Below are 242,181 nucleotides of genomic sequence, written 5' to 3' on the forward strand. Positions count from 1 at the left end.
AATGGCACAAGTCAAAAAATGGGCACAACGCTCAGCGGCGTTGTGGAGTCTCTGTCCTTGGAGATACTCAGAACCACGCTAGACATATCCCTGCTTGACCAGACATGGACTAGATAACCTCCAGAGGTGTCTTTCAACCTCAGCCATTCTGTGATCCTCTGAAAAGGAACTTCTCCTATAATTAGTTCAACTAATTCAGCTCCAGTGTGAGATTCACAGAACAGTGTGAAGAATTTGATTTTATTGTAGTTTTTTATTCTAAATAAGATTCCTTAATGACTAAACTGTATCTGGTGAAGCTTACTAATCACAAACTGATAAGGTGAGGAAAAATATGGGGGTGTCAGGGGGGTATCTGTTGTCCTTGTGGTTCATCAGCTTCAAATACTGCATTTGATCACAAGTGAATCTTCTGAGCAGTATTTTTGCTCAGTGTCTTGCTGATTTGATAAAGAAACAGAGGAGTGTTTTACAGTATTTCCTCTGGTGCTGGCACGTGTTTTGAAGTTTGCTGCAAAATGAAAACAAAACTACCAGATACTGTTACATGACTTAATCTTATACTACCGCCTAGTGGCTAAGGTCTAAATGAGTCACAGTGAAACTCCACTATGTTTTACATATGGATGGTACATAATAGTTGTGTATGTTATAATACTATTTTCATCCATTTTTAAAAACCATATTATGTATATGATGTGTCCACACAATAACAGTATTTCAAAATACAATGAAGAGCAGGGAAATTCCCATGTTCGAGGGCACTAATACTCATGTTGAGCATGACCAGGGATTGAGCACAGTCTTACTGTGATCAGGATCTCCACTCTAATGTAGTTATATTTTGAGATAGAATTATTTTTAAAATGGACTGTAGGGAAGGACTTCAGCTGTGACATATGAGATATCTATCAGTTGTCATCACTAGAAAAAAAACATTCTTTGGGTAGATTGTATTAAAAATGTCCCATGAAGAGTTTCTTGCATCTTCCTGGAAAGCTCTTGTGGCCCAAACATTCATGGGCTTGGCAGTGAATAGTTTATTTTGCTCAGTTGAACAGATTCACATACATTGAGCCTTCAGGCATCTATTTCCCATTCATTGCTGTAATTCCTGTACCTGGCTAAGTTCACACAGTAAAACCCATTAGTCTATTGAGCTTGAACAAGTAAATCCTTCAGGAGTCCCAGGTTTTCCCATTTCCTCCAAACTCCATTCCATGGATCCTAGCAGGAATATATGATTTAGCAAAAAATCAGGCTCTTGCAGAAGCTCACAGGAAAACAATAGTAGTAAAAATTACTTCTGCAGCTGACAGTGACAACAGCTAGCTGGAGGAAAGGATTCCTTCTCAGGAAAATGAGTCTCCAGCTGCTTGCACTACATGGCTTTCAATTCTTGGCATTCTGTGTGCACGCCACAGAAGCTGCTCCTGCTACAACTGTCAGCCCTCTTAGTGAGGGGGCAGGAGTAAACAGGGGCAAGAAGCAATAGATGTGCGCAATGACTATGTCTGGTTTGGGGTTTTTTTAAGCCAACATATCTATATGTACAGCTAGATATATAGAGATAAGTTTAAAATTAATTGCTTGATTTAGGTCTCTTCTCTAGAGGCTTCTATAACTCAGGTCTTGATGGAAGAGAAATTTTAGTATACAAGGTTAGATGAGGACAGAAAAAAGTTATTTTGTCCACCAGGTGGCACTTGGGCATCGGGCTTCTGTGTTTAAAAATGACGTGTAGGCAAAAATAAACTTCAGGTAATGATTATATGAGCTGTAAGGTATTATTGAGAAAGGATCTCTCTGTTTGAGAAAATGTAATCTACCTAGATCTGTTCTGGGGAGGTCATTTTGCTGTTAACTAAGGGAATGGAATTTCTGTCATTGACTTGGAGGGAAAGTGACCTGGCCTCAAATAAGTGGAAGTATTAGGGAAACAGAATCTCTTTGCAGGGTTGCAAGACAGACTATTTTTCTTCTCGCTGTTTGTCAGATGAGCTACATGAGTGATGGTGAGTGATTTATATCTAATTCAACAGAGAAGGGAAATGGAAAAGGTGACAGCCACTGAGTGGCACAAACTCAGAGTTCTGGACAATGAATAAACCAAACAAGCAGGACAATTCATCCTGCAAGAGCTTCCTGCACTGATGTAAAACACCCAAGCATAGAATTCGTAAACCTTTATTTTCACGCTGCTTTAATCCAACACACACAGTGCTTGATGCACCTTTTCCACCATACCAGCTGAGAGTTAGGCTGCAGAATTGGTATAATTTAAAGACATTCGTATGGTGTAAATGAGGAAAAAAAATATTTGTGTTGGGGGCAACACAGTTGGAGTTGGAAACTGTTCTTTTGCCAGTCATCTGTGCAACAACTGTAGTTGAATGCTTTTTTAAAATGTTTTATTCTATTCTGTGCATGACTAATATGAGTATTTTGTCCCAGTTTGAGACAAGACATATATCTAGGTAAATGTCAGGTGTAAGTGACATGCAATATACTGATGGAAGCTGAAACTCTTTCTCCAGTGAAATAAATCCACCTCATGTGTCAGTAGCCAGTGCACAGCAGTGCCCCCAACCAACACAATCCTGGACAGACATCTTCAGATCTTTCCTTGAGACCCTCTCAGTTCTTTCCCTGCTTTCCATAGCAGCTCTCTGACAGTAATGACTTTCCCAGAAGCAACACAGTGAGATCATAGGGAAGAGCTGCCAAGGCCTTTGTGCCAGGACAGGTCTCTGACACCAACTGTTAAGTTGGTAATTAAGGAATATTGTATTGATGACATGGAACTAGAGAAGAGCTTTCATTTCCTGACCAGCCAGTCTACATTTTGGCCTTATATTTCTGTTCATTTTCCATCAAGGGTTATTTAGAACCATTTGCATTTTTCCAGTCCATTTACTTTCCTGAAGAAAGCACTTCAGTATACATTACTTCTTGTTAAAATAAGAGAACTTTCTGTCTCCTTAGTGCAATACATGTACAATTATTGAACATTTGCTGAACCCTGCCTAGTTCTGTTCTGCTGAAAAGCTTGTGAGTGAACTGGAAAAAAAGGACAAGTAATGATTGTAAGAGCACTTACAAGAAAACAGTAAATTAGATATTTAGCTCTCTTTCTTAGAAACAACAAAAGACTTCATCCTGTCAATGCACAAAACTCGCTTAAAAGTCCCATTTCTTTCTGATAAGGAAAACTCTTTTCAGGGAATTTGCTTGAATTGGCTGTTCTAGGAAGTGCAATTGTGTGCTAATCTACACCATGCAGCAGGACTCTGCCTGACCCTGTACTATCACTGGAAGCAGACACTGAACTGGAAACAATAGGTTCAATTAGTTTGCAGTCATAGAAACAAGCAGGTCCAGTAATAAGCAATTCCCAGAAACATAACAGCATCCTGGAATCATGCTGTTGCTATTTCTGATCTGAAACATTTTGCTAGTGTTCTCATGATGTGTTTTAGCTAAGCTGTTAAATACAAATACTATAATGAAAACTGGCACTCTTCTCTTGCCCACAGAGATAGACTACTTCACTTAAAATTTGCTCTATCTGCTCTGCCTTAGAACCTCACAATGTAGTCGGATTATTCTAAATATCCAGGAACAATGAAAGTGTTTGAGGGCCTCTGCACAGATCTTCATCACACATCTCAGAGGAACTTCTTCTGAGGTCAAATCTTTCCACAAAGGAACAATTTCTAACCTTCTCTTTGTTGTCATCTCTGCCTCCCTTCATACCTTTCTTCCTGCTAGTTCCACCATACTTCTACTTCTCCCTCAATTCAGAATTAGTATTAGAAAGCTTTACAAAAGGAATTAGAGGGGAAAATTTCTTACCTTTACCAAATAAATTCCAAAAAGTACTACAGGAACAGTACTCTAAAATTGAGAATAGGACTGTACTTTATAATTGTTGCCATGGTAACCAAAACTAGGCCAGTCACTTTTTTTTTTTCTCCTTTTTTTTTTTCCCATTTTGCAGCCTATATTTCTGATATGGTAAAGAACTTGGTTCCTGAACAGGGATCTGATTAACTGCAAAACACCAATCTCTGAATCATTAAAAAGAAATTAAATAGTTGAAAGATTTATGATTGTTTCTCCGAAGAGGAAAGAGAAAAAAACAACTCCAGGGATGAGAATGTGCTCCTACTGAGAAAGGAGGGAGAGGTGACAACAGAATGAGGATAAGGCTAAGACACGGACATACAGAAACATTTTAAGATGATGAGGAGCAGGCAGTCCTCTTCATGTTTTGAGACTCCTCCTAATGCCACTCAGTGCCAAACATTTGACCCAGGATCAAAGAGGAACCACAACACTAAGGAATCATAGACCAATTTTTTTGGTATATATTTCCAGGCACATATATTCCTCTTTCAGACCTCCCTTCAAAGAAAAGAGATCACTTGGTTCCAACTCCAGTCCTGAAGCTGCAAATGACAATGTATATTTCCATGACAAAGCAAGGATTAAAAGCAAAATTTAAGCTTACATACATTTTTTACAAGATTAGAGGTGTATCAATATTGTGCATTTGTAAGTGCAATACACCGGTAAGTTTCATAATGTCTATATTTTTGTCTGCCTTAATCAGTAAGGGGTTTCTTACAGTGATAAGCATTATTTGATTGATATTTTAAAGAATTCAGTGGTTTCATAGGCTCACACATATGCCATAGCCATTACTAAACAATTGCATAAAATAATGATGATCATAGTCAAAATTCAGTGCAGCTTCTTAGCACACAACCTCATAATTTTATACTGTGGTTTGCAGAAGTGCCTCTCTGTAAAGTTCATTAAGTTACAAAATCTCTCATATGGCATAAAAAGAAAAAGAAAAGACAATCAGACAGGAAGGATAGGGAATTCTAATTGAAAAACTATCATATAACTTGATAAGAAACTCAAAATGAAGAAAATAAGCAGGAAAGGCATTGAATTGCACAAATATTTGAATTTTAGTGGGATTTAGTTTAATTCCACAGAACTTGCATTTCCAAATGTTAAAGATCAGAAACTTTAATAGACAATATACTTAAGAACATGGCATAAGTGTTTCTTAAAATTTCTGACATTTTCTCTCTACAAAATAAAGGAACTTCTGCTTTACACAATCAAGCTTTGCTGCTGCTTTGGAGCAACACAAGTTCTCATTATTCTTCTGCTTGACCATACCCTCGCTTATAAGGAGGTGATGAAACTGACTGGGAATTTCTACAGTCAGTGAGTTCAGGCTGAGGTTCCAGGTGCAGCATTGCAGGTAAAGCAACACTTTCCAAATGATCATTTGCAGTGTCAAAGGCAATGTCACGTCAGCCCTGCGTGACATACGTAGCTTTTAGTGCCCGTTCTCTCTAGCAAGCACACACCAAACATTTCCTTGAAGCCTCAAAATGCTGTTTCCTACCACCCCCCTGACTGCTACTGCTGCAGCCACACGGAGCACCAGCAGCACATTTCATCCTGGCAGCCGGCTCTTGGGTCGTGCTGGAACTGTGCTTAAGAGGAAAGGCTACAGGATGCTAAATTTGTCCAGGAAGGTCACCAAATACTTTAAACAAAACTCTGGATTCAAAACAGGCATGGGTTCAACAGCTTGCCTCTTTTTTGACTGTCTTAATTTAATGACCATCTCTCTTAAAATCACTGCCCTGAGTCTGTCTAAATTGAATGGCTATTTTAGCATCTGTTAGATGAGCAGAGCTGGTCTGACAGGCTGGTCTCCATGAGACTGGACTGGATTAAGCTGTGCTACTATGAATATTCCAGGACAACTGTCCAGAGTGAAAACCCCGTTAAAAATAAACAAAATAGCTTTACTCCAATACTATTATGTTCTGATACTTTTAAAAGTTATAGACTTGCAGTTTTAGTAATGAAAAAGGGAGGAATGAGGACACAAACAAGAACAAACAAGAACATGAAACAGATTTTAGAAAAACTTTTCAGTAACTTTCCTTTTCTATTGTTTTTCCCTTTGGAATTAGCCATTTTCTTTCCTTTTCTTAACAGTCATGCAGCACCAGAACAGACTTGCACTTCTTTGAGAACAATAAATTTATTGTGTTCTGTTTGGATGTCTCCCTGAACATGAAGTACAAAAATAATCTGATAAGGGAAAAAAATCCTAGGGAATTTTAAAAGCTAAATACTTCAGTTAGGTTTTTTATTAAGTACACCAGCTCTCCATAATTGGCAATAAGTCAACTAGGCATTGAGTCTAAGTACAACCTTCACTGAAGCTGAATCATGATCCCTGAGCAGCTTCAAAGACTTAACAGCTGTTGCTTTAATGTAGGTTCATAATAATATTTTACACTCAGTCCCCAACACTGAAGTGAAAGGAAAAACAAAGTCTAAAAAATAGTAGTAATTTCAAAGCAGAACTCATTCAGTATTCTCAGTATCTTAGTATATAATATTTAGGCAAATTTGCTCAGGAGAGGAGGAACAGAAGGCTTGACAGCCATGAAAAACTCAGTTATTCAGGATTTGTTTGGGGAGCGTTCCTTCATATTCCAGAGCTTCTCCTTTCCTACTTACTATGTTTGTCTTTTGTTGCCCCAAGGAGCAATTTTAATAGCAATAGTAGCTTCTTTGCATTTCTTTAATTAAGTTCTGAGAGGTGCCAGATGCTTCCATTTGCAATCTCCCTTTCTCCTACTAAAGCACAGAGGAGTTAATCATATGGTAGTCTTTAGTTTACTCTGAACTCAGGCTGGGGCAGTGTAATTAAGTCTTGCCATTTAGCTGAAGTACAGCCTGTCATCACAGCAGGTCTCTGTTGCATTGCTTTGTGTTGTTTTTTCAATTCAATAGAGAAATATCAGATTTTATTACTCTCTGTTGTTTAAATCATTAAAGACTTGATCTGTAATCATTTCTCCTTGTCCAAGAACTAAGTGTTATAATTTGGCCCTTAGGAAGGCCCCGGTTCAGTCATAGCGAAATGTAGGTAGTCAGGTCTTGAAAAAAAAAGCAGAGAAATTTTAAAGGATGATGGATCATATTAATTTTAATCATATTCAAAGGTTATTTAAGTGCCCAAAAGTACAAGTAGGTGTTCCCTGCACATTCACAAACATCTCAGGACACTTTTTAAAAGCCTGATGCTGCGTTATCTGCAACCTTCGGTGTCTAAACATTCTTTGACTAAATTCATAATTCTTGCATCCTCTCTTCAAGGATATGGTGATGTTAAGCAAGGCAAATATTTTGGTAAATACCCCACAAACAGCCAATGGGTTCAGTCTTTACCTTTCCTAATGGACAGTTTATCCACACACTCAACGGTGCAGCTGGGATGCAGTTCACTTCCCAGCTACATCTTCAGGTTGACCAGATGTGATATTTATCACTTTACCTTTTTCTTCACCTCATCTGGTGGTTGCACAAGTCAGAAGAGACCCCCAGAGCATTTCAAGTGGGTCCCCAGCTGAGGCACTGAGTCTTCAGTAAACAAGGGACCTCAGCCACGAAAATGTATCCAGCTCTACCTTCCTGTCTCACAGGATGACTGTCAGGTATTCACAAAGATCTAGTCATGAATTAACTGCAGACCCAGAACTTTATTGAAAGGAAAGACTTTGCAAATAAATTTTAATAACAAACACGTTTGAGGAAAACTTGCTCTGCTTGGGGACAATTAGCAAAGAAGAGAGGTAAAATTAATCAAATAAATTATCAATTGTGAATTATTCACATAATTTTATGGAAAGCCTTAAATTACTCCAAGATAAAAATCCTCATTTATTACTCCCTTCCCTGAAACACAAGAATATGTGAGACCTTCAAATAACTAGGCCTTGTTAAAAAAAAAAAATCAAGTTTGAACCATATCACTTAGGCCTTTCTGAATCTTTAATAACTCCCTTGAATGAACCTTCTCAGATTTGTAGCTACATTAAATTAATTACAGAAAATGAAACTGGGGCCACGTAAACTCAAGTCACCACCAAGCATAGCCCTGACTCCTCAGACCCAGCTCGAGTCTTGCACACATGCACACACACGGAGCTTTCTCACAGGCTGCTGTTGTCAGAAAATAAAATACTGTCTCTGTTGCTTGGCTAAAAACAAAACATTAATTGTATGGGGACTCCGTCAGTCTTTCTTCTGATGTTCATCTGCCCACCCTGGGGGGCCAGAAAGCCTTCTCAGAGAAGCATTTTGAGTAAGGCCATCCCTCTTCCTTATCATGCACATATATACGCATTGATATTTCTTTGAGAAAATCATGCTACCACAATCACTTTTGTTTGCCTGGGTGCTCAGGATTTTAATCGGGAATTAAGGTGATATTTCCCAGTTTTAACCAAAAGGGTTCTTCTGCTGGCATCTATCCCCTTGGCTCTTTCCGTAGTTTAGTTTTATAATGCTCAGAATTGTTTAAAACCATAATTCATTTGTCCCCATGAGATTTAACCCACATGCACACACAAACCCCCCAGACAGCAGCCTACTATTCTGGCTTGTCCTTACTTGCACTTGGACAAATGACAGCACATTAAGGAAAGCTTACGGTTTATTTTAGCTGAACAAATTTTGCATTATAAGCCCATACTTATTAAAGTACTCATTGGCAAAATATCCTTGTCCTCAAAACAAAAACAAAACAAAGACTTTTTTTTCATGTAAACACAAAGATTCTCAGTGGAGGAGAGCAAGCATAATTAAATGTTGGGGATGAGGTCATAGATTCAGTGTGGAGTGTTCAGCACCAGTGCCTTATTAAGGAGTTGTCCTCTCCCTTCTCTTTCTCATGCCTTGAGCCATTTGTTTCTGTTCCTATGACTCAAAGCTCCATCCTGGCTTAGTGGCAACAAAACTGTTTGCAGGACTGGGCTAGGACTGATCACAAGCTCTTTGTCATACTTGGCCAATATGTTTCTCTCCAGGCCCACAGCAGGGTTCTCCATGTACCTGCAGCTGTGGGAGGGCAATGGGCCACCAGGATGGATGAGGAAAGGAGAGGCAGGGAGGGAGCTGTGAAACTGGTGTGGTGGCGCTGTAAAGATAAAGCATCGTATTAGTACCCCATCAGATTTATTTCAACTTACAGCTGAACTGAGGGAACAGTCTTATTGCTATGCAACACAGCAAAAAGCACCGCAAAAACAAAAGCAGCGCTCTACTCCTGTGGAAAACCGCTGGAAGCACAAGAGCTTTGTAAGTGGCAGCAAGCAGCAAACTGGACCCATATTCCCATGTCCTGAAGTAATACATAAATACACGGCTGTGAATTTGGACCATCTATACACTTTCCAAATATTTTTTGCCTGCTCTGAGCTTATACTGCAGTGGAGTAAATACTTATAAAAGGCTCATGGCAAGATAAAAAAGTCAAAACTCACTTCTGAGGTGGTAGCCAAGAAGAAAGGTAATAAATTACAAAAGACCAGAGCAATTGAAGTAAGCAAAGTTAAGGTTCTGTTTTGAAAGCCTACTAATTCTAATAGGGTGGAGGTACATATTGATCATTCAAGCAGGTTATGCAGAAAATCAGCCTCTCATCAAGGATGACATATTAATGTAACCTAAAAATAGAATGAAATAAAAAGGGAATTTTTAGACTTGATAGCCAGGAAAGAGCCTTTTGTCAGATTTTTTATACTGTGAAATAATATCCAAGGGAAATGGCAGAATTTACTTGAAACGTTTAAAAAGAAAAAATTACACTGGCAAATGCATTAGAAAAGGTACTACAGAAAACCACCCTGCAATGTCTAGGAGTGCTCCAGGTGACCTCTTGTAATAGAACTTCTCCATTAGTTTTGCTTCTCCCTTTCTGAGCCTGTATATATGAGCCCATGTATATTTTGCTTTGACCCTTAAATGAGATTGCATGACACATATCAACTGTTGGAGAATAGATATTGCTAATGTGAGGTGATCTTCAGTGTCCTTTTGTCATTATACATGGAAGAAAAAGGAACCAAATTAATTGTTTCATTTCATTTTTATTCAGTATCCTTTAATATATTTTCATGTTTTGAATTCCAATTTCTTCCAGTTCACTTTGTATCTGGTGCTGGAAAAGCCCTTTCTTGTATTTCTTAATATGCTTGAAGGATCTAAGGAAATTACAGAATTTAACAGCTTTACTTCAAAAATCCATGTAAGAGCTGCAATGACCACCATAAGCTGCACGGTCATACTGGACAAATTGTCTGAGAGTTTAGAGAATTTACTTATATTAACATCTGGAATATAAAGCAGATAAAACCCATCAGAGAGTTCAAAATGTTCCATTCATCAGTAAATCCATTATACTGTATAAAACCACATTGACCTTTTACCAGTTATGACAAAAGTTTCCATTAACAGAGGTTTAAAGAACCTCTGTTTTTTCCAAGCCTTTTAATATTTAGATGAACTCTGGAGATTGAAAAGATTTGGATTAAACTTTGCAGTCAGCAACCTGAGTGAATCTCATACTGAAGTCAGTTTTATCTGTTGGATGCATATAAAGAGGGGAAAAAAGTTTTGGGTGGTTTTTTTTTCTGAAGTTCTTAACCACATACTTACCAAAGGAAGTTAGCTGAGTTGCCACTGATAGAAAGCGGTAGGTGGCAAGCAGGTGAGAACTCTGGACATACACTGTATCTAATTCCTGTCCCTTCTGAGTCTCCACAAGGATGAGTTTTGTGTTAGGAGTAAATCCAAAGGCTTGGTCTGGGGCAGATGCCAGCACACAAATGTGTATCTCTTGAATTGGCTAGTTTATGGTGATTTTAGGCTGATGGTGAGTGTTCATGCCAGCTTTCTGCCAGGTGGGAGAGAGGACACACAGTGCCTGCTCTGGTATAAGACCTTTATACACGATACTAATCCATCAAAAATGTTTGACCTGTTTGAACTAGGAAGCTGTGTCTGTGTGCTACATGGCGATGTCCTTTCTGATATGGAATTAAGTGGCCAAAACCTGGTTTTGTCGTATCATCAAACTGCACTCTGGCAGGCTTCAGCTTTGCCTCCATGCCCTTAGGCAGGTTGCTGGGATGGGCAACTCCTGAAGGCAGGAGCAGCTGATGTCCTAGAGAGGGGGCTCACTGCCCTAGCCATGACAGCAGCCTAAGCAGACATTAGTGAATGCTAGGAGCATGAAAATAAAAGTGCAGGATGAATGGGATACATTTCCCTGGGCAACAAGACCAGTCTAAGCTCCATGTGTGACTCAGCTGCATGTGATCCCAGTGGTAGCATGCCTTCCTCTGCTGCCTTTAAAATACTGTTCTCATTATCCAACTCTGCACCCGGGATCAGGAAGTCTTTGAACCTCTGACTACTGGAAGCCACAAGAATACTCTCAAGAAGTATCACTGCAGCATCTGTTACTCTCTCCCCACCACCTACTATTGGCTTTGGCTAGAGGCAAATAGAGGGAGTTTAATCCCACTCGTTCCAGCTATGTCTGTGTTTTGCAGCCTAGAGCTGTGTTTCTGCAAGGCCAGTGGGCTCAGCTCTGAAAGCTGCAGTATTCCGTCTTCCTCCAGCTGCAAGCACCTGTTTTTCACAAAACCCCTTTACTTATACATTTTTAGCATGAGGTTCTGACTTTCCTTAGGGACCCCAAAAAACAGAGTTGTGCAAGGTGAGCTCTCTTTATTCCTTGGGAGATATTTTGACTGTACACGTATTTACAAATCAACTACAAGTTGCCCCATGCGAAACAATTATTTTTGCAGAATCTGCCCTTTAGCTTGCATCTGGTTTTTTTTTGTTGTTGTTGTTGTTGTTGTTGTTGTTGTTGTTGTTTTTTTGGGTTTTTTTTTTTTGGCACATTGCTTTTTTGCCTATCACTTAAGTTACACTGGGATTTATCCTTGTATTTTCTGAAAGTATTGCTGTTGGGAGGAGGCACCATCAGAAGGTCAGCCATGTCCAGAGGGCATTGGGGAGGTGGGAAAGTTCCCTCAGACAGTGATCTTGAAAGTTGCTAAGTTGTGGGGATCTCCTTTGTTGACAGATCCTTCAGCTTGTTCTTGTGATTAGATCCTTATGAAGCTACCACACACTAGTAAATGTCAGGAAAAAATCCAAATTTCAGTAAGCCAAAAGAGAAACAGTCAGAGCAGTTTGCAGCAGCTCAGCTAAATTCACAGACCCAGGCACCAGTGCATAGAGCACATGAAGCCTCAGAAAGTTCACTGTAAGAAGAGCCAAAGGTTGCTCTGTGAGCATTTGCTATGGAGGGGAACGGGTTTCTTTGAGGTTAGTGAAGTTGCACAGATTGCAATGGTGAATGCATCCTAAGAGACCTCACCGAGGGCTTCTGAGTCCCTGTCCTTTTCCTGAGCACTGGATCTGTTACCCCAGAGGTGCTTTCACAAATGGAGAATGCCAGGGAGCCAGGGGCAGTTCCAGTGCACTGAGTTGCTCAATGTGAAGAAGCAGTCAAAGGCTGCCAGCTGCAGTAGGAAGGAGTGTGGCTTTTTAAGAAATATGATAAACTTTCCTTTACTGCAGAATTAATGGAAGAATCTCTGTCTACAAAGAGATAACATCAAACCAGGGGGACTGCAGATAAGTAAGGAAGAAAAAGTAGCACCAAGCCAGCCAACATACATTTTACTACTTCTTGCAGAATGGTTACTGGTCCCCAAGAGGCAGTGGGGTCAGAGGCTGTGCTGCAAAGGACATGGGTGGCCTCAGCATAAACTTTTTCTAAAAAATTTCTAATGCATGTTTTTGTGATCCACAAACCAGCAAAGGTTTATGGATTTAAATGTACCAAAAAGCTCACTGAAAGAGACACCTAATCTATGCTTTAACTAAGACTTTTTCCAGAGGGCTTTTACAGAATGTCAGTACTATGTGTGACACTTCATTTCTTCACAAATCGCCCACGGAGCAGAGAACCTCGAGGATGTTTTACTACACTGCTGCTGAGCAGTCATATTCTGCACAGAGATATATCACCGCAGCACTTGGTGGTGAAGTCCATAGGATTTTTTTCTTGTGTCCAGTAATTTTGCATGCCAGCAGGACTGCAGTAGTTTATGGTCGCTGTCTAAACAGTGTGATAAAGCCTCTTCCTGTTCATCAGAAAAAATACTAACAAACAAATAGATCATGGATGAGAACTCTGGGCAAGCAGTTAGTCAGGTCTTCAAGGCAAACTGCTTTTGGCCACCCTGAACCTTGGGGAGCAGATTGGGCCAGTTGTTCCATCAGGATGAGAAGCCACAGCCAAGCAAAGCAAGGCAGGCAGAGCAGTGGCCCCTTCCCCCAGTGCCCAGTCCCAGCTGTCCCTGTGTTGGCCCTCAGCCCCTGGAGCCAAACCGAGGGGCCTGGCTAGTGGAGTGTCTTGTGTATTGCTCCCCACTCAGGAAGAACACTTGCTTGTAGTCTGAAGGTGTGACTATACCGCAGTGCACTGAGTGGTTCTTTGTGATGGTTTTAGGTGTGCTATGTCTACTGCTGTTTGTTGCCCAACGATAATGACAGGAAAAGCAAACGCCAGGTAGAATTTTCTCCAAATGACAGTGGAATCCACACCCAGCCACCAGAAAGCCATGTAATATTAATCCGAATGTCTGATTTCCACTGAATCCTACTGTTACACAACCTGTTAGCACTTGCACTAATTGCTTATGGAAAGAAAACTGAATCAAGCACACTTGCCACCAGTAATACTTGAACTGGATGAGGAGAAAAGATGCATGAAGATGACAACAGTGGTCACACCACAGCTTGGGAATGCTACACATTGAAATCCAGCTTCACTTTCAGACTCCCTCCTTCCTTTGCTGTGGTGGATAGAATGCATAAGGCATGCAGGGTTGGCAGGAGTGAGGCTTCTCTACAGAGGGACAGTGGTGCTTAAAGCAGGAGCCAGGCATACTGCCCTGTGCAGTGGCAGTTCATTAACACAGAATCAGAGAATCCCTTGGAAAAGACCTTTATGACTGAGTCTGTTAACAGAGTCTGTTACCTGGCACTGCCAAGTTAGTGCCACGTCTACACATCTTTTAATACCTCCAGGGACAGTGATTTCACCTGGGCAGCCTGTTCCAATGCTTGACCACCCTCTCAGTGAAGAATTTTTTCCTAAAATCCAATCTAAACCTCCGCCGGCATGGTCCATACACTAAGTCTTATCTTCGGGGTCTGCTGTTGCGTTTCCTTCTTCCTGGTGTGTATTAGTTCCTTTTAAAGAACAGAAAACCCGATCCAAACAGCTTCGGAAGAGCGAGGCCAGCGTTTCCTCTTTCCCGAGGGAGGAACAGCAAATGCCACATCTCGCACTGCCAAGAGGCAGCCGTTCCGTTCCTCCCTGGGGACACACCAACGAGAAGTGGTGCTAAAATTAACGCTTTATTAACACCTGGCACGTCCGGCTTTTAACAAAAGCTTTAGAAATCGGGTGCTTGGGGTGGTTTATGTTTCGCTTTAAGGAGCAGGGAGCAGCTGCCCGGTCAGAAGCGGGAGCCGGCACCAGGAGGTTCCCCGCCCCGGACCCCCCATCCCCGCCCCGGGCCCCCACTGCCAGGGGCCGCCCCCCGCTCCCGCGGCGCCGCCCTCCCTCCGTTCTTCCCTCCGTTCCTCCCTCCCTGCCTCCCTCCCTGCCGCCGCTCCCCCGGACCCCGTGACGGCCCCGTCCCGCCCCGGCAGGCGGGAGCGCGGGTGCGCTCGGTCCCGCTCGGCGCGGAGGAGCCATGGGCTCGGCGGCGCAGCTCCCGCCGCCACCGCCGCCGCCGCCGCTCGGGGAATGCGAGCGGGAAGCGGCGGCCGCCCGGCACCGGCGGCGCCCGGAGGAGCAGGTGGGTGCCCGCCGGTGAGGGGTCTGGGAGGGCGGGCCGCGGCTCCGGGGCTGCCCGCGCCGTCGGGCAACAACAGAAAAGCGGAGACGCCTTTTGATTCCTCTCCCGTGGCATTCCCGGTACAGCCCACTCGTGTGAGCCGCTCCCGGGTAACGCTCCATTGCGGCGGGGCTTATGCAACCTGCGTGGGGCTGCCCACGCGTGGTGCTGGAGTATCCCGCCAGTGGGCCCGCCTGACCCTCGTTCTTCCCGCCGGGACGCTTAGTCCGGCTGGAAGAAAATGGGAGCAGATGTACAAGGGTAGTCCCGGCACGGCATCCACATGTATCTCGTTGGAAATAACCAGAGTGTTCTTGCCATCCGCGGAATTCCCCACTAGTGCAGCTCTTGTGGTCGTTCACTTAAGTATTTTAAGCTTTTCGTCTCTGTATTACTTAGGAAACGTAATATATTTTAATTGGAGGAAAAAACCCTCTTTTTTTTTTTTTTTTTTTTTTTTTTTTGGTCTGCTTCAGGATTTGTATTTTTATGGCATGGAAGTGGGCTTTTTGCTTGGGGAATCAAAGGAGCCGTTTCCCTATTGTTAGCTGTAAACTGCTTTTCCAGGCACTCTTTTGTTTTGCAGACAGCATCGTCCCGGTGTTTAGACAAAGGCAGTGCTCTTAATGCACCTTTATTGATGTTTCATTTAAAGGAAAAAAGATCACAACCTTTTTCATACACAGTAGTAGAATGCAATGATCTGCTCTGAAATGCACTGGCACTGATGATTACACAGGGGCAAACAGCTGCGGGAGCATATCCTGAAGTAATTTCCGGATGGTTTTGATTTCGTTAATCATTTGTTGAAAATTCTTATAAGATGCTCTTTACTTAAGCATAAGTGAGCCATGTCACAACTGAAATAGTTCAATATTGGGAAGTGTCTGGTAGTACTTGCCTGACATTACACCTAGAAGCGGGCCGCTCTGAAAGATTCTGGTACTTGAGAATTCACTTAGTCACATTGACGTAAGTCGGTGCATCTTCCTGCCCCTTTGTCTAGAAAAATGGGGCAGAGCAGAGCACATGCCCGAGTGTAGGGTAAGGACAGATTCACCAAGAGAGGCTCAGAGTTCTCTCTGTGTCTGTAAGCCCTCCTGCAGGATATCACAGGAGGCAAGTAAGGAGTACTTGCTGGTTCTGGTTGCTGTCCTCCCTGGAAAGAGAGGTTAAAAAGTTGTATTAGATCATCTCATGTATTACTGTGCTCAAACTAGTTATAATTCCTCACCAAGGAGCTTTTCCCTGCAGTTTACAACTGCTTCTTAGCGACGGGTGTGTTGTGGTTTCAGGGGATGGTGCAGGCTCAAGAACTGCCTTCCAGTGTTGCCTAAACACATTTTCACATGAAACTGGTAAAGGTACTTTCTGGGTTGCCACAGCCACACTTGACTGACAAACTCTCTTTCCACTTTTCCCAGGCACAGTTAGTGATCTCGGCCTTTTCTGATGAGTTGGGTTGTAGCAATAGGATAGCAAAGCAGAAATTTTAAATAGGCCACAAGGAAGAGGAAAATCCTTCCTATTTATTGGATATGTTTCACTGTCATAGCATGGAGTAGTTTTTCTGCATAATGAGGGCAAATAATAAACTAGATTTGGAAATAAGGAATATCACTTGCCTTTAATTAATATACATAGGGAATATAAATATTGGATAAAATAACAGTAAAAATAATAATAATTGGATAAATAAGTAGTATTGCTTTATTTTTATGTGTAGGGAAGACGCAAGGAGTTGGTGGTACCTATACTTGCTGCAGACTTTGACGGAGAGTCCCAGATTCTCTTGTTCAAGAGAAGAATAAACATGTAGCTTGATTTGGAGGGGCTCCTGTGTCACCAAGCCTTGTCATAAGCTCTGTACCTTTTTTTGCTCTCGTGAGTGTGTTCAGTTTTCTTTCAAAATAATTGGTTTCCCCTGCCCTTTTTGCTCTCATGGAGGAATTGTTGCTGACCTCTGCCGTTCCAACGGGCAGGGATCCTGTTTCCAGGCTAGGTCCTTATTGGAGTCCTTCGTGGAGGCCCAGAGCTGTCGCTGTGTTTGCTGAGGGTATTTGCACTGCTAACACAGACTCTGGTCCTCAGCCCATGTTTTCCTGTTCTCTGTTCCCTCCTGAGCTATAAATGTGCGCGCCACTTTAATGATTTGAGTGATGCTAAAGAAAGGAGTCAAAATCTGCTTTGGTGTTGGTATAAATTCCTATTTCTCTCATCTGCTGCAAAGTAAAGCCTGCATGAGAGCAAATCCTTTGGCCTTTTTTTGAGAGGGACATTAAAGGTGAGAATCTGGGGCTACAAACCTGGGTGTGATTTGGTTTTTCCCATTTCCTGCAAAATACATACAGTATGTGTAAGGTCATACCATGTAACATAACACTAAAAGAATACCTTCCTGACAAGCAGTACCTAAATAATGATGTGTATGCCCTTTAATATTTTTTTTTTTTAAAGAGAGAGTATTCTGTAGGAAATAAATCTGTTTAATAATGCCAAACCCTCTGGTTTTAATTTTTTATTGAAACTTGTTATTGTGTCAGCACAGGCATGCTTAATGAAATTACTGGCAGGTACATTTTTGAAAGAATAGAAGGATATGTAATTAAATGTTATACATAGCTTTTGGAATTCATTATTGCAATAGACTGTAGAATTACCTACTTCTGTGATTAGATTTGAAAGCTGAACTGGATGATAATTTGATTCATATCCTTTGTAGGTTTGCATGCAAAGGTGATTACACCTACTTTAGTCTTCAAAGCACTGCAGGACCTGGGTGGTTTCTTCCACCTCTCCTGTATTGCAGTGCTGGGGTTCAGAAGTAGTAAACGAAGGCTCACTAAGATTCAGCTGTTCCTGAAGCCATGGGAGTAGGTTGCTGCTTTGCCCTGCAAGTTCACAATTTTTCCTAACTGTTGATAGTTATTAGTCAGACACATAAATTGTCCTGTGTTTTCAGCATCACTAGAGATAAGGAGCTCAAACCTCCTTCACTAACCCACTTCCTAAAATAGGTTAGCCACTGTCACATTACTGCATTCTAAATCTCATCAACCCCTATAAATTAAACTATTAAATAAGAATAGAAAAGCTTGAGCGTGTATTAATAAAAGTTGATGTAGAAGTCCTGCATTTGCATTGCTTGCATCCTGCACATGTTCTACAGCAGGCCATGAGGTGATATTAGTGGGATGCACAGCACCCTGTCTGTTCATAGGGACTTTGAGGCCAAGCTGTGTGTCACAGTGGAGTTCCTGACAGCTGTGGCACGGTTATTGCCTTCTGTACTGAGAACTGTGGGCTGTTCCCTGTCTGGGCAGGAATGGGGTTTAGTTCCTTGTAATTGAAGTTGAATGCAGTGACAATTCCTAGTTGCTTCAGTGAGGCCAGGATCTCCACGCTGGTTTAGGATACACAGAATCCACAGTGCTGTTCAAGTGTAAAACCAAGGCTTCTAGAGAATGTTTAAGTGGAGAGTTAATATGTGATGCATGTATTTGCAAGTAGATAAATTAGCATAGACTGTCACCTTTTCATTAACCCGAGTTTGTAAGCCTTTGGGATGTTTTATTATTATTTTGAACAGTGTTTTATGGCTGTGAGTGGAGTATTTTATCTTCTAATAGATGGCTTCAGATTTAGAGGTGCTGTTAAAAAAGGGCTTTAAGAATTGAGAATTTTGTTGAGGAGATGTGGGTGTCTTAACTAAGTTCAAGTCCTGAACTTTTTTAACAACTTCACAGTATCACTAGTATTTCTCCAGAATGGGGAGGATGAGCAGAAACAGAGCTAGAGAATGATATCAACAGACCTGTGGTATCCCTTGTGTAAAATCTTCATTAGACTGTTGGGTGGATGTGTGCTGTGTTGCTCAGAATGCTATAATTTCAGTCATAAGTCAGTAATGACCAAGAATGTTTTAAAGTACACTTGTATATGTGGAACTTGTAGTGCCTAAGGCTGGAAAGCTATTTCTAATTTATTCCACACTGAGATAATCTGAAAATTGTAGGTTTCTCCTGCTCACAGTTGTTGGAAATTGTTTCCAAAAGTAGTCATACCTGACAAGGAGGACTTAATCCCGAATTTGTTCTGGCTCTACATATAATTTAACTCTGTTGCAGAGGTTCATAACTATAAAATAATAGGTGATAATAACTTCCTAAAAAGCATTACTAAGTTTTCTGGGGCTTAACATCATTTGAAGAAAATAAGCCCAACCCTTCAAACATACCTGTAGTACCTACAGTAGATAGGATAATATGCTCTGTTTGAATGATGGGAAGATCCTACTTTCTTAAAGAAAAAAGTATTCTGGAGATAGAAGTGAATAGAAATATCCTCTCTTTAAAAGAGGCAAAATTAACAGCTGTTGCTTTTCAGCAAGCCAGTGTATTTGATACCACGCTGAATGTACAGGGATTGCAAACCTTTTTGCTGAGTCAAGCTGACCAGTTTTAGTGGGGCACCTTGATAAATGAAATCCAGTTGAAATTAAGTGTTGCAGGTGTAATGAAAAGATGGATTAGATATTGCATTTGATTTAGTCTCTATGTAAAATTGCAGCATGGGTGGGATCAAGTTACAGGGACAGTAGCAGGAGCATAAGAGTGTAAACAGCATCCTGAAGTGGAGGAGAGGGGCAGTAGATCTTGACACAGGGGCAGGCAGGTTTCCTCTCCCATGGACTCTCCTGTGCCAGGTTCCTGGCTTTCACGCTTTCTCATCTGGTGCTGTATTAGTGGGGAATTTCCTCCTGAAATGATGGGTCATTTTTTGTGCTTATCAAGGGAAGCCTCTATTCTTGTAGCTCTGTTCCACCCATACACAAGTTAAAGTATCTGGAAAAGCCTTTTTATCTCTTTAACACAAAACCTCTCCTGGTATTTTGGAGCTTGTTCCAGCAACTGTTGGTTCTGAACTTGAGTTGCTGTAAAAGCTGACTAAAGGGAATCCAGTGCTGTTGCTTTTCTTGTGTTGTTGCTTGTTTCTATAGAAACATCTTGTCTCAATTTTGTAAATGATTTCTAGATTCTTGCTGTAAAATGAATGTTAACCCAATCTTTAGTTTGTAGTCTTTTATTTAAACTTCCTCTAAGTATGTCGCTTTTATTGGTAGCTGCTGTAAAGTACTTTTGGTATTAAGAATTTTTCTAGTTTTCTTGTATTTGCTTTTTTTTCCCCAGAGGAACAAGTTAAACTTCATTTTTTCTGTCTTCTTTTTCATCTGGAATTGAGGTTTGTTTGGTTTTTTTTTTCTCATTTCCAAATCTATTGATCTTTTTGTACTTACATATCAGATTAAAATTAGCCTAGAGAAATGAACCTGGTTGGTTGTTGGGTTGTTTGGTTGTTTTTTTTTTTCTCCAGACAGTTGAAATTAATTTTGTTATCTTAATCAGTCTGTTGGCTGAATATCAAGATCTTTTTATTGCTTATATTTACAAGGTTAAATACTAATTGTTAGGTTTATGCTAGTAAAGGATGCAAAGGGGTACCGTTCTCTTCCTGCAGTAAAAAGAAAGAGAATCATAAACATTTCCAATAAAATCATTTGCCCTTCTTGGGCAAATTTCACTTTCTTTTAATTAAACGTAAGATACCTTTTAAGTACAAGAAGGCAGGGTGAGATCCTGATCAGATGCCAAGTGTTACTAGTAACGAAACTGTTTTGCATATGTGGAGGAGTGGGAGGCTGAAAGGTGGCACCCGCCCGGCCAGTGCATCAGCAGGGTTTGTGCTGGTGCCCTGCAATGGGGTGGGGCTGGGGTTTGCAGAGAGAGGAGGCCACGACCTGGGAACCTGCTGTTGGCTGCAGATCGCCAGAGCCTCTCCGTGGCAGTACACTGGGTGGTCATGTGGCTGGGTACTGGCGAGATTGGGACATTCGTTCCTCCTTCCAGGACTTCCATGTCTGGCTACCCAACTATCAAATATTTGTAGCTCTGCATTGGCTGGTGTGTCCCTATCTGCACCCAGCAGAAGTTGGGCCCTTATTCTGGAGGGGAGGGAGCTTGTGGTTTCTTCCATCCTGGTCTCTGTCATCTGCTCACTTTCTTCTCTTTTTTTTTTTTGTCATAAGAGTGGTCCTAGAGTATTTTCAGTTTCAGTTTCCATCCTCTAAAAAAGATAACTCTGAGGCACTCTCTTCTGAATGTTAATGTCCCAACTTACTGAAAAATACTCCTATGTTTTTGAAAGTAAGCACGTTCTTAAAGTCATAGCTCACTGGCTTTTTTGACATCTAGGTGTCTGTGGGCTTCAGCTAGCAGACACACCACCTGTTCCCTGGAGTAAAAATAACCAGGACTGGAGTAAAATAGATAGTGAGCAGTTAAATATTGCCGAGAAAACCTCTCACTTGGAAAAAAATGAAATGTGCAGATGGGTATGTAAATGTGATATCCCTGCATTTCTTTATTACAGGGTTTTTTAACATCTCATTTAGATGTCATTAAACACGTGCTTGCTATTGAACTCAAAAGGGATTTCTTTTTTATCGAATGTGGAAATAATTCTCTTAAATATGCCATCCTTTTTCTTTCTTTTATAATTGTACATATGATGAATTGTGATTTGAGGCATGTCAAACAATTTGGAGACACTGCTGCTTTTCTGTGTTGGAGGTGAACATTGTGTATACCTTTGTGTCCTCTCTCATTGCCTTCTTTGCCCAGCAGCACTTTTTTGACTGTAAAATCATAAGCTTTTACATGGAGAGTAGTTATTCTCCCTAGTCATTGGCCTTTTCTCCACCATTGTTGGTGTTCAACATTTGTCTAATGCCCTTTCAGGCAATTGATGCAAAAAAAGAGGCAATTACAGACTTGTACCCAGTCTGGTGCTGTTGTTGAGTGTGGGGTGGAAATTTTTCAGGTTGTTCGAGCAAGAGAAGACTGTTGAGCTTTCTTCTATTCATTAGTCATGACAAAATAGAAGAATGCTACTTGGTTTGCTTTGATAGATCTTGTACCTTCAGAGCAGTTGAATGGATTTTTCTTTTTTTTATGAAAACGCCCTGAATCTTCATGTGGAGCAGGTTCCTTATGTTCATCTATTCCCTCCTCACACAGAACAAAGACTGTTGAACTTTATCCAATTATTTCACTCAAGTCAGTTACTTGGGGGATTTTTTCCACACCACAAAAAAATCCCAAGTGGAAGATGCCATCTCAAGATTCTTAGTCTTAGTGTGGAAAACTCTGGACCAAGCTGCTGCTACAGCAGATCAGATGCCTGGAAAACCATAACTATACCTGTTCTCCACATGCCCACCTCGGGTGAGGTTACAGAACTGAAACTTGTAGTTACTTTAGAGCTGTTCCGTCCTCCCAGCAGAAAAAATAAATGTTAAATCTGTGATCCAATGCTATTTTTTATTAGCCACAGGAAAATAACTTCCCAAGTGTGTAGGGTAGTTTTGTGTCCCTCTTGGATCCATTTGTGTTCTGCATCCTCCAAAGGTTTGGCAAACTTACTTGGTGTGATCTGCAAATGGTCAGGTGCAGGAGCTGTGTGCTCCCAGCAATTTGAGGGGAAAAGACCTGAAACTGGCTACATTACACATAGGAGATGCAGACAGGGATCAGTCTTATGCCATTATGAAAGTTCAGTGCTGACTTTATCCATCTCTCCTAGGGAATAGCATATGACTCATTGCAAAGATGGCTTCTTTCTGGGGGGAGGATGTTCTGATGGGATCTTATGTTTCACTGCCTGGTCAAAACACCCTTTGATAGGAAGGGGGTAAGCAAGAAAAAGATTGTCCTGTCAGACTGGCGTGAAGCAGCCTCTGCTCATGACATACCATGTGTTTTCCTGAGTTCAGGAAGCAGTGAGTTTCAGTGGATGTGTGGAAGTTTGCCGTAAGCAGGGGTAGTTAGTGGTCAGAACACAGGGAATTTTGTGTGTTGTGTTGTGATGACAAATATAACTGGAAAAGCCACAACTGGATGTTAGTTGGGTTCAGTAGGATGAGTAGGACTTTACCTTCTTTGTTGTTTTACAGCTAGTCAAGGAAAAGATTCAATCACATGGGGGATTTTCTTTCAGAAGCACTTCAGGGATGTAGGAGCATCAGCTGTTCTGGAAGCAGATGGAACTTGTCACTTCCTCGTAGAGTTTCGGTCTGAAAAAAGGTGGTTTTATGGCATCCTGCATCGGATCTGAGAGGGCCCATCATGGTTCTCCTTGAAGCGTCAAAGCCCCTAGGCCATTTGGCCACAGCAGAGGGGAAAATTGAATTACAAAGTTCAGTATAAAAGTTTCTCAGAGTTTGGATCTTCAGGTTCTGAGTTTCTGCCAGTAAACAGTGGGAGACGGCAGACAATGGCTTTGCTGATGAAAATGTGCCATTTTGAATAGGGAGGGAAATTTTATAATACCAGACATCTGAAAAGACCAGAGGAAATGCGGTGTTTGATGGGAACCTTTGGGTAGCAATGGGTTTGTGAAGGACATTGTTTGTGCATGCCGAGCGGTGGAGCAGATCAGATGCTTCCCTTTCTGTTCTGTTTGATAACTCTGTTTTTAACTTCAGATAATTTAAAATAAAAAAGTAGAAACTGTATACGAAATTGAGTATGGAGTGCTGCATCCAGCTCTGCAGCCCCCAGCACAGGAAAGATATGGACCTGCTGGAATGAGTCCAGAGGAGGGCCATGAAGATGCACCTCTCCTGTTGAGGCAGGCTGAGAGAGTTGGGGCTGTTCAGCCTGGAGAAGAGAAGGCTCTGGAGAGGCATTATAGCTCTTTCCAGTGCCTAAAAGAGAATTGGAGAACTTTTTACAGGGGCATGTAGGGATAGGGCAAGGGAGAATGGTTTCAAACTGACAGAGAGTAGATTCAGACTAGGTAATCACAGTAAGTCTAAAATAAAATTATATTGATGTAAAATTAATTTAAATTACAGTAAGAAGTAATTCATTAGAGTAATTTGATAAGAAACATTACGCTAGGAAACAAATGCAATCAGCATTTCTAATACATTCTGGTTTAGACTTATTCACTTAGGAAAGCCTCATTCTTCTTTCTCCTTTAGGAATAATAGCATATTTATGTATTTGGTAAGTGTCTTTCAGCCAGTTGGAAGAAGGGGGATAGAGAATTATCATCTGGGAGACAGTACTGCTGTTCCTCTCTTTCCAGGAGATATTTCGGGCATGTATTAATCTATATCCATCTAGATCTCTGGCTGCACTCCTGTTCCCTAGTCCCTCTGAATTTCTTCATCTCTCCTGTGTTTCAAAGAGGGAGGAAAGGCAAACAAATGAGTGCAAATGAAGTGGCCCTCTCTTACATTCCCTCCTGAATTGTAGAAGATGAAGTCTGGGAGTGCCCACTGCACAGCACATGTTAATTATGTGGAGAAGAGCGGCTGGGAAGGCCTGGAAAGAATGTTTTCTCTGGGGCTAGGGCAGGTCGTGAAATTCCCTCTGCTCCCTCTTGATACACAATTGATTCTTAAAAGTTATGAAGCTTAGGCTGGGTTGTTGATTTTTAAAACTAGCAACTTTGAAACGGAAACTTCTGCTTTTACAAGTGGAAGTTTTTGTGGAGGCAGGGGGGTGCAGCTGCTCGGAATGGGTACATTTCTCTCTCTGCTTTTGTCTGTTATGGTAGTGTCTGTCTAGCTTCAGGCTGATTCAACAAGATTTAGTATGAAAATAGCCCTATGAAAATAGTTCTGTAAAAATTGAAGAGTCAGCTGGGAACTCTGTGTTCTCTGAAGACGGCCAATTTCTAAAATTGTTTGGAAAAGTATTTTTTGGGGGAAAAAAAAAGAATTTTATTCTGAGGTTATGATTTGAGAGCTATGGCACATATATAGGACTGCATGCCATTTTACTGTTGCTCTGAAAGCTAGAGAGAGAAATTCTAGCTGCAATGTTAAAGCATATTTATTATTCCTTAGCAATCTGGAGTATTGTAACATTACTGGCATTTGCCCTAAAGGTTCTGTTTTAGCTACACCGCTGAAGAAATGTATTTGTCCAGCATGTGAAATATTGTGCAATAGTAAAGAAAAATATGCCATCAGTGTTTCATGACTGATCGGCTGTTCTGAGCTTCACTTGCTTTTTGCTGAGTTGCCTGAAGCAAGATATACTTAGCCTGAATTAACAGAACCAGACTTTGAAGTCTTGAGAATTTCCATGATCATTTTGAAAGGTTTTGTAAGCTACTGAAAAATATTTGGAAAAATAACTTGAGATTTGTTCCGTAATTAAACATACACTTGTCAGTCTCTGTGCCTGGCAGCTCCCTGTGTGTAATCGCTTTAGAATCCATGAATCAGCCCTTGTTTGAGAAGGTGAGGGAGGGGTAATAAAAAAAATCAGAAAGACCTGGACAGCCTAAGTGAGGTGGAATTTACTCTGTACCTTGCTTAAGAGACAGTGTGCAAATTCTTGCTGTTAGCTTATCAAAGCAAATGGGGCTGCGAGCAAAATTGTGCATCCTACAGCTGGCACACACCAGGAAAGACGTCATTGGCATGGACATGTGTGGTTAATCCTGCTTAGCCCAGTGGGAGCTGCAGAGGAGCTTGCAGAGCTGTGCTTGCTGGTGGCCTCCTGGCCAGTGCTGCACTTGCTCTGTGCAAAGGCTTCCAGGACCTTGCTGAGTACCACTAACTAGCCAGGGGCAAAGAAATGATGTGTTTTCCGCCTCCTGGCTGCCCTGGCCATGGCTAGAAAATGCAGTGATTTCTGAACTGTTCTCTCAGAAGTGGTCTCTGCACCGCTTGACATGAGCTGCACTCTGATCCCCTCCACCATCATCCATCACATGCTCCCTCTGGTCTCTGCATGCAGGAAGCAAATAAATGTGTTTTCCCTTCCCAGCACATCCTTTCTCTCTTCCCCTAGTAGTTGTGATCAGTATACCACTTAGGCTAAGGGTCTGTTTGTCTCCCTGTGCTCTTTGGGAATGGATGGATGAGAGTTCCATTGTGTTCCCAGCCCTGCCAAGTTTACAGGGGCTCACAAGAGGCTCTGCCTTTCCAGAAGAGACTGATCATGAAACATTGGAATTATTGATGAGTCAATGTTTCTTTGAATTAAATAAAGCACACTTAAAGCCAAAAGAAAGAAAGGAATCCAGTAAGGGAGAGAAAATGACCTGGGCCTGCAAAGTGGGCTGAAAAGAGACGAGGTGGTGTCTGTCTGTACTTAACATCCAGGACTGCAGTTCTCTACTCTCAGACTCTTCTGTAGAACCACAGAAAGAGTGAATAGATTATTAATAATGAATTAGTTATGAACATGTTGCTATTTAGGCTTCCTGCACCTGTCCCTTTCTGGGATTCAGTACTGAAGCTTAAACCAGACTCTTTATGACTAAGTAAATTTAAAAAAAAATTCCAGGTACTTTCAGCTGAGGGACTGTTGGGGTTTTGTTGGGGCTTCTTATTCAGCAGCAGCTGTAGAGCTTTACCCAGAGGATTCAGCTAGCAGGTTCTGCATGGTGGCCTAAAGTGTGGCCTAGAAAAACAATATTGGCTTCCTTTGGTCTTTGCTGCATGTTTTTTCTGTAAGAATGGGAATTCACTTTATTGTTTGCTCTCTAATGGAGAGCCTGGCACTGGTATGAAAGGGAATTTCTGTTTTTCTACCAAGACCATGCCATGTAACAAGGGATGCAGAATAGCTTTCATCCTTGAAGATGGAACATGTTTGCTTTGAATCTGGGCGTAGACTAATTGCACACAGAGCTTGTGGGCAATTTTGTAGGACCTATTGATCAGTTGACGGAATTATTTATGAGTACCTGCTGCATGTGTTTTCACTGCTGCCTAATGGAAGCATTAGAAGACTCATGTTAATCATCCTGAAAGCATGTTCGCCCTGTCTTACCCAAGCACAAGGCAATAAGGTTTTGTGCAAAGAATTTCTGCACACTGGGGAAGAGAGATGGGATCTCAAGCTCTAATCTAGTTACAATTTACATGTTGAAACATTCGTGGTTTCTGCAGTGATATTTACCTGTGGCATCTTCATTTAAAGACAGACCTCTGCCTTCCTGTGCATTTGCTCTGCCATTTTTTATTTCACAAAAAGTCCAGAACTTGTTTCTCTTTCCCTTTACTCTTTATGCCACCACTTTGCATCTGTGCAGTCCTTGGGTCTGTCTTCCTTTGGTTGACTTGCATGGCTTCCTACGCCACCATCAGGATAGATGTTTGTCTGTTTCCTGGTCGGATCCAGTGCCCTTCTTTCAGCAGTGATTAGTAGCCCTTCAGTTCCTTGGGCTTTGGTGCAAAATACTTCATAGTTCGCATTTAACGGTTTGGTATCATTCTTGTGGTTCTGAAGATATTCTGGAAATAATTCAGCCAAATCCCCTCCCTGAAATTAGAGGTATCTCATTCCATTGTGGTTGCCCTGACAACCACAGGCAGATTGCGCAGACAGGTAAGATGTATGACCTGCAGGAGAGCTTTACACCCCCTCTAGAGTGGTATCTGGAGGGGAGGCAGGCTGTCATATATTTGTAGCACCACTTCAGATGTCCCAAGTTGGACAAATGACATCCTTAACATTGTACCAAGGTCACAAGCTATGTAGCATTTTCAATCTCTTGATTTAAGGAGTGGATTTATTGCATGTGTGTCTTAGTTTTATGCATTCAAATAGAAACAGATGAGAGACTTGTTCAGAATCACAGTAATAAAATTGTACAACATATTTCCTCTTTTTGTCTTCCATCTGCAGGTCCAGCAAGAGCAAAGGAGCCACACCACAGAGCCTGTGATAGATGACTATAAAAAGATGGGGACTCTCTTTGGCGAACTAAACAAAAGCCTTATCAGAATAGGCTTCACAAGGATGTACTTTGGAGAACGGATAGTAGAACCCGTAATAATTATATTCTTCTGGGTTATGCTCTGGTTTCTTGGCCTACAAGCTCTTGGACTGGTGGCTGTTCTGTGCCTTGTCATTATTTATGTACAACAGTAAAATTTTATAGATGCTATTTGCATTATGTATTTCAACACTGTCACTATGTCAGTGGATTTATGTGTTTAAGTAAATGGGTGATACATCAAAAGCTGCAGTGCTTCAAATGGCTGAACTTCCGATGACGGGGACTAAAGTTATGCATTTTACACCAAATCAGCAGTGCCCTACTACATCTTTTAAGGGGAAAAAAAGGACATGTGTGTAATATAATGGTGTGAAATGTACTGTTTTCTGCGTTCTTGGGGTCTTAGCTGAAGGATTGGCTTTTCATTTTCCCCTCCCCTCTCCCCATGTTCTTGTTTTGTACAGTGAAAATTTCATGTCTGGTTTTAAGAGGACACTTGATGTGTTCTGTTTCACTGCCAGGGGGCTCATACACTGTTTGTTCCCTGAATCTGCATAATTTGTTAGTGTTTTGCCGAAAAGCTAAATCTGCACAAGGGAGGTTTGTTAACAAACCTGCAATGACAAACATTCACAAGATGAATACAATTTCCAGACACAAAAGCAACTTTGATTAGTGTAGTTTATAGTAAGCTCTCCCCCAGGAAACAAGCTGTACCAGCAAAATGCTCTTATACTAATGTTAGTGACTTCACACAAGACTTCAGCTGTTGTTTAGGAGAAGTTGCAGTCCTACATTGGCCAAGTGGTCTAATGTAGCTCTGCCTTGTTTTTTGGAAATGTACTCAGCTCCTGCTGCTATTTTTCTTTCTTTATTTTTTGTGCTTGCTCTTTCCCCCAGCCCTCCTTCTTAAGATAAATATTTGGATAATTCATGGAGTTTGTAGGTAGTTCCAGCTGCAGTGTTGGAGAGCTGCCATTCCAGACAGCAGTGCTAGAATGTTGTCTGCTTCCTCTGGGTGGTATGAGAAGTGGCTGAACAACCACTTATCAGACCAGATCTCTCAATGGTTCCCGCATTTGCTGCAGTGTGGGCCCACATGAGCTAAAGCTTTGTGCACCTCAGCAAACTGGACCTGTTTCCTCATGAAAGGCAAGAATGGAGTTGAAACCAGATTGTGATTTTATTTCATAGTCTTAACTGGTTCCTTTCCATACTAGGCAACAAAAATGCCTGCCTGTAGGTATATGTCATGGGCCACACAACCTAGAGAGTAGGTTATATGCATTCAAGAGTGGGTGCAAAATTCACTCAGCTCCCCAGTAGCCACGCCAGGGGTGTGCTGGGTATTTCCAAGTTTTCTTCTTCTCACGAAGGGAAACAGAAAAATGGGACAGAATCTTTACTTCTACTTTACTACTACTACTGCTAAATAGGCTACCAATTTAATATTTGCTGTACATTACTTGTAGTAAGGAACTTAAATGCAAAATTGGCTTCATCTATGGTAGAGTGAAATTACCTATTTGCTTAAAGAAATGTAACAGATGTGAAATTTTCTGTAAATTACTTAACTTTTTGCAGTGACTTTTTTCCTAAATGTTTTTACAACAATAAATTAGTTGAAAATGCTGTCTTATTCAAAGACTTTTGAAGTTAAGGGATGTTTCTCTATAGTCCCAGTCCTGCAACTGGATTCTAAAGGCCAGCTTTATGCATGGATCATGTTGTCTGCTAGGCTCAATTTCCAGGACTCCTGGCCCCAGTCCTTATGGACTTTCCTGTTAAGGAAATAATGGTTGTTTAGGGCAGTGAACATGAAAGCCCAGCTGCTCTAAAGTCTTTCTGTACTGAAATGCCATCTGTAGACATGTCTCTGTGCTTTTCTAATGAACAAGTAGTTTCCTTCTGAGGGGGCAGGTCACCCATCTGGATCTTCGGATGGCCCTGACTGTGGATTCAAGAGACTCTGCTGAACCAGCAGGACTGCAGGGCACCAGGACTGAGGCCCAGCTGTGTAGTTAGATGGCAACCTGTGTTGATCAGCACCTGGTTAAATAGTTACAATGGTGGCAGGGAAACATTGGACAGCAAAAGATGTTTCTGGATATGGGGGGGGTGGTGTTGTTCACGGCTTGAAATCCCGAAGCAAACAGCAAGTACAGGCTGAACTCAGAGGCAGGAGCTCTATACTCAAAAGTGCCTAGGGGTAACCTTTGGGTTTGTTTCAAGTCCCCTAGAAGGAGAACATCTGTTTACATCTCTGCATATTTCTGTAGATAGAATGATGGGATTATGTGTATTCTTCTCCTATGTAAGAGCTCTATTACAAAAGCATCCTGTTGTTAAAAGTTAAAAAAAAAAATTTCTTCTCACAATCCAGTTATTGTACAAAGGATCACATCTAATTCCTTTCATCCCATAGGAAGAAGTGTGTCTGTGATATCCTTGTTGCAGTCGTTCTCTTGTGTAAAGACACTGTGCTGTGAGATGGCATGTGGTATTTCCTTGAAGTGGTGATTTTGCTCTGTACATAAGGAAGGGGAACAGTGGATCACGGGTGTGACCAACAACTTCAGTGAGGACATTGTTTATATGCATGTGACCTTTCAGTATGAGCAGAACTGTGACTGTTGCACTCATGAATTCAGTTCAGTTGTTTGTTCAATGTTCACGTTTGTGTACATGTACTATGGGGAAAGGTAGCTTTGGGGCTGAGATTGTGTCTAGTGAATGTCTTAGGTGGTTTCTCTTAGGGGTAACTTTCCATGTCTTGTCCTTTATCGAAGTTTTTAATTTTTAAAAACCTGAAAAAATAATGCTGTGGTGTTAGGTTGGCTGAAAATGGAAAAAGAAAAATAATGTATTGCATGGATGATCTCCCTCTCCCGTTTGGTTTCACACGTTCCCTTGTATATAAGAATTTGTGCTGAAGTGTCTGTCCTAATTTTGTGCTATTACTGTACTATTTCCCTCTCATTGGCAGGGAAGACAGCAGGAGCTAAGGAAAAAGGAGAATTGGGATAGAATCAGACATAAAGAGTGGAAAGTGGAATGCAGTGAAAGGATGCGTATATGTGTCCAAAGAAATGTGATCATAAATGTGTGCCAAAAGTGAGGGGGAAGTGGGTGAACAGTCCTTGCTTGTGTTCTTCATTCCATCCAGACAAAGTTGCAAGGAAGAGGAAGCACCAAGTGTTCCAAGGATGTCCCTAGCTAAAACAGCAGAAGGGTAATTTAAAAAAAGACAATTTCACTGTTGTCTATATAGTAAAAATTGATAGTGTTATTTATGTCTGTTACATATTACTATTATTATTGATAGAACTGAAAGCACCTTTATGCATCTGTGTGTAGGATTGTATGAAAGAATTAAGTCCCTTAAATCTGTGTTAAACAACAAATGATATAATTCCTGTTGGTCAGTGTGATATTCCAAGCATTTTACATAACCTCCATTTTTTAAGGGATGGACTCTTCAGTACTGTTTCACACCTGCCAAATGCATAAATGTTTGAAATAGTGTGTACAGAGAACCTCTGCAGGAGAATCTTGGAGGACCCTGTTGGCACTGAAACATCATCACATCAAAATTGTCCATATAAAAAGGAAAAATCATATTTCTTGAAAACTCTGTATTGAATGAATCCTACAGAAAGCTCTTTGTTACTCTTTCTAATAAAAAGTATTGCCATCAATGAGATCTGTGAATTCTTTGTGGTGCTTTGTTCAAAGTCACTTGGATCTGGATCCTTTCAAAATATCGTGGTAGGCCCAGATGAAATGGGGCAGCATTCAGATGTCCACTGAAATCCGTTAACTTGCAGCTGGTGGAGAAAAACTGCAGTACAAGACCTGAATAAACTGCATCAACTCTCTATGGTTGTATGCAGCAAGTTACGCTAAACTAAAAGAAAATAAATAGTAGAGCTAGATGTTCACAAATTATGGCAATGTTATGGTGTAAAGTAGCTTTTATTTCACAGCGTATCCATTTTGCATCCAGAGCAGCCTCTGAAGGGAACCAGATGTAGTCATGGGTGTGAAAAATCCTTTGAAGTGACAATTTCTGTGCCACAGAAAGGTTTGGGTGTTTTCAGTTGGTTTTTTTTAGATACACGTAGAACATTATGTGGTTGAAAACAAATCTAGTTCAAACTGTTGTTTTGGCTTGCTTCTGCAGGTCAGAAAGGTGTTTGTTCTGCCACATCAAGCAGACACATATATCTATGTTGCTCAGGATGTCCAGTGAGTTAAGCAGTTTGGTTTTTTTTAAGTAGCAAAGTTGAATTTTGGTCCTTTAAACTCTTGCTCGTGAATGTGCACAAGAGAAATAAGGCTCATTCCTGAATAAATTCATACCTTCAGGTTTTATTTCAGTTAAAGTGTTTTTGTCAGGCCTTTTGTAGGGTACATGCAAATTCAAAACAAGCTGGCTTTGATTCTTTCCATCTTGGGCTTTTGGGAACTTCTTAGCCTCTCCCCTCTGCCAGAACTGGCAGCTTACCTGCTTTACCCATTCTTCCTTTCACTTTGGCATTGCCTCTCTAGAGGTGTTCACTCTGAACAGTTTTTCTCTGTGCTAAGGGTTCAAGCTTTTTCGTCATTCAGTCTTCTTTGAAGCTTCCTAGACAGAAAATCTATTTTCAGATTGGTGTTTTGTTTGTTCTCCTATGTGCCTGTGTAACACCAGAGGAGAGGAAATCAGAGAGAGGATTTTTAAAAAGATGTATATGCTGGTCAGTCACTTCCTTTTTACAGTGCCTATCTGCTGGTTTAGGTGGTGGTTACCAAACTGTGATTTGCAATCACCAAGGTGAATGTTACAAATGTGTAGGGTAAGGAGCTGTTGGGAGGTTGGCACCAGGATTTTGAGAATGGATGGGTCAAGCAGCATGTAGCGGAGGGTTGTTTCAAGCTTAAACAGACAGGTGGACTTGTAACTTCCCTTAACTTCTGCCAATGCGTTGGTTGCTTCTGAGAATGTCTCCAAATGCTTATGAAACCGTCAGTATTCCTTCTACACTCACTCTGAAGAAAACTGAGCTTTCATCAGCTCTGTTTTACACACAGGAGCCAAAGGGGATGAGAATAGGAGAGGGGAATTGGACTAATAATAGTGAGTTTTAACTTGAATGAAAGCTTCTGGTCTTCAAATTTTAGCCTTGTACTATGCAGATAATATTTGTGTCTTGTGTGCAGTTGTCACAAGTCTTTATCTCCCCGCCCCCCCCCCCCCCCCCCCCAGCCTATATATGTATTTTCTAATTAGTAGAGAAGTGAAGCTGCTCTGATAAGATATGCTTTTTCCCAATTTATTGAGAACGACACATCCCCTTTTCCCCCTCAAGTGGCAGGAGGGGTGTGACTGGATAAAGCCCTTCTGGTGACAGGAGCTGCTCTTGCTGCAGCCTCAGGGGAACTGTCTCCTTCCCAGGGTACAGCAGGCTCCCAGTACTGCTGAAATACCTGGAGTCCAAGCGGCATGGAAGGGGAAGAACTGTAATACCACAGTCCGAGGGATTTGATCAGACAGTGTTTGAGACAGAGCTGTTACAGAGTGCAGGGTCTAGATTTTATGTTCATTTAATGACATTTAATTAAGCACCATTCTTTCTTGGCTTGTCCTGGTGCATCCCCTTGTGTTCAGAATGAATGTTGCTTGCAGCAGATTGTTCTGCTTCTGGAACCCATCTGTGTGTGTCTAGGCATCTTTCAGTTGTACCATTTACTCTTAATGCATTTTAAAACATTACAGAGGAAAAGGGCTCATCTTCCAGTCCTCATTTGGATGAAGGTTTAATTAATATATATGAGAAGGGAGCCAAATTAGTCTCTGGCACACTGCTGGGGGCTTCCTTTCAGAGGAAAAAAAAAGTGTGAACCCATGTGTGGGTGATGAATGTACAAGATACATGTATTTGCATACTGTCCACAATGGGTGGTGGAAAGTGACCATTCTTCTGCCCTAGTTCATAAATTAATTGTCTGGTTTTTAATGTAGCAATCTTCCTCAAGCTAGCTGGAACATACTTCCTAGGTGCAAGAAGTCCATGGCAAGGAAATGAATTATTAATGAAGAAAAGTTCTTTGTCAGCCAAAATCCTGGTTTGTAACAGGAATTCTCAACTTGGATAGAATTTGAGTCAGTGCTTTGGCTTACTAAATCTTTATCTTGAATATTTTGCCTGTTTATTGTTTTAAATCATTCTTTCATTCCTGTCCTTTCTAAAAGCTGGTAATATCAGTCCAAAATTCTTGAAAGCCACTCCTCTGTCAATACCTGTTACCAGTGGGACTGAAGGTAGCCTGTGAGTGTGGAATGGCAGGTCACAGGGAGAGACTGATGTGTCTTTAATGCTACCTGGCTGATGTTACAAAGCCTTCAAGTATGTTTTTGGCATTTCCTTTGCTGTCACTTTCTGTATTTATGCATCTTTTTAGGTGCTAAATGAGAGCTCACATAGCCAAGTACCTGATTTCCTCAGGCATTTCTCTTAGCTCATTCTGTGCTGCTGCACAGACTCAGCTGGACACCCACAAAACTGTCCTTTGCTTCCTGCTTAGAGTGCAAATACTGTCTGGCATCCCACAGTCATGTCCTCAGCCTAATAAGAGTAGGAAAAGCGTGATGATGCAGTTCTACTGAGGGAACAAAACTTTCTATGCCTCTCTGAATCTTCCTGTTGCAGAAAGTGAAAAAAAATTAACAGTCTTGAGTCTACTTTTGATGCTTTGTAGATAAGAGAACTAAAGGCATGCAAGTGCTTGAATAATTGTTTTGTTTTTCATTTTGCTTCCTAGTTTCTTCATTCCATCTGTGATTACAGAGATAAGACCATATTTGGCTGAGCTCTGTTAGCAATAGAGTTTAACTTGGCTCGTAGTTAACAAATTCTTATCCCAGGCTATTATTTAACACGTACATACAAATTGCTGGTTTACCTTTCCTTCAGAATATTTATTTTTTTCTTGTCCTAATGAATTAGTTTAGCTTTTTTACTTTTTTTGAAAAAAAGAAAGAAAACCAAACATGCTTGGGGGGGCCTCTATTACTTGCATTGGGATATACCTCAGTGATGGTGGGACTGTTGGACAATTTAGTGTTTTGACCCTCGTTGTTAAGACCTGACTGTCTTGTCAGCTGGGCTTTACCAGCAGCAGGGGAGGGAGTTTAAAGTATAGTTAAGGCTTGAGGTTAATTGAATCTACTTGTGCGCTGGTGGCTTTGCTCCAGTTTCCCAGGAGACTAAGCCATGAGTTATAACGACTTTTATTTTGCAAAAAACTTTAGAAACTGAGCTAAAGATACTGTAAAAAGAATTGAGGTCTTAATGAGTAACTGTTCTGCCGTTAATGCTCTGTTCTTTGTTAGTTAAAAAAAAAAAACAAAAACATTCAGTGCATTCTAATGTCCCTCCACTTAAGTGGTGAGACTGGTAGCACAGATCCTTTTTGATGTTACCCTTCTCCCACCTTTTCTGAAAGCTTCTTTCTTGATTGCCACTTTTCTTTTCCCCCTCCAAACTCCTGTGTTATACAGACACTAGAGGAGAAAAAATAAAAGTTTAGCTATTCCCACATAGAAGGCACTTGCTTCCTGTGTAGAAGTAGTGCAGGCTGATTTTCCCTCCCTAAGTGCTTCAAAATTCTTCTGGGGAAACTCAGAATCTGTTTAATTCAGAATCAGCTACTGTATCATATGTGTTGTTTCTTTTTAAGTGTTTTGATGAGTAGCATTTAAAAGCAGGTTTGTGACTGAGCTTACCGGGGCCTGCTGCTCAAAACTCCCTTTGAATCTTCCCATTGATTTTGCAGAGACAAGGTTCTGGATGAATTCTTAAAGAATAAGAGGACAAGAGCAGTTAGAACAGGACTAAGAGTTGTACCGGTGTGTGGGAGATGCGCCTTCCATTCCAACTTGAATTTGGCCCTGGGGACTTTTTCAGAAAGCTGAAAGCTGCAAAATCACTGGGAAGATTCAAAGGGAGTTTTCAACCTTCAGTAACCTTCCCTGTAACACAAAGTCATGAAGAAGTGTGCTAGAAATAAGATGTTTCACTGTCATGGGATCTGGTAAGATCTAAAGGATTTTTCTGAGTTTCCCATAAAACACTGAAGCAGTCGAATCTTTCATTCCCTTAACTTCCAGCACTGTTAATGATTTATTTCCAACATGTGTGGTGTTCGGGTTTTTTTCCATGTTTGTAGTCAATGAATATTAGAGTTAATTTTTATCTTCAGAGCTCTAATATTCTCCATCTTGACACTTTTGCGCTATGTTTTTATTCAATCCATTGTCATTCATAACGAACTGAAAGCTTGTTAAATGATGCTGTTGGCAAGGGATTTCTAGCCCTGCCCAGAAAAATGTCTTGTGTCAGCCAGGCGCCCCATGTGTGTTTCCAGCAAGGCATGCCATGGTGAGTTTGAAGCAAACCTGCATCCTGGCTTTTTGGCACCCCAGGAAGAAATCCATCAGGACTCTTTAATGACAGCACTGAAGGATAATGTGTTTTGTGACAGAATTCACCTGCATCTCCAGGGACCTTCAACAGAGCAGGCACATGCTGCCCCTCCTTGCATGGGCAAGGATAATTCTGGCTGTCTCTGGGATTGTAAAGCATTTGCCTAGATTTCTGACTGATGGTTTAGGTGGAATCCTTTGCCAAGTGCATAGTTGCATGAACTAAAATAGAACAGGCTCTGAACTTTAAAAACAAGCTTCGGGGTAGGTTTCTGATTTTCTCCTTTGGGGGCTTTTAATAAGGAATGCGTAGAATAGTTTATTTCTCAAAGAAGTGCTATTTGAACTATTATTTTGTAAAACAAAAACACAGAGAGTCTTTAAATAACACTTCCCATTTCACCTCCTAGGACATCCTGGGGTTTCCATATGTCCTAGCAGTTGCCTGAAAAGCTGTGCCTCAGCCTGTTTCCTTGTGGTGGCTGTGTTTCAGGAGCTACCATGTGATGTCAGCTGAATGTGTGCGGGTGTCCTCTCTGTGTTGCTGAATCAACATTGTTTACTTGCTGGACTCAAAAGCATTTTATCTTGAGGAGAAGAAATTGAGTTTACTGCTTGAAAAATGTATACAGGCACAAGGGTCCATGCCATCACTATTGTAAAAAAGCATTGAAGCAGTCCATGGAAAAATTTCACAGTTAATAGTGCCTTACATTGGGATGATTATCTTTGTTCTTCTCTTCCTGCTTCAACGACTTTATTAACAGCAGAAATTTGCAAAACCATTCTAGCATTGCAGTTCACAGATATGTAATATCTGTTACCTTCCTGGCTGGACAATGAGCTGTCACAGTAAAAAAATTACTAAAAAATGGATTTGTTTCCTTCAGGAGTGTCCTCTTCATAGTCTGCTGCTAATACTATACACATAAATGGAAACTGCTGTATTATTTAGAATGTTGATGCTACAAAACCCAGTTTGAAGCATCTTCACATACTGCACACAGCATCTTAATTTATGTAGACTCTCATGTCTTGAAATGTAGGCCTTTCTTCTTAAGCATCTGTGCAGGGACCTTCTCCTTCCTTGAGCTGTGCCTGGCACTTCCCTGGCTCCCATTCTGGTCCCCAACCCCATGGAGAGTATGGGGTTCTGCACTTTTCTCTTCATCAAGTCACATTATAGGCTGGTCTTGAAAAGTTTCTCTCAGACACAAAACTAAAACTCACATGAAGATGGGAAGGAATTATCAAATTCCTTTAAAGGTCACAAAGAGGGATGTTCAGCACTGAAAGACATCAACATCAGAAAGCCAATAGGCACTTAGGTGCTGGTTTACAACAGAATCAGCTGTAAACAACTGCCTAGGACTGGACTGATTACTGAGTTTCAGACAGCCTGCAGAGCTGTTAGTTGTTTAATTAAATTGAGCTTTTATTTGGTTTGTATTTGGTCACTCGAGATCTCCGGCACTTCCCAGCAACATACAGCTTGGGCATGCGTGAGCCAAACTGCAAATGTGTCCAGGTGCTGAGAAACTCTTTTGTAGCAGTCTTTTATAGTGCCCTCTCTGCATCAGTTCAATCACTGTTTTATCCAAAAATTAACTACTGCAAAGTATTTTTGAATACTTTTAGAATTTTAACATGCTAAAGCATGTTTCTGCTTTCACGTGTTATTTCTGTTCTTCAGTGGGGCTTCCTGCTTGTATGTGGTTAAGGGCAAAGCAGGAACCAAGCTCTGCAATAGCATTAACTTGTGCAAGAGGGAAAAAAGAACATAAATTATTTATGTGCCTCATGGCTTACTTTTGAGCTGATCTTCAGCAAGCTCAGCTTTTTTTAAGCCTCTGATACTTTCATAGGTGAGCTTTCTCCTTTAAAAAATTAAATAAAAATAGCTTTAAGCCTTTTCCTGTATTTGGCTTTTCCAGGAAGTTTAGCACATTTGCAGCTTTTGCTTGCAATTCCTATTTTGCCTTTTGAAGAGTGAAATTTTTGAAAGGAGCACCTGAAGCCCAGACTCCTTAGAGTCAGCACTAAACTGCTGTGCTTCTCTAAAATTGCTTACTCAAGGCTGCCTACTTCCATACCAGAAAACTTACCCTTCTTCTGCACAAAATTACATAAAATAAAATGTGAATTTATTTCTTAGAGCCATATACTTCTGATAACTGATTTCGGAGCCAGGACAACTGCAGCAGGCCTAGCCAACCTGTAAATCAGTAAGGTATTTACACAGTACAGGAAGAAAAGTGTAATAAAACTTCAACTGAGACAAGGGAAATGAAGAAAAGCTGTCAGACTGGAAGAAGTTTTACAGAACTCTTCACAGTGGGGTCTGTACACCTACATTGTTTATATTTGTAGTGGTGATGGCAGCACAAGAATTAGGGATGCAATACAATACAGAAGCAATAGGAAGGATTACGCAAAATGCCTCAACAGTAAGGCCTGGAGTTATAAAAAAGGGAGAAGTAAATTTCATAGTATGATGTGTGAAAACATGTAGTTCTGAATTCATGAAGAAGCACTCCAAGAGCTCATCTCTTGAAAGTGACAGAGAATAGCTGGAGCTTTAGCTGCACGCTGGATGAACAGGAGCCAAGAATAAGATGCAGCTGTCAGAAAAAAAATAATCCTAGGGTGTTTTGGACATTGTATTTTTACTAAACATGTAATGAGTCATAGCATTGCACCAATTTGTTTTTTAATCTTTTTTTAATATTATGTGATGCAGAAATTTTCAAACATTTTCGTGAAAATCTTAATGGAAGCTGGCTTGTTTGTAAATGTAAAATGAAGTAATGGGGCAAAGCATAAGTGAAAGGGTGATGCTGGCTGCAGGGTAACTAGGTAAAAACTGTTAGTAACTTTAGTCCAGGTATTAGGCAAAACCATCATTTGAGTAAGACTCTGAAGGATTTAAATCAGTGACAACAAGAACTGGAAACAGCTTTCAGGAGAAAGCTTGGTTGTTTCCTAAAGAGATGCCAGGGGATGGTTGTCTGCAAGGCCTGGAAGGCCAGACTCTGGCTCTGAAGCAAATTTCTTCCAGTTCTCTGGTACAGCTACAAATAAAAGCTGAGCTATTTCACTTGCCCTCTTCCAGAAACATCAGTGCGAGGGACCACTTTTGTCCTCTGCAGAGATTGCCGTTTTGCTCGTTTCCTGTTTTGATTGTGAGCACGTTGCAGTACGGTGTAGGTCTCACAGAGATGATCTAACCTTGTCTTTGCTCCCACTGAGTCTGGTTTAACTGAAAGATTCACGTCTAAGATAACACAGTTTATATTTGCTTCATGCTGTTCTCTGTTTTCAAGTATCTGATTTCTCCAGGTTGGAGGCAGAAGTGATATTTTTTCCTATTAACAACCCAGCTGATATGGTCTGTTTGACCACTGCAGTGGAAGAAAGAAAGGAGTTAACTGATTAAATTCTTCAGTTATTGCCAAATTCTGCTTGCTTGCATTTGGTTTGCTCAATAAACTGTACATTGTAGCAATGTGCCCCCAGCACCCTGGGTTGGACATTCAATTACTTGTGACCACAAAAACTGATAATCTCATGGCCAGTGATGTGAGCAACACTTCCCTTTCCAGTTTAACAGAAATTGCTCAACAGTTACAGCGCTTCCTGCCCTTCCACGTGCAGTTCAGCAGCACACGGATGCCTGGGCAGGCACGGCCTCCCACAGGAGCCATGGCACGAAGGAAGCCTTTTCAGCTCTGGCTCACGACTGAGCTAACCAAGCCAGCAGGAAAACCACAACTGCCATCACCTCAGGGATTACTGCAGGGCTTCTGCAGTTGGACAAGATGACTCAAACGCAGCCAGTGAAGACCTAATCCGCAGAGCAACTGTCGCAGGTGGCATTGCTTCATGTACTCCTTCATCCAGTGAGCCAAAAAATACAGGTTTATGGAAACACAGAACCTGAATTCAGCTTTAAAGAAGGGGTAGCCCAGAGATGACAACTTTGGTTAAATTATTCATAGAACTTGGATTAATTTCTCCTTTCCTCTGTTGAAGGTGACTATCTCTGCTTTTGTAAAGGTAAAAGGAAGAAGGGCATAAATAAATCATTTAAGGGAACATCAAAGCTAAGTGGGATGACACTGCGAGACCAGCAAGTTTATGCTGCTTCAACCTTCACATAATAGTTTTCCCTTACTATGATGTGCTCTTGAGAGTGCAAAGTTCCCTGGAAAACATATCACAGTAATGCAGACCTGTACGCCAAGCCTCTTGGTAGGTGTGGTTAAAACATGCATGCTTTCTTTAAAAACATGTACATACCCTCTTTGTGGCTGAAGAAAACACACTGAAAAGATGTGATTTTAAAAATTTACATCCCAGTAACTTACCTGATACATTATCAGATGTCAACGTAGGATCAGTGATCTCCCCTGGGGCAGTTTACTACCACAAAGGCAGCATATTAATTATTTGTTTTCCATTGTTTGCTTAGTACCTGAAAACTTCTATGCATCTGATGCCACAAAATCTTGTTGTAAGAAATTTTAAAAGGCAGAGGGTTGAAAACAGTAATTATTGGAGGGAGATAACAGAGTGGTTGTATTTGGGAGCTGAGACCTGTCTGAGATCAGGGGCATCTGTGGGAGAGCTCAGAATTGAGCATGGCCTTGCAGAGGTCCAGTCTCACACTTTCCCCTATTGGTTTCCCACTCCCACTTTTACCAGAAGTCCACACTTCAGGCAGTCATTTCAGAATCTGGGAAAATATTGGTGACCAGTCTGAACTCAGCTCAGTAACAAGTTATTGGTCTTGGTTCCAGTAAGAAAACACACATTTTTCAAGTGGTGTGAATTTTCCCCAACAATCCCTCTAGAAAATTCCCACTTGGCTGCTGAACCTACTGGGCACACACAGCCTGAACTCTGCCCACCTGGGCAGCTGTCAGCAGGATGTCAGGAGCTCTGCAGGAAGGTGGTCTCAAGCATACAACAGCACTTACATCCCATGATGTTGGCTGTTTCAGGTTGTCCAGTGGCAACACCTAGACATTATATTTAAGTGTTTTAGTGCACTAATGGATAAGTCATTATCTTTCATGTGGTGCCTCATTCAAAGACACAGTTCTTGCTCAAAAAAACAACCTTGAATTCCAAGATGCACTATTAGGTAAAGCTATACACCCTCAAATATCAGCCAGTGGTATGTGACTGAGATCAGTGAAGAAATGGTGCTGGCAGGTGTGACATGAAGTAAAACAAAGTCTGCCACAACCAACTGAAGAAACAGGTGATGTTTACTACCTGTTGAAATACAGCAGGGAGTCATTTGTCACACCTCAGTGCATTGTTAAAAAGTCATCGCAACTGTGGCTGCAGCACTGGCACTGTTCTGTTTTACCTTCTCAGGGCAGTCCAGATGCTGCGATGGAAATAGCACAGAAAGCTTTCCAGGAGCTTGAGGGCTTAGCCTAATTGGAGCATTTGTTTATATAAAGGTGAAACTAATTGACACCATCTTCGTGAATCACATCTGCCATCACTGCTGCCCCCCAGCGAATGCTACAAAAGACAACTGAGTGTGGCTGGCAGAATTTCTTTTTGTCTTCAAAGTGAATCAGGCAGGACAAAAATCAAACACATCCTCAAATTTGCATTTCTATGGCTCTTTTGAAATGAAACGTGTTGCCAAGCCATTTCTAAGAGAAGTTTTATTTCTTACTGTTTGCTATTTACTAACTGGAAAAGATGTTAAGATGAGTAATTCTTGTTCCACTGAAAAATCGTTACCTCATTTAAAATTGTTCATAGAAGTCCTAGGCATAAAGAACAAGATATTTGTCTCAGCCCAAATTCCATATGGGCAGTTTTTTTTAATGAAATAGACTTTCTGTCAGGGCTCTGTAGCCCAGTGACCTGTCTGTGTGGTACAGACACACACACAAGGATTCACCACTACCACCACCACCACCTCATGAACGCCAGCAAGGAACTGGAGCAGTGTATGGGAAGCCCCTGAAGCACCACATTCCAGAAAATTGTCCAGCTGATGTCCTCACCCAACTGCTGTTGTTAACAGTTTAATAACCTCCTGGGATATTTTGGGGCCATCAGGATATTTTTGGCCAGTTACCCCTCGTACCACCAGCCTCCTTCTTCCCACAGTTTCTTTTCCCTGGAGCAGCACCACATGGTCCAGGGTGGGGGGACAATGACGATGACAAAAATCATGGGGAAGACAGCTGCCAGGATTCAGATGTGCTCAGGCCCATGCTGAGCCCCCCACTCCTCTGGCCATCGGAACAGCGCTGGCACTGGGCTGTGTGGAGACTTGGGAACTGCCTTTTGCCCCCAGACCCTCCCCAGGATCAGCCAGGGAGCCTCAGGGCCGAGCCCAAACATGCAGGGCTGGGACTCTGCTGCCAGCTTGGGAACAGCATCATAGTCCCAGATGTCCCAGCATCACAGTTCCAGATGCCAAAGCAGAATCACAGAATATTCTGAGTTGGAAGGGACATTCCAAGGACCATGGAGTCCAACTCTTAAGTGAATGGCCCATACAGGGATGAAACCCACAACCTTGGCATTACCAGCACCAGGCTCTAACCTAGCTATATCCTAGCACTAGGCTCTGCATATGTTTCTGAGCAAAGCAACACAGGACATGGTCTCCTGCGTTCCATGCCCCAGATTTGACCAAATGAGCCTTGTTTCAAGCCCCAAAACTGCACCACTTAATCCCCATTTCTACATGCTCAAACCACAGGATTTAGCCTCAGTTTCTTAGCCTCTAATTTGGCCAAATGAGCCTTGTTCCAAGTCCCCAGAAAACACATGACTTGGTGTCTGTTTCCAAGTTCAACAATGCAGGACTTGATCTCCAATTTGCAAACCCTAAAATTGTCCAAATGAGTGTTTTCAAGCCCCAACAATGCAGTACTTCAGGACTGTTTTTCAAAAAGTAAAACATAGGACTTGATATCAGTTTTCAAAACCTTAAACTGACCCAGATGAACCTGGTTTCAAATTTGCAAAACACAGGACTTCATTTTGTTTTTCAAGCCCCCTCAAAACGCAGGACTTACTGTTTCTGAGCACTAAACCTAGACAGTTTGGAAAAGCCTTACTTGTTGTCTGAAGGGCAGATGAAAGGAAAAGGTAAATTCAATTAAAACCTCATCTAAGCCAACTTCATCATTTTTAAAAGGCAGTGAAGAGAGGCAGGCAGTGTCCATCCTGCTGCTGCTGCTCTGCCACTGGGATTTCTGTTTTCTGCTTCCAGCACTGCCTTCAGCTTTGATGACCCTTATTTGACACAACTCCATTAGCAGCAAACTCCAGACCAACTTGCACAGTCTGGCTGTACCCTTTTATATCCCTGACCCCAATCTGACATTTCTGAGCCAACTTCACCTGCTCCGGCATGGCTGGAAGCAATGCAAGGGAGAGGATGCAGGATCTCCTGGTGTCCCCACAGAGATGTACAGGTTTCCACCAACCAAGCACTACCAGCAGGTCCCAGTGACTGCTGCAGTTTCCCTTATGGGCTGAATTGAGCTGCATTGAAATCAGTGTCATCTCCTCGAACTTGTTGCTCCTCAGAAAGATCATTTGGGAGCTGCTTGGCTCTGTCACGTGGGACACACACCTCTCTCTCTCTCTCTCTCTGTGGTAATTAGACCCTTTGGCAGACTCTAAAAAGGCTAAATTTTATATAAGCCTAAGAGCCTCAAAACCTGCTGAATTCAGAGATGTTTGTCCCTGTAGCTACAGCCCCGGTAAGCCCAGCCATAGAGCTCTTTCCCACTTGGTGTTGTGGTGGCATATCAATAGTTGTCACTTGTTATTGATGGATAAAAGGTGGCATTTTAGGGGACACTTGGTCTCCTCTATTTAATAGGTGTAAGCTGGAGGATCAGTTCTTTGTCAAGTTCTTTCTTTCTGTACCACCTGATGGCACACTTGCATTAGCACACTGCAGGCAAGGCAGCACAAATCACATCCTGCCCAAAGTTGTTCCACTTTGTTTCTCCTGCATCGCGAACATACCTGTTTAATTGATGAAAGGATCCAACACTGTAGTATTGAGTAAAAATAAGCAGGGCATACAAAATAATTATACCAAGATAGCCCTGTATTTTTCAATTTTTATCCCAGATAGTACTTGGATAATTCATTACTTTTTGATTTTTTTCAAGAAGTTTGGTAAGAAACTTGCCATTGCCTTACTGAGACTTGCTTCCATGCATGACTATTTTCCTTGCCCTCTGTTTTCTCTATCAGAAGGTTTGTAGCAGATTTGTCAATGTCATGCGTTACTAAACTATAAACGGAAATAATTTCTGTCCTCCAAGTAATATAATTATGACCCAACTACATATCAAAGGAACAATCTCCTGGGGGCTATATAAGAGTGTGAAGTCTTATCACAGAATAGTTTGGGTTGGAAGGGCCCTTAAAGGTCATCTAAGTTATCGCATTTGCCACGTACCACTGGATGGTTATCAATATACCAGAAAATGCAGCAGATGGTTACAGACCACAGGTAGAAACAACTTTCTGGTCTGTTGGATTTTATGACTTCGTGAAGAATGTATTAAAATATTTATTAGCTCTTTATATGCAGAATCTTAATGGAAGATGTAAACAAGCCATATCTGAACTTCAACTTCTCAGAGTAGGAGCCTCTCAAGTAAGTGTTGTGGGTAGCACCAGAGAGGTTTTGAAGCATTTCCTGTCCTGGCTTCTTCCATTTCCCACTGAATGACATTGGCAGTGATAATTGCAGCTTCGGGAAAAATAGCTGCTAAACAATGACAGCAGAAAAGCCCTACAGCCATTTTCTCAATTAAATCAAGTGGAAATGTAGTCCTTGAATACTGCTTCTGAAACTGGCTGAGCAGAATAAGAGCAAGCACCCTGGCGGCTGGGAGGATAATGAGAGCAGGAGAAAGACTGCTCACTTTGCACTGTGACCACCGTCTCCATGTCCCCACTTGAAAAGTCAGTGGCTACCTCTGCCCTAGAGCTAATGTTGGCATGAGAATAAAACCAACAGATTGCCAGCTGAATCTACTCTAACGGAGCCCCTTTAAGCTGGTGAATTTTGAGGAAGGCCATTAGTATCTCAGTAGCAACGTTTCTCTTCTGGTTTTTTATCAGCAGCTTATGTTTCTGCCATTATTTGTTTGTCTCAGCCACAACCTCTTGATCTCTGAAGGCTATTTTGGTATTGTTAGCATGTCCTTCTCACGTCATTTATTTCTATCCTCTCTGTTTATCCTGGTACTTGTGCTTTTTATCAACACCATCTGCAAACTTCTCATATTTGTTAGTGGTTCTTACAAATTAGAAGTTTTTGTCTCTGTACATTCCTGTGCAAAGGGGATCTGGAGTCATTTTCAGTAACAAAGGAAATATCTTTACACTCACTTGATGTAAACTATCCAAAATGAAAGGATGAAGCTAACAAGTAAGAACTCTTTGCCATAATACAAATGACAAATAATGTAAATCCAAGAGATTTTTTTCAAATTATATCTAAGAGCATTTACTCCAGCCTTCATAAAGGAAGGGAAATTTCCTTAATGAACATTATTTGGGATAGGAATAGGAAGGACAGCATTTTATGGAAGAGAAGAGCCCACAAGTTGATAAAGCCTTTTGACCTCTTTCTGCAGTGCTTAGGAAAAATAAACCAAATATGTAAAAAGGTTTTTAGCCAACCTTTACATAAGAGCTACAGCTCTTGGACTGTTGTTTCAAAGATTCTGGGCACAGGTTTCTGAATCCAAATTGTTCTAAATGCTTAGGAAAAAAAAAATGTAAAACTTTGGAAAGCAGCAAAAGCAGCACATGGCTGTGACTTAAAAAAAAAATCCATGTGAATTCATCTTTGTCTACATCCAAAGCTTGTCCCCAGAATTGAATTTGTGACATTTTCCCAATATAGTGACCAAGCTCTTCATGGTCCTTGGGTCTAGCCTCAAGTTCCCTTTCTCCCTTCCATAATTTCTTGTGCCAGTTCTGCTATGCTTTTGGTGTATTTTGAGCAGCACTTGACCCCAGCACTGACAGGCACTTTATCAGTGTAACAAAGCATCTCTGTTCTCGTGGGAAACAGAAGCAGTCATCTGTCAGAAAGCAGCCAAGACTTACTACAGGTTATCATGCAAAGTCAGAGACGGAGAAAAGAGAAATTGTCAGCTTCACCTTGATAAGCCCATGAGTGTGAAAGACATGTCACATACAATTTCCATTACAGAGACCAGAAGGATTCCATGACAAGCAAGAATGAGTGGAAATATCAGGCATACATAAAATTATTCAGACCAGAAACCCTGGGCAGTTCCAGGTGTGCCTGTTTTCCCGAGAAATTAAGAGGATTCTCAACACTGTCTTGCAAGATCAAGAGAAGATCATCCATTACAAAGTATATCAAGATAGCAAGGTAACATTTTCAATTAACCTTCCTATATTTTTTCCCCTCCAGCAAAAAAGATGATAAATCCTCTCACAGTAGGAAAGCAGTTTTAGTATCATCCAAAAATGCTTTAGTGCTTTACCACTTAGAACCATCTTCCTGTTTCACATGAGAGCAGTGTACTACATCCTCCTTGCCTTTCCCCTGACACTGGCAACTTGATCTGCAGGTACAAGCATCTTCTCCCTTTGTGCCAGGGGAGGGATATGGACTGGTGGAGTATCCCTAATTAGTGAAGTCAGCTTTCAGAGGCAGAGAACCCCAGATGTCCTTACAATGAGAGACCAGAAACAAATCCTTCAGCAGAAACTTAAATTCTGTAAGCTGCATGAGCTGCTCACAGCAAAGGAACTGGCATGCACTGTGCCATCATGTGGGAAGATCCATCCAGGGGGCTGACTGCAACTGGGCAATGAAGAGGACTGGCCATCAGCTGGACACCTGCCACTCATTTTTCTCTTTCTGAAGCACAGCAATGAATAATGATCTACAGTGAATACTTGCACTGCAGTAGCACATATCACATCCTTGAATTTAGGGTTTATCAGATGAGAAGTCATCTTCCTGAAGTTGGACGTTTAGTGTCAGCTGGGACAGATGCAAGGAGCCACGAAACTCAGACATTGTTTGTGCTTGGTTTCCAGGCACCAACTCTATTTTAAAGCTGATTGCAGTTAAGGAAGGAAACAAGCTTTAGTTATTTGCATTTACCTTCTCACACAAAAAAACTGCATCTAAAAGCTGGTAACAGCACAGCATATTTGTACAAGTTTAAAATACTGTTTCACTTAGGAAAAATAATGCCCTTTTGAAAACTGCATTTAGTTGAACAAGTGGTGTAATATGCTTTAAAAATCTTTCAAACCATTGCTACCCCTGGACAAAGGGTTTGCTCATCAACACAGTGCTAAAATAGCATCACTGCAGGAGTTCAGCAGCCTAGTTTTAAGAACTCAAGTGACATACTGGTTACTTTTGCAAGACAAGTAGAAGAAAAGTCTTCTTGTATCAATCAGTATGAAAATGTAATTTAAGGCAGTGCAACAGTAATGCCTTTTTCTCCTAGAACCTAAGATATTAGAAATTAAGATAAGTGTGCAATATTTAGTTATTTGTACAATTTCACCTGGAAAGAGCACAGTTCACATTTTTGTTACATATAATTCCTTTCTGTTCTGCTTTACTGCTTAGAAAAAGGAAGCTCACAAAGCTTCACATTGGCAATAAAATCCTTACTCCAGTTCAGACTTCTTTTTGGCAACCAGTAGGTGGAATCAATGCTCCACCAAACCATATCATTAGTGTCACTAAAGCAATCTCCACAAAAGGAGGAACATAAAACCAAAGGTCCTTAAATGTCACAAAAAAACCCTACAAACCACAAAATAAACCACTTCCTATCGTCTGCCTTCTCTAGAGAAGTAACAGCACAAGACACTCATTCAAACAGTCTTCTGCCCTCCAAAATATGGATCTGTCCATCAGCATCACCTTGCAGTCTAGGAGCACCTAGATCCCCAAGTCTGGGATAGGATCTCTCACAAAGCAAGCCAGGTCTTTCTACCACAAACAAACTAAGGGCCTTTGCATTGTCCTGCCCCATGCACTTCCCCATTGCATTTCCTGGCCTTTCTCACCATGCATGTCTCCAAAAGGAGCATTTAGTGACCAACTCCAGAGCAAGTAAGTGCCCATGGCACAGGCGGAGCTCCTGCTCCAAGGGGTGTTCAGCCAGTCAGAGCAGTCATGAGCACACAGGGCACTTACCTTGGAGGTGGGACACCAGCAGCAGCAAGCTGGCAGAACAGGGCTGCTCTGCTGGGAAGGACAGACCAGGATGCACAGGTTACCATGCCACACCAACTTCACCACCACAGGGCACTCTGCCAAGCAGCACAAGCAGAGCTGGTGGCAATAACATGTCCCAGCATCATCTCAGCGACCCTCAGACATGCAAAGGCAAAGCAACTCCCAGGGCAATCCATGAAATCTGGCAGTAGGGTGAAAGCTGGAGGCAGGAGGAGAGGTTTACTAGGGTAATTAGTCCATTAGTACCTTCACACACTGCCAGCTGGCTCTCCTCAGGCTGGTTTGAGTCAAAGGTTTACCAGTGGTCCATGAGGCACACAGTAGGCACTTTGGTTTCTGAAATTCAGGCTGCATGTCCTCAGCTAAAACAGTTTTTACTTGTAATAAATATTTGCATCAGGCTTCTGTCTCTCTTGCCTCCTGACATGTTTCTGGTGTTCACTTTTCCTGCAGCCCCAGCAGCCTGTGCACACTTCTCCCCACCACGCAGCAAGGTCTGCCTGGTGACAACCATGCCGTCCTATGTCCTGCCTGGGAGGGCTGCAGCCCTGATGGCTGGGAGCCACAGTGGGAAGAGCTCTGCCAGGGGACAGGGCAGCCCTGGAGGGCGCAAAGACCCCATGTCTCTGTCGAGGTCTACCAGCATCTGCTTGTTCAATAGGCCCCGGCTAAACAAGCTCAGCTCTCTGGCTCCACTGAGCTTCAATGCTACTGAAAAAATGCAAAACCCCCACCATTTCTTGAGCTGAAAATAGACCTATTTTGATTGCTGCCTGAGCAAAGGGAATTTTAACTGTGCCCATATTTGCACCATGTTTCAACAGCTGTGCTTCTGCAGATTCTCCTTCTCTGGGGTGGCAAAGGACACTTCTGCAGTGTGAAGAAAGACACTTTGGATTTTCCATCTCCCTTCACACTGAAGGTTATTGTAGCTAGGGCAGGAATATTTTGGAGATGCTTCCTTGCCAGCCATTTCCTTCACAGCAGTTTTATTTATATATGTGTGTGTTGACAGACACCCAGCTGTGTGTGCTGGGGGATTATCACATACCCCCAGAGCTGGCACAGCCCTCCACATGCTGACTGTGTCTGGCAGGGCTGCAGCTGTGTCCCTGCTGCTGGAGTGAGAGAAGTCTGGTTTGTCTCTGCAGATGAAACAAGGTGGGAAGCTGCTGGGCCACTGGGCAGGCATTTGTTAATGCAAGTGCTAAGATAAGGTGAGTTCTTCCACCTACTTCCACAGGTCCCACTCAATGCATTTACTGGCTGCTCTGGTCACTCAGCTGCTGCCCACCAGTCCCACCCATTTGCCAGCACTATTTATACCACAGCTCTAGGGTTTCAGAGGGCTTGGAAACTGAGCATCACGGTGCCACAGCAATAGGGATGCTTCCAGAGCCCCAAAGGAGGGCCAGAGTGAGTGAGGCAGTTGGAGGCAGCGAGTGCCCAGGGAATGCATCCGAAGCAGCCCACGAGCTCCCAAAGCTCGACGGAGAGACGCCTGTGAGCCAAGCCCGGGTAGAGCGAGGGCTGGGCACTGGGCTGCCAGGACAGCAGGAAGAAAAGGGAGGTTTTGTCAGTGCCACACAGAGCGTGGTTTGATCCCGTTGACCAGAGCAGACAAAGGACAAAAGGCGGCAGATGCCAGGGAGTAGGCTTTAACTGCCTGGGGAGCCTTCCCATTACAGCTGAGTAACACTCCAAAAACGCAAGAGGCAGTTATAGGGGCTCTTTATCTTTTTATTATAAATTTGGTATGAATGACCAATGGAAGAATCACAATGGAGTACCAAGAACATTTTATCAAAATTTTAGCAGCATTTAAACAGTAATAGATTCCCAACCTCCTTTGGGCACCCCTTGCCCTTTGCCTCCCACCCACAAAACAGTAACCTTCACTCAAATGTGCTTTCCAAAAGCGTGCAGGGGATGTAGCTAGCCATTTTCCCCTGAGCTGCCATGAAAAAAATCTCATCCCAAATGCTGGTTACCATACAACCTCCATCCATCCACACAGGGCCAGGCTCCTGTCCCCTCCTCGCTGTAGGCAGCACAGCAGGAGGCTGGCTGGCCATGGCGTGGGATGGGACTTGCCAGGGGGAGGCAGCACCTGCTCACATCCTCCCCTGCATGGATCAGCACTCCCATGGGCACCCATTACATCCAAGCAGAAATGCAGGGCTGAGCCCTCTCCCGCCCGCTGCTGCCCTTCACTTCTGTACGCGGGGGTGCCGTGCGCTCCACGGCCCCGCTCCTGTACCTGAGAGTGTGTGCTTGTGTCTGGATGGAGAGAAGGAGGGGAGGCTGACGGTCCGTCCTCCCGCAGGAATCGAGAGCAGGGCAACCAGGAGCTGAGACTTGAAGGGGAAAGGTAGAAGGTGAGCAGTGAGATACTCAAGTATCAACCCACAAAATGAAGTCAGTTTACTATCAGCTAATGTGGAGAGCCATGGGCTGCCTACTAAGTCACAAGAACTAATTTTTTGTGTGCGCTTTTTTTTTTAAAGTTACATTAAGACATGAACAGTACTATCCCAGCCTCACAGGCCAGAGCTTGGTGAAAACAACGTTGAATTAGAGGTGGGGGAACACAACACACATGGAGACAACAACATAATATCGGCAAGCTATTCCCCTGCTTCTTTGGTACTTCCTAAACTTTCTTATCCAAAATATATAAGGGAAATGCACCATTTAAAAGTTACTGTTCATAAGTATTTACACAGCCATAACCATCACGCTATGATACACAAAAATCAATATGATATGAACAAAGTTTTTTATGAAAAGCACTTCTGCACATTTTATTTTGTTCCAGTATCTTAATAGCTTTAAAAAATTCATGTGTTACGCAGTCCTGTACCTCGCTTCTTCTTATATCAAATGGACAAGAAACATTTCCTAATCCATACTCTTCCTCAAAAGATTAAAAAATAGCCACCAAAATGATACACTATGTACAAATTTTACTAAATATTAAGTTCTAGGCAATTATTTTCACCCCACTGATAATATAACTTAGGTATTGTTACCTACTATATGCATATATATTTCTTTAATATATAAGAAATGGCACCACATCACCATGTCACCAATATGACACATTGTTATGTACAGTAGATAAGAAGTTAGGTATGGAAGATGGATCCTCTCTGACTGCTTCTTTCACGGGAACGCTTCTCCCATCGGTAGTAGCTTGGCCATTTCCCCTTTTCCCAGCAGAGGAGGCTCCTCAAATGTAAGGCAGGATCCCGTACATCAGCAGTGCCATCACCCCGGCGCTGAACAAGCCGGCCACCGGCACAGTCACAAACCATGCCAGGAAGATGTTGCGGAAGAGGCGCCAGTCGACGGCTTTCTTGGAGCGGATCCAGCCGACGGCCACCACGGAGCCAACCTTGGGAGCGTGGGGAAGAGAGAGGAAGACAAGGTGTGAGGGGTAAGTCTGAGCACCTGTAACATGCCCACGGCCACACCAATGCCAGTCAGCTGATACCAAGCGATGCTCTGAGATAAAGAAGTCCCTGAGGATGACAATGGCTCTGTTCTGGTGCGGTGGCAGGAGGGTGACACTTCCAAGGTACTTAAACCTTTGTTTGTCAATGATCTCCTGTTTTTCATGGGTCTTAGGGTCAGCCAAAGGCAAATAAGTATGTTGGTGGGTTTTTCCCTGCCCTGCTAACTTGTACATGAGCCTTCAGTGCAGCTGAGGCAGCCCTCCACCTGACTCAGTCCATAGAGAAGAGAGCAAGTGTCCACTGACTCTGGCCAGATTGCAGTCTAAATCAGGAAAACACCAGGAAAGTTGTTTTTAAGGCTCTGCTGAAGAGCACTGCATAGAGCAGGTCAGGATATGCACTATGGTTCCTGTCCCACCTGCCTATCTCCTTGCTGGTTTGGGATGCCCTGCCTGTTCACCGAGCAGCTGCTGATGCTCTCTGTGCAGCTCACAGCCTGGCATATGGTGCTGACTCAAAACACCATATCCATATTCCAGTACTGCGGGCTACAGACGAGATGGCAGGGGCAAGGTAAAAGCAGCTGAGCCCACCCTGTGGCAGCCATGGTGGCTTGGCAGGGGGCAGACAGACAGTGCAGGCTTAGACCCAGTACATCAAATGCATCAGTCTGAGCCCTGTGGGGGAAACTAGCCCTTCTGGACCAGCTAGCCAAGCAAAGCATCCAGAGCTAAAATCCTCTCTTGCAGACAAATACATCATCCTAATACTATGGGGCACACAAACTGCACAGACACCAAGAGGATGGTGGGGAATGGATAAAACACCAAGATATCCTTCAAAGACAGTGCTACCAGGGCAGCTGGGTAGGTCAGTGGTTTTGTAGACGAAACACACTGTGTCATGGGCAAAGCTGCAATCTTTTCTTCTTTCAAAGGTATTTTTAGTTCATAAGATATAAACCCAGCACATCAGTTTTTAAGAAAAAAAACTGGACTGAGAGAAACATTTTCAATGAAAAATGATACAAAAACTTCAGAAACACTGCATTTTCTTTCTGCCCTGGAAGTGCTTTCCATGCTGTTAGCAAAAACAGTGTAAGTCTATTCAAAGTGCACGGTAAAGCAGCAAGAAATGTGGAAGGAATATCCTGTTTTGAAGGTAAGGAAACTCCAAGACACAGCTGGGCATGTGCTCCCTGAAGTGCCATCCCTGCCTCCCTGCTTATTTTCTTAATGGGAGTATCAGTCCCTGCCTATAGATCAAAAGATGGGCTGCTCCCCTTGTACAGAGCCAGGAAAATGATAAATGTCAGGAGCACAGGGAATGAGGGAAAGATAACATGGGGATATCAAATCTGCATCTTTTGCTAGCACCTATTTAGCTTCTAACTACTGCTTAATGGTTTTTTTTGGAGAAGAGTTACTTGTGGAAGACCCTGTAACTCTCGGGTGCCTGTGACAGAACAAGGGAAAACTAAACTTGATATTCTATGACCAATAAGGCCTCTGTCGAAAGCTTGATCCAATAAGGAAATCTGTTAGATAATATTTCATCTGAAAACTTCTGGAGTGCACAATATGCTGTTCTGCATTTAGGAGGTGTAAGTGTATTTAGGAGGTGGAGGTGTATTTCAGTGAAGAGGAACCTCACACTTGTGACTACATCAAAGCCTTGACATGAGGAAACAGCATTTGGGCTTTCAGCAGCTCAGCTGTTAGGCTCAGCTTTTTATTTTGTGTGTCCTTAGCATCCGTCTGTCATGCTTGCAACAAGAAGCATTACTTATTGAGCAAGCCTGCATTCTACGTACGCTAATCTCCAAGTCCTTCCTGAAGTTTAAATGGTATCAGCAATGATGGCATTGGCAATCTGTTTTAAAGATAATTAAAGTTTAGTTTATTAATAGTGATTTTTGATGGACTAGAGGTTAGGAGAGTAGCTAATCCTTGGGTGTAGGCACACTACACCTTCTGTAGAATTTCAGATGATATCTACTTTGAGATTCGTTTGAAACCAGTGCAGTTTGCCTTCAGTATGCTTTACTTAAAGCATTACAGAAATGCTTTTGGGTCTCTTGTTCCTGTGCAATGGTGTATAATAAGAACACACAGAACATGATAATTCAATCATAGCAACAGAGAATATTTTTCAAAACCGCAAAATCATAATGGCAAAACAGAGCTGACAGAATGACCTCAGCAAAGTCACTTTTGCAGAGGCAAAGCATTTAACTGCTGCACTCTAATTTTATCTGTACGTGAAGACACTCCATTACAACTGAGAAATGTTCATTTCTAAATCTCCAACCTGAGAACAAATAACAGGTACTCTAAGACTCAATATGATCATTCGCCCACCTGGGCAGCAGAAAGGGAAGGTATGCATTCACACCACACTGGCTTTTCAGTGCTAAATCCCAAGGGAGGTCGAACTGGTGTAGCCAGAGCAATGTGGCTACTGCATTCAGACCCACAAATTCCTTTGGAGGCTCAAAAGATTAGGTCTTTCTTCCAAGCCCACTTGGCTTGGAGGCTTTCAAGGGACTTTCCTCTCCCCTTGGACCTGTGGCAAAGATGAAAGTGCAGTTCAGGCTCTCAGCAGGCACTGAGCATGAAAAAGCTGCTTGGCCATAGATGTGGGACAGGCACATCGGGCAGTGACTACCTCATGTAGACTAAAGGCTCTGATTTAGGACCAAAGGCAGGTCCTGATCTGAGAGGGCTTGACGAACCTTCCCCAGAAGCTAATGCTTTTCTTCCTGCTACCGACCTCCAGTTCGCCACCACATCTGCTACAAGATCTGAAAACTGCTGCTCGGAGCTTTCCTTCACACCTGGTCTCCATTTTCCATTACAGTCTACTGTTTCACCTCAAAAAGGTTTCCCTGCACCTCAGCTGTTTGATGCTGCTCTTTATTTGCCATCAGTTTATCCAGCTGCTGCACATTCAGTTGACTGACACCCCTTCAGAAGGGCTCCCACTCAAGCAAATGCTATTTCACAGTGGAGCAAATATTGAGGAAAAGAATAATTCCCAATACCTGATGCTGGTGGCTCACTTCAAACCTTTTTTCTTTTGGGTTTCTAAGGCAAAATAATTTTTCTGCTGATTTTTAAGAAGGCATTTTGACTCAGTGGCTGACAGCACTTTCAGCGAGGCATTTTCACATGGAGCAAATGATACTTAACAATTCTTTTATTCCTTCCCTGGGCCCTCAAAGAAAACAAGGAATACAGGAATACATCCATTAGAAGTGTTTGCTTTATCCTGTGTTGCTCACTTAGAATCTTTCAACTCAGGATCTCATTTTGCTGAAACACCGAGTCAGTTATAATAACATGACATCCCTGGAACAGTCTAATCCTATTGCAAAGTGGATCTTCCCATTAAGAATGATCCACCTAATGAGATACAGCAAGCTACATACAGGGAGCAGACACAGACTAACCACATTAGCTGCTTTTATGGAAGTATTTTTCAAAAAGAACTATTTTGCTCTGCAGTTAGAAAAGACCAAGCTTTTAGCTGCATTGAGTGAATGAATACCCCTCTCATTAACTTATGGCTTCCAAGACATTTTCTTTCTAAATTCAGTCTATTTGTTTGGACCAAAGTGTGTTTTTTCTTTTACAACAGTTGGCTAGAAGTGTTTCAGGCATGCAACTGGGATAATCAAAGCTGTATTATTCTCCCTGGCAAATTCTTCATCATGCATTTGATACTAGTCAGCTTAAAGAGAGGTGATTTCAGGCTAGCATTTTTAGAAGTGGATAACATTGTTATTATTTTTCCCCTCCCTGCTTGATTCAGAGGAACCAGAGTTCTGTCAATGCCAGGAAATCTGAACAGCCTTTCAGAGCTGCTCAGTCTTGGCTGCTTCTCAAAGAGCACCAGGGTAGAAGAAATAAATGATTTTGCAGTAGAGGAAGGCTTTCTGAAGAAATGGTTTTCACTAGAAAAAGGCCAATTGAACCAACTTTGGGCATTTTGCAGGATGTGTGGCTTTCATTGACTCTTTTACTGGAAAGCAGGTCAATGTCACAGGCAAGGCTGCCAGGCTTCTTGCCAGCCCGCCTGCCATGCCATGGAGCAGTTATCCCCAGAAATCTTCCTGCCCCAGCCCCAGCCTGAGGCTCCAAGGTCTCCAGGGTGCAGTAGTGAATCCTACAAGGTCTTTTCTTAGGGCTTGGTCTTGGTGGCATGCAATGAGGCAGAGGGAGTGCCATTCTGGGGTCTCTGGTTTTGGAGGGGCTTCTCCACATCCTGCTAGAGGGTGAAAAAAACAAACAGCTCTGCACGTCCAGGAGCTTGGGAGTCCATGGAGAAACAAAAGGAAAGAAAGGGGATATTTGACTTGAGAATTTCCCAGGGAACAAAACTCCAAATTCCCATTATGTTCTTCCAGCAGTGTGTCCACATGCTCCCTGATGTCTACAAGCTATATAAATGTCTTCATGACACAATTAAATTCTGCTCATTACCCAGCCTGTACCTATACTCCAAAGTGGTCTTTTTTTAAAAAAAACCAAGAAAGCAAACTACCTAGTTGAAAGGACTAATTACAAGGGCCAGATTCTGTATTATAATGCACAAAAGTGAGGACAAGTTGGTTTAAAAGAAGAGAGACATTAAAATATTAGCTTAATGATGTAGCAGTGTTTTTCATACGGGTGGCTTTGAAAGACACGTAACCAGGTTCACACAGACTACGAATCTACGTTATTTTAATATGTCTATATTAGTTCAGTACAACCATGTAGGGGTGAAAGACAGTCCAGACTTTTGTGCAATTAGTTATATAATGCTGACTTTGCTTGGCTGTACTGCCTTTAAAAGTGGGCCCCGTTATTTTGCGGTCACAGTCTGCAGGGCATGGCACAGTGAAGGCAATCTGCAACAGTCGGTATCTCCTGGATTTTGTTATGGTTTGTCCTAGTGGATGTGATTTACTGATAGGATCACTGCAAACTCCAATACCTTGCAATGGGTGGAGCTTATTGGAATACCCACATTTGAGGCTACAAGTACCGTTAGCGCACACATTACTTCAATGCAAAATCCACTGTGAAGAAATAAAAAAAAAAAAGACAGATGGAAAACCTGTAGTAAAAGAGTTATATGCAGGAAATCCCATGCCATGCACTTATCAAGAAAGTCAAGTATAAATGATGAATGGTGCGCAGCCTCTGAACAAGGGAGAAATGTTACCCGACCAGGTTCAAATGGCACCGTCAGAGGAAACCAGGCTGTTCCTTGCAATCATTTGCTTTAAAATTGAGGTCATGTTTTTGTGAGTGCTGTTTTTCTTCACCAACAGCTATGGAGTTTATGCTGTGGCCAGTTCCAGTGACTTGACTGTGACAATTCCAATGCATTTTTTGGAAGCCTGATTACTTTCCCGTGTTGCTGGCATGACCGAGACGCGCTAACACACCCCTACCTAACCATCCTCTGTCAGCGGCTGTTTTCCCCTCACCGTGCCATTATCCCTGACTCGAGCAGCACAATTTTAAGATGAATAGTCCAGACTGCCTTGACTGCAGTCGCTGGGCAAAGGCATACCTTGCAGTGTGTAGTACTGACAGGAAGTCCAACATTGGAAGCTACCACAACTGTGAACGCCGAAGCCAACTCAATAGTGAATCCACTGCGGGAAGCATAAGAAAACACTTCACAATCACTCTTTGCATCAGCTCGGACTGATACCGTGCAGCGTGCCAAAGTCTTACCCGTTTCTTCTTTCGACTGTTTTATCTCCAACTGATTTTTGTCATGTGAGTAAGTTAAGAGAACAAGAAAGGGTTGAATAATGGGAACGGCACAGGCTAGTCATCTGCTGTACCCCGTCTGCATGGCTCATTGCGTCAGAGACCTTCTCTACTCTACGCTGCGGTGAATCGTGCCTAATTAGTAATTCGGTTAAGCACCAGCAGAGGTCGAGTATGCATTAAAGATGAAAATTACTGTAATAAATACATATGGGTTTAACAGTCTGAAGCACACTGGGAAAGCCACTGTAATCTTGCCATTTCCAAATGCACCTTCTACCATGCTAATTAGGTCAGCAGCAGAAGACTCTGCTGTCTGTTCACGCAGACCTCTATGCCTTAAACACATTCAGTATTACAGGGTTATCTTTTTTCCTTTCTCTCTTTCTTTTTCTTTCTTTTTCTCATGCTTTCTTTTTCTCCTTTTTCTCTTATTTCTTTCATTTTTTTAGAAAGACAGAGAAGTTGAAGCCAGGTTATCATTAAAATCAAAGCACAGCAAATCCAGCAAACTGCATTACAAAAAAAATACTGGAGCAGCAATTTCTCAGATTGCCTCACACACGGAGTTCACACAACCACAATGACACCTGTGGACCTACCTTGATGGTGTGATCGGAGTGAGGTCTTTACCCATAGTCTGGATAACTCTTCTTCCCCAGACCCAGAGACCCACACAGATCCCAACACCTCCATAAAAGAGCAGCCAGATGGGAGTCGATGCTTCTTGCATTACGCCACCTTGCTCGTAGATTAGCCAGAGTGCGACGAGGGGACCAATGGCATTGCTGGAGAAACAGAAACGGGTCACCTGAGTTAAAAAAATGCAGATAGCATCCTTGAAAGGAGTCTGTTATTTTCTGTGTGATTTTTCTTCATCATGGGCACAGCACTACTCTGACTTGACCCTACAGGCAACACCCTTTCTCACTTGGAAAGAGCGCAGCACGCGACTCTTATCATACTGCTTTTTCGGTTGTCACTTCACCACTGATAACTAGAGCAAGTCCTGAAAGGAATTTCGCTTTTACAAATCGTTTACTGAAATGTCAGAGTTGGTAGTACCTCATTATGTCTGTTCTGTGACAAAAATCAGTATTTTCAGTACTGCACTGAAACTGTCTCAGAATTTACCTATTCAAGACCTGTGCGTCTTTAAAATTCAAGTATCAAATTAGCTCTTTTTGTCAAAGAGGGAAAAATAATGAACAAACTTACCATTGCAGACAAGGAAATAGAAATATAATCTAGTTTGACAGCCTATAATGTTTGGGATAGGATCTGAGTGCAGCTGGGAAGGTGACTTAGTCATCTTCAAACTGTTGTAGAGTGAGTTGGACTGGGTCAGAGAGGACCCCTTGGTGACACAGAGCTGGCGTAAGCCCTTTTTGCTACCCTACTGCTGCTATCTGAAAAAACATTGGAAGTCAGCAACACTGAAGTCCCCACTCTTAATGCAGGTCATCTGATATTAGTGACTGGAGTCAGACTTCTGACTCTGTTTATTCTAAAAAAGCATCAAGTTTCTAGACAGAAACTTCTAGCTAGAAGAAAAACTTGAAAGCTGGTATCCAGTTGCTTTAGAGGCTTAAATACTAAAAAGCAGATAAGAATGTCAACATCCCTTTTGTTTTCAGCTCTTTTACTAAACCAAGTAAGTGCTTGCCTTGCTGAGCAGCATTTATTCATCACCCAAAAAGCATACCCAGTGAAGCAGTGCCATATTTATGTCTAAATAATCATGAGAAGAGTAGAACAAACCTGACCAATGTCATTCAAAAAATCTGAAAACCATCAGGGAAGCCCCCCTCTTTGTAAACTGATAGGAAAGCAGGTCACAGCGAGCACCACAGGCAGGACTGACAGTCATGCTAGCCCTGGAGCCAAGACCTGCTAAATTTAGTTCCTGGTTCCACTCCAAAGCACACAGATGGAGTAAGGGCCAGTTTTAATGTCAAATGTTGTGCAAACCAGGCCACTGTATCTGCCAGCTATTCATTGAATCCCATCTTTACCAGATTTGAGGTGCCAGGGGCTGAGGGGTGATTGCCAAGAGACAAGGGTCGCCAGCAGTGCAAAGCTTGGCACATCTCAGCACCACAAGACCCTCCTGCTTTCATCTGGCCCTTGAGAAATCGAGCTCTGAACCCTGAGAAGCGATCCTGAAGCAAAGTAATAAAGAAAAACTTTTTTCTTGTAAACACACAGAGCAACATTCAAGCTGCGAGGGAAATGAAAATTTTTTAAAATGCTCTTTGATATAAAAATGAATTAATAATTCTTATGGATTTTGAGAAAGATACAGAACACAAATTAGTGAGCTAACATGAATAATAAAATCCAGTGGGTTTGAAGATGCTGGGTAGTCTTCAATGAAGAACTAAAGACTCTTTAAATAAAGAGTGATTGCCACTAGCTAAAACACTTTAAAATTCTGGTCTGATACTGTGCCCAAGTAAGAACTTGATTTGTTGAATTTTGGAAGGACAGTATGTGAAAAGTCCTTAGGGCCGAAATGCAAGAATCATTTTACTTCCATGGACAAAGAGATTCTTGATGGGAGCATTTCTAATATTCTGAAATTGATCTGAAACTTCTTTTCTGGTGTTTTCAGGTGTGGATTAAATTACTTGCACATTTAAATGTCTTCTTGGGCACAGAAAAAGAAAGGTAATTCAATGTATGAAGGTACACAAATTAACTGATGGATGCTGAAGGATGGATAAAGGCAAATAATACATTGATCACATGAATAAAGGGAAAACTGATCACCTCTTTTTACAGTGTTGTATGACATGGAAAAAACCTCCCTGTTGAAAATAACAGGCACATTTGGAGTGAGCTCAGGCACTGATTCCTGACTGTTCCAAAGAGATTATAGATACATATTTGTCAGTCCCAGCATAAATAAAAAGGCAGAAAAGGCTTCAAAAACTGCAGCAGCAAACTCTGGTCTTCCATATCAAAATCCAGTTTTAATTATTTGCAAATGCTACACCTCTGTGAATCAGCTTAATCCTTGAATAAAAGGTTCTTATTTGTGGCAACGGAAGACAAGGCAAAACTCTGCTGACTGATGCTCAGCCTCAGAGAATCTGAGTGCCTGATTCTGTCCAACAGACCAGAAGAGAGAACGCTGATGCCCACAGAGGCAGCACTTCTGATACCTCCTCTGTAAGAACAGAAAGCAGAAGAGCACTGGATCCATACAGGCTTCGAAAGGCAAAAAGGTAACTACCCTTATTTTCCTTTGTGAATATCTACATACAGGTTATCTATACCAGAGGGACATTTCTCCTCTCCCCGCAAATCATGTTCAATGTGACTTAAATATTCAGCTCTTAGGGACAGTGGCAGCTCCCAGCCTGAGTATCTCCAAGTGGCTACATACAGCAACAACGTCTTGAATCTAGCACCATCACAGCTCTCCAAGGGGCTCCTTCAGCTTCTAGATTTGTTCAGGAGGTGCAGTCCAAGGGGCTTGTGGTGTCAATGCTTCCTATGCCAATGGAAAACAGCTCTAGAAGAAGCCACTAGGCCTGTCCCACCACAAAACTGCCAAAAGCTCACAGCAAATGGGTCTGACACAGGCACTGCAAAGACTACAACCTTGATTCTGCACAGAGGTAGAGGACAACTGCTCCCAACAGGACAGTAAGAGAGGGTAAGAGAGAAACAACACACAAAAAAACCCCCACCAACAAAAAAGGCATCGTTACATAACAGAGTTTGCTTAACAGATGTCTCCTACAGCTGAGTGACTAACCAGATGAACCACAAGGATGCTGGCTAGACTGGGTTGTGGCTTTCACAGTATTTCCCACTGGTTCTAGCTCATTTGATTCAAGACATGACTATCAGGAAAGCAGGCCTCCAATCTTCCATGCATTTGGCTAAGACTCATTTCACAAGTCTATTTTCAAGAAGTTATTTTCTCTTACTCTCCCACACAGGTTTCTACTTACCTTAACTAACTCTGCTTTGTGCTGGAGCTCCAAGTCTTATTCGTGGTAGTTCAGAGAAGAAAAAAGCCTGATATGGTCACACAGGCTCTGAACCCCCATCCACATCTATGTATATGTAAAACTGCCCTCAGGTTCCTATGAAACTGAAGTGCTTTAGAGGATTTGTTGCATTATTTAGCTATTGGGTTTAAAAGACAACATAAGATGCTCCTGTCATGGTATTACTTTAATTTTGCACACTTAATACACACTTTTCCACTGAGCATGAGGAGGTGGCCAATACAAGTCAATTTTAGGATGAATTTATGAAATGTTATGGCATAAGAAGCCCATCTCCTGAGTCTGCCTGCTGCAAAGTGTATTCTCCACATCCAGTACTTTCCCCCACCTCTGCCAGCCCAATTACTCACAGGGCAGAGGACTTTGCAGCCGGGGCACTGCGCAGGGGCTGTTTGCCTTCCCTGGAGGTGCAGTGCAGGATTTAATGCCACCCACAGCAATATTTGCACTGCCAGATGTGCTTCATGGTGGCTCAGTGAAGGACTGCTCTGTGTTTCTGAAGCGCTGCCTGACCCTCATGATGATGTCGCTCTCGACTAATGTGAATTGGCACGGCTTCTCTTTTTCTGCTCGCTTGTGCCAGTTTAGAATCTGTCACACGCCATTTATAAAACTGTTGTGAAAGATAGCATTTGACAGTGAATCTGAACTATAAATAGAGCTGGCTTCTCCTCTCCCCTGTGAGACAGATAGTATTACCAACAAAAATAACCACCCCACATTCAGCTATCATGAGACAGGCTTAGAAATGACAGTTTCCCATGCAGACACACACACACACAAGCAGAAATTTGTAGGTACCTTTGGGTCACAAGTCCCAGACCTTCTCTGGAGGAATGAGGACTAACACTTTTTTTTAGTAAAAAATAAGGGGCTTTTTCCAGTAATTCAGCCATCAGCTGAATGCTCTATCGCCAAACCCTGTCAAACTTGTCGTAACATTTTATGAAGTAGCAACATTGCTATTTCCTCGCTGTTGTTTGAGGGGAGTAGTGACTTGCTCAAAAAGAAAATCTAACTGTATTTGAAAGCTACACATTTGTGAATAACGTATAGACTCCTTGGTGACCATGCTTAGATTCTCTGCTGCCTGAAAAAGGAGATTGCTTTTTAGCCACTTTTTCTAATTGAGCGAAAGAACCTAGAGATGTACTTTATCACCAATTAAAGCTGAATGACGAGCAAAAGAGCCATCTGAGAAATCTGTATTAGGCGTCCAATATTACAATTATAAAATGTCCAGCCATTTGACTATCTCCCAAACCAGGATTTCACAAAAAAACCTTCCACTGGGAAAATCAGTGGAATGATATTTCTGAATAGGCTGCAGTTACGCCCTGAGACATCACCCAGCTGAGTAAGAGTGAAAGAAAGATACTCCTGTATGAATCAACAGGAAAAAAACATGTCCTGATCTCCAGGGATGTCAGATTATCAGGAGAGTTTTATCCTAGTTCAAATAACTGGACAGCCTTGAAATAGTGCATCTACCATAGCACAATAAAAGTGTGTCAGAGCTGTGCCCTGTGAAGTGCAAGCTTTGGGTGCATTAGTGAGTCAGGGTGGACATGCTTTTATTCCTGCAGCTCATCTTTGTGTCTTGTGAATACTGGCCCTGAAACCCCACCTCCCTGGATCCTGGAGGGTTGGGTCCATCCTCCCCCGCACCCACCAGCATCAGCTATTCCCCTGGCAAGCCCAGACATGGGCCCTGATCACAGAGGGATTGGGAGGGATTCCCATGCCCACTGGAGACCCCGTTTCTTGCCGCTCTTCTCTGACTTGTCTGCATGGCACAACAAAAATGCCATGCACCTGCATAATTAAGGACACAAGTGAAGATTCATAGCTACTTGGGACACAGGCTGGACTTACAGGATGGACTATTATTAAAAAGGGAAGAAATCACAAATCAGGCTTCCCTCACTAATCGTAACACACAGATTAGTCTCCTAAATATTCTAAGTGATCTTGAGTGCAGCTCTCAGGGAGGAAATAGGAAATACCTGTTCTGTAATCCAGCCTTACTACAGCTCCTTTAGACTCCTTATTTAGCCAAGAGGCTGAATCCCACTAAGCTCTCCATGTGCAGTAAGATACTGGCAATGTTCTGGCCCTTCCCTCCTTTAATCCCATTGCATTTACTTTATTAAGAGGGGAAAAAGGTGAATCTTACTGCTGTTTCTGTGCTCTGATCTAAAACTCCAGTGAAATCTGTATGAAGGTGAGAGGAGAAGGCTCTTCTCCATGTATTTTGGGCAAGCACACATTTCCTAGTTTCTCTAACTGCTTTGCTTAAAAATGAATTCCCTATCTGGTAGCAGTCAGCTTCCCTAAAACCACTGAAAGAATGTGTAGGAATAGATAAAAAATATTAAATATTTTTACTATAGTTCTGAAATTGTTTTAAATCCTGTTGTCAGTAATGTAGCCTATATAGTTTAGATAATGAAAGGCATTCTTTCTCAAACTATAAATCTATATGGCATTACCTGCAGACTCTAACTCCAATGACCCCTTTTTCCTAATATCTAAGCATGAATACGCAAGGGGAGTCCTGAAGTCCTCCACAGGAAATTTAATTAGAGCAGACACATTCAAATAATTTATGCAGCAGGAACTCAGGAAAACTGAGATCCCTGTGAAATGTCTGCAGGCAGGTTTCTCCTCCCTACAGCCTGTACCAGCCAAACCCCAGCACTGCTTGCCCCTTGGCATGCACAGACTGGGGTGGTGGCACGGTCTGTGGTCACCCTGCCCAGCTGGAGCATCACGCCTCCTGCCACTGTCACGGTACTAAATCAACCTTCCTCCATGGCCTGAATCCATGGGCCCAGGTAGCTGCCTGCTCACACAAGCCAGGGCACGCAGCTCATTCTGACACCCCCAGGGTTTCTCCTGTGACAGCAGGAGTGATGGCCTGATGCAGAGGAGGAGGGTAGTAAGGGACATTTATAGGAGAAGGAATCTGTATGAGAAATGACTAAACACATGCACAGACAGGTGTGTAGGAGTACAAGGCTCAGGCTTTCCTCACAGCAAAAGCAGCGTATCTTAATCAGCAAAACTCACACTGACCTACAGCATCACTCTGTGGGTCATCCTGCTTTGCTTGCAAGAATTCAAGGAATAACAAGCTCCAGAGATTGCTTGAGTAAATAAAAGCATCTTCCCATTTGCTAGGATAGGACTTTGGGGCCAACACACTGTTTGCTCATAGCTTTCTCATTCCCAGCCCAGTAGCAAAGCAGCTGTGGACACTGCTGTGCTGGGCACCAGAGAAAACACGACTCCCTGCTTCTTTTAACACACAGCTCCCCCAGCTAGGATCCTTGCTGATGTCAGCCTGAACATGAGCCCTGATGGCTATAAACATCAGCTCCTACAGCAAAGATGGCTGATTTCATTAGGATGCCAAAAAGCATCATCTCAGAAGAAACTGGGGTCTAACTACCCCATGAGTTAGTTATGAACTAGTTCTGCAGTCAAGGGCAAAATACTGGTTTAACTCTTCCAGGTCCATGGGTAAATCCTGGACAGTCAAACAAGAGAGATCTCCATATGATCTTTTGTCCGTTAAAGTGCCGTCCAAACCATACGGGGCACTTCTGATCCATGAAGTTTTTCTGAGCTGCATCATAGTTCAGTCTGTACTGTATGTCCCATGCTTAAGTATGCTCTCAAACAGACCAATCATTTTCCTTGCAATCACCTGCAGTTTTTAAGTTTCATATTAGCTTTTTGGGGTTAGCAGTCTTTTCTAGCCATGTCCAAAACAGCCTGCCCAACTGCCTTTGTTTTCGAGAACTAGTTAATTCAGACTTTAAAACACAGCATAAACCCTACAGCTTCAGCAACTCTTCTGCTATTTGTTGTTATACAGGTAGGCTGCTGTGGCTGCAGCACTGAGCTCCAGATCACAAGTCCTGCTGAACCAGCCTGTATCTACAGAAAAATAAGCTCAGTCCAACTCAACCATAGGTGCATATAATCCCTGCTGGACAACAAAGCCCAGCCTCCCGGGCTCTCTGGAAAGCTGGCTCTGAACAAGCATTTAGAAGCTGGCAGTTCTCCTTGTGTCACGCTCCTGGCCCAGGTCTTTTTTCCATCCTGCCCTTTTTATTCTCCCGTTGCCCTTGCAATGACCTGACGCACTCCCTTTGTGCTCGGCTGCTGAGCCAGTGGGACCTGCTCACTTGGCGCCGCTAATTAAGTTCAACAACAACATTTTTTTCAGCAGTTCTGTCCCAACACATTCAGTTGGGATTTTAAATACTTTAGATTTCATTCAGTCCATGTGCATGGTGGTGTCACAAGGCTCTCGGCCTGGCTCAGCTGGTCCCAGCCCTGGAAGGGCTCCAGCACCCTTGACTCAGTGCACATAAGCTTGGCAGCAGGGGCAGGAGGGGATGGTCCGAACAAAACAGTCACCCAAATAAGGAGCTACCATCACTCCCTGTTTCTTTCAAAACACAGCTAGGATCCTTGCTGATGTCAGCCTGAACATGAGCCCTGATGGCTGCAAACATCAGCTCCTACAGCAAAGATGGCTGATTTCATTAAGATGCTAAAAAGTTTAATCTCAGAAGAAACTGGGGTCTAACTACCCCCTGAGTTAGTTATGAACTAGTTCTGCAGTCAAGGGCAAAATACTGATTTAACTCTTCCGGGTCCATGGGTAAATCCTGGACAGTGAAACAAGAGAGATCTCCATATGATCTTTTGTCCGTTAAAGTGCCGTCCAAACCATATGGGGCACTTCTGATCCATGAAGTTTTTCTGAGCTGCATCACAGTTAAGTCTGTACTGCATGCCCCGTGCTTAAATATGCTCTAAAACAGATCAGTCATTACTTTGCAATCACCTGCAGCTTTTAAGTTTCATACTGGCTTTTTATTTTTGTCTCTTTGCTCCTCTTATCTGCCCCCTTCCCTTCAAGAAATACCAACAAACAGCCTGATGGAAAATAAATAGAAAGCATGGCACAAAAGTAAGTTCCAGGATAGGGAAAGAAAATGTTGGCGTAAAGTCCAAAGCAAAAGATGTGGACAATGCAGGTGCTATCCTAAATATATGAGTGAGGAGCTTAAAACCAAATGCAGGGGAAAGCAGGATTTTAACGACAGGATTCAAGGCTGAGGAAAAAAATTAGAGAAACAGCTTGACAGCAGCACCTAAAATGAGCAGAAGGAAAGTGTATGAAGGAGGGAGATGAAAAGATAGCAGGCATCAGTGGAAGATGGACTGCCAGGGCTTACTTTCTTACAGAAATGTGAACAAAAAGCTGTGCTACTCACTAGGTTCTACTGCATAATTTTTTGAACAACGCCCTGCCTTTAGAGCTCTGCAGATCTTCATGCAACATGTGGCGGAGCCAAAACATCTTTTGCTCCACTAGATGAAGACTGGCTAAACACCTCTGCTATATGATCCTCAGGATAAATATCTGCATTCCCAGAGAATTTTATCTACCAAATCTTTTAGGCATACGAAGGCGTCTTTAATTTTATTGTTTAGCTGGAACTCAGTACAATTGCAAGGATGGGTTCCTATCCAATCCCTCACACATGACCATCTTCCTGCTTTTCTACCAGCCTTGACAAAATGAAGCTGACGTGTTCTCTAGTTTTGCAATTATATAAATTCAGCTTAAGAAGAGATTTTGGAATAAACAGCATTTAATAAAAACACACTTCCTGGCAAATTTGATAGGATCACCAATGGAAGTAGGGATCTGAAAAACACTGAAAACACATGAATTTTCAGGAAAGGAAATTGTCACTGTAACAAGCCAGTCCAAATGTAAAATTCTAAGGGAATTAGGCTGTAAGATGCAACAGCACATACAGCACAGAGTCTAAACTTCGTATTTCATCCTGGCCAGCTTCTGTTGACACCAAATCTGATTTCTGAACTAAATGCATCCATACAGACAACTTCTAACAAAAGTGACTACCCCTTCCTCCTACATAACATGCAAGTGATGCTTGTATAAACACATGAGTCCTTGAGGACTATGTATAAGCATCACCTGCAGGGAATAAAGGACCTGGGGCACCTACTGAGGTAGGCTGTGAACTTTCTGCAATGGTATTTCCCAGGGTACATTACAAGAAATATCAGCAGTCTTTGTTCTGATCTCTATGTTCCCTTCAGCACTCGCTGCTGGCCAGTTGCAGAGCTTGGACATTGGACCCCCATGGGTCTTTGCTCTTGGCCAGTGTGCTCAGAGCAGAGGTCTTTAACAACAGAGACCATCTGAGAGGAAAGAAAGCTGCACCGTTGCCCTCTGATCCAGAGGATGAGGGGACTCTGGACTCCTTCCCAGAGCCAGATCCCTGCGGATACTAAGGAAGTACAAAAGGCTCTTCAGAAAGCCCTGTTCTGAATTCCCAGGATGCTGGATGGATGGGGAATGAAGAACCATGTTTTTAAGTGTTTTCATGATAAGTTATGAGTTAAATTGCGTGGCTGACAAGAGCGAGGAGCAATAAGTGTTCTCCTTGAAGAGTGGGCCAGAGTTTGCCCAGAAGCCTAAGGAGGGCAATGAAAATTATGCATGCTGTAAAGTCCTGCTGAAAACACTGAAACCGATGCCCTCGGGGCATGGCTAACACAGCAAGGGTCCGGCAGGAAGGGGACTCAGTACAGCCCCAGCCACAACCCAAATAAGGACAGCTGCTTCAACAAGCCACTTGAGAGAATTTCTCAGGGGACCTTACCACAATACTGGAAAAAGTGTCCATTAAATACCAAATGGATCACTCCAGGTCTAGGGAAGAGGCAGTCCAGTCAAATCCTAAAGAAAAAATACACAGTGTTCCCAGAGACACAGCAAACCCACCCACATTGCTCTTCAGCCACATGCCACCGAGACGGTGAGGTGCTGTGTGACAAGAGATGAAATTCATCTAATGACAAAAAATAGTCTAAAACCTCTCATCTTTTGAAGGCTTCTGATTTTGCAGTTAAAATAGGCTGCAAATTCTGCAGGGCTGGGACAGTCCTGTTTGCTTTTACAGTGTTTTGAATGTTGGGGGGAGTCTCAATGCCTCCAAGATTGCCTAAATTAAAAATTAAACCTACATTAAACTAATTACTTAACAATTATTTAGCAGTGAATAAAGAAGATTTTACCCCTGAGAAGAAAAGAAACCATAGACTGAGCTGTGCAACTCCTGGAAAGCACCAGGGATATTGATGCCACATGCTTTGTAAAACACTGATGATCATTTACCTGCAGAAATGAACGTGCTTTCCAAACAGCCAAGCTGGCAAACCTGGCTCCATGTACTTAAACTGTAAAACTGCTGGTTTGTGAGATCTCATCTTCTTACCTGACATCATTGCCTCCATGGGCAAAGGATCCAAAGCAGGCTGTTAAGATCTGGAGGAAGTGGAAAAGTAGATGGACCTGAGAGGTGTCTTTCTCTTCCTTATCCTCTTCCACAGGCTCAACGGGGGGCCGGTTGGGATCTGCGAGTTCAGAGGCCAACTTCATTTCCACCCCACCTTCCTCCGCCTCAATCTCTGCCTCAGCCACTGCGTTGCAATAGCTGGAGTAGCTGTCGTAGCGGACTCGCTTCTTGGAGTAGGAAACGGTGTCTCCCACTAACTTCTCACTGTCTTCTGGAGTAGAAGTATCCGCTGCCTTAAAGGAGGAATGCACGGGCATGCCACAAATAGCAGCAGTGTAGCAAGTGTAGCTGTTGTTGCGCCGTAGCAGTTTGTAGTTGTTTTCTGCGGTGGGCCTCTCATCGTTGGCCCTGTCCAGGTGGATTTTGTGGAGCAAGTCTTTGTATAAACCTGAGTCCTTGTGCACAGTGTGATACACGTGGCCATCGCTCCTCACGTGGCCATCGAAGTTGAAGGTGCCATTGGAAACAGGTGATTTCACTGAGGTGTGTGTCACTGAAAATGCCCTTCCTAGAAAGCAGAGATTTAGAGATTTTATTTACATGAAATGCAATACAAAAGGCCCCTTCCTCCAACACAAGACAATAATGTGGCCACCATCTGAGAATACAGGACAAAGAAGATCAATTTGCACTACATGCAGTGAATAAGCGGAGATTCAATTCACTGCAAAATAAAGTCTCTCATCTTCTGTGCAAAAAGAGCTTTGTTCCAGTGTTGAGTCTCCCCAGACATGCTCTATGACCTGCAGCAAGTCACTTGGGATCAGCTATTCAAATGTGATACTTTATGGTTAAATCCTCAGGTTTTTTGAAAAAATAAATTTCCATAAAATTCCTTTCTTGTAAAGCAAGCTCTACTTTTTCTGAGGTTTTTACTACATTGAATAGGAATAATTAGGATTTCTGAAATGTGGTTTACTGCAATTTCATACTGGGACTTATATGTTTAAGAGACATTTCATTCATACTCATTTGTTTAGGAGACATTTACACAGCCTTTAAAAATCATTAAAAAAAAACAAAGCAAAAAAGTTCATGTTCTGCAGAAGTATTTCCTTAGCTATTGCAACATTTTCTATACACTAGTTGTATGAACATGATGATGATTATTCCCACTGTATACATTTAATGTCAGCATACACTGTAGGACACATATCAAAATGTACCACAAGTAATATTTCTGAACTTTTTCATTTCCTGACTTCCCGGACTTTCACTGTTCAACATTCGGAATTGGGTTTAGCTATTTTTAAACTGGAAGCACACACTCTAAGGGCTCCACGTCATGACTTATTTGATTTTGTAAGAATCAGTTGAATATATTAGGCATTTATTAACCAAATTACAGGACTTTGTAGATGTTAGCAAAGTGATATCAAAGTCAGCAGGCCGCTAAGTGGAGGGGGTGATCCTACCACGTGGCAGAACAGGAAGAGTTTTATGCACACAAGTCTACTTCTTACAAATATATGTTCAGAAAACAATGTGTGAGATTTTTCTAGTGGACACGCTCCAAATGGTCGTACATTTGTCAACTAAAGTTCAAATCTTTTCATCTCCTGCTGTAGTATGCTAATCGTCTTTATGTTGAATTTAACCTTCATACATCAGCAATCTGTGTGCTCTGTATTTTTCCACTGCTTGAAAGGATGGAAACACCATTAAGAAAAAATACAAAGTAAAGCAACACAAAAAGGCAAGCAATTTTTTTTCAGCTGTTTCTAAAACTGAAATACAGCCAAACAAAATGTAATTGATTTTACGTCCTCTCCAGAAAATGTCACTTGTAAATGAGCATCTTTTCAAACAAGCACTGAAAAAGGATTAGAGATGGAAATTCCAAACCCTAATTTACTATTTACAGCAGAGACCTACTTGCAGTTAAGAAACCTCATTGAAACAGGCAGAAAAACCGTCTAAGTTGTCTTAGTTCCTTACCATATGGTACACGTGGATGGTTTCCATTTGCAATAGTATCTGATGCCCCAGCAGCTTCTGTTACTGAGCCAGTAAGGGGAATCGTGCTTTCATCAGATGCTTTGGCACCAGGAAGCTCTTTAAAGACTGGTGTTTCTTCGTCTTGAATTTTATCAAGACTTTCATCTGATATCCTTGACAGTGCAGCATCTTTCTTTAACCGGCCTAAGGAAATAACAGTACTGTAATGTTAAACCCAACCTATAGCACTTGCTACTTAAGTTTCCACTGTTTGCATCAACAGCATAGTTTAACATGGCTACAATAACCAAGATTCATTTCATACACACACTATTTACTTCTAACACTTATCTTTACTAAGCTAATGTATGAAAATTCCACATCTTTGGTTCTCCCTATAAAATTCACCCAAGTAGGTAACTGAAGTAAAACACTGAGCTGTTCATCTATTAATGAAACCTGAAACGCTTCTCTGCATTTTAAACAATGCATTTGTTGAGAGTAGCAAAGCAAACAAGCAACAGACTGTAAAGCTAAAAGCTGTGATCAGCCCAACTTTCTGTAAAGTTAAAACGGTCACTTAAAGATGATCATTCTGACAGGCATTTTCTCTTTAACTTTTTCTTAATAAAATATAAACCAGATTATATTCCAGGTTTTATTTTCCTGTTTCTGCTAGACTCCAAAAGTGAGCACTGCAGTGGCTTGCCTAACAAGGTCTTGAATTTCTACCACTGCAGATTTTTAGAGAAAATTACACAACTACATGAGGAATAGTTTAGGCACATCCTGCCTAGGGGTGGGGACTGGACTAGGTGACCTTTCAAGGCACTTCCACCTCTGAAATGTAATTTTCCATGATTTTTTATCACTCACATATCATCAAATAACTACTTACTTTCTATTTTTCTCTTCATCCAGGGACACACAAAAATCCAGACTAAGACAGCAAATACTAAGGACACGCCAACCGATATTAGAGCAATGGCCCACATTGGCAGTATCAGTCCCAGTACTGTAAAGACAAAGAAATAAAACCCAAGCTAGCCATAAATTAACATGACTTAATTATTCCAAGCAGTGGAAGAGCAGTCTGTTGCAGAAAAGCCAGTGTTCACAATATATTCAAAACCAACATGAAGGAGCTGATGACTTTTAACATATTACCAGTTACTGCAGCTTTTAAAGGTATAGTTGACATGGAAACATTTGCAGGTTTAGTCTTCCAGTTTCCTGTTACCTCACTGTGACCTTATTTCCAAAAGAGCCAAGGGTAAAACGCCCACATCAGGACTGCTAAAACAAGCTTGCAGTGCTTTCATACATGAATGCATGTTGAACCACGCTGCCCATTAGGGTAAGTGTTTACCTGACCTTTGCTCTGGTCCATAAAGTCTGATGCTTAGCTTACTCTAAGCCCTTACATGCTTACGATATTAGCTTAATGCAGCACTCCGAAGCTGAGGCTTCGTCCTGCAACGCACAGCAACGTCAACAACTCGTGTTTCTGTAATGACTCCCCCAGCAGACATCCTTGCACTTGTTCAATGAAACAGTCCGACTCTTGATGAAGAAAAAGCGTGGACTCCGATCTTTCAAACCCATATATACACTGCCTATCTTGAAACCCACATGATTAATTCATCCTTGTGAGTAAAATGTCGCCAGAACAGAGGCCTTGGAAAGTAAATATGTATTTTCCCAGTACCAAAAATGGAGTCCCACCTTTTTATTCACACACTTTAGAGACTGCTAAGCTGAAACAGAAGGGACATTAAGATTCTTATTTCATTTATTTTGCTTAATGACTCACTGTGTGTGCCTGACCTACTTCTGCAGTACAACTAATGAGGAAATGTGAGTTATACAGATGATTTACTGTGAAATATCTTGGATACACAGCCAATTAGACTTAAGAGGAATAGTTATGTTACCTTCAAATTGGGAATGCCTCAAGTTTTTTATTCATTCCAGTAATGCTATGCTATGGAGTAGGGTCTACCAACTGCATTTATCTAGTACAGCTAGTGTGTTGTATTTTAGAGGAATATTTCCATGCAAAAAAAAAGGTCGCTTTCTAAGCCTGCTTTCTTAATTCATGTTCAGGAGCCTATCTTTGATTGCCTGTTCATTCATCACTCTTGGACAATAGTCTAACCTAAAGACAACATTGAATGACCAGAGTCTTCAACAAAGTAGTTGAGATCACTGAACATCTTTGTTCTGAACCCTTTTGCTACAAGTGTGTGTTTAAATGCACACCACTTCAGTAAACTACAAAAATATAAATGCAAATACATAAACATAAAATGTGAGAATATAAATATACAAATATAAATACAAGAATATATAAATTCAAATAATATAAAAATTAAAATATAAATACACATATGAATAAACACAAACATGTGTAAAAGCACATAAAATATACAAATATACAAAAATATAAATAAAGTCTTTCAACTTCATTTCCTTCTACTGAGTTGCAATCAAAACACTAAGGAAAGAAGATGCATTCAATGAAGAAACAGGCTTGGGGTTTCTTATCACTAAAGTGAAATAAAGAAACAAATTTAAATAACAGTCTTGGAGCCAGCCCTGCCAGAACAGTGACTCTGCTGATGTCAGTGGAGTGACAGCATTACACTGAGTGCAAACAGCACCTGCTCCCCAACCCTGCTCTGAACCTTCACTCCTTGATGCACAAACCTAGAATACCTTCGAGAGCTCAACATGTGCTCAGATTTATGAAGCCAAAGCCTCATCTCAGTAATTTCCATTCCTCTAAAGAGGGATTTCTTTTGTAGCTATGCTCTTCCCCACTAACCAGAGTGATCAGGAGCATGTCACAAAAACACACATACAAATAGAAGCATGTGGGGAGGTGAACGATTTACTCTTGCCCTCGTTAACTCCTAAGGCAGGAGATAACCCTGTGGTGTCTGGATGATGCTGGCAGAGCATCCTTATACATTTTGGGACCCCTCCCTCCTGTGCCTCCCCCAGCTCACTCACCTGGTGCCCCAGTGTACATGATGGAAAACACGTTAATAGCTATGGTAGCAGCATAAAACACTGGGAGTGCGCGGAGACCATTGGGCACAGGGTCTTCCTGCACAGAAACCATGAAAAAAAGGAAATGTTAGCTGCATTTTGCACCAGATTAATGCCAGCATGAACCTCCATGTGGAAAACACATGCACCCAAGTCAGTGCCAGGCAGGTGAAGCTTTTGGATGTCAAGGAAAGGATGGCAACCTGCCTGGTTACACCCAAATCCACAATGCTGGTCCTGGCAAGTACCAGCATTCTGGAGAACCTTGACACTGTTAATGGGAACCAGGGACACATTTTACTTTCCGGTCAGCTGCAGCCATGCTGAGTGACCTGGGAGCAGGTTTCTTTCTGCAAGTGTGTTCTTATTTATTTTGTGTCCAAGATGAGGAGTCCCTTTCACTTAGCACAACTGAAGGATGCCAAGCAGGAGTGGGCATTGATGTTTTGGACCAGTGCTACAAGCAGCAGTGCAATGCATCCATCTCAAAACCATATTCCTAAGCTCTCCATTTCGACCGAGACAGACTGGCACTTCCTACCAGCTAACAGAAATCCCTGAAATCCCAAGTGTCTGGCTGTATTAAACAGGTAACAGACATAAAGTGAGCAGACAATGTTTAGCATGGCACCGTGTCTGCTGCCCACTGTGCTCCCATGCTCTCGGCACTCACAAGGAAAGACTCAGCTGACGGCGCAGCGGAAACGCACCGTGTGAGCCATGGACAAAGCCTTTGTGAGGCACTGCTTTGGCCTTTTGAGGGGCTCCACGAGTTTGCAAAGAGCCTGGCAAAGCTGAGGGCTGGCTAATTTGGTTTTATTTCTTGCTGCCATGAGCTATAAAAGGGAACTGAGAAAAGGCTGTGGCTGCCCTGTGCTATGCCCCGGTCCCAAAGTGTGATGCAGATGGGCTGTATTTGCAGGGCCAGCTGCTATTCACAGCCACCCTCAACAAGGGCATGGAGCCCTATAACAGGCCACAGACTCACAAGCTAGAAAGCTGCTCTTTTTTATGCATGCACACAAGTCACTACCTGCTTATGCCAGAAGCTCTGCAGATCTTACTACTTAGTGAATGGCACAGACAGCAGTTGAGAGGCAATTTCCTTAACTTGAACTTTTTCTGCCTCTTGAATGCTTAAATATGTGGCTTTAATACCAGAGTTCACATGATTTTGATGACTTATTTCTTGAGTTGCTAGGCTTTGAATACAATAGTGGAACCTTTCCTCATCTTTTATGCAACTTGAATTATTTTTTATGCAAAGCTGAATCTCATCAAATCTATCGTCTGTTTTTATCACTGACATTTATTTAGAGCAGAAATAAAGAACGATGAAGCTGAGGTTACAGGTGGTGCTATTTATAGCAGAAGAATTAATCCCTCATCTATTTAGGTTCCCTGTATAACTGCTAATATAGTGTCCCTTATTTTAGGTCACTGTCATGCACTGCACTTCCCCATTTTAGCAAGCTGAATCGTGTGAGAGAGATGGAAAAGGCAGATAAAAGCGTTGAAGTTTCCAGTTCATGCTGGGTGGCAGGCAAGTCATCTTTTGCACTGGAGATATGTGGACTGATGTTACCTCAGGTCACTAAAACCCACTGATTCAGGTTTCTTGAGAATCTACAAAATAGGCAGATGCCCATCTTCTAATGCCTGATGTGCTAGAAAACCAAGGCTTAAAACTTCACAACTTTAAAATACCGATTAGAGTATCTTCAAGGGAGGACTGTTCTGTTTAAATTACAATCAGAACAGCTATTGTGAGGCTAAGTCAATGCCAGCAAACTTGTACTAACATAGAAGCAGCCTCAATGTACCATCCTCTGACCAAACAGAATATACAATAATAATTATCACATAGCACCTTCTAAGCCTCAAATACTAGATTACTGTGAGCTTTCAAAACTGCTAAGAGCAAGTAGAACTCAAAAGGCTATTAAAAAAATGACAGGTCTCCTGTCCAAAAAGAAGTCACAAACTTTCAGCTCTGGAAATGCCAGCACTCAAATGGGAGGCTAAAACACAACCCTCATACTAAGCACTCATTTTAATAGTGAGATTTCTTTACCTTGTTTAAAATGAAGAATCTGATCAGCACAAAGAGGATTCCAGACATCAAGCCAGATAACAGTGGGGAAATGAACCAAGAGGCAACTGTGTTGAAGAAAGAATGAAACTTGAAATAAACAGTATTCTTGCATAATAGTTAAGTACATTGTTAATGAGCAACAAATTTAAAACAGTTCTTGTACAACTGGAATAAGTGTTCTGCATGTTTACTTCCAACTGGTGCAACTCAGTGTCCACCGACACTCATTAAAGTCAAAGTAGTGCTAGACACCATTAGAAACATCAGCCAAAGCATTTCCTGCTAATTTTGCAAGTTTAGCAATCAAATTCATCAGAAAAATTTCTCGTAGTTTGAATCAGAATAGACCAAGAAAGCACTGTAATTTCCTAATCACCATGACCACAAATGTTGCAAGCAAGTGGAAAGCAACTGCATCTAGCAGGATGTTACTGCTCCCAGGGTAACAGTCTCAAGTTCCAAAGTGCCAGAGAAGCATCAACTGTAATGTATAATGTGTGTACATTTTTTGCAGGCCAGCACTGCAAGTGTCCAGGACTGATTTAACTGAAGTAGGTGGCAAAGCTCCCACTGATTTCAATAAAACCGGATTAGGGCAGCACTCTGGAAATCTCATCCAGAGTGATTTATTGTTTGCAGCATGGTTAACATTGATTCGGCTGTCACTGAAAACTCTCTTTTACTATTGACAGAATTAAAAAAAACACATGTATTGCTAAAATTCAAATATATTACCATTGCTTCAGCATAAAATCCTTTTAATAGAGACTTTAGGCTGCCCCTCAAGTTCCAAAGGCTTCCAAAACAATAACAAAACACTCCATCACATCCCTGCTTGGATGTACTGATCTTGGCAACGGGAGGCTGTGAGTTAAATGTGCTGTATGCCCTGAAGGTGGTGGGTGGAGAAACATGACTGTGGGCATTCACATGACAGCATTCACATTGTTGAGAGCAAGAAAAGGGTAGTATGAGCCGCCACAAAAAGAATTAGAAGAGGAGGAATGTCACCTTGAGGCATGTCTCTTGAGGGACAACGTGCCCCCAGCTTACCACTGGGGAAGTAAAACTTTTGCCTTACCCCTTTCTCCACTGGAGACACCCTGCAGCCCTTAATGAACATGGCACCAGTGCATTTTCTGAATGACACGACTGGGGTGGAAAATAAATTAATGAGGGAGTGCTATCAGCACAAAGCAGATTTCTGGGAATGTTTTTTGCAGGCAGCACACGCTACTTCACATACCCTCACACATAAAAGGAGACAGCACTTACCAATCTTGACAAGCTGCATCCACTGGACACCCTGCGTGCCAATTGCCACCAGAGAAAATCCAATCGTAGCACCTACAATGCAATGGGTCCCTGATATTGGGAGTTTCAAGAACGATGCAATTAGCTGCCAAACAGCAGAACCTAGAAACAAATGAACCATATGCTATAAACAACAACAACAATAATGTAATACAGAAAATTCTTTGCCACGTGCCCACATTCTTTTACAAGTGCTGCCTACACTCCACATGCATAAGAGAGATCTTCTAAAGAGAGTTTTGTTCCTGTTCTGTCTCTAAAAGCAGATACTAAGACAGTTTAATAGCAGCCTTGAATGCTACGTCTTACTTATGACTGTTTATGACTAACATCTCCCTACAATTCACAACAGTTCTGCTTTCAGTATTTACAGCCTGTCTGATTAAGTACACAAACTGCTCCCAGTGTACATCAAGCTTAGAAAACCTCATTCTTGATAGCTGACCCTGGAAGCCTCCAAGTGATCAGTATGAGGAGGTATTCACCATTTCACTAGCGAACTACCCATGCTCCTAAACTTGGATACTACCAGAGGAAGGTTCAAATTGTGGGGCAGAGAGATTTTATGCCTCATCTCAGTCATTCACAGCCATTCAGTCCGCTATAGAAAAAATGGACTGAGGAGGGAATAAGGCCTCTCTCACTGCTGTCATTTGCAGCTCATTGTACTGGAGAAATTTAAGACTGCAGAAAAGGGTGATCTTAGTCATGGAGAAGCTAAAGACACCCCTGGCAGAAGGAAATATGTTAGGAAGTTCTCCTAACAAACTAAGAGATGGTGGTTAATGTATGTATGTAATGTAATAAAGTAAATGCAAAAAAATCTGGTGTCCCAACAAGACATCCAGGAAGGATACTGGCTAAGAGTGCAGGGAAAAAAAAGTACCCCAAGCACCACTTTCAGAAGTTAGATCAGACACAGTTGGCCACCAAGCTCTCAAGCACATGCCTCCATGCGCCAACTCATTTTCACTTTGCAAAGGCACGCGTTCCCTGCTCCTCTTGCAGTGGCACTAACCTCAGGACACCAAAATACTTTTGAGTGTAACATAAGCTTCCTGTGGACCCCACCTAATATTAGAGAATTCTTGCAAAGATCTCTTCTTCATCATAATCCTTCATGGCCTTAAGACTAAATTTTCATGTATTAAGAGTCACCAATGGCAGCAATCAGACTGCCATGAGAGATCCTGAATCTTCTGGCCTGTGCTAACTCTCTTAACAGATCTGCAGCAGATATGGGTGATAAAGCAAGGTCACTGAACATACGCTGGCAGATTACTCAAAGTTTTAACCTCCATCCTCAATTCCAACATGAGAAGATGGTTTGAAGGTCTTGAAACAGAGCCATCTGCAAACGGTGATGTGCTGGTATCATATGTGGCTATATCTGGCAGTCAACCAGTTTGTAAAACTGATCTCTCCTCGTGTACTATCCCAAAACAACTGTTACTTCTCTTGCTAGTGGAAATTCTAGATCAATCAAGGAACACCTGCTCTTTAATTTTCTGGCTTCTTTTCTGCTGGACTAAAATAAAAATAAAAACACTTTGAAACCTTTGACATGAACTTAGAGGCCAGCAAGTGGAAGTGAGGAGAAGGAGAAATCAGATGGTTACATCTGAAAGAAGCCAAATAAAAAGATAAGCCAACCATAGATACGTAATTACAAAATACTCAGTATAAAAACCAGGGAAAATGCAACCAAGCCACAGCTGCACTGCAAATGTCTTGTGAGGACTGGGGTTTTTTGTCGGGGGAAATAGAGGGAGTATGGAACTATTTCTTGTTTATTTAGCTTCATAGAATCACAGAATGGTTTGTGTTGGAAGGGACCTTAAAACATCATCTTATTCCAAACTCTGTGCCATGTTCCACTAGACCAGGCTGCTCAATTGAAAACAAACAGGAGAGAAAGAAAAAGGTGGTGGAGGACCAATGGGTGGTCTGATAAGGACAATGCATAATGTAAAGAAGTTTAAGGAACAGAAGAAAATACAAAGGACACCAGAGAAAGACATTTCTCTAGGACTTCCAGTGCTTTAACTACCTACATCAAAGATTTAAATCCTCTTTAACATAAAATCTATGTTTTAAATTTTATAAGTCTATGTTTTCTAAATTTTTACCTTTGCAAAACTACCCAAGGAAGCAGGAGGCTCACTAGGCCGGTCACAGAGTCCCAAATTCAGACTCTTCATGCCTGCTGACACCGTGGCCCACACCTTTTCCTCTCAGCTAATATCCCCTAAAGACAGAGGGCTGGCTGCAGACTGCCCTGACCAGGAGTTGCCTGCACCAGCTTTTGGCCAGGGTGCGTTTCATGCTCCCCTGCTGCTGAGGGCACTGCATCCATTGCCCTGAGGCTCCGGTGCTCTGTGCCAGCCGTGAGCCCCCATCAAACACCACGTCACCTGCAGGACTAGATTAGTACTTGGCTCTGCTAATCCTGGCTGGGATGTCCTCTCTGTTGGTGGCATCTCCTCACTCATGTCAGCTGCTGACTTCAGCTTGCACCAGAACCTCTAGAACAACACACGAGCAAGTCCTGACAATAACCTGACAATTGGTTAATGCTGGGCAAGTATTACAATCTACCCCCAAGGGCAGTAGTTCCTAACTTCTCATCTGCCTAATAGACAACATTTTATTTTGCTACAAATTACTACAAAATGCTACATTTTAAAATTTCAATCCCATTACTTCCGGCTTCCTTTTCTCTTAGGAGAGGAGGTCAACCTGAAAATTATATCTGCTGTTTGCTGCAAACATCAAAGGATCTTCCATCAACATCTGGAAAGAGGATACAGTGACTTTTGGTCTCTCCCAGACTGTTGACTCATTTAAGCCTCATTGAAATTCAGAAGCTAAATCCATTTGCAAAAACATGATCGTGAGGCATGAGAGAACAGGGCGGGGGAAAATGCAGAGCAAGAACAGAAAGAGGAAAAGCAAACACCCAGGAAAACTCAAAGAAAACACAGAAAAAATATCATACATCTTGAGAAAAGCTGGAGATGGATTTGAGGGAAAAAAATTTGAAATCTGCATTTTGTAACTTGTGATTAATTCTGAGACTTAAAATCTGGAATTTCTTCTAAATGCCCCTACTGGAGGAAGGGAATGCAACTGGTCATGAAGTTCACACAGGCTTATGTAAATAAGCATGCAAATAAGTTGTTTTCTTTGAGCTTCTGGCCAGTTGCCTCTGCAGGAGGTATCTGAGACTTAAAACTTTGCCCTGCCAGGATCAGGATAACAGAAATAGATACAGAAAAGAAAGCGGACCCTTCCTTCAATGGGAATCATGGTATCAAGAATACACAGGTCACTTAACATTTCAGACGGTGTGAACTGCTCGCAGCTCATGCCCACGGGAAAAGACAGAGCTATCTCAGCAAGCACAAGGATAAAAGATGCAAGTGGAATGGTGCTAAAAAGTCACTGTACACCTTGAGGGAAAGACCAGAAACCTGCAGCTGACATTGCAAGGTATCAGGAAAGACTGATGGGGGGGGAGGGGGCCAAGAGCACTTGAGGTGGTTTAAGGTGGGACCATCTGTGGAAGTGGCTGCGGTCCCAGCAGTGATTTCTTGCTAACCAACTCCTCTTCCCCTTGGGCAAGGAAAGGTGGCCAACCTTCAGGAGGCTCAGGAGCAGCCAAAGAAGCAAGGCAACTACCTCCACACTCTCAGGCACACAAAGCCACCTCTGACAACTCCAGAAACTGTCACTCAATGTCCATTTTGATCCATTAAAAAATTATAAAAAAAATAATTTAAAAAAGAAAGCTAAAATTTCCCCTTTCCCAAAGGAAAACAGGAAAATAACCACATGTAGTAGATCTCTGCACAGACTCGCCTACCTCATGTGCAGGTCTTGCATAAAAAAAAAAAGTGTGAGGAGGTTAGAAGGGATAGGTGGAAATAACATTTAGGTCAGGTTTAAGTAGGTTTAAGGAAGAAAACCTTCACGTGGAACACCCCTTTGAAGCAGAGGATGCTGCAGTGCTTGTATAAATCACGCCAGCCTGTCACGGGATATCACCAACCTGCCAGACTGAGGTGGGAGGGCTGGCCCCTTGCCGGGGCTGCCTCTCCTACAGATAAAGGGTTTCCTCCCTGCTGCCTCCTGCCCTTTAAAAGCAGGTTTGCTCCTTGAGGGAGCTCTCTAAAAGCTCATAAAGCCTCTTGCATATAAACAAAGAGTAAATACCGTGGCTTAATGTTACTTACCTCAGAATATGCTTTTGTTCTGAACAGAGATTTAGTTAACTACAAACACAAGCACAGGGGCAGACTAAGGTACGCTGACCTGCTGTCGTTTTGGTCAGAAAAATTAAAAAGACCTTAAATGCGTGATTATCTTTACTGCTCCCTTAGTTCTGCCGTGGGCAAGGGTGAAGTGTAGGCAACCAGTTTACACAAATGTTTTTGGATTTTCTGTAACTTTTTTAAAAAGGATTCCTTCTCATACATACTCATTGCAAACTGCTGATTCTGTAGGATCTTCTGTACAGACACAAATGCTATGCTTTTATATTTGCCATTTACCATCACAAAAATCTCCAAAATAATTTCTTTCAGTATCTTATACATATACAGGATCCATTGTGTTAAACATTTCTTTTCATCTATTAGTTAAATGGCTGAACCATTGAAAAATGTAAATTATTAGAAGCATTTTAAAAAAACATAGGAGACTTAAAAAGGAATACAGGCCCCTGCATTCACACAAAAACAAGATGTGCAGGTCCAGAAGATGGGAAGACTTAATTAACAATGTTCACAATGAGCAGGGTGACAGACACACAACGAACGTTACTTGGAATAGGAAATTGTTACTTACCAACCATTGCACTCACTTCTCCTGCCATCAGCAGTGAAACAGTGCTGTTGTACAGGTTAACATCAATGATACCTTTCCGAATTGTTTCTCCCACTTTTGCTCCCAGTAATACTGAGCCAGTGGTTTCAAAAACTGAAGCCAAAATGCAAGCCTGGCGTAAAGTAACAACACCAGAGCCCACAGCCGTTCCGAAAGAATTTGCAACATCATTTGCACCAACGGAAAAAGCTAAAATAAAAGCTATGATAAAACCCACAATGACCATCCACAGGTACTCATCCATTGCCATCTTTCCCCAAACCGTAGATTAGCTTCCCCTTTGCAAATAGTTAATAGTCAAGGCTGGAGGGCACCGCAACGGATTTGGAAAGCAGATTTCTTGTAAACAATGAGTTCTCTCTGGAAAGTGCTGGGTAGTGTTAGAATGTGAAGAAACTGCTAACTGCTGATTTTCAAACTACTATAAATACTGTTCATTTGGCTGCCTTCGGTCAGCAGTGAAACACATTCCATATTTTGCTTCCAAACCGGTACGACTGCGATGTTCTGTCCTGCAACAGAGAAAACAAAACAAAACAAAACAAAACAAAAAAAGAAAAAAGAAAAAGAAAATTAAAAAAATAAAAGGGGGGGAATACTCAGCAGAGCTCATAACAATGCGTGTTTTCAGAAGTAAACAGATGATTTAAACCTACTAATGGGGTCCTACCTCAGCATGTGACTGCTCTAATCATAAAGCAATTCAGAAAAGATTCAAATTAGGTCACCTCCAAAGCAATATGTTTCTTGCAATATCACTGACCAAGAAAATATTTTAGGCAATTTAGAAGAATGTAGAAAGTTTGGGAGTTTTGTTTGTGCTGAATTTACCAAGCAGAGCAATAAGCCCTCCTTCTAGCAGGAGGATTCCTCTTGGCTTTTTGCACCTAGTGAATATAAAACATAGAGAGTACATGGACCATACCATACAGCCTGATGCCCAGCTGATAAATAACACCTAGCTCCACTGATCTCAGCAGAGCTCTCAACATTTTATCAGCTGCAGCCATGGATATGCTCTTTTGAAAAATCATTTTTTATATATGTCCGTCTAGAAAACACCACTGAAAATACTCTGAAGAACATTAATATTCATCTTTTGCTGTTATCACATCCCATGCAGTAAGAATACAATTTCTTTGCAGCTTTTCAGTCACTGAAACAGCACAATAATTAAAATATTTCCATGTATCCCTACTGATTTAGAGAAGCTTATGAAAAAGGTGCAATGAAAACATTGAACTCTCTGTTTTTTCCTATAGTTACCAATTACTAACAGTTATTGTATTCAAACTATTGTCACAGATATCTTTGAGTATTTATTTTGACAGTTTAAGTTTTATGACTGCCTTTTGAATTACATCTTTCTTAGTCCGATAAAAGAGTAAGCTCTTTCAAAGCAAAAAATGGACAGAGAGAAAGGGAGTAGAAAGGGAGTTTAAAAAATAAAACCTTCATCATCCAAAACACTGTTAAACAGAGTGATAAGGCCCACAGTGATATGAAGATGGTCAAAATGTAGAAGCAAATTTTCCCAAACCACATGCCTCCTCCAAGGGCTAATTATCTTCTGTTACCGGCCACCACAAAGGTGTCCTGTGGCAAGGAGTTAAACGAACATTTAGCAGCAAACATGTATGAGCCAACTCCACCTGTTTTAAGAAGCACTTCTTGAGAGCAGAGGATGTCAGATTAAAGCTCTGAGCCCTCCTGCTCACTCTTTCCCCACAGTCACTTCAATTTCATACAACATTCCCACATGCACAGTTTCAAGATCATGCTTAATTTCTTTCAATGACTCAAATGCAATACAGGTCCTGTGGTAGCAAGGAGGAAGAGTCTCTGAAACCCCTGAAATAATAGTAAAATTAAAAATTAAAAGAGATTTTGCATATTCCTGAGGTGCTGGATCCTTGAGAACAACCAAGAGGAAAATAACACATCTATCCGTAAGTGTTTCCTAGAAAACTCTTAAATTGATGTCAAAGATTGTTACTTTCTCTACATACACATATTCAGCATAAAAGATGCCCCTCTTTTTTTCTGCAGGCTCCAAACTGGCTGAACAACTGTTGCTCCAGTCTTTTCCAGACATGGAGCAGATATCAATCCTTGAATGCCTTACACTCTAAAATAACATTTCAGAAGGTCTTAACGGCTAAAAACATTTGTGTAAGGATTTTTATACTATGAGATAACATGAGAAAACGAAGCACCAAATCATGTTTTCTGTTTGAAGACTTGTTGCTTTTTATAATTCATGAGCACTCAGCCCACTGAGTGGAAAAGGACTTGACAGAAACAGAAAAGGCTAATGATATTTAGAAGAAACAATTATGGTTAGCACTTGTTTGCCTGTGAATGAATACAAAACCCCACTAAAAGCATTTGCTAAAAAATTTCTATTATGCATATCAGATTTTTGCTAGGAGATGAAATGTTGGACTAGGGTCCTTCCTTGATTCTGGAGATTAATGATTAAATTCTTCATCCTGCATGGATTTCCACAGCACCTTTGCCAAGTTAGCCTCACTGCCCCAGTTTCTTCTCCTGAAAATGAGCAAAGCTGACTGAGGTCCATGCATGCACCCACAATTCTGTGATTATATGAGACCCATTTCTTTGGACCAGCAAGATGAAAGCGCACCCTTATTCCCAACAAAGATCTGTCTTTTCTCCACTTATCAACCAACCTACCAATTTATTGTGGCGACCCAATTCCTGGGATAAGAAAGAGCAGGGGGATTGTGACATTCCCCCACTGCAACAGAATTCATGGGACAATGTTTGCCAAATCTGGCTCCTCCAGCCACAGCGAGTTCCTGCAGTTTCCAAAATAAACCACTAAGTCACAAGGTTGCCTTTATTAGCTTCCCCGGGAGAGGGTGGGGACAAGTCCTCCAGATGGTCCCAAAGAAATCAAGACTTCAAGTGTGAGTATGTGTGCTCCTAAACGGCCTCATGAAGGCCAAAGAGTCTCCAAAAGACTGTCAGCAGGGCTTTTGGCAAGCGGCTCAGAGAGGCAGCTACATAAACTCCCTCCCTGTGAAATAGGATATATGGCCTCAGGAGAAAGGATGTCTCAAGTAAGAAGTCACCCCTCCTGTCATTTTATGCAAGGTGATGGTTCAAAATAGAGCTTCCTCCAAAACTCAAGAGGCTCAACTTGATGTCCAGTGTGTTGGCACAAGCAGCAGCACAGCAGTGGCCAAGCTGTGCCTTTAAGAAGATGTAAATCAAAAGGAAAAGAGGAATAAACACGTTTAAAAATTAACATGTAGGCTGCCTTTGAATGGCTAGGTGTTACTACTTTCAACCTTAAAAAAGGGTAAGAGATTTTAAATGCTTAAAAAAAGAAAAGAAAGAAAAAGCACATCTCTGCTGAGAAAGTTTTCAGAAATGCAAAATATCCTGCAAAGCAGGCCAGTGACTAAATACAGACTAAATCTTGTAGCACGCTTCTTTCTAGAGCCCAAAATACATCTGGCATGCTCAGACACGCTGAGCTATGCCCCTCATCACCTAATCTAACCCAAGAGCCTGTGGTATTTCATGTTGCCACTGGGATGAAAAAGAAACTGGAAAAAACACCATGCAGTAGGGAATGGCAGGTGATCTGCTCTGTGTGTGACACCTGGAAGTCACCAGCCTGTGTCTCTCCTGTTCTCGTATTTCATCAACGTGCCTCTATGCAACCCAAATGCAATTCCACCTGACCTGCTGGATGCTGGGAGAGCCTCCCATCCATCTCTGGGACTGAGACCACCTCTGCAGTCAGGTGTGCTATGCTACCACAGCAGACTCTGGGTGGAAAAGTACATTTTCCTATTTAGGTTTTGGATAACTCTTCCTGAACCAGCCCAGCCTGTTCTGCCATGCTGCAAACTCACACTTGGGCATCAGCAGGGCAGAGGAACTGTTTAGGACCAGGGAGCTGCAGGACCTGAAGCTGGAGCGTGCATCTCTGATGGCTATGAGAGTGGAGAGAAATGACATTTCAAGCTGCAAGAAGCTAATTCTGCATTAAGGCAAGTTTTTTAGCTAATAGAGTTTTCTTATGATCCATAACCAGTGTATCATACTTAGGAGGTCCGAGTTGAAGCCTTTTAAGCAGACTTAGAAACTTGCACCTCAGCAAGAAAAATTTGATTTTTGGAAATGCTAAACATGTCCCTCTGCCTCACTGGCAGATGATCCAGACACCCCCCTCGGACTGTATTTTGTTGTTAGCAAAACAGCCTGTTACAACTCTGTCAACACAGAGTGCTATTTCTTCCCTCAGGGAGAGACAAGAACAAAACCTAGGTAAAAAAGCACCTTGATTCATGCACAATGACAAGTGAATCATCAGGAAAAAGTTAGGATCTCGTGGTAATCATGAGATCATTTTAGGACATTTACTAAGACAGCTCTCCTGGAAATTATTCACAGTACATTACTAAGCCTAGACAAGTTTTAGTGAAAAAAATAATACTAAATTTGAAAATCAAAGATCTCAGGGTTTGAGGATTTTTGGTTTTGCTAAACAAATTTCTGCTAAAGAGAACAGAGAAGTATCTAACAGCAGGAACGAATGGATACATAAAAGCTCAGGACTAAGTTCAAATTCTAGAGAAGCAATCAGAGTGCATTACCCACCAGCAATAAAGGAACAAACAGAGACGCCGTAAATGTTCTTTAATCTTCTCTTCACTGAAAATTAGGGAAGAACCTACAGCACTTGTGAAACACTGAAAGGTATGCATCTCATACCATCTATAAATCATGCTGTATGCAGCTCTGCTACTCTCAGAAGTTGCCCCATGCTGCAGCTGAAAATTTCCTTCTACTCTGGATGGGACCGAGATTCTGCAACGTCTCAGTTTTAACCGATTTGTTGTTGCCCAAGTATGAACAAAAATCAAAGGACAGCAGCTAGTGTAGCATGTCCCAAAATAATTTTTATGACTACTCCGCTTTGCATTATGGCAGGGCAGACAAGGGAGGACAATTTCTTTTCCTCTGCTGTGTTGAAAACAGTAGACGTTTCATGATTGACAGTGGCACTGAATTTGTACTGACAGGCAGGTTCACTTCTAGTTACCAGTGGCTGAAAAGTCTGTCTAAAATGCTTACCAGACAGCAGCTTCTAGGAGGTTAGTCCATACCCTCTCTATTTCTGTATGTTGCTTTTTATATAAAACTGATCTGTCAGGCTTCCCACCTATGTATAAACTCAGGCCAGATCTGGCATTCCAGTCTATGGGTACTAAACACAGCACTGCATAGAAACCAAGCCTGATTTATAACCAGAGCTACTAACATCATTCATATGTCCTTATCATTTCCAGTTCATGCTCAGGCCACAAGGCTCACAAATTATTTACTTTAAATTACTAACACTACATTCATGATATGAAAGGTGGTATTGAATCAAGTGGTTCAAGACTGAGAACATCCCTATATGGCTCTAAATTACATGCACAGGACTTGTCACAAGGCCAAACATTATGCAAGTTTAATGCTCCAGTACACAAAAAGCACTCCCAACTTACTATTAAAAAAATCAATTACCACATCAGCAGAAGCAAGTTTTGTATCAATCAGTTCCTATTTTAACACATTTACAATGTGTTTAAGCATATTTCAATACTACTACTTGATATGGAAACAAGACTGAAGTTGATAGCTTTCCAAGGATTCCCATCCAGTTTAACATTGCAGAGAGGGACTGTCACTGTCAGCTCCCAAAACTTCCAGAGGATGCTTCCTTTTCTTAGTCCCCATCAACCTTTTGTTCCCACCACTGAAAGGTCAAAAATGCATATAAAATATCTAGCATGAGATTTTGTGGCTGAAAACATTCACTAAAAACACAGACAGCAGTCACTTTCAGCAATTCTACAAACAAGTAAGAAAGGTAAAGTATCAACAAGTCCTCATGCATTTGCTGATAAATATCTTTTTCTCTAACTAAAGGACAATTTGATCCTTCAGCTACTGAACAAAGTCTTTCTAACAGGCAAGGAGTTTTTATGACTCAATACTACAGATTTTCAAGATCCATTCAGAGAAAACAAGTGCTCATGGTTACAGAAAACATGTTTTATAAAAAAAAAATCCATGCAGAGAAGTCTTTAAAACTCACCCAGTATTTAAAGTTGTTTCAAGAGAAAAAGGAACTAAGTTCTTCTAGCAACCTTCCCTCCTGATTGTAAATACAGGTTGAAGTCTAAAATAGACATCCTATCATTCAGCACAGTCACATCTGAACATGCAAACTTTCAGAGGGTAGAAAGAGGGCTATAACTTACACCAGGCAGTCCGGGGATAAAATTCACTCTGGCACAGGAGAGCACACAAGACAACACCGAGAAGCATCAATGCGAGTCCAGATTCTTATTCAGAAGGTGAAAATCTGCCTCCTCTTAAGCAAAGAATTCTGCTGGGGGTGGGCACTGATAAAACACAACACTGCGTCACGACTGCACCAGAGAGACAAACCAATCCAATGAAGCTCGTATTAAAAGCAACAAAACGTTCCCTTCCCTCCCCCCCACCCCCAGGCACAGGCATAGACAAGAAAGGAAATCTCATTTTTGACTGTCAGCTGGGCATTTTGGTGAGATCAGGTAATCTCTGAGGAGTCCCAGATCTTCTATTTGCAAGCACACTTAAATGCACTTTTAATTCAAGTGCATGTGATAGTAGGGCATGTACATCCAATCTGGGAATGATGTTGCATGCTTGATACTTTATCCACGTCAGTAGAGGTCCCACAGGCTACACAGACTGCAGAAAGTTAAAGATGTGCACAAGTTTTGACTGGATTGATGCCTAAGCAAACAACTTCGCTTTCAACAGTTCAGCCTAAATTACCCAATCCAGATTCCTTCAACCGCTTTCCTTTAAGTGGGAAACATTTTTGCACATAAGTCAAGGGAAAACTAATGTTCGCCTAAAAGTGCCCGGCTTACCTTTATATAAAATATGTGCTTTAAGACTATATAATGCAATTAAGCTATCATATTCAGCAAAAAGGAATTAAAATCAAAACTGCATTGTCACAGTTAAAAATATGACAGACAAAAAATTATTTGGACACATTTATGGTTTATAAATAAATGATGCTTTAAATTTATCTGCTAGGTTTTACTCCATTCTGAGTCACTAAAAGGCGTGTAATGATATTCCAACTTAATAAAATTAAATCTGTAAAATTTCTGCATCCTGAACATTTGAGAAAAATCAAATCAATTCAGATTTGTAAACACAGACTTGGAAACACAATCCTTTCCTCATCTATTTTTTCAAGTTTGAATAAAGGATATTTCCTAACAAGAAGTCAAAAGTTTTTTGAATTGGTTAAACTCAACTGCACATCTGCAGGGATAATTTGGTAAAACTGAAAAGTGTTTTACATTTCTTAAGAAAACTCACATGGATTAGCAAGCCTACATCACCTTCTAAAACGCATTAGGGCAAAACTCCAGCTAGAAATCTGCAATGAAGAAATTACATTAAAATCCTCCCACAAAAAAAAAAAAATTATAACTATTGGGCCATGATTATTCTTAAGAAATGTTGATTCTTTATTTAAGGTCGATACTCAACTACTACTAAGTCTGCAATATAGCTGCTTCCTTTATGAAAAGCTACATCTCTTAAGTCTGGTTGTGATGTCTTTCCTTTTGCTTCTGTAATAGCTAGCAAACACGCTTCCAATTTTTAGAAAACTGAGAGGCTAATACTTTCACAATGGTTTTCCCTTATGGACAAAAGCAACATATTTTAACTAGTACATCAATCTTTTCCTGCAGATTATGTATCTTAATACCTTTTTTTTTTGACAAGTAGCATCAATCAACTCAAGTGAGAGCAATCATAATTGTAAACCTTAAGTCAGCCTGTATTTCTAGATCTGGATTCCAAAGTTTTAAGAAAGTGAATAAACAAGCACAGAACTTCTTGGAACACTTGTTCAACTTTATAAAGTTAAAAAAAAAAAAAAAAACCCAAACAAAAAAAGAATTGCAAAATATTATTTCATGTTCTGTTTATAGCTGATGTCTGCCTCCAACCCGAAGGGTCCAAGTAAGCATTAAATCCATCCTAGTTCTCCTTAAAGGACCAATCCCCAAGCCTAGAGTAACCACCACCAGTGTGCAGATGCAGGTAAAAACACTGTCGAGGGGACATGTCCTTTGAGAGGTATTTACTTCAATTTCAAACCCCAGAAGCTGCCAGCCTGACCTGTGGGAATCATCTCAGGCCCAGGAGAGCTACAAACTGGAACCATTTGAGCCCTGCTTCCCACGAGCCAGCCTGGCCACAACGGTGGTTTCTTGTTGACCTAAGCTTCAGAGCTTGGTCTACACGCAAAGCAAAGGATATAATAAACAGCACAGAGAAAAGGAAATATCTTCAAAGTTTTTGTTCTGCTAAATCAGCATTGTGGACTTCAGGCATGCGAAAATTCAAGCCAAGATAGGTTGACCATTAAAAAGAGTTGTAATTTGGGACCCCACTAAAGAAGCAAGCAAAGGAAAATTTATAAGACCACAGAATAAATTGCGAGGATCGGTTTTTGGAAATGGCAGCATCAGTTTGGTTCCCATCAAATCAAATATTTGTAGAAATGATAAATTACAATCTCTATCAGATATCATAATTTGGTTTTAATTGTAATTTATTCTGGTAAATCCACAATTGATAGATCCTTGTTTGATTCAACAAACTCATGCTAGGCAGATTCATATCCAGGCTTAAATAATATAATAGGACAAGCCAATTTAAATATTTAATTTTAATCCCCCCTTGTTTTCCATTTCTGCATCAGCTATTTTCTGAAAGATGCCCAGATTCTCATTTCCCAGTGACCACTATAACAAAGTTAATTTTGCAACTTAGTGTAACTTCTATATCGAATGTAACTGGCCTTTTTTGCCATTCAGGTTGGAAGGCTGCGTATGTAAGTGATTATTCATATTTTAAAACACATACATTTTGAGTAGAAAATAATGGGGGATGAGTATAATTTTCTAACATAAAAACCTGTAAGAATTGGAACCTGAATACCAGTAAAATGCATTTAGTCAGGAACAGAAATACAATAAAAACATCCAAAAGCTGCAGGATGTTGCTCCAGTTACACTGTGCCAACTTAAATAAGGTTACTGACCAGCCACAGGAGCTTCTGGGCTCTCACATACCTGCTGGTACTCTAAAATTGGGAGCCATAAGCACCTGGAACTGGGGACCCCGACCCTGCCTGGGAACCCTTATTTCCCCTCAATCTATAAACAAATAAAATAAAATTAATGAGGAGGAATGAAAATGGGTGGCAAATGGCTGCCCATAGTATCTCAAAGAAATCTAGCTCCTGTAATAACCTCTTCTTTCTGGTATTGAAGGCACTCATGACCATCTCCACAATGGGGGCCTTGAAGCAGGACACCACATGCCAACCATTACCTGGAAATCAGCCCTGAGGTCCTTGAGACTAACAGATTTAACACTGCTCTACCAAACACAGCATCTCTTCTTGGTCCTCTGGTAATTCTATTACACCCAATGAATACCAACAAAACTCTGAGCATCTGCTCTGCAGAGAGCTGCAAACACAGTTCAAGTTAAAAAAAAAAGCCAATAAAAGCACATCTGCTTTTGCATATTGGATAGCAAGCTCCAAAACATTCTGTTGTCTATCAGGATAATCTCCAAGAGAGATACGTCCGTGTTGCAAGAAAAACCATCTCAGCGACTCTCTGGGAAGTTTAATGTGGTAGACATAAAAATTAAGAAGTCATTTAGTATTCAGGGATGGAGCAACTCCTCTGCTCTAAGGAATCAAACCCCTTGGATGGGCTTTCTTGATGGCTCTGAACTCTGTCACCCTGTCATCCAAACTTTTTTTTTTCCTGCGGGTTCTCAAAGATGACATCCCACCCCAGTTGGGGGACTTCCACTCCCAGTGGTCGAGGTGAATTAGCTGTGCTTGCACAGGCACGCATGGAGAGCTGCCATGTTACAGCATGTGACTCTGCTTGAGATCACACTTGTCTATGGAGTGAGCGAGCCCTGGGAAATGAAAGGGAGGAACCCACAAGTGGAATTGCTGGAGGCCAAGGCTGGCGCAGAGGATGACACAGGCTCTGGGTGCTGTGTGGCCTGGGAGAGCCATGCTGACTCCAAGCCCTGCCACAGCACAAGCCCATGTCAAGCCAGGAGAAGTTCAAAGGCAGCAACACAATTCTGAAGGAGCAAGGCTTTGGCCAGCGCTGATTCAAGCACTGCCCCAGTTACTGCTGGGAACTGGACTTGGATTGCCTGTGACTGCAGTCGATTGACTGGAGACTGAGCGTGCTTATGCCCATAGTAAGACCAAGGAAAAGGGCGAACTGCTGTTCTGAGCCACTCTGAGCTTAATCTTCCCCTCCCCAGACCCATATCCAAAAAAACCCAATCAGCATGGGCACAGTATTATAAAAGCCTTGGCTACTGCTAACAACTCAAGGAGCTAACCTGACATCCTAACAGACCTGTACTGACTTTACACAGAACATAAAAACTGCCCATGAAACACTCCTGTGGCAATCCAAAAATATGCATTTTGAAAATTCAGAGGCTTATGCAAAGATGCCCTTGGTGAGAAGCCAGAGTGTGGTTGCCAAAAGTCAACAATGCAAATTTTTCAGATAAAGGAAACCTGACACGTCCAGCCCCAGATTGCCTGCCATTTCCATTTCAGTTTGGGTTTCAGAGAACAACCACTGTGGAGCCTTCTGTTTGAGCCAGAAGAGATGGCTGGAGCTCCCTTGAGTCCAGCAACCCCCTGTCCAACAGAGCTGGAGTGAGTGAGTAGCTATCAACATGCCAAACCACACTGGCTGGCTCTCATCGACAACCTCCAAAATCGGTGTGGCCCACAGGACAGACCAAGCACTGCTGAAATGAGCTAGCTGAATGTCAAAAGAAGGGAAGGACCAGGGGTATAACCAGAGGAGGGACGACACCCACAGAGGTGTCAGCCAGAGTTACGGGGGTAAATGGAAGTAGATGACACCAATACACTGTGGCAATGGAAATTTTGCTGCTTTTTTTTCCCTATGAGCATTGCAGCAATAGAGATATAAAGGGGGAAACAGCAATGAAAGCGGTGACCTTGGCTTCATTTCACAGGAATAGGAGCCAAATATTACACCAGGAGGCTGGTGACCATGCAAAGCATGGCTTCTGCCAATTAATAGGCCTGTTTCCCCCTCAAAGTCCAAAAGCTGATCTCTGTTCTTCTGAGTCCACATAATAGTCCACATCTGTGTCCTGTAGCCTTTGCTGATAGAGACATGAGGAGAATGATGGCGAAGCAAATACCTTGAGTTCCACCCACCAGGCAGCATTAATGTCCTGGTTGCTTCACCGTAGGTTGACAGTGCCACTGAAGCAAAGAAGTGGCCAACAGATTCGTCATGTAGGCTAGGGATTATACCACTGTCAATGCAACATGCCAAAGAGTGTCCCACAGCTGGGTTCCTGGCTTAGCAAACACCTCCAAGAGGACTTACTAAGGATGTGTGGTCATGTGAAGCAGGTAGAGAAAAGTTAGGCTTTATCTCTCATGGAGAGCCAGGGAGCAAACCCAGTGGTCCAGTGCCAATGTCCAGGTGGAGCACAATGAGTCTTCCTACAGGTTCGGGCAAGATAATGGGACACATGGACTGACAAGTGTATTCATCTTCAGAAAGAGCTTGAACAACTAGGATTTCCCTGCTTGACAGAGGCTGTAGGGAAGAGCAAGTTATTAGGCAGCAGAATACATTTGAGTACGTGGCACCAGCAAAGAGGGCCGGTGGCTACTGTGCCTCATCCTCAGGAAAAGGTGTTCCCAACAGAGGCACGACGAGGACAGTGATGCGTTACAGCAGCCCGACAGCTGCCCAGAGGAGAAAAGATAGAATGGATGCTGCTGAGAGGGGCAGGAATAGCAAAAGGGATTCCATAAGGAACCCTCCCCTCTTCCCTGCCTTCTGGTGTGAGAATCAGAACTAGTCATGCCAGGATCCTGCTATGCCCACCATGGCTCAAGGTGAGACTTCTCTAGCCTATGCACGTCCCTCACAGAAAATGACCAACCCAACAAGGGGAATGGCACAGCACTGACACAGACCTCTCCACTCCACACAGGCACTGTGAGAAGAGCCACACCACTCCAAGGAAGGGTCCAAATTCCAGAATTAGCTGAAAAAATCAAGCAGAAAAGGAGAAAATAACCCCCCCCCCCCCCCAAAAAAAAATTATGGCAGCCATGCATGACAACCACACCATGTCAAGAGTCCTCTAAAATATGGAAGAACATGCAGAGCACATTTCTTGCAAGACCCAGAAGGGACCACGGTCTACCTCTGTCATACTGATAAGGAAAATTTACTCACTGTTATCGATAAAACAAATGAGCAAGTAGATAATCATATAAATAAAGAACACTGAATACTCAGGCAAAAAGAATATAAAATAATTTTTCCCTTAAGGAAGTAACCAAGGAATCTAAAATTAATTTTAAAATGGTTGTTTCTTGTCACCAAGACTTTCAGAAGTCATACAAATCATTTCCATCTCTTCTACACATAAATTAAAAAGAGGAAAATTAACCATGCCATTTCTTTAACTATCAATCAGTTTCTCCGCTTTGAATTAAGCAGATGTTTAATTAAATCAAATGAATAAAATTATGTGAGGAGAACAGTTGCTCTGAAACAGTGGAATACATTACTCTCAAAATGGGCTTAATATTTCAATCAACACTGTCTCCAACCCTTTAACCAGATGTCTTTCACAATTTGATTTTTTCTTTAAAACTTCAGCAGACATGAAGATATCTTAATCACTTAAATTAATACAAGTAACTGAATAGATCACAATAAATTTGGGCTATATTACAAGTTTGTTTATTTCAAATCCAAAGCACTATGGTTTTAAAAGAAAAATAATCCTTTATAGTTTTAAAAATTTCTCGATCAAGCAAAAAGTATTTTACATTCTCTAAAGTAATCCAGAACCTGGACCATATTGTTAACTGATGTACTTTCAATCTGGGATATGCTGGTGCACAAATCTAATGTGAAATTCAGGGGTGCAGAAGACCATTCTCTATCTACTTTAAAACTGTCATCAATTACTAAAAGATCTATTTAAAATTTGAAAAAAATTACAAACTGATCCACCGGCTATTCTCATCCTGGGATTCTATTTTGACTGAGATTCTCTAAGGTTTATTCAGAAAACAGAGTAATTGCACAAACTCGGATGCACAGCTCTCCATCAAGAAAGTCTTCCACAAGAGCATGCAGAAACCCACACTGTGTCCCTCATGGGCAAACACCACGAGAGGAGTAATGCTGGGAGAAACTCTAGGTGAACACAGAGGTACAGGTAACACGAAGAAAACAAATGTGCAGATTTACTTGTTCCAGTCAACAACAGTAGCTAAAGTTTATTGATTTCAGTTTCAGCAGCTAAAAATCCATGAAAACATTCTTATATGATACAGACAATACTATCCCATATTCAGATTTCTATCAAAGTAATAAAATAAGCTAGGCTTTTCTCACAGTCATTGCAATTTACTTATCAATTAGTACAATAAAACCTATTTTAAAATGTAAATATTATAAAGTGCAAATAGTTTTTGTATCCCATTTAGCAGTTCGATTATATGGAAATATCTAAGTAAATATCTAAGTAAAGAGACTGAAAAAATATAACTGTTAGCTACAAAAATAGCTAGACACATTCTCAGCCACTGTCTCTCAACTGTTCTCTTTATATCCACTGTAAAACTATTTCCAACACACTAATCACATCTATTCGGAAGAAACTAAAATTATATGATTTCAAACTATTTTCATTAGAAAAACAGTCCTTTAACAACTGCTTTTACTCTCCCATCTAATTATATACTCTTAAAGGCCAAATATTCAGTCAGTATACAAAAATAACCATAGCCTTTTATTAAGGATAAGACACCAGATAGGAGTTCATAAGAAAAATAAAGATGCTCTTTGCCTGCCTCTACCAGCAACACTTTTCAATATAGGAAAATATATTTACTTTTTAAATTTTAAATACATATACGTCAAAGCCTTAAAAAATTTGTATCAGAGACTTACTACAATTAGGTCTGTTCACAGCATCATTAAGTTGTTGGACTGCATGGCTAGTATTTCCTTGGAGATACTTCACGGGACAGCCAAGATGTTAAAAAAGCTACCTCTCCAAAAAGCTCTCTCCTAACTCAATAGTAAGTAATCTGCACTTATAACTCCACAGCCCTGACAAGAAATCTTATCCATCTAGAACATTTTTCTGACCAGCAGTCAGATAAAAAAGATAAAATTGATTAATATTTGATTCTGACGTCTGTCTAAGGACACCATAAGAACAATACATTATAAGGTTACTCAAATTAGAGGGCTAGCTCTATTTTTTTTCTTTTACCTATGTACCTGTCATACTTTCTATTCAAAGGCTGTTTATTAAATATAAGCAAAACCCCTAGCTTCCTATTTTGTAATGGTGTGAGCTTCTCCGTATTCAATGTATGTTTCAACAAAAAAAACCCCAAATTGATTTCAAGTACAAAGCAGCAGCTATCTCATCCACAAATAAAAACTACAGCGATGTTCTGCTCTTCCTAAAACAAGCTTGAAGCCATGATTATATTAAAGACACAGATGTGAGGGGATTTTTCAACTTCCAAACAGACATGCAAACAAAGTATTACAGTTCAGGGGTGCAGGTAAATGAATAAGCAAGAAAACTACGTGACGTTTGTGCAGCGTCCTCTCAAATCCTGCAATCCCTTCTAGAAAGTCTGGGTCTACATCTCCCTCTTCTTTACTCATGTTCTTCTCGCATGGCTTGGTCTCAGAAACTTTCCATGCCTGTAACGGAAACTTGAGCCAACTTCTTAAATGTATGATTTCTTCATCTCCACTCATCATCCACTTCTGTTTCTGAGAAGCTCCTCATCATGACACCTGTATCTCAAGAAGCAAAACAGGAAACATCACAGGGATGAAGCAATGAAAGATGAATAATAATATGCCTCTGTGTCTTTAATAAAATCCCAACTTTCATTCAAGTTCCTTTTAGGAAATCAGAGTTCCTTTCACAAGTGCAAAGCTTACAAACCTAGTTTGGCAAAACATCGCGTGCCATAAATGGGGTAACCAATGGAATCTCCCAATCTGCACCTCTGATCCTGACACAATGAGCAGGAGAAATCCTGTACCAGCTAGCCTTACATACTGTGGAAAATATTATCGGGTGCCAAGCTTGCAGAACTAGTCTGCGGCAGCCAGCTCAACTAAAAGAAACTGCTGACCCATCTGCTGACTTACCCGCTACTGCAAACAATGCCAGTTATCTTTACCCAGAACTCATTTGTCCAAGTAGAGCTCTAGCCCACAAGTGAGCTGAAAAACAAAGATGTAAGTAAGCCTCTCCTCTACTTTTCCCATTGCTCCCTAATCTACACAACTTCCACAGCACACAGTTTGTGTGTTTAAACACTTCTCAGGTACAAAAGAAGACAAAGCTTTCTCTGCATTACAGCAGCTTAACTACAAGGTGACAAAGGCCTAAGGTATTTTCAACCGGTCATAAAATCTGGCACTGGGGTGGAGGGCACACACCTCTCTGTTTCTGCCATCCAAAACCTGGGACCAAGCTGGCCCAAAGCCAACAGCAGCACGGTTTAGAGTCTAACAACAAAACAGCAAAGGGATGACTCATCTGCAAAATGGAGACACAGCCATCTTGTGTCCAAAGATGCGGCCTAAACCATTTGCCTGCCTTACAATTTTGCCTGAATGCTGAATGAGGGGGTACTGAAGAATTATTTCTGCAGCCTCCCCAGCCATGAAGCCTTCGGGGCAGATAAGCAGGCACCAAAACCATTCTGCCAGCCAGCTCTCAGTGAAACAGAAGCATGAAAGCAATTTTATCTCTCCCTTTTAGGGTTAAGGCCATCTTTAAATAAACATTAGCATCAAAACCACTTTGTACCAGAAGCAGAGCAGACCCTACATCTTATCAGTTACCACCTAAACTTCTCAGAATTCCATATCCCATCTAAAATCATTCCTTCTTCTGCAGAAACACTTGACAGCAGCATGGTCCATACGCATGAAACAGAAAGACAGCGTAGTCCTTCACCAACTCCCTGTGAAACAGGGAGTCATTTTGGCTTTCTTACAGCAGAAATGAGGGACAGCTGTAGGGACAGAGTCCCACCAGAGCAAAGTCTTAGCTTTGGTTCTTGCACATCACAGTCAAGAAAATAACTAAGCCTTAGACAGTCAAAGCAAGAAACCCTCTGAGAGTGCTCTGGGTATTACAGAAACAACAACTTTTAAATAACTGGAGAGAAATGTATTTGTTGTGCTGGGATTACAGGTCAAAGAAAAATACATATTCCCTCAATTCTGAACTCTTGATTAAGTCCTTACCTTCAAAAGTGCTTAGAAGGCAAACAATCCTGAAAGCTTGAGCCTCAGTGATCATGCCTGCTACTGAGACATGCTACTGCCTACTCAGGAAAGGTAATTATCACAGATTTCAAGAGTTTACAAGCTTTAAAAAGCACTAAAGCTGAGGCAGCCACAAATGTCCACCTGTCAGGACATTCAAAACGTGTCCATATACCATCCAATTATTTTATACCACAGTGACTCTTAATCTTTTATCATTATGATCACTGTATACAAGAAACAGAAACCATGATTTTACTGTTTTGTAGTCATCATAACTCCATATTCTCTCTGCGCAGCAGAAAGTAACTAAGGACAAGTAATTCAATCTATTACTGACATCCTCACTCATTATTCAGACGTCTACAGTCAGGATATGCACCATATAGACCATAAGACATCCAGGCCGCTCACTGTTGCATGCAGAAAGAGAACTGCAGGAAAAGATTAATAATTGTCAAAAAGATCTGATGCTGGCTGCCACCTGAAACAACCGAGGAATTTTCAGTTTTCTTTTGAAGAGACAATTTACTGGCAGGCTGGTACTTCTAACTTTGATCTTGCTTCCTTCCAACACCAGCAGAAGCTCAGTAACAGAAGTTCTGAAGCTTTGTAGCTCGGTAACAAAACACAGAAACCTCCCAGAATGTTAACTCAATTACAGTATTTTGGCAAGGAAGCCTTCCCCTTATACCCTGGGGAAAATCTTAAGAGATTAAACAGTGCATGTTTTAAAAGCACACATGCCTCAATTATGTGGTGTAACTCTTCATGCACCTAACTGATTTGAGAGAAAAAATATTCTACAGCAACTTGCTTGCAAGACTGAAATTGTTCCTTGTTTCCCAAGGAAACAATGGTTATATAACCACGCCGATTGTCCCATGCACAGAATGGAAACCACAAGGCCAATTTCAACCTAATCTCATGCAGAAGCATGGAGATTTCACAGGTGCTCAATTCCTACAGCAGATTTGCAAAATAAGTAACCAAGGCAGCCCCCTGAGCAACACATCTGGTTCACAAACATCAGGGCAACAGCATGTTTTGATTAAGTACACCCAAGAACTACAAGGAAGTGAGAAGCTGCTCAGGCACTGTGCTGCTGGGAGAATCAGGGATGCTAACAGTACTGCTGTGTAATGGAAAGAGAGAAAGAAGGAAAGATGTGTAAGGTACCACAGTGCCACCAAAACCAAGAAAGCTGCAGGGAAGTCTTATCTTCACTAGTTCAAGTGCTCACAGAGCTACCTTTGAACCTATGGAGCAATACAGCAATGCCTTATGAGCCCATCACATCTTCCATCTGTGTGGGCTGCTGCTGACATGTCAGCAGGCAATTCCCAGGATTCATTAAAGGCACTTGGACAACAGCTCTCCTGTTTCACCAATGAGAATCTGGAAAAGCAGACATACACTGCAGCTCAGGTGGCCTCAGAAAACCCTAAAAAAAATATGTGCTTCTCAAACCCTTTCAACAAGATCCTACCCAGGCAGGGTAAGCTAAGCATTGCCACAACAAGTCAGATTGCTGGTCCATTTGTTTGAAAATCTTGCCTCCTGTGATCAGGACCAGATGCTTCAGAAGGTGGAACAGCTCAGGTAGTAAACAATGATGTAATTCACCCAAAAGGGAAATTCCTTCCTGACCTCATCAATTAACATGAAGGTTTATGCGCTTAATTTATTTTTAATCCTATTTACTGCAACTCTGGACATTGTTGTTATATATATATAAATGCCCAAGTCTGCTTGGAATCCGACTAAACTTCTGCCCTCGGTAATATCATGCCGTGTATTTATGCCTAATTTCAAATGTACTGATTTTCAATGTCATTTAAATATCCCTTTGTTCTTGCACTATGGGAACTGGCATAGCCCCTAACCACCTCTGTTCCCCTTCCAAGAGCTCCAGCCTGCCTTGCACTATAAATTTCCATGCCACACTACGCCCTATGACAGAGCAGGAGCATAATCTGAGGATCTTTAAGGCAACAACTGAGCAACTCCTATCAGGTATCTAGCAACATTTCTTTAAGCTACGTTTCTGGGATCTGCAGGAAACTTGGCAGTTCCACCACGATTTCAGCAGGCCCTACCCTTTCTAGATCTTGCAAGCTCACTTTTATGATGTTTTCCACTCCAGGGCTGCCACCCTTACAAGTAAGATGTTTTGCTCTATGTTGTGCCCTTCAAATCCCCCCTTCAAGATTCTGATAAATTTACTTAGAACAGACAACAAGCATAACTATGCTGGGCTTTTTAAGGGCTGCACAGGAACCTCTCTGAGCAAAGAACTGCCCTCTCATCTCCATGCCTGAATAAAGAACAGGGTCAAACCATGCAACGCCAATCCCATTTTGCTCTTGGCTGATGTTCTTGTGGGGTGCAGGTTCCCCTGTGCAATAACTTTAGGCTGTGTTGCTACTTTTGTTCCTTATGGATGAGCTCATGACATATTCATCATTATTATGCCAAGTACTTATTAAAGCTCCAGTGCTCTCTGCTGTTTCTGCTCATACAAGATGTGCAACATGCATCGAGGTATAAAGCCACACCTTCATTCAATAGAAGTTTGGTGGGGAAAAAAAAAGTTATATACACAAGCAGCAGACAAGAAAGGGAGACTCTTAAAACACACTTGAAGTTCTGGATCCTCTTGTCTCCCCAAAACACAGTACTGCTTTCAGTCATTACGTGGGCTGCATTTTCTTCTCCAAGCCTTTGAAGTTAAAACTTTGTTCTTAGTCTGTAAGTCTTCAGGAGAGAAAGAGAGAAAGGCTGGTATCTCATGGGAAGATGGCCCCCCAAGGAGATGCCAGAGTTGCTACAGCATCTGTGAGAAATACCACACAGTCATCACTGTTTTACCACAAATGTTGTTATTATGGGTTTGGAACTGGTGAGTTATGGCAAGAGAATACTTCTTTGCCTCAACCAGAATGAAAATTACACCATTTCATCCCTCTTTGGAACAACCTTCAGGCAAGCAAGAGGTTGAGAGATAAAGCCTGTTCCAGCTTATGGTCCAGAAACAAATGGTGTTCTTTAATGATCAAAATAGCACTAACAGAACTGGTAACAGGCACCACTTTGTCAACAGCTACCTCATTAAAATAATCCAAACACATGCAACTTTTTTCTCTATTTGAGTATCAGAGACTGATTAGTCAATAAAGTGACAGGTCTCATAATGGCAGTAAAATTGTCCTTCAGCATTATTTCTCAAGGACCTCTCCATGCTTTTTAATAGTTATAGCAATCTTAGAAACTCTGTTTCAGAGCAAGGATCTTGACACTTTCTTTCTAGGAGGTCATAAATGCTTTCCTGTTCTTCTGTCTCACATGTGAAAAGACAACATACTGAGCTGGGTAACTTGTACAACGCTCTTAGGCAATGCCCAAAGAGTGGTCCAAGCCACAAGGTTCAGAGCACTGCCATACCAGCATCACCAGGACCTCTGATCAGCCATCGAGTGGTTTGCCTTTGGCATTTCAGAATGTGCTGAGGTTGAAAGGGAAGACAGTAATGATACAGAACAATTCTCCCATCAGCAGTGGCAAAAGTAATCTCAGAGGCACAGAGTGCAATGCTTTCACCACTTTGGGGTCATTACTGACTGTGAAGTCAAAAACAAGTGATATTTTCTGTTTGTCACACACAGAAACAGACTTCGGGTACAGAAACTTTTTAACAGACTCAACTAAGGTATTTTTGGTTGCTAGAATTCTCAATCTGTTGTGATAAAATTAGCTTTAAATAAATGTACAATACAAGCAGTACATACTTTGCCTAAGAAAAAAACCCACTGGCCACTTACAGATCATGTGAACTCAGTTATTTAGCTGAGCTAAAAACATCAATTATTCTGAGCCTTATCTGACTGTAGATTTGGATCTGTTTAACAACAGCACTGCCACATATCAAAACGCATGACAACCCACCGCTCTTTACTAAAGCAAGGAAAAATTCCTGCAAACAATGGTTGCTGCCATTTAACAACACAGTCATGAAGAAAAGAGGTAAGAATGAAAAAACTGCACCTCTGTCTCTATCCTTCCAACCTTTCCCTGAAAAGAAAAAGCAAGTCTTCCTCTTCTGTCAGCCCACCCTTCCTTCCATATTACAGTGTAACAAAACAGGTTGCCTTTGACTATCACTCCTTGATGTCCAACAACCAAAGCTATGGAAGATGATATTTTTACTTTTTTCCCCCCTGCAAGGTTTGCATCAATCAGTAAAAGTTCTGCTCTGTTCTTTCAGCCAGTGTCACAGAACCTGGCTCTGTACTGCTTATCACCATGATCCAAGCAACAGCAAAATAGTTGTTCAAGCATACCTAGTACTCGGTGCTGGGTAAAGTTCACAGCAGCTGTTTGAGTCCCAGAAAGACATCTGAGAGAAGCGCCATAAATAACGACATCACATGGAGTCTCCCATTGCACAACCCACATACATCTTTCCTGCTCAGGAATTTACACCTCACACCCTATGCTGTCAGTCAAGAGCATATTACAAACCATGTTTCCAAGATGATCCAGAGGATATTCTGGAAAGTAATACAGCCCTCCTGTTGGCTGAGTCTTTTCAAAATACCTGTTCTACTCCATTAAGAAAAAGACAAATGTTGCTATTATCCTATCAAAACCATGGTATTTCTCAGGAGCAAGCTGTAGATCCACGTGTGCATTTTATACATCATGGATGTCCAAAATCAGTTCCAGTAAGTCTGACAGCCTGGCAGAAACTGAAGGGGACTAGTCCTTTGCAGACTCAGGATCTAAGTTCTCCTTCAGATATGCAAATGTAAAGTATTTTCTCAGACTACAGTTTTAGTAAACCCCAAATTCGAACAGCCTTTTTTCAAGATTAATTCATTTTACTGCTAGATTAAAATTAAACAAAATTCTCTTAAAACACCTCATTCCTAGGCATCTGCAAGGAAAGAAACACTTTTCAAAGCAGTGCCTAGCTATAATTGAGAAAGAAAGAAGATATATAGCTATTTCATAAAAATGAGATTTTTTTCCTGGAGTTTTGCCACAAATTGCCTTCGAGGGCTTGGTTCAGAAATTCCAAAGTGAGTTTATTGTTTTTCTTATTGAGAACTAATTCCTTTTAGCAATTCTGTTAATCTTGGAGTTTGAAGTTATTTTTATTAAAGTAACGCCCAGAGTTTAGATATTCCATAAAAAGATCAGGAATTATTTTTATTAAAGTAACACCCAAAGCTTAGACATTCCTTGCAAAAATAAGGCAAAGCACCTTCATTCTTAAAAAGGTTCTTAGTCTTTTCAAATCAAACACAGATTTCACAGAGAAAACTGAGCACTTAGAAGTTTTATCAGCCATTTTTTATCAGAGAGTTGAGGAAAAAGTAATTAAGACAGGATTTTTCTGCCTAAAAAAATCATGAGCCTTTTGCTCCTAACAGAACATGTGTCTTTTTTTTCCCTCTCTTCTTGCCCTCTGTTATGGAAGAAGTAGTACCGATTCCCACTCCCTGATGTCAGATTCCTCATGAGACATTTGTGCTGGCTTTGGGCTGTTCTGCCAGTAGTTAGTATCTCAGGTCATCCTCCGGATCCCTCAGCCAGCAGGGAGTCCCATCGACCCAGGCAATGCCAGTTTCCTATGGAGCTTGTTAGACTACAAAAACTTGGATCACAGCCCTTAACTCTTATGCCACAACAGATGCAGGGCTGCAAAGTGAAGGCTCTTACCTCCATTCTCGAGGGCCAGAGGCACTGAAACCTTCTGCTCTTCAGTGGCAGCTCTGTCTCAAGGACAAGATCGAGCGCTACCTTTTTGTTTGAGTGACTACGTTAATAAACAACACCCAGGTTCCTCACCATGACTCAAACGCAGTTAAAGTGTTTGGAGGGGAAAGGGAACGCCTTTTGATCACTCCTTTTGATCTGGAGCATAAGCAACCATGACTGAAGACTCGACTTTGTCAGCAAGCCTCCTCCAAATGCTGGTGCTCTTTAGGCATAACAGGCCAAAGACATCATGGATTTAATAACACGTTTTCTAACAAGATGCTGCTTCCCTGTTGAAGAAGGCACGCAATGTCAATTTTCAATCTCTTTAATGCAGAAATTAGGGCTGGGGCAAAATCTTTTCAATTCCTCCGAAAGAGATGTGAAATTGCAACATCCCCACCTTTCTCCCTGCAGCGTGTATAATTTCAGCTTGCTCAATAGCAGCAGCACTCCTGAGTTCAGGAGGACTTTAAAAGGAGCGATTAAGCTCACGGAAGTAAGCTAACATGAATAAACTGCCCAGGCAACAGGGAAACATTCCAGAGCCCTGTGCTGTCACCAGGCTTTTGGCCAATGCTGCTTAATCATATATGCAACATAAATTACAGAAAGATGCATCACTGGTTAGAATATTCTCAATTAATACTTTTGCATTGTGCTGAAGAAGCTTCCCTACAAACTGTCCTCAGACAAAAGCACTGGGATCTTCTCCCCATTTTCTATGCTTCCACCTGGCATCAGCAGTACAAGTGGTACAGCAAAGGCTTCCTCTGTGGGTCCTCTCAGTGGATCAGGCAGTTTTGGAAAGGAAATTTGAGAGCAAGTTTAGGACCACTTGAGCATCACTCTGCTGAGATTCCTAACTCCTATGGCTGACTATAAGGCATCACGGCAGCTGCTGCAGGATATGTTCTCATCTGGGCTCGGCCGGCACATACCAGTTCATACTATCCGGGCATGTAACACTGGACTGAAACTCAAAATGCTTGTGGCACAGAGGAGGATATTTTCACTACAAGGCCCTCAGAATTTACGACGTCTCCTTTAAACACAGACATACTCATAGCTTAAATATTTAAGACCCTCTTGAGCCTTGTCACAGAATTTATATAGCTCTATCCAAAAACCTTTGATCTTCTGTGCGGCGCTGAGTAAAAAACCTAGCCAGCCACATTTTGGGTTACGAGCAGAGAGATGACTTTTCCACCACTTAACAGAAGATTATAGTTTTCACATAAGATTATAGAGTCATGGTTGTAACGCCATCTGAAGACTGCATTTACAAAGATCTGACATTCAGCAGCTCACATGGAGACAACAGAATGGTCAGATTCTCAGAAACACCGGAGTTATAATTAAGAGCAACTAGTTAATGATTTTCTGCAGTATCTTACAGATGTAAAGTTTTAACTGCTTAGAAAGCCTTCCTTCACATGCTTCATGTGATCAGGCACCACTAAATCTACACATCATAATAGCTTTTAAAACAGTATTGGGTAAGCTAGATAGAGTTCCCCCTGTACAGCATTCTCAAAAATAAACGCAACTGAAGATAACTTTGGCCCAATTTTAGTTAGGTCATAAACTTTCCCAATCTGAGACATCTGAAATTCTGCATGAACAAAGTTCCATGAGAGTTTGAGAATCTGCTCCCATGCATGCCTGTAAGCCTGACTACTAAAAACGAATGCAAAAGAAAATACTGTCTCTCTATCCTATCTGTCTTTGCTTTTAGGCACTGATTTTTTCCTACATGCAGAATCATGAATTAACAGGTAAAAATCAGCAGAGACATTTGAGGTAAAATTTCAAAAGCTGACTACACCTTCCATCCCAACACATATTTGTACTGTACAGCTGAAATACAAACCCCGCTGCAGAACAGGGCATAGTTTCACTGGGACAGAACTTCAGTCGCTGCACTTGCCAGGAAAACAAACCACGAGCTGCCCTTTGCTCATGGCTCAAGCAGTGTTCTTCGAACACCCTAGCACACGCAAAAGGTACGGACCCCGGAAAACCTTTTGCTTTTGGTACTTCTCCTTACAAGCTTTTTGTTCTGGACAAGTAAGTTTGTGAGATGCTCGTGCCACTGCCTCGGGTCCATGAATACAAACGAAGCCGCACGCTGATCCAGATTTCTAAGCCCTTCACGGTGCTTTCAGCAGAGCTGAGAAGCAAACGGTGAAATTATTATCTGCAGCCCGAAAGACGGCTGTGCTGGCTGAGCAGCACGGCGCGGGTTCACTCTGCCATGCTGCTCCACTGAAGCGAGCGGAGCCGCACCGGGCGGCTGCGGCGGGCACCGGCGCCGGCAGAGATGCGCCATTGGAAAGGCTCCGTTCCCTGCCCGCCCGGGTGGGCAGGGCCGGTGGGAAGGAGGGAGGGCTCAGCTGTGCGGACAGCCACGAGCCCCCGTGCCGGGACATCGCTGCGGAGCCCGCGGCGCGAACCAGGGCTCGGGACACGCGGGGAGCGCTCCCGCTAAGGATGGAGCGGAGAGCCCGCCCGGCTCGGCGGCGGCACGCAGCCCGCCCGCGGGGATGGAGCCGGACCCGGACACCCCCTTCCCGCCCCTGACCGTGCTTTCTCCTCGGGCGGCCCCTTCCCGCCTCGCCCCGGCCCCCAGCGAGGCGCCCCCTCCCCTCCCCTCGGCGCGGACGGGGCGCGGGGGGCGGCGGGGCGAGGGCGGCGTGGCCCCACTCACCGCCCGGCGGGCGCTCCGGCCTCCGAGCAGCAGCGGCGGCGGCGGCGGCAGCAGAGGCGGCAGCAGAGGCGGCAGCAGAGGCGGCAGCAGCAGCCGGCGCGTCCCGGAGACGGAAGCGCGGGAGGAAGTGAGGTCGCGCGGAGGGGAAACGCCGCCGTTTCCGGGGGGTGGAGGGGGATGCGGACTGGGGGTTTCCTCCGCGCCCGGGGAGCTCTGCTGGACGTGGATCTCCGCACCTCGTAAACCCCGCCGAGTGACGGGGACGTGTTGCGGAGCCGGGTCATCACACGGGTACAGTACCGTGGGAAGGACATGGCACCGGCAGCCCCGGGGCTCCGCGCCCTCCCCGCTCCCCGTGGCCGTCAGCCCTCGGCCCCGCGGAGTGACCCTGCTGTTCTCCGCGGTCACACGCGAGGAAGCTGTCACAGGGGCCACCCTTCACCCGAAGGAGCCTTTCTATGGGGCAAACCCACCGAGCTTTCTGCCACTGTCAGTTCTGCCCAATTCACGTTTTACAGTCCCTACAGACACTGAAGTACAGATCATTTCAATATAGTAAAATTTGGTGCTTAAAGCAGTTTCTTCATATCCAAATGGAGCCGCAGTGCTGCTCACCACTGCTCCAGACTTAATGTATTTCAGCGCAGAGTAAGTGAAAACCTCTGGACACACAGCTCCCAGTGCTGTGCTGGTTGTTCATCACTTGGCCAGCTCAAGTTGTGTAACCTTAGGAATTACAGCATGATACGTCTTCAAGTAGTTTTCATGATTAGATCCTTTTATTAAGAAGTAACTTCTGCAGAATCCTTTAAATTAACTGATTTTGAGATCTACCTAAAAAGAAAAAGTAACTGTAGTGTGAAGCCTCTTCTGGATAAGCTGTGACCTGCTTATACAGATTTTTATAGACAGACCCATTCTTTACAGCAATTTGACTAAATTAAGCTAACCACCTTTGCTATTAACATTATAGTAGTGGCTTTAAGTGTCTTCTAGACGTGTAGTTCACTGTGTCATTCTCAAAGTTTCTCCAGGAAATGTTCACAGTACTGCATACACAACTCCCAAATAAACAGAGAGCGGAATTTTTTGCACTACCACCAGCGACACTGTGGGCTCTCAGAGCTGTTCACCAGGCACTAAAGCCACAGTGCCTTCATCCACACTTATTGACTGTAATCAGCAAATTCAACAACTCATGATCCAGGAATGCAAGGGTTTCCAGGCAGATAGGTACTGCCTTGCTTTCTCTAGGGTGCTGTTGCCAGAGAAGGCAGGAGCTGATTTCCAAGGTGCTAGCAGAGAGAGAAATAATTTCAGACATTGGTAAGACTGCATTTCCTATCCTCAGGTTCCTCTGAGCAGGTCTGCCCTGTGTTGGAGACTTTCATGCTGAATGTTCCAGTAGGCACTCATTTTACCTCACAAGGGCTCAGAGAAAAGCTACTAAGAACACAGTTTTAGGGACAGTCCCCTTCCTTTCCCCCTCGCCTTCAGCTATGTATCAATTAAAAAGCATTGAAAATAGCTCCACATTGACTCTTAAAATCAGCACTGGATATACATCCTGAGTTCCTACAGAACTGTGGGCTTCATTCCACTGAGAGCTGTACGCTTTCAGTCTGTTTTGGTGGCTGCTGCTGCTGCTGTTCATACTTCCTTGCTGAAAAAAAGAAACACCAATCAACACCAATTACACAATTTATTATATATATTATTATTATTACTATTATTATTATTATTATTTATTACATACATGTATATATATGTATACATATATGTTTGTATATACTTGTATAACTATGACAACAATCAAGAAGCAGACTTGATGTCAGAGAACATAATTCCAGCCACAGCCACACAAGGGGAAGTTTCAGTCACCATGTAGAACTTCACCTTTAGCATGTGGCCTTGTAAATGCTGAACGGTAGTCATAGCAAAATGTCAGTAAATCCATGACAGAGAACTATAATTCCGTTCAGGTCCTTTTATTAAAATAAAAATAAATAAAATTAAAGGCTATGGCTTCAGAAGTTCTATTACAGATGACCTGAACGACTCAATAGTCACAAGGCTGATGTCCGCATTTCTCATCTCAATATACAAGCCACAAGCTAACAATGACATTGACTTCAGAATTAATCTGGCTAGCAAGGTAAAGCGAGATCAAAGACTTGTGCAGTGATACCAACACCATGAGCAAATGCCAGCAGGCATTCTACTGTAGGAAGAACATCCAATTTTGTTCCTACAGACTGCAATGGCCTGGTGTAAGAATCTCTACATCGGGTCTTTGCATTTAAAAGGTGGTTTCAGATCACTAAGGGTTTTTTTGCTGTATTTCCTCTAGGCATGCATGTATGGCAGATGTGAAGCAAGGTCATGTGTTTCTCTGAACTGGACTACTGGAGTATGAGGGGCATGGGGCTCTTTCCTGCCTCCATCCTGACCTTCACCATTAAGACGGGAGCAGCAACGCTTGTTGGTAAAGTTCTCATTTATTTTCAATTTATGTGGTTGCATTACTCATGATTCCACAGTCCTCTCAACTTTTACAAATCCTCCCACGTTTTGACAACATCCAGGCCTTTCCAGCTCTTTCAAAGTGTAACACGGGATTCGTTTTGACATTTGCTTTAAGATAATTGCACAGCTGCTCCCTCACTCCGTACTTCCTCACGCAACAGTCCTGCGGCCCTGGCTGCTGCAGAACCCCCGCTCAACGTGCCACACGACCGGGGGCGTTCCCATTGCACAAGGCCCGAGGCCACCGCTTTAGGAACGGCCCCCAGCAGCCCGCAGGCCCGGAGGAGTCCCCTCCTCCCTCTGACTTACCGATGGAGTACATCTCCAGCTGCTGCCGCAGGCGGATCTTCTTCATGCTGTCGTAGAAGTTGGGCTCGGGCGGCGTCTCGGCGGCCGGGGGCAGGGTGAAGATGCGCATAATCCTCCTCTTGTTCCTGCGGGGAGGGAGCGCGGCGGTGAGAGGTGTCGCCCCTCCACGTGGGGGCCCCGCGGGAGTCCCCGCCCCGCCCCGCCGCGCCAGGGCCTCCTCTCACCGCCGCGCGTAGACGAGGAGGGCGAGGCTGGCCAGCACCACCAGCAGGTACACGTTGGTGGCCTCGTTCCACGCCTCGTGCACCGAATAGTCGATGGCACCGCCGTCGCCCAGCGCCGCCGAGGCGCCGCCGCCGCCGCCCGCTCCGGCCCCCGCCGCCGCCATGGGGAGCGCGGCCGGCAGGGGCGGCCCCACGCGGGCCCGGAAGTGACGCCATACCGGTGTCGGGCGCCATCGCGGGGGGGCCCCGCGGGGCGCGGAGGGCGGTAATGGAGGTGATAATGAAGTGTGCCGGAGCTTTAGTGCCGCTGCTTGCCAAAATGTGTACAGTAAATAATTGGTTAGTCGGCGGGCCTGATGTGTGGGGCACCGCCGAGCACCTGGGCTTGTGCAACTCTGAAAGAAATCACAGAATCAATGAGGTTGGAAAAGAGCTCTGAGACCATCGAGTCCAACCTGTGGCCGAGCACCACCGTGTCAACCAGACCATGGCACCAAGTGCCGCATCCCGTCTTCCCTTAAGCACCTCCAGGGACGGTGGCTCCACCACCTCCCTGGGCAGCCCATTCCAATGTCTGATTACCCTGTCTGTGAAGAAATTCCTCCTAACGTGCAAGCTAAACCTCCCCTGGTGCATCTAAAGACCACGTCCTCTTGTCCTGTCATGGGTTACCTGGAAGAAGAGACCAACCCCCACCTGCCTACACCCTACTTTCAGGGAGCTGTAGGGAGAATAATCAAGGTCTCTTTCAGGTGTATAATTACTGGCTTGTTGCACACTGGGTAACAAATCAAATTTTTCTGGACCGTCTGTGAGGCCTTGGTGCACCTTCCCACACTTTCATTTCCCCTCCAGCTACCAGACCCTTGGGGAGAGGACACGCAGAGGGGAGCACTTCTCTCCCAGGGGAAGGGGCACCAGGGATATAAAAAGTCTTTTGGTTTTGCAGGGCCAGCGTCCAAGGGGAAAGGCACAGATGGGTGTGGGGCTAGGAGAAGTGTGAATTCAGCGGCTCTAGGAGCCTGGCAGGCATGGAGTCATCTGGCTGGGCTGGTGCTCATGCAGCAGCAGTGGAATCATGTGGAATGTAGTTCTACGGTGTGTGGTGTCGAAAGAATAAGAGGTTCAGATTGTCATGAGCTCTCGCTTTTCACACAGGAATTGAATGTGACAGTTAAAATTTGTCAAAATAGAAAGAGCGCTTTCCGAAAGAGTTTGCCTTTTTTTGTTTCTTTGTTTGTGCCAAAATGGGAGTTGCTGGATATTCAGATGCTGGAATAACATAGCTTAATCAATGGTCCATATGCTCCTGATACCAAAAAGCACAAAGCAAGTGTTTCAGCTCAGAACCTTGAAAAGTTTCCTGAACTGCTTAATGAGATGCAGGTAAACTCGGTTGCTCTAACACTCACATACACACCAACTTTTTTTCCCTACTGCCTGATGTGGAATGTTTGAGCTACATGGGAGGTTAGGTGTGCTTTTCGCTAGGACCTTCTGCTTCTTTCTATCCACCTCTGCTCCTGATACTTCCTTTTACCATAGCTTCCTTCAGACACTAGAACTGCTACAATTTAGACATCAGGGATATGGTCCATGTCCCTCTGCTTAGCGTGTATGTGGGGTATGTGCTTGTGTTACAGTTATCTGTCCTCACCCTTTATAAGACAATAAAGGGGGAAAACCCAAGTATTTTTAGGGCATGATTTACCTAACCTATGTCAAACATTCAGAATCACACCTCCTGTGCCTAGGAAATGCTCTGATCCCTTACTGAGTGGAAGGAGTCCAGACACCTCATTTGGATGGCACTTACTTTGCAGATGTCTAATCAGCCTGGGGAAGTTCTGTCCTTTGGGGAGCTGTGTTCTCACTGCAAGATGTTCCAAGTCTTCCTCTTTCCATGGTATGGAATAGATTCACTTTAAGAGGCCTTAGACCAGGACATAAAAGAATATGAGTGAAAATGACAATATAAAAAATAAAAACCTGAGGCAATGTTGTCATGAGAAAAGTGCCCCACATGGTGTGGGAAAGGAGGATAGAACAGCAATTAGACATAATTCTAGGTCATTAAATTGGGATGGCACCCTTGCACAGAACTGTGGAAACCACTAAGAGAGATAAAAAAAAATTCACTTATGCAACACGACAAAAGACAGTTAATTAAGCATGGTTTCACAGGGATTTTAAGCAGTTTCTTGTGAAGTTGAGGCTTTTTTGTTTGCTTTGCTTTTTTAGTATGTTGAACCTTCCTGCTAACAAGCCTGACAAGAAAGCATTACACATCTTTGAAGAAAAGTGGAAAGAACAAATGTGTGTAACTTCAGTGCTCTTTATATTGCATTACTATCTCTAGACCTCAGCTGAGATCAGGCTTCCTTGTTTGAGGAGGAGAGAAGCTGTATGTAAGCTGTAACTAAAGGCACTTTTTTGTATTAACCCTGCAGCCTGCTCTGGACAACCCAGGAAAGGACTGGAATGCCCCAGGATGCTGCACACAGCTTCCCATACGGAGGAAACCAAGGCCTGCATCCACAAAGCATGACCTCAGGTCCTGGGATTTTCTCTGCAGCCTCCAGCACACAGAAACAGACTGCCTCACTCAGCATTGCCCAGTTCATTTGATTTAATGAAATGCTTGATTTAAGACTTTGATAATCCACCCACCCCCAACCTACAAGACAGGCAGAGATAGATTTTCTTCTTCCATATACCCCTCTGGATTTAGTAAATGTGAATCAATGGGTAGGACAGGGTTAGATTGAGGAGCACAACATCTGATGCTGCCCTGAGTGTGACAGCCTTGCAAACCTGAGGAAAAGGGGTGATCTTCCCCTTATTGGCCTGTAGAAATAGGAGTTCTGGGAGTGCAGGCCTTCTGCATGACTTCCTTGAGGAATCTGGCTCAAACAGCAAAGTTGGTTGACTCTTAGCCCTGTAGGTTGGCTTGTCTGGTACACTGTTACTTCCTTTTATTAGCTTGGGCTTTTGTTTCAGTCTTAGGTTCCTAAAGCACGTTCAGAAGTGGGAATGCAAGCTGCTCTTGAATTCAGTCAGAGCATAGTCAGGCCTTGCAGTTGCAATTATGTGAATGAGAAATTGTGTTACCTGTCCATATAGATTATGTAGCATATTTATTTGTGGCTTGGATGAGGTGGGATGTGATAACCAATACTTGTGTGTGCTGTTCATGCATGAAGACAGAAGTTGTTTTATATTTTCTTATACTAAAGCTGCATGTAGGGAAAGGACTGTCATTTTGTGCTGTGCCTTTATGGCATCTGACCTACAGGATCCTGGCCTATGACCAAAGCATGTAGGCACCAAACTAATAACATGTAATAATAATATATGGCACTGGCATAAGCTAAACATAGTTAATGGAGACCCAGGCTTAGTGGCTGGATTTTCAACATTACAGGCAAATAAACTGAGGGGTTTCTGTTTGAGTTAGACACAACACCCCACTCCCACTCCATCCCAAGAACAAGCTCTTAGGGAGAAAAACACATAAAAATCCCAACTTTTACGGAGACTTCATTCATTCCACAAAGAAATCTAGGGTGTATTTGATAAAATTACCCCCTTTGGTCTCATAGATTTATCAAGAGAATTGCTGAAAAGTGTCTTCCTCTACAGGGAAAGAATTCACTTTCCAAAAGTCATGCATCCAGCAACTATTAGAAATTTGACTGAGAGCTACTGAATATTATCAGTTTTGAAAATCCAGCTACTGTATATCCAAAATGTGAATGCTGGAACAGTAAGCTTGGTCTTTTGAAAATTATGGCCAAAGAATTTGTGTGTATGTGTCTATATATAAATATATAATTTTTAATGGATTTTTGAGTTACCCAGAGCTAAACAGAAGCAAAAATTGCTGAGACATAAATATCACTGTAATGTAAATATATTCACCATTTAATCCTGATAAATACTGGATTATAGACTTCTGAACAGAGACTGACAATTATTGAAAATCATGTGGTCATCTCAAGTATACAGTGCCTCAATTAAAATAAAACCACAAAATCCTTTTTCTTTTTTAAAAGTACCATCTAGGATATAATTTATTTGGTTGGACTCTACAAATATACACATTATATCATGCTAGAAGAACTTGAGAACCACTTTTTTCTTGTTCCCAGGGTCTCTTGACTGTTGGTAAGACATTACAGTCATAATGATAGAATCAGTTTACAGTTGCATATTCTGCCAAATAGCTCACAAATTATATTTGGCAAACAACACTGCCTCTGTTTCACAAAGATAATGATCTGATGTTTTGTTTATGTGGCACCAAAGGAAAATATTATTTTAGAGCTTGTGACAGAATTTCAAAATGTTTGTGTGGTATGCTAAACTTCTGATACATTTAAAAGTTACCACTTTATTAAATACAGAGTAACATATATTTTCAAACCATCCTTCAAAAAAGAAAAAAAAATCAAACAAATGTTCAATTAAATACATCGTGTCCATTTCATTTTCTCTGCGATTACCCAGACCTACATAACAGCTGGTGCAGATATTCCTATGCTACTTTTTGCGTTTGATGGTGTCAAACATACAGATGAGTTGCCATATAGGCTGCTCACCCGCACAGGATTTAGTGTTGTAGGAATGCTTTTAGGATGTAATCTGAAATCCATAGCGCAAAGCGGGAAATGCTCCATCAGACTTGACCCCCCCCAGAAGCGTGCAGCAGCAGTTTGTTAAGGAAACAGCATAACCTTGGCAGTGCTATTCTTTGGATGGCTCCGAGGAGAAAATGAAAGGAGCAGTGGGTTGGAACTGAATCTGGGATTCTGCTCTGAGACAGGCGGTTTCCATTCTCTAACCTCTATCCAGGTACAAACCTACCTGGTAAGAGCTAAATGTTAGTGGGAAATTGTTTTGGCAACAGCATTTGGCCAAGGATAGAGGGTACCGTACCAGCACTGGGCCCTGACCCAGCTGACATCCGCCGCCAGACTATCAGCAGGCTCAGCGAGCATGCCCGAGGTCTCCTGGTCTCCTCTGCTGCTAGCACAGCAGTGTCCCAGGAGAGTTCAGTCTGGGAATCAGGTGCTATTTCTTGAGTCTGGGAGACAGTTTCTGCTTTGATTCTTTGTCTAGCTGCTGGATGGGTGGGGGTGGGTGAAATATGCTGTGGGACTGCTGCAGGGATGGCAGAGGAGGCATTGCCCAAAAGGGAAGGGTAAGGTGGTTACACTGACCTCAGCAAAAGGGTTGTCCTGTCCCTTCGGAAGCAGCCAGACCCAGGGCCTTCATCTTGATGATGACAGCAAACAAAATGGAATGACTGGGATCATATCTGCCTCAGCACTGAGTACCTGGGGTGGTTTGGGGAACCTCCTCTGAAGTTTTCTGAAGGAGATAAGCACTAGTAGCTGTCCTTCTCCTTGTGTGACCTGCATCTTTGTGCAGTATCTTTGACTGGACTTCTGGGATGGAAGAACAGTAATACAATAAGAAACATGGCAGTGACCATCCCCAGGGAAGCATCTTTTGTGGGAAAGGACAGGGAATGTGGGACACTTGATCCGACCTTGAGATAAGAACGAGCAGCTGTTGTTGAGGTTAGGCAGAGCTGTGGCAGTGGTCTAGAGCTGGCTGGGGAGTGGGCGAGCAGAGAGGGACTTGCAGGCTCCCAGCTGTGAACAGGCCTCTTCCTGCCCTTCGTCTTTTGATGTTTTCCACTAGACTTACAAGAGCTGCTTGTACTGAGGCAGCAAAGTCCCTGGATGTTTATCAAAGGCGGTGATTGGTGGTAAAGACTGAAATTCCCAGAAAAGAGAATTGGAAGGAGGGGAGAATACTGCATGGAGGACTGTCCTGCCTCTTTTTCCCCTCTCTGTGATGCCTTAGCTCTTCCCTCTAAGGGAAAAGAAGCTGGAAATGTGGGAAGGACTGGATTCATGTGATCATGAGAATGCAGATGGGAGTTAGCAGGGAAGAACAAAAAGATGTATAGGGTACAAACATCTGATTTTACTGAAAGATTGGAAGGAGGTGACACACAAACTTGGTTTTGGTGTCACCAGATTGAGATAGAAATGGACAGTAAAGTACACAAATACCATGGGCAAGTTAAAGGGGAAGTGGCATGTGTGGTTAATAGGTCAGCCCCTATATCAACCTGTCTTGTTCCTTCAGACTCACTAATACAAAGAACGAGATCCTTAAGGGGTTTACAGAAGTTTGCTAGGAAAACACTCGCTGCAAGGCCAGATTTCGGCTATGTTTGGGCTTAAGAGGCAGGTGCTAATAACTAATGCTAAACTGACCTTCGTGCTGCCATCTAGTGTTTCCTCATAGACAGAAACAACATGCCAAAAAAGAAACTGCAGCTCCATGATGCTGTATTCAGAACAAATCTGATTTATTCCTGTTGAAATACAACGCTGGACAACACACAAGCTGAAGGAGAGGGAATGGGAAAGAGACAAGGAGAACCCACTGCTCAGGGTGAATGTTTAGGAAGACACCTTTTCTTAAAAAAATTTATAACTATTTCATCCAGGAACAGAGAGAGTCATCTCAATGGCAAGATAATTATTCAAAACCAGAATTTTTCATTTTTTCCACTCTGTGAAATTAATATGGCTGTTTGCAAGGTGCAACAGTACACAACAGAGCAAGAATCCCAGCAGACCAGCACAAGATGTTTGTCAGGTTCTTCTTGTCTGTCCTTGCTACACTCATAAAAAATCCCTCATGTGATGGTTATTCACAGCCATCAGATGCTGATTTTCCTTTCATGATGGTTAACAAAAGGTAACAAATTATTGTGGGGGGAACATGCAAAAGATTTGATTCTTGGCCCTTTAAAGCCTTATCCCTGGCTTCAAGGAGCTGTAACAGGAGACTTTCTCAACTGTTGCACATCCTGTACTCATGCTGGAACTGTAGAACTCTAACCCTAATAATAACAAGTCAAGAGTTCATGGGCTGGATGAACATTTACATTTACAAACATTTACAACAGAGCATTCTTTTTCTCCAGGCTTCTTTTAGGTGTTTCAAGTCAAAGTCCAAAACAAAGCTGAAGCATCCAAAATCACTGGTCTCTTTTGGAGACCCTGATTTCTGAGATTGTCTCCTGAAAATCTGGGCAGGAAAGCTGCAAGGAAGGACTGGACAAGTGAAAAATGGCAAAAGTAATCTAATTTAAGAAAACAGACTGCCCAGAGGGAAAGGAAAGCCATAATTAGCAGCTTTTAAAGGGCTCCTGGTGCCATTGTATGATATCAGGTATGAATTTACTAATTTGCAGGAAGGTTTTCCCATCTGTAATAAAATTCTAATACCAGGATTTGAACATTATATATATGAATTGACTGCATGATCTCAGTGCAGTCATAACATGGCTTGTTTAGGTGAAGAGGAATTGCAGCACAGAAAAGAACAGAACCAAACTCTTCAGCAAAAAGGGCGGTGTACTCTGCTTAGAAATCACCTCTAAAGTCAAAACATGGAAGCTGTCTCTTAGGCCTTTCAAAGATTTAGTCCACAGCACAGAAAGTCCTCAGGTGGACAATGGTGGAGTCCATGTTTTTCATTCATATTATTCCCGTTTTTTCACCAAGAGAACAACTACATCCCAGTCCCACCAAACTGAGCCTACTGCTGGATTAAGGCATCATTATTCTTCCTCTCCAGCTGTTGGTACCAGGCTGCTACACCCATGTAGGTACCACAAGCTTTTTCCTAACACACCGAACAAGGCTATTTTTTAGCAGCCTTCCTTTATGCTTACTGGACTTTGAATTCAGACCCAATAGAGTTGTATGCTCTGAATACAGGAGTTTTCTTTTCCAAGGCTTGTGTTTAATGCTCATTGCTGTGGAAGTCACATTCTCTTTCAGTTCCTTGTTCTTTCCGTTGAGTCATGATGGCACCGAGCAAGGATAAGCGAATGAAAAAAAAAGACACACTTCAGCCCTCTTCCAAAGTGTTCAGCATTTCTGTGGATTACAGAAGAGCAAGAGACTCACATTCTACAGCTTCTCTCTAAAGAGCCCATCTAAGAATACCACGGGACAAAGGCTGGAAAACCAAGAACCTGTGTCTGTAAGCTGACTCTTCAGGATCTGCAGCATCTTCTTGCTTCCAAAAGTGGCCACCCACTTGCTGGTATGGGATACAGAGCAACGGCTGCATGGCTCCAAAAACAACCTATGCCCCATCCAGCAGGGAGAGACTGCCACTGGGGCTCACCAAAATCTGAAGTGAACTGGGGTACTACTTTCTGAGTGACCACTGCTTTTACTCCATGGGAAAGTAGGTGAGGGCTTTGTGGATACAACACAGGCCAAAGCCACAGGAATCAGCACAAAGCTTGTGGGGGGGAGGGGGGGGGTCTCTGCTCTCCAGTCCTCTGCCAACAAGTTAAGGTAGACCAATATTTTTTAGCTGTTTTTCTGTCATTTTTAAGAACTTTTTTGCGTAAATGTTGCAGAAGAAAATCTATCATTTCTTAAGGAACAAATTTCCCCTGCACCCACACAACTTCATTTCTCTCCCTCCTCCTCTTCCAATGGTAGATTAAACATGCCAATGGAAAGCTTGCACAGCTCTCAGATTGGGGGAATTTTTTTTTTTTTAATCAAGATGTACAAGTTCAGTTGTTCTTTTCTTCTCAGTTTTGGGGACAGACATTTTACCCTTCAGGCACGCTACACAAATAGGAAGGACATCATCTTCAGAAAGTTGTTTGCCTCATGATTCACTATAACATTTCTCTAGTACCTGGCATGGCTGCCTCCCGAATAAGCAGAGTTAAAACTTTCCTGTAGGTGTCTAAGACCTCTTGGGCAGAGGGCCGTTCTGCCGGGTCCTTCTTCTTACACGCTGCATGGACGTCAAACAAATGCAGGCGTACAATGTCACTTCCTTCCACATGGCCCAAGAAAAAATTTGAGACATCTGGGATTTTCCAGATGTCTGTTTTCTCATCATAGGGAGGCATGAGGTCATCTTCGAATGGCACATTTTCTCCATAGGGCCAACGCTGCTCAGGAGCTACAAACTCACCCCGGAGCTCCCGGTGACCACACTTCACCAGCCTGCCAGCACTCCTGTTCACAAGAGGCAAAGCATCCAAATCATTCACCAGAATGTGAAAGTCACTTGTTAGGAGATACTGGGAGAGAACCTTATCCAGGTCATTTGAGTCACACATCACTAAGGTACCCAGAGGGCTGCTGTGCAGGTACCGAATGATGCTCACGTAGTCTATAGCAAGCATCAGCCTGCGATGCCAGGTGTTCATGCCCTTGTATTTGGGAATGTGGAGAGTTTCATTCAGGCCTCTCAGTGAGCCAAGAGGATGGTACTCGGTGAGGATTGTGAACTGCTGCTCACAGTAGCCAAGCAGCCGGACAACATACTTGCTCTGAAGGGCTTTCAGCATCTTCAGTCCATGGAGAAAGTCCTCCTTCAGCTCTGAGTTGGTGAGCTGTGAAAGGACCACTTTCTTTTCCTTCCACTCAGAAAGGAAGACCTGAGAACACACAAGAGACACGTAAGACACATGGAGAGCCTTCTTCTATGAACTGCTACCAGCTCCTGCTGACCTCTTCCTGTGACTGGTTAGTCACAACTGCGAATTACAGTCACCAGGCACAGTCAGCTTTAGGTAGAGCCATGTACCTGTCACAGCAAGCCCTTTCTGATGTCATAATTACATCATGGTTTCCTAAGTTTTCTTTGGAATGAACAATGCAGATGAATTAAGTTATTTTATATCACCCAAACAGCCAGTCTTACTCTGCCATGACTGTACCAATCTGTGATTTTGCTTGTGTAGCTGGATGTCATTTGGTGTCAGAGAGGTGGCCCGAGTCATGCTCTTGTGCCTGTTGTGTTCATCTTATCAGTAGCCATATGATCCTGGATGCCTACAGTAATTACCTGCTGAGAGGATAATCGTAACAGCAGTGCTGGCATTAATTAGCCAGCAAACTGTGAAAGCTCTTTATCCAGAGGAGAGAAGAAAGGAAATCCAAACTCACCTTTTTCACAGCACCTTCACCAACACACTTGAGTTTCCTGACTTCCCTATTTATGGCCTCGCAGGAAAGCCACGGGGAACAATTCTTCACCGCTCCGAATTTGAAATGCCCAAAAGGGCAGAGGCCGGGGTCCGTTTCGACACGTCCCAGAGAGTTGTAAAACTTGTTGAGGTACAGGTAGAGAAGGGCATTAAGGAGCAGGACGGCCGCAAGCAGTAACGCCAGCGAGATGGATGGCACCTCTCTGGGAAGAAACTCCCTCCTAACGAAATGCGGTTTCTTTTCCATGACCGTGCCTTCCGCATCCTCCGTGAAAGACGGAGGCTAAGCAGGACCCTCTTCCCAGCCCTAGGATGAACGCCTGTACGGCTTTTTCAGTGCCGGCCGCCCAGCCGTCCCGCAAGCACCGCGGTCCGGAGCCTGCAGCCTACGACGAGAGGCCACGCGCGGCGGCGGGACGTGTTAAAGGCGGCTGCAAGCTCGACGCTCGCCGCGCTGCCCATCCTCCCGGCTTTCCGCGCAGGCGGGCCCGAGCGGCAGGCTGCCCGGGCAGGGACGCTTGACCCCGGAAAACACCGGGAAGAGCGGCCGCGCGGGGCGGTGGCGGCGGCGGCGGCGGCGGCCCCGCCCCGGGGCGGAGCGCGGCGCGATGGCGGCGGCCGCGCTGGCGCTGGTGGCGGCGGCGGCGGCCGCGCTGGGCGCGCTGGTGATGGCGCCCGGCCTCTCGCAGCCCGACGGGCAGGGCGCGCCCGGGCCCCGCGGCGGGGCGGCGGTGGCGGCGGAGTGGCGGCGGCCGGGGCGGATGGACCAGGCGCTGCTGCTCGTCCGCAACGAGCTGCCCGCCCCGGGCCTGAACCTCGCCGCCCGCTCCGGCTCCTGCCACCAGGTGAGGGGCTGTGCCGGGCGAGGGGTCCCTCCCCGACCTCCGCTTCTGATAGCCCGGCCCGCGGCGGGGCTGCTCGGCTTCTCCGGCGTCTCCCCGTGCCTTGATCAGGTCGCTGCGCTTCGGTTTTACCTTCGAGCAGCACGCAGGGAAACTCCCGCAACAGGAGCTGCTCCAGCCCCGTGGCATCTTCCCTTGTCTTTGCCACCACGCAAGGTAGAACCCCCTTTCACTCTCCTTTGGCACTAATGAGCTCCCTTCACCCTCTTCTTCCACAGTGCTTGTATCAGTTCCTGGCGTTTGTCCCACCAAGCAACGAGAGGCTCAGAAAACCAGGCACGGCGTCGGTAATGGTTGATACGCAGCATCCACTCACCTTGCTGCTCAACAGCTCTGTGGGTGACACAGATCTCTGCAAGTACGTGGCCCAGCCCCAGGGAATACATGGATAACTCTATCCTATATTTGTGTTGGCTTGGTTTGTTGGTTTGTTTTTTTCCCCTTGGAGCCATGTGCCTCTTTATTGCCTGCTCATCGCCTCCTTTTCCCCAGCTGTTTAGACCAAGAGCTCAGTCTTCACCCCACTACTGTAACAGTGATGTACTTTGGAATTGTGCTGAAAGGATCTAGGTGCAAGCAGGCGCCGAAACGGTGTTCACCGAGGCAGCATGTACAAGCACCTGATTTCTCTTGCAGGGAGTCTCTAGTTCAAGAAGACAAATGATGGCAGTGCATGTGTGGTAAAGAATTGGTGTTGGGCTAGGGGAGGGTAATGCTTGGAGAAGGCCAGTTCTGTGCTAGATCACAGTGTTGGTCCAAGTTTTTGGCTTGCCTTTCCTAAAGCATTCAGGCTTACAGTCCACCTACTTGCTCTCGTGGTACCCACATGTACTGGTGTTGTCTCATCAAGTTTTGTTTCCTTTATCATTTGCAGGGTTCAGTATCATTTTGGAGAGTTTGGCAATTATTCCCTTGTGGTAAAGACCCTAAGTACAAGCACCCAAACTGTTTCTTGTGACCTAATCATCAATGAAGGCCCTATCAACAGCTACCTCCGTATGTAGTGCTGTTTTTCCCTTTCGTTCTACAACTTGCATGTCTCCCAGCAGAACCAGCTTCCTAAGAGCCTTGTGCAGCCTCTCATGCAATGCTGAAGAGATGTCATGGGCTTGCTCCTCTTCTTTCTCAACATCTTGCTTCCATATGTTTTATACACCCGTCTTGAGGCCCTGACTGGGATCAGGCCTCTTCACATGATATACTGTCTGCCCACAACCTTTTTGCAGCAGGGATTAGTACAGAAAAATCAGTGGGTATGTGTCTGGAGGGAGAAACTACTTCCTGTTTCTCTGCATGTTTATGTATATCCACAGAATCCTCCCTCTTCTTCCCTCTATCTTACTTCTCTCACAAAATGGGAAACAATTCACACAGTGTTTGGATTTTTTGTTTGTTGTTGCACTTTTAATTTTAAACCTGACTTTTTTTTTTTTTTTGTTCATCTCTTTTCCAGGACTGTTTCAAACTCTTGTCTCTGTCTCTTCCATTCTTTTCCTTTACATTACACTATTCTTCAGTCCTTCCAGTTTCCTAACTGTAAAGACAATTTCTCCATGCTTGCTAACTTGGTGTATTGCCCTTTCGGGCCATCTTCTTCATGTTGAGGCTGTTTTTAAACCTCTAGTTTCTTCTTCAGAACATATTGCAGCACATCAACTCTTTTCTTACTAGCGTCTTGTGATGCAGTGCAGTCTTATTTTGCTTTTTTTATGCTAAGATGTGGAGTCACTGAGCTGCACTTTGAAACTAGCCTGCCTTTGTGCTGGGTAGTTTGGGGGTTTTGTTTTCCTCTGGGGATGTATACTGCATGGAGAAGGTGATGTGATAGTGAGTTGGGCTTTGTGTCATGTTTGTGTCACGCTTGGCCAAGCCCAGGTCACTCAGTGGTTTTGCCAGACCATTTATAGAGTTGTGTTCTTCTCTTTTCATGTAGCTATTCTCTTTGCTTTCCTGGTTTACATGGGGATCCTTGCTATCCTGATTGCTGGGCGCCTTCTAATGAAGTAAGTGAACAGTACTTAACTCCTTGCACGTGCCAGTTTAAAACCACGTATCACAGTGTGGTAATGCTTTGGAGTCCCACTTGTAGCCCTGCTTGCAGATCAGATTCTGCTATCAGGTGCCATGTGCAAGTTGTGGCACATGTGGCAAAAAATGCAGAGTGATGTGATTTCACTTGAGGGATATCTTGCAGCCTTGTTACTTTGTGCACAGAGCAGCTGATGTTCACTGTAAGCTCTCACATGCCCTGCCACACCCTCGTGTCCCTTGTTCCTTGTTTAGCTCTGGATCAGTAATCCAAGGCAGTGGGACCAAAGTGCGTGTAACAAATGCAACTTTCTACCCTGTGTACTGAATGGTGTGGGTCATTCTTGCCTGTAAGCAACTTGAGAATAAAACCCCCAAACATGAGCTTGTGTCAGTGTATTTACACAGCTGGACTTAACTGAGATCCTAGGTACCGACTGAATCTCAGTATTACCTATGTGAGCTGTAAAAATAGAAATAGGAACTGTCCAAACTTCTGATTTATGCTGGTAAATAGTTTTAATTAAGGTGAAATTAATTATAAAGTACTTTTGACTTTGTTTTGTGTTTTAAACTGTTACTCATTTTCAGAATTGATCCAGTCAGAAACTGGGTTTACAAGAAACTGAATCCCAGAGCAACTGATCGTATGATTAATTCCGTGAGTGACCACAGTATCTTTAGTTTGCATTCTCTAGTCTTTTCATCTCTGGGAAACACACACTATCTGGACATCTGGGGACTTGTTTATTACTAATCATCTTCCCCTTGTGTGTCATCTTTCCCTGAGCAAATCTTGTGTTGATGTCAGATAGGCAATTTTATGTCAATGGAGAGTGCTAGACTGGGTTTCCATGCAAGTGTAGTGGATTCCCTGTAGAGCTCTTGCAAGTCTTGAACATACACCTTTGTGTTCTCTTTAGTTCCCTTGAAGCAAATGTGTTGGTGAAAATACTGTCCCCTTCTGACATAGTCAGTGTAAGGGAAATCACAGCCTTCATGTCTGCTTCCAGCACAGCAGGAATTTCTCTGGCACTCCTAGAACTGACATTTCTGTGTGATCCTCATTTTGTACTAGAATGTAGATAGTTCATCACAGTCTGGGCTTCATATCTAAGAGGTCCAAACCTGTCTAGAATCAAAAGACTTGGAAGCAGAGCTCTACAGCAACTCTTGCAGTTCATCTCTATCACTGGGATATAGTGATGTCTCCTTCTGTATGCTGTTACTGGGTCTGATCAGAGTGGTTTTGGGAACTCAGTTGCAAAGAAACTACTCCTGTGTTTAAAATGATTCATTTTTCACTGGTTGAGCTCTCGAAACAGTCTCTCTGTGGTGTCAGACAAGTGCTGGTGGGTTGGGGCGGGTCCTATTTGAGAGTTGGCAACTGCATCTGCTCAGCTCTGTTGTAAAGCAGTACTCAGAGTGTTGGCAAGCCTCTGGCTGATTTGGAGGGGACCCAGCTCTGATGAGTCTCAAGCACAGGCTCATTTCATTGCATTGTTGTTTCTACCTGGTCAAAGGTAGAGTCTGGAGCATCTGCAAACATTATTGCAACGTGGTGAAGCAGGAAGAGGTTAGAAGTAGACCAAATGAAGACAGGGAGAATAAAGACAGTGTGTCTGTGAAAGTTTGCAGTTTACTATCCTTTGTTCCCTAGTCAGCTGATGCAGCTGCTGACTTGCTCTTCATGTGTCTGGTTTGTTCCCAAAGGAGCTCGGATCCCCGAACACAACAGACTCCATTAACTGTGATCCTAGCCCACATCCGTGGAGCTCAGCCTCTCGGCGGCGGCTTCATTCCCTTGACACATTCCGGGGGTGAGCATAAGAGCTTGCTCAAAAGCAGTTCTTCCAAGGGGAATGAGATTTTTCCAGTGGTGGTTTGACAGTGCATGGCAATATATAGCAGATGGACAGTTCAAGGTGGTCTGTTTTGCTTGGAAGTTAATCAAGATTTTAATTCTCGGATTTTCCAAAACACTTTGTAAGAAATATTGAAGTTGTGGCAGAGGGTGGAACAGAACGACGTGTTCAGTGTGAAAATGCTATGCAAAGGAGCTTGCTTTGGTTCACCACCACCCATGATTTTTGAAACATGGCCTCCTGATTGGTAAAGCTGGAAACCTTGGAAATCTTGCTTTAAAAATAAAATAAATTGGATCTCAGAGTTAGAAATGCATTAGTGGGAGTAGTAATCCTTAACTTTTTGTTCATATATATGCATTTCATTGACACGCGATACTTTATGGTTTTGTTGTCTTTTTAGGCTCTCTCTTGTAATTATGGTGTTTGTTAACTATGGAGGAGGAAAATACTGGTTCTTCAAACATGAGAGTTGGAATGGTAAAGTACAATTGAGACACTTACTCTGGGTTTTAACTGCAGCAGTGTCTAGAAATGGTTGGTGTTGCAGCTGCTGCAGTGAGCTGTTGCTCAGCCAAAGGCTGGGATGCTGTGCTGGTTTGCTTCAGCAGGGAATCTGCCTGTTTGGTTAATGGGCAAAGCAGTGTATGGTCCTCCTCATCACACAGCGACAGGGTGCTTTCACATCACAGTCTGTGTGTAACCTTTTCATTTGTGATACAGGTTCATATCTTTAACTTTTCTGTGTTGTTTAATGACCACAGTCAAGGTGATGTTGCTCAGTGCTGTAAAAACATAGTGCCTTGATTGGTAGCTGATGCAGATGAAGTCAAGCATTGTAATGCCCTAGTGGAGAATAGCAAGGATCCCATCCCTGAAATCTTTCCCAAAGCACAGCATCAGTTCTGACCCTATTCTTGAAGAGTGGTAAATGCAGCGAGGCAAGATCATTAACTCTTTGTAAGTTTTGTTTATAACATGTTTTAGACTTTGGGACATGAATAATTGCTAGCAGCCTGCAATTCCTCTAGAAAATCAACAGTAATATTGTTAAATTTAAGGATGGTTCAAGGTAAATAATGTCCTCCTGTGTATTTCTCTGTAGGATTAACAGTGGCAGATCTGGTGTTTCCATGGTAAGTTTTCCTGAGGAATAGTTTTTGTATCAACCGATTCTTTATATTAAGGGTTGCAAGGGGAACATTTGTGTGCACTTTGCTTCCATGTGGAAATGTATTTGGAGGGATGAATTTGTGTTAAACAGTTAATAGGAATCCGCCCCTACAAATAACAACATAATCCTTATGAATCAGTAGAAGAGCTAAGTGGTTTTGGTGCCTGACATCCTCCTTCTTCCCACACACAAGGCCCAGGGCTACCCTGCCAGGAAGTGCAGTATCCCTGAGAAGCTCAGTGCCATGCTGCTGTATTAAAAGCTGCCAATCTGGCAAGATTTGAAGCTGGGCTGGTGTATATCCATAGGTAAAATAGCCAAGTAAATTTTGGATTAAGCTAATATTCCTATAACCAGAGAACGGCTTTATGGGGAAGCAATTATCCCATCTGTCCCTAACATGCTTCTCTATGCCAGCTGTGGTTTCTCTTGGAGGAGGGAGCTGGACTTAGACTGTGAACCTAATCTAGATGGGAGCAGTGGGTCAGTTCTGAATTTGAATCATAGATTTGAAGCTGGTGTTTTACTTCTCTGAAGATGCTAATTTAATTTTGGCTAATGGAATTTTTTGGTAGCATATGAATTCCTGGAAAAGGAGCAGGCTGCAATTCCAACCCTACCTCAACTGACCACTGAAAAAGATAGAAGTGTCCCATAGCACAAGCTCAGTAGCCTGGGAATTCCTAGCAATCAGAGGAAATAAAATCACCCAGTTTCACCCAGTGCATCCATTTCTGTTGGGCCAACGCAGGCTGCTCTGTCAGCTTTAGTGTTTGCTGTTACACAGACGTGTTACGAGGCATCTGTCAGCTCCATTTCCCATCTGCTCTGTTCTCCAGGTTTGTGTTCATCATGGGGACATCAATAGCATTGGCACTGGGCTCCATGCTGAGGTGGGGAAGTTCCAAGTGGAAGGTGCTTAGAAAAATCCTCTGGAGGACTTTTGTGCTAATCCTGCTGGGGATCATAGTTGTGAATCCCAATTACTGCCTTGGACCTTGTGAGTGGAACTTTCTCTCTCATTTCTGTAACTTGTTCCTGCCTCCTTGGCTGGGATGTTGCAAAAACTGTGTCAACAGTTAGATTGTATCTTGTGGAGTGCAGTTCTGCACTGATGCAATTCTCTCTGTAAGACTCTTGTGCCAACCACTGTTGATTGTCTTAGTGACTTTCCCAGGATTATGATGTACAGAAAATTGGGATAGCAGAGTGGAGGTGCAGTAGATCTCAGCTCTCTCTGGAGAAGGGTCACTTTTGTATTTACAACAGAGCCTGTGGCTGCTCCTCTTTCACATTGCTTGCATGTTTTCCAGTGTCCTGGGATAATCTGCGTATTCCAGGGGTGCTCCAGAGGCTGGGATTCACATACCTGGTGGTTGCTGCTCTTGAACTCCTATTTACAAGAGCTGATAGTGGGACCTGGGTGAGTTACATGGGGAGATGTAACTGATCTGAACTGATACTGGAGCAGGGGTTTGGAGACTTTGCTCTTGTGGGGGCACAAAGAACACATGAGAAATTATGAGAAAAATGTAACATCTTACTTGACGTGTAGTGCAGTGTGACCTGGCAGAAATGTTGGAGTATGTGCACCCTTCAGTGTCCCAGTCTGCATTTTGTCACATGTAGCTTTATCATATTTAAGGATTTCACCAATCCATTCAGATAGTGCTCAGAAAGAGGCATTCCAAGACACGATGACTTTTCCACTGCCAAGGACGCCCAGGGACAGGCATCTCTATGCTGAATCCTGTAGTCTGCATTTTGTCCAGTTAATTTTGGCAAGGTTTTTTCACAGCAGGGGAAAGTAATACTGCTTTTTAGCCCTTCTAGAGTCTGTTTTCCCAAAAGGCTTTTGTTCTACTCATGAATCAAAATTCCTTTTGACATTTTCCAAGTTAAAAAACATTAAGGGCTTTTGTTTTGGTTTGTTTCTCCCCCCCCCGCCCCAAGTAACTAAGTGTCTGGAAATTGCTTGTGAAAATGAAAGGTCTATTGGTAGAACTCAGTTTTGTAATGACAACATCTCCCTCCTGTATCTGGGGATACAAGACTGCCTGCCAGGAAGTATAGGTTGTCCCCAAGGGCATGGTTTTTACTTGCCAGCTAACACCCCCTCCCTCCATCTCATGCAGGAAGGACGATTTCCTGCTCTGCAGGATATTCTCCCCTACTGGCCACAGTGGCTTTTCATTCTGGTGTTAGAAGCAATTTGGCTCTGCCTGACCTTCTTGTTACCAGTGCCAGATTGTCCCAGGTAAGACCATGCACTCGGACAACTTTCTGTGGGGTATCAGGTTTTTTCTCTTCTAGTGAGCAGAAGGTACATTTTATTAGCCATAGGGAAAGAATGAAGGGAAGAGCTTTTATGCCAGCAGGGTTAAAGGAAGCATCCATCATGTGAAAAAACTTTATTTTGGTACTAAAGTACCAGATGTTATACAGCTGATGTCATTCTTCCTTTCTACTTAAAGAAGAGGATTACAATCTCCCTGAGGTGTGTGTACAGCAATGTATGATCAATGCCATGATCATATGCAATGCCATCAATGTGTGCCTCTAGCCCAGGAAAACATCAAGCATTTCGTGTACTGAGTCAGTGGGCCAGCTGCTGTGCAGCTGTAGTGTACCAACACTTTGTGCTACAACCTCTTTGCCTCTGTCCTAGGGGCTATATTGGTCCTGGGGGCATTGGGGACTTTGGAAAGTATCCCAACTGCACTGGAGGAGCAGCTGGTTACATTGACCGTTTGCTTCTTGGAGAAAAGCATATGTATCAGCATCCCTCTTCAGGTGTAAGTAGTTTTTGGTTTGCAGTATGTCAGGAGGGGCTTGGGACTGATACGTGCAGGGGGTTTAAGAGAAAGGAGTTTGGTTGCTTGGGTGCCCTGTAACAACTGTTTTCTCTCTAAGGTGACTTACCAAACAACGATGCCATATGATCCAGAAGGGATCCTGGGGACCATAAATAGCATTGTTATGGCATTTTTGGGACTGCAGGTACCTCTTTTTCTTTCTGCCTGCATTCTATAATGGGAAGTTTTGAAGGAAACCTGGAAGTGGGGAGGCAACTGGGTGTCTTTACTTAAGCCTGAGACTGGTTCTAACAAAACCTTTTTCAGTGCAATGCTTTCACGATGACTTAGCCTGAGGTGAGTGACAGAGAAGTGGAACCTAACATGGCAGTAGCTTGCATTAGATACACCTAGACTTCTCAGTTTTTGTAAGGGATGGACACAAGAAGCTTGCAAAATAGCCACCTGAAATCTTCGTTTTAAGGCTGGGCTTATGCTGGGAGTAGGCTGGCTCTATATGCTGGAAAATAAGGCTGAGACACAGACTTCACAGCTTCATTGTAAGGGTATTAAAGGTTGCAGCTGTACTTGTTCCCCCTTGCTGACTTTCTGCTTGATGGGAGTGATAGCCATCTTGCATCGATGTGTGCTTACCTTCCCTGACAAAAGAGATGCAGGGGTTCACATTGGTGTTACCAACACCAGAAGCTCACAGCTCACCACTGTTTAAAATATGGCACTTTTTGATGCACTGCTGGCTTTTCTGACTGTGCAGCAGCTGTGAACCAAACTGGAACTTGTGTGCTGGGAAAGGAATGTTACCACATACAGCATTGGGTAAAAATTGATTTGGAATATCTGTGGGGCAGAGCTTGGAACAGAAGTCTGACCCTGAGGAGTGAAGTTATCAGGACACATTTCTTAGTGGTGTATGAAAAAGAGCATGTGCTCTGGGCAGGTCAGGGTATGATGAGGTGCTGTGGAGAAGCTTTTGGGGCTGGCTCTGGTGTTGTTCCTTCATGCAATCCTTGCTGAGAGAGATGGAGCTCAAGTTACATTGTGTTGACCTAATAAAGTTGCTTATCCCCTTCCTCAGTGTTAATACACTAAGAAAGGGAGAAAAGGTGCACCTCTATGGCTGTTTGGGTTGCATTTACGTATTTTCCCCTTGTGTGTCCATTCTTTACAAAGAGTCCTCATTCTGAACCTTTCAGCCACTTGGCTGATAGAAATCCCATTCATGGATTAGCACAGTTCGCTGGTGGCAAACATATCTGGCTCTTGAAATGTACTTACATTAATGGGCATTAATTATTCTTTTGCATTCTTTTTATAAGGCAGGAAGAATTACCTTGTTCTACAAAGACCAGCACAAACAAATTATGAGTCGGTTCATCATATGGGGCATAGTAATGGTAAGTCTGATGGTTGTGTAGCTCTTTAAAAGGCATGGATTTTAATGCAATGCATAGTAATTCTGAAACATGTTGCAGTTATTATATAAACTTTACCAACTTTCTATTTCAGGGAATTATTTCTGCTATCTTGACAAAATGTTCTAAAGAAGAAGGGTTTATTCCAATAAACAAGAACTTATGGTAAGCAAAGAGATGGAATATTTAGTATGATTTTGTTAAAGTACTATTTTAGTTCAGAGGATGTTCTACCTTTTGTACATTGAGATCTGTATCACGTAGTTCTCTAAATATTACTCTTTCTACTGAAAATGTTTGTAGGTCAATATCGTATGTGACAACCACAAGTTGCTTTGCCTTCACCCTCTTATTGCTGATATATTACCTTGTGGATGTCAAGAAATGGTGGTCAGGTGCTCCATTTTTATACCCAGGTCAGTAAAATCACATCAGGAGACATATTCCTTCTAATTCTTTCTGCACTGATATTATCCTTTTGTTTTCTGCACTTCTCTCGTCTGTAAAAGAGCAGGGATTTAGTCTGAGGTAACCTGAAAGATTCCAGAATGATTAAGTTGAGGGGAACATTTGCATAGAACTGGGACACTTGAGGCCAGATATTTAGGAGAGAGGAACAATTAATTCCTTAAATGAGGGCTGAAAGCTGCTATTGCCCAATGACTGTTCTCAGTTTGGTCTCAAGTCAAGGTCCCAGTGAACAGCTGCCTAGTACCAAGCAAAATACCACAACTGTTCGAAGTTGGTTTGGAAGGGACTGCTGAGACTTGTGTAACCTAATGGGAAACTCAAAGGGCTGTCAACAGAGTAATACCACTTCTGAAGATGTGGAAAATGAAATCCCCTGGGCAGCTGTGTAGGTTGTGTCTCTGTGATTTTAGATAAGCGTGTTTCCCAAAGTATCCCACTGTGGTTTTAACCACACTGGGCACACAACAAACATGAGTAGAGAATACAAAGCCACAGCAGAGGGGACCTTTCAGCAGCTTTGGTCTCTGGTGTCTGGACAGGAAAATACGCAGGGTGACAGCAGGGTATCATACCTCCTACCAGAAACCCCAGAGCTTTGAAGGACAGTCAGCGTTTGTTTGTAAAGGCAGCAGATCTGACCAGCTTGGTTGGCACTCGTCCACCCTGAAAACAGTAACTGTTACTATTCTCCTCATTAATATAATTGCAGCATACTGATTTGGTTGTATTTCCAATTTAGAACAGAGGTTATTTGTATTTCTTTTCAATAAATGTTTTAGGGGAGAGAACCCCTCAGACTGTATTTGTAAACAGTGCATGGCATCTTTGGAGCAAATGACATTAGCTGCTGTTGTCTTGGTGCCTCTCTTTTATAAGCCTGGCACACATCTGTCTGCTTGCTCTGAAGCAAGCCCATACCTCCTTTTTCAGATGGTATGACCTGTGCTTCCTTTCAGGAATGAATTCAATCCTGGTCTACATTGGACACCAAGTGTTTGCAAACTACTTCCCTTTTAAGTGGAAGATGCAAGACAGTCAATCCCATGCAGAGCATCTGACTCAAAACCTCATTGCAACAACTCTTTGGGTCGTAATATCATATATACTTTACAGGAGAAGGATATTCTGGAAAATCTGATAGAGGTGGTCAAGGTGTAGCAGGCTTAGATTCTGATGAGGCAAGTGGATTAGCCTGAAATATGGTGGATTAGCCTGAAATATTGCGACTCAGGCTGTATTACTAAAAAGGGATACTAGTTCAAGTTTACAGTGCCATGGAAGTTGTCATCAAGACTTTTATGTGACTTAAGGGACAGTATTTTACTATTTAGCAAAAACTTACTAGTCTACTACAGTTGCTCTCTGTTTTCTAAGTATTTTACTGATCTCCCTCCTTCATATAGAGAAGCTAAACATACCGTAACAGTTGGGCAGTCTAAGACACCCTGTTGGTGTTCATGAAAGGAACTGCAAGGGATGGGGTGGTGACTGCAAGGGGTTGCCAGAATGGGCCAGTAGTAACAGTCCCTGCATGTGACACAGAACCCCCTAACTCAGGTGGTCTGGGGTTTGTATATATCCTTGGCACCTCTTGCATGCCTGTGCCCCTCTGGCACACATTTAACTTGGCCAGTGACTATCTGGGAAAGCTAAGGGGCACTTCTGTGTCACACCCTGGTGGTGCTCTCAGCTGATCATGCTTCATTATATTCTTACCATTTGGTCTTCGACCAAACCCTTAGGGTTTTGGATCCTGCTGAAGCCCAAAATCTCTTCTATTGGCTTATTAATCAGCAGGCTGCTCCTACAGGTACAGCAGCCCATCTGTGCATGTTCTGGGCCTTTGTGTAACACACCTCTTGCATGGACAAGGTCCAAGTTTCATGTGCTACACTCTAGGAGTGCAGAAAGGCCATTTCCTATTGACTTTATAATCACTTGGGTATCACCAAATTTAAATCAAAACAATCCTCTTTCTACGTGAATTTATTTAAGGGCCCTAATCTGAAAACCAGCAATACAGGTAGAATTCGCTGAAAAGGAAGAGCTAACAGACCAATTCAGTAGTTTTTGGAAATTCACTCATGCTGTGATTTCCAAACTAGTGCTAATAAAAAACCTGAAATACCTTGCTATGTTCTCTGTGTATGTATAAAGATGGAAAAAACTACAACACACACTTTAGTATAATGCTATGGGAAAAATCCCAAAATAAGTAGGATATTACAAAGACTTCTTAAACAAAGTTTTATTTATAAAGTTTGATCACATAAGAAAACCAAGCAGTGAACAAACACTGAGTAGTGTTTGTTTATTGCAGAACCTGTAACTTACAGGGAACTTCTTGACCCTCTGAACAAGAGATTTCCCACTGCTCTGCTGCTTATTCATACAAAGAAGAGCTTTCCCCTCTCTCCATAAAAGCCATTGCATCAGGATGCAGTCCATTCAAGCAAGAGTCTGCAGCAGCAGTATTTTCTCATTAATGCAGAACCTATGCAAGACCACCATGAGATTTTCCCCACAGCGTGAGACCTGGCGCTCCATGGCCAGGCGGAAGTCTTCCTTCACTCCTTTAGTTATACCCCGGGTAACTGTGTGGTGCCTTAAGCCATGAAGGAAAAAGAGACAGACAAAATCAAATCATGGTTATCTAGTGAACTCCAGTCATTTAAAAGGTACTGCATGTCACTTACTATATATTTACAGCCCATAGCTGAGTTTATATAATGAGAGTAAAAGAGCCTGTGCTATGCTATTTTTAAAAAATCATGTGTTCAGTAGCTTACAAGTCTTTCAACAGTTAGAAGCTGCATAAAAGTCTATGTTCTCACTGCTTTGACTATGACTGCTGAAGGGGGAAATAATATCACTCTTTTGGATAACAAGAAAATCTATTCTCTTAACCCAGCAAGTACAGAGTTCTCCTTGCTTGGGGAAAGAATTTTTTTTTTCCTCTCTACCTTTGCTGCCCAGGCCACTTCTTCCCTGTAATCATTTCTATAAATGGCTGGGGTTGAAAGAAGAGTGAAAAGATGAACTTGCATTCTCTGGAGCACAGATGCCACCCTAAAGAGCAGAGGGCATCTTCTACCAATATCAAAGTGCAGGAAGGAGCTTTATAATCCTGTGGGCACTGATAACGCTGTGACTAATGAAAGGCACAGTAAACCCTTCACAAAACCCAGATCAAGCCAGGCTGTGAGTCTGCATCAGTAGAAGCCAACTCTTATGAAGATACTAGACACGAGGTAAGGGGTTACATTTATTCTGAGCACAAGTGCAGGACTTATTTTCAAACAGAACAAAGGTCCAACTGAGCAAGCTAAAGCTGGGGAAACTTACGGGATATTGCCCTGTTAAAGGCCGTTTTTGTGAACAGTTCTTTGTCCTCATGCTGGCCTCGACACCTACATCTTTTCTTTAAAACAATGTTCTGCAGCACCAAAGCACTTTACTTGCACTGGTCCAGAACTGGCTAAGTAAGATCAAGATTTTGTAACATCTACCTGCAAGCCCTACTTGGGAAGGGGAGAAAAAGATATGCCCTGAAATGAGAGCCTTAACACTACTGAAGGAACCAGCATGAATTCATTTAGAGAGAAAAGCATAATGCTAATGCTGAGACAAGTCCTGAGTCATGGGTAAGAAGGGAAGAGCTGGCCTGAACCCAGCAAGCTCACTGAAAGACAGAAAGAAATTAAAAAATAAAGGGTGAGGGCATCTGTGCCAGTCCAGAGATGCTGGAAACAAGAAAGGGAAACATCTCAGAATTACCCTCACCAACAATACCACCCAACTTTCATGTAAATAAAGAAGTCTGGCATTTGAGAAGAGACTTCTCTGCCAAAACAGTAGAGACCTTTGCAACACATGGAAAAGGCAAAGAGGAGACTAGCCCTGGAGCCTCCTGGGCAATTCCTGGGTGAACTAAGTGAAGCAAACCTGCACTGAAAACCCTCCAGCATATTCAGAGGTTATGGGCTAAGTCCTGTTACCAGTCTTTATTGTCTTAAACATTGCTGGCAGCCAAGTGCTATGGTCAGTTACAGCCTAATGGAGAATATGCAACCTACAGCTACTGAGCGAGCCAACAGCACTTTGGAAGATGTGTCTTATATTATGACTGGAAAACACAAAACAGAATTCAGAACAACCTAAATGAAGAAAAGTTGCTACAAATGGATCCAGGAACCAGGATCTTGAAAATAAAGGGTTATGCTCTTGCTAATATATGACTGAACATCAGTAAAACTTTGGAGGATTTCTAAGTTATTGTTTAAATTCAATAGCAATTACTAAATTGAAAGGACACGGATACTGGCAACTTATGGGAAAAAGAAAAATAAATGTTATAATAGAACAACATGGTTTGCCAGGCAATGTAGGCACAAATGAAGAAATTAAAAAAAAGATAAATATTGAGTAACAAATTGCTGAAAACCATGGGCAGTAAAACATGTTGACAAAACACAGCACACTATGAGCGGGGTTTTTCCACTTGGTACCTGTCAGCAGTCTGTATGCTGGGCTGTAGCACAGGTATGAATTCCTGCTGCAGTAACCCCATGGGAGGGCTAGAAGTCCTTTAAGAAACAGCAAATAGCAGCATTCAAACACCCACACACCAACTCCACCTCTGGTGCAAAACAACTCTCCAAAAAAAGGAGTAACAAAAACCTAGGGCGAGCTCACACAGCAGTATGACCACCGAGCAGCCAAAGGGGTGCAGGACTCCAACAGCATCAAACATGCACATATCCCCAGATTTCATTGCAAGGCTGTTCTACACTTGTGGTCTAACTATTACACATATTTTTGGACAGTTACACCAAGAGAAAGGACAGCATCAAGTGCAAAACCAATACACAGTTGTAATACGATGAACTGTCACAGCTCTTCCAAGGAAGCACATTAGTCAGAAAAGATTTAATCAGAGGAGCACTGCAGATATCACAGCTTCCCTCCAGAGCTGGCAAGAGCATGTCAGCAAACTGGGAGAGCCCACAGCTTGGAGTTAAGGGGTTTGCTGCTGAGCCCAAGCCGAGTGCATGCACAGCGGGTATCGGCCAGGTTGAGTACATGGCGGTGTTCGTTAAAGGTTGCCCAAGTATCTTTTCATTAGCCCACAGATGGCCTTTTCCACCTTTACAAATCCTAACTGCATACAAAAACAGCTGTTAGAGCATGGCACAATGCCAGAGCACAACTGCCCACTCAGAGCAACCTCCTATTTATGACCAGGGCCACATGAACTAACCACCAAAAGCTGTCTCAGGTGAAAAACACTTTGTCTTCTCCGGGAAGTTAAATTCTTATCTCTGTGTGCTATCTAGAATAAGTTAATAACCTAACAGGTCCAGCCTGGAGCAACACCACACCTAAGAAGAAGAGAAAGGAGAAATTTGATATATAGGAGACAGGTCTAGTTTCTTAATCTAAGTCTCTTATAATGTCACTTAAGTCTTATTAGGCACCCAAGTAGTGAGTGCACCACTGACCCCCAGAAATGCTACGAAGGGAGCAGAGAAGCAAAACTCGCACTTAGATTCCTGAAGTACTCAGTTAGGTGCCTACCTTCAGATGTCACAGGTGGGCATTTGGGTTAGTATCCAGAGTTTTTTAATAGATATGGATGGAGAGCTATGCTTATAAGAGTCAAATAAAGATGGGACATTTAACACTCTAATACAGCTACAATAATCTGAAATAAAATAGCCACAAAAATTACTCAATTAAATGAGATAATTTTTCAAGAGTTCTTGGCATGAGTAAGTCCAGTAGTTGCAAAAATGGACACGGGAAACGGAAAATACACAGGACCAGCAGGATGGTTTTGGCCCCAGAGTGGCAGATGTTTGCAAAAGGGATTCTGTGCAATTGTGTCTTCACTACTGTTTGCAAGATCTGCAGTTAGAACTAAGCATACCCATGTGCACAGAGTAAAAATTACACTTTCAAGATACTTTGTTTCACTTCAAACCAACCTTCTCTGTCCCCAGAGAATGTGATGGGAATATGACTAAAAGGAAGGGCACAGCTTTCAGATCAAGTTTACGCAATTTGGTAGGCTACGATTAGATTAACTAGAGTAAGATTTATCAAAAAGAGGAGCAAGATATTAAGTAGCAATTTCCTGCATATTGCTCTTTTCCTCTTTAGCCTCACCAGCTAACACTGCCCCTACTGACATGTATATAAGATAAACTGTGAAACTTGGCTTGTCCAGAAGGGAGTTCAAAGGCACTTAGTGGTGCTGGATTCAAAGCTCATTGAACAAATCTTGTTAACACCACAAACAGAATGAGTTGGCTGTACCACCAGTTAAAACCAAAACCATGGACCTTCTCATTCCCACAGTGGATGCAAGCAAAGGGAAAGGTTACAAACTGTATATATATTTTGCAGAACCCAACTATAAGTCTGCAGACTACCAAGGTCTTACTTCATCTTTTGAAAAATCACACTACAGTTTGCTTTACTGAGTTCAGAAAAATGAGTGTAATTTCCTGTGAAGTATAAGGTACTTAGAAAAAAGTACTGGAAGAAGAATGTGGAATTCACTTGGGGAGAAAATGCCCTGTAAGTCATCAAACAAAAAGCAGTCCTTATAAAAGACATATAATATCTGAAATACATTTCCCATCCATTAAGATGCAGGACTGCTACACTTATGGTGACGAAAGATCAGACAAAGGAACAACTGCTTTATCTTTGACCTGTTGTGGCAAACTCTGAGTCTTTCTGAGCATGAATGAACAGCATCTGAGCTGCGTCTGCTAATTCATGGGAGGATGGTGCAGCAGCTCATCCAACCAGAACTGGTGATAGCTCTGAAAGATGTAAGCAGTCTGCAGATACTGAGCCTACCAACCATTGTCCCAGGAAACAGGGCTACACTTGCACACTCTATCAAAAACCCCAGCTGGGGGAGACTGTGAGCTAACCAGGTCAACACTGTTGGGGTGACACCATCCCTGGGCCTCACAGCCAGTCCAGCTAAAAAAATATCCGTGGTACCAGGGGAGTAGACATCATATCTGATCAGTGGCCTACACCCTGAACTATCCCTTCCATCAGCTCTCTGATGAAGTGCTTCCAGCCCTACACAGCCACATAAAAGACACTGTACACAGCTTTTCCAGCTGGACAGAATATTTGACTGTTTTGGCTCAGTAAGCACAAGGAAATGGACCTGTCTTCTACAAGCCCTTCCATCATTCAGGAAACATCACTGATCAAAAGGAGGTCAAAGAGAGATTCTGTCCTGCTACAAACACTTCTTGCTACCTCCTTGCTGACTGGGGGGGTCAGAACAGAAAGTAACCGCTGCCACACCAATCAAACGGAGCCAAGAGAAACAGCGCTGAACTGTTGCAATGAAATGGAGACAGCAGGTAAGAAGTTACCAGATGGAGTCTTCAGTGCTAAGCCCTCTTGCTGGCAAAGCTTATTACTTAACACCATATGTGGTGCAGCATGCCCTGAAGCTTGTTTTCATACAGCTGGTTACAAGCAGTGAGATATGGCAAGGATAAGAGTTTGAAAATCTAGAGCTCAAAAGAGAAAATTCTCCATCACATAATTAAGCATTTGAATTTCTACTTTTCCTTTAATTACACCTAGTATCTCATTTTTGTGTTGGTTACCTTGAAATTTGGAAAATCTATTTACTATTTAAAATTTGGATCCCCTTGTCTGATGTTAGGCTCCCATTTCGAAAACTTCAGCCCATTTCTAGTTAGTGAATAGCCAGAATACACTGACCTAAAGTGGAATTTCAACAAGCTTTAAGCAGTCCCCCTCTTAGGAAGGAAAATATTACAGGTTCTCATAAACAAAGAGGATATTTCAAAATATTCTGCCACTAAAACCCTGCAGCAGATAGTTTACTTGTTCAAGACTGAACAAGTAAAAAACACCTAGAAAATTAATCCAAATTATTAATTTACTTCAGGATCTCGTAATAAGCTAAGCAGAATAAGATGACCTGCTAGTTCTAACATAAAGGTTACTGGAGTGTAGCTGGAGTGCAGTTTAACTTATATTTTATACCAAAGTTTTTCATCATTCAGTGGTCTTTCATAATTTTGTTTTTCTGCTCAACATTACTCTTCAGCAAAATTAGTCCAAACACCTTGCACACATGCCTAATTATTTGAAGAATTCCTCCAAAGTGCAAGGGTCTGTTTGAAAGAGCACAACTGTAATCACTTTAATATCAATCACTCTAAAGCGAATGCCACACTCAGAAATAAAGTCCTGTAAAAGCAGGATTTTAAAACTGAAGAACCCCCAAAAAGAACACACAGATCAGCAGGAGACTCAGAAAAAGAAACTCACGGCCTTGTTTGAACTCCTTAAATTTAAGCTCAAAGACACGACAAACTATCCAGAAGATAACATGAAAGCAAAGACAACCAGAACATACTCCCTTTTTTTTTTTGGCCAAAGAAAACAGTAAATGCTTTTTTATCCTTACTTGATCAACATTGCTTGATTTGGCAGCAGTTCCAGATGAATTTTCCCTCCTTCCTGTGTTCTTAAATAAGCAAATTCCTCCAACATATCAATATCTGAAGAAAACGTTAAAGATTTGAGTAGGGAAACAATGATAGAGAACATTCTTTCTTAGCCTCACATCTGAAGCCACATTGCTGAAAGGAGAGTCAAACTGAAAAGCTATTGAAGTACCTCATTATTAAAAGTGATAGAGAAGATCACAGCATGTATTCCTAATCCTCCAAAAACAGATGAGAAATGGCTTTTTAAAGTGAAGAACACATCCGTTAGTTTCTTTTCTTTGTTTCTTCATATGGAGACAGAGGTAAAGAAAATTGACCTCAAAATTCCATGGGTTTCACTTCCTTCTCCTGCACTGCAGGTTATGAAAGCAGTGCAAACTGATGCTGGACCTGAAGCAAGTGCCACCACGGTAGCACATATCACACTTTTTGTTTTCTCTTTTGATCCCTTACTTAGCTGCTTGTTGGGTTTTTTTTCCTTTCCTTTAACACCAGAGCTTATTTAGTTGCCTCGGACAGGAGTTAGACCCCCTTGCTTCCTGAGGCCCATGGCTGCATGTAAATTTAGGTTAAACATTAAACTGTCCATTTGTGTGTATGCTGATCAAAATTGATGTCAGGTATCTGAATAGATAAATCAGACATGCTTTGCATGGACTTTGACATAGCTCATTATCTTACTCAACCCAAACATGTTACCCACAGAAAGCATTTCACAAACAAGAGCCAAAATCATTCAACCCTGAAGCACAGGTAGGTAGTGCTTTGTCTTTTTTGTTACCAGCTTTGTATATAATGCCCTGTACTTCTTAATGAAGAGATTTCTGTCACTTGCATAAGCAGCCTGAGCTGCTGCTGTTGTTCTGAATGGAAGTGCAATGGCAGTGTACTTAAGGGTAGTCTCTAGTGCCAGGGCAGGTGACAGGAGGCATACTTACAGTCCATTGTATATTGCAGCCTACCACAAGAGGCTTTCATGGTATGAAAATAAATACAGAATATGATTCAGGGAAAGAGCTGCTGTTGAAACTAACAGCTTTTTCAACACTACAGCACAGGATGTGAAAGACATTGTTGTTCAGAGAAAGGATACTTGTGACATAGTTGAAAAAATTCTCATACTGGAAGTTTCCTTGCTGGCAGATTTTGTTGATGGCTTTCAGGAACAAGTTCTCACCCCTTGGCCACTCATGCTGAAGCAGAACAACTACGTGGCCCAGCGCCATATCATCTCTGCTGTCTGTGAAAGCTCTGAGCTTCAGGGAAAAGAATTACATTCAGACAATCAGGAAATACATGTTGCTTTCAAAAACATACAGGATTCATCTCACCTACATCTGTGCAAACACAGACATTCTTTAGAAGTATATATTAAAGCAGAATGAAATACGCTTCTAAAGTAGGTTGGAAATTTCCAGCTAAAATACCAAATCCTCTCCACTGACCTGTAAGAGAAGTCTGAATAGAGACAAATATTTTGACATCTGTTCTATCTTCTCTGCTCAAAACTAAAACAAACAGAGGAAAAAAAAAGAGAAAACAAACCCTCCTCCATCAAGACTCCACTCTCCTCTCCAAAAAAAGACCCTCCACCAACCATTTAGGTAAGAAGGACTGAGGCACAGCCCTTCAGTCACAGCACTGGGATACAGCCATGCAGCTTCAGGATACACAAACTAGGCCTTAAAGACAAGAAAGTTCCAATTGATCCTATCTTACCTTGAAACAAGCTAACAACAGATGAAGGCAGTAAGGCATGATAGCTCTACTGGTACATGGCCAAAGCTTCAAATCAGACCCTGCAACAGAACAGTTCTTTAAGGGTCTCACGACAGGTAAGTTGAAAGAAATTGAAATGGAGCAAAACAAATCCAAAATTGTCACATCTCAGGTAGGGAGGAAAGCTCTGAATGTAAATTATGAATGACCCAAAACGGGAAGTTAAACATTAAAATTTTTTTCTTCATTTCTCTTTTCCTGTGATAGGACTTTGCCACCAATATACTTTAATAGGTACCAGCAAGAAAACCACAATACAAAACCAAGAGGGAATAAAAAACTTCCTCCCTTTTTGTAATACAAAATGAGAATAATTACATACTCAACCAGAACACATGAACTAAAATTCAGCTGACACTGAGTTTAGGGTAATAGCAACGCCATACCTTTCCTGAATTTAGACTTGACTTTAGGTTGCTCCTCTTGTACTTTACCTCCTTCTTGTATTGGAAGTAAAATACAGCACATGAGGTCAAGCACTTTTTCGCATGTTTGCTATAAAAAGAAGGGACATGATAATGCTATATTTAAATTAAAGTTCTTAAAAATTCAGGTATGTTAATAATGATTAAAAATTTCAGACATTACAAAAGAAAAAAAAACAATCACAAAACTCTCTGCTAGAACTTGAGTTGACTTAATACACAGTATAGTCTGGCTAAGCAAAAAGTCTTAGCTGTCACTAAACAATCTCTGAGAGCCTACAAACATCATTTTAATTGAGAAAAAATATGTATTGGCATTCTTCAAGAGGGTAAGATCAATATAACTGCAATCAAAAATTATTTTGTCTTGAAGGATTAAGTTTTCAAACGAATTCTTAGAATAGTTTTGTAAAATTTGTTCTGTTCATGGTAAAAATAGAAAGGAAGATGGCAATCTGACAGCATGAAGGAAAGTCAATGAATTTTTAATGCTGTTTCCTAGTAAGAGGTCTGTGGGGATATATGATCACATTTCCAGTGAAAAAGTACTGTAGTGGAAGGGACAAAAGCACTTGTCCAGTAGTACTAGCATGACGTTAGATCCTAAGAGACAGAGCCCTTATTGTCAGTGCTGACACTGACTGACCTCAGACCACCACGCACTCCTGCAATATGAGAAACACAAAACATGTATTGCAAAAGTAAAGCAAATTCAGCAGTCAGGCCAAACAATATTGTTCTGGTGTCTTTTATACTGTCAGTTAATAACTAACTCTCTTCTAAGATGATCACAGAAGTTTACTTTTTCTTTCCCCTGCGACATGAAGCCTGTACCTAAAAGAATTTCCCCTCAATTTAAAGAACTCATTCTGTAAAGTTAAGGAATTCAAATTAAGGTTACATTTACAGACAACCCAAACACTTGTAGCCATGAAAAATCATAATGCCCAAATCTTAACTATCAAGCAGACTATACATATATATATAAAGAGTTGCTAACGACAGTCAGTTAATGTGGCAGGAAGTACAATTCTCCCTTTGAAGCACGGATTTTTCAGTAGACTCTGGCTTATGTTCAATATCCTGCTGAAAGTAGACTAACAGGAAAATTCTAAGGCAAAAGGGAAATGGGAACCACAGGGTCAGCTGATGAAGGCCCAGTGTCCGGAATGCTGTACGTACCCGATATTCTCCGAGGGCAAAGTGGCACGATGCTAACTGGATTAGTGCTCTCTGATTTTCTAAAGATCCTTGTCCTGTAATTTGCTGGGGAGAATGAGAGCCCTGAAGAGCTGCCAAATGATGTAGGCTGCTAATTGCTTTTTTGTACTGCCCCTTTGAAAAAGAATATAAAAAAACACTGTTAGGGTCTTTTCTATACAATAGGTAGAGAGATAGAAAAAAATTCCCTTACAGGAACCTTTCAAAACAGAGTGTGTCCAAGTAACAAGCCTTCAAAACTTTAATCTAGACTAATACTCTCCAGTGATGGGTTGTGTAAAAGACTGTGGAACAATCACTTGCAAGGCAGTCAGATGACAAACAGATCACAAAATTCTGCTTTAAAAAGTCAGTTTACAAAATCATATTTGTAACTGAATCAAATAATTATATTCTTGAGTTAATCGTTACTTTATCTAGACTAATAAAGTTTGAAATATCTCTTGTTCAGGCACAAGTAGAGGCAAAAATAAAAGACCCCCAAAGGAAAAATAAGGAACAAGCTTTCTTCTGTAGATGGTATTGAAGTGAGCACAGTCAGCCTAATTTTTGTGGAGAAGAACAGGTGTTAATTGAGACATGTTAAAACCTTTTTCTGTTTGAAAATTCTTTTCTCTGATTGTGTTCCAGTATAATGCACTGACAGACTAATAAAATGCACTTATCTTCCATAACACAATGTATATATCCACTGGTCAAAATGCCAACATAGATGTCTTTTCCATATGCCAAAACTAGCTGGACTCAAACAACAGCTATTGGGACAGGTATATCCAAACAGGGTACCTAGCTTGTGGTGCAAATGGTGTAGTTCCATCCCCAAAGGAGTCATACTTAAAGGCATAAAATCAGTAGACACTATAAGCAGTCAAACTGGCTAATCAGAATTACTATTTACTAGAAGGAAGTAAATTGCTGTTTACTAGAAGAAAGAGCAACACAATGGTGGTGTTTTTCCTAGTTTATACTGTATTTTTTTTACCTGGTAGATGATCATGTCTGTAAGAAAGATTCTTAACCAAAGCCAGGTCTCTGTCTTCCATGACAAACAAATTCTGGTGAACTCTGTGTTAAGCGGTTACAGAAGAAAAAGTAAAAGAGAATATGAAACATTTCACAGCTTTGGGTTAAAAATCAGTAATATATACAAAAAAGCTGAATTTAAAAATGGAAAAAATGGCACCAAAACAGTAAGAGTATGAAGTCCTTCACATATAGAATACTCTCTTCCTATACACTCATTTTTTGAGTACACTTCTCTTCACAGTGTCCAACAAACCTAAAAGCAGCTAGGTGGTACTGTTTGCCTGCTTTTTAGAAGAGGAATTTTTTTCAAGATTATCACACCAGATATCAGAAAGGGAGACACAGAAAAACACATGTTCTTAATCATGAACTAAAGCAGCCATTAGCAGTACATCCTCACTGAGCACTTTCAGCCCTACTGCTGGCCAACTGCTCCAAGAGAAGTGGGGGTGAATAAGCAAAGATGCATCAAGAATAAAATGCAATACAGGAACAAAATATTCAGAAACACAACAACTGATAAAGCTTCTTACTGGAACTTATATCAAAAATTCTCAGGACCCAAAGCAATTTCGATTTTAAGGATTCATAATGGCACAAATTCCATTTTAACAATAAAGAAATTATTTCTATGCAGAGTAATGAAATCTAAATGTAATTCTAAATGCAGTTACCTTACCTTTGTCAAGTGATTCCAGAGAATACAGCAGCTCCCAGCTCTCTCTTGCTAGTTTGAAACTCTCTAATACTTCAATGGAGTTTGCAAGATCAGCCTTGTTTACTGTAATGTGGCGACTTCTTGCCTTCCCAGAAGGATCCTCATCATCTGAGCTCTGCTTAGAAGTCAGTATAGAACAAAAAGATTAACTTCTTAATTTACACTTATTTCAAAGGACCCTAAAGCCACAGATGTTCCACTGAACACAAGACAATTATGTATGGAAGCGCCAAGGTCCTAGTTTAAGTGCCTGCAAGTGATTTTTCACTTGTTTTAAGATTAGTCCAATCTGGTTTGCTACCAAGAACTCAGTGGCACAGTGTGATGAGTAGTATCCCAACCAAATTTATTCTGTTAAACGTGGAGTACCACCACTGAGCTTCAGCCAGATTACCTGATTACTTCACCTGTTACATGCACACTTTACATTTTAGCACTCAGTTTAAGTCTACAGTGGCACAAGGCAAAAGCAATCCTTGTATGTGTGCTTCCACCAGCAGAGAAGTTCTATAAAACAGTGGTTCTCTACCCTTAAAGCAATAGATATATTGACAGTTCCAAGCATGAAAAGTCAATTACTTTGGAAGTTTACCTGTAGAACATCTGACTGCTGTCGCTACCTTTTTAAGAGCCTCTACTGAACTCCTTCAAGTTAACGCATTCACAGCAGTACTTATGTGTCTACATCAATTGCTGTAAAAATTGTTTTATTCTTGCTGGCTTTAGAAAAACATTGTTTGAAAACTGTGGTCATAGACAGCTAGTTCAGGGTAGCTCTAAAAATATGTCTTTTACATCTATGTCAAAACCACTGTTGTCTAAATTCCAGTAGCAATGCCATTCTTGTTATGAGTTAAAAAGCCTAGAAAAGTTACCATTGTTTTTTCTCTTCCTTCAGCAAGTTTCCTCTTTTTGTGGATATGTTTGTTACGATCAATATCTGTATCACCATAGATGTTGGGTACATCCTCAAGAAGAACCAGTGGAGTTTGGTTTGGAGCATTTGGACCTGGATTTAAAGATAAATTAATTCACAATTGCTCTAAACTGATATGAAAGGTCTTATGCCTACAGCATGCTGGGTTTTTTTTCATTCACAAGTAATGACTATAATGCTAGAGAAAACAATCTAAAATTAAGTCACTTAAATTGCTTAAACTGTGCTGGTAAAGCTATGGTTTCCTCAAAGCAGACATACAGTAAAAGTTAGAGTGCATTTATCAGACATCACCAGAGTTTGATTGAGAGCTTCAGAATATTTTTGAATCCCTTTCTTCTGGAGCAGTCACAAGACATACTCAGGCAGCAGGTGCTCTGTGATCAAGCATTATGTGCTTTTATATAAGTACAATTATTCAACAGATGAACGGCACAAATGGCTCTGAAGTTCACAGCCACAAATATGGCAAAGCACAGCAATATTCTCAAAACGTTTCTCACGAGAAACCAAAGCAATATGCTGACAGGCACTGACCCCACAAAGAAGTATGTGTATTTTATTACAAGATTTCCTTAGCAGGATCACTCAGTGTCAGCTTTGCCCCCACTGACTTCAGTAAACAGAATTAAACCCTTTAGTTGACTGCCAGAACTCATCTTCACTCCCCAAAGATAGAAAAGCCTCATTTTGAAACCCAGAAAATAATTTCTACTTCCACTGGTGTCACAGAACATCCAGTGGGATCTGGTACCTGTCATTTTAGACCCCAGTGCTTAAGTCTCATTAGACATAAAATAGGAACAATACTTCTTCATCTCAAACAACACTGATATGTGATTGCTACTGAAACAGCCTTCCTTCCAAAAATACTTTCTCCTTTTGCACAATCAAGTTGCATATAGATGTGCAAAGCTCAAAGAGAAATACAAAGGAAAGAGGAATTCTTTAATCTGTTTTCTGTTTCTGAAATCTCTGCCAGGTAAGCCAGTAGTGCGAACAAGTATTTTCAGTTTGTGCATTTCTTCTATTTGCTGAAAGATATGAAGCTAAGGCCTCATTCGTAACTGCGAAGAACTAATTTGAGAGTTTAGTAGAAGGACAATTCATTTCATCTCTTGACATAAAATAACTTCTATTAAGCTTTTCCCCTCTACTGAAAAGTGATGTGTAAGGAGTCCACTACAATAGAAGCTCCTTTTAGGAGAAACAGCCAACCTGCTCTGCTTAACAAATATAGGTCAATAAATACCACCACTGAAATGTCACCTGTGCACAGGCTACAACACATCGGAATCACCTCTCCTGTACCATCATGTATTCCACTGTGCTGGAATCTAACCTGTGTGAACTGAAAATAGAGCCAAGACATAATGCAGAAGATTCGTATCTGTTTCTCATGGATGCGAAGTACCACAACAGGGATGCTGGAAGAGTTTCACCACTAGAATCTCAAGAGCTGCCTAGTTCTAACACCTGAGAAGAAAAAAATGGATTTTTCTTTTACTCATACTGATTTAAATTAATGACAGCTAAGTGCCTTGCTTTCCAAACAAGTGTTCCCTTCCCAGCATCAGAAGTGCACTGTAGTCTTTACTCCAAAACCTCCGGTCCTGAAACAAAAGAAAATCCATTCTCACTCTTGACTGGGGCTGCAGACCTTCTCTTACAGTACTGAAAGTTACACAGCCATACAAAAAGCAGCACTGTGTTTTTCTGTCTGAGCTCTAGAACCTAAGCTTACAGAGTTTTTAACTGTTTTCTAGCACAGAGTGTTATAAATAAACGCCCAAAAGCATCAGCCCAAATAGCAACTCCTGCCAAGCCTGCAGGCAGCCCCAAAGTCATGAGAGGTGTGAACTGCCTCATTCATTTCTCAAGCCTCCAGCAAAGCAGATACAAATTATGTTAAGAAAAATGCATTGAAAAGTTCTCCCTAAAGAGGTTCCTTGCAAATCCACGAACATGAGAAGAGAGTCACAGATCTGATCCTCATAGATTAAGGAGGAGACAGCTCTATGACTATGCTTCTAAAACGTGTAGGATTCTACATTTCTACAGTAAGCCCTCCAAGGAGACAGAGGAAAAATTCTAATGATAGAAAAGATATGAAAGGCACTGAATACCACTAGACTTCAATGCTAAAGCAGAAATGAATAAAAGGTGTCTTGGAAATACTTTCCTGGTATCAGAAAATGACAGAAGGTACCATAAAAGCTGCACCAAAGGAACTGCACTCTGTGACCTCAGTATACATTCTTTTTCTGGTGGTTCACTCAGAAAACGTGAGCTTTGAAATACTCAACTGTACAATTTAGAAAGCAACATTTTCACTAGTTCTTTACTTCCTTTCTTCTTTAACTTGGAATCGAGCAGCTAAAACTGCATGCACACCTGAAGTATCCCCTGCCCCACCATAACTCTTCCTTCCTCTGGACAGGACAAAAAACTCGACTCATTAGTTAATTACTTCCTGTATTTGTTAAAGTGACTCTATGTTCTTTGCATACAAGTTGCCATGTCTTTTGTCCTCTGAGCTTAGCTATCTACTGACATTGTTCAGCTGATCACCCAACATTCTGTACAGTTAAAACCCATCATTTGTATTGACTACTTCCTTACTCAAATGATCATTTCCTCCAAGCAGAAAAATGTGTTGAAACTTATGATCACAACACAAAATTATAATTTTAACATGAATCAATAACTGTAGTGTTAGTAAGCACTAATTACCAATGGTGACAACTGTCATTGTTGCAAGGAATTTTGTATCACATTATTAAGCGTTGAAAATTCCTCTTTGTGATGCTGTTTATTTCAGTAAGTTCTAAACAAAATGGAGCTTCAAAAAAACTTTCCTCAGCTTCTGGCCCACTCCTGAAAAGCCCAGTCAATCCCAAAAGAAGCAACCCAAGGTGCTCCAAGCAATCTGGTATGTCCCATATGCAGATGTGAGTGGGTAGGAAAATGCACGGGTAACGCACATGTGTTAAACATTCAATTTACAAATTAATTACAAATTAGAAGTAATGTGCAAAACACACCTCAAAGATTATGCTTAAATAATATAAAGAAAGCCAAGTTGAAAGCTTCTGAATTTCAGGGTATCTTTTCCTATTCAGTTTTTATGTACTTAATTACAAATTTGTCGTGTTCCCAGTGCAAAAATATCTTCACTTATTTTCCTTTGACTGAAGGAAAACAGGAAAACGTCAGTTTCAAAGAAATATAATCAGAGGAGAAAATGAAACAAACATGATGCTCATGGAAGAGTAGGAATCAACCCTAGGGATGTTTCTCATAACATCTGGTCTGTTACTTTCCTCTTTGTTAGACAATCACCTGGTGCTGGCCAAGGTTGAAACCACAATGCTAAGTTAGATTGATCTTTGGTCTGATCCACTACACAGTTGTTATGAACCACTGTTGGTAAGATTAATGGCTTGAGAGAATTGTAACAAGTTATAATGATGACTTGTAAGATGACAGTTTCAAATGACTAATGAGAAAAGATCTTTCAGACATTAACAATGAAATCACAAAGAACTGATTACAGATGTTGAAACATTAGAAACTAACCTTGAAAGAGTGATGGCTGGATGTTGCTGACATACTGAAAAGCATTTTTAAAGAAGACCAACATCGTGGAATACACTACTTGATTCTTATATTTAATGTGGGCTTCACTATCGAAGTTGCTGATGTATCTGCAGAGATCTTTCATTCGATGCAAAATATCACCAAAACTTCTGAGGGGAAGAGAGACAAAAAGAATTCAAGGTGTTGCACGAACTTCACAACTAAAGGAAAGAATGCATAGTGAATATAAAAATCTCAATGTTTCTGCTGAGGATATCCCCCAGCCACAAGTCAATGGAGGCTGGGAACACATGCTAGTGAAATTTCACAAAACATTTACCATGTTTCTCTTTACAGAGGCACTTAGGGAAGCATACCCCACAGCACTATAGTGCTTATGCGTGACTTTCATCACCAAAAATTGATTTTAGAGACTAATTTGAAAGTGCTCTCTAGAGCCACATTTTTGTTTTACATTGTACAGTCTTGAAACAAAAGCTGCTGTGAACTTACACAAAATATTCTTGTGTTAAAATTGTTCTTCAATGAGAATTGTTCTTATTAAGAATTGAAAAGCCAAATTTTCCTTGAGGGGAAATACCCAGAAAAGTACCCCTTTCTTACCTTCTTCCCTTATCCATTTGCCACTCACACCTCATTCCCACCACAGACAGTATTTTAAATAGCCTCTCCCAAGGATCTATAATCTGGGATGATTTCTCTGTGAGACCATCTATTACGTATTTCTGAGAGCTGCGCTTGCTTGGAGACATAATATCAGAGGAATCTTGTGAACCTAGGAAAACCAGCACATTTCTCTCCTCATAAAGAAATCAAACAAACTGATTAATTTTCAAAAAGAAGACAAGTAAAAATTACATTGGAGCTTTCAGGGCAACTGTTCTTTACACAGAAGGCTAACAGGGCACAGCAGGCATTTCTGTCTCTTTGTACAAGAGAGCTGATAGGCTGGATAAGGACATCTTGGACATTTTGTCCCACCTCTCAGTACATATATTGAAGCATCACAAGCATCATGACTAAGTTGTTGAAGCACCACGAGGTATTTTGGAATCAAAGAACTAAGAAACATTAAACACTACTATTAATCCTTGTCTACAGGATACATTACATAAAAATAATGCATTTTTCATTTATGGACATCACTTCAGTGATACTAAGATACATTCTAAGTTCTAACTTTGTAAAAATATTCTTACCTTGATACTGACTTTCTGTCTGCGTAGATCTAGTTACGTAGTTAATATAAAATTCTGCTGCTTTATTCAGGTATTTATATAACAAGCTGGCAGGAAGTCGTACATCAGGGTTGTTAATTATCAGAGGAAGAACATCACAAACTAAAATAGAAAACAAACCAAAAAATCCTTTAGGTTTGTGGGGTGTTTTGTTCTGTTTGTCCTAGGTAAGGTTTCTCAATCAGCAGTGGAAGCCTTCATCTCTGGCTGACCATACACCACAAAGAACCTCACATGAATGGCTCTAATACCAATTTGTACCATATGCTCAGCCTGGACTAACATGGCCTGAGCCCCTTCTGACTAAGCAGTTTTCTAATCATAGTGTCATGAAAGAAGTTCACTGACCTCAGAACCTCGCCATACTAAAAAGTTGCATAGTAAAACAAGAACATTAATATCTTCTTACCAAATAATTTTCTAAAACAATTCACTGGAGATTCTTGGTCTTCAATACTTTCAGCATCTAATAACGTTTCTCCAAGGCCTACCTGTGTGAGCAGAGGTGAAAATCAAACACTGGACCAGTGGTTTTAGAAACTTTTTGAACTGCAATTCAATGAGGTTGAACAGTAATTCAGGGGATGGATGAGTAGCAATTCACTCTATGGCAACAGCATGTGCAAGTCTCCAAATTTTGAAACTATCCATACTAAATAGCAGGTGTAAAGCAATGCCAGAAGATAGCAAAACAAGACCAAGAAAAAACTGTGCAGGAAACTGTATCAGTAAAGACATGCACAAACAGGTGAAAGTGATATATGACTGATATTCTTTCATTTACAAGACAAAGGATTGTTTTATTTGCTTCCATTTGTTTTCTGCCTAAGTCCTTCCTGGTGGTAAGTTCAAGATACAGCAGTCTGAACTATTAGCCACAATTAAACATGAATAAAAAGACCCACCCTCTCACTAGTCAAAGGAAAGCACATTTCAGCAAAATCTCAAAAAACTGGGTGCCAGTATCCTGAATAGTTACTATGAACTTCTCTTCTCTTACCCCATGTTGCACCACAGTCTCTGGGAAACGCCGCAGAAGTAGAAGGAGCATTTCTGCCCTTTCTAATGTGTTAAAGCACTGCTCTGTTGCCTTCAGGAGCATTTCACACTGGACCCGACCAGGAAGGGTCTCAAATAATCCTTAAAAAACAGAAAATATTTGACTTGTTGTGTCTGAATTGTAAAGATGACTGACAAAACATAAATGCTGAATGAAAAGGGATTCCTTTATGCCTTTTTCTGCTTTTAATACACATACCTGAAAAAAAAAGTGTGTTTCTTTCAGAGAAGACCAAATAAATATTTATCTGTTTTTATCTGGGTGCAAGGAACTTGCATGGACAAGTAAGACTGCTAGTAAGTGGAATACTCAAAATCCTAATATTTAAGTGTTTGACATTTCAGGATGCTTTTTCAAAACTGTTAATTTATTTTTTTACTTACCTTCTACAATTAATACTTTCATTATTAAAATGTAGGGTTTTTTTCAGTTTAAACATCCAGTGAGACAGTAAAAAGAAACTCACATATTCTCCCTGTATGTTTTATGTATTCACTTTGAAAAATAAACACACCCCATGAAAAATCAAATGCTTTCTTAACTGGAATATCCTTAGAGCTTCTGAAGCACGTGTTCAAACAGCAGATTATAGTCTGTCAGGTGTAAATCCTGCTTGTAAAACTGCCTGTGGTTGCCAGCAGTGAATGACAAGTCCTTCTGGACACCATTCATTTTTATATCCCTCCCTACATAAATAAGAATTCACCCCATTTCAACAATCATTCACTGTTCTCTGCAATATGTGGGACGATGATTTTTAAGCCCCATTCCACCTATTCCCTATTCAATTGCTCTTCTATGTGCTTCCTGTTCTGGCAGAGTAAATCCACCCATATCAGAGACAAAGCAATGGGAATCAGCTTGTCATGTCCCTTTGTTTTTCCTAATTCTAACACACCAGATAAAGTCTCTAAGGCTGAATTGAGGAAAAAAACCAAACCCTGCAGTCCACAGGCAAAGTTAGACAAACTGACATTTACTTGCCAACTAGATAAATAATCAGAGTGCTTATCTTTAGGTTCCTTCAGGATAGAATCCTTACCTCTTAAAAACTGTGTCTGCTTGTCCTGGGAGTCATTCCTTAATGCGGATGTAATAACGCTGATCTCCCTCCATACAGCAGGTTGGTCTGGAAAATTCACAAACCTGTAATAAAGTTTGAGGCAAGGAATGTACAGTGATCTCAAAATCTGTCTCAAAGACAAAACCTTCCCATAAAAGTATGTGTTTGGGAAAAACAGAAAACCTTCCTTTTAATTAATTAGACCTTTTGTGCTTAATTTATCCACATGGATTTTCAAAAACACTCAGTTTATATTTTTGGAAATCCCAACATTTCTTTGTCCAGAGAAGGGCAGTGCAGCTAGTGAAGGGTCTGGAGCACAAGTCCTATGAGGAGTGGCTGAGGGAGCTGGGGGTGTTCAGCCTGGAGAAAAGGAGGCTCAGGGGTGACCTTATCACTCCCTACAGCTCCCTGAAAGTAGGGTGTAGGCAGGTGGGGGTTGGTCTCTTCTTCCAGGTAACCCATGACAGGACAAGAGGACGTGGTCTTTAGATGCACCAGGGGAGGTTTAGCTTGCACGTTAGGAGGAATTTCTTCACAGACAGGGTAATCAGACATTGGAATGGGCTGCCCAGGGAGGTGGTGGAGTCACCGTCCCTGGAGGTGTTTAAGGAAAGACGGGATGCGGCACTTGGTGCCATGGTCTGGTTGACACGGTGGTGTTTAGTCGTAGGCTGGACTCAGTCATCTCAGAGGTCTTTCCCAAACTTATTCTGTGAAAGGAGCACCTGGGATAAAGGTAGAGTTCCAGCTCTGGTTACTTACATGTCGTAGAGCAGCCTGCCTGCAGATGCTGTCCTTTCAGCATTCCTCTCAATAGTGTACATCTCATACTGCAGGATGCAAGAACAGAATATCAGCTTTCCCAAATACATTTATCAATCACATTAGTCCTTCCACTCTTAAAAACTGCCCTCAATTTGCCACAGCAGTCTGCGTAACAGAAAATTAAAGGACTGCAACATTTACTGGAGAAATTAGAAGGTGCATTTAGACTATCTAATCATACATTAATTTAGGCATAAAATTCTGCATCATAATATACTTAATATTAACATCGTTAACACAATTCCATATGATAATATACTTAACATTATTAATACTAACAACCTTCCAGTATCTGAAGGAGGCTGACAGAGAAGTCAGAGAGGGACTCTTCACCAGGAAATGACAGGACAAGTAGAAATGGGTACAAACTGAAAGAAGGGAACTTTAGATTGTATATTATTAAGACATTATCTAGTGTGAGAGCGGTGAGACACTGGAACAGGTTGCCCGGAGAAGCTGTGGATGCCCCATCCCTGGAAGTGTTCAAGGCCAGGTTGGATGGAGCTTGGAGCAACCTGGTCTAGTGGGAGGTGGCCCTGCCCATGGCAGGGGGGTTCGACTGGATGACCTTTAAGGTCCCTTCCAACCCTTAACATTCCATGGTGCTGTGAACACACTGGCTTAACTTTTACGCGAACTGACAGCTTGGAATTCGAAGAGTTCTTTGACCACGGTTTGTACCCAGTCAAATGCAATGCAAAGCCCCCAAGCTGCTCCAAAAGCCATAAGCAGGAGAGGTACTTTAAAGAGTACTAGCAAGGAGTTCCGTTTTGGTTTATAACCGCTAACTCCCCGCGGCCCCCAGTGGCCCCGCCCCTCCCGCCCCCATTGGCCAAGCCGCCTGTCAATCAGACAAGGCCAGCAGCGAGGCCGCGCGGGGGAGGGGCGCGGGGCACCGGTACCGAGCGTGTGCGACAGCGGCGGCGCTCACTTGTATGTTGAAGTCGGCGGGGTAGAGGCTCCGCGCCGTGATGAGCCAGGCCTTGGCCGCCCACAGGTCCCCCGGCACCAGCTCCCGGGCCCGCTTCACCAGGAACTCACAGTCCCCCTGCGCCGACATCTTGCACCCGGCCCGACCTGGCTCCGCCTCGGCCGCCGGGCGGCGCGCATGCGCTGCGGCGCGCCTTGAGCCCAGCTCGGCCGCACTTCCGCCCCACCGTGGCACGGCGTGCCGCCGAGGAGCGCGCGGGCTCGCCGCCATCTTGGAAGCGGGCAGGCAGGCGCCCGGTGCGCTGGGCCGGACCGAGGGAGATGAGTGATGTGAGCGGCAGGAGAGCACTGCCTTGCTAAAGCTGGTGGTGCTGCAAGTCGAAGCCCATTCTAAAAGTCCAAAGCACTGCTGCCTGGGCTAGTACTTCTCAAAAGTTCTTACAGTTCACTAACAAAGTCAATACTGGGAAATGCCGAGGCAAAGCAGGACCTTTCAGATGTGCACCTACCTTTCAGCAGCTTGGAACTGAGTCTTGCTTCTTACCATAAGTTTTTAGTGTTTGGTCGCTTGATTGCAAACGTAACCCTTTATGTTACTTAGTAGAAATTCTCTGTTTCTTTCGTTGTCACTTTCTTGTTTGCTCCTTTCAAGTAGGCTATTCCTTTCTGATGTTGCAACAGGCCTTACATACTTTGCACTTGAGGACTTCCACTGATCAAATCCATAAATCTACACATCTAAGATTTAGTGCAATAATCCCTTCAGCAAATAGTTCGAATATACTTGAAACCTCTGTTACAGATAAAAGACAAGGTCCTTGTTTTCCTGCTGAGGTGACTGTGGTGTATTTTTGCCTTGTTCTTTCTCAGTTAAGGCACAAGACCCACCTATCCACTCATTCTGCTGCAGGTGAAAACCTCTTCTTGCAGTGCTAGCCTGCCACAGATTTTCAGCTGTAAAGTCCCTGTGAGGATTGGGAATTTGGCTTCTCAAATCCTCTTCTCTATACTGTTATCAATTGCCCCTCTTTCCATGCTCTTTTGGTGGGAGTCTGACTTGATTTCGCTCTGTGGCCACAATGTTGGCTGTGCTTGGGGGGGAGTCGCTATGTGAACATCAGCAGATTTCAGCAAGAGGTGTGCTTGCAAAGGGGGCTGAGTCCAGGCTAACTTTGAATTGAGTCCTGTTTTGACTTCCTGCGGGTGCACTAACAAATACTAATTAGGGATCCTTGACAAATGATGTCAGTAACACCTATTGCTCAAGTGCCTTAGGGTATGCGGCTGACCCAGTCTGTCAGTAGGCAGAGGTGCACACTGGCTGCTGTGGGGCCCTGTTCATTGCCCTTTTTCTCAGGGCTCTCACCATACACTAGAGTCAGTTGTACTTGGAGGAAGCACAAAGTACATGATTGCTTTGCCATTCAGGGAGGTGACAAAGCCACAGCAGAAAGTCAGCTGTCCCTCATAAAACAGGTGCCTCCTCTTCTTCTCCTGCTCTTGCTATCAAACTACAAACTGCTGTAGGATGGCACAGGTCTTTAAAAATAGCTTCACAGCCCGTCAATCCCCTATAAGTGCAGCAATGTTCATCACTGGCTGGTGTGTAGGTCTACCCAGAGCTCTTGCCTATGCACCTGTGCAGATGTATACAGCCAAATTGGATTGAAAAATAATAATAATTTAACAGTTTTGCATAGTGGGGCTGAATATGGTAATAAAGTGGAGTTTGGAAACTGCCCAGCAAGAGCTGATGGGCTGGTTGGGGTTCCCCATATGCCAGGATGTTGCAGGAGTGAAATGGATGGCAGGGGATTACCAAAAGTTACTTTTGAAAATTAATGGATGTGTGAGGAGTCCCCTGAAAAAATGCTGGTGCAGAATCACCCCTAAAACATCAGCTAGGCAGAGAGATGGCATTTTTTTAACCTCTTTCACAAGGTGTCCTGAAAACAAGATGTTGCTGTATTTAATCCACTAGGCAAAGGGGAATACTTCCAGTAAATTAGAAACACCCTTTTATCTTTTTTTTTTTCTTGTGTGTGTGCCTTTGTGTTCTCTGGACACTGTTTTTTGGGGTTTGGGGTGTGTTTTTTTTAAATTTCTTTTAAAGCTGTAAATAATCTGGGTTTCTTTCAAAAGAAGAACTGCTGCTGAGATTTGTTGAATCCTTGCTTCTGCATTCCTAGTGCTTCATGTGTTTGCCAGTTCACTCAGCCCTTCCAGGCAAGGAGGAGTTGAGAGTCCAGTTTTGCATGATACAAACACCATAACTTGACAGAAGAGGTCTGAAGGAGACAGAGACAAAGGTAGTTGAGGCTTGGAAGAATTTAGACCTAAGAAGGGACTTATATTAAGTCAATATATATATTGACTGCCCAACCCCTGGACTTAGGAAGTAAAACTGTTTGCTTTGTGATCCTCTCATAGATACAAGACAGGCAGCAGGATCAGACTTGCAGGGGATTGGGGCAAATGATTCCACTGAGCAAGCAGGAAACACAACCAATGTTTCATTTGTAGATGGGAGGAAGAGGAATACTGTGGTTCTTCAGAATATGGGCACTGTGTCTGCAACAGGTGACATAGGACTAGTATTTGAAGGTGCTTGGAACATAAACTACGGTTTTTAGCCAGGCTGACTGTTTAGAGCCATTGCTGTACTAAACGTGAAGTACTGGTGTCCCAATGGCACTGCATGCTCATCTCCCATTCCAGGAGCCAAGCATGTAGGTGGTGGTGGGGTTGGGCTACGCCTGTCAGGGTCTGAAGCTTCCTCTCCACTTAAAGTGGCATTCCTGAGTTCTTGCCCAGATTGTTCTGTTTTGATTTCCACAGTGCAGGACATGCTGAATCTCAATGTTTTATCTAGACAATTGGAAGTGCACACAGCCTCCTTCCTGCAGGAATACAGGACTCCGCTGAAATGCCTACATGAGCCTTGTTTTTCAGGAAGAGGCTTTGTGACATTCTATAGCAGGAAAGAGGCAGCATTAACTAAAGGCAGTTGAGTCATCCCACCTTGTGAAGGATGATTTTTCCTTGGGAAGATCGTCCCATTTCTTGAGGAAGGCCTGTGAGTAACAGAGATAATGCTTGCCGTTCATTCAGGCAGTGTAGCTGATGCAGCACAAGGACAGATACATGATGTGTGCAAAGGCCATATTGTAGACCTTGGTGATAGTGCTTCAGATTCCTTCTGCACCACAAAAGCAAGGCTCCATGAGCCAAGAGAGTGCTTGGAAGGCATTAAGTTAGCACTTGGCAGCGGCAAAGGGCTTTGAGTGTCATTCTCCACTCTCTACATTTCTGGATCAGTATAATCCTAGCAGATAGCATCCGTTCTGTGTTGGCTTTCCCGGCTCGGTGCCATAGGCTGTTGTCTTTTACATAGGAGTGGTGTATTAACAACAAGCCCTAGGCACATAGGTCAGGTTTTAGGTGCTGGATAAAGTGGTCTATGATGTGGAGGTGCAAAGGTTGGGATAACTTCTGTGCTAAATGGTGTGGGCTTGAATTGATAGCCACTCCTTAGGCCTGGGGAGCAGGAGCTGATGTCTGGCATGGGTAACAAGGAAGCTAAAGCTTTGTATAATACTGAAAAGACTTGAAAACCTTCTTAATATCTTCTGAGTGAGGCCTTGGAGAAGACAGTCTGTGTTGAGCTAGCAGTGTAGTGGAGTCTACACAAAAACTAGGGATCATGCAAAAGGCTTTGTTATTTTGTAGATTTTTTTTGTCAATCTGTGTCCTTTGCTTTGTGTGGAGGAATTTCTACAGCTGAGATGAATTGTCTGGGTTTTCAGTCACGAGAATTCTCAGTGTCTTCTTTGTCCCTTGCAGCTGAAAGACACTAAATTGAGATTGGATGACTGTGTGATAGATAAGAAGGGAAAAACAAAAGGAGATTGGGAATGCAAGAGTGAAACAGCAAGGGACATGTGGGAACCAGTATAGCCCTCTCCATAAAGTGATATCTGTTAATGACCTCATAGGTGGTAATATCAGTACGAATGCTTATGGTTTATGTTTCAGCAGATCTGGTAGCTTCTCCCAGAATGACAGAATGGAGATCTTTGACTCTGAAACTGTCTTTAATCTTGACAGTTAAATCCAAATTATGGCTTCAAAACACTGGAGTTGGCCACAGTCCACTTAATTTCTGTAATAGCCTAAGGCAGCTTTTAATAATTGACCTCATTTTCACAGAATCAAAATAGTTTAGGTTGAAAGGGACATCAGGACATCATCTGGTCCAGCCACCTGCTCAACATGCAAATAAATGAGTTTTATGATACTAAGATAAACAAAAAATCCATTTCAGGAAAAGAGCAAATATTACCAGTTTCCTTCAGCCTGCAGTTTGACAGTGATGAGTGGTGGGGAGTCTGGATTTATAGGGGGAAACATGTAGGTAATCTTATGAGCAGGTATTATTATTATTATTATATGTGTTAAAATACCTGCCAAGCTTTTAGATCTGGGAAACTGAACCAGATTGTAATTATCTTCCACACAGCACAGACAGAATTATTAATCACTCTACTCTCATATGGCCAAAGCTACGCCCATATGACTCCAGTGACACTGCAGCTGGGGCTTTGGACACAGTGAGCTGTCTGGTGTTGTGAGAACACAATAAAGCAACACACTGCTTGGTGCACAAATAGGACCTTGCACTAAATTTACAGGGTTAAAAGCTTAGAAAATGCTGTATTTCACTTCTGAGTTGAAGGTACTTTTTGCAGAAACTCAGTCTGTCATTTATGGAAACCCTTTTTAGGAGAGAAATTCATTTTGACCTGGAAGAATTTCAAGAGAAGCTGTTAAAGAAGTAATTTTCCATATAGAAGTTCACTAAGTAGAGACAGAACACAAATAGAGAGAATTTAACTCCTGCATATACTTCCTTTCCTTCTGCTGCCTTCCCACATATTCAGGCTGATAATGTCCCTGTGGCAACTCTGAAAGATGTATAAATAGAAGAGAAATTCTAAATTAACCAGCTGCATATGTTTGTCCCTGCTTTTAATTCTGCAGTCACGTTGAAAAGTGCTTTCCACAGTTAGTATTTTCCCTTTTCTATTCCTGCCTCTTACCAATGCTGTTCTTCCTTGCAAGTTCTTTCTGTGCACATGTTGCAGGCATTCATCGCCTTGTCATTTGGAGAGGCACTCATCTCTAAAAATGTTGCTGTCTGCAACCTCTTTTTGGGAAAGCCATCGTGGGTTCCCTTTGTAGGCAGTGAAGCCCAGAAGGCAGTTCAGCAGACCAGATGCAGGTTGGAGTAGGTTGAACTGTGCTCTGAATGCCTTTGCTTAGGTCTCCATGGCTTGTAAAAGGGATGCAGGGCAGTGTCCTCACCTGCAGAGATCTGTGTGGCAGTTTCCTGTATGTGGTGATGAATGTGGCTTTACTAATGTTTAACCAGGTTGCTCGGTGTCCTTACTCCATTCACTGTATGTACACTGGTTCAGCCTCTAAAGACGTCTTCAGTGATGGAGCCATCATTCTCAGGAGGGATGGTTCACTCATCCCGTGTAGCTGCAGTCTCTGGTGGCTCTCCGAGCTCTCTGTACAAAGCTAGGCAACAGCATGTGACTACTGATTTCCTTTAATCAGAGAGCACTGCTGGGGCTACAACATCCCAATGGAATTGCATTAGAGGTTTCCTCTCTAAGTACTGTGCCTTTCAGGGTTGCTTTCCAACAGCACACTGAATGGTCTAAGTGGGGAAGGGAGTTTTAGCAAGCAGTCAGTCATCAATAGCATCCTGCTCTTAAGCTGAGGTAATGACGGCTAGTTTGAGTGTGCCTGCGTTTTCCCCAAGTGCGTGCAGGTCTGCTCCCTGAATGCAGGTATGTATATATGTGCAATTGCCCTCATCACGTGCAGCCAAGGCAGGAGAACAGCATGTTTATAGAAACTGTCCTTAAGAGCGATTGCCTCTTGAAGGAGCAGAGCCCATATAAGAGGAGTGGGACTGTCTCCAGCCAACCCTGGGAGACGATGCTGAGAGCATATTGAAAAGCTGTCTTCAGCAAAAGCTTGCCAGTTTAACAACTCTGTTCACTGTTCCTATTGCACAGTGGGCTCTTTGACGCAACAGAAAGAGCTGACTTTTTTTTTTTTTTTGCTTCCTCTTAAATCCGCCTGGCCAATTTAAAGCTTGTGGATATTTCTTCCCCCTCGGGGAAAGCTTATGTGAGGATTTTCTTTTTTAACAGTTCATTCCGTGAAACTGGTTTTTTTCTTGTTTTCTGTTAGAAAATGTTGGAGCTGAACATAAGGCTTTCATTGCAGGTCAGTGACTGAACTCTTGACCAAAGCATTTAACATTTGAGTGTCGCTTTAGCAAGCACTGTAGTTTGGGAGGAAAAAGCAAGTTTATAAGGTTGTATCATGTGAGTCCATGTGTGCCTACTGCTGGAACAGGAATCTTTTTAGGTCTTCAGTGTCTGAGTCCTGTGTGGATGAATTTACAATCTTCCTTTTGTAGACAAATGTACTGCATTAATATTTTAGTGAGAATTGAGGTGATATCACAGTTAAGTCTATATAATCTAATTCCTGAATGTTTTTACTCCCTTAAAATGCAATAAACCACACTGTGAATTTCAAATATAAAGTTCTTGTCTTTTTGTTTTGCAAGGATTGTCTTTTTGAGTTTTAATTTTTAATTTCTTTTTTGCGTCTTTTCTGCACACTTTTCTGGGAAGCGTGTTATTCCTGGGAACATGCTCTCTGCAGGGAAGATAGTTATTTGCTATTTTGTATTTCTTCTTAGATTGCTATCAAGGGAACTAAGAAAGCATGTAGGCATATTGTTAATGTCTCTCTTCAAGCTGTATTTGAGGTAAGGCAATTTTTTATCCTTACCTCAGAAATTAGAATATAAAGTAGATGCAGTATTTATTTTCTTTATAGTTACTAAGATTATCCTGTTGTTATTTGTTTTTCTTATTGATAAAATGTGTTTATACTTTTCACAAAGCTGTTCCTTGTCTTTGTGACACTTAAAATCCTGTGGTTTTATTTCAACAATATCTACTACATATCTGCATGTTCCTATTAGCTTGTGTACTCTAGATCAATGAAAGACCATTTTTGTAATTGCTTGGGTTTTCTCCTCTATGCTTATCACATTGTGTGGGAATGAGTGGATTTCTTGCCCTGGGTGGGCAATTCTTACGCAAACTTGTAAAACTGAGTTTCAAATTGTTTCCACTGTGAATCACTTTCCTTGTAAGAGGATGACTTTTATGGTAATATTTAACTTGAGTAGAATTGTTTTCAAACATATACAATGTATTTTTCATGTATTCTTTTTTTAACAGCAGTCCAAATAAAATAGACAAATATTTATTCATATCAAGCTGTTTACTTCCTTGTCTACTTAATGTTGCCTCTTACAGGAAGTATATAGCTTTAAAAGGTTGAATCATTATTTATGACTTTCAGAATAGCTGAAAGGTGTCACTGCAACATTGCCCAATGCAACTGCATTGAAAATGGGTTTGTGTGGGAAACCACTGCTGGTGAGTTAGGATTAGTGCATGGGGAATTAGAAAATACTATTTCTTGTTCATATTTCTTTTCAGGCAATTTAAGAGCTTTCCATTCAAGGGAGGTTAATTTTTATTTTACCCTTTTCTGTATCAAGGTTACAGTTTTTATAATTCAGTATTTTTGCATATGCTTTCCATATTTTTCTCATTATTTAAAGCAATGCATCTGAATATTTGGGGCATCTCTTACAAGGGGAGTCTGCATGCTTTAAGGCAGACATGTTATACTGCAGGTCCAGAAACACTTTTGATTTAGCAAAATGTTTTAAATCTATCTTGTTTGGCTCCTCACATCTCTGAAGCCGTTTACTGTTTGAATTCCAGTGTTAGCTCCATTCAGGAGAAGTGTCCTTTAACAGTTTGTCGAGAGGTTTTTCCCTTGGAATGGGGTAGGGAATGATGGAGGGTAGAGTTACAGAGTTACAGTAAACTATTTTTAATTTTATAGAGCAAAAATATTTACTACTATAAATATACAATACTCAAAGGAATAAATTAATTCAAAGCTGTTTTAAAACCCATTGAGGCTTAAATTTCTTTAATCAACATTACACCAAATATTATTTTCTGTCATCTTATTTTTTGGAGTTATAAATCCATATCCTGTCACAGTGCAAATACACACTTTATATTTGTAACCTGTTTTCTACTGTCAAAAAAATCCTCCCTTATTCCCTATTGTTAAAGTTTTCTCAAGTTGAATGTTCCTTAAAAAACTCAAAAGTAAGAAGTATAGTAAACTAATGCAGTCTTTATAGAATGTATTTTCTGAACCTTTTTCTGAAAAAATTAGATATGATCTCTGATCCACCATCACTAGTAGAGTGTGTATTGGGCTGCCTTCCTTCCCTTCTGATCTCTGGTTTGTGAGGTAGCTTTTGTGAGGTAGTACTGCTTTTCAAAGATAATCTTACCAGAATCCCACCATGATGTGATAACATTTCTATGGACATTACTTTGCCAGAAAACATGAGTGGGGAAGGAGGATAAGTGATGTTGGTGCCTTGGTGTGTTCTTTGGGATCCTTGGAGTTGATACAATATCTTACTGGATTCCATCCTTCTCGCTTCCCAACAGTTATTGGAAGGTGTTTGTTTTTCCTGATGTTTGTGGTGTCAGCTTTCTACCTAATCAATGCAGCAGAGATCATGGCTTGCTATATTTCTCCTTGCATGCCCTGAACTGGGTTCCTGTTGCCTGGTTAAATGGGTGCTTGTTTTATTACCCTTGTGACCTGGTCTGGGTCTTGCTGTGGCCTTCACAAGGAAAGGCTAGTTAGTCTAAACTATGCACAAGTCAAGACAGGTTAAGAGGAAATGCACTATGAGCTTTTGTTTGTAATAGTTAAAATCAGCAATGCACTTAGAAACACTTATGCAAGATACAGACAAAAAACATAAGGCAAAAATGCTGAATCTATTTATACCTAGCTTCTATTTTCTTTTACCCTGTCCTACTGACTTGATCCTCTTCTGACAAAATTTTCTTGTTTGCATGTAGCTTACCTTTCAGGTCACATGTACTGGAAAAAGTCTGCTCACAAGCCTCCATCAGTTAGTTACCCTATGGTGAGAGAAAGCTCTGTCACGCCACGTCTCTGGCCACACCAGCATACCTCAGGTCATTTTCTGATTCTAGGAGAAACTAATTCTTTATTCAGTTGCACTACAAAAGTTTTCAGACAATGCAGTGTTAATCTTTCATTCCCAAATTACTTCATTTGTGTCTATCCAGATAAGATGTCATTATTGTTCTTAATTATTTCCTTGTTAGAGACTGACAGATATCCTTATTAGTGTATATGTTACCTTGTTATACTTGACTGGTTAGTCAAAACAGGAGTAAATGTCTTCACCTCCCTTTGGGACTTAGTTTTCAGAAAAAATGTCTTCATGGTGAGCTGTATTCTCTACCAAAGAGTAAATTAACATATTCAATGTTGTGCAGTGCTCTGGCTTTCTTCTGACACGGAGGCAGAAAGTTGATTGTCAGAAGATAGCAGAGAGCTGTGTGTTACTGTTTAAGGATGAGTCCACTGAAGCAGGTGACTTCTTTTTTTTTTTTAAGGCACAGAGATAGCTCCTCAGTTTTAGAGTAGTTACAGTTCTGGATTCTGTTTTCAGGTTCATCATCAACAAGTTTATGTGTTTTAGGCTAAACTGTACTGTGCTAACTGTTCCATGCCAAGCACCATTAAAGCCAATGGGAATGTTCTTAAGAGTACATTAGCGTTGAACACTGTTTAAAGATCATCTAGTTCCAATCCCCCTGCCATAGGCAGGGACACCTTCCACTAGATCAGCTTGCATTGCCTTGATAACAGAGAAACGTAACTCAGTCACTTGGACATGGGCATCATCCTCCTAGAGTAACAGAACAGTGATAGAAACTCTTCTGAAGTTAAATCTTCGGAAATTTTTTTCCCTTTTTCTTCTCCATTGTGTTTCTGACAGTTGTTTGGCAATTTACTGGCAAGAGGACATGGAACAATATGCACTCCAGCAACCTTGGAACAGTGTGCAGATACCCCTGGGAATTGTTTCTACTGGAGATGGTTGTGGCAGCAAGAGGTTTCTGGCTTGCTACTTCTTAAAAGAATTGGCTTTTTGTAGCTGAGGCTATAAATAGTTGACAGTTCTTAAATTGAATAATCCCCTCTTCCTTTCCAGGATAAGAAACTGGATCAAGATTTTCAAAGCCAAAAGTCTGCAGCCCAATATACCTATTAATCATCTGCTTATAATGTTGCTCAGATTTTGAGGCAATTCTCTTACTGTTCCTGTTTTGTGTATGGTAAAAAGACTCACAAGGAATCTTGCCAGTGGGCCAGTTGCAGGACCAGAAGCTGGACTTAAATGTCCTGCGTTTAAGCTCAGAGTTTTGCCAACTAGGTTATATTTTATTGTATAGCCATATTTAGAAATTAGAATCACTTCGTTTTCAAACCAGTTGAGCCATCTGTAACTCCACCTGGTTTACTAAGTGATCGTTTCTTTTGAAAGTTGGATTAATAAAGAATTATGGGCCAAAATGTTCAAACCACAGGAGTAATTGAATATCCAAAGGCCTCCCAAGCACATGCACTAAGGCAGACAGCTTCAGAGTTTCATGTTACTCAGACCAGTACCGACGGTCACTAGTTTGTGTTGTACTCACACATCTCTCGCTGGGATGTGAATGGTGAAATGTAAGGAGATGCTATGTCACATGTGCTGCCATTTCTGCTACCAAGGTGGTATTTCAACTACATCTGGGAGGGCTTACAAGGCAGAACATTTTAGTCTTACAAGTGGAATTTTAGTCCTTGTATAATTTTGAGGGGTTTTTTAGCATTTTCCCCTATGAATTGATTTCATAGAAGATAGTTACGAAAGTGCTGGCCATGATTATAACAGAGTTAGATAGAGCTACATGTGCCAGGGATCAATGATAATCACTCAGTGAACCAAGCGGCTTCCAGTTTTGAAGGGTGCATTGTGTTAATTTTTATTTTTTAACTTTTGTAGCCTGTCACCCAACCCCTGACAGGACAGTTAGACTTCAGCTTGCCCAGACCACAGTATGTCTATATGTGGGTTTTTTGCATTCATGTATCCTACAACTGATATTTTCATTAACATTTAGAATGACCACATAGGTATCGACTTCCTTCGCAGAGGGAAACTTTGAGTTGTTTTGATTTTGAAAGGAGCTTTACATCAAATAGTCTTTCCCATGTGTACTTTTAATGTGGAGCCAGTATTTTAGAAAAGCATTCCTTTTCAGTTATAATAGTCTGAAAATAGAGGTAACAGATTTGAAACACCCTTTGTACAGGAAATTTTGTATTATTTTATTTGCAAGAAGGTGGAGCCTCTTGGTTTCAGGGAAGAGATTTTAAATAAACTTTGGGAAAACTTGTAAAAAGCTATTAGCAAAATATACAGTGGTGTGTATTGTGAATCACGGTTACCTGCACTATTTTTTTCTCATCAGACTGTTATTAAGTAAAAAAATTATCTGAGGGGAATATGTAACACATCATAATTTTACCTCTAATCCTAGCAAATTTGAACAGAAATATTTTAGATTAATGAGCTTACTGTGAAAGTAGTGGTTATTAGCTTAGAAACTGATAATGGAGATTTGTTTGATCCACAGGGATAGAAGACATGTCACTGACTTTTCAATTTGCGGGATAGTGTAAGGTGATTCCATGAGATAAAAGTCAGTGGTGGAGTTTTCTCATGCTTAACTAAACCGTGTATATAAATCTATGAATTAATAAGCTATTCCAAAAATATACCGGCTTTCTCTGAAAATTGTTCGGGAAATGAAAAGCACTTACGTAATGTTAAAGGAATGAAAGGAAAATTTCTTAGCATTAGAGAAAGGAAAATAAAGCTTCACTCTAAAATCCTTAGGAAGTAACTACACTAAGAAACTAGATCTTTGCAAACATAAGGTAAATGCAAAACTGTTTTGAGAGCACATCTCAGAACCTCTTAGAAGTATTGTCATGAACTAGTAGCTGTAGTTTTCAGATGGGGACAAAAAGAGTTTAGAATTCTACGTGCGTGGATGTTTGTATTTGTCCAGTGTGACTTAGACTTCATTTTTCTCCCTTGCTATTGGATCTGCCTTTTGCTATGACAGCCAGGTAAAAGAAGCTGAAGAAATTTGCTGTAACATACCTTGTTTGCCAGCAATTCCAGGGAGTGGCAGGAGAGACAGAGCTATGTGGGACACCGGGAAGTGCCCTGTACTCCAGCTGCTGGGAGTATGTGGGAAGCAGATCACTTCAATTTCACCAAAGCACCTCTTACACTGCAGTGCTGGTTCTTCCTGGTTAGCACAGGTGGTCAAGTGAGCCACGTCCAAGGAAAATGTAAGCTTTTTTTCGAGATTTTACAGACATATGTGACAGAATTTTTCCAGTAAGTTCAGGGCTGTAATTTTCTTACCTTCTTTGCAGTTCTTTGCTTGAGTTGGTGAAAACAGACTCATTTGGTGGTAAAGCTTTTTGGTTTTTCTGGGGTACTTGTCCATTTCTCATACTCTGATTAGAATCTTTTGGGCTATTAACTACTACTAAGGTCCAAGCTTCAGAGCCCAAATCAAAAAACTTGTCTGGCAACTACTTAGTAATCTTGTTAACTTATTAAACATCAAGAGCAAAAGAGACACAAAGGTGTAGATTAGAGTTATGAATTAGGATTTAAAATAAAATCTCCGTTTTACCTCTTTCCTAGGAGAAAGGAGCCTGTAAAATGCATTTGAAAAGGCTTTGCATCTCTGTTGGAACCTATGGCAGCTATTGTTGGGGCCAGTATCTCTGACCGAGAAAGCTGTGACCGGTCCAGACAGATGGTCTCGAGAGAGGCCCATTCCCAGGGCCCGGTGTCTTCCCTCAGCTGCTGGCTAGGAGGGCCCGTGCCAAGGCTGTCAGCTCTTTGGTGATTGTCAGTTCGTGATTTCAGCTCAGCTCTGCAGGGCAGCCTCCAAGACAGACCAGGGAGAGAGATGAGAGGCCCGTGTACCTGTTCCACATGAAGTAGCTTTATTAGTCTGCACTCCGGCGAAAGGGAGGCCAGGGACAGGCATCTCTCTGCCCTCGCAGGGGCAGGGGGCTAGCTTTATAGGGATACAGGGAGTGGGTATCCGAGGGTAAGGGCCAATGGGTTACAAAGGATCTGCACAGGGCCTCCCAGAGGATTCTGGGTCTGTCTTCTTCTCGCCATAACTGAAAGTGGCTGCCTTTCCAGGGGAGTTCTGCTGGGAGGTTAAGCACTCTCCTTATCTCAGCAGACATCTCCAGGGTGGGGGCTGGGTATAACCCACAGGAACCCTCTGGCATTTTACTGAAGTAATCTTTATTTGTTTTCTAACCTCTATCACTGATATAAACAATTTTTCACTTATTGAACATTACACTATAATTTCACTTTCATGCAACTCCAGCATGCCCTTTATGTGGGTCACATATTCTTTGTCCTGCTCTGTATTGGTCTAGGATTTCCAATTATTTCCATATTCATGGAGCTCAGTCACTACACAGCCAATCGAAACAGGCAGGCTGCTCAATGTCTTTTCCACTCCAGGAGTAATTTAATCAGGGAGTGACTGCATTATTTTTTCAGAGAGCTGAGCTCTGCATGCCAGGTGATCTGCAGCGGAGAACAGGATCATTATTAAAAGGCTTAGACGTTCCATGCCATTTGTGCTTCTGCGACTTGTAGTGCAGCTAACGGTACCGTCCTGATGTTTTTTCTAATATGCATGATTCAAATGTAGTCCGTTAGAGGAGGTAGAAAAGAGGATGGATGTATCAGGGGACTGTACTTATGCTGTGTGAGATTGAGTTTCAGAGATGTTGCGTCCTGTGAGATCCTTCATCACTGCCGTGTTTGTTTTACAGAAGTGCTGGTACTCACAGAGCAGATTAAGTGTATTTCTTTAGTTTCCCTCTGAAGTTCCATCCTAGAGTTAAAGAATCTTAAACGGAAGTTTGATATTGGTACATTCCCACATAAATATTTCAACTTTCATAAAACAACAAAGGAGAGATTTGGCTGTGAGGGAAAAGTCATCAGGGAGTCCTTGCATCTGTTATAAACTTCATCTGGGCTGATTGATGTGCTCAGATAACCAGAGAGACTAAGTAAGCCTTGGCTGTCAAAGGTACCTTAGATCCATGAGAATTTTCTTCCACTGGGAAGAGCTAAATGGATATCCCTTGCTATCAAAGGGAGTCCAAGGGAAGGGTAAGCTCTTTTCCAGAGTTACCAAGGAAAGAGAGAAGGTGTGGGTGAGGCAGATCACAGAGTGGTGTCATAAATAGCTGTGGTGTGCCAATTTCTTGCTGCTGAGGACTATTATTTAGATGAACAACAGGTAGAGGTGACAACTACCTTTCTCTTTGGAGTCTCTGGGCTGGATTACAAGCTTGTGGGTGTGATTTCATGCTGGTAGAACGGCACAGGTAAGGTGAGCATCACCTTGGGAGTGCCACAGCAAAACTGTCCTGAGGTCCCCTTCCGTGGTATTCTATGATTATATGATTGCTCAGCAAGACTTTTCTGCTGCTTCTTTTAGTTGTGTTTAGTTGTGTTTTCATTTTTATAGTGTCTTTCTAAAAAATAGAAATTTTTTAAAAAGTCTACGAGTTCAAAAAATTAGAGTCAAATTGTGTCCACAGTTCCTCTTGGCTGACTATGCACCATCATTAAGGTGATTGGTGATAAAATCATCTGACTGTTAAAGAAGTCTGTCTAACAGATGCTTGAACCTTTACAATGGCATGTTAAAAGCTTTCATGTTGGTCTAGACTTCTTTAGTTTATTGTTTCCTCACTGCAACTGCCATGGGCATCTCCAGTCTGGCACATTTCCCCCTCCTATTTGAAGTAAATAGACTTTTTCCAATTAATATCCATGATAACATGCCCATGGCGAGGGGAAAACCCCCACCTTCTAGAGGATTCTGATATTTCACATTGAGATTTTTGGAGAAGTGGTATTCAGCATATTAATAATGATTCTAACTCTTACACTGCTAGGGCTGAATCTGGATTGTCCAGTTCCAGATGCATTTAAGTTCAGTATCTTGTTAAGCTTCCTTGACTGAGTTTGCATGACAGTGAAGAGAAAAAGCCACAGCAAGTAATTTCATCCTAAGTACATATCCACTTCTGTTTATTTTCATCATCTTATCTAAATGCATAATAGAGTGAGCATCATCATTATTGTCTTTGCTGCAGCTGGAAATATCAAGAAGACAAGGAAATGACTCGCATGGGATCATCTTACCTTCAGGAAGGAGACTTGGCTTACTATGCTGCTGTTCAGTCCTGTAACATAATGACATATATATCTATCATCTAGGAATTGATCAGGACTATCTTCCAGACCAGTTTCCAGACTCTTTTGCCTTTGGAAAGATATTGTAACCTACACATGGTGACCTAGAAAGTGCAGTAGTGTTTTGGAAAGGTTTGGAAAGGTGTTTGCTGCATGCTGGTCATCTCAATGCACCGAGAGAGCTTTTGCTCTTCCTTAGTGTCCTTTTGTTTTTACTTCCATGAGCTTTTTCAAGAGAGGACTTATTTCCCTATGTGAAGGCTGTAGTGTACTTTTGCCTGCTGAATGATACAGCTTCTGAGCTGTTGCTCCTCAGCTTACAATACACACTTCCTACCAAACTTTTGGTCTTTCTCATCAAACTGATGTGTATGGTCAGTAGTAGTTCAAGGCAAACATTTCAGATCTCTCAGGACTGAAACAACGAAGCATTGAAGTGTGTTTTTGATGTGAAGTGGGAAAAGCAGGCATAACTATTCACAAACCTTTACTGGGACTTTTTGTATTGCATAGGGCATTTTCCATTCAGCTATGCCTATTTTCTGGCTAAATCTTTATTTGTTTTCCTTGGATGTCGTATCTTTTTCTTAATTTGGATTTTTTTTTTTTTTTTAATCGTATTTCATCTTGCTGGTGATCCAGATTAAAATGAAGCATTCACTTGCATTCCTCAAGATTGTTTCAAGGTAGAGGAGAAGAATTTCTAAATTGCATTGTTGTTTTTCAGGTCAGAAAGCAGCTATAAGATGAAAACTTACCAGTAGAGAAGGTTTGTTGCAATTCACAGTGCAAAAAACAGCTGCTGTCTCTGTGTTGTGATACCTGTGTCAAAATTAAGGCCCAAGTCTGCATTTGATTCCACATAAGCTCCAGCTATAATGGGATTTTTGCCAGTCTCCCAAGCTAAAATTGACATGGAGCTGCCTTTGTTTTCACAAGTTCCCAAAATAACTGTTTTAAAATTAATCCAGAGGAGGCTGAGGTGGGAGAAGAGGTAACACATAAATGAAAAGCTTCTGTGTTGCCCAGTGTATAATTCATCAAGCCTAGGATACCAAACTGGGCTGCAGCATCGCCACTGTGATATATTGACACTATTGTCAATACTGCACTTTTGTGTTCTCATCTATTGACTAATCCTATTTAATGCCCAAAAATGTCTATTTATACTGAAATCTGGTAGGTCCCAGTAATTGAATTTTGACTCCTGCTGAGACAAGACAGTGAGTGTATGTTGTTACTGTGTTTCTGCCTTTTTTTGCTTTATACTTTGCGTCTTCATACCTGTCTCCAGAACACAGTCTCTTATGCTGAATATCTGCTTTGGTCCAGGTTTTCGCCAAGCAGACAGCCTCCCTCTTAGCCTGGCCTAAATTGTGATGTACTTACCACAATAATTTTCATCTTTCCTCAGGAATTTCAGCACGTGCAGTCCTGGCAGCCTGTACTTCATGTCTCTTTCTAGGGTTCATTTGACTTCTCCAATTTTTTCCTCTGTCTTGATTTTTGATTACTTTGATACGGTTTACATAACTGTATTGTGATGCTAACTGCATTATCTCTGAGTAATCCAAGACATGCAGACTGACATTTGATTTTCAGTGGAATAGTAACTGGGAAAGAGGTCTGGTTTGTCTCCACAAATATTATATCCAGATGCAACATATATTGTCATACGTTACCACCGTAATTTCTGCAAGGAGAGGCTGGAAGGCTTCTGAAAGATGGAAAATAATAATCAATTTCTATGAAGTGATGTTGGGGTACTTGGCAAAGCAGTGCAGGTATGTGCCAGGGACTTGAACTTCCACATGGTGGAAGGAAACAGTGAGGCTGACAGACATCAAGGAGGTAACACTGACAACCTATAAGGAACTGGGAAGTTCCTCTTCAGTTCCTGGAGAGGAATCTGGGTTCAAGCTTTTTAGGGATGTTTATGGTTTTCTGTCCCAGGAGCTCAGTTAGGAGTCCAGAGTGCTAAGCTGAGGTGTGCTTTTGGTCAGAGAGCAAGCGCAAATTTATGCCAGAAATTTCCTCAGAAAATGATTCTTCCATATGGCTTGTGGGAGATATCTAAGCTATGTTTTGACCTCATATTTTCAGGCTCTGTTGCTGCTCACCATGGCAATGGGAACATAAGAGGGGAACTGCTGATACCTTTGATTCAACTGCATCACAGGACAGGTGATTTAGGGCGTATGAAATGCAGAGCTATGGGCCTGGGGAGGGAGGCAGACAGTCAGTAGTGTGTGGGGAGGCAGAAAGCCAGATAGCAACACCTGCCTAGGGTCAGAGAGAAGGACTAAGCTTTCTAAGATAAAGATATGTGGGGATGTGTCTTTTCTGACACTGGTTTGGTTTTTTTTTTCCTGCCCTGGTGTATTAAGTTCCAGTAAAAAAATAAAATATGTTCTCTTTTGATGTAGTTTGGCCGAGTCACTACATTTCGTAACAGTCAGATGTGCCCAGAAAGTTGTAGCTGGATTCAGGCCCATTGGGACTTGCTCAGATAAATATACTTGGTAGAAAGAGGAGTGTTAAGAGCTTTCTAACCTAGCCTACCTTTGGGAAGAACAAAAGCTGAAAGTCCCTTGCTGGTAGAGGCTGCGCAGGGAAAATAAGAGAGTAAATTGAGTAAGGCTCCCGGTGCACTCATCACTCCTTCCTGAGAAGAGGTGTGGTTCTCATCCAGGCCCTGCTGAGCTCTCTTAGGCTCTCCTGATGTTCTCTGCAGATATGTATGTCTTGAATGTGTGGGGAGTTTTGCTGTTTTGTTGGGGTTTTTTATCCCAAACACATTTCAGAATCCAAGCCAGCTACTACAGCTGCTTCCCTTCTGCAAAACTGCTTCAAACCATGTTGAGGTTTTGTGGCTCTTTGTAGCTGAAAATCTACTCACAGCCAATTTCCTCATATTACAAGGTTATTTTAGCAACATAGTGATTCTAAGTGGTTCCACAAATGGCCTCATCTTTTGTCTTCATTTATTTACTCCTCACTTCTTTCTTCCAAACATGCTTTTCCATCATTTAGCAAAGGAAAGTGGGTCCTGTGCTCTGACAAGGGATTATCAATGCTGATGGAGGACACTGGAGGAATGCTTGAGGACAGCACAACCTACAATTTAACCCAGTCCTTTCTGATTCCTAGGATGAAGGTTTCAGGTTTAAGCACCATGGTTTTTGTTTTCACAACTGTATGGCTTCTTTGCATGCATGTGGTCTGACATTAGGCATCAGCAATCAGAGCCTGCAAACAGCTTGATGCATTAGGAAATCTAGACTGTGCTCTTGTTTACTTTGAGTATAAATGTCATCTTGGCAAGTGATCTCCTGTCTTGCATACACAAAGTTTGTAAGTTGATTGCTGAGCTTAAATGGCATAGGCTGGGTAATGAATTTTAAAGTTTGTGTTTCTGTTCTTCAGTGACCCTGTGCACATGAGGTGAAGGTGCAAAGCACCTCTGAAGCTCCTTTCAGATGTTCAAGTACAGTGTATGTGCTGAGCTAATCAGAGAGATTTGACATTTTGATATTGAATAGATGAACTAAGGACTAAAAAAATTATTATTGTAATTTTCAGTGAAATCAGGGCATGGACCAGTCTAAGTAATGGCTCTGGTTCAGATGGTCTACTTGCAATGCTCATTAATAGCAGTTACTACTACTGTACTGATGTTTTGGATGGACATCAGTACTGATTGACAATACTGTTTTATGCCTTGAAAAGAACATCCTTTTGTTTTTCTTTAAATGAAACCAAAACTTACACAATAAATCATTATAACATTGGTAATAATTTTGCTTTTCCATTTAGGTGATGCATAGATAGTCTTTACATTTTTTTTCTTCCAAGTAATTTGGGAAATAAGGCAAACACAAAGTGTCCTGATTCCCAATCATGATGGCATTCCAGAATAAAAGAGAAAAGTTATTGAGAACATGCCCGCTTATACGGGGAAAAGTAGCAAAAGGCTACTAAATGTATCCAGCTAAAAAGCTCTAAAAATAATTTTCATGTTGTGTCTGCACCTTTGAAATCTACCAAGGAGGCATAAAATCAGACATGTGAAAAGGTTTGCTTTCCACCACTACAGCTGACTTGTTTTTACTAGGAAATTACAATTTGTAAATTCTTCCTCATTTGATTTCTCAGTAGTTACTGCAGTCAACTGTGTGACTGCCTCATGTTATCTGACAGTATTAATGAACTGTAGTGTCAGTGTTCCTGATGTTATGTTTCTTTGAATACAGAGTATTTTGTCTACAGCACAAGTAAGTGTGCCTTGATGATTTTCAGTTACAATAGAATTAGTACTACACATTACAAATATTCCTCTTCTAGTATCATGTCATTGTTATCTTAACTCCTTGTGGAACTTTCCTTTTTTCAAAGGAAAAAAAAATTCAGTGACCATCCCAGTAATACCCTTTTTGTGAGATTACTTTTTTTTTTTTTGGTTACATGTTTCCATATCTCTCTAACAAAACACAAAGTTGAGCTCTACTTTCACAGTGAACCATCTCCTTTTAGCAAGCCCTTTGTTTCAAGTAGTCTGACTGTGCACTGTTTTAGTTGTGTGAGAAACCTCATCTAGATACCTCATTGCTATCCTGGTGAAAAAAGCAGTGTGTCCTTTAGAAAGCCTTCTCGGTGTTCCCAGGGATGGATGCAGTGTTTCCAGCTGAGATTGATCAGGTGTTTATTACACCAAGAAATGGGCATGCTGGGGTCTTCAAAATCATGCACTTTTGGTGTACAAAGTATTTAAATTGTACAACTAGGCTGTCTTCTGCAGGTGTGGTAGAAGCGTTTTCTCATCATTTTGTGATTTTTTTAGAGTCAGCTTTGCAGACTGAAGTGGATCAAGCCTGAGAACTGACCTGTCTACTGAGTATAGGCTGCATTTTGCAGTGTTGTGCCAAAGTGTGTATTTGAGCTGAGGGATGGCTGTGTTTTGCCAGTGCTTTGGAGCATGAGCAGTTGAACTTTATTTCTTTGCAGACCATAAAATGTGCTGCTAACAAGTGCTCTACTGCATGAGCCTCTAGTGCAGTGTGTACTCAGAGAACGACACTTAGATTGAACTACTCTGGAAAAGGAGGCTGCCTAAAAGAAAGTCTTCCAACCCATTACAGCTAGTTGTCTTTACTTTTGCCCCCTTTGGCTGGACACCAGGGACCCACATCTAGAGGGACTTCCACGTGCAGTTCAGCATCTGAGGAAGCCACTTCTCAGCTGCTCCTCTTGTCTCTCTTCAGGCTGGGAATCCTTTTCTGCCTGTGCTGGTGGATATAGCAGGCTCATCCTATAACTGCAGCCTGGGGGGTTTGTGTGTAGCTGTACTCCTTAAACTGCAGTTTTCTGCACATAAAGGAGCATGTGATTGGAGGGAGTGAATTTCACAGGGCATCTCCTCCAGAAGATGAGAAGAGCCTCCACCCAGCAAATGGTGCACACATCAAAATAGTCATCCTGAGGGTGTGCCTTTCTTAAAAGAAGGAAATGAAAAATGATGCTGTGAGATCACGACCAAGGTATTTGCCCCACATTTGCTCCTCAAATTCCTCCTAGCTGCTCCTGTGTGACAGACTCATGTGAAATTCCAGATCTGCCAACAAATGAGGAACCTCACGGTGTAGCTGCAATGTGTGCACAGTATTTAGTTTTAGGCTCCTGATTTTAAAGGCTGAATGAGATTACAGAGTTCTAATTTCAAGGTATTTGCCATTTTCTTAACCTTTTTTCTCTGGGCTGGAGTCATAGTTTGTACCATATTTAAAGTTTCCGGGCTGATTGCCAGCACTAATGTGTCATTTCAGTAGGCCAACAAAGCTGGTTCTGCTAGGGCCTCTGAAGTGGCCTGCACATCTGTTAGGGAGCAAGACGAAGCTATGGGCCGCTATCTGGTATTTGATGCCTTGCTGTCACAACAGATTCACTGGGGGCCCAACTGAACCTGACTTCCACTGTGCAAAGTGTTGAACAGCAAGGAACACAATTGTTCTGGAAAGGTTTGCTGTGGGGAGATAGAAAATGGGTAGAAAAAACACATAAAGAGTGTTCAAGGAGTGCTAGGAAACTGTAACTTTCATATGGAACTGACCTCAATGCCTGGTAGCCTGGACATTCTGAAGGGAATGCAGCAAGAGCCCACGTAGAGCAGTTGGCTCCGACATCACTGATAATGATGGCAATACGTGCCTCTGGAAGTTGGGATTAAATCGCTTTATTTCTTTAACCTTCTGTTTGAAATAGATTCTTGCCATCTTTTTTCTTTTATCCACAGATTACTTTTATATCGACATGCCACATTTTGATGTTCTAAGAGCTTCTCAAAGGATTGCTATTTTTAGACTTGTAATAATGGCTGTATGCATGACTCCTCAGCTGGCAAGCAGCTTGTTAACTCAGACTGGTGCCTTGTTCTTGCATCTTTTTATATTTCGAGTCAACTGTACATTTTGAGGTAGAATATCTGAAATGAAGCAGAAGTAGGTGTATAAAACCAAAGGGGAGGCCGAGAACATCTGATTTTCGTTATATTCTTTCCATTTTGTGCTGAGTGCATCTTGGGTGTGTTGGACTTGCTGGAGATACACTGAACTATTGCACTGTACAGGTTGCCTTGACATTTTGTAATCCTGTAAAAGTGATTGAAGTTAGAAATAAAATTAATAAACAGTAGGACACTGGATTAGTCTTACAGGGGGCAAATCAGTGTGTAAAAGCTATCAGGAGGGTTCCCACTCCCTGGCATGTTACCTCAGTTGAGTTGGGATTTTCTGCAGTAATGAACACACTGTAATTATGTATAATAATTTAGTTAGGATTGTGTGATGATGGCTCTTCAGAAATAAACATGTGGACGAGGTGGTCTGGGGGAGCAACTGCCCCAGCCACTCACAGGCAACTGACAGACTAGGTGGTTAAGTCAGCCAGGTAAATTCCCTGGGCTCCCAGCAGGAATGTGAGTAGATGGAGTCCAGCAGATAATTCAGTAGGTAAGTGCAGGAGCCTGACCTTAGGTAATGTGCAAAGATCTCTCAGCATGCATGTCTCTTACAGTAAACAAGGGAGAGTTCTGCTTATGATTGTTTATAAGATAATAATGTTCTTTGTACTTTCCAGTAATTTTCATATAATACACCTTTCTTTGTCTTTTTTGACTGCAACTTAATAGAATCTGGTGAAGTACTAATCAGGAAGAGTAGCTACTGGAAATGGTTGCCCTCTTTCAGAAGCAGCTAAAAGCAATACCTAAGCATGTAGTAGCATATGGCTTCTCTGACAAGGAGATGGAAAAAGACCAATTTTGAAGCAATGGAAGTCAAAATCATGGTAAAAATCCAGAGGAGTAATGAAGAAAAGTAACATTTCCCAAATAGGAGAATTGTTTCTTGTGCATGTCTGCTACAAAATACAAACTTATGCTTAGAGAATCGACTGATCATCAAAATCACAAACACTAAAAATGTTTCTCTGCTATACAAGACCTTTTTTCACCTTCCAAAGCATTTGGTATCCTCTAAGAGATTCAACGTAAATCATTACATAGATGGCTGATGTCGTCTGCTCTATCAGGTAGCTTTTCTTATCTATATTTTCCTTTAAGAACATAGGGATTTCCCTCAGCTTCTCCAGTTTCACTGAGTTTTTGTCATGCTTTCAATGCAAAGTCAATCCAAGATTGTTGTCAAAGGTACATGCCAGAGGAGAGAATTAAATCACCAAAATCCTCTGTGCATGCACTAACCTAGTATTTAAAAATTCTCCCTCTATGTGAGTTTTGTTTAAACCAGGTATGATTCGCTTTTTATCACATGGTCCACATCCACATGCTGACACCATTTTGCTCATAGCTCATTCTTTCCTGTAGGAATTTTTGGCTGCTGTTTTCCAACTAACATGTTCCACCAACAGTTACTTTCCTTCCTCTTTTAGACAAAAAGTTGTTAAATTCTCTTGACATTTGTCCTTAAGATGCCAGTCCTGGAAAACTCTGCCTGTTAGTTTGACTGCAGTTAGGAAAAGGATATGCTTTCACATCCATAGGAGAACGATTTTTCTTTTAGCAACTAATATTTGTAGTGATATATTTCACTGCTGTTTCTAGTAGCCCTTGTTGAACCTTTGTTCCATGATAATAGAACAACACAAGGAAAGAAAGTAGTGGAGATGTAAGGAGTTAAACTGAGTTAAGCTGCCATAAGTTGTTGCTGAAAATGGTATGATTTTAATATTCTACAGAAAACAGTGTTAAAAGGAGGGAAAGGGAGAAAACTGTAAAGGCACAGCAGCAATTTATTCTTTCTGTTTCATTAGCTTACACAGCTGTGCCAGCACACATCCTAGCCAATCTTTGTTAAAATAAAAATAATGCTGTCATTTGCAGACGGGTTTCCATGTGGAGAGAAACAAAGACTCAGTAGCATGAAGCTTCATCTTATAAGGATATTTCTTTTCTTCAAGTATTCTGGTAGGCTAAGAGATTACACTTTTTTTCCTATTCCTCTTTTCTGAAAAACATTGCACCTAAAGAACAAGGATAAGCAGAAAACTGTTTTCTTAAAAAAAAAAATAACTATCCTTAAAAAAAAAAAATTGTGTTTGCATCAACTTTGATACAAAGTTACATCAAACCAAGTCAGATACTTTTGTGGTACAATGAGGAAAAATGTTAGCGTAAGATCGTATTTGTGTGCGCTATTTCATAACTTCACATGAAATGTTTTTGCTTCTGATTGAAGCCTGAAGTTCTTTCAAGGGATAGGCTCTTTGGAACTTTTCAGGAAATGCTGACCTGACTGCAGGGTGAACTTCTCCTGTTTAACAAAAGGGAGAAAAAAGGATAGCTTTTGCTGGTAAGGGAAATGGGCTTTACTTACATCATCAATCAGCTCAGTGTTAGAGAACCAGGATGCCTCTTGTGTGAACTGTTAACATTTAACGTGTTTCTAGCTGAATGACTGGGTTTTAAGAGCTATTGACAATATGCAATGACTGCAATTAAAAAAACTACACTTCTAATCCCAGATACCAATAGAGTCAATGAGGGAACTGAAATTTCTTAAGGACCAATGAGAAATTTTGTTTATGGCTGTAATTTGGTATATTAGAGAGCTGTAAAAAAGAATATCAGACTGCTTGTTTGAATTGAGGTATCTTATAAAGAAATTGAAAGATATATTCAATTTTCAATATGATTTGAGGATCAGAGATAAAAACTTAACCAAAGTAACTGTGAGCAGATGTCTCAACACTTGAAAATGTGGCTTGGTTTACTTAACTAAAGGATATAGAAATGTGATGCCATTTTTCATAAAATTAAAAGACTATTTTTTTCTTATAGCCATTTGACCAAAAGCAGTTTTCTGTGGACCTGTGTGCATTCTGACACCTTCAAAGATACAAAACCTGACAGGAAGTGGAAATTTGAAGCACTGTGATTTGTTAAGTTAAAATGAAGTAGGCATTCTCAGCCTATTGAAATATTTTATTTAAAAATAAATCTATATCAGTGATAAAATATCATAAAAAGATAAAAATCTTCATTCTGTTGAAATCAATTGACCTGAATGAAAGTTTGTAGATAGGCGTGTTTTGCAAGATAGTTCTTTAATTCTTGGCTGTCCTCAGTTTTGGGGGTTTTATTCATTCCTTTTTGTAAGAAGAATTTCATGGTCAAGTGGATAGAAGACTGTATAATATTAAATATAAAAAGTCTTCCTTTCTTTTCATCTCTGCCTAGACCTTTTCTGCAGAGACTCTGCTGTGATTTATCTTTTCAAGTTCCCAGAGAAAAGAATTGGCTAATTTAATGATGAAGGTGAAGTCAGTGAGATTCAAGTATTATGTGAGCCCCAAATAAAAAAATGAAAAATATATTTGGAAACTTTTTCTAGAAACAGAAAAACTGTTTTACTGAAACAACTGAAAGAGCTTGGGCTTTTCAAACAATTGCTAAGAGATTGTTTCCTGGTATATCAAGGAAATGCTGGGTCTTTGACCAAAACCACGTATCAAAACAGTGGTGATAAACTAAATGAGACCTTGTGGCATGTTGTTTCCGAGTAAGCACTAACCTGGAGGAGGAAGGAAATGGGGGCTGAATCAGGGGCGTGGCCTCTTCCTGTCGATCAGTACAGACCAGACTGACAGAGAAATGCAGATCAGTGGAGCTTGGTGGTTGGTATGTGAGCTATGAGAGCTGTTAATGCTGCATGTATTGGTGTTCTATGCAGAGCTTGGGTAGCTTGTCTAGTAAGGAACCAGGTTGCAGTTGCTTTCTGGCTTCCTAATTATGAGTTTGTAGTCTGAAACTTGATTTTCTTCTGTAATGTAAACCACAGATGAAAAGTAATCTTGGTCAGCAAAATTAGTCCCTATCCTGCTAATTCTTGCTCAGCCTAGATAACCTACCTAATTCTTAACACCTTGACTACCAAAATGTTTTTTTCTGTTGTCCCCTTTGCTCTTAATTATTTTATTTGAAGCCCTGTATTGATGCCACACTACCCAGAAAATTTCATTTCGAGTACAAGGAGATCAAAATCTAGGACTCTGCATTACTGTAAGTATATAACATTAGACTTGTGGGAGCAAGATGTCTCTTCTCAGTTCCCACATGCTGGACTCAGGAAGGAGGAAACCTCTCCCACTTCCAACTCTACAGGAGTTAATGAAGTTCAAGTCCACATCTAGTTTGGTACAGAGCATTCGGGCTGTACCAGGGATTTCTGGCAAGGAGAGGAAGACATAATCTCCAGGTCAGGCTGGATTGTTCAAACATCTTAAAACTCTATTGCTACTTTACAGGGACTTTGATAGGATAGATACCTTCAGTCACAGTTACTGTATTATATCACCTCACAGCTTTTCTCAAAGGAGGGGGCTTTCATTGCACTGTGCACTTGTAGCTGAAGGGCTGGACTGGTAGCTAAACGTATGAGAGGTTTTAAGCCATGACTAAAGAAGTCCTAGTTAAATACTGGAAAACACACAAACTACTTTCCACCTGCAGCTCAGCCTAGCTAGGCTTTCCTGTTTCTGAACACAACTTAGTCATCTGTGTTTGTGCATTTTTATCAGTGGGTAATTTACTCTCTTGCTTAATTAGACAGGTGCTAAACCTTCCATGTTTCATGACCTACATCACTGGTGTGCATACACTGGGCTTCAGATTTCACTGAAAGTCTGGCTGTGGTACTGTGGGACGTACATCTGGCAGAATCCTCGGGGTTCCTGGCATAAAGTGACATTAGTGTTTACTTTGTACAAGAAAAAGTTTTAAGTAACAGTCATGAAGAGATGGGTCTAAACCAACAAGCATTCACAGAGCATCCCCACATAGGTGTAGATCCCTTCAATGTTGCAGGCCTTGCTGCTGCTACTTGAGTTTCTTTCATAAAGCTGCGGTCATCTTTGTTCTTAAAAGGAATGACTGTTCATTCCTGTGGTGGCAGTCAGTTTTCTTTTGCTTGTGTAAACCACTGAGAGTGCATGTGTAAACATTTCAAAGTGAAATAACAGCATTTTTCCCAGGTCCAGGGTAACGGATAAGCAAAATTCATCCCATTATTTATTTTAATCAGGAAACACGAAAGGATTTTGTGTTTTATCTCTCTTATTACGCTGATTCTGAGATATTTCAGAAGCTGGTATAGATTGGTGTTATGTTAAAGCTGAGTTAGTCTTTCTGGAAGCTCTCTACATGCAGAGAAATTGATGAATTAGATCTTAAAATGAAGTAAATTAGAGTAGTATCATTCTGCTGTTCCCTGGCTGTAGCTTGTCCTTGTTTTGTTAGCTAATTTCCTGCAAAAAGAAACTGTGTCCAGCATGCTGCTGTATTAAATGTTGTATAGGGCTCTTGCAGCATCATGTGGTTAGAGAAAAATGCTCCTCTTTTATATATCTACAAAACTGAGATGGTTCTCACCTAATTGAAATTAAAGTGACGGTCATGTTCAGAAGATGCTAGTCTTCCAGCTAAGTTGGACATCTGAGCTGTCCAGCCCTACCATTAATTTTTAGTTCTGGAAACTATGATGGTTTGCTAATTTTCTCCTAAAAGACCAGACTGAATTCCAGCATGTTGGGGTTTTAGTTTAGTCTTAGGTTTTCCTGTTAAAGGAATTTTCTCCCATATGCATGTTGCTAGGGGACAAATAGCTGTACTTAAGAAAGACAAAAAGGGGAGTGGGGCGGGCCTGGCTACTCTTTTGTCTACACCTGGGTGTGGGGACAGTTCGCTCTGAGCGTCCGGAGAGAGAAGCTGCAGAGAAAGGAGCTGCTGCTGCTTTCTTTTTGGCCGTTCTTTCTTCCTGCTGGAAGCAACGCCGGGACCCCAAAAGCCGCTTTCCCTGCCCTGCTGGAGACCGAGCTGTGGCTGCCCTGCCCCGCTGCTGCTTCGAGTTTTCGCTACGCTGTAGCCCTGCTCGCCCTGCCTGCCTGGGCCTCCGTGGTTTTTCCCATCTGGATACATCTCGTCTGCCACCCGGGATTTGCGTTCGTCCCTGCCATTCCAGCCTGCTGTTCCTGAGAGTCCGGGATCGGCTGCCCAGCGGTTTGTGAAGCCTTTGTTCCATCCCTTCCCGGGATCCCAGGGCACCAGAGCCGCGGGTTTCCCGAGCTCGCTCCGGAGCGCCCCCTGCAGCCGCGGGGGAACCATCGCACCTGCCCTGCTCACCGGGAGCCGCCAGCGCCCCTGCCGGCTGCGAGCGGAACTGCACCCGAGGGGAAAGGGCCTGACAGCCGAGAAGGCTGGGACTGGGTTTGTGATTGCTGTTACTGCCATAGTTGTTGTTGTTTTGTTTGACTGGTTATATACATATATATATATATAGAGTAAAGAACTGTTATTCCTATTTCCCACATCTTTGCCTAAAGGCCCTTGATTTCAAAATATAATAACTTGGAGGGAAAAGGGGTTATATCTGCCACTTCAAGGGGGGCCTCTGCCTTCCTTAGCAGACACCTGTCTTTCAAAACCGAGACACAGCTCAACTCAAATGCGTATTTTTTGTCTCCATTTTAGCAAAGTTCTAAATATTTTTGGAGCAACTGAGTTCCTAAAACTCCAGGCCATGAGAAATGGACCTTTAGAGAAAAGCCTTGTCACTTCTTTCTTGCAGTAACATGGAGATGGTCTTTGTGAGTCACAGCATCTCTGCAGCAGCACTGCATGTTTGTCATCTCTTCTCTGCATTTTCTCTTTGGAGCCTGACAAGGCATGGATCTGTCATGTCCTTATTGGAGGAGAGACAGAGTGGTGGAAACTCACAGGGAAGTCCTGTGAAGGCTTTTGGAAGTGCCGTATAGAACGCCCAGCTAATAACCGTACCGAGGATGTGTGGGTTACACACCTATAGATCAGTGTGTTTAGCAGAGAAGGGTGGTGTATTTTGGTTGTAACGTGGAAATCTGAGTATCTCATACAAAAAATAGCATTCCTACTACAGACCTCTGCAATGGCTGGTTATTTATCTGCAGAAAACTGCCAAGTCTTACACAGATAACATTGTTCGGGGGCAGAGAAAGCAGTTTTAGGAGTGTTGTTGCAGTAACTTGAAGAAATGGGGTTTTTATCAGAAAAAATGATGTTATTGGTGTGTGGAGATAATTTTAGCTGTTACATTGGTTCTTTTCAGATGTAGTTAGAACTTAATTACTGTTTAAGCTCTGTGGTTTTTTAACTTTAAAACTAGTTTGATTAACAGTGGAGAAAGGAAAGCAATGGCACGTCCGCTCTTGTATGTGTATGTTGATAAGCCCACACACAGAATGAGTATGCACTGGGAGGACAAAGGCACCTCAATACTCCCTTTGAGTGCTTTATTTAAAACAGAAATAATGATACTGTAGAAGAAATAATTATTACTGGCTGTCTACTGTAATAGTAATAACAGCTACTGTAAAAGTTGAAACAACTCTGGCATGTTTACTGCATATGACAGCAGAAGGCTTTCAGAGTAATCTTGATTTCTGTTCTGGACTGTCTTTGGGAAAGTTGCCTTCATGAGCACTGAGACCACATGTAAGTGGATGGTCTAACACAAGAACACACTGACCTCAGAACTCAGCTGAAGTGGCATGGCAGATAAAGTTACTGCTTTACCTTGATAAGAGGAGCCAAATTAAATTAGCAGAAGTGGGGTCCAGATATTAACAAAGGCAAAAGTTAGGACTTCTGCTTTGGTTTTGTAGCTTTCAGAGTGACAAGTCTATAGCAGTACCTTGAAGGTAAACTGCTTCTTGAATGAAGCAGCTACTTCTCAGTTCCCTTACAAGAGGAAAATACAGTATTTCCAGGACTGTTAAAGTTTTGAGGGTTTCTTGTTTTGAAGTCAGCTTCTAACAGTTGTAACCTATTTGCAAGATGATCAGACTGTAAATGTTATTTACAAAGGGGAACAGTGTAACTGTCTTTCTGTGGGCAGGGTAAATATTTAGACTTTCTGAGAGAACACGTGACAGTGTAAGTAAGATTTTCTGTTGACGATTACTCTGGAATCAAAGATTAGGAAATGAAGAGTTTTACAGTAAGTTGTCTACTGTCTTCAAGTATTAGCATTTAACATTTTCATTCGGGATACTATTTCTTACTAATCCTTTATTTGGGTTGAAGATTAAAAACCAGATGTTAGGACTTTGAGTTGTTTGTTTGGGATGTGTGAGTGTCAACCCAAGAGAGAGTAGTGGAATTTTTAACAGGGGACAATACATGAAGGTTAAGAAGGTGCACCCAGTCAGTTTATCAGAGATGTTTTTTTCTTTATTCAGCCTTTTGTTTAATTCAGCCCTGAGCAGATGAACTGGGCTGAGAAGTAGTTGAGAAATCATGATCTGGCCATAAGGAGAAATATAATTAATTTTTGCATAAAGTGCATAAATTGTTGTGTGAGACTAAATTTTAATCCCTGTGATGTCCTATTCTGCTGAGTGTCTTGGATTTCTGTTGAGAAGCTAAGGGGGGGAAAGTCTTGTTCCTAACATTTAAAGCAGACTAATATGTCTGCAGTGCTATGCACACTCCCTGTAATTAAGAAGTTCAAGGCAAATTACAAGTGGCTGCAGAATGTCTTTGTCTATTTTTGTAAGGCACTTAAAGTCTGGGTGAAACATCTGTTTCCTCCTCCCCACAGCTCATTTCAGAGATTAATATGACTCTAGTGAAATCTCACTGTGACATGTGCTGCTATTCAATGAAGATGTTCCAAACACCTACGCAAAACCTAATTGCAGCTTCTGCCACTTACTGCCTCTATTGAGGAAAGAAAAAAAAGAAAAGAAAAGGAATTTCAAAGTTTTGTGAGCTAAAATGGGAGTTGCCAGTCTGAGTTACACCTACAATAAGAAGCTGTGGCAGAAAGTACTTAAAAACATGGAATTATTTGGCATTGCTCATGCCACATGTGTTGAGAGATCACTGCCTCTGCAAATATCACTGTGCTTTTGCTATTTGTTTCTGTCCTCAACATAAGGGGTGCAGAAATTGTGGAGCTCAGAAGGGAGATATATATCCAGAGATACTTTGGTTTAAGTCCCTTTCTCCTGCACAAATTCTCAGTGTGGTTTTTGAGAGACAAAATTTCAGACTTGGAATACATTGCAATTTCTGTGCAGAGATGAATTTCCTATATCTCTACAGTCCAATAAAAATTCATATGTTGGTGAGAAACGGTGATGGGTGCATACCATCTGACATTTCAAACCAACCAACTTTCTGGTTTTTGCCACTCCCTGTGATTGGGTGCAACACCCTCCACTGTGAAGAAATGTTTACAGAGTGCTTAGAGTGATGACAGAATCTGTTTCTGTGTTTAGTTCATTTTTTGGGCCCAGGCTCCTTGAAAGCAAGTGAAAAGCACCTCTGTGAGCTGGGCTGACCTCTGGCTAGGCTAACAGGTTGAGCTGAGGTTGAAGATGTTTTCACAAATGAAGGTTATTTTAGAATTAATGTCCTTTTCCTCAGCCACCAGACTAATCACTGCATATTTGTTACAGCTTCGCTTTGCAAAGAGACTAATACTACTTGATGCAGCTGGCTGTGAAATACAGAGGTGTTTTTGTCAGTTCCTGGAAAAAAACCTGACACTTCAGTTTGTCTTCTCTTCATCTCAGTTGGTGTGAAACTGTGTTGATCTGGTGAAATCAGAATGGTTGTTAGGAGGAGTTACCATCCCTGGCTTTCTGGTACTTGTCTGTGCAGCTGAGATGCCTCAGCTGTGACCACCTTTGGTGTTGATTTAAAGTAATCTGCTTTTTTTGGCACTGACCTGAATTGGGACTGCTTTCACAAGCATGCCCATGAGATAGTAGTACAGTAACAGCTGTATATTTAAATGTCAGTCACTGTAAGGCAATGCCACTGAAGCTACCAGTACAATTTAATATGACAGTTCCAGAGGGCAAGCAATGAAAGCTTCTTGTCAGGATGCCTCCAGTCATGATGGTAAAATCCCTGTGAAGAAGGTTAAAGTCCCCATGGTCTCAATTCCTTACTATGAAAATGCTGTTTCAAAGGACAAAGTAGCTCTGTTAATTTACTGTCCTAAAGTCTTTATAAAGATGTATCTTTGATGGCGGAGATTTCAAACCAGAAAACTATATAGAAAAGAAATAGTACCCTGAAGATAGACATACTATGTTTTAGTGAAGATAGCTATCTATATAGACACATATTCTAAGGTCAACATTTGAAGAGCTCTTTGCCCAAAACTCAAATCTGTTGCTGCTTATAGAAATGAAACAGTGTGTTTATCTAAGCCATTGAGATGTAATTTCAGTTTATACCATGTTAGCACAACTAATCCTTTCACTGATGTTCAGCTTCTGCCAATTCAGTCAATGGACTAATTGTGTGAAGGGAAGCATACAAGCACAGCAGTGTTTTATGTACTACATCTCACCACTTCCTGACCCTGTCTCCCTGCACACTACCTTCTTGCAGTCTTCTAGCCAGATCTGTTGTACAGTTAGAAATGCCCAGATTAATTTTCCCTGCTTTGACAAGCTCCTTTACATTGCAGGAGGCCAACTTTTTTAGTGCATCCATAGGAAGCGTCTCCACTACAGCCTTTCACCACACGAGAGACAGACTGAAGATGTAGGCAGCTGACAAATGTGAAAGCAATGAAGAGGTGTTCTGAGGTTGACAGCGCTTTTCATAGTACACGCATTTTCTGGAAAGGGCATAAGAAGGGAGATAAACAGGCGATGATTTTGGCAAGCTGAGCAGAAGCTGTAGCAGACCAAGATGTTCCAAAGAGAAGATCACATCAAAAAGGTAAGAGCACCAACTTCATCCTGTCCTTTTCTCATGCTGCTTAAATATTTTCTTGAAAATCAGCAATTCTTCCTTCAAAAATGCTGACATTTTCTGGAGAATCCTATAAATGCTATAAAAGTAATTTAGCATTACTTTGAAAAAAATACAGTACTATTTTTATGACTCATTCTAGCCCCCTCAATTCCTGCTCAGAGTAGGGTTTTTTCCCAGAAGCTCTGCAAACTGATAAAATAATAATAACAGTCCAAACATCAGAAATATCTCTGCATAACTTCTGCATATGGAGTAATAGTAAATCAAGACAGAGGGTGGAAAGCCACAGAGCAGTTTATAAAAGGTCCTACATAAGACTTTGACTCGAGACTAGAAATAACTGAAAATAACTCTGAAAGTCTTATTCTTAGTTAAACTGTTTTTACTTAAGGGTGTGACAGCAAGGATGCATGCCTAAAAGGACTGTGACTCTGTCAAGAGTGTCATAATGTCATGTATGCATCCAAGGGAAGAGAATCAAGGGATTAATTTGATTGTGTTTGTGTCTAACAATGTGTAATCTAGGATGTTACTCAGCCTTGCCCTAAGTATACAGTCAGCTGAGTAAATGATGAGGTTCCTTGCACCAGCATGGGTTTGGGCCAAATCCAAGGGATTTTGAAAATCCCTCTGGTAATGTTCTCAGCACAATTGTTTTAATGTAGCTTATAGCTAGGTCAATATTCAATTTCAATCATCTAATTTTTTTTTTGCTCTTCTATATATACTTGAAGAAGTTTTATTAAAAATTATAATGTTCCCAGTTCCACCTTCTCTGTGGTCTACAGTCCTAGGCAGACTGGAAAGTACAGTAGTACTATACATTTTTGCACAGCTTTTCATAGTGTTACGAGAAACAGAAGAGGGTCTTGAGATGTTAAAATACTGTGCAGTGATGGCAGCCTTCAAAATTGCAACAAAGCTTCTGCTGATTTTGAGTAAAATTGGTCTGAGTGTTTCTCAAAAATGTCCTCTTCCTGGTTATTTGGTTTTCATGGAAGCATCTGGTAGGATATGTCAAACAATGATAGTTGCAGTAACTGGTCTTGATAACAGTTTTTAGTTTTCTGGTTATCAAATTTCTGCTCCAGGTCAGGCTTCTTATATTCAAATGGACCATATTCATCACCTAGTGTTTTGGAAAAACATGCCTGGAAACTAAGATATATGTGGTAGCTGTGGGACTGAGTGCCGTCCTTTCAAAACTTGAGTGAGCACTCCAAGATTTGAGAACTCTTGAAGGCCCATGTTGGGATTTTAGGAGTTCTCTCTTTTTTTTTTTTTTTTTCCCTCTTAAGGAATTTTTCCCCATTGTGTTGCTACGAAACAATAATGACTGGATACTTAAGACAGAGAAAAGACCTGGCCACACCTCGGGGGAGGGGTCCAGCTGGCTACTTTCTTTTACATGGGGTTTTCTCGTGTAGGGCAGAGATGCCGCGAGATTTGGACTGGGGAAAAGGGGTTGGGTGGAGCCCCTACAACTCTTGTGCTCTCGCCTTTCTAAGGGGAGAGAAGCTGTGGGTGCTGTGGGGAGAATTCATCACCACGGTGGGGTTCTGTCTTCCACTGCCTTCCTTCTACTGTGAGTGGAGCTTGCTCGCTGGAACGGCCGTTGCACTGGGACCCTATTTAACACCCTACCTCATTAAAAGAGGGGCTTCTTTTTCAACATCTGCTCGGGTGCCTCAGGGGAAAACCCTGGGATCCTGAGCCCGCCTTTCCCTACCCTGCTGGGAGCCGGGCCGCGGCTGCTCTGCCCCCGCCGTTCCTTTGCCACTGCTCTGAGCCTTCGCTAGCCTGCAGCTCCGCACCCCCTGCCTGCCCAGACGTCTGGGGGTTCCGCTACAGCTCTGGAGTTCGATACATCTCGTCTACCACCTGGCATTTTTTGCTCATCCCTGCTGTTCCAGTTTGCTGCTCCCGAGGGTCCTGCTGGGACACCGGGATCAGCTGCCCAGGCATTTGTGAAACCTTTGTCCCATCCCTTCCCGGGATCCCAGGCCACCAGAGCCGCGGGTTTCCCGAGCTCGCTCCGGAGCGCCCCCTGCAGCCGCGGGGGAACCATCGCACCTGCCCTGCTCACCGGGAGCCGCCAGCGCCCCTGCCGGCTGCGAGCGGAACTGCACCCGAGGGGAAAGGGCCCGACAGCCGAGAGGGCTGGGACTGGGTTTGTGATTGTTTGCTGTTACTGCCGTAGTTATTGCTGTTTGTTTGACTGGTTATATATATTATAGTAAAGAACTGTTATTCCTATTTCCCATATCTTTGCCTAAAAGCCCTTGATTTCAAAATTATAATAACTCGGAGGGAAGGGGGTTGCATCTGCCATTCCAAGGGAGGCTTCTGCCTTCCTTAGCAGACACCTGTCTTTCAAACCAAGACAGCCCATCATTGCTTGGATGAACTGAGCACCTTAGCATCTGACCACTAGACACTTCTTAGTAATTCTGAAGTGTGGCAGTCTTTGAGGTCTGGACTAGTGCAATGGGCCAAGTCATGTTATTAACAACTAAATGGATGCATACCGGATTTTCTGCATAAGGATCTTGGCATCTTTTGGGTCTTAGCCCAAGCACTTCACAGCTTTGAGATCGGCTAGAGCAGCTAAGAAACAAGGTAAATTCTTAGAACACTCTAAATGGTCTGAACTGGATGACCAAATTCTAACTTGGCTGTCTTTGTCATTTATCTTTCAGGTCCTCAGGCTCCATCAGCCACCATCTGATCGCATTGCAGCAACATAGATGTTGCCATGAGGATCAGGAGGTGTCCTGTCTGCTTCACAGCTTGTCTTTTGGTCCTGCTGGGTGCACACCAGAGAGAGCTCCATATAGAGGCAGAGCACACATTTCAAGAGAGCTGACAAACCAGTTCCTGCACATACATGCATCTGTGTAAGAGTACTCCAAGACCAGAGGCCTCTGTGGCACTGCATGGATATAAGAACTGTTGCATGTGTGAGGTTAAACTCTGCTTTTTGAGATATGATGCTTAGACGAGGATTTATTCTGTTTCTTCCCCGACTTGTAGGCCTGCTGGTGGTGGCCTGTTGCTCAATGTCTATTGTTTATATGTTGGCTTGCACACCCAAGGGTGACAACCAGCAGCTTGCCTTGCCCAGGGTGCACAGTCCGACTGCGAAGGAGGGATATGAAGCCATTCTGCAAGAGCGAGAAGAGCAACACCGCAATTACATCATCAGCTTGAAGAAACAAATTGCCCAGTTGAAGGCTGAGCTCCAGGGCAGGACCGAGCAGCTTAAGAACATGCAGAACCAGTACCCAGACTCCTTGGACATTCAGCTTGACCACAGTAAGCCGGAGAAGGCCCAGGCCAACCTGTTGGCTTTCCTCCGTTCCCAGGTAGACAAAGCAGAGGTGCACAGCGGTGTTAAGCTGTCCACAGAGTACGCGGCAGTGCCCTTTGAGAGCTTCACCCTCCAGAAGGTGTACCAGCTGGAGACAGGGCTGACACGGCACCCAGAGGAGAAACCTGTAAGGAAGGACAAGCGAGACGAGTTGATAGAGGTGATCGAGTTAGCAGTCGGGAGCTTGAACAAGCCAGATGGGGTCAGTAAAGCAAAACCCCACGTATACACAGCCTCCGACTTCGTTGAAGGTTCGTATGCAGAGAGCAGGCTAGAAGGTCCACACGGTGCTGGGGCGGAGTTCTGGTGTGAATGAGTTGCTGAGGGAGATGGGAGCTGTGTCAGAGCACAGATGTCTGGGATGGTGTTAGTGCTGTGACCTAGCGATGCTGTCTCGGGCACAATTGCAAAATGGCAGTTTTCCTGGGGAATAGGACTTAGTGACAACAAAGCCTGCCAGTCTCCTGCAGTGACACCAATGTGCGCTCACAGCTCTCTAGTCATGCGCTTGCCTCAGAACTGACTAAGCAAGGAGTGACTGACCAGGCTGCAATCCCAGATCTATTTCCAGTGTTAACATTGACAACTGCAGTTCAAATCCATGCTGCCATTCTCCTCCTTCCTGTTTGTTGTTCAGTTTATCTTTTCAAAATATGTTTCCACAGTTTATTATAGGTGTATGACTGTTTGGCACCAGCTCTTCCATGCGAGAGGGTGAGGAGATAGGAGATTTTTCTTGCCACACTTTACTTTATATCCATTAAGCTGTGAGCCTGCCTTTATGCACAATCAAGGGTCTTTGACTGGATACCAGTGCTGTGCTTGGGGAACAAGTGCAGAAAGGTGTGGGGAAGAGATGCATGCTAGTGCTGGTTCTGTGCAGGTTCTTCATGCACATTATAATGGTCTTGCTGGCTTTCACATACCATGGTGAAATACTCCAGAGGGAGGAAGCCCTTCATGTGACTTGGAGCTCAAGAAACTGGAGCCCTGTGTGCAGCTCAGTCTGACCTCAAGAAACCTTCCTTGTGTCCTCCCCCTGTGGGGCAGGTCCTTGCTTCTGTAGGTGCAAGGAAATAAATTCTCATTCTCATTCATCAGCACACACTGATTTGTTTGCAAATGCAGGGATCCATGTATTGGGGCTGGAAACAAAGAGACTTCATAGAAAATTTTCCTGCCAAATTCCTTTGGAGGTTTCTGTCACTTCTTGTCATTCTCTTTTTCCCCATCTTTCATTCTCCCAAGAATGGCAAAGACTGCCAGTGAAAGGACAAATCCATTGCTCTGTGTAACTTCAGTATGTGTAGGGAGAACTGAGTTTTCTGTTCCAGTTCTGCATTTCAAGTATAGTTTGGACTCTGAACTGCTTTTGGAAACAGTGCTCTGCAGGTGCCACTGCCTACACAACAAGTTAGTAATAAGCTGCATTCTATGTCAGCTTCTGGCAACTTAGTGTAATCAGCAACACAGCAACCATGAGTGCATTTACCCAGCCACCAAGCCAGCTATTTTCAATTTCTAGAACTGCCATGGGCAGCTGGAGATTTCTGGGAGACGTGGCCCAGATCTCTACTGAAAGTAATACCACTGAACCCTCTAAGTGTTTTCCAGCTGCTTTAGCAATAACAGCACACAAAAACTGTGTGCCTCTCTTATGTTAAATGTGAGGCTACCACCCTCATCTTAAGGTTGATCAGATGGAGAGATGTGCTGAAATGAAAATCAGGTAATCAGGGTCAGAGACAGGATTTAAAATCTGAGCTGGTGCTGTCAGTATGTGGGATTTGTGTCCTTGTTTTTCCTCTATTCAGCAATGCCTTTGACACCAGCTTTTCTCAAGAGTGTTGCTGATCCTGAGTCTTGCTAGAACATAGAGTTGCGCACAATAATCTTGTTTTCTTTGACCTCCTGGGTGGATTTTTCTTTTCTTGTGGATCACATCTGGTACCTGCTATCACTTTTTCAGTACTAGTTCACTGCTAGCATATTCCAATAGGCAGGGTGATGGTGTGTGGCAATAAACTCAGTTGGGGTCTGTTTCTCTTCCTTTTTTTTTATTTTGTGCATTTATTCTTGTCTTTGCAGAGGGAAAATGTTTCTTTAAACACTTCTTGCATTTAAGGAGAAATATTTTGTCTCCGTGGCTGGGATATCTTGACATTAGTGTTGCATCTCTTCAGTTTCTAGACAGAAGGACTTGTGCGTGGGAATTAGACTATGACCCTAGTACCCTACATCTGAGTTAAACTCCTTCTCAGCAGATTTGCTGTTACATGAAATGTGGATAGGATTCTCAGTTCTCCTTCCAGAGTAATAGCTGACACGTAGTGGAACTTTCCATTCCACCCCCCCCCACCCCCCCCCCCTTTAATCAAAACCAAGAGAGCCACACCTTCTCCCTGGAGCTCGAGATGTATCCATCTGGCTGCTGCTCTGCTTAGCTTCTCTCTTGAGAGAGGCACTTGGGCTGTTCAGCTGCTGTAATGCTCCCCTCTCCCCCTTACTCCTCCCACTTATGTAACAAGTTCACTAGCTTTCTGCCAAGGGGAGTCAGTAAGAAACAGCATGGAAAAAAATCAGAAATTTCTGTGTATTATAACAGGCAAAGGACTGCTCTGTTTCCAGTAGAAAGCCAGTTGCTCAGAAAGCAGGATAACAGGTCTGGTCATTAATTTATGTAAATAGCAGCCAAATAGATCTGGGAGTCATTCATTTTCTCACAGATAGAGATAATAATTTGGAGACTCTTGACAAGCCTGAGTAGTGTGTTCCATAAGTGAATGGAATCACTGCCTGGACATATTCCTTCCTAATATGAACAGTTCCAGAAAACCCCTGGATTGCTTAAAAAATGCCCTGGCATAACACCTTCAAATATGTTGGATCATAAGTTTTCCTACTTGAAGTATGTGGCTGTCTAGTGACTGGAATTTTAATCAAGGTCTCAGAGGCAAATGAAAAAAGGAGTAGCTTTGCTTTCTCAAATGGGAAGCTACTGGTGGTGGGCTATCTGATGGAGTTTTGCTGTGGAAGCTTATTGCAAAGAAGGAAAGATGCTTTTCATCAAAGGATAAGATGCTGTATTTTACTGCATGTTGAGTGGGAAGACCATTGTAATACTGAGTTAAAATGGGGACAGTGAATCCTGATAAATCCTCATAGTGGCTCCTACATCATCTAACAGAAGGGAACTAATGAGCATGAGTCCAGGGAGCGTTTCTAGTGACAGTGGAAGACTTGAAGCCTGTAGTCTGTGAACTGAGGCTAAAATTGTCATCCACTCAACAGCATTTTGTTAAGAATGCATGGCTGTTTGCTAGTTACACATTTTATGTAGATCCATATACATGACGTTTGTTTGCCTGCCCTGCTGAATAGACATCAGGTATTTTCCATCTCTGTAGAGAGTCCTGGGAATTGCTGCTCTGAAGACTGGAGACTTACTGCTCTTTACTCAATTCTTGAGCCCATGCCATTTTTGCTTCTCGCTTGTTCTTTACCTTTATTTTAGCGCCATTCTGTCTGCTGACACAGAGCTCCTGTTTACTTTTTTACATTGGGTTTCCAAAGGCTTTGACTTTTCTCCCTGCCTCTGAAAGGAATGGTGCATATTCTGAACTATATCTGCTGTAATGGAAGCAATAGATGATCAATAACCTTCTTTTATCTATCTCTAGCCTTTCCAAGGCTTTCATTTCAGGAGCAATCTTTTATGGAAAAGGTTTTTTTGTTTACTCTTTTGAGACTACTTTTTTCCTCTCCTCATAGTTTTATCTTGGAATTGAGGCTGTTTGACACATCTTCCTGAATCACGTAGAAAGTCCTGGTGGCACCAAGTAGAGCCTTTGGAAATGGAAAAATTTTGTAAAAGGCAGGATGTTCTGCTGGGTGAGTCGCCAGAGTGACTCAGGACATTCAGACTCATTTCCAAGGCTCACTGCCTGCCCTTGGGAAAGTCACTTTGTTCCCTGCTTCTAAAAAGAAGATACTTAAAAAAGGAAAGAAGATGCTTAAAAATGGAAAACAAATAGTTTAAATATGCATGAAGAATAGCCATATTTAATTAGAGGCATTAAAGTTGCATACAGTTCTCTTCAGTATAAAACGCTAGGATTATGAATTCTTGGATTACCATGTTGCACAAAGAAACCTTGCCTTCACCTAAGCTACTTGTTTTCAGACATAGTAGCAGTACTGAACAAGAACAAAACTACAGACTCAGAAGCAGCCTCTGTGTATATAGCCCTAGGAGGGACCCCAGTCAGGTCACAACTTGCATTCTTCTTTTAAGGTACTTCTTATTTGGCAAGGTTTCCTTTATTGTGTAGTACATCTCTCCAGGGAAGTAGTATTTGTGGGGTCATTGTTTCTTGGCTGGGGTAGGTAGAAGAGAATATAAAAGCAAAGACTGAGATGTTGTGTGGTAGGTACTATTAAATTTGTTAATTTAATTTAGATGTTTGTTATTCTTAAAAATGACAGTACACTATGTCAAACGTGAAACAGTCCTATCAGTTTCTCTCTAAAGAAAATGCAGATCAGATTTAATTTAGAGGTTTTTTTAGCTGAATGTCAAAAGGTTGCCTTAACCTTTCAAACACAAACTTCCTTAGTAAAACCTGTGTTCAAAAACTGCCTGAGCAAATGAGTGCACCCAACAATGCACTTGGATCATTAGCAGGCTTTCTGTAAGAATAAATGGGTGAACAGAATTCAAAGTCCCAGATTTGTATTCTCTGGCCACCAGGAGGATGAAACCAAGGGAGTATTAGGTCACTATTTAGATGATCTCCCGTTCAGAAACAGATGTAGTTGATGGTCTGCAGCTTGGGCAGACTATGAAAAAAGCTAGGAGGAGTCAAAGGCACAACTTTGAAAGATTAGCACTACAAGAATGATTGTAGTGCTATCTCCCTAGATTCATTTGCTATGCTAGAAGGAGGATTGGAGCATTTGTTGAATCAGCTTATATTAAAAATAAAACAAGAAATGAGTAACAGCTCAGTAAATCGGCATATATTATTAACCAACTGAAGTGTTCATTAAGAATAAAACACTTAGAGAATGATAGTGAAGATAAGACAGTCCACAGAACTCGATCCAGATAAAATCACACCTCATTAGTCTTTTGATTATACCAATGTAAGAGCTGAAATACAAGATGAAGATATTATGTCACTTTGCTCTTTGAAGCAAACTTAGACCCAGACCTTCATGAGAAATAGAGAGAGAGCTGACAGTCTATGGGTCAGATGCCCAGCAATGTTACACATCAGGGAACAACCAAGATTTAAAAAAAAAAAAAGAAGCCTTATTTTGGTCTTGTTTTTCATAACCAGAAGAAGATATGCTTCCTAGCCAGATGGAAGAAAAAAAAAAAAGATAAGAAAAGAGAAAAGAAAAACAAGTCAAGAGGAGGAGTTTTTTTTCCAGACATTTGTGCTTGTCTCTTTAACTTCTGCAAGAGATGGAAGGCATTGCAATTATCCTCTTGTACTGATTAAGTTGTTAAGATGTTTTCAGTGGCTTAGTCAGTAGTGAGAATTAGCATTAATTTTTCTTTCTTAAACCTAATGGATCTGCCAGTGAAAAAGCTTTATTTCAGTATACACTGTAGGAACTGAAGTATCATTTAGAGTGAGGAAAATCTACAGCCTTTTTGTGAACTTGATTTAAGATATTATAGTATTTCCGTGGGGCACTATCAAGGCTTTTATAGTTCATGCTGGCCCTCAGCATGAACCAGACCAATTTCACCCATCAAGTATGTTAAAAGTTCCTTCCATATAGGAAATAAATACATGCTTGTATGAATTAAGTATCCTGGTCTAGCCTCTGACAAACTGTAGTGTCATCCTTGCAGACCATTACTTGACCAGGAGTGGGCATTCACAAAGAGAAATAGCAGTCTCTTGAGAGTTGAGTAACAGGAGAGTTTTGTCCTGACTGGCAGTGGGTGAAGTCAATGGCTTCTGGGGCCTGGTTGCATAGTTTTATTAGGGGACTTTCCAGAGAACCTCCTAGTGCTCATCAAGAAATTGCTTTTCTGGGAGATGGCCTAATCCCTCCTGTTGCAGAGAGGCAGACTGCCTTTGCAGTCCTTCTGCATCCCATTACCATGCTTGTCTGCAGTGGGCAATTGGAGCTGTCTGGAAAATAAGGACAGTATGTCTGCTGGGTTATACTGAGTGTGTGCAGTTGGTAACCTTCAGGGGTTTGTAACTCAGCCAAGGCTTGGAATGTGCCTGCAAGAATACCAAACAGCTCCTGTAATCCAGGGCTGTGTCCCTGCCAGAGCGGTGGCCTCCTCTGAACGATGGTGGACTGTGTATTGGTTTAAAAGTAAATATTTCATTGCCTCATTGCTGCATTTTCAGTTTAGGTGTAGCACATGAAGACTTTATCCTTTTTTTTCCCCCAGGAGCCCAGCTTTAATCCAAAAATCTCTTCATTTTGTTTGCATGCAGGGATCTACCGCACAGAAAAAAATAAAGGCACATTGTATGAGCTGACTTTCAAAGGAGATGCAAAACATCAGTTCAAGAAGATTGTTTTATTCCGGCCATTTGGTCCTGTTATGAAAGTGAAAAATGAAAATGTCAATATGGCCGACACACTTATTAATGTCATTGTGCCGTTGGCCAAGAGAGCCAGCAAATTTCGGCAATTCATGCAGAATTTCAGGTGGGTTTCCTTCAATGCTGCCTTTACTTTTTCTTACTTGGAAAGTAAGATGCACTTTTAGGAGTTATCAAGACCTCACTCACTGCTACTTTTACCTAACGGTTCGTTGTGCCACTAAGTGATTTTTGAGATTACTGAAAGGCATTTGGTTGCTTAATGCATTGTGATTAGCAGTAAAGGCAATTATATTGCAGTCATCAGGGTTTCTGATTTGTATGTACCTGACTTAAGAGTCTCATTCTGTTTGTTTGGCACATACAGTTGTGGCAACGTGAGAATTTCATGCAGTGGTTGCAAAGGAGCATTTCTGAGGAAAAGGGGAATCAGTGCTCCAAGACACTTTGCCAGGCTCCATTAGATAAAGTATTAACGCAACAAAAGGCAAGAAGGAAATGTATTTGAACTTTCAGCATAGTTACTCTTAAACTTTTATTTTTCAGCACAGAGATGATGTTCAGAGGGAGAAATTAATTGAGATGTAACTTTAAATAGCTGCCCAGAAAAGACCATGTTATCAACAGATACTGACTCTTACAATGGGATCTGTTTTGTCTAATTACAGCCATCTAAAAATAGGCTCCTTGTCTAAATTAGTCTTCTGATTAGTATTCTGATTATCTTGTTTTAGACTGGGAGAAATCGCCCTCTGGTCATGCTGATCTCTCTGCTGATTATAGATGAACTCTTGCTGACTAAACTTCGTGCAAGTGAGGCATGATTCTAGCGTTTGTTCAAATTGGTCTTACCCTTGGGCTACGTGTTTGATTTTTGGTTGATACTTAGGTTTTAGTAAATGCCAAAGATCTGAACTCTGGAACATCTGTTACAAAAACTCAAGATTATGAGGTAGGGTATTATAAAAATACCTCTTCTCATATTCTCCTAAGTGCTGAAGTTATTGCCTGCCTGATCATTCTTCCTGGGGCAGGATGGCCTCTTTTAATAGTGTCCTATTAATATAAGAAATGCTGCTTAGAGAGCTTGTACCTAATCTGGCTGAAAGATAGACTTCTGTCCCTTCTAAGAGAGACAATGAGCTGCTTTGTCAGGACAAGGATGTCTGTCAGTAAATCATGTCCCCAGGAATGCCTCTGAGGTTCACCCTACTCTGCCTTCCCCAGCTGCTGTAGGCTATATTGAAGGAAGCTAACTTCTGGGATAAGTCACAAATCTATCTCTGTTCTCCAGGGAAGTGGGCATTCAGCAGGATGGGAGAATTCACCTCACTGTAGTTTACTTTGGAAAGGAACAAATGAATGAAGTCAAATCGATACTTGAAAATACCTCTAAGTAAGTAACTGAACATCTGGTATGTGCTGTTCATACACAGTGATCCTATGTGAAGTGGAGACTTGGTAGCTCAAAACTCATAGTTGTGCCAAAAGGTTCCAAAGTGCATTGCAGAAAATAGCTCTCTTTTTGTATCAAATAAAAATGGTGTTACCCATAGAGTCCCATATCTGCGGTTTTGTGAACTGCAGAGCAGATTTTAACTGAATTTACCTCAGTGCAACTGCTTTTTTCCTTTTTTCCTCCCCCTCCCCCCCCCCCCAGTGGTAACTCTTTAGTTCTTTGAAAGTGGCTTTAGCTGTTAGGACCGAAGGCTGACTTCCAAAGGCAGGTGGAGACAATTTCAGTAGAGCATAAAGGATCTGGATACTTTTGGCCAGTTCTATTCTGTTGAGTTTGTTTACATAGCTGTGTTTGTCAAGATCATGTGGCACTGCAGCCTTTTGCTTGTCTTCTCTGTGTAGGAAGAGCACCCTTGTATAGATACAGTAATGTGACCACAGGTAATTGAAATTTGCATACTGAAGATACTTTTGTTAATCTAAGACTTGTTGGGATTTTTGTGAGACCTGCCCAAAGAAAGTCTGTGACAGGAATGGTAGTGTGTGAGTACTCATGTCAAGCTCTGAACGTAGATAGACATAGTGGAAATCTCCTTAAGAGTCAAACAGGACATCTCTTCCCTCCAGCTGCTCTCAGAACTGTGATATTACAGATTTCTAGGTTAATTCTTTCATATGGGGTTCCCACCCCTGATTTATATTAAGAGCTGGATGGACAGAGGAAGTTGCTGAATATTTTCCTTCTAGGTCAGCCAACTTCAAGAACTTTACCTTCATCCAGTTGAATGAAGAATTTTCCAGGGGCAAAGGATTAGATGTTGGTGCTCGATTTTGGAAAGGAAACAATGTTGTTCTCTTTTTTTGCGATGTGGACATATACTTCACAGCCGAATTCTTGAACTCCTGTAGATTGAACACACAGCCAGGTACTGCTTCTCATGAAGTACATTATCTTTCAACGGGTTCTACCTGTTATGTAAAATTCCTCACCACAGTATGCTTGCCTTTGAATTGGTAATGAAGCTACTGCAAATCAGTTGTTAACAGTTCCTGCTCCCACTGTGAATAATCTCTTGCCTTCAGCACCTATGCTTTCTGGAACAGGATCTTTTTATTAATTATATCCTTGCATTAACATTCTTGTGGAAAGAACATAGGCTCAATGGAAAATTTGTGTGACTTTGTCTGGATTTGCTCAAGCCTGGATTGCATCTTGTAAGAGACAAGTGTGTTTTATACAGTAAAGAAAATAACCCATTGTCATTTCCAGGGAAGAAGGTATTTTATCCTGTTCTCTTCAGCCAGTATAATCCCAGTATAATTTATGGTGACCATGATTCCATCCCGTCTTTAGAACAGCAGCTGGTAAGTACATGCTTCTCTGAATGCCTGCTTTTATTTAACAAAGCATTTTTTAAAGGTACTTGTGCTCTTGGATAGCATTTCCCTATTCCTTGTGCACAGTGACCACCGCACAGACAAAATTAACTACAACACTCACCTTACTGTGAGTTCTGCAGGTATGTTTCACTGGGAAGTGTCTTGGTGCCATTTATTTTAAACCTTTTTGAAGTTTTTACATGGAAACTAAAAATTTAAAACATTTTGGGTTCTCTGCTAGAAGGTATTTCCTAGCTAGTGAACAATTCCTCCATGGTGTGCTATCTTGGAGTGACAGTCCTTGACTTGCTCTGATTTCTTCCTTGCACTGAATACTATTTCCATTTGAAAAACTGACATTTAGAAAAAGCAGACCTGTCCTCAGATCAGTCAGTGAAAAAAGAATTCCGGGGGCCATCACAGTTATTCCCCCACTTATTTGAACACCTTACAGTGGCCTTTCCCATCCCACAGCTCATGATTAAACTGCCTGTGAGCAGACAATGTGTTTCTGAAGTGTCTCAGAGTCAAATCACAGGCTTGGAGCTGTCACTTTAATCTGGCACTGATACAACACAGCACAGCTGCATTGATTTCCATCTCACCTGCTTATTTTTGGTGTGAAAACAAAGCATTATTTTTAACAACATTGCCATAAGGCATATGATTAAGACATGTATGAGTTTCCTTGATGAGGAGGGAGCTGTTGTGAGGAAGAAAGAGCACACAGACGAGAGATTCACATGAATGTTAGTGACCGAGCCATTGCTTGGTACTGCTGCAGACACTGTTCTCCATTCCCTTGTGCTCTGGTGTTGCACTGTTGTTGAACTTAAAGGCCTGATAGAAGGGAGTCTTGCTTCTCTCCAGAGTCAGTGGGTCACAGTCCTCTGCCCACTAGTGCTGCTAAGTGGCTGAATTTTCAAATTGAAACGTAAGCCAGCTATGCAGCTTCATTCAGTTCCTCCGGGCCAGGTCCTAACCTGCCACATCTGCCTCTTTTACTGCCAGGCATTGCACTTACTAGGGCTCATCCTGTCCCAGGCTGGACACTGTCCCCAGAGCATGCCAGCTTCTATTATTGTTCTGGGTAGGTAGGAATTAGGGGTGGTCTGAGCCCAGGGACAGTCACCACTGAAAAAGATCCCTTGGGGTCTGAGTCCAGTCTTCTGTCATCACTACCCCCCCCACCTTGTACAGTTCCTCTATAAAAATGAAGAATGAGAGTTTGAAAAGTCCATCCAAAATATTCTGAAGTATTTTTTTGTCTGCTGCTCTCTGTGTTATGAGACATAGCCAGAAAGCCTTTTACTGAAGAGTCTGGAAAATCCCTTCTACCGTTTTTTTCTCAGAACAAACTTGTTCTGATCATACCATGGGATTCACATAAGCTTTTCTCTCTCTGCTCAGAGCCTGTCAGGGATCCTCAAGGTTGTAAGCATTGTGCTTAGGGAATGAAATAGAGTTTAGCTCTCAAGCTAGCATAAATTCCACAAAGTACATTGTCAGGATTGTGAAAGTATTTATAGCTAATATTTGAATCATAAAATGTGATGCTTATGTCAGAAAAGCTTATTGAGTTAAAGAAGTACAGCCAATCACATTTTTATGTATATTTTTAGCCCACATTAGTTGCCAGGCATAAGGTCAGATCTCTGCCAATAAAACAAGACAGTGTTAGCTTTCCGTCCTGGAACTTGGGCTGCTGAGGAGAAAAAAAGAAGGCTTCAGAAATCTTTGATAGAATTTGATTTGTGCAGCAGCCACTTGCACTAATGGAAAATAATAATGCTAATACACGAGTAGCTTGCTGAGAAAGGGCATCATGATGGCGACTTCTTGTTACAGTGCAGACCTGACAGATACAATCTTGTTTCCTTTTAATTGGCTTCTGCAGTGACTTGGATTTTTCAAGGAAAGGAGAAATGAGAAATGATATCTATAACAATGTGAGCAGTAAAATAAAAAACATTTGAAGAGACAAGAGTTATGAACAAAAAGGGGAGGCATGAACAAGAAATCAGGAGAGACAATTTTGGAAGAGCATTTCTTCATAAAGGAAATACTGGGATTTGTAAATCCAGAAATGGAAATTCTCTTTCCTCATCTTCTGAAATTCTGTCACAAGGGAAGTCAAGATTTTCCAAAGCAGCTGCTAAGGGATAGGTTTCTAACCAGGCATTCAGGAGTGTGAAGTACTGCTGACTTGCTCAGAGGATTTAAATGCCTGTCCCAGCCTCTTGAAGCTCTTGGATGTCTCACCAGGTTGGGTTAGGTCACTCATATGCATGAATTATGACCTTAAGAGATCTGTACTTGGATATCTGCTTTTCAAAATTATAGCCATGGTTTCTTAGTGCTCTGATTTTCTACCTGTAATACATAATGTTTTCATTGTCCATCTCAGGAAGGCAGACCATTCATTTTTACAAAGGCTTTTATGAGACATATATCTATCACCTTACATATCTGGAGTTCAATTTTAGCTGGATGTAGCAGTTCTGTAATGGAAAATTATTCTTGTTACTCAAAATTAACGTAGTCAAAAGCTGTTGGTTGCGTGATCAGATTAGAACCACTGTTTTCTTCCAGAGCTCTTGTGGTCCACAATGCAGATGCCACCATCTGCTCTGACAGCAGAGTCTGGCTTCCCTGGTTTACCAATATGTTTCTTACATCGGGTTTGAATTCCACAGAAACAATTTTGGAGGATGCTTTGCCTGCAAAGAAGCAAACTCCAGAGGTGTGATATTGTTCTACTTGGTCTACAACAGCAGGAGTGGAGCAAAACCTGATTGTTCTGGATCAGGGGCTTATCTATGATACCTAAGAACACAGCTGTTTGCGGGGGGAGGGGGGACAGATGTATGCAATGTATCTACAAAAACGAGTTCAGGACCGGCCATGAATTCACATGGGGAAGAATAAAAGGGCAGTTGCTCCTATTTCTGACCACATTCAGGTCAGAATGCTCATTCTGAAAGCATTTCTGCTTCCATGTAAACATTCCTTTCCCTCCATGCAGATTATTAAAAAAGAAACTGGATTTTGGAGAGACTTTGGTTTTGGGATGACTTGCCAGTACAGATCTGATTTTATCAACATAGGTAAGAAAAATACACTCCAATACACTTGCCTTTTTGCTAAAATGTAGACAATTATGATCAGCCTCCCTTTCCTTTGCCAATATGTCTATGTCACTAATTTGCAGCAGTGCTGTGGTTAGATGTTCAGGCTCTTCCTAGATGCCATAGAGGTTACCAGAATCTAAGTACTGCTTACAAACAAAATTACAAACATACAACTTTTGTTTGGTAGTGAAAGATTTGAAGATGAGCAGTTTGATGTTCACAGAAGGTGTGTGTGTTTTAAAGAGCTGACTGGAGCCAGAAAACAGCTATAGCGTCTAGTTTGCTAACATATATTTCTAGTTTTATTTCGAATTTTGTTTGTGACAGGTGGCTTTGACCTGGACATTAAAGGCTGGGGTGGTGAAGATGTGCATCTGTACCGCAAGTACCTTCACAGCAACCTCATGGTGATCCGAACGCCTGTCAGGGGTCTCTTCCATCTGTGGCACGAAAAGCAGTGTCTGGACGAGCTGACTCCAGAGCAGTACAAAATGTGCATGCAGTCCAAGGCCATGAATGAGGCTTCTCATGGCCAGCTTGGGATGCTTATTTTCAAGCAAGAGATTGAAACACACCTGCATAGACAGAAATTGAGCAGTAAGAAGACATGAATCCAGAAAGGGAGGTAAAAAGCCTCTGAATTGGACTGTAGGGTGTTTTGGAAAAGAGTTTTTAACCAGAACATTTGGAATGAGACTGAAAGAGGATGGAGATTCCAGCAGAATGGCAGCAATAGAAGAGGGGAAGTGTTTGTCCTCCCTACTTTTGTTTTTATTCTAATGGAACTTTTAAGTATTCCATTATCCTGACTGTTCAGCACTTGCTTCTGGGTAAGACATGAACACTTGATGAGATTCAAGGTCATGTCACAGAGACAATGAACATTATGTGGTATTATGTGGCCAGTGTGGTATTCACACTAACAAATGGATGTGCTTTTCCTTTGAAATGTTTGTAAGATGTGTACAGTTATTTAAAGGATTGATCTTTTGGTGGGCCAATAATTAGGAGTTATTTTCTACATCTAACTTGACATACCTAAAAAGGGCTATTTTTGAATAAGTACAGACTCCTGCTCTGAGAAGGACATCTGATTGTTAACGATGGTAAAGCTGGAGTGACCCAAAATACTTTTCCTTTAAGGGGCTGGGATGGGGAAACAGCAGCAGTGCAATAACACAGCATTCCCAGTTCATCCAGAGAAAGAGGTATCTCAGAAAATGCTTTCTAAATTTCAGAAAGAGAAAATCTTACTGGTCAAGTGTGATGGTTGAAAAATGCTGGAAGATACTGTTTGTTCTCCTCTGTGGACAGTGAACAAAAAGCAGTGAGCCACATCTGTATCATGTAAATCAGATGGTGTATTTCTGCTTTAGAATGCTGTATGTATCTCAAGATTTATTTTTAAGTGAAATTTGTTTGGCTTGGGAGTTCTTTTGCCATACTTCAGGTTTTCTACTTCTAGCCTTACTAGGAAATAGTACAGCCTTCCAATGGTTAGAAAATGCTCTGCAGATCTGTGGTCCTATGGATGGGAACTGGGTTCAGATACGTGATTTTTCTATACAACCTGGGCACTGGAAGGCAGAAGCTTTATCATGCTGAAGAAAAGAAAATACATATCAATTTGCAGTACTGATTTAGCAGGAGGCTTTAAAGTCTGAATGCCAGATACCAACAGTGATGAACATTTTCTGACTTCATACCAAAGTATTCCTTCTAAACCAAATACAGAGCCTTGGCCAGGGTATAGAAAGCTTTTTGTAATTAACAAAATAAATTTTTGTGATGGATTGCTGGACCCTGCAAATTCTCTTATGATAATTATAGGTACTAATTGTAAAAATTAGTCATATTCTTAATAGGTTTTTTTGCAATTGCCTAAAACTGTTGAAAGTCTGAGTTACTGCTCTTATAAAGCATTTTCTTTTAATGCTGACTGCTATTTATCATTTTAATATATACTAGCCAACAAAAACTGCATGGGCTTGGAAATCCCATTTGCTTACCTAAATGCCATTGCTTGGAGCAGTCTCTTAGTTTTATAGATTCAGATTAATTCAAGGCAGTCTGAACCAGATTCTAGTTTGGTTTTTGGCTTGTAAAAGCTGGGGGAAGAAACATAGCACTGAACAATGAAAGGTAGCACTGAACTCTTTGTTGTGCTGCTGTGCAGTAGGAAGAGCGCTATGAACCTCTTTTGAAAGCACTCCATTGCAGGATCTGCAGACAGAGACCATGCTGCTCTAAGTACCTTTTCCTTGGACACATTCATATGTATTTGTCTTTTGTTGGTGCAAAGGATCTGCATTGCACTTGCCTTGCAAAGCACCAAGCGTCCGAAACATTGCAAAAGTACAAAAAGAACAGAAACTTTGTATACTTTAAAACCTCAACCCCAAAATACATCACTTACCATAGAAACTTCAGCAGTCACTCAAGTAGATCCTCCAAAGAACTTTTTTGTTCCCAGAGCACATAATTATTTATAAAGGGCTTTGTATTGATGAAGTAACTTTACAAATATTACACAATAGGAGGAGACAGGTATGGCTTGTTGAGTGCATATGAAAGTTTGGTAACTCAGCTGCTCCAAGGCAAAAGTTGTTCCTACAGTCCCACTTAAACATGAATTTGAAACTGGGTGTCGTATACTATGAAAGTTTCATAATCATAGCCTACCTCAAGCCTCACCTTAACTATTTCCATGATGGTTTTATTCAGTCTTCCCTGAGCTGCACTTGTAGAACAGGACTAGACCAGATGATGTCCAGAGGTCCCTTCAAACCTCTATTAGTCTCCAGTTCTAAGCACTGAGCAATTGTAAATTCAACACTTCATCACTTTGCAAGCACGTCATCCAGATCTTGTCAGAGTTTCACAACTTATGTTTTTAAATAATACCTTTGTGATTTTTGTGTATGTCCTTTTCCACAGAGATGCTGTTCTTCTTGCCAGGAATAATAATGTCTATGCAGTTTCCGTTCCTTGATTGCAAAAGCCAGTTTGGCAAGAGCTGAGGTGGTATCAGTGACGGAGACATCCAACCCACAGTCATTGGCCGCGTCGGTGATGTGCAGGGCAATCTAATCACAGCAGAGATTTGGCAGGGCTCTCTTAGAGGTGGGGACTGTACTGACAGAAGAGGTGAGAACAGCATGAGAAAGGGAAGCTGCTGTTATTTACGTTTCTGTGAGCCAAGTGGAGTTCTAACAGGGCTTCCAGCCCAGTTAGAAAAAGATGAAATCTAAAGAGAGCAGCCAACAGAACAACAGATTTTGTTATGAAGGTCTCTACCTTCCTTGTCCCCAAACCAGCCTGTGATCTTTCTCAGAATGACAACTGATTGGATCTTGGTTGAGGAGGAACTAGAGATGACCCTGTGCAGGTGGGGAGGCCATCCACGGACTCCTTGCTTTACTTTTTGATGACTGCAGCATGCTCTGGCTAAAGGCATCAAGCAAAACAAATTGCCATGTTCCTCCAGGATTCATGATCTCTCCAGCAAGCAATTTTCAAATTGATTACTCTTGTAATCCTTGCATGTGAAGCAGGAAGGACTCTACAGAGAAACTCCCAAAGACATGTCATCACCCTTGATTTCAACCGCTGCAAGACATCCTTGCTCCACAGACTTTCAGGGTAACGGGATTTTGGAGCAATAGAAGAGCCATCTTGAGGGCATCTGTTCTAGCAAGGTAGTTGCCTTTGCAGTCAGTGCAGTAATGTAAATGTGTAGGTACATAACTTCATATTTCTTGCCTCACAGCAGAAAAGTGGGTCTTTGAAAAACCGAGGCATGACTCAAACATGTGGGATAGATGTGAACATGGATAGTGGTTTTCCCTGGGCTTTCCCTGAGACAATAATTGCAAATAAGTAGTTTACTATAAAGGCAGTGAATCCACTGGTCCACTTGTCAGCAAGTCAAACCCTGAGGAGTTTTACTAAAGATCTTAGAGCTAAAATTGTTGATGTCCTGCTATGTCCATGCCAGATCAGACTGCATCTTATTTTGCAAGTTAACATCCTGCCTCTCAAAATGCCTTTTTAGAGGATACTTTTTCCTCTGTCTTTACCAACCCGTAGGTCTGCAAAACACTTCACAATTTGTCTTCAGAAGGATATCAGCTATGGCACATTCTTTACATGAAAACAGATGCTTTTCTGAAGGACCTTTCATTTTGACCATATTTTTAAAAGAAACAGTTCATAAAGAGCAAAGCAGGGATGTTTCCCCTGCTACAAATAATCTAACACCCTTTCTCATGATTGATGCAGATTGTATTGAAATTATCTCATTGATACATGTGATATATTGCTCAAGAAGCTCATTAAGTCATTTGCAGTAGCAGAGTGTTGTTACTTTCAGAATCTCAGTTTACATTAAGGCTTTATTTCTAGCAAGCGACACCTGCTGTAAGTGGAGTGCCATTATCCCCTCTTTACTGGAACGGAAACCACCTGTCAGCATAGCTGAAAATTTTAAAACCAGATTATCACAATTTCTTTAAATCTCTATTCTGCAAAACCCAGATTAATGTAAGACTGAAAGTTTTGACTGCTTCTTCAAGTTAAGCAGAGTAACCCTGATCTAACAGAAAAAAGGGAACAGGTAAAAACAGGTAAAGAACTGAAACAAGATCAACTCTTGTTCACTATTTGAGGATTGTGTCTCTAAAAAATGTTTGCAGATTCACACCACAACCCTCAGCTGCAGAGTTTGTCATGTGCAACAAATAAGGGAACCTGGATGAGGACTAATTTTTTATGTGATTCTGGCCAACCTCTCCCATTTAAAGAGCATTGTAACAGATAGGAAGAGAGAACATCATGTTGAAAAAGCAAGTTCTATGATGAAGTTTACACCAGATGCATCTTAGTAACTGGGACACAACTTGCAATAAATACCTCTATTTTGGAAAATAGCATTCTTTACTGGCAAAAACTCTTCTGTAAACTGTATTAATACTGATATAGGTGTTCCTTCTTACATTTTTAGGCTCTGTACATGTGGTAGTCATTCAGACAAATGCTTCTGTCCCTTCTCCTTTCCTTTTCAAAAGGATAATCTCAACACAGAAAGGCCTGTGTGGGAGTTAATACAGGTTAAAAGAGGGAGGATCTATATTCAGAGGCTAGAGGAGTTTAAAAAATGCACACTTCATGGAAATCTCTTGCCACAGAGAGCACCTTTCACTGAAAGGTACTCAAGGTTTGCTTGGATCTTTGAAGGCTTGAACATCCTTCATTCCAAGGACACAGCGTTTTATAGAATTAAGCTTCACATTATGCTAATTACATATCAAGATCGATTCACTTCTCCAAGTTATTTTGTGCCTTCAGGAAGGTATAATCTCATTCAACTGTAGGTACTAATCTATTTCCAGATGGCACACAACCTTGCATTCAAGAACAACAGGCAGCTTGAATACAGAAGTCCCCAAAGAAACCTACAAAAACCCACTGAAAATCCATGGCAGTATCTCCCTGTTCAACTGATTACTTCGTCAATTCATTCACTTCATCTTGAGCGATGTATCCAGGTGCTTTGCAGCTTGCTGGGCTGATGCATCCTGTAGCTCACAACATTACTTCCTACTGCTTTGTTGTGAAGGATATAAAATAGAGGCACTTATGGTTTCAGGTAAGTATCAGGAGCTCTGGTTCCAAGTTCGGTTCCAAGTTCTTTGTGAATACAAGCCTGGGGCTGCCCAGTGAGATGGGGAGGTTCACACAAAGAGAGAGATGTAATCTGGCTCTTGGTCCTCTTGGCCACATGGGTAAAGCAACAGCTCCTTCCCCAAGGAAGTGATCGGTTCATCCTGTTGATATAGGATATAATCAAACAGCAGCTTTCAAACAGACCCTGCCTGTTAACCACCTCACAAGGCGGACAGCAGTCTCCCTGCCTCTGTTATGGTGTGGATGTATTCACACCACTGTGTGTGAACAGCTTAGTTCCCTGGAGAACTCGGGGAAGGGCCCAAATGGCTGCCCTCTGTCTTCATAACACATCTGTGCTCGGTGCCGTAACTCAGTGACACAGGTCCGGCAGTTCTAGGAAAGAGCTGTGCTCATCTCTGAGGAAACTACAGCTTCTCTGACATGGAGTGGTGCCCTGCCCAGAAAGTGCTGGAGCCAGGACTGTGCAGCATGCAGGTAAAGCAGGACCAGGGATTGTGGACTGTGCTTCTGGCTGTGTTTGTGGGAAGGACAAGGGTGGATTCTGGAGACAGCACACACCCTCTGCTCAGGCACATCCTGTTCTAACCAGGGAATTCCCTGATAGTACAGTCTCTGCTTCCAATCTTGTTCTCCATCCTAGCAACAGATGCGTGGTGGGGACTTGCCTTCTTTCATGGTCATCTAGTGGATGATAAGCAGAACCCAGTGGGGCACTTTGGCAGAGTGGGTTCAGCTGCCCACACATGCTGTAGTGGAGGGGGTCTGCAGGATTCTTTGCAGACTGTGGGCATGGCTCTATCTTTGATGTAGCCATGCAGAGCCAGGCTTTAAATCCTCCAGCTCTGGTACAAATAGCTGTATAACTCCTGCTTTTAATACTTTCAGCCTGAATTGTGAGAATCATTCAAGAAGCAAGTTCAGTCAGCCCAGGTAGAGTTCTGTAGAGCAAATGAGCATTGCTATTGTTCTCATGTCCAGTTTTGTTTAGCCATGTTTGTATTAAGCTAGGTACTTATTTAAAAGAAACAGGGATTTTAAATGAACCTATGAGAAAAATTATTGTCCTGTCCCTGGGCAGATCTTACAGTATACGAATGAACAATCCATCTGGCTCTCCTTGAAGCCCATGTAACTGCAGTCAGTGCTGGTAAACACCACTGTTACTGTTGCAAGAGCCTGCCAACCTTGCTCCTTCCCTTCTATTTTTTACCTTTGCTCAGTACCACGCCTTGCCTGCTTTGAGATTATAAAGATACTTTGCTTTCTTTCATGCTGACGCTGGATGTAAGCAGGATTTTGTGTTCACGCAACTTGCCAGTACCCCTTAACCATGGAGAGAATACAAAAGAAAGGAGTTTGCATGAGTACGCTGTCACGTCTCATCAACATTTCTACTAAGTAGCTTGTAAGTAACTTGGGCCCTGTGTGCAAGGTGTTCTGTGAGCTTGAGTGTGAGTGAGTCAAATCTAAGATGTCTGAGATGTATTAGGTCATCTAGGCTATACCAGTCAGGCTGACATACCCTTCTGGAGCAGCACACAAGATACCCAGCAGCAGTTCAAACGGGTCTAGTTACCTACTTCAAAACAACTGAATGGATTCTTTCTTATTTTGAAGTGCCCTGAGGCAATTAAACGGTTAAAGAATGCATTACTAGATGTTCACCTTGTGGTAGTCTACAAGGTCAGCCAGTGTTGAATGTTGCAGCTGGTCCACTCCAAGGAAGCTGTAGGAATCACTGGAGGCATCAATGAGGAAATGTTTACATCCTTCCACAGACCGATAGGAGAGCACGTAGCCTTTGATTTTCTCACTGACCCGGATCAGAAAACTCCCTGGTACTGTTTTATTCAGAAGCTCTTCCGCTTTCTTAGATGTCAGGATACCTGTTAAAAACCAAAACAGAAAACTGAAGGGAGAAAAGCATTTGTGCAGGACTGGGCAGAACAGTTCTCACAAGAAACCTGCTCTAAAACCAGTCCGTGGCACTTCCATCTCTTTCACTGTTTTCTTGCCTAGTAGCCCAGGAAAAAGAGTGCTGTCATTGCTAGTAACAGGCCATGGCCACATGCCAACTGCTTGTTGTTAACTGTTCCACACTTGGCCAACGATGAATGACAAACACAGAGGCTCGAAAGGACTGTTGCTGTGTTAGAGAGAGAATGGTATTGCAGTTATTGTATGTTGATTCCAGTATAGGAGCTTTACTCCCAAGCCCAGCCTGTGTTAGCAGCCACGTTAGCAGAAAAAACTCCTTAAACAGTTGGGTTGCAGTGGAAATGCCCAGGACTCACCATGGAACCAAGGTGCTATTGTGTCTGTGGTTTTCAGATAGCCAGCTCGGAGAGGGAATTGCTCCTCTTTGAACCACTTGATGATGCTTTCTTCGGTAGAATTGGAGATTGTCCTCTGGACTCCCTCTTTCCTGTTAGGAAAGACCTCTGGTTTGTGCATCAGGTTCAAACAACAGGTTTTGAGTCCCTGTGCAGGACTTACATTTTGCTTAGGATTTTAAGAGCAGTCCTAAACAGGCAGCTTATACCAGTTCAGCTGTGTGGAATATGGTTTTCAGTGGACATCTGGCATCATAGGGGCTCTATGTGCTCCAGGCTTTGGACATGCTACTAACTAAACCTCCAGGAATGAACACCTGAAAGCTTCATCACACCCTAGGCTAGAATATAACCTGTATTTTTCCCTGCTGGGTGTTTCTTCCACACAAGGGGGAGAGCTAACCATTCCCTTCTCAACCATCCCATGCTAGAGCAAAAGAATTTCATCCCTTCTCCTTTCCACAGTGCACAGGAGCTTCCTTACCTAATTGCTCTTCCATTTGCCATTGCAGGAGGTGGAAGTTTAGGCTTGGGGGGGAGAGGTGGATATTGAAGTGGTCGCCTATCTCCTGCTGTGGCACCCTTGGAAATATCTGCCCGCTTCCCTCTGTGGATGCCCTGCAGTGAAAGCCTCCTGTAGTCATCTCTGGCTTGCTGTGCAAGGGAGCGTCTCTTCTCATCTGCTGCCTTGGATTTCCGCACTGGAACAAAAAAGGAGTCCTACAGGAGCGAAGAAGCAGCAAGTTTAAAACTTGCTACCCTTTGGCCATCTTCATGCTTGATGAAATGGAAGAATAACCCATTTCACAAGCTGAAAAATTCACTCAGTTGTGAGGCCATTTGCCACGAGTCTCCCACGTGTTAAGTAGCATAGTTTTAATTCCTTTAAGAGATTAAAAACCAGGTTTTTTCCTCAGACAAGATTAAAAATCTGTGTGTTTTTTCTTGGTACCAGGTCCCTTTGTACTTAGAGACCTACTGGTTTTGTTTCAGATGCTGACTCCTGGTTCAGACATGGATTTCTGTAGTGCCTTTCATGTAAGCTGGTGGGGGAGGCAGGGCTTATGGAGTTAAGGCTGTTGAAATGACCCCAAATCAATCATTTGAAGGATTTGAAAGTGCTAATCCATTTCGGAGGGTGGGAAGCAGTCTTGCTGAAACTCTTATGGGAAGTGGAGAACTTGACTGTGGTTTCGTTTGGGTTTTTTTCCTATAAAACTGCCTTGATTGTCTAGGTCCATCTCACCCTGGAATCTGCAGGAGTAACCAGCTCTCCAGCATTTTTTTTATCGGTCAGAAAAATAAAACCCCTAGACTGAAGTGGAAGCAACTGGTGGTACACCATTGCCATCTACTGAGCAGCAGGGAAGGAACTGGGAAAAAAAGTGCATCAGGTTCTCCTTCAGGAAGCATTTGGCAGCACCGATGGATGCTACTGCAATTCTCATACTGTTTGCCATTTTCCTTTCTATCATTGGGATTCATTACATGAGACAGTGCAGCAGGGCTTTACTTAGGTGGGACCATGCCTGAATGACAGGGAAGCCCTTTTTGATTAGTCCCTGTTACCCATTATCCTTGTCCCTGACAGCAATGGTTACTGCAAAGTCCTACAAAAGGCCAGCCTCTAGTTTAAAATTAATTGTACTGGCTATACTCATGTGGTTCCTATTTGTTGCTTGTTTTAACATAGTATCAGTTGGAAAAGTTTTCCATTCCCCTGCCCAACTCTAGTCTCAGTGCTGTGTGGACTCAGAAACATTTCTGGTAATACAGTGCTGTATTTCTTGGCAGTACTCTCCACTCTCTATTATTTAGTTCTAGTATGGCAGGAGAAGCATTGAGATGACCCCACAGAGCTCTAGGATTTCTCAAGCCTTATAGGAAAAGGTCATTTTAAGGTCTTACAGAATTCCTGCCATTCAGGCTCATTCTCATCCGATTTCTGCAGCGTTCTCTGGCTCTCTGTGCTGCAGCGGGTCTGTGGTATTGGCTCCTGGGGGGCTGTGATCTCTTCTGAATTTCTCCTCTGTGCTTCCTTCATCTATGAAAGAAACAGTATATTCAGCTGTCTCGCAGGCAAGTTTCAGCCCTGCTTTTTAGCTAGCCTTGAAATTCTGGGAACTCCATTCTTTACAGTGAATCCCTCCAATTTCAACAACATACAGAACCTTCGTCTTTACTGCAGGTGACAACTGAGGCAGGAAGGGAAAACAGTCCACCAAAAATCATCAGGAGTATCTCCCTGTGCTACTCCCCAGTCTGCCAGCCTGGCCTGCTTTGTATTACCTCCAAATCATCACACCATACATGAGAAGCATGGCAATACTGGATAAAACTGGTCCAAAAGGTGAAAACATTCTTGGCTCCCGTAAGGCTCTGAAGCTGACTGGGACTCTAGGATAAAGCCTTGACCCCACTCAATGTGTTAGGAACATGATAGGTTGCCACTTACCTGTTGGAAGTTATGCTTCCTCACATGGCAATCTGCCAGCATCTGGTGAATATTTCTGGTTCCCCTCTGAGCAGAGCAAAAGAGTGGTAAGAAATAAATATGACATTAGGACAATTGCTCTTTTTTTGGTGCAATAGGTGTTTAATGCAAAAGCAGTCACGTGACATTTGTTAACAAATTTTGCCAGCCTGTTCGGACAAACATTGGGGGGATTTTCACATCATATTAGGCCAAAAATGCCTCAGGAGGAGAACTCAGGGGTGTCAGGATTGCCAAAAGCATGCATAGATTTGCTAAGCAATGCTCACAAGTGCCACTTTCTTTCCTTCCTCTAAAGCAATCCCTTGCAGAACCTGCCTGTGCATGTTTGCAGCTGTGGCTGTGTTGCTGCAAACTCCTACTTGACAAACTGACCCAACTGGCTGGATATTTCGTGTTCTCTCTCCCCTGCAAACCAGCTCAGCTGCCCTGCCAGCAGTCCCTAGCTGAGAGCTGCCTTGGCAGATGAACTGTTAGGTTTGGCTTTGAGTAAACACCCACCCACCTCCTCAGCAGACCCCAACTGCCTCCCACAGATGAGTTAACTGTGAGTGTATGCTTACCAAGGACACACTTCCTTTTAGCTCCATCACCTACTTGGCTAATATTTAATATGAACATGGCTTTACAATTTCCCTCTCCTCAGCAGGAAACTAGGAACTTCAAATGCGTGTGAAGCAGGACTTTTTTCTTAGATCAGCCCTATTCCCTGCAGCACGATACCTGGATCTTTCAGGTTAAATGAGAACTAGATCTCAGAGGAAACATTTTCATGCAGGAGGTGGGAACAAGCCCCTCTCCAAGCCTAGAAAATACAACAGGAGACTTCAGTCTGGAGCCCTCCTTCTAATAGCAAAAGCCCCAGAAACCTGGGAAAATTTACTAATAATATAATGACAGAAAAGAAAAGAAAATATACAACCCCTATCTATTTCCATGTGTAAGACTTTGAAAGGGGGGTAGATTTTTGGTGGTGGCTTGTTTGGCTTTTTGTTTTGTTTTGGGGTTTTTTGTCAGCTTTGACTAATAAGTTCCTTTGAAAAACAATCTCCCACATAGTTGCTCAACTTCAGCAAACAGTACAGAGAAAAAACTCATGTGACTCAGAGGCTTTTGATAAAGGAGACAGTCACTCCAAATTCCCTTCACTATTTTGGTAGCAGCAGGAGAGCATTTTGCCAAAACCCAACCTTCTGTTATCATACTTTTTACACCGAAGTACGGAGTGGCTGTACGATAAAAGAATATACTCTCATACAAGTTCATTCAAGGCTGAATGAAAACTGCTGCATGAGATTGGATTTCTCCCATTAAATTGGCAGGGTGTTCTGTTCCTTCTGTTCAACTATGGTTGCATGGGTAGTTAATTTAACTCCTCTTTTTTTCCTTTCTCTGCAAATGGCTTTTTGTAGGCAGTTAAAAAGCACAAATGTATTTATTACTGGGAAAAAATATTTCTGTAATGAAACTCCACAGGAAAGCAGACACTGTATTACTGCATTTGGAGTTGTCCCGTGCTGTCAAGATCATAAGCTGTTTTCTGTTTTAGAAGACAAAAAACCCCAAGAACCACCTAAAATATGCATATTAGATGATGCCAGTAAAATTATCTTCATTTGGTCTTTTATAAAAGTAAATTATTTGTCTGAGGGCTGTGGCCTTGCATGTACAGATCCTGGATAGCCTCCCTGGTCTTGCCCCAATAACCATCCAAACCAGCCACAGCGCAGAAGGGAAAGTACTTCACCCCTTGTTTTACCCACAGAGAATGGAAGCAAAGGAATTCAGAGTAATTTATCCATTGGCGCAGAGAGATCTATCCCAGCTGAGAATAGCACATGGACCTCCCGAGTCTTAAGGATGTAATAATATGGCTTCTTCTCTGACTATAGAAGAAAAGCCTTAGCAGATAGACAGCTTTTTCCCTTCAGATTTGTATTTGCAGCAGCCAGGATTTGCTGCACTTCCTAGACCTCAAAAACGTATGTTTCTTATAGTTATGGGAAAATGGAAAACTACCTTTGTGAGTTCCTGACTTTTTCCTGTTGTATCAATATCAGTTGTTTTTCTCCCATGTTCCTCCTTTTTCTCCGCAGTGTTTTTTTTATTCCCATGAAGATCTGTCTCAGCCAGAAGTCCTGGTTGTGGGTGTAGAGACCATGTTGCAGAAGAGTCAGTCTCTCTGAAATGCAAGCGAGAGAGGACTTAGGAGCGAGTTACTTTCTGCTGTCTCAGCATCTTGTGAGGAGGCTACACGTGAGCAGAGCAGAGCTGCAATGAAGCCACATGTGCATAGGCAGTTATATCTCCAGATCAGGCAGGTGAATAATTAAATTAATGACTTGTGGTGAGTAACTGTTGTCCGGCTGTACGTGGGCACCTGCTGGTGAATCAGCCCGATCCAAGCCCATCACCTGCTGCAGTAACAGCATCAGCATTTCCTGTGGTCTGCAGAGGGTCCCATGCAGGAACCATGTCATGGGAGCCTCAGTGAGCCAGGGCAAGTCTCAGGCTGCAGCTGGTCTCTGCCTGCATTGTGTGTCCTCTCCAGCCTTTGCCTCTGCCTTTTGCCAGCAAGGCCAGTGTGACAGCGGTAACCAGCTCCTACAGAGAAGACTCCAGCTTGTGTGTCCCTAGAAAAGCCTTCTCCTCCATATCTGCCCAGTGAGTCCTTCAGCTGAAGGGTGCTTACCTGCCCTCCCGGCCTTTCTCTCTCACTAAGCGCTTTGCTCTTTGTGCCTGGATCTCTTCACAGATGGCTTCATAGGATTTATCTGAAGGATGCTCGCCCATCACCCAGACCCACACATCATTGTCGGCACCGAGTTTCCATGTCACTGACTTCCTGTTGGCTGGAAAAGAAGGAGCTCTTTGGCAAATGCTGTTTACTGGGTAGCTCTTTGCAGGGCCTGTGTTGCACCTGCTGTGCCCTACCAACTGCTGTTCATGACACAGCCCCCCCAAAAGCAACTGTAGATGAGGAAAGCTCAACTGGGATGCAGCCCACGCTTCCCAGTTTTTTCATACTACTTGAGCCAGGTCAGTGAAGGAGGCATTTCTGAGTCTGGGAGCAAAGGAGAAGACTCACCACTGTTTCTTTTCTTGCTTTAATTCCTGACCACTGTCCTCCCCAAACTATATGAGGGTGAGCTACCTGCAAATAGTGCACGTGGGGGAGACCTGGGAGAAGAGTGCTATCTTCCTAGCAGCTGGCATGCTGTGTAATCCTGGCAAGGGAACTTCAGGTCTAAACTCTCAGTGGGAACTCCCTATCAGATCTGGTGCCTCAGGACAGATATTCAAATCCATGGTTATGTTAAAGACAGATTCAGAGGCACCATTTAGTGGGAAACTTAATGAGATGCATCTCCTGGGGGCAAATAAGCCCTGTCTTCCCAGTGAGGGGAGTTGAGCAATTTGGTCAAGGACAGAATGTCTAGGCCAGGGAGTAAAAACCATTGTGTGCCTGGCCAAACTACCCCATTGCAGGTGGATTTAGTTGTTTTGGAAATAAGCCTATGTCACGTCCCTTGGAGAAGAAATTGCTCTAAGGGTACATTACTTCCTATTTCTAGGAAGCAGTTGACTAAGCCATTTATGTGCCAGAAGGTGAAGCAGCCAGGAGGCAGAGACTTACCTTTTCTTACCAGCGGCTTCTTTGCTGAAATCTTTTCTGCAGCAGCTTCTCTTTCCTCCCACCGTCTGATCTGTTCCTGCCTCATCTTGAAGAAGAGGATCTGCTTCTGCTCCTCGCTGAGTTCTGCCAGTAGCTCCGGATCGATGTACATGTCTGATAGTATCTGTTTCAGCATGGCTGCAGGTTTCACTTACGTACTTTCGTGGCAATGATCTTCAGGGATCAGATCCTCTTTCTGGCTCCGACAAGAAAGAGTGCCCGCTCGTCTGAGACTGAAGTAGGAATGCAGGCGTGCCAGAGCAATTATACTTCTGTCTCTTTTTTTTTTTTTTTTTTTTTAGCTCAGACTTCCTGCACAGACCAAAAAAAGTAAGTAGTTTAAAACCTGCTGTTAAGATTCCTTGGAATAAGAGGTGAGCTCAGCTCTCATGCAGCCCCTGCCCACTCTGCAGGGAGAGCTGGCCAGAAGGGGCGAGGCCTGGAGTGGGGAGGTTGTGTTGATACTCTGCTAAACCCAGCTGATAGTATATCAAAGAGAGAGAGCACTGCCTGTTAGTCATCAGAGGTGCGGCTTGGCTGTGCCCAAGCAAACATTCCTGCTGGGCAGGGAATCAATGAACCCATGACTAGATGGCTCCTCCTCCTTCTAAACAGGAAAGCTTTGATGATCAAAAGCCCGGCCAGCCTCATTTTACCGAAGAAAGATAGGGAGGACTTTCAACTCTGCTTCTGAGATGGGAGTGCGAATTTTGGGGAGCTCCTGTCCATCAAAGTCAGCCTCCCAGCAAGTCAAGGGAGCACAAGGAGTGCAGCTGGTTTGAAGAAAGGCAATTTGGATAGTCAGTGTCTGAGACAGGTCCTGCTCTGACACATCTTGCTGATGCACCCTGCCCACGTGGTGAGCCTGGCATGGGACATCCTTGTCTGACAGGATGAAGCCGATGGGGAGAAGGGGCACCCCTGTTCCTGCCCAGGATACTGCCTTGTGTCCAGTTCACACTGGCGAGGTACTAACACCCACACAGCCTTGCTTTGTGCTCATGGATTTACATTTACAACGGGGATTTCACTGAAAAATTGGAAGCTCTCCTGTCACTTGGGAAGGTGGCAAATAAGAAAGTAGAAATGTGGACTAAAGACCTTGAAACCAACTATTTTCCTTATCTTATCTGGATAAACTCATGGAGAGCAGGACATTAGTTGGCAGTGCTTTCAGTGACACGGGGAGGCTGACAGCCATATATTAAGTGCAACAGCAGAGAAGGGTGGCTGACTGGCCAGAGGTGGTAGGGACTTTCTGGACAAACTCTTGGGAAATACTGCCATCAGACTACAAGGAAAATTAAAGCAATGGGATTGCTCATGTCCTTCTGCCCAAATCCTGGGAGTCTAAGGAACAAGCATGCTAGAACATAGCATAGTAAGTGGGAGGCAGAGGGTTATTGAGGCAGTAATGTGGAAGTATAAAGGGCAGAGACACGGCAGAATGGCCTGTGCCAGCATGAAGTGGGACTATATATTAAATCAAGTTGATGGGGTCAAGTCAATTAGCCATCTTACAGGAGAGGGACTGGACTTCTAGGAACCCAAACACTGGAAAAAAAGTGCTGGGAGCACCTGCAGCTTCACAGTATGACTGCTTGGCTTCTGACAAATAAAATAACAAAGAAGGAGGTAGTAGAATAGCCAGCAAGTGCAATACTGAAGCTTTCCAAGGAGCACACACAGAGCACACAATTATTTAGATGAAATGGGACAGCACAATAGCAGCCTTCATAAAGTCAGACTGTCAGAACAGTATCTGCTGCGTTGGTCCACTTTCCTCTGTCTTGCACCTGTGCTGGGAGCAAGCAGTCTGTCTCAAGCATCCCACTGCTTCTGATTATGCCTTGCCTTAAAATTGCCAGAGACAGAGCTGGCTGGAGCCCCACTGCAGTGAAGTCCCGATGTACTTTCAGCAGGGAGAGCTTGAAAGGAGCTTGGAGCAGGGGGAGGAGCTGTAGGCAGGGAGAGAAGTTGCTCCTCAAGGACCCCAAGACAACAACAGAGCAGATCATGGTCCCAGAAATGCATTGTCTGCAGCAGAGGCCAGGAGCAGGAGCAAGAGTCCTGGAGAGGGTGCAGTGATCAGGAGATGGTGTTAAGCCTTCTCATTTCTATTTTGTTTCTCTGATTACTTAATAGTTTCCCTATTAAAAATGTTAACTTCATTCTAGAAGGAAACATGAAGCTGCTGTTCTAAATCTGTATGGATTTTGTTTAAACAAACTACTTTCTTGATTTAAAAAGAAGTTTTTTGGCGGGGTGCTCTGACTTGGGCAATGCTTTTTGAGTACCCCCCTGATGGCAGAGTTTCTTCAGCTCAGCAGCCAAAGGGTCTTGAGCTGCCCTTTAGCCATGGAGGTGGCAGCTATAGAGAGGGAAGAGCTTCCTGGGACATGACACATGAGAATCCATCAGCAGAATGCATGCAGCAGCATGTCCATGCTGCTCTGTCTTCTCAGGAGTAGGAATGGCCTTGCTATGGCATTTACTTAGGAGGACATCATGTACTCTGCCATATGCCGTGGTGGCAAACTGGTCCCTCTCTCCATGCCTGGGGACGCAGTGTGTTGGCAAGATTGAAGGGTGCTCAGCAAACAAGTTTCACAGCACTGATGCAGTTTTGCAGAGTTGGATCTCCTTGTAACATTGGTTGTAAGAGGACATTTATAATGCTCTATCCCAAAGGTATCCTTTAAAGCACCAGCTATTTTAACACTGAGAAATGACATAAGCATCTCAAGAGGTTTGCAATATTTCTGTTTTAGCAGTTACTTCATTAAAGATCTAGGAGCTGGATATCCTTGTAATCAGTCATATACTGTTCCCAAAGTTTGAATCAAAGCCATGTTACTGACACCTGGCTGGAAGGGGTTTTGCAGATGCTGCTCCAGCTGTAAGTAGTATATTTACAGCTCAAACTTAGTGAAGCCAAAGACTGCAGTAATGGCAGAGGGACCTCCAAGCAGGTAATTTGAAGGAAAACTCTGGTAGAGGTCCTGTTAAACTTTCTACTGTTGCATTTTTTTTTTCATGGGAGTGGTAGGTGGGAGCTGGTTTTGTGGAGGAATAGAGATGGAAGTAACCAAAAATAGCAAAAACTAAGTGGAGGGAGGTGGGAAGCCAAACCAGGTCTTTGGGACTCTGGCATTGATGTATAAGATAGTCAACCTGAAAGCCATTAGGGTAAACAAAATTCAAAAGCTAAATGATCCTTCAAAATGCAAGGTCACACAGCATTTAAATCTCCTACTGGAGAGCAGCCTCTTCTCTGTGTTCCTGTAAATCATCTACTATTAACAGGGAAAACAATCCTATGAATACACATGAAAGTGCCATAGCTTTGAGAAGAGCTGGCACAAGCTCCTGCTCACGTGTGCAGTGACACTTTGGACATGACAGGCTCCCAAGACACTCCCACCTGGACATACTAGTCCTGGTCCTCACCATCAGTGCTGCCAGCAGAGGGAAAGTTTCTCCAAGAAAACAATAGACAGACACAGAAAATCATAGATATGTTTTTCACCAAGAAATCAAACAGGAGGGTGTAAAATGAAACAGTGGACAAGTTAAACAGTGGGTCTTGTGCTCATTTTCAGGGAGGCAGCTTGTTCAACCTGCTGCACACATCTCCACTGTAAATGTGACAGTAACTGTAAACTAAAAATAAGCCAAGAAACCCAAAGGTGAGGAGAAAAGAGAACATGAGAAAGGCTGCTTTAGGGTATTCGCTGATGACCTAAGAGGATTTCTATTGTCATAAAGTAGTTTTCCCCATAAAAGGCAGATAAGACCACATCGTTCAGTAAATGGTGGAACTGTATTATTTTGAGTCAAGAGCTTGTCCTTGGAGCTGATTATTTGTAAGAAGTGGCTTCAGAGACACCACTGGGAATTCTTTTCCCTGATCAAGAGGCTGGGCTGTGAGAATGCAACTGAATTTCCTCTCACTTGCCAAACTAAGCCCAGCAGCACTAGGAAGCTCAGGTTTTTCTGGATTTCTGCAGTTCCAGCCACTCCAATGCCATCAGCTCTCTGCCAGATTTTATGAAGGCATTTCTGATTTTTTTCATAAGTGAAGCAAAGCAGAATTGCAAAACCCACCTGAAATCAGTGCAGCCAGCTCCCCAGCCTTGCTCTGAGTACACAGGCCTTCATGGGTTAACTGTTACACATTGGTCCATAACATGCACTTGTGTCAGAAAACATTTATGTTAGCAGCTGCACCGGCAAGGTTAGTACCAAAATATCCTTCTGTGCTTTGGGGTTTGGCTGTTCATTTGTTTGTTTTATTCTTGTTTGTTTGGGGCTTTTTTTAATCCTCATCCGTTCTAAATAGAGGAGTGATTCATTCCTTTGTTTAATTTTGCTTCAGCCTACTGGGTTTTTTTTATTTCAGACGGAAGGAAAACTTCTAGTTTGGGTATAACAGAAGGAAAATACAACCGCACAGGCATAGCCCCCAGAAGACAGAACCAGACCTTGTATCTTAGAATCATAGAATGGCTTGGGTTGGAAGGCACCTCAAAGATCATCTAGTTCCAACTCCTCTGCCATGGACAGGGCCACTAGACCAGGGTGCTCAAAGCACCACCCAGCTTGGTCTTGAACACTTCCAGGGATGTTCCAGTGCCTCAATACCTTCACAGGCAAGAATTTCTTCCTGATGTGCAGGGAGCTTTGGTGGGTTGGACGGTCGGGACGGACGGAGACGAGAGATCTCTGAAGTCAGATCTTGGAACATGCGGTTTATTGCAAAGGGCGTGGGTATAGGGGCACTGCTTAGAGCTGCCAGCTGCAGCTCGGGGCAGGCCCAGGAGAGCAAGAGAGTAAGCGGGTAAGTAAAGAGAGAGAGAGAGAGGAATGAGAGTGAAGAAGAAGCAGTGAGAGAGAGTGTAGTAAGAGTGTGAGTAAGAGAGTAAGAGTGTCTGAAGTCCTGGTTACAATACAATAAATCATCTTCTGTACTGAATATTCTAATTGTCACTAACCAATCTAATACAAGATACAAATCCTATAGCATTTACATACAGCCTATAAGAGTTCTTATATTACCATAGAGTGTTACACCTTAACTTCTAAAAACTACTCTTTGGACCCCTTCTGCTGAGCTAGTAGGGTCTGCTCTGACCCTTGGACCTGTTTGCAAGCAGAGGGTATTGTTCAATCAAAAGGGGATTACCTTCAGTCGGCCATACCATTGTTTTCCAGTTGTTCAGTAACTAAGACTTGGTAATTCAAAGGTGGCTTTCATTTCGATGTCGCTTATAGTTTTCATATTCCCAAAATCTTTTGTCAGGCAATCATATTTATAAGGCTTTCCTGTTTCATCTTCCCCAACACTGATGCATAATCTATACCTGCATTCTGTCAGTTTGAAGCCATTCCCCCTTGCCCTATCACTCCATGCCCTTGTCCAAAGCCCCTCTTCAGCTGTCTTGTAGCCCCTTTATGGACTGGATTCTGCATAAGGCTGGCATATAATGCTTGAAAGAACAAAACCAATGAAGTCACCACAACATAAACTACCTTGAAATTACCTATATCTGAACTGACTTTCCCTATAGGTCCCTGATATTGCTGGAGGGGGCAGCAGTTATCTTATAGCAGGTATGAATGGGTGGCAATGGCAAGAAAGGAAAATAATTTGATACAGCAGCAGCCACTGAACACAGTCTGAGGCCACCAGACTCTGCTTTCAAGGAAAATGTATCTTCCCTGCTAGAACAATGTGCAAACACTTCTTGGATCATCTTCCTATATCAAAATTACTGAGGGGATTAACAGTGTGGTAAAAAGGGTGAGAGCTTCTATAGGTTAACACACAGAATCAGATACTCAACCAAATTCAGTCACTGTAAAAACGGGGATTTTTCTAACCATGACACATAATTTGATTTACAGTTCTGCGCAGAAAGAGGTGCTGGGAGGTAAACCCCAGAGCCAGCACCCCAAGGTGCAAAAAAGCAGGCCTACTTACAGAGTTACAATCTTGGGCTATTAAATCTTACTTAAGTCACTGCTTGGCTTAAGTTGTTACTGGCTCATCCTTTCTTTACTTCAAATTAAAGCCATTGTGTCCCAAGAAATCATAGCACATGCTTGGTGAGTGGTGGCCTTTTTGTAGGCGGGAGTGCCTGAGCTGGGGTCTGGTTTTTACTATCATAAGGAGCAAAAGTTCATCACTAGGGCAAGTTCTCACTACAGAACCAGTAAAAACTGGGGATTTTTTTAGTTCGTCATTACACATCCTGGATAAGAAGGGTGTTATCTTTCTTTGTTTTCCCCCCTTCAAGAACTTAGGCCATCAATTTTCTGTCTTCCCCATTCCTGTGGTTATTGCTTCCATTGCTTAAACACTTTGTTCTTTACGTTGTTTGAAACTTCACTCCCGTTATCCATCAAGGTGGTGAGAGGAAAGCTCATGTCTTTACAAACAATTTGATGGGTGAAGGTATGGGTGTTAACATCTTTGAAATGGGTTTTCATGTCTCTACTAACTTTGGGCACCAGGTTTGTTGCAGAGCCCAGACAGTTTGGCTCCTGAAACAGACAAGTGGGTCTACATAAGCCCGAGTTTCTGAACTTTGGGGTAAAATAGTAGGTTCAAAGGGGGATATGTGGGAGGCGGTTCAGGAAGGCTGTACCTTCCTGCTACCTCAGCCAATGGGGGAAGGAAGAGGGCAACATGCGGCCGGGAGTTTGGGATAAAAGGAGGCTGCGCCCTCCAAAACCTCAAGAGAGGAAACCCTGTGGGCATGTGCCCCAGTGGACTTTCTTCCTTCATTCGAATAAAGTTGCAGGACTCCTCTGTCTCCTCTTTGGACATAAACCTCTGGCGTTTGTGGATTTTCCTGACAGTGAGCACCAGTATGGAGGCACCTGTGGGGAATCCTACTGGAGGCTGAGGGTCCACTTGCATTGCTCCAAGAAGCTTAGTCCATCTTTAGACAACATACAATTATGTTCGTTCATATTTAAGTTATGATAGTGATTGATTTGTGTCCCTGTCAAAAGCCAGGATCATTTGAACAGGCACAAGATGTAATGAGCCAGAGCAGAAATGAACAGACAAACCAAACATGGAAACAAACTGGAGCTGCAAATAAATTGGAGCCGAAATGAAGCTGGGGAAGGTGAAACCAAACTGGAGTCTAAAAGATGCTGGAGGCCAGAACAAACTGGACCCATCTATGAGCTGAATCCGAGACAAACTGGGGACAGAAACAAACCACCTGAAGCTGCAAATGAGGTGGAGCAGACACTAGACAGGAGCCTTCCCCGAGGAGGAGACGCAAACAAACTGGAGTCACAAAGGAACTGGAGCCGCTAACTCCCCTCAGCATCTCTGGGCGGACTGAGCCGGGTGGGTGCTGGCAGGACCGTGCTGAGGGCAGGCAGCAGCAGCATCGCCCTCGGTGCGGGCATGCCGGCCTCTTCCTAAGGGATCCACACCTGGCGCGGGTCGCTCGGGCACGAGTGGTTCCGGGCGTGGCCGGTTCGAGCTATTCTCCCGGGTTACAGCAGAGCCAGCGCGGGGCCGAAGAGCTCGTCCTGCCGGCAGTGGCTCTGGAAAAGAGCTGGGGAGAAGAAACCGGGCGAGGCCCGGTGGCAGGAAGGGTCACCGGGGGATGACCCTCAGCTGCTGCCCCGGGACGGGACCCCCGGGAAGGGACCCCCGGGAAGGGACCCCCGGGAAGGGACCCCCGGGAAGGCCCCCTCAGGCTCCCGCGGCCCCGGGCGGCGGCGCCCCCTGGCGGCCGTGGCGGGGCCTGTGAGGAGCGGCGGCGCCGCCGCGCACCTGCCCCGCACAGGGCGCCGCCTGGCGGACGCGGCGCGGCACCGCAGCCCCGGGAGCGGCACCGGGACCCCCCGCCCGCGCCCATCGCGCTCCCGCCACCGCCCTGGCCCAGGCCCCTGCTGATAATAAGGCTCCTCCTGGCTGTCTCCTGCCAGTGACCTGAGCGGGAGCGTGGGGGGTCCTGAGGAAGGGATGGCTCTGAGCAATGGGGTGCTGGGAGGCTCTGAGCGGTGGTGTACGGGGTGCCGGACAAGGCTGAGGAAGCCTGTGAGCAATGAGGGACTCTGGAGCATGGTAAGGGACGGGCTTCATGCAATGAAGGGGTGTGTGTGTGTGTGTGTGTGTGTGTGTGTAGGTGCTGAGACTGCAGCACCGGTGTCCCTGAACAAGGCAGAGGCTCAAGGCAGGACACAGCCAGGTCAAGGGCAGCTATAAGCCATGGGGAAGGCAGGGGGACACCCTGGCACCCGCCAGAAAGGAGGACTTCGAGCAAACAGGAGAACAGGAGTCTCAGCTCTGGGAAGGTGCAGGGGGGAGCATCCCAAGAGGGTCCTACAGTGGAACACAACATGGCAGGGGGCTGCAGCTCTCAGGTCTGGAAATCAGCTCGAGGTGCAGCTCTGGACTATGAGCAGCAAGGCTGCATGAGGCTAAGGCTGGCTATCCCCTCCTGGGGGACAGCACCAGAGGGACAACTTCTGAAGGGACACTGTTAGGAAAATTAATCCACGATGTCAGAGGTTTATGTCCAAAAAGGAGACAGAGGAGTCCTATAACTTTATTCAAATAAAGGAAGAGGCCATGGGCATTTGCCATCAGATCTCTCAGATTGTTGGGGGATGAACCCCCTTTTTATCCTAAATTCCCAGCTGCATCACCTTCTTCCTTTTCCCCATTGGCTGAGGTACTTGGAAGGTACGGACTTCCCAAATCGCCTATTCTATGTCCCCCTCTAATATGTACCCCCCTTTTGTTATAGAAAAGAATGAAAAAAATAAAGCTATTCATAATTCCATTATGTCTTTGTTCTTTTTCTCTAGGTTCAGGAATTTAACACAGCCTTGGCAGAGCAACAGTCCATGTTGATTAGTAACATTTTCTAGAACTAATAGTTTCTTCTGTTATTTCCCTATCTTTAAGTTCCTAGCCCTATCTACAAACAGATTCACACAGTCTGTTTGTAAAGACACATTCATCTTACTCCTTTCAGACACCATGCCTGGGATGGACACCATAGCTGGAATATGGACACTGTAGTTTGAATATGGACACCATAGCTGGGATACATGCCCTGAACACGGCAGAAAGACCCTCACACCCTCACCTTCAACCCATGAATAACCAGCCACAGCTATAAAGAATTTGTCAAAAACCAGCTTTGTCACTGAAACCACTTGAGGCAGAAAACATATTTTCCATGGCTGAAAAGGTCTCATGGAAGAATCTCATGTCTCCACCCAGCCATGTCGCTCTCCATGCTCCCTCTGGCCATGGGCCCCTCCATGTCCCCTGTGCCAGCCACACACTCCTCAATATGCCCCACGCAAGAAATGCACCTTTCCATGCTGGCCCCGGCCATGCCCCCCTGAGCCACCTCAAGCCACATTTACCCCCATGTCCTCTCCCAGCCGTGTCCACCGCATGCCCAGGACACACACTCCCTCCTGCATTAAGATCCCAAAACTGTGCTGTGCTTCCACTTTGAGCCACAGACCCCGTGCTGCATTCCCAGTATACAAGTACCAGATTGGCCACATCAAGGGTCCCCTTCCGTCTTATTTAAAGTAGTTTGTCCTGCTCTAAGCCAGCTGTGCTTTGCGTTGGGGGACAGGAGGGGCCTCCGGGCGCTGGCTCGGAAGGAGCGGCCCTCGGTGGGCGGTGGGAGGGGCGGGAGCGCCCGAACGTGCGGACGGCGGGTCACGATTGGCCAAGACTAGGAGCTAGGGGTTGGGCACCGTGAGCTGCGGAGGATGGGAAGTGCTTTTTACACACTCCGTTAGCTCCGTCGGGAGAGGGAACCATCCCGGCTCCTGACTCGTAAATGCACCACAAGGCAACGGCGGCTGCCGAGGGTGTGGGGGTAGCGGTTGGCAGGGCCGAGGGCTGGGGCGGTGGGAGCTTCCCTGGGGGGCTGAGAGCTCACTGAGGGGCAGGGCGGCTGTGGCGCGGACAAGCACTGGCCCAGTGAGAGCTGTCCCTGCGCGGGGGGTGGCAGCAGCGAGACCCCGCGGGAGCAGGGGCTGACCTGGACCCCAGGCGACAGCACGGTGGGACTCAGAGCTCTGCTCCGCTCCCGGTGCCGGGGCAGCATGGCCGCACCCACGGAAGTACCCCGGGGAGGGGAACACGGAGCACGGATGGCTGCCGAGGGATCGCCAGGGGTCATTTAGGCGGGACAGCCTTGGCCGAGCCCCCGCGGCCTTTCCCCGCCCACCGGCCTTTCCCCGCCAATCAGCTCTCGCTGCCCCCTAGTCTTGGCCAATCGTGACCCGCCGTCTGCACGCTCGGGCGCCCACGCCCCCCGCTCCGCCCACTGAGGGCCGCTCCTTCCGAGCCAGCGCCGCCGCTTCCGGCGCGCCGGGGCCGGGGCCGGGGCCGGGGCCGGGGCCGGGGCCGGGGCCGGGGCCGGGGCCGGGGCCGGGGCCATGGTCCAGGCGTTCGTGTTGCTGGCGCCGGGCGGGCCCGCCGGCCACGGCCCCTGCCGCGTGCTGTACGCGCGCACCTTCGGGACCCCCCCGGAGACCGCCCTCGGGGGTCCCCGGCAGCGCCTTCGCCGCAAGGAGCAGCTGCTCGTCGTGGCCAGGTACCCGGGAAATCTCCCTCTGCAGGAATCCCCTTCCTGCGGATGCTGGGCTCGGTGGGAGCCTCCCATCTCCTGAACCTCCTGGTGCTCTCCATCTCCTGAACCCCCTGGATTTGTGACACCGCATCCCTCTCCTTGAGAGCCGTGATACACCCTTTTTTTGATGGGAGGACTCCTGGGCTTTGCTGGACCCCCAGGGCTGGGACACTTATTCCTGAGGGGAGCCTGGGCCCGGTGGGACCCTCAGAACTGTGGCAGCCCCCTTTTCGGGGGACATGGCTCAGCGAGAGCCACAGGACCATGCCCCCCATTCATGAGATCCGCCCTTGCTGGGGATGCTGGACTCGGCAGGACTTCCGGGATCCTGTTCCCCCAACAGAGGGGTCACTCTGTCCCTGTATGAGGCGGGAGTCCTTTACATGAGGGTCCCTCTTTTCTCTTCCAGGCAAGTGGCCTCGCATTGCCAACTGCTTCAGTCATCCTTGGGGCGCCCATCCTCCCCACAGCTCCCCCAGCTACCTGATGAGCCAGTGTCACTCCAGGATGCTCCAGGGGGTCTTTTCCAGATGCCCCCTGGAGACCCGTTCCCTGAGCGGGTGACAGTAGTCTGGTTATCAGTGCTGGCCCTCGCCTTTGCCTTGGTTTGTGAACCCCAAGAGAATCTGTCATTGGCTGAGATCACCCTGCGGCGCCTGGCTCCCCGCCTGCTCCTCTCCCTGCGCCTCCTCGGCCCCGGCGCTGACGTCCTGCTCCGTCCTGATGCTGCTGATGGCCTCCTGGATCGTCTCCTGCCCCATGGGCAGATGCTTTTTCTCAACGAACGTTTCCTCCAGGCAGTGGACCGGGAGCTGGGCATCAAAGCATCCCGCTGAGCTACAGATGATATTCCCGCCCAACATCCCCAGATATGTTTTGGGGATGAGAGACAAGGGAGGGATCTGACATGGTCACCAAGCCCTAGTGGGATGGATGAGAAAAGTAGTTCTGGAATAAAGAGCAACGAGCCAACTAAGAGCCGGGTTTTAATCCATTTATACGCTGACAGTGTCATGGGAGAGCTAATAGCTATCCCCATAAATCCATCTGGAGCTGGGACAGTTCTATGTTCCTGTGCTGTTTTCCTGCACCGCGTTCTGCACCACTCTGCATGCACGTGACAGGGAGCGGAGGCTCCACGTGGCTGTGAATGGACGCTAAAAGAGGGACCCCGGATTGTGGTTACCCCAGTTGGGCACTGTGGGGCAGGCAGGGGGCCTCCGGCAGGGAGACATGGCTCTGGGATGGGATCTTGCCATGGGACACGGGGTGTGCATCTGGCCCCAGGGCATCAGGGTGTCTGTGTGGGGGATTAAATAAACAGGCAGCAGGGCAGGATGTAGCCGTGTGCCTGGCACAGCAGGTGGTTGTCCCCAGATGGTGCTGCTTGGGGCCAGGGGACCCATGTGATGCCCTGGGAGGTGGCAGGAGCTGGCACCCACCTCCTGAGCTCTGCAGGGTTCAGTGGGGAGCAGGGTCCTACCCTAGCAGTTTGTGGGTGCTGGGAAATCCAGGGAGCCAGGACCTGGCGTGCATGGCTCTCCCACCAGTGTGCCAGGAACAGGCTGGGCACTGCCAGGCCCTGGAGAGGGGCAGTCACAGGGCCAGACCCCAAAGTGCTTCCCCTTGTAACTGCACCAGTAAAGCTGGAGCACCTGAGAAGGGGTGCTGGGCACTGGGCTTCAGCCACGATGGGTCTCTGGCTGTGATGGGGCATCTCACTGTGCTGGAGATGTGGGGGTGATGGAGCCCAGTGTGGCATCCCATAGGGAGCACTGAATCTCAGCAGGCAAGGTACCGTCTTCACCTTCCTGTGCGATAGCAGCTGTCATATACTGCACCCACAGCTGGGCTTGAATACAACCAAGAGGCAAAGAGACATTATCTTGGAGTGTTTCAATGGTGTTAGCAATTAATTTTTGATGAGAATCAACTCGAATCCGAATGTATGGGCCATTATTGTGTATGCGCTCATAGGATTCCAGTTGCTGGATTTTAGTATCACCTGGTTTATGGACAGAATTCCCTTGCAAATCAGTCACCTGAATTGGACCAAATGGTGTAGTTTTTTGTGGTGTGATTTACTCTCTACTCTGAGGTGTAGTAGATGCAGGGGGAGTTTAAGGAGATAAAGAATCATCTTTTCCCTGATTCTCTGTTGTGGGGATCACCCTGTATGTTTCCATCCCGTGTAAGTCTGCTAGACTTTTGCTGGAATTTTGATCTCTCAGTCACCATATATGGTAGCTTTTTAGTATCAGTTTGCTGACCCTGACCATCATCTGTGTTTCAGCTTTAATTAGGGATCATAATGTTATTTCCTCATCATCAGCTGAAAATGCAAATGTTACATGTAATTTTTTGTCAGAGTAACAGACCCGTTTACTGTCTTCCAACTCCCTCATTGGATACAATTTCTGCAAATGGTCCAGATGCTAAATCCTGCACTGGTGCCTCCTTTCCCAGAGACCCCACTGACCTGGCCTGGGCCAGGCACCACTTGGCTTCTGCTTCTCCTTCTCCTTGATCTCCTCCTGGAGCAAGAGCAGCGCCTGCTCCATCATGGTGAGTTCCTGTATTGCACAACCTGCTGGACCACATCATCCAGGATGGAGAAGATCAGCTTATTCAGCCCTTTCCTAAAAGAGGCATCAAAGGAGCACCCAGGAAGGCAGGAGGGAGGCACACCCTGCTTGCAGCACCCTCAGCCAGGTCCCAGCCAGTCTGGTCCCCAGCCAGGACAAGCAGGGACACTGCAGGGCAACACAGTGCTCATGGAGCAGTGGGGGGAGAGAGGCAGAGCCCACTCCAAAACCGTCCCAGGCCCCAGCTGCTGGCACTTTGAACCTCCTTCACATCCTCTGTGCTCCGTAGCCAAGCCAGCTCTCGTTAACCATTACAGCCTGGGCACGGCAGGAGGGTGGAGGTGCCAGGGCTCCTGGGCACCAGGGCACACAGAATCCTGAGAGGTACAGCTGCACCAGCGATGGGCCTGGGTGGCAGAGCTGTCCCTGCAGCTCCACAACCCCATGGCACTCATTAAAGGGGCTGTAGCTGGGGGAGAAGTGCAGACAGGTGGGAGGAGAGGTGATGCTGGGCTCCATTCCTGACCCGTCATGGCTTGGGCTTAGTGCATGGCCAGCATTCACGTTATCAGGGTGGCATCCTGCCAGGGATCAGGGCATGCCCCTGTGGCACTGGCAGTACCTCTGCCACATGTGATCCGGGCTGGACGTTGCCTGATGGGGCACTGCCCTGGGCACAGTCCTGCTACAGGATCCAGTACTGCCCCAGGCACAGTCTTGGTACAGGAGCCTGCCAGTCCCGAGGTTGTGGAGGCTGCCAGCAGGGAAAACAGCCAGTGCTGTGTGGACCCACTGTTAGCCATGGAGCAGAAAGATGTAATCAGGCAGGAGCTGGGAAGCCTCCATGGCATCCCTCTCTTCAAGAGCTTCATCGAGGGCTGGCCACAGGTGAAGGCTTTCCAAGCCCGTCCAGACAACCTGCTCATCTCCACCTACCCCAAATCTGGTGAGTGGTCCTGGGGAAGGGTGCAGGGGGGATGGGGTGACACCAGCCTTTGCAACGCTGTCCCTGTGCTGCAGGCACAACATGGCTGAGTGAGATCATGGACATGATCTACCACGATGGTGATGTGGAGAAGTGCCGACAGGATGCCATCTACAACCGCGTGCCCTTCCTGGAAATGAAGGTCTCCAAAGGGCCGAGTGGTGAGCTTCCCCAGCCCAGCTGCCTGGCTTGGGTGGAGAGGAAACAGAGCCAGGGTGGGGGTGAGAGTGCTGGGGCTCACACCTTTCAGTCCCCTGTGCCACAGGTGTTGAGCAGCTGGAGAATACCCCATCCCCACGGCTAGTAAAGACCCATCTCCCGGTTCAGCTCCTCCCGACCTCCTTCTGGGAGAAGGACTGCAAGGTAACATGGCAGGTGCCCCCCGTTTCTCTCCCCGTCTGGGTTGGTGGGGAGGAAGCATCACTCTGTACCTCCCAAACACATCCTTGGCTCTCTCCAGATTATCTACATGGCCCGCAACCCCAAGGATGTTGTCATCTCCTACTACTACTTCCACCACATGGCCAAGATACACCCTGACCCTGGCACAAAGGCTGAGTTCTTGGAGAACTTCATGGCTGGCAAAGGTTGGGGCTGAGCCACAAGATGCCCACCCTGAAATGCCGGTGGGAAGGACATCCCCCGCTACCCCAGTTTTCAGTTAATCCCTTGACCATATCCCACAGTGGCCTACGGGTCCTGGTACGACCACGTGTGCGGATGGTGGGAGAAGAAGCAGGAGAAGATGCTCTACCTTTTCTATGAGGACATGAAGAAGGTGAGAGTGGGATGGAGGGGAAGGAGCCCTGGTTGCCCCCCAGCTTTTTTGGCAGTCTCCTCATGTCAACCACCCTGCAGGATCCACGACGGGAGGTGCAGAAGATCTTGCACTTCCTGGGCAAGGAGCTGGCGGAAGGAACAGTGGAGAGAATCCTGCACCACACCTCCTTCCAGGAGATGAAGAAGAACCCTGCTGCCAACTATGAAACCATGCTCCCCACCATGATGGATCACAGTGTCTCCCCGTTCCTCCGAAAAGGTGGGGTTTGGCCGGTGGTGGAGGATGTGGGAAGGATGTCCCTGGATTGTATTTCAGCCCCCATCTGTGGGTGCAAATATTTCATGTGTGAGGATTTACCCCACTTATTTTCTCACCCCCAGGGATCTCAGGAGACTGGAAGAACCACTTCACTGTGGCCCAGAATGAGCGCTTCAACCAGCACTACCAGGAGCATATGGCAGGCTCTGACCTCCACTTCCAGATGGAGGTGTGAGGGGCTCATCCCACTTCCCAGGAGGACTGTGCTTCTTCTTGCTCTCCCAGTGGGGAGGGTGGATCCAGATGGAGATTCTTGCACTAATTCACTTTTCCCTGTGCAATAAATTGTGATAAATGGAGGTTGAGCCATTGCCTGCAGGGAAAGTGAAGGGGGGGGGGGGGGGGGGGGGGGCTGAACCCCCTGAATTCTAGGCAGTGTCTGGGAACACCTTCATGGTCCTCAGGACAGAGGGTGGGCACACAGTGGATTTTTAGCTGGTGATGTTCAGGTATCACCAGGAGTGGGCACCCAAGAACCACCACTGGCCCCTGTCAACTTGGGCTGCACCAGCGAATTCAGCGCTGCCACAGCCCTTGCGTGCACAGGAGCTTTCATGCTTCTGGCTTGTGGCAAGTTTCTTGACAGAGCGGGCGGTGGTGAGGCTCTCTTTGGCCCAGCTGGAGCTTGGCAGCCCATGGTCTGTGGAACAAAGGTGAAGGGAGGCAGCTCCCTGCTGGCATATGGCCAGGTTCAGCAACATCACTGTCCTTGCTGGATAGGGAGCACACCCTGCAGCCTCCAACGTGGCTGCTCCGTGCCCTTGCTCTGGGATGGCTGGAGCAAACCAGCCCCTGTCCCACTAGGCACAAGGGTGTGCTTTGGAACCCCAAGTTCCCCATTTTGCCCCATTTCTGGCCGGTTCTCGAGTTTCCAAGATTGCAGCTTTTTGGCAAGACAGCCTCATGGAGTTGTTCTGTCTCCAAAGAGACGCAACTCAGATCCGACAGCTAAAGAGCAGCAGTGCTATGAGGGGACCTGTTGCACAGGAATAAATCCTTTCCACACATTTATTTAAATGCCACTGGAGATGTCTTCCACTGGAAGATGTGCTTCCCCAGCTCCTGGTTTTGCCTGCCCTGTTTACACACACAACGAATTTTGCTGGCATATGAACAGCAAAACACCTGAACACCTGCCATGGCATGTCCCATCTCACCGAGAACTTGGCCCTGGGGCCAAATCAGGGATGTTTCTCTCAAGGCTGCCAACAGCTGAGCTGCTGGCCCTGCCCAGCTGCCATCTCTCCCGCCCTTACCACTCCCTCCCGGCTCGGAGATCTCCTGTGGGAAGCAGCTGGGAATGAGAAGCATTTCACCACCAGCGGGACCTTTAAACACTTTTCCCAGAAGCACTTGTGCTTTGCAACCTCGCAAACTTTGGACCCGTATTTGAGTGGAGTAGGGGTGCCACCAAAGCCTGAACCCCACATCCCGCCCGCAAGCCCCACATTGGTGTGAGAAGCTGGGGACATCCACGCAGGTGACTCTTGGATCAGTACAGGGTGATGTTCAATCCCCCGGGATGTGGGTTGGGATTTCCTCCCTGTGTTTACCTCTGCGGGTGGAGGGGGAAGCTGTGATTTCCACTCCCGCTACCCATGTGCGTCCCGGCGGGTGCTGAGCACGGACAGCTCATCACAGGCATCTGGGGACCGTCCCCATCCCCGCTCGCCCGTCCCCTGCACTCCTCCCACCGCAGCACCGGGACCAGGTCGCTCCAGGCTCCTGTCCCAGCGGTGTCCTGCACCCTCCCACCGCCCCGCGCCTCCATCTTCCACGCCTCCATCTTCCACGCAGGGGAAGGCAATTAACAAATCCCACCCCATAAGCGGCGGGCGAAGCTTTGCCTCCTCCCTCCCAGAGTACCCGGAAAAAAGGCAAGTAACCGGGGGAGGGGCTTTGGCTACGGTCGTTTCGGGGTGCCCTGGCCTTCATAAGCGGAGGGCCTGCCGGGGGGGGGAGGTGAGGGGTACAGGGACTCTGTGTCCCCACAAGCCCCCAGGAGATGGAGCGAGACACCAAGCCTCTCTCCAAAAATCACAGCATGAGGGTTTTGCAGCTGGCATGTCCAGCGTTTCTATCCGGGCTGGTGGGTGGAAAGGTTTCCTGGAGAGAGTCGTGAGTCCTGCTCCCCGTTCATGTCTCTGCCAAACTCTCACTCAAGCCCCCTGAAAGCAAGGCTTCCCCGGGCTGCCGTACAACGGAGAGATGGGGAGCAAAAAGCAAAGAGAAAGCAGCCTAAAACTCCAGCCAGGAATGCCCGAAGAGCTTTTACTCCCAGGAACAGTGCTGCCAGCTTGGTATGGGCAGCTGCCCACTGCCTGTCTGACCTGAGCCCCCCAGAGCTGACCATGCCCCTCCACACTCCCTGCACCACCACCTGGGCCCCATAATCCCCACAGAAGACAGGTGCCACCTCCCATGGTGTCAGCAAGCAGGGCATGGTTTCCTTCCTATGGCTAGGATGGCTGGGTTCAGCAGGGATTTTGGGGCCCCCAGGGAAGGAGGTGGCCCTGTGATGCTCCTCACTGCCAGCCAGCCCTGCCACATGTCCCTGTTCCTAGCAGGATGGCTGATACGGACACCTACCTGCGGCAGCCCTGGCGCACCGTGTATGGCATCCCCATGGTCCATGCCTTTGCCCTCAACTGGGAGCGGATTGACACCTTCCAGACCCGCCCTGAGGACATCGTGGTGGTCACCTTCCCCAAGTCTGGTGAGCATCCCCAGGCACCAGAGAGGGACTAGGCTCAGGAAGAGAGGTAGCAACTTTCATATGCCTGGGCTGGGACCAGGGACATGCCAAAAGTCAACACTGGTAAATGGTGACCGTCTGGTGCCTGACATGGGGCTCCAGTGGGAATGGCATCAGCTGGGCACCCGACATCTCCCCGCCAGGCACCACCTGGGTCAGCGAGATCGTGGACATGGTCCTGAAAGGCGGTGACCCAGAAAAATGCAAGCAGGATGACATTGTGAACCGGGTGCCCATGATGGAGTTTGCTGCCCCTGGGAAGTTGCCAGCAGGTAGTGGGGTGGCAGAGGGAGGTGGGTGGCAGTGGGTGGTGGGGGACAGGTTTGGTTTTGTATGGGAGGGCACTACAGTGGGATCACTCCTGAGGGAAATCCTTACAGGCACAGAGCAGCTGGAGTCCATGCCATCCCCTCGAGTCATCAAGACCCACATCCCAGCTCACATCTTGCCCAAATCCTTCTGGGAAAACCGCTGCAAGGTAACAGGCTGGAGTGAAAACACTTGGAGGAATCCAGCAGACATAAGGTGGCTGCCTGCCCTGTTAGGACCTTGCAAGTTCCCACATGCCAACAAGCTTTCTGCAGATGATCTATGTGGCGCGCAATGCTAAGGACGTGGCTGTCTCCTACTACCACTTTGATTTGATGAACAAGTTCCACCCACACCCTGGCACATGGGCCCAGTACCTGGAGGAGTTCATGGCCGGCAGAGGTGGGACAGGGCACCCCTGGGTGCGTGCAGGGGACCCTGCAGGGGACTGCCACCCACTGGCTGCTCTCCCCATGCAGTGGCATATGGTTCCTGGTACAACCACGTCAAGGGCTACTGGGAACGCAGGAAGGATCACCCCATTCTCTACCTCTTCTACGAGGACTTGAAGGAGGTGATGGGGCGGGGTGGATGGTGGTGTGGGGTCTGGGGGTGGCAGGAGGGGTGAGCGTTGGCGCGTGTCCCACAGGACCTCCGCCGGGAGATTGCCAAGGTGGCCCAGTTCCTGGGGCGGGAGCTGCCGGAGGCGGCGCTGGACACCATCACCCGACACACGTCCTTCGAGGCCATGCGGGACAACCCTGCCACCAACTACAGCAAGGTGCCCTCCGACCTCATGGACCACGGCGTGTCCCCCTTCATGCGCAAAGGTGAGCGGCTCCGGGGGGCCTCTGGCGCACCGTCCCCCCGGCCCCTGCTGAGCCCGTCTCACCCGGCCACAGGCACCACGGGAGACTGGAAGAACCACTTCACCGTGGCCCAGAACGAGCGCTTTGACCAGGACTATGCGCAGAAGATGTCAGGCAGTGACCTGTGCTTCCGCACTCAGATCTGAGGAGACACCGCCGGACGCCCCCCAAATCCTCCCTGTGCTGTGATGGCACTGCTGCCGTGCCAGAGGCTCCTTCCTGTCCTCTGGGACTGCTGGAGAGAAATAAAATGTGCTCCCTAACCCTGCCATGGGTGCTCACTGCCCTGAGCCTGTGCTGATCCCAACCCAGCTGTCCCCCCGGGGCTGCTGTCCTCTTCCTGGGTTGCGGACAAGCAGGTGTCACCCCTCAGCCACTCTGGTGGGAGAATTGCCAGCAGCAGCTCATGGGATCACAGAGGGTTTTTGCAAAACTGCGTGTGGGGGAGGTGTTGGGTGGGTGTGGGCAGTGAGAGGTGTCCTCCCCATCCTCGCACAGCGGGATGCAGCCTGGGACATGTGGGGGAGAGCAGGACTGGTGGGGCTGGTGACGTCCACTGTGGCCCTGCCTGCAGGTCAGTGGCTGCCAGTTTGTCCCTGCACTCGCTCCTCCCTCCCGGCAGCTGCTGGGCTGGCAAACATTATTGCCCTCGGCGCCCTGCCTGTTTCCTTCTCCTTCCCATATAACCGCTGCAAGGCCCCGAGTCTCCCTGTCCTCTGCTGTCCTCCTGGTGTCACCATCCCGGTGTTACTGTGCCCAGCACAGAGCAGCAGGTCTTAGGTGAGATGGGTGTCCTGGGGTGCACTGTGGGTGTTCTGCCTATGCTCAGCTGCACAGAGCTGTATGCTGTGGGGTCTAGGGTGGTGGTTTTGGGGTACTTTGGGTTTGGGTGCAGTCAGCACCCCTAATCCTTCCCCTTACCTTGGGTCTGCTGCAAAACCCCAGGCACCCAGTTCCCTGCTCCCCTGGGGTGCTGAGGCAAGGGGAGAGGTGCTAGTCTAGCCTATTCCAGTCCTCTGGGTCTGCGTGATGCTGGCACACTGTGGGCACCCCTGCCCTTGCCAGGGCTCTGGTTGTGCTCCTGTCCCCACCGCTGGGACCTGTGTCCCCAGCAGTGGGTGCAGCAGTGGCCATGGTGACCTCTGGTCTGTGCTCTGGTGCTATCACTGCCGCTCCCTGAGCAGGCACGGTGCCAGGTGACCGGGCTGCCCTGGCTGGTGGCTGCCCTGAGAGACTGGGGAGGGCCTCCCCTCATCAGCCAGCCCTGCCATGTGTCCTTGTCCCCAGCAGGATGGCTGATCCAGATCCCTATCTGCGTCAGCCTTGGCTCACAGTGCATGGCATCCCCATGGTCAATGCCTTTGCCCACAACTGGGAACGGGTCGATACCTTCCAGAGCCGCCCCGAGGACATCGTGGTGGTCACCTTCCCCAAATCTGGTGAGCATCCCCAAGGCAACAAGATGTGCTGGTACTGGGTGGGCAAGTGTGTTGTCCAGCTGAAACCCACTGCCTGGGGGCATGCAGCACATTTGGGGGCTGTCAGGACAGAGTTTTGTGGGATTTCCCTTTTCCCCCATGGCATCTGGTCAAGGTCTGAGGGATTGCCAGTGCTGAGACACCCGATGCTGCCCTGGCTGCTCCCCTTGATGAGTTCTTTCCCCAGGCACCACCTGGGTCAGTGAGATTGTGGACATGATCCTGCAAGGTGGAGATCCTGAGAAGTGCAAGCGGGACATTATCAGCAAGAGAGTGCCCATGCTGGAGTTCTCTGCCCCCGGGAAGATGGCAGCAGGTAGTGAGGTGAGGGGGCACCCCACAGAGGCTGAGTCCCAAGGGTCTTTGCCAAGGGCCCACTGAGGAAGTGCTTTGGGATCCCCCAGGAACGGACCTGCTGGCCACCATGCCCTCACCCCGCGTGGTGAAGTCTCACCTGCCAGCACATATCCTGCCTAAATCCTTCTGGGGAAACCGCTGCAAGGTAATCCCGAACCCTGGTCCCTTCCCTGAGGGGTATTGCAACTCCCCTGTTTCCCTGAGACAGGAATCGCAACTGCTTCCTCCAGCATCCTAAGTGGTCACGGGAGTTCTAGGAGCTGGAGCATCCTCCCTATCCTGGGGGTCCTGGGGATGCCCCTCATACCTCCATGGCTCATCTGCAGATGATCTATGTGGCGCGCAATGCCAAGGATGTGGCTGTCTCCTACTACCACTTTGATTTGATGAACAAGTTGCAGCCGCACCCTGGCACATGGGCCCAGTACCTGGAGGAGTTCATGGCCGGCAGAGGTGGGACAGGGCACCCCTGGGTGCGTGCAGGGGACCCTGCAGGGGACTGCCACCCACTGGCTGCTCTCCCCATGCAGTGGCATATGGTTCCTGGTACAACCACGTCAAGGGCTACTGGGAACGCAGGAAGGATCACCCCATTCTCTACCTCTTCTACGAGGACTTGAAGGAGGTGATGGGGTGGGGTGGATGGTGGTGTGGGGTCTGGGGGTGGCAGGAGGGGTGAGCGTTGGCGTGTGTCCCACAGGACCTCCGCCGGGAGATTGCCAAGGTGGCCCAGTTCCTGGGGCGGGAGCTGCCGGAGGCGGCGCTGGACACCATCACCCGACACACGTCCTTCGAGGCCATGCGGGACAACCCTGCCACCAACTACAGCAAGGTGCCCTCCGACCTCATGGACCACGGCGTGTCCCCCTTCATGCGCAAAGGTGAGCGGCTCCGGGGGGCCTCTGGCGCACCGTCCCCCCGGCCCCTGCTGAGCCCGTCTCACCCGGCCACAGGCACCACGGGAGACTGGAAGAACCACTTCACCGTGGCCCAGAACGAGCGCTTTGACCAGGACTATGCGCAGAAGATGTCAGGCAGCGACCTGTGCTTCCGCACTCAGATCTGAGGAGACACCGCCGGACGCCCCCCAAATCCTCCCTGTGCTGTGATGGCACTGCTGCCGTGCCAGAGGCTCCTTCCTGTCCTCTGGGACTGCTGGAGAGAAATAAAATGTGCTCCCTAACCCTGCCATGGGTGCTCACTGCCCTGAGCCTGTGCTGATCCCAACCCAGCTGTCCCCCCGAGGCTGCTGTCCTCTTCCTGGGTTGCGGACAAGCAGGTGTCACCCCTCAGCCACTCTGGTGGGAAAATTGCCAGCAGCAGCTCATGGGATCACAGAGGGTTTTTGCAAAACTGCGTGTGGGGGAGGTGTTGGGTGGGTGTGGGCAGTGAGAGGTGTCCTCCCCATCCTCGCACAGCGGGATGCAGCCTGGGACATGTGGGGGAGAGCAGGACTGGTGGGGCTGGTGACGTCCACTGTGGCCCTGCCTGCAGGTCAGTGGCTGCCAGTTTCTTCCTGCCATCACTCCTCCCTCCCGGCAGCTGCTGGGCTGGCAAACATTATTGCCCTCGGCGCCCTGCCTCTGCCCATATAAACTGCTTCCGTCACCCTCCCATTGTCACCGTCTCGGTGACATTGACCCCTCCTGGTGTCACCATCCCGGTGTTACTGTGCCCAGCACAGAGCAGCAGGTCTTAGGTGAGATGGGTGTCCTGGGGTGCACTGTGGGTGTTCTGCCTATGCTCAGCTGCACAGAGCTGCGTGTTGCGGGGTCTAGGGTGGTGGTTTTGGGGTACTTTGGGTTTGGGTGCAGTCAGCACCCCTAATCCTTCCCCTGACCTGAGGTCTGGCCCAGTTCCGTGCTTCCCTAGGGTGCTGAGGCAAGGGGAGAGGTGCTTGGTCTGGGTGATGCTGGCACACTGTGGACACCCCTGCCCTTGCCAGGGCTCTGGTTGTGCTCCTGTCCCCACAGTTGTGACCCTTGTCCCCAGCAATGGGTAGAGCAATGGTTGTGGTGACCCCTGGTCTGTGCTCTGGTGCTATCACTGCTGCTCCCAGGCAGCCACGGTGCCACATGACCAGGCTGCCCTGGCCATAGTAGCCTGCCAGGTCTTTGCCCATCTACTTCCTGCCCCAGCAGCAAACTCTCCCACTAATACAAATCATTGGCAAGCTTACTGGGAAAGTCACAGGGAAAGGCTTGCCTTGGGAGCACGAACAGCAAACATGAATGAAAAGGTGGAATGGAGAGAGCAACTCCTCCTTTCTGTGCTGGTGAGCCATTAGATAAGTCCCATCATGTCTATACCCTTAGGATATGCAGATTTGCCTATCACCATAGCACACAGCTTTCCCTGGGAGGTTGGACAGATGCTGGCAAGACAGGAGTGTGTCACATCTGCAGGGAGCTTGGGCAGGTCTGCTGCTGCTCCTCACTGTGATGCCATGATGATTTTTTGCCTTTTCTTTTATATACCTTTTATATAATTTTATGTATCCTCAGTGTTCTTAGCATGCATACATATAATTCCTTAAGTCCGATAACTTAGCATAATCCTAGTATTCATCCTAGAGGCCTCGCAGTTGGAGGCTGGAAAGCCCTACGCTATCCTGAGAAACCAAGGTCCTCTCAAAAACACATCCTATAAACTAAAATTAAGCCCATCCAGGAAGGAATTCCTCGAAATGGGGGAATATCACGCTATTCATTTAAACCTCTCATTGAGAAATCTTTGTTAGATATGCTAATTTACAAGGTCTATAAAATGGGATACGCGATCTGTCGTGTGTGTGCATTTTGGCACATTCCACCTTGGAGAAGTAGTGCACCATAAGAATCCTTATTAAATACCGAGGTAAAAACCCTTTTTTCCTTAACTGTGTCTGGCTCTTAATTTTTAAAACCAGAAAAAGTCATCAACTGTAGAGCTGACAAGGACAGGGTGCAGCACCTATTCTCCATCAACAATGCAGATTCCTAGCAGGGACACCAAGCTTGACCTGAACCTTCTCTAATTTCTTTATTGTTTTGGCTTTGCAGAGTGGAAATGGCTCCAGTGCCAGCCACCCTGGTGTCTGTTGTTTGCATGCCAAGGTGCCCCTGCAGCATTTCAGCAGCAGTGAAGAGAGTTGATAAAATCTTAAACTGAACTAAAAAATCCAAATGCAGTGCTATAAACCTAGCCCCTGGTGTTTTCATCCTGCAGTAACAGTGCAGAAGTATAAAGACAATTTATTCAAGAAAGATGACTGTGGTGAGGCTATTTCATCTCACTAACTTTTGCTGGAGTTTCCCTGTACCCTGGGGATTACAAGCCTTTTACTGAGCACATGCACACGTGACTTTGCAGAATTGCTCAATCCTGTCACTTCTGCGTGTACTCAGGGATGAGCCAACTTTGACATTTTCCCAATATAGTAACCTCCCTTCCCCTTCCCAACCCGCCCCCCCCCCCAAAAAAAAAAAAAAAGATAGTCAAGACTTTGAAGTCTGCTTTCAGACCAGAAGCTGCTTCACTGCATTAAGTGAAAGGGAAAGCACAGAGTCATTTGGTGCTTCTTCAGGGCAAAAGCTTCCCTTTTCCATCCTGGCCCGGAGTCTTTGAGGTGCTGGCTGGCATCAAGGTTTTCTAGAAATCGAAGTTCCATGCACACCACAACTCCCAGCCAGCCAGCACAATGGTGAAGAGACCAGTGTGTGGAAAACATTAGTTTGCCTTGCCTAACTTTTGAATGAGGGCCTTAGCCTTGGGAACCCTGTTGTTTTTTAACAAGTCTGGAGGTTGCATCACTGTCGGCAGCAC

General features: G+C 43.3%; 12 protein-coding genes and 1 long non-coding RNA gene across 34 annotated transcripts; 8 read left to right on the forward strand and 5 right to left on the reverse strand.

Annotated features, from left to right (window-relative positions):
• Positions 1 to 14,597: 14,597 nt before the first annotated feature.
• FAM241A (family with sequence similarity 241 member A) lies at positions 14,598 to 31,341 on the forward strand. Its single transcript, XM_048304593.1, has 2 exons — positions 14,598 to 14,789; positions 27,545 to 31,341. The coding sequence occupies exons 1-2, from the start codon at positions 14,685 to 14,687 to the stop codon at positions 27,788 to 27,790; spliced, it is 351 nt and encodes a 116-aa protein (XP_048160550.1). The 5' UTR covers positions 14,598 to 14,684; the 3' UTR covers positions 27,791 to 31,341.
• A 19,536-nt stretch (positions 31,342 to 50,877) lies between these two features.
• SLC20A2 (solute carrier family 20 member 2) lies at positions 50,878 to 107,399 on the reverse strand. 6 transcript variants are annotated; one of them, XM_048302890.1, is made up of 12 exons: positions 107,315 to 107,384; positions 88,627 to 88,770; positions 82,295 to 82,845; positions 77,408 to 77,548; positions 76,112 to 76,197; positions 73,999 to 74,095; positions 71,882 to 71,998; positions 70,984 to 71,187; positions 68,965 to 69,553; positions 58,205 to 58,390; positions 57,397 to 57,481; positions 50,878 to 51,770 (listed from the first exon to the last, which is right to left on the reverse strand). In XM_048302890.1, exons 3-12 carry the CDS (start codon positions 82,581 to 82,583, stop codon positions 51,606 to 51,608), a joined length of 1,959 nt encoding a protein of 652 aa, XP_048158847.1. In that variant the 5' UTR covers positions 82,584 to 82,845; positions 88,627 to 88,770; positions 107,315 to 107,384; the 3' UTR covers positions 50,878 to 51,605. The 6 variants fall into 6 exon arrangements, with proteins under 6 accessions (XP_048158847.1, XP_048158848.1, XP_048158851.1 ...); XM_048302891.1 differs by lacking the exon at positions 107,315 to 107,384 and adding an exon at positions 104,566 to 104,645; XM_048302894.1 differs by lacking the exons at positions 57,397 to 57,481; positions 107,315 to 107,384 and adding exons at positions 56,812 to 56,896; positions 94,479 to 94,494.
• Positions 95,768 to 110,562, reverse strand: SMIM19 (small integral membrane protein 19). Of its 2 annotated transcripts, none has more exons than XM_048302900.1 (3): positions 110,374 to 110,562; positions 110,150 to 110,274; positions 95,768 to 97,347 (listed from the first exon to the last, which is right to left on the reverse strand). In XM_048302900.1, exons 1-3 carry the CDS (start codon positions 110,535 to 110,537, stop codon positions 97,295 to 97,297), a joined length of 342 nt encoding a protein of 113 aa, XP_048158857.1. In that variant the 5' UTR covers positions 110,538 to 110,562; the 3' UTR covers positions 95,768 to 97,294. The 2 variants fall into 2 exon arrangements, with proteins under 2 accessions (XP_048158857.1, XP_048158856.1); XM_048302899.1 differs by lacking the exon at positions 95,768 to 97,347 and adding an exon at positions 108,072 to 108,977 and having other exon boundaries at positions 110,374 to 110,554.
• Positions 107,354 to 112,969, forward strand: LOC125325693. Of its 5 annotated transcripts, none has more exons than XR_007203488.1 (4): positions 107,354 to 107,441; positions 109,665 to 109,799; positions 112,615 to 112,689; positions 112,824 to 112,969. It is a non-coding gene; the product is annotated as an uncharacterized LOC125325693 (long non-coding RNA). The 5 variants fall into 5 exon arrangements; XR_007203489.1 differs by having other exon boundaries at positions 107,382 to 107,446; XR_007203490.1 differs by lacking the exon at positions 107,354 to 107,441 and adding an exon at positions 107,507 to 107,605.
• Positions 112,970 to 116,739: 3,770 nt separating this feature from the next.
• On the reverse strand, positions 116,740 to 121,004 carry POMK (protein O-mannose kinase). Its single transcript, XM_048302898.1, has 2 exons — positions 120,396 to 121,004; positions 116,740 to 119,884 (listed from the first exon to the last, which is right to left on the reverse strand). Exons 1-2 carry the CDS (start codon positions 120,681 to 120,683, stop codon positions 119,111 to 119,113), a joined length of 1,062 nt encoding a protein of 353 aa, XP_048158855.1. The 5' UTR covers positions 120,684 to 121,004; the 3' UTR covers positions 116,740 to 119,110.
• A 64-nt stretch (positions 121,005 to 121,068) lies between these two features.
• On the forward strand, positions 121,069 to 133,232 carry HGSNAT (heparan-alpha-glucosaminide N-acetyltransferase; the record flags this gene model as incomplete). The annotated part of the gene is made up of 17 exons (XM_048302897.1): positions 121,069 to 121,281; positions 121,557 to 121,696; positions 122,213 to 122,334; positions 123,272 to 123,341; positions 123,958 to 124,027; positions 125,080 to 125,186; positions 125,635 to 125,711; positions 126,337 to 126,367; positions 127,245 to 127,405; positions 127,719 to 127,828; positions 128,541 to 128,662; positions 129,074 to 129,200; positions 129,319 to 129,405; positions 130,538 to 130,615; positions 130,728 to 130,798; positions 130,937 to 131,049; positions 132,061 to 133,232. Coding segments are annotated over 17 exons (1,881 nt in total), but the record flags the coding sequence as incomplete, so codon positions are not given.
• A 105-nt stretch (positions 133,233 to 133,337) lies between these two features.
• Positions 133,338 to 154,616, reverse strand: INTS10 (integrator complex subunit 10). 5 transcript variants are annotated; one of them, XM_048302886.1, is made up of 18 exons: positions 154,456 to 154,616; positions 153,462 to 153,529; positions 152,676 to 152,779; positions 151,574 to 151,713; positions 150,983 to 151,064; positions 150,535 to 150,675; positions 149,939 to 150,110; positions 149,315 to 149,484; positions 145,674 to 145,807; positions 144,760 to 144,913; positions 144,037 to 144,119; positions 143,016 to 143,168; positions 141,795 to 141,903; positions 141,349 to 141,428; positions 140,723 to 140,885; positions 139,587 to 139,680; positions 135,613 to 135,690; positions 133,338 to 133,709 (listed from the first exon to the last, which is right to left on the reverse strand). In XM_048302886.1, the coding sequence occupies exons 1-18, from the start codon at positions 154,582 to 154,584 to the stop codon at positions 133,553 to 133,555; spliced, it is 2,211 nt and encodes a 736-aa protein (XP_048158843.1). In that variant the 5' UTR covers positions 154,585 to 154,616; the 3' UTR covers positions 133,338 to 133,552. The 5 variants fall into 5 exon arrangements, with proteins under 5 accessions (XP_048158843.1, XP_048158842.1, XP_048158845.1 ...); XM_048302885.1 differs by having other exon boundaries at positions 144,760 to 144,916; XM_048302888.1 differs by lacking the exon at positions 135,613 to 135,690.
• Positions 154,617 to 160,258: 5,642 nt separating this feature from the next.
• On the forward strand, positions 160,259 to 204,899 carry CSGALNACT1 (chondroitin sulfate N-acetylgalactosaminyltransferase 1). Of its 4 annotated transcripts, XM_048304785.1 has the most exons (10): positions 160,601 to 160,757; positions 161,242 to 161,310; positions 186,894 to 187,150; positions 189,886 to 190,807; positions 197,027 to 197,243; positions 198,432 to 198,533; positions 199,343 to 199,521; positions 199,866 to 199,960; positions 203,001 to 203,082; positions 203,434 to 204,899. In XM_048304785.1, the coding sequence occupies exons 4-10, from the start codon at positions 190,174 to 190,176 to the stop codon at positions 203,715 to 203,717; spliced, it is 1,593 nt and encodes a 530-aa protein (XP_048160742.1). In that variant the 5' UTR covers positions 160,601 to 160,757; positions 161,242 to 161,310; positions 186,894 to 187,150; positions 189,886 to 190,173; the 3' UTR covers positions 203,718 to 204,899. The 4 variants fall into 4 exon arrangements, with proteins under 4 accessions (XP_048160746.1, XP_048160742.1, XP_048160745.1 ...); XM_048304789.1 differs by lacking the exons at positions 160,601 to 160,757; positions 161,242 to 161,310 and adding an exon at positions 160,259 to 160,312; XM_048304788.1 differs by lacking the exon at positions 161,242 to 161,310.
• Positions 204,900 to 207,482: 2,583 nt separating this feature from the next.
• SH2D4A (SH2 domain containing 4A) lies at positions 207,483 to 218,200 on the reverse strand. The gene is made up of 9 exons (XM_048304790.1): positions 217,259 to 218,200; positions 216,314 to 216,473; positions 215,641 to 215,803; positions 213,583 to 213,648; positions 213,036 to 213,171; positions 211,612 to 211,828; positions 211,089 to 211,219; positions 210,460 to 210,680; positions 207,483 to 208,931 (listed from the first exon to the last, which is right to left on the reverse strand). Exons 1-9 carry the CDS (start codon positions 217,431 to 217,433, stop codon positions 208,839 to 208,841), a joined length of 1,362 nt encoding a protein of 453 aa, XP_048160747.1. The 5' UTR covers positions 217,434 to 218,200; the 3' UTR covers positions 207,483 to 208,838.
• Positions 218,201 to 227,711: 9,511 nt separating this feature from the next.
• AP5S1 (adaptor related protein complex 5 subunit sigma 1) lies at positions 227,712 to 228,916 on the forward strand. Its single transcript, XM_048304738.1, has 2 exons — positions 227,712 to 227,904; positions 228,350 to 228,916. The coding sequence occupies exons 1-2, from the start codon at positions 227,747 to 227,749 to the stop codon at positions 228,774 to 228,776; spliced, it is 585 nt and encodes a 194-aa protein (XP_048160695.1). The 5' UTR covers positions 227,712 to 227,746; the 3' UTR covers positions 228,777 to 228,916.
• A 92-nt stretch (positions 228,917 to 229,008) lies between these two features.
• LOC125326457 (sulfotransferase 1 family member D1-like) lies at positions 229,009 to 232,908 on the forward strand. Its single transcript, XM_048304731.1, has 7 exons — positions 229,009 to 231,471; positions 231,546 to 231,671; positions 231,776 to 231,873; positions 231,971 to 232,097; positions 232,197 to 232,288; positions 232,369 to 232,549; positions 232,672 to 232,908. Exons 1-7 carry the CDS (start codon positions 231,075 to 231,077, stop codon positions 232,782 to 232,784), a joined length of 1,134 nt encoding a protein of 377 aa, XP_048160688.1. The 5' UTR covers positions 229,009 to 231,074; the 3' UTR covers positions 232,785 to 232,908.
• A 1,027-nt stretch (positions 232,909 to 233,935) lies between these two features.
• Positions 233,936 to 236,805, forward strand: LOC125326458 (sulfotransferase 1B1-like). Of its 4 annotated transcripts, XM_048304733.1 has the most exons (9): positions 233,941 to 234,089; positions 234,407 to 234,486; positions 235,177 to 235,325; positions 235,508 to 235,636; positions 235,745 to 235,842; positions 235,949 to 236,075; positions 236,153 to 236,247; positions 236,323 to 236,503; positions 236,576 to 236,805. In XM_048304733.1, the coding sequence occupies exons 3-9, from the start codon at positions 235,178 to 235,180 to the stop codon at positions 236,686 to 236,688; spliced, it is 891 nt and encodes a 296-aa protein (XP_048160690.1). In that variant the 5' UTR covers positions 233,941 to 234,089; positions 234,407 to 234,486; position 235,177; the 3' UTR covers positions 236,689 to 236,805. The 4 variants fall into 4 exon arrangements, with proteins under 4 accessions (XP_048160692.1, XP_048160691.1, XP_048160690.1 ...); XM_048304734.1 differs by lacking the exon at positions 234,407 to 234,486 and having other exon boundaries at positions 233,940 to 234,089; positions 235,174 to 235,325; XM_048304732.1 differs by lacking the exon at positions 234,407 to 234,486.
• Positions 236,806 to 237,125: 320 nt separating this feature from the next.
• On the forward strand, positions 237,126 to 239,560 carry LOC125326459 (sulfotransferase 1B1-like). Of its 2 annotated transcripts, none has more exons than XM_048304737.1 (8): positions 237,126 to 237,322; positions 237,830 to 237,981; positions 238,208 to 238,336; positions 238,425 to 238,522; positions 238,704 to 238,830; positions 238,908 to 239,002; positions 239,078 to 239,258; positions 239,331 to 239,560. In XM_048304737.1, exons 2-8 carry the CDS (start codon positions 237,834 to 237,836, stop codon positions 239,441 to 239,443), a joined length of 891 nt encoding a protein of 296 aa, XP_048160694.1. In that variant the 5' UTR covers positions 237,126 to 237,322; positions 237,830 to 237,833; the 3' UTR covers positions 239,444 to 239,560. The 2 variants fall into 2 exon arrangements, with proteins under 2 accessions (XP_048160694.1, XP_048160693.1); XM_048304736.1 differs by having other exon boundaries at positions 237,242 to 237,322; positions 237,833 to 237,981.
• Positions 239,561 to 242,181: the final 2,621 nt, after the last annotated feature.

This window comes from Corvus hawaiiensis, chromosome 5, assembly GCF_020740725.1.
Source record: "Corvus hawaiiensis isolate bCorHaw1 chromosome 5, bCorHaw1.pri.cur, whole genome shotgun sequence".
In the NCBI taxonomy this organism is placed as follows: Eukaryota; Metazoa; Chordata; class Aves; order Passeriformes; family Corvidae; genus Corvus; species Corvus hawaiiensis.

Coding starts and splice junctions, on each gene's coding strand:
- SLC20A2 (XM_048302892.1), bottom strand. CDS start 82,583: ATGGCAATGGATGAGTACCTGTGGATGGTCATTGTGGGTTTTATCATA. Junction 77,549..82,294: donor AGAAGTGAGTGCAATGGTTG/GTAAGTAACAAT, acceptor ATTTGTTTCTAG/GTTCTGCTGTTTGGCAGCTA. Junction 71,999..73,998: donor CATGTACACTGGGGCACCAG/GTGAGTGAGCTG, acceptor TTGTCTTTACAG/TACTGGGACTGATACTGCCA.
- FAM241A (XM_048304593.1), top strand. CDS start 14,685: ATGGGCTCGGCGGCGCAGCTCCCGCCGCCACCGCCGCCGCCGCCGCTC. Junction 14,790..27,544: donor GGCGGCGCCCGGAGGAGCAG/GTGGGTGCCCGC, acceptor TTCCATCTGCAG/GTCCAGCAAGAGCAAAGGAG.
- SMIM19 (XM_048302899.1), bottom strand. CDS start 110,537: ATGGCGGCGGCGGGGGCCGGAGCGGGCGGCGGCGGCGGCGCCTCGGCG. Junction 110,275..110,373: donor CTCCTCGTCTACGCGCGGCG/GTGAGAGGAGGC, acceptor CCCTCCCCGCAG/GAACAAGAGGAGGATTATGC. Junction 108,978..110,149: donor GCTGGAGATGTACTCCATCG/GTAAGTCAGAGG, acceptor TCTTTTTTTCAG/CAAGGAAGTATGAACAGCAG.
- AP5S1 (XM_048304738.1), top strand. CDS start 227,747: ATGGTCCAGGCGTTCGTGTTGCTGGCGCCGGGCGGGCCCGCCGGCCAC. Junction 227,905..228,349: donor CAGCTGCTCGTCGTGGCCAG/GTACCCGGGAAA, acceptor TTTCTCTTCCAG/GCAAGTGGCCTCGCATTGCC.
- POMK (XM_048302898.1), bottom strand. CDS start 120,683: ATGGAAAAGAAACCGCATTTCGTTAGGAGGGAGTTTCTTCCCAGAGAG. Junction 119,885..120,395: donor GTGAAGGTGCTGTGAAAAAG/GTGAGTTTGGAT, acceptor GTGTGTTCTCAG/GTCTTCCTTTCTGAGTGGAA.
- LOC125326458 (XM_048304734.1), top strand. CDS start 235,178: ATGGCTGATACGGACACCTACCTGCGGCAGCCCTGGCGCACCGTGTAT. Junction 235,326..235,507: donor GGTCACCTTCCCCAAGTCTG/GTGAGCATCCCC, acceptor TCTCCCCGCCAG/GCACCACCTGGGTCAGCGAG. Junction 236,076..236,152: donor GGAGTTCATGGCCGGCAGAG/GTGGGACAGGGC, acceptor CTCCCCATGCAG/TGGCATATGGTTCCTGGTAC.
- CSGALNACT1 (XM_048304789.1), top strand. CDS start 190,174: ATGATGCTTAGACGAGGATTTATTCTGTTTCTTCCCCGACTTGTAGGC. Junction 198,534..199,342: donor ATACTTGAAAATACCTCTAA/GTAAGTAACTGA, acceptor TTTTCCTTCTAG/GTCAGCCAACTTCAAGAACT. Junction 199,522..199,865: donor TAGATTGAACACACAGCCAG/GTACTGCTTCTC, acceptor TGTCATTTCCAG/GGAAGAAGGTATTTTATCCT.
- LOC125326457 (XM_048304731.1), top strand. CDS start 231,075: ATGGCCAGCATTCACGTTATCAGGGTGGCATCCTGCCAGGGATCAGGG. Junction 231,472..231,545: donor CTCCACCTACCCCAAATCTG/GTGAGTGGTCCT, acceptor CCTGTGCTGCAG/GCACAACATGGCTGAGTGAG. Junction 232,550..232,671: donor CTCCCCGTTCCTCCGAAAAG/GTGGGGTTTGGC, acceptor TCTCACCCCCAG/GGATCTCAGGAGACTGGAAG.
- LOC125326459 (XM_048304737.1), top strand. CDS start 237,834: ATGGCTGATCCAGATCCCTATCTGCGTCAGCCTTGGCTCACAGTGCAT. Junction 237,982..238,207: donor GGTCACCTTCCCCAAATCTG/GTGAGCATCCCC, acceptor TTCTTTCCCCAG/GCACCACCTGGGTCAGTGAG. Junction 238,523..238,703: donor TCTGGGGAAACCGCTGCAAG/GTAATCCCGAAC, acceptor GCTCATCTGCAG/ATGATCTATGTGGCGCGCAA.
- INTS10 (XM_048302885.1), bottom strand. CDS start 154,584: ATGTCGGCGCAGGGGGACTGTGAGTTCCTGGTGAAGCGGGCCCGGGAG. Junction 151,714..152,675: donor GCAGACACAGTTTTTAAGAG/GTAAGGATTCTA, acceptor CTGTTTTTTAAG/GATTATTTGAGACCCTTCCT. Junction 140,886..141,348: donor TGTTGTTAGCTTGTTTCAAG/GTAAGATAGGAT, acceptor TTTTCCCTGAAG/CTCAGAGCTTTCACAGACAG.
- SH2D4A (XM_048304790.1), bottom strand. CDS start 217,433: ATGCTGAAACAGATACTATCAGACATGTACATCGATCCGGAGCTACTG. Junction 215,804..216,313: donor GAGAAAGGCCGGGAGGGCAG/GTAAGCACCCTT, acceptor CTTGCATTTCAG/AGAGACTGACTCTTCTGCAA. Junction 211,829..213,035: donor GCCTGAATGGCAGGAATTCT/GTAAGACCTTAA, acceptor TTTTTGTTCCAG/TGCGGAAATCCAAGGCAGCA.